The 287,779-nt window shown below is 36.3% G+C and overlaps 1 protein-coding gene across 6 annotated transcripts; it reads left to right on the top strand.

The window, feature by feature from the left end:
- Positions 1-57,292: 57,292 nt before the first annotated feature.
- On the top strand, positions 57,293-266,953 carry LOC124356859 (dachshund homolog 2). Of its 6 annotated transcripts, none has more exons than XM_046808127.1 (13): positions 57,293-58,166; positions 100,098-100,127; positions 132,008-132,135; positions 154,319-154,526; positions 158,378-158,437; positions 185,728-185,804; positions 186,751-186,897; positions 189,381-189,584; positions 211,176-211,259; positions 249,603-249,749; positions 251,366-251,554; positions 263,464-263,571; positions 265,036-266,953. In XM_046808127.1, exons 1-13 carry the CDS (start codon positions 57,481-57,483, stop codon positions 265,086-265,088), a joined length of 2,121 nt encoding a protein of 706 aa, XP_046664083.1. In that variant the 5' UTR covers positions 57,293-57,480; the 3' UTR covers positions 265,089-266,953. The 6 variants fall into 6 exon arrangements, with proteins under 6 accessions (XP_046664083.1, XP_046664081.1, XP_046664082.1 ...); XM_046808125.1 differs by having other exon boundaries at positions 132,002-132,135; XM_046808126.1 differs by lacking the exon at positions 100,098-100,127 and adding an exon at positions 99,759-99,794.
- Positions 266,954-287,779: the final 20,826 nt, after the last annotated feature.

Raw genomic sequence — 287,779 nt, 5'->3', positions numbered from 1 at the left:
TTAAGAAAGCAAATGAAAGGGGCACCAGTTTTTGCACTGTAAGAGAAGAAAAAGATAAAAATGGAACAAAGACAGAGGGAAAAGTAGCTATAACAAAGTGGTTAGACAACAACTGTGTATGTATGATATCTACTGCTGAGTCAATCGAGCCTTTGTGTGAAGTAAAAAGGTGGTCTAAGGCCAGCAAACAGTTTATCAATGTTTCTCAACCTAAAGTTATCAATGCATATAATGCAAAAATGGGAGGCGTAGACTTAGCTGATAGAATGCTATCGTATTGCTCCTCTCACGAGCCCCGGACAAAGAAATGGACATTGAGATGTATCCTTCATTTCTTTGATTTGAGCCTTAGTAACAGTTGGCTTCAGATGCGGGAAACCAAACAAAAAATACAAAAATTCCAGCCAAAAGAATTCCGCAATTCAGGACTTTTAAACTTAAATTTGGGGAGTTGCTAATTGAGATGAACTCAGCCAATGAAGCTGTTGCTTCGAATGACAAAGATCTAGAAGATAAGGTGGATAACCCATTTGGAGACAGACGAGTACGGGCTGACCCTACTCCAGAAAAAAGAATTGAAGAAGCAGCTCATCTACCTGAGGTTACAAAAGGAATTCAAAAAAGGTGTGCTATGCAGAATTGCAAGAAAAAATCTACTGTATATTGTGTAAAGTGTAATGTGTATCTTTGTTTGGTAGGTGGGCGGAATTGTTTCCGAAAGTTCCATTCGAAGTGAACTTTTCACAGTGACTCCAAGATGAACTTTTACAAATAAATGTAAAATGCCTTCTAAACAACTCTTTTTTATACTTATACATGTAATAATAAAACATTTTCAATTAAGGTCCTGCGTTAATATTTTTTTCCTCTGAAGACCTAAGTGCCTATTTTTAGGACATCTATAACACCATTTGTAATAACGTAAAAAATACATAATGTGATTTTTCTCAAACAACAATGATATGAGAACATAATTTAACCTTAATTGTAAAAGAATTAACACTTTTTTACCCTGGGACTCAAGTGGGTCGGAATGATTGCCTAAAAAAAGGCACTTAGGCGTTTGGTCCAATTTGCCTCCATAAATATTTGGGACTCAAGGTAGGTTGAGACCTAGTGCCTATATTTAGGCACTCTAGACTCAGGAGGTTAATGAAGCGCTGAAAAATGAGGAGTTAATAAAATGTACTTTAACCATTTTTTAGCATCAATTTCAGTGACTCCGGCATTTTTGGCACTACTTTGGACTGTTGGTTGAAGTGATTTTTGTCACAAAAAGGGTTAACCCTTTAACTTGTAATGTGACCACTATAGGTTGCCATAGGTTTCTAACTTTTTGGTTATGACTAGTCCTTCAGTTTGTCTGGGCCACTCCAATGGCCCTCGCTGTTCTGGCCGATCAGTTCAATTGTATGACCTTTTGGGCTCAAGGGATAAGCTCCTAGAAATTTTTTTCCTGGTTTTGCAAATAGCGGGGCTGTTTAGCCATAAGTGCTCTGATGATTCTTCTGCCTTTCCGCAGTCTGCATTCATCAGTCTGGCTTAAACCCACCTTCATATTATAATTTTCAAGTGTTGTAGGTAGCACTACCCCGTCACAGTTCACACGGGCTGAACTGATGCAAAGATCCGGCAATGCTGAGATCCATTATTCTCCTTTACACACAAACTAATTGTATATCTTTCTTGTTTGGATCTAGGAGTCTTAATCACCATTTAGCATATGGAAAGATAAACATTTTTCATTTCCTGAGTCCCAAGTCCAAGTCTGTTCCTCTTTTCCCAGACATTTACTAGAGCTTTACTGTAAGAGAAGGCTACTTCATAGTCCAGCTCTGTTCCTACCAAAATGTTTTCAGAGCCTATACTGGCTAATATATTCACTGTTTCATACCAAAAATGCCTATACAACCTGGTACCCAGCCAAGGCCAACTTTGTTCCTCTTGCCAGTTCCACTAGTGCATTCCTGTATTCCCATACCATCTTTGAGTAAAAGGAGAAGGTGTCAAGTGCCTTAAAAGCTTCCTAACTGCCTAATAGTATTAGCAATTCTGCGTTTTTAGTTCCCCTATGTGTGAGCCGTCTGGGGCATGTTTCAATTGCCATGACTTCTGATTGGAATACTGTGGCATATTTTCCTAGGAGCATTGCCAACCTGGCTCCTGGCCCTTATACACCAAACCCTGCCCTGGAGTCTAGGCGTAAGACATCAGCCATTATTTTTTAAAGACAAAACTACCAATGTCATCCCCCAATTCTTTGGCTATGAATATAGCCAAAAGCATAGCTGCTGAAAGCATTAAGTTATTTATAAGAATCTCTAACTTTTCTTATAATAGTACTGGAAAGATTCTGTCCACACCCTGGTGATTTAAAGGGCTTAAAATAAGTGACTGTCTATTTAACCCTTTTTACTAAAAAGATTTTTCTAGAGTGCTGTCCGGACGTGGAAACCTCCTGATCAGACCCCAACCCCTCATCAGTGAATAAATTCTATCTTGAGGTGATACGGCATGTCTTAGGGTTGTCCTTGGTTTTTTTTTTCATTTTATTTGTTTATTAATCATATTTAATTTTGATTTCATAGAACTATATTGAAATTAGATTATTATCTTAGTGTAAGCTCATGTAGACATAATTTATTGTTAGAAAGGAAAATGGTGCATATTTTAAATATCACGGGTAACATCCCTGTTTATGACAAGGTCGCTTACAGGCGTTAAGCACTTGTTCTCCGAGTATGAAAAGCGACAGAGCTTTCACACCCAGTGCGTGTTCAGCAGGAATTCCAAGGTCTTCTTCTTATTCTTAATTAAGTTACTGTTTACCTTTGCCAATCAACCTAATGGGTTAGAGTAGCCGATTTTGGAGATTTTTCTTAGTCTAGCGGCCTGTAATAAATAGTTTATATTTTTACATAAGTTTCTCCGTGTTCATCTTTTCATTTTCCTTTTCTTTCTTATATTCATTATGACATTATGATACAGATATCATACCTGTCCTATATGGCTATTCAAAGAGTTTCCACTTTTTTTTTTCTAGCATCTTTGTCCACCAAGGCACATCTTTCTTAGGCATATTGCTTTTAAGGCGGTAATTTTTCTCATAAGTCATTATGGCATTTTCTATCATTTGAGCTGACCTGCCAAGTTTTATTTTATTTTTCTGAGAGGGATCTATCTGTAGTTCCTCTTCTACTAGGAACTCTGTGTATCCTCTCTAGTTAGTTGATTTAGAAACCATATAGATCACATTTGTCTATACTGCCAACCCCAAGTTGTAACTGACAAACCGATGGTTTAATAATGTGATCTCATAATGGTATAGTTTTGACAAAATTTATACCCTTTAGGTCTTTGGTTGAGGTGGTATCTAACACCTCTTGCCTTACTTTTGTAACGAAAATTGGTTCTGACCCAACTAATTCAAAGTTGTGCTTAAAGACACATTGACAAGTTTCACATCTTTTGTTTGCGTTGGAACTGACCCAATAGATATGGATGATGGGTGCTGCTATCACAACCAATGATGAGTGCCACTCCTCTTCTTTCGCTGTACTCCAGCAGTCTTTCCATTTCTAATGGTGGGCAAGTTATTTGACGGATATTTGAAGTATGATGATGCAACAATCACCTCCCTTTTGCCTTCTTAAGTGACAACTATTATTGCCACTGCCACTGAATCTCTTGTTATTAATTGTGTAACAGGAAAACCAAGAGTTTGTTTTGAGAGCAAAACACAAGCTCTTGGGTTTTCAACAGTTTGGTTATTTATTAGGTTACAAACCTGACTCGTTACGCCTCTGATGATTCCTTTCTTGACCCAAGTTTCCTTTATTAGGAGAATAAACAGGCCTGTTTGTAAACCTCCTACCCGATATAGCAGTTGCACCCTTTGCATGATGGAGGTTTATCTTTATTAGACGTGTTATTCTGATGCCTTTTATTCACCTCCTCCAGGTGATCCACTCCTGTCACTCATTGTTTGCTTGGGAGCTGTACCACAACCCCACCCACCCTTAGCTAAAACTAATAGTCCCTTTAGTGTGGACATTTTCTTCAAGAAAAGAGAATAGGTAGGTTTTCCTCATCCATTGCAACAGTCACTTTTGGAGTAGACCTCACTTTTTTGGGTTTGTCAGGAACTTTGGGTTCTAATTCTGCTTCCTCCACTTTCATCTCTTCAGCATTATCTTCTTTTGAAGACGACTCAGGCTTTTCTTTCCCCTCCTCCTTCTTCATGGTATCCTTTAGTAGCCTTTAGTATTTCTTCTCAGCCTGAGATGAATTTTTCCAAACTTATAGCTGACCCAGAGCCCTCTTTAACAAGTTTATAAGGTACAGTCTGTAACAAAGGAAAGAAGCACAGACTTTTTCAGATGTACCTCTGGAGTGGATCCATCTGAAGAGGTCTTTTTTAACTTTACTCTTTTGGAGTTGGTTTTAGGACTAACGTTATGGCCTAGGGTATTAACATCTCTCATCTTTATCCATGTTTTAAACTAGATAAAATTTTTACATACATATTGACACATATTCTGTACTCGATGTATATGAATAAAGTTCTCTTTGATTGATTGATTGATTGATCAGCCATACGGATATTTTTCTGGCTGCACTACACATCTGTGGGAGAAGCTTTGCATCTTCATCTCCTTGGTCCCTCTGATACTTGTCGTATAGTATACCATCTTTTTCTGATGTGTCAACTCCTTGTACAGAGTGAGGGGATCCCAAACTTCTTCTGGGGAGCCTTTCCATCTCATTTTCTGGTTCTGGATTGCTTGGGACAGATTTCCCCATTGCTAATCCCTCTACATTTCATAAACTTCTGTCCACATTTGATAGCTACCAATTGACAAATTGAGCTATTAGTACAAATAGAATATTAATTGTGGCATAATTGTTTAAATTAAATTCCAACATGGTTGGATTGACATGTCGCTGGCCTGGACACTACATTTTTTAAATAACTTTTACTGTGTTAGGTAGTAAATTCTGATACTGCTGTAAAAATTAGTGTCCAGCAACATGGGCCTAGTAGTAAAAATTTGTGTATGCCTGTCTCCTCCACATTTCCACCACAAAATCACGCCTATCACAGTTCTCACCTAAGTGTTTTTTGTTCTCTTAGGACAAGAAGCTTATAAATTACACTTAGTCCTGTAAGAACCTTTGTGCTGCTTTCGGAGTGACAGGATATTCAGGATGGGTAAGGTTAGGGAGTAGGGGTTGCCTCCTATTGAGATCCATGAGGAAGAATTAGGGCACTACATCTCAAAGTCATGTCTCCCAGGAAGAAGGGGAGGCCAGCTCTGAACCAGCCTCTCCAGTCAAAGTAGGCAGAGGACAGTACACCCTTGTTGAGGTTAACAAGAACCTCTGAGGATAGGGAAAAAACCCCACCAACTCCAACAGTCATCTCCCACAGTAGACTATCGAATTACCCATGAACCCCAGAATCTCGACATTTGCGGTTAGCGATGTGCCACTCCTGGACATCCATAAGGTTGCCCAGATTGAAGTGACACATTGGTTTTTGCTGTGCCCAGTGGTGGGTTCAACTGGAAGGTATAAACCAGCCAGAAGTGATACCTGCTGGCAACCTAAGTGGTTAATCCATTATGGTGGTGGTAGTTATTTAGTCTCCTGAAGGGTACGTGGCAGCAATTAAATATGGTGGGTAAGAGGGTGTTTTCACTCTCAAATTTAAAAATATTACAGATAAACATTCTTCTTAACGTATAGTTACAAAATATAAACTAATTTATAAAAGTTTATTAAATATCTGAAATATAAAATAAATAACTATCAGAAATTCAAAGAAAGTCTTAACAAATATTATTTTAATACAATATTTATATATCTTTTCTTATAGTTTGTCACAATTTGTCGCAAAGAATAAATAAATGTATATCTAAAAATACAAACCTAAAAAATGGACTCATCTTTGTTTTCCTTTTTTTTTAGTGCACAGAGATAAACATATAATTTTCTCAAGTATCTGGTTTTTAGTTGAAGGAACAATTATTGGTCTGTATATAGGTGATGCATTTACCAGTTTGACAAATTTCATTTGTTCTGTATTACAATATTTCATTAACCTTGAAACAATTTTCAAGTTACAGCTGCAATACGACAACTCCAACTCTTTCATCTTATCACTATTACTTTAAGCATGTTTTCCCAAAAATGTAACAAGTTTTTTTGTTAGTGACCTACTTCACATGCAAATAATACGCTTATTGCATTCTTAAAAAGTGCAACATCATTATATATGGTGTTCCAGAAATCTACCAATATTTTCAGGTATTATTCCTAAACCAAAATATCATACTAAAACTTTCGAGAACTCAATAATCAATTGAATAGTCGCCATATTGACTTTTTATTTAACAGTTTTTAATTTGAGAACGGATTGTAATAAGTTGAAATGTAGTATGTAGCTTTATAACATAAAGGCGTAATTGCATTAAAAAAATTCAATTTTCAGAAGCTTTATTTTCAAAATGCAGCGGCTTTAAAAAACATTTAAGCATAAATATCTTAAAAAAGACATACAATAAAAAAGTAAAACTTATTTCATTTTAGTTCAAAAAATTTATTACAAATCCAACGATACCAAGTTTCAGAAAGTCGGTTGATAAATAAGGGAGATAATGAATGCACTTTTAAAAACTGAGTACTATAAAATATCCACTGTCATTAAGAAACAATAATCAGCTGTTTTAATTTAAACTGCTCTAATCAAATAACTGCAGGGTTGTGGCTGCTTGTGATTAAAACATAAGAAAATAAAAATGTCTGTAATGTACAAAAATAATAACTTTATTTACACAGGACTTCAAATGAATGTACAAAAGTTTTTATATTATAACAGAGTTTAAAATAATTTGAAACACCTAGTAGTCTACTAATAGTTGAGGATTACTAAAGACTAGTTGGTTCCTAATGGCATATGTTTTGGAGGCTGCCAGAGACTGTTGACTCTAGAAGCTTTCACAGATCAGAAACTCAGAAATGAGAGAATCCAGCATACTAATACAGGTTACACTTTGATTATACTAGTTGTATAACAAGATATATAATCAAAAGTATACGAGACAGTATAGTTTGTCAGATGCTGGAGTGTACAAGATGGCTGGAAAAGCCAAGAAGTCAGCTTTCAGAAGCAGAGTTCTTCCTAAAGCTAAATATTCCAAATACTGAACGCTTGTATTGTCAAGGTATTCTAGGGCCTGAAGGCCCTACAGGACAAGTAATCCCAAATGATGTACACTACTATATAATGGTAAGATGTCTCCAAACAACAGTGATTTCAGGCCGTATTTTCTTTGAGGCACAAGGCTTTTAGAAACCAGGAGTTCCACAGTCCGGAAGCTCAGAGTACAGAGATGAAATGAAATGAAAATTCTCTTTATTTCTTTACAGTTAGGACTATATATTCCTTTCTTACACTCAGCCTGAATAAACCTGACCAAGGATCCTGGGGTCTTACCTTGGGAGATATCCCAAGGTAGAGACCACCTCTTGTCGTGCCAGAGATGGGGTGGATTCATACACTGCAGGGTTTCAGATGCTAAAATGTCTCAGTGACAAGATGTTAATAGAGACTATGTAATCCTGAAGCCCATAAAGACCATATGGTTACATAAAATGGTTACCTAGACATCTTTCAGCCTTCCTGTGAAGAGAAAATTCCTAGAGACGCGACTGAACTAGAAATCGGTGATTCCAGAAACCGGAGGTTAAGTAAAAATGGTCAATTTACGTTCAAACAAGAAAGTTTGATCCATATATTAGGTACATCTAGAAATGTGGTTCAAAGACTTGCAAACACTTAAAAACTGAGTGCCCATAGGATTCTATAAGATACCAGATATCAGAGTCTGGGATATTCCTAAAACTGAATGTTTTCAGAAGCCACAGAGGTCCTTAATCCGGGTAATCCCCAGAGAAAAGCGCACCACAGAAGGAGGCACTTAGAGATAGGATATTTAACACTGAGATAAGTCAAATGGTGATCATATTGTTTCACTTTATAAAACATGCAGAATGGCTTAAATCGTTTGGAGATGTTACTTTAATGTACTACATCATGTGGTGAATGATATACATCATACGATTCTGCACTAAGAAAAAAAGAGGCGGCTACATCATTCTAACAGCTGGCTGTCTATCGTAACGTTCAGTGAACAGTTCTCTTCATCAAACATGATTGTACTTATGAATAATATATTTACTATTTTACTTGAATACAACTGCTATATTTTCGCCTAGAAACTATCGATAAAAACGCCCAGCAACGTCTCGCCAATCTATCGTTTACCTTTTCCTCCAGTGTCCACCACGGAAGTATTATTTGTGTCCTACATGTAGTTCGCGATCTGGGGACAGGGTTTTGGCTATCGGAACATCTGGTCGTGACCGACTCAATTATTATTGTTCCACCCACTAATTGTCCCTGAGATCGGGATCGTCCAGTGGCCAATTACGTTAACAAACATTATTGTCTACGCGAATTCCTGATATCGCCAGGATAAATCCGGACATGTACTGTTACCATGTGGTTGGAAGATCTGGTGAGTGGTCCACCGGTCCATCACGAAACAATAGACTACATTATTGTTTGGAGGTGCTCATATTGTTGCAATATGTGGGTTGTGAATCGTTAACATCTGATGTGTTATGGGTCTTACAATATATAAACATATTGTCTAGTAGGAGCTATGTAATGTACGGTAGACTTAAAACCAACCCAGATACGTAAATAAATCAGCGTCAACTAATCATATTCATACCCTTATGTGGTGTGATCTGCAGTATCTCAATCTAGTTGTCTGGCGGTGATATAACTATGATTTATTTGCATGATAGTCGGTTTTATGGGTATCACTCTAAGAAAACATGATCTGAGAAGAAATTATCGTATTTTTAAATATTTTCATAAGCTTCACTTCGACCTCCATCAAAACTAACGCGGTTTCAAAGAAAAGCAGGTTGTGGGCTTATACAAAGCTAATCGATTCCGACTCTGAGTCCACTATGTCCTCCTTCTGTAGTTCATTTTGAAAGAAATCCGAAAGTATTTCGAATTTGTTGGCCACATGTTCATATGCTGTTTTTCGTCTAGACAAGTTGCATATTAATGAGTCAAAGATTTGTATATACACTTGAGTTTTGAAAACGGACGTTTCATTAAGATTAGCTTCAGCAGCATTGCCATAATCTGCAAAGGTGTTTCTTGTATTGAATATTTTGTAGTTGGGAGATTTAAATCCAACTTGCAACAACTTTTTGGCTGCATCTTTGTACTTATCAAATTCATTCTTTTTTATTTTAAGTAGCTCTCCAAGTTTTGTGCCTGCTAAGATATTTAGGGTTTCACTTTGTAAATATTGGCTAACTTTATCAAACCTTTCCAAAATATCATTCCACAAAATGGCAAGAAGAGCTATTTCGAATATTTCAAGCCCTTTAGCTTCCATGTGAACAGCAGACTTCTGAATGGGGTCTACAGCAGTGTTTTTGAGGCTTTAATTTCATTAAAGTCTTTGACAAGAGCCTTCACGGCATCAGATCTTGACACCACCTTGTAACCTGTAAGGGCTTCATCACATGATTTTTTTTCTCCAAACATGACTTTAGAATTTCCCGACCTATAAAGATAAGTTTAAAAAAATAAATGTGAACAAACTTAGACAAATCCAAAAACACTAGAGCCTCTGTGCAGCACTCTGCAGCAGCAGAAGTAACTAGATTAATTGAGTGTGCTGAACAGGTGACAAATTCAGCAATAGTACACTGTTGTTTGATTCTAGCCTGTAGGCCAGTGTAAGCTCTTGACATATTTGCCGCATTATCAATTATCATAGCTTTGCTCATAGTTTGTTTAAACCTAGTTCTGAGATAAAACTTAAACTAGTTTCTAACCTACAAGCCCTATTTTTGGGAGGAGCTTCAAAATAAGTTGCTTTAGATTAGTATTTTCGATACAAACGTAGCGTAAAACCAAAGCCATTTGGTATGTATGTTAACAATCAGGAGTAGAATCAACTAAAAGAGCATAGGAATGTGAATTTTTCACAACATCTGTCATAGTTTGCATTACACAGTCTGCCATGACATGGATATGACGAGTCAAAAATTTGAGCAGATAGGTACGACACTTGCCCTTCTTCTTTATTTCCATACCGAACGAGATGTCGGGAAAGGAAAGGGTCATATCGCTGTTTAGTTCAAGATATTCGAGATAGAGGCCTGTCACCCTGAAAATGTAACCCTGTAACTAAGAAAGATTTTACCACAGACTCAATCCTAAGCAACACGTTCCGCCAATAATGGACTTCCTGTTCATATTGTGATGAAAGTAGTGTGCTTACTTTTCACCAGCACTGTCTGTTTTCGTCTATAAATGTAAATGAGCATATTAGAACGATGGTTTTCTGATTGTTCATGTTGTTTAATTAAGTCATTCCAATGCTTCCAATCATTGAAGCCGGTAGAAAAAAACAGTTTTCTTATCGATGGGTTGAAATAAACAACATGTTATACAAAAGACTTTACCAGATGACTGAGAGTAGAACAGATCTCTTAACAAAGGACTCCCCATTGGAAAGAGTACATTTGAACAATTTTGTACAAAGGGAATGCTTGGTTTCGTCATTGTATACACGCTCGGATCTAAACAAATCAGATAGAAAGTTTTTGTTGGGGGATGTTTAGCAATATGATCAACAGTTGAAGACATAGTGACATCCCACGTTGCAGGATCATTTATGTAAATATCACCAGCAAAAGCTAATCTTTAAATTTTGACTCAGAAATTAAATGCCCATATATATTTTCTTGATCTTTATTAATTTCAAAGTCAGTTGGAAACAAAAAAGCTTCTTTATTAGGCACAGTAGGGAGTGTCCCTGGAAACTCTTGAGGGTGCACGTTTAGACGTAGTGTCTTCGCTTGAGGCAGTTGTAGACGAGGGAGAAGCAAATCTTTGAGTAGAAAAGGACACAATTTTGGACACTTTCTTCAAAAGCTCTTGTTCCTCACTTTGCTTTCTAAATTCAGCACCACTTAGTATTTGCTCATGTTGAAAGAAAACTGTAAACTTAATTCAAATAGACTAAATTAAAACATTAAATTTTGTTATTGAGATGTAGTGCGGATCAACTCAAACTACATCACACAATGCATGGGTCTTTGTTTTAAGTTTACGTGTAGTCAATATGACCTTAGTTATATTGAATACAAGTTTTATACCTCACGTTGACTACAATTTGAATATTATTTTATTATACCTTTCTTCATTGTTTAATAATTTTAATAATCTTTTCTTTAACCCAAAATCTTGCTTAAACCTTGGGCAGATGCCCAGTTGCCCACTTATAGCCCGGGGACTGATTACACGAGTATCATAAAATATTTTCGGTTCACGTAAAATCTTAAAATTACTAAAACAATTTTTCCAGACTTGTGTTATTATTCAGTTCCGCTGTAAAGATTCATCAATAAACGGATTTTAAACCGAAACTGCCAGAGCCAGGCTGTTCGTGATGTGCTCTATGAGCAGTGAAATATTTTACCAAACTTTCCCACAATTAAGTCGGGTACAATAAACAGATGTTATCATCCTTTCCTTTTATATTACTGGAAATGGCAAAATACATTATTAGGGTTTGGGAGGAATCGAAATCTTCATCTCTCTCTCGTTACATCAGGCCTGAAAGTTAAGCATTACCGTGAACATTTACATTGACCACAGTTGTAATACTTTGTTGTAAGAAACACTTGAAGAACATGCATCAGCGGTAACACATGCAGGAAAAAGTTAAATTAATTTGACTTTTATTTTAACGACTCCTTTAGTTTCACTTAAGCTGGAGCGAACTGCAAACTGTTGATTGAGACTTTCCCCCATACTTATGAAATACATAATGTTAAGCATAAAACATAAGTTTTGTTACGCAAAAATGTATTGAATCAAATGTTATATATTTTTTCAAAGAGAAGATTATATGTATGGATAGTGTATAATTTCTTCATTTTCTCATTTTGCAATTTTAATTGTTAATTGTGGAATAAATAATACTTAGCTATTTACTAATTAACAGCTTCTCCGGTCAAGGGTGTACGAAGTCAAAATGATGTTACTACTCAAACTCTGAGCAAACCTTTGCTGGCAAACCGAGTTTTAATATAATCTAAGGTACCATAATTAACAAATTTGCATCCGAAAGATTTGCGTACCTACTCGTGCGTTACTACGACCTCCTCTAATTGTTACACAAGTAAGATGCACTGAAGCGGCTCTCTCAGACACAAAACCTCAGAAATGTTCGGTTGAGGGGGAGGTCTGTGCGGCGCGAGTGTGAGACTTGGCTTAATCAGCGAATTGCAGACGTAAGGACAGGCTGACGGATGGGCTGTCAGCACAAGACCGATTGCGCACTTCTATTCATAACATTTAAGGATTTAGACACGTTAGAGCCGATAGGGTAATGCTCGGACGAAACCCCAGGCAGGGCAGCGCGTGCTTGTGTCAGAGAGTTCCACGGGCGCGTGCTTGTGTCAGAGAGTTCCACGGGCCTTTCAGCTGCCGACGGATTTGTTGGTTTGAAACAGAAAATATATTTGAAACTTACAGTTTTGTGTTATTCTTAAAGAAAGCAAAAACAATTATGAGATGTTATAAAGATTAAGAAATACGTGACAGTAAGTATAAAATAACTTGTATTAATTGGTTTTCTTAAAATTGATCAACATAAGAGTACAAGATTACAGTTACTGATCTTTAAACGCATCATGGGTGCATCAGTAATCAAAAGCTATTATTTTCCATTTCCATAAATCAGTGTCTTTGCTTGTATAATTGCTCAAGGCCGCTTTCGAAAAAATTGTATTCTCAAATAACACTAGCGATTTAACATCTCTCTCTATATATATATATTAGAATTTCGATTTTTATTTGATTTGATAGGTAGAGAGTAAGGGGATAACGATGGTCATGTAGCCTTTAGGATGAAAGAAGATTTGCGTGCGCTCTTGTTGCATAGGAAATGCAATAGTAATTGAGTAAAATTCTAGTAAGTTTTTTCGAAATCTCCAAAAGCTTTCGAAAATTCCCCTTATCATTATCTTTATTCTCTTGTCGCACGACCATAAAGCACGGTATTTATTGTACTCAATCCATGAAATATAAATACGGCTCAGAATAATAGAGAATTAATTTATCTAAAAAACCGTCTTTTATTTCAAACTTTATGATTTATGGACAGAAGTGTGGCTTAATGGAAATTGTAACCAACTCGTACATAATTTTCAATTATACACTTTGTTATTTGGTGTCCAATTTATCAGATGCAATCGCTTTATCATTGATAATAATGTTATTGCTATCACCTCTCTCCTTATGTTATTGAACTGAAATTTCCGAATAACAATAATTTACATTTTTATAATATAAATTTGTTTCGTGGAATTTAAATCATCACAAAATTGAAGTCTTAGTATTGTGGTGGGAGGGCATTTCCCCGAATTACGACACATTTTCTATGTAATCTACACTGCAAGAAATGAATTTAACTAGGGGTGAGAGTAAGTATGTCGGTTATGAGTGAGTGATGTGTGTTACGATGTTGGTTTTGATCTGCCGCGACATGACAAATTTTATAACTTTTACTTTCAACGATCGCTACATGATATGCGCACATAATCAGTAGAAGTAATTACAGAGTAGCGTTTGCTAATCAGTGATTACTTGTAGAGTAGAAGGGAATTACTTCCCCTCCGGTACTCTTACATTTTCTAAGTTAAATCTCACAATATAGATTGTACAAGAATTCTTTTTCGTGATTGCGTAGGTATTCCGGAGAAACAAATTAAAGAAATGTGTCCATTAATTAGTAAAAACTAATGTTGAACTTAAACATTTATTTTTTACACCCTTTAAGGAGGAACCATTATAAGGCAAGCGCATTGTATAAAGCAATAACGATATTTTAAAACGCTTATACTTCCAGCATCAAAGAGCAAGTTCCCGATAAAAGGTTCCGACACTAAACCGAGGATAGCTACAATATGCAGCGACTCACGGGTTTATCTCCACCGTCATTGAGAATGATCCATTTCTACGTTTTGGAGCAGTTTCAAGATGCTATCACCCCCCCCCCCCATCGTACCCCATTGTTGGCTTTATGACTCACCACAGCTGAGGGACTAAATCATACTTTTAGCTGTTTTATGGAAATGCTATCGCGGCCGCGTGTCAAATCACGAAATGTCCCCTTGCGCCGTGTCGATATCGGCTCAGTTCAAAATTGAAAACTGCCATTGTGGGCGTCACACTTCTTAGCGACCGAAATCGATTAAACCGCTCCCTGCTTTGCGTTATAAAAGTAAACAGGGTTACAGAGATCTAACATTATACGTGTTATAATTTTGGATTATTGCCGGATACTTCAATCATTTATTTTTTTATTCAGTAGTGCCTAAAAATTTTACGCAGAGTCGGGTTGTTGTCCAGCGTTGATGGAATAGTGATATTGTCATATTATTAATGCATTCCCACGCGGATAATCAACTATTCCCACTAAAGAGTTCAGCGCCTTGGTAACACCTGTGTTCAAGATGCAGAGTCGGGTTGTTGTCCAGCGTTGATGGAATAGTGATATTGTCATATTATTAATGCATTTCCACGCGGATAATTCAACTATTACCACTAAAGAGTTCAGCGCCTTGGTAACACCTGTGTTCAAGATGCAGAGTCGGGTTGTTGTCCAGCGTTGATGGAATAGTGATATTGTCATATTATTAATGCATTCCCACGCGGATAATCAACTATTCCCACTAAAGAGTTCAGCGCCTTGGTAACACCTGTGTTCAAGATGCAGAGTCGGGTTGTTGTCCAGCGTTGATGGAATAGTGATATTGTCATATTATTAATGCATTTCCACGCGGATAATTCAACTATTACCACTAAAGAGTTCAGCGCCTTGGTAACACCTGTGTTCAAGATGCAGAGTCGGGTTGTTGTCCAGCGTTGATGGAATAGTGATATTGTCATATTATTAATGCATTCCCACGCGGATAATCAACTATTCCCACTAAAGAGTTCAGCGCCTTGGTAACACCTGTGTTCAAGATGCAGAGTCGGGTTGTTGTCCAGCGTTGATGGAATAGTGATATTGTCATATCATTAATGCATTCCCATGCGGATAATCAACTATTCCCACTAAAGAGTTCAGCGCCTTGGTAACACCTGTGTTCAAGATGCAGAGTCGGGTTGTTGTCCAGCGTTGATGGAATAGTGATATTGTCATATCATTAATGCATTCCCACGCGGATAATCAACTATTCCCACTAAAGAGTTCGGCGCCTTGGTAACACCTGTGTTCAAGAAGGCGAACTGTATACAGGTAGTTTCCCTCAGTACTAGTGTAAAAGTACGTGTCAAATGTTTTTTTAATATTTATGAAGACCAAATTCAAAATATTATTTAAAGCCGGAAGTTAGCAGCCTTTTTCGAATTTTTTAAATAAACTCATAATCTGAAAAGTCGTACTAAAAATAAATAAGGAGTTGGATGAAAATGATTTGTTATGCAATTTTATATTATTTTTGTTAAAAAATAGTTTTAATAGCTATTTTAAAATAGAAGAATACAAGATTTGTTATCATTTTTAAGCCCACATAGCTCTCGAGGTGCTAATTAAAATTACAGAATTTATTTGGAATGTTATTAATTTTCACTTCGAAGCCAAATATACTATTAAGGCAACAGAATAATTCTATTTTTGCAGTAAACCGTTAAATATACTAAAATTTTAATTTTCCGCTGAGGTACATAGTTAACAACAGTGAATAAACCATGTCGCAAATGGGATTAAGACGTAAATATTTCTGTAGCAAACAGCATTTTACTGGGCCTGAAATGAAAGATGAAGAGATGCCCTCGAATGTATGCATGTGGAGCACTGATATGGCCATCATTTCACAGCCATCGACTCCACATAAACGCTTCCATGCTTACAGATCTCTCGAGTGCGGAATTAGCGACTACATCTATCGTCGCAAGAGAAAATCACACTTTTACACGTTTTAAGGTATTTATTGTTTACATACTTCAAACGCAGCTAATAGTTTTATAGCTTTATGGGTGTTTTGGTGCAATAAAACACTTTTATTCTCCTTCTTTAATTAGAAGATGTAATACAAAAAATTCTCAGGCTATATGAAGCTTAATAGTACTGTTTTATTTTGTTCACACCTTTAAGTATTTGAATGGTAAGCCAAAATTAAAAGTTATGATATAAACAGCAGATATTTCTTTGGCGTATTAGGTTAATCATTCACCTGAGGAAGGGGTCAGATTGCAGATCTCGAAACGTAGTGTTACTGATTGTATTGTATCACTGATTGATGGCAAATATGAGCTTATAATCTTTTGCTCTTGTAAACTTTTTCCCCACAGAACCAATGTTTTCTACAAACCTGTCTATGTTGCAGAAATGTGCTTTTATTTTATAATATTATTTATAATATTTTACATTATACTTTGTATCTGATTCTCGGACTAAAAATTATGACAACAGATCTTCAAGGTACAGAGCCCACAATGAAGGTTCAAATACACTTTTCAGCGAATTTATACCGATAACGATAATATTTTAGCATATTATCATTAATCACGCAACATTTTGAAATTTCCGCCACATTTCAATGCGAGAGAAATTGTTCTGAAAGTTTCTTAGACTATTTATTACTTTCATTGCTGGGCCTCCATATATGAATTACCATTAAAACTTCGTAAATTATTCCATACCTCCACTTCACGTAAAACAGCGACCTAAAAAATACGCTTCTAAAACTAATATGCCCAATGAACATATCCCAATCACTTTAAATGTTCATTAAAAAGTAACAGAAAGATAAAAAAGAATACTTTAATAATGGCTTATATACGTTTAAAATCGCAATTATTTTCATAATTACAAAAGAGAACATTTCTTGAATCGTGTTAGATTTCTGTATTATTGCAGGTTTTCTATGTTTTAATATAATGTTTCCTTGAACATATAATTAGGGGAGGGGGTCTACTATACATACGTAAACTACAAGTACACTTTGAAAATCAATTTATATAAAAACGTGTTATGTAATCTAGAATATCTTTGTTTCCCTCTTTGTTTGTAAAAGTTGCAATAACGTAGTTTCTCGCCTGACTGGCATACTTCTTGAACGAAATCGACGTATATAACGAGTAGAATAAAACAGAAAGATTAAAAGCCACCTTGTAGATCGTTATCGCGTCAGAAACGCAATCCCATTAGCCGTTAAGGACTATGGGCCCGGGGTGAGGCGGTTTCTGCGGTATTCTTTATCCATTATCGCGGAGCTGGGCCCATATTGCAGGCTTGTGAGCGTGAGAATTGACTGATTTCCAAAGTAAATACGCATTTTTCATACGCATATTGTCGTGTTATCTGAGTAGTCCGTTCCTTGGGGGAGTGTTGTGTGTGGGGTGGGTGGGTGTGGGGGGATTAGAGACGCTTGTTGCCGCATGGAAGTCTCGCCCCGGCTTTTTGTCATTACCACATTTGCCCCTATTGTGGTTTTATTGCGTGGATCATGTCTCATCTACAATGTGTTTGGCCATGTATTTTGCTCACTTTTTTACAACTGATTTTGTTTAACCAATGTTGTGATTTGAATCTTTTTATCGTTTTAATAAGAGAACATGGTTGTAATGTTTTTGTGGCTGCCTAGATTACGGCTGTAAAAAGAGTTACTTTTAACAAAATTAAGATTAGAGCTATAAAATCGAGAGAAACATATTAGAACTTGCTTCTAAACCACGAAATATTCTATTTACGAAGTTGTTCAACTAAACGTTTTCATGGATTAAAAGAAATAATGCATTTACAAAATAATTGTGGAAATTGACTAAATTACTCCCATAACTTATATAAAAATAGTAGGAGCATATTAAGTAAATACCGTCCTGTGGTCTTACCTACTACAAAATTATTATAAACAATATGTGCTATAGTGACAGTCAGTTATAATTATCGCTTCTTTCTTGTTATGAACATAGGGATTTTTCAGGTTGATGAACATGTTCAATGTGTAAAAATTGTTGCGCCTGTTACGGATTTGTATAATAAAAACAAGTGTTTTGGTATTCCTTAAAAGCTCTTGTTCAAATTGTATTTCAACAATCGAAGATAATATGTTACGTGACTTAAAAGGGATATACCTCGTAGATTTAATAATCTTCCACAAATCCGGATCCTCGATTTTTTTACATCTTCTTGAAGAAGATATTTTGAAGCAGTATCATTTTTCACAGCCTCTTGTGTGTAAATGGTTTAAAATTGTGCAAGGCGATAAGGACATTGTCAGAACGTGGGTGATCTACAAAAAATTGATATAATGAATACTTCTTATTCTAATTTAATATCATAATATTTTCTATACCATACAATTCCATCGTGGAATTCTATTCAGTTGGTGGAATTTAATTAATTAGAGTTTCAGAAGTTAATAATTTGTAAGTATTGTTGAATGAACCCAATATTATGCTTCACAAAACATACCGCTAAAATTGTTGGAGTTGTATTTCGCAAATTAGGTTTCATCATTAGGACAGTTAGTCAATTGTTCTTTCCTGTGCTATTAGAGTAGTTATTATGTTTTAATTGGTTAGCTAACTTCTTGAATATGCTTACGTTGTTCAACTTTTTGAACTGCCTTGTTTTATTGAGATGACCATAATATAGCATGTAAATACATGATAAGAGAACATAAAGTAGAGAGGAATGTTCTGCCAACTTTTCAGTCTTGACATATTGAAGGCAAAAGTACTTTTTGAACTATATTTTAACTATTTTATTGAACATTAAATCATTATAGATTTAGGATAAGCTTCCATAACGGTTGGAATGATTTTCATAAAGATTTTACTGCTTTATTTTGTGTAAATAACCCCTTCAGTTTTTATTTATAATACCACGTAGAATATAATGATAAATAATAGTTTAAGTTGTTATTGGGAAATTAGACTAAATTATTACTGTGCTTGTATCTTTTTTTGTCGGCCCACTCTATACAACTTGATTGTTTTTCTTAAGATTAGATAATTTCAGCTTGTATATATATATATTATATATATATATATATATATATATATATATATATACTATACTAAGATCTAATATAATACATATTCTATGAGGGTTCTAATACTTTAAATAAATTATATTTTGCTGTATACTAATTTTTAATGTCAAAGTTTATCTGATATAGTTATAATTATGGTTATAATAGTTATGTATTATATAAGTAGTCAGCCACATTTTCTCCGAATTACATGATCCATCTTTATAATCTAAATGATTAGCTTTAGAGATAGTCTTGAAACCGATACAATATCGTACATAAGTATACTATTCTAGTTATCTTATATTAGAAATAATTATAGTTCAAAAAATAAAAAACAAATTAAAATTATTCTTTAACGAAGTTATTTTCTTCAGTTTTATCAATAGATCTTTACATGAACTAGGGTATATTACATTACATATTTGAAATTACAATGTTGGACACAATGTAATTTTACACGACAAATTCTTCACAGATATATAGTATATACCAATAATGTCCTTGAGGCTTGTAGTTGTGCCGTATTCTCCAGCAGTTCTACTGTTCTGCTGCTAATCATCAGACTTGCTGTTAACGGCCGGGCGCTCTGCTTCCTCGCTGATAGCAGAACCAATGGCGCGTGAGGAATTCTTTCCCATAAAGCACCGCCTCAGCGCCTTGCCGCGTTTTTATGCATACATACAGGCTAATGTTTGAAATCGATTCTTATTTTATTGACAGAAGCTTATCTAAAGCACCCACTCTTGTGACACCCCCCTCTTCGCCCCCCGCCACTGCGAAGCCAGTGGGTGGTTCGGCCCCTTGTCTTCCCTCAGCGCGACATCCCACTTGACGTATTCTTTGTAGTCGCCCAGTTTCTTTTCCCGAGCCACAGTCTACACCATGTGAGCTTAATATAGATGCATTCTCCCGATCATCTCAAATACCATTAATCGTGATACCCACATACTCAATCTAAAATTTCTCCAGCCACAGTCTACACCATGTGAGCTTAATATAAATAAATGCATTCTCCTGATCAGCTCAAATACCATTAAACGTGATACCAATATACTCAATCTAAAATTTCTCCAGCCACAGTCTACACCATGTGAGCCTAATATAGATGCATTTTCCCGATCATCGCAAATACCATTAATCGTGATACCCACATACTCAATCTAAAATTTCTCCAGCCACAGTCTACACCATGTGAGCCTAATATAGATGCATTTTCCCGATCATCGCAAATACCATTAATCGTGATATCAACATACTCAATCTAAAATTTCTCCAGCCACAGTCTACACCATGTGAGCTTAATATAAATAAATGCATTCTCCTGATCAGCTCAAATACCATTAAACGTGATACCAATATACTCAATCTAAAATTTCTCCAGCCACAGTCTACACCATGTGAGCCTAATATAGATGCATTTTCCCGATCATCGCAAATACCATTAATCGTGATATCAACATACTCAATCTAAAATTTCTCCAGCCACAGTCTACACCATGTGAGCTTAATATAAATAAATGCATTCTCCTGATCAGCTCAAATACCATTAAACGTGATACCAATATACTCAATCTAAAATTTCTCCAGCCACAGTCTACACCATGTGAGCCTAATATAGATGCATTTTCCCGATCATCGCAAATACCATTAATCGTGATACCCACATACTCAATCTAAAATTTCTCCAGCCACAGTCTACACCATGTGAGCTTAATATAAATAAATGCATTCTCCTGATCAGCTCAAATACCATTAAACGTGATACCAATATACTCAATCTAAAATTTCTCCAGCCACAGTCTACACCATGTGAGCTTAATATAAATAAATGCATTCTCCTGATCAGCTCAAATACCATTAAACGTGATACCAACATACTCAATCTAAAATTTCTCCAGCCACAGTCTACACCATGTGAGCTTAATATAAATAAATGCATTCTCCTGATCAGCTCAAATACCATTAAACGTGATACCAATATACTCAATCTAAAATTTCTCCAGCCACAGTCTACACCATGTGAGCTTAATATAAATAAATGCATTCTCCTGATCAGCACAAATACCATAGATCGTGATACCCACATCACTCAGTGTACATTTTTGTTGTTTATGTTGAATTATAATCGTGATTTAACAAAATTAGGGATCTTATAAATAATATACATATAATTAACCTTTAAAAGTGTTAAGTTAAAACCTTTCTTTATTAACTCAATTATTATTTTACACTCACAAATTTTCTCTGATTAATATTTCAGTTATTGGCAATTGGAGATTTGTAAGGATAACGAATCAAGGAAATGTGTTATTTGTATTATATTTTAAAAAAGAAAGTAAATGTATCTCTTTGTAACACAATAGAGAAATGCGAGCGAGACAAAGTTTCTTTGTCAGTTTTATCTCTTTTTAAAGACGGTTCTTGGACGTTTATGTAGCCTTAAAATTCTTTGAAAACTTTGCAAAGTGTGGCGATGATCAAAGACAAAAACGCTTTACTCTGTGAGTGTATACGGATATGAAATATTGAAATCAGAATCGGTATTGATGATATGTTTGTAAAAAACTAAAACTTTTAAATCTAAGTCAATTTTATGTGTTGTAAAACAATTATGGAAATAATAAAGAAAATGCAACCAAATTTAAATCCAAAGTTTCGAGCAATGAGCATTGTTTTGTACAAATTTAACAGTATGTTTGGTGGTTAAGTTTGATTTTGTTTTGCCAGACAGTATACAGTTAATTTGATTTTTATGTACATGATTTTTTGTTGCAGGGAAATGTAAATCTTCAAGTTCTTTACAAATATATCAAATTCAATATTGCCTTTTCAGACTGATTCAATTTTTTGTAGATTCAGTATCAATCAATTAATATTTGAACTGATTACACGTCCTGATTGATTACTCAACTCACCGGTTCTGGAGTTAACCGCTCTAATGCAAGTCGGTTATTATCTTACTAAACAGAGGACGTTGTGTATGGACCGCAGTGGGTAAACTGGGCGGCAATGACAACACAGTTCCTTGATAACCAAAGCATAGCGGCGGCCACTACTCGACAACATTAGGGGACACCCCGACTGTGGCAGTGTTTACCTTATCTACACTCTGTTTATTGTGTGCGCTTATCTCATTTTACACAGCGTAAAGGATCTTTGTATTATCTGTCAATAAGGATTGTGAAAGTGATATAAATCAGATTTATATTATTCAAACTAAATCTAGTAATATTTAACTGATACATTTTTGCTAAGTTTAGATCATTCGGACGCCCTTCCAGTTGCAGTATAATAAGAGGCCACTACCACAATAGAATCATTTATGATTATCTAAACTAAACAACAATGGATACGAATTACGTAATATTTTAAATTGTAATATAATTAAGCTGTTTTAAATCTAAAATATTTATAATATTGATAGATATAAAAGTTTGTTGTGTGTATCTATAAAATGTAACAAACAGTTTAACATTTAGTGAGTTTTTACTGTTTTTAAGGGTAAAAGTGTGTGACAGCCAGTGACACGACACATATACTAGACTACCGGCCATCACTCAAATACCGTATAAGTTATTATACTTTGATTTAATTAGGAACAATATTACTATTTAATACATTAAAAAGAGCTTATAAACATTAATCGTAAATAACTGTAATTAAAATGTGTTTGTATTTGATAGTTTAAGTATTTCTAATTGATAATTTGATACCCTGATACGATTGCAGTGGTGGTCTCTTACTATACTGCAGCCGCCCTTCCTTCAAGTAGAACTGCAACGGATTGCAGTTTAGGCATAATAATGTATGCAATTCCTTCTCCTGACTCGGGAGTGTTCTTTTACTCAAAGGTTCGTAAATCAAGAACATTTTAGTTATCAATAAAGATCAAGAGGACCATGTTGTTCTTTGCCTATCTGTTCGCCTGTACGATAACTCTTGATAGAAAGTAGAAACTTGGCACGTAGATTCACCTTGGTTTAAGGAAGAACTCTATCGATTTCAAGGTCAACACACCAAGGGGCCGTTGAGATAAAGTTTTTTTGTGTTAAGGGTAACCAAGATCGCAATAAGAAAAACGTAGGTGTAAAAAAATCAGTACACAAAAAGAACTGTAAAGTTAATAGAACATTTTTCAACAAGTTACCAATTCATGTGATATATTTAGTTTATTGGATTAATGAGTTGCATAGATAAAGGACCTTTTTATCTTGAGCTGCAATATTCTGTAGGGTCCTTCGATACTCCGATGTAACGGTTTATTTTATATACGAGTTATGGAGAACGTGTTAACTCTGCCTTGCATCGTAACATCTTCAATTTCAGTTCACTCATATTTCAATATTTCCCCTCTGTAATCACGACCATAATATGAGAAACGATCATACAATTGTCTCTTTATAACTAACATTAAAATTCATCTGCGCCAAAAATTTACCATCTGTTATAAAATCTACACCATCATGGAGCAAATTAAGTCCAGAATTGACGAGATGTGTGAGATGTATATAGAACATAATATTATATTGATGGTTTGTTTTTGTACCCATTGCATATTTCTTTGTAATTGAAATATATATTGTAACATTTCAATAAATTTACCTTTATGAGTTTAAGTTGGTATATAATGAAAGTGACAGCATGGTAAATTACAATTGTGTAGGCCTATATAAAAGAGAGCTTAAAGCTTTGTGTATTATTATTAATTACATGACACTGTATACTTACAAATAATAGTGATATTATTATTAAAACAAAAACCAAATGGTAAATCGATTTTGAAGGGCACAGGGAGGGGTGACAATTACTACAATTCCAATAATATAGTGTTTGGCGGATTCATGATTTTCTTTAAAGATGATCTTGTAACCTACTTTGTGGAATTAAAATGTTTTCATTCTAAAAAAGATGTTGTTTGCTCCAAGATATATTTACCATATTAGTGCGGATTATTAATTTTATGGAATAGGTCTTTTTGCTGGGCTTTTTTCGTAAACGTGAAATAGAAGATATTTCAGAAAACCTATAGAAACGAAAAATAACCAACACCCAGGTTAAACGACAACGTTGGGAATTGTGCTGAACAGAATGACTCCTTCAGAGTTCCTTATCGTCGAAAAATCAATTCAAACTTTTCTACGAATTCTAAGGATGTAAAATGTCTTATTATTTTGACATCCATTTATTTTCTTCGTTTTACTTAGGTTTTGAAGGACTTGGCCAGTATACGAAATATGAGAAACATGATGTAATTATGTATTATTTTTGGACATTTGTCATCATTATATGTTTCAAAATGTGTAAAACTACGTTTCGTGGTCCATTGAGCACTTTTCACTTTTTTTCTTGTTTTAGTGACAGTCAATTGTCGCACCTTGTTTCTTTTAATAATAATAATTATATAATTAAAAGAAACAAAAAAATGCATAATACTTCGTTTCGAGGATTGAAATCTATCCTCTTCGTCGGGTGAGATGACAATTAGTACACACACACACATATATTGAAATATATAATACAATATTATTTAGTATAATGTTAATATATATTAGTATATATGTACTAATTGTCTTCCGAAATCTGTTCGAAATCCTGTTATCCTTTCAAATCTATCATCGTCAATAACAAACTGTAAACAAAGTATATAACATTTGTTTGCTAATTGCTCTTTACCACTGAAATCTTGGAAGATATTGGGAACGGTTACCTCAGATGTGTGTGCGAGTGCGTGTGTGCTCAGCTGTGACGGGGGGGGAGGGGGTGTGTTTGGGGGTGTGTGGACACAAGATCTCACAAGAGTGGCGAGGACTAAGTGCACGCCGCGAATTTATGGCTAAAATAATGGAAAGCATCGCGATATTTTGATAGCCGAAGTTTATGCGCCGGGACATGGATAGCGAATTATCGAAAAAACTGAGGGACGGCTTTATAGGGGTCCGAACCCCTCGTAAAATAATAAGATGGGACTTGCATTAGACGGTCTTCGTGTACTGCAGGTGTAGTAGGTGTCGTAGTTGTGGTTAGCAGTCGTGTAGTTTTTTTAGTGCTATCGTGAAATAGTATGGTAAATAAAATAGTATTTCAATTTCAAAACGTGAGACTGAAATAGTTAAATAAACTAGTATCTTTCAAATTTTTAAGAAAATTCTTAAGAATGAAATATCTGTCAATCTTTATTTACTCAAGTTAAAATAAAAAAATAAAACGGATAAGAGGAAAAACGGGACTCTTAAAGAAAATTCGGCTGTAGATCGTACCAATTGTAACAATAACAGTATAATTTTACACATGCTGCTTATTTGATGTACTAGTTACATTTTACAAATGTTAAAGATACTAAAAACTAATAGTTAAATAGAAACCCTTAATGGCATTATTTTGGGTTTTTGTTACGTTAGTTACAACTCGGCATAAGTATTTTACTAAAGTTTTACAACACATGTAATAAAACAAACAAACCAAATAAATTTGGGAACAGTTGCAATATAAGAATCAAGTGATTTAATTAAGGTAATTTTCATATTCAACATACCTTTAATTAAAACAATTTCTACGGAAAATCCAAAACTGTGTGGCACGCAGGAGAAACTTTATAACTTCTACTTTGTTTCTTACCTGTCTAAGCATAGTAGTATAACAATAATATGACAGACAAATAATGAAAAGCGCCGTCATACATATGTACAGTAGAACGAAAGATTCAAAATAGTGGGTTCAGGAGTGAATGAAATTCAGAGAATTTACTGCACTATATACTGGCACAAATTTGATTTTTCCCCGGACTAATGTAACCGAGCAGAGAAGGAATATATTGAAAAAAAGGTATAGAACATACTGGCATAGATTAAATCTATTTTAGTTAAAAATAATCATCGTGTACCAAAAATATATAATATCGTTAAAACAATAAAATACCTACGATTCTATACTGCAAAAGTATTTCAAAATATCTGTACCGGAAATTTCTACAAGTTTGACTATCATGCGGATGAACGTGACCGTTCCTATAAGTTACTCCAATAATGAGTAACTGAAAAAAATTAAGACAAAGTTCTGAACTGAGTAAAAAAATTTAAAAAGAGCAGCACAGGTGTGATTTATATTTGCCTGTAGATAAACATGCAATAAATAGTTCAAAAAGGGACTGGAAGTAAACTATTTCAAATTAGTACTACACCTCATAAAAGGTAACTAACACTGGTACAAGTTTATTTATCACAGTATAATTTTAGACAGGACGTTAAATTAATAAAAGGCAACAACTAATCTAGGAAAAAATTCACAGTTGAACGCGAGGAGTTGAAGGTAATTTGGTGCTTGTAAAATTAACAGAAATCACAGCTGCATTACATACTCAATTTTGCCACTGAACAAAGCATAACAAACGGCATGACGATAATGCCTTGTGATTAAGTATGGGAGTGTTTAGTATGGGATGGATGTCAGCCATCAGTTTATTGTTGTGTTGGTACAACAAAGTCACAGTTACTCTACTGTTAGGGATTATACACCGCTGCACAAACATTCTCCACTGAACAGAGTATAACATACGGCATGGCAATAATGTCTTGTGATTAACCCATAATTGTTTAGAATGGAATGGCTGTCAGCCGTCAGTGTATTGATGTGTTGGTATATAGACTCAGTTATTCAACTGTCAGGGATTATACACCGCTGTAAAAATATTCTCCACTAAACAGAGTATAACATACGGCATGGAAATAATGCTTTGTGATTAACCCATCATTGTTAGAATTAAATACGTGGCTGTCAGCCATTAGTTTATTGTTTTGTTGGTACAACAGAGTCGCAGTTATTGAACTGTCAGGGATAATAAACCGCTGCACAAATATTCTCCACTAAACAGAGTATAACATACGGCATGGAAATAATGCCTTGTAATATTAATCCATCAATTTTTAGTACGGGACGAATGACAGCCGACAATTTATTGTTTTGTTGTTACAACACAGTCACAGTTACTCAGCTAGTCAGATATTTTACTCCGCTGTACTAACAACTTCTACTGAACACAGTATAACAAGGCATGGCTTGACGATAATACCCTCGAATTACTAAAGACACTAAAGATCAGTGTGGAGAAACTGTGATATGTACCAAAGGAATGTAGTGTGTATTCCTTGTCAGTACAGCAACAGTGGTTGTGCTGTACCAACACAACAATATGCTGATCACTGTTTGCTACCCCACTCTGAGCGCCTTAATGTTACCTGCTTTGATACCAGTTACTAATGTCGTGTCATGGAAAGACGGATAGTAGCGGTGTATCGGTTTAAGTTATACTGATAAAAAATTAATTTTTTTCGAATGACGGAATTTGAAATAGTAAAGATACAGTTGGAAAACATTTCTAAAATTTCAAAATACGGATTTTAGAAAAATGTCTGTTTTATTAACATAATAGCAAAATTTTGTTTTGATATGCATTTGGCCTTCTTGCTCTTTTCAAAAAGCGTCGCATCAGACGATGCAGACATGTTAAAAGAATGAGTCGATGGTTGTATTTCATCTTCTATGAGAAGATTCCAGAAATGTCTGGGCATCAACACTTAGGCGAGGACTCGCTGATTTTAATCTTTAACTTATCTGCATTGCTTGTTATAAAATTATATTTTTTATTGCTATAGCTTTATGAGTGCATAAAAAGCGTTCTATATTATTATATAAAACCCGAATGGTGTATCTGTGTATGTGCGTGTGCATGTTACTCGACCACATAAAAACTACTGGACCTATAGTATTGAAATTTTACATGGACATTCTTCCGGTCTCTGGTTAACATAAAGGTCTATTCCTATTTCAAAAATCCCTCCAGATTACCTCAAACTGATCTTGAAAACTCTCTTTTTAAATCAGCATATAATAAATGTGTTTTTGTAATCAACTGTTCTTTGTAAATATTATGATGTGACAACATAATCATACGTTTAATTAATTTACGTACCATTGTAAATTTCTTTGTGTTTAAAGTATTGAAAGTATCGAGTAAGCTTAAAAAACATTTCTTGTTTTAACTTTCTCTGTAATCAATGATGAGCACACATGTTATCCAGATCTGTTTTAGTAAAGTATACATTTAGCTGTAAATTTTAGCAAATATTAATAGTATGCAGTGCTTGGCCATTAGTGTAATGCAGATATCAAGACAAAGTTACTATCCAACTTTTACTACTGATTTTAACACTGTTATAAAACACATCTTAGTTTTTTATTTTTTTTTTTACTGTAGTAGGCTTAACCATTTTAGACAAACTCAACTATGACACCAGAAATACTTTAGACCGAGAATAAACTACGATGACCACAGTTATACACTTTTTGACCGAAATAGGCTCATCGGACAGACCTGGCTACGTGTAAATATTCTTGATTGTGGCATGAAAGCAAAATAAAACTCTATTATTTATTACACATTGAGTGTGTTAACTGAAAACCTAAGAATATCGAGTTTAGGATTCTTCCACGCCGGCATAAAATAGTTCATGATAAACTATTACTAAAATCGTTAATCATTAAATATTGGAACGAAATTCGAATTATTACACGGTACTTATAAAGACTGTTTCACACTGACTTGAGGGTTCCAAAACACTGCTCTTTAAACTAAAATCTAAAATGAATCAGAAGATTGAAAACATTTTAAGTGATTTACCACCTAACTCAGAAGTGTTATAATGTCATTTAAATGGAATAAGCCCACGTTGCTCCTGGTTTTAAGTGTGCGAAGCCGCGGATTACTGTTAGTTACGAATAATTTACCAACAGTATGAAGTATGTTACTATGGGAGCTATTATGAAGAGAATTATAAAGATAAAACATATAACTGATTGTTCTTTTCCAGGCTGCAGGGTTATCACATATTAGTTTCACTACTCCTCTCCCTCTCACCACACTAAACTGTATTAGATATTATAACATCATAGATATGAGATCATATCTATTTATCTGCCCTCTGTTGGAGAAACCTTGTACTGAGTGAGGTAGACCTTTTGCACGCATATGAGACGTCCATTTAACTCGCTCTTGCTTAATTGAAAATATTCGATTTGATAGAATCGAGCACTTACATAAAGTAAAATAAGAACAAATCACATTTAAAACGAGAGGAACATCGAATCAGATACTTATCCACGAAGTGATAAGTGTGTATTCGAAATTGAAGATCCTTTCAGCAGGTGAAGTGAGATAAACTCTTTACTGGGGCAGAAGGTTGTAGAAGCGAATGAAACAGTAAGCCAGGTTTGGACTTCGAATCGTAAATTTTCGACTTTGAATGCAGTTAAACTCGAGATGACCGCGGTTGTCGCCTTGCATGCAGTGTGTCGTGACTGGTGGCGAGACTGTCCCCACTCGCTAATGGAGCTGTTTCTTCCCAATTATCCCCGGTTCTGGATGGTTGCTCGCAGTCTACCACGATCAGCTCGTGACGCCCCCCCCCGCCCCGCACCCACTATCGCTCTCCATCTCCGCGTGACTTACTTTTCCCCTGAAAATGGTGAAATTGTCGAAACTGGATTATCTCTTCCCGGGGTTTAGCACTCCTCAATAATCGTTGGTTGACAAGAGTGAAAGTTCAATTAGAAACACTTTTAGTCTATTGATTACGCCATATATTAGTTTATTAATAACATGAAAGTAAGTATTATTTGTTCTGTATTGAAGTTTACTAATCAAAAAGTGTACTTAATATTCTGAACCATCTGTGCAGTTTTTAAAGTTCCTTAGTTACGTTTTAGCTGATTATCTGTACATACATTGTAGGAGGTGTTGATGTAAATATCTGCAACGGTGACGGCTTTACGTAAATCAGGCCACCAGAATGTGGAGGCCGCTATACGAGTATTTCTTCTAAACCAGACCGCGAACATCGACGTCAAGTAAGTTTTCACTGTTGCTCTTCCTATTCATGATTTTTTTTAGAACAGCTTGTCTAAAATATAATTCTTGAACTTTTAAACTCTTGAGTTATTTCATGGTTATAAAAACCATAACCTGGATGGATATAGACCAATAATACTTCATAGGCTATTTCAAAACACCCCTTTGAGAAGTTGTCCCTTTAGTTTTAATAAATGCAAAGCATCCTGTAACCATAGGTATATTTAGATTTGTTAAATGTCTATCTGTCTACATGGGATATGAACAGCTGTACCAAGTTACAACCTTGATGTTCAATGAGATGTTCAGTAAACATTGAAAATCGCTCTCGTACATTACTTTGTGCTATGGATATTTCAGTCAAATTATTACTGTTATCTGATTCCGTTAATACAAGCACATGAAACCTATTCCGGAGCAATTAAAGTGATGTCCAGTGATGTGCTACAGTTTTTGTCTTGAAAGTACAGCGAAATACCCCGATTACTTGCTCACCCAATCCATTAAATTCAGTGATATCCGGGGATATTATCGTTAACGACCGCGAGCACGACGTGAGGGTGTTAATACACTGCACTGATACGAGCTGCATCACAATGGAATGTACTACGGTAGAATGCATCAGCGGTATCATTCCATTACATCACACCAACACCAACACCAACACCATTGTCAGATGAGTCATGTTACAACTAACTGCACCAACAAAGCCGTGATTGGACTCATATCACATTACTGACCCATCACTTTTACTCTACGCATATTGCATTCTGTCAGTTAAACAAATGCTGGGTGGGGACCTGTTAATACATTGCAGTGTGTTTAACAGATTACTTTTGTATTAGTGAGGTGAACACAAGTGTGCAGTAGGCTATTATAATGAATAGTGTAACTTACACGCTTTTGATAGGGTTTATTAAGTAAAGATTTTCCATTGATGGCAACGTTCCAAACTCAGTTATGGATTTTGAATGAACAAATAAACCAATACGACCGTGTTTTCTAAAAGTAAGGTGGCTATGGTGGGAAGGGTTGATGCAATATATAGCTCTAGTTCACCTTCCTCTTAGTGCCTACTATAGCTACGTTATGTGTAGAAAACTAGGTTTCTGTACGTGCTTAAAGATCCTGTCTATCACATCGTAGTGCACTCAATTGTGCACCTGATGAGCAATGATAACGCATAGATTACACTACTATATGTTGTGGTTTATGTGTCTCTGATATTGAAACGATGTAAGAGTTCATGTTGAGCTTCTTCTTCGCCTACTTTTTTGGTCCCTTCAGACGAACATGACTCCAGATTTCAGAAGTCAAGTCTGCAACAGCGTCATATAACAGGCGCTACACTCAAAGGAAGGTGAACTTGAGTCTTACCAAATAATCCAACAAAGTAACTTCATCGCGAGTGTTACTATGTCACATTATAAATTGACATTGTACTCAGTTTGTTTCGAAATGTGTGTATTTAGCGGGATTTTCTTGTTCCCAAGTTTCCTAGTTACCTGGTTCCAATTTTATTTTTACCTTTAGTTTTTACTCCGAAATCCAGAGTTCTTCCTTCGACCAAGAGGATTCTATGTACCAATTTTCAAGTCTAAAAAACTTTTCTATCAAGGACTATGTCATGGACAAACATAGTCCACGGACACGACCTTCAGAGTCCCTATTAGTAGACAGAATGTAATCAGTGAAAAATATCTTACATATTATTCCAGTAATCACCCTGTTCAAAACTCCTCCCTGCAATTACCCTTTAATTAAATCTACTAAAAGTGAGTCTACTGAATAAACTAGATCAACCAACTAATTAAATTATTGTGAATCGGACATCATCCTTCACTCATTTACCGTGTCTTAGGTCGATAAATGCAATCAAGTTCTATACAGATAATATTTACCAGAAAATCTTTTGAAAATATAGGAATTCCTAATTTAATATAATGAATTTTGGAGATGTATTGCATGATATAAGGCTGATCTTAGATTGTAGACATCTTGGTAAGAGTCCAGGATTCCTTAAACTGCTACTTGTAGAACACTGAGTGATGTCATTGACACGGTGATATTTTGAGATGTATGACATAAAGCTGATCTTAGGTTGTAGACTTCTAGATAAGAGTCAACGATTCATCAAACTAGTAAGGGTAGAACACTGAATGATGACATTGACATGGTGATATTTTGAGATGTATGAGACAAGGCTTATCTTAGATTGTAGACACCTTGGTAAAATCCAGAGTTCTTCCTTCGACCAAGAGGATTCTATGTACCAATTTTCAAGTCTCAAAAAACTTTTCTATCAAGGACTATATAATGGACAAACATAGTCCACGGACACGACCTTTAGAGTCCCTAGTAATAGACAGAATGTAATCAGTGAAAAATATCTTACATATTATTCCAGTAATCACCCTGTTCAAAACTCCCCCCCACAATTACCCTTTAATTAAATCTACTAAAAGTGAGTCTACTGAATAAACTAGATCAACCAACTAATTAAATTATTGTGAATCGGACATTATCCTTCACTCATTTACTGTGTCTTAGGTCGATAAATGCAACAAGTTCTAAACAGATGGTATTTACCAGAAAATCTTTTGAAAATATAGGAATTCCTAATTTAATACCATGAATTTGGAGATGTATTGTATAAGGCTGATCTTAGATTGTAGACACCTTGGTAAGAGTCCAGGATTCCTTAAACTGCTACTTGTAGAACACTGAGTGATGTCATTGACATGGTGATATTTTGTGATGTATGACATAAAGCTGATCTTAGGTTGTAGACTTCTAGATAAGAGTCAACGATTCATTAAACTGGTAACGGTAGAACACTGGGTAACGTCAGTATAGTATTATTTATTTGTTTGATAAACTTAGTAATTCGAGTTGTACCTCTCAAACAAGTAAAGTATGGTGTATTTGTAATCACTGTATTAAATCACCTGTCCACTCTCAAAATTACAATTCCTGTTCTACTAAAATTACAAAATTTACATTAAATTTATGCGAGTATTTAGTTTTAACATGCAAACGAGCGACACAAAGATGCTGTCAAGATTAGCAAAGAATAGAAGAAGAATATCTGGAAAAGCAAAGTATTAAACGATACGCGTCCATTAAAGCACGACAATTTAAAGCCCAGAAAGGCAAGATGTTTAGCAATTACTACAGTTTTGTAACTAGAAAATGCATTATTAAAAATTTTTCAAATCTGGTTTTTTATTTGATTTGTCATAAAACACTCAGTTTATTTATATTTGTCAGAAGAATTAAATATTCCTCATTATAATAAACCAATTAACCATTTGACTATTCACTTCCTTAGATTTTGTCCTTATTTCTGTTCATGTTTTTTTTTAATGTTATAGAAGACATGTACTCGTATATACCGCTGTTTTAAATTATTTTTTGTTCTTATGGCTATTTCAGTAAAGGCTACCTAAAGGATCCCTATATCTATCCCTATCACTGAATTTACTAAATAAACATTTTTACCTAAACTTATTTCTAATACTATTTTTCATTGTATTTTTCAGCATTCTAATAACGATATAATTACTTGTGATTTTACTGTGAAAAAATATTTAAAAATAAATTTTAGCTTCAAAGCTACAAGATTTTGAGTACACTTCTCAACCATGCATAATTTTATATATGATTAGTTAGCTGCGTAAGGTGTACACATTTGGAGCTCTTTCATTGTAACAAAAGCTGGTAAGAGGATTTTACAAATAGTTTCTTAGCTTTTAAATTTCAAAAAGGATTATTATACTAAGCGCAGGATTACATGAGAATAACTTTCTATAATCTGTAGGGATAGCAAACCGATATAATGGAGTGTAAAAGGACCCGACGTGACATAACGAAAGGGATCGCACAGAAGGACAACTTTCATTTGATCTATGAGGAGTTATCTCGCAGACGAACAGACTGACAAATTCCCTCTTGGTCTTTGACCCCAAAATTAATAAGGTTCTTCCTTAGACCAAGAGGAGACCATGTATCAAGTTTCCGAGTCTCTAGAACTTTCTTACCAAGAGTTATCAAACAACGGACACACAGACAAATTCCCCTTTGGTCTTTTGACCCCAAAATTAATAAGGTTCTTGCTTGGACCAAGAGATGACTATGTATCAAGTTTCCAAGTCTCTAGAACTTTCTTACCAAGAGTTATCATACAACGGACACACAGACAAATTCCCCTTTGGTCTTTTGACCCCAAAATTAATAAGGTTCTTGCTTGGACCAAGAGGAGACTATGTATCAAGTTTCAAGTCTCTAGAACTTTCTTACCAAGAGTTATCATACAACGGACAGACAGACAAATTCCCCTTTAGTATTTTGACCCCAAAACCAATAAGGTTCTTCCTTGAACCAAGAGGAGACCATGTACCAAGTTTCAAGTGTCTAGAACTTCCTTATCAAGATTTATCGTACAACAGACAGACGGAAGAACGATACGGTTTTAAAAATGCACAGTTGGATCTTTATTAAAAAGACTATTACATATTATCTACCCATCGACCTTTCATTACAAATACAAATACATAACTCGATGGGTTAAAATGTTCACCTGTATTGAATATGAGCCTATAGTACAGTAACATCCCCTAACAGCAACTGAACAGCAATGGTCGAGCCTGATGGTTCAATCATTGCACATTACTGTCAATGAGTCGCCCTACCAGTAATGTTCTCCAGCGATCGCTATCTTTTATTGCTTACTGTTGTGGTTGCCTAATTACAACACATATCGGTAAGCGGGTTTGGCAAATCTATCCCCTATGGATATCAGGTTTGATTGTCCCATTTGCTGCTCAACGTTCCATTAGCGAGCTGAACATAACGTGTGAAGTTTTAAAGGTCAAATTGAGCTTCAATGGGCTTTACTGGCAATTCGAACTCTGAATGAATTTAATCTTATTCAATTTGAACTGTTTGGAAATAGAAGTGGAACAAATACATTGTTATATAGTAAAATAATCTATTTGAAAAAATAACTATATTTTTAAAATTAGATTATTTTTATGCTTACATTAGTGCTTCCAACTGCCGAAATCACTAACCTGTCGTAAAAAGGAACAAATAACTGACTTATTACTCATCAATACTTCTGTAATTATAAGAGTGTGTTAAAGGAGATCTACATATATGAAAAAAATTATTTTATACGTTGTTAAGGAAGGGGTGGTGTGTTGAGTTCCAGTAAGAACTGTGAAAAATAAAAATTCAAAAATTTATACTATAAATCGAAGGCTTTCAATTGGCTAAGATTAATTTAGCATAAGCGGTTCTAAGCCATAGCTCTTTTGTATTCGTAACACTATTGTAGGGTCTTGGTATTAACATTATTTTTAAGATATTAATGGAAACATCGTTTTTCAATGCCCTGAATTGGAAAACCGAGTTTCGCGAAACATCTGTCCCAATATCTGTATATGAGTGCTCTCTCTTTTGCGTGTGTCTGTGAGTTCCCGGTCACTAAATCGTCTTATGTTTTCATGAGATAGTGCTTTAACATTGATATTAAAACCAATGGTTTGCTCAAAAAGCCAATGTTTTGTACAGATTAATTACAACGAAATAAAAATTCACCTTACTCAATGAGATGGCAAAACCAATATGAAAAGTACTTATTAAAAAAACTTCCAATATTAAGACAGATTGGATTTAAATTTGTTTTATCATGAAATAAATGTAACAGTTTAGAATAAATTGACTATAGGAATTTGGTGAAATTTGGCATTCCTCTACATCTGTTACGATTTTTATTGCTGTAAATTATCTATGTTTGTAACATAAATAGATGATAATTGTGGCTAGACATTGTGTATTTACTAAACATATTTTCTTAAATTTTCTCCTTGTATAGTTTTAAATTGACGAAAATTTCTAGTGGACATTTCTTATTGGTATGTAATGAGTATACCAATTATAATAGTATACAAATTATTCAAATATACATTAACCAAAAGTATTAACTTATTTTAAATTATTCTATTCGGAACTATATTCTGTAAAAGATTTTGCTAAAAAGTTTGCGTGTTTATTACCCATTTAATGAAGTTAATGTACTTTAAATCTAAACAAAGCATGTTTTTTCGAGATCGAATTTGGTATATTTTGTCTGATATCTCAGAAATGGGTGAACGAACAGGTCTGGGACGTATTTTATTCAATTTTTCATTTCATTTTTCATACAATCCAATAAATTTAACAACTATCTTTACGCCATAAAAAAACAATTTCGCTTTATTTCCGTCCGTAATCGGGCAAAATCTTTTGCTAGCTGTAGCTCGATAACAAATCGTTTCCAGATATATGTTTGTATAAAATGTTTTTCATTATTTTGATGAGAGAAAACTACATGAGAAGTTTGTCGAGTTACTTGTGGGACACCCTGTATTGTGTTATGGTTATAAAAGACTATTAGGCTAGTTGACAGCTGATTTAAAACTGAAAATTCTTTGTTCTTCTTTTTGCTTGTGATTTTTGTATCCTTCTGAGATAATTTTGTCTAACGAAATCAGGAAAAGATAAGCAATTTTACTTAACGTGCTTGATACACATTATAATTAGCCCATGCATTAACAAAATTACTAAAATGCTAGAAAAGCAAATTAATAACGTTGAAATCATTGAGCAGTAAATATACTTATTAGCATTGGAAGCTGTTTCCATATGCAATTCAGTTTGGAGAATAGAGAACATAACGTATGTGAACGTGTCTAATACCAATTAAATTGTACATTGGCCAGGACCTTGTTTGCCAACATGGAACTTTAATAAACACATTGCATTCACAATCAGTTTGTCGATTGGATTTCAATCGGGTTCACCATTATTAGTGTAGACAGTGGCCACCATAAAGGCACAAAGTCAATCACACACAACCGTACACCAATCAAACAAATCACTTTATGCATTATTGGATTGACGCATTGGACTGCTCCATTTGGAACCGGAATCGGTTCACACACACTGATGGTTGTTTCATGATGGTGTTTCATTTTTACATTTGACACAAGAATATATTTACATTTTTGAATTTGTTTTTTTTTTTTTTTTTTATTGTTATTGCTTTCCTGCATACATGAGCTGTATTTCGAGGCAGGATATTAACCGCGTATAAAGTTGTAAAAGTCTCTACACTTTGACTACAATGTAGGGTGTACCACGAGTAACACGACAAACTTCTCATGTGGTTTCTTCTCATCAAAATAATGAAAAAATATTATACAAACATGTCCGAAAACGCTTTGTTAGCGAGCTACGGCTAACGTAGGTTTTCGCCCAATTTTCTTGGAAAGGACGGAAATAAAGCGAAACTGATGTATTTATGGCGGAAAGATAGTTGTTAAATCTATTTTATTTTATGAAAAAATGAACTGAAAAATTGAATAAAATACGTCCCAGACCTGTAAAACCACCCACTTCTGAGGTATCAGACAAAATGTGCAAAATTCGGTCTCGAATTTGACTCTGGGAGAGCCGCAGTATATAATATCTGGTCGATAGACCGATACTCAGAAAGAAGAGACACACAAATTGGTGGGAACAGTTATTCCTATTCTGCACAAAAATTATACAATGACCTCCCCTGTGATTTAAATGCGCCTAAAGGCTTCACGTTAAGCTAGAGAGAAAGAACACAGTACCTTATAACAGCTTTTATGACCACAAATTATTATATTTTTAAGATTTTTATTTTAGTTATAGTTAGTAATAGTTTAGGTTGACGACGAGAATTGTTCTGCAAAACAGTTGTATATGAGCAATACTTTGTAATAAAAATTTTTTAATTTATTTAGTATAACATTAAGAAATCTTTAGAGAAATGTAAATTTAAATTGTCTTAGAAGCTACATCTCTGTTCAAACCGGATTTAATTTTTCAACGCTTTCAGTAGTATAAAAAAAAGTAAAAAAAAATATGTTGTAGAATTACTCGTTAAGTTATATAAAAATCAAACAGGTTTTCTATGGTATAATCGTTTTAGTTTATAATAACTATACTTATGTAAATTATACTCTTTGAATGGTAAAAGTAGCAAATGCTACAGGCGTTTTTTTTCAGTAACGATTACAATTTATACGCAAAGTTGTGTTTTTAGTCTAGTAGTTACCCACGATTTCGCACACAATTTCGTAGGGTTTGCACATGTACGAGTACTGCTGGTTCGAGTGAATTATATTTCCGACGCCAATGGTGAGTTTGCCTTGTTACCACAATTATGAAAATCTGTCAAAAATTTTAATTTATGGCCATTGTAATTTACTCCGGTGTTAGTATACTTTGTTCCATAGTTGATTTTGCTTTGTTTCTAGATCAAGAAGGTATATTCACGTATACAGATTTTGAGAAGCCTACTTCTATCAACAGACAACTAATAGTAAAATTATATAGTAACGTTGATTGTACATCTAATACTTAATATTTTCGAAATATAAATAGGCGTATTTTCATACAAGGGACCGTAAGAATGTCCTTTTAAATTTTCAGTATAATTGTTGAATAATTTACGGGTGAAAGAAAAACCAAAGTAACTTTAGTAGGCTATTAACAATATTATTAGGATTTTTTACGTTGAAATTTATATTCTCTTTTATTAATCATTGGGAAAATTAATTAAAAATGTCATCTAGCCACTCCATTTCCTGCATGCTGATGTATTTATGACCTTGAAATTCCTTGATGAATGCCTTGGTATTCCTACTGATGTTACCTACTGATGTTACCACAAAGACAACGGGTAGGTTGCATTAGAATATCTAGCGGTTGTAAATTGAATGTAGTGGTAGGTAAAACGTTTAAAACAATAGATCTACGGTTGAATTTTGACTTTCCTGCGAATTTCATATTCATATTCAGTCCTTTATCTTTTCGGAGTGCAAATCACACATTTTGTAAGAAGAAGTTCAAATTATAGCATCTATAATTTAATTAATTATGACCTATTTTAAAAGTATTATTATTATACACAATTGCATATTTACAACCTGCTTATTAATTCGATGTCACCAAGTAGTGTACTTCACAATTAAAATACATTGTGTAAGGAAACAACTTGTTAGTAACAAAATCACGTGATTTAGTAAAGTTTAGAATAAATTAAGTGATTGACCACGTCATTACAGTTTAAACGTCCAAAGGCATGTCGGACTGTGCGTAATTACAGAATGTACTGGCCATTATTGCAGGTCTGAAAGCCACAACAAATAGATGCAATCAGCTGATCCACTGACAACTCATCACAAAGGTGTATTGTTGTTGTCGACATTCCGCAGTGGCCGTACAGCATACAAACGTCAATTTCATTGTGCCACTGTATCGCACAGTGTAGTCTGTACACCGCCTTCTACACGCTTTACATTTGCTGATCCACTGACAACTCATCACAAAGGTGTATTGTTGTTGTCGACATTCCGCAGTGGCCGTACAGTATACAAACGTCAATTTCATTGTGCCACTGTATCGCACAGTGTAGTCTGTACACCGCCTTCTACACGCTTTACATTAGCTGATCCACTGACAACTCATCACAAAGGTGTATTGTTGTTGTCGACATTCCGCAGTGGCCGTACAGTATACAAACGTCAATTTCATTGTGCCACTGTATCGCACAGTGTAGTCTGTACACCGCCTTCTACACGCTTTACATTAGCTGATCCACTGACAACTCATCACAAAGGTGTATTGTTGTTGTCGACATTCCGCAGTGGCCGTACAGTATACAAACGTCAATTTCATTGTGCCACTGTATCGCACAGTGTAGTCTGTACACCGCCTTCTACACGCTTTACATTTGCTGATCCACTGACAACTCATCACAAAGGTGTATTGTTGTTGTCGACATTCCGCAGTGGCCGTACAGTATACAAACGTCAATTTCATTGTGCCACTGTATCGCACAGTGTAGTCTGTACACCGCCTTCTACACGCTTTACATTTGCTGATCCACTGACAACTCATCACAAAGGTGTATTGTTGTTGTCGACATTCCGCAGTGGCCGTACAGCATACATACGTCAATTTCATTGTGCCACTGTATCGCACAGTGTAGTCTGTACACCGCCTTCTACACGCTTTACATTAGCTGATCCACTGACAACTCATCACAAAGGTGTATTGTTGTTGTCGACATTCCGCAGTGGCCGTACAGCATACATACGTCAATTTCATTGTGCCACTGTATCGCACAGTGTAGTCTGTACACCGCCTTCTACACGCTTTACATTTGCTGATCCACTGACAACTCATCACAAAGGTGTATTGTTGTTGTCGACATTCCGCAGTGGCCGTACAGTATACAAACGTCAATTTCATTGTGCCACTGTATCGCACAGTGTAGTCTGTACACCGCCTTCTACACGCTTTACATTAGCTGATCCACTGACAACTCATCACAAAGGTGTATTGTTGTTGTCGACATTCCGCAGTGGCCGTACAGCATACATACGTCAATTTCATTGTGCCACTGTATCGCACAGTGTAGTCTGTACACCGCCTTCTACACGCTTTACATTTGCTGATCCACTGACAACTCATCACAAAGGTGTATTGTTGTTGTCGACATTCCGCAGTGGCCGTACAGCATACATACGTCAATTTCATTGTGCCACTGTATCGCACAGTGTAGTCTGTACACCGCCTTCTACACGCTTTACATTTGCTGAACCACTTACAGAGAGATTTCTTGTTCATGTTAGCTGTGAATTTCTTAGCCGAGTTGGATATCTGATTTGGAAGGAAATTTTTCTTAAACTATTGTTGGAGGCAAAATATATCATTTCCCCCAAACGACACAGGTTGCTAGCAACTAGAAATTTATTACTGTAGAAAAACATATTTTTAAAATATTTCTGAATTTCCCGTGTAGTTATCTTCATAAATATAATCCTGCTCATTTGTGCTTATGAAGTGGGGTTTCCTTTTCTATCCCTTTAGAACATTGGCTTTAGATATTCTTCCTTTTATTCCCGTTTCCTTTTTGTATTACACTGGCGATTCCTTAAAGACTTCGGATTTACGGGTACATATTTATCTAGCGGGTATTTATCATTTGGTTGGTACAATATGAGGTGGGCAGTGCTCATAAAAAGTACACCGGTCTGGAAAACACTCGAACCTGTGTCATTTCTAATCCAAATTAAAGCCTGACGCCTTAGACCGCGTGACTATCGGCTCTACTCAGCGATAATTGTAAAAACTGTGCTCTTCCTGGCCCCACATAAAAACCTATAGAACTTCCTTAATATGTCAATGCAATCTTGATCCTACCCGACATAATTCAGTCTCCATATAAAATTTTGACAATTTCTTTCAGCCACCAAATCGTGCCTGACTGAATCGATTAGTACGATATCTTAAGAACCAATTTAACAAAAGTATTCAAATCAATTCAAAATGGTTTACATATTCCAAAAATAGCCATGTTTAGATACAACCAGACTTTTAGTCCAACTCTGTTTCACTGTTTCATATGTACTGCAATTTAAGGTAAAATATCGCCTTCTTATTGTCCATGATTTAATTATCTCAAAGCCCGGCGTTCTTGTGAGTATTCGTCGAAAATCGCCTGTTTAGGAGAATAACAACTGGGAATCTAAAAGGTGCAATATGAACTTGAGTACTGAGTATCAAAGTTGCTGGGCCATCGCGGAATACATGCATGGAGAAGTGTTCATCTAAAGAAAGAGGGACAAGTGTTAATAATACCTACCTGCACCTTATAATTTATCCTGGGTAGGGTACGATAAGCGGACCCGGTTTTTTATATCGAAGAATGTAATCATCGATACCTAATATTCGCATCTCAAATTATAGACTATCAATCGATATAAAAGTATCCATAGTCCTCAATAACAATCATAAGTTTTAAATTTAAATATGAATTTAATATTTACAGTGATCAAACAAATTATTATATAATCAAAATTATGAAAACTGAAGACGACTATATTTGCTCCTCTCACAGTTACAGCTGTTTCTTTCCCACAAATTTCACATAATGGGTTATTCGGTACGAGTCCAACATGTTGAAGCCACTAAAAACATGTCTTATCATCCATCTTTCAAAGCAATGTCATGTAGTTTTCTAAAATTGACTGCCATTTTTAATAATAAATGTTACTTATGTAAAATTGAAATTGCCGCACGTGATTTATTTGAAAGTGTTTACAGCATGCTGTTGATATAGATTTTTTAAATTAATTGTTCAAAATAATTAATCAGTATCGATTGATTATATCGATGGTTGTGATTAAGCAATATCGTTTGCCAATTTCGATATAAAAAACCGGGTCCGCTTATCGTACCCTACCCTTTATCCTTACCCTGTTTTTATCCGTACTCACTTTCATTAAAGTTTAAGTTGGTGGAAGTAAAAAAAGACACATAAGTTTAAAAATCTAACTGAGGAAAAGTTATTTATGTGAAAGTAGTGAGACTTGCAAGATCAATTACACAAGTTCCAGGTAACTTTATACCTAACTGTATTTAACTGTTCATGATAATTTATTGACAACTCCACCTTTCTAAGTTTACCATATAAGATATTAGCAGCCTTAAGGTGTATTGTAAAAGTGCGATATATTTAATTTATCTGGCCAATTACAACATCCGATATCTTATAATAAAAATGAGCGTACACCTAACGTTCATAGTAATGTTTAAGTGACTTAATTTATTTATTTATTTATTTATTTTTTTATGTCATGTCCAGATGTCTACTACGAGCAAGATCTCATCAAGGAAACTCTCTTGCATGGGTTTTGAATAATGTTTTCGAGAAGACCGTCTGATGGAGGGGGCTTAATTATTAATTTTTGCTACCAATCTAGGTCGTGTCTGATTATCTTTTAACTGATTAATTTCGAGAGTATATTAGCGGATTAGAAACTAATTTATTCAACTTTCCTGATCATAAAATTGAATCTGTTATCTTATTCATCAATAAAACATGATCTCTTCTCATGCTAACGAAACAGTGCTGGTTGATTACAATGATAATGGTGAGGAAAATGCCTTCAATTGGCTGCTTTGCAATATTTTATCGCTTTTCTTAATTTGTATATAAATCGATGTATGCACAAATGCTTGATTCATATTTATTTGTAATATTCTAGTATTTTTTTGCTCATTACACAGCCACGACTGTTACCATGTAGTTGGTGACTTCAAAATTACACCATTAATGATACTCGACTAGTTTAAATTAACCTTTTCATTGCCATCGGCAACATGGCTCACACTTACAAGCCACTTGTCTGTGCTTCGAGTAAGTAAGGACTATTTAGTTAAAAATACACGTTGCTCAATATACCTGTTTTTAGACATTTCGTTGAACCTAATGAAGGAGTAGTGTGGATAAAAGACTCTGCACATTGTTAGAATTTGTCCAATCGCAAATATTGTGTGTGATAAACGAACCACATTCTAACTCTAAAAAAATTAAACCCTGTTTTGTTGCGAGTATTGTAATGACTAAAAGATCTGTCTTATTCCATCACCAACAGCCGTTATGAAGGCGGCTGAGAGACACGGATGTAACGGGGTGAGCGAATGCACTCAGACACTAATCAAGGTCCAGTCTGTATCACGGGGCATTTGTCATGGCTATCGGTCGATCGCACTCAATGGAAATCCAGCGTTAATCGCGTCATAAATAGAGCAGTCAAAACATATTTGCGAGTGATTGCAGTGCGGAGTTGGGCGATGAGTCGTTTAGTGTTGCGGGGGTGGTTATTGGGTGCAGGGTTGCGGAGGGGTGAAGGGGTGAACTGCATGTGTCTGAAGCCGCTCACGTACGGTCTGGCTTGCTTGTGTGTTATTAATACTAGCGATTGAGTCAAGTTCAAAGAGTAGAAGATTATTTTGAACAACTTAAAAGAGCTGTTTATAATTTTAAAATCTACCAAAAACCGTCCTAATTGGTTACAGAGCAATAATTTAATTTATAAACTGAAAAATTCCAGTCTCAATAACTGATTTTGGTAATGTGATTAGTTTAGTTGTTGACCTTAAAAGAGCTGTTTATAATTTAAAATCTACAAAAACCGTCCTAATTGGTTACAGTGCAATAATTTAATTTATCAACAAAAACGTTCCTGCCTCAATAATTAATTTTGTTTAATTAATTATTGACGATTGTTGTTTTAAAAGGATTACAGGATTCCAGATATTTGCCATCGCTACAAGTTACAAGAATACAACACCGAATTTCAAGAATTGGAATCTAACGTCTTCTTCAGATGTCAACAAATTGACGCATAGGGGAACGAACTTAAATAAATATATAACAAATTACATACAAAAGAAGCAAGTACATACACAATGATTCTGGGGTTTTTAGTAAGTTACAAGAGTTATTAAAGAATATATGGTGAAAATCTCGCTATAAAATTTACAGTAATTTTAAAAACAATTATATATACTTTTTACAGTTCAATTCGTAACCGCAGTTCTGCCTTGAAGTACTGCTAATAAATGACTGATGTAGAGGAAGGAGAGGGAGTCGGTGGCGTGTAAAAGAGTAAGCGTGCTACTCACTCATAAATTGAGATGTCCGGTATTGGTTGGACCTTCGATGTACATCATCCCCCCTGGGCAAACATGTGATATACGGGTGGTCTGCTTTGTGTTGTTTTATTCTTTTCCGTTCCTCTTTGGAAGTAATAGCATGGTCAGTTTTCAAGTTAGACGTTTTCTTAGCAGTTATTCCAGTCAACAAAATTACAAAACAATCGTGTTCAAAACAATGATAAAACAAGAAAATAGTGTGCATAGCCAGTGAGTTATAAATATTTCGGGCACTTCATTGAGTTATTATTTGTTGTTGCAAAGTTTTGGCTGAGCGGAAATGAAGTCTTTTCATAGATTAGTCCGGAAAATCAGCAGCCGCGAGCTTGTTTGTTTGCGTGTCCACACGATAACAACTGGACAGTTGGCATTTTCAAGCGTTACACGTATGTCTCTGTATATCGCCAAAGAAGGAACAACCCTTTACATTAGTAGATAAAAAGGATGGATAATATTATAGGGCAAAGTTATTTACTAATAAGAGGTAAATCGCAGATTGTATAACACTCATTGACCTACGTGAACATTGCAGGAGCAAGCGCTCTCATTGTATACCTCATTATAGTGCAGCTGATGAGACAATGAGGTTTACACCCTCTTCATCGAGGTTACACTGGATGGTTGCAGGGTAAACCATAAAGAGGTTTTTGTACAGACTAAGTGTCTCTGAAGTCGAAATGGTGCAAAAAGTTCGATTTAAACGTCTTCGTCACCGATTATTTTTCGATATACCAAAGTGGACACTAGATTCCAAGAATTAGGTCTGTCACAAATTTCAAACGATCTTAGAGGAAGGTGAGCTGGAGCTAAACTAACGTAGCATATACTCTGACTAGATGGTAACAGTAACGTGAGTATTGCGGGTCAGGATAATGATACTAGATTGCCATGTACTAGCTGACAGTGACATAGCTGAATAGCTACAGTGGTAACACACTCTCAGTCCCAACGTGAGTATTGAGGGTCAGGATAATTATACTTGTTGCAGATTAAACATATACTTCTGGGGCTGACAGTGTTATATAACATAGCTGACTAGCTACAGGACACAGTGGTAACACTCTCAGTCCCAACGTGAGTATTGAGGGTCAGGATAATTATACTTGTTGCAGATTAACATACTGCTGGGGCTGACAGTGTTATATAACATAGCTGACTAGCTACAGGACACAGTGGTAACACAGTCCCAACGTGAGTATTGCACGTCAGGATAATGATACTTGTTGCAGATTAACATAGACAGCTGGGGCTTACAGTGTTATATAACATAGCTGAATAGCTACAGGACACAGTGGTAACACACTTAGTCCCAACGTGAGTATTGCACGTCAGGATAATGATACTTGTTGCAGATTAACATAGACAGCTGGGGCTTACAGTGTTATATAACATAGCTGAATAGCTACAGGACACAGTGGTAACACACTTAGATCCCAACGTGAGTATTGCGGGTCAGGATAATGATACTTGTTGCAGATTAACATAGACAGCTGGGGCTTACAGTGTTATATAACATAGCTGAATAGCTACAGGACACAGTGGTAACACACTTAGTCCCAACGTGAGTATTGCGGGTCAGGATAATTATACTTGTTGCAGATTAACATAGACAGCTGGGACTTACAGTGTTATATAACATAGCTGAATAGCTACAGGACACAGTGGTAACACACTTAGTCCCAACGTGAGTATTGCGGGTCAGGATAATGATACTTGTTGCAGATTAACATAGACAGCTGGGGCTTACAGTGTTATATAACATAGCTGAATAGCTACAGGACACAGTGGTAACACACTTAGTCCCAACGTGAGTATTGCAGTCAGGATAATTATACTTGTTGCAGATTAACATAGACAGCTGGGGCTTACAGTGTTATATAACATAGCTGAATAGCTACAGGACACAGTGGTAACACACTTAGTCCCAACGTGAGTATTGCACGTCAGGATAATTATACTTGTTGCAGATTAACATAGACAGCTGGGGCTTACAGTGTTATATAACATAGCTGAATAGCTACAGGACACAGTGGTAACACACTTAGTCCCAACGTGAGTATTGCGGGTCAGGATAATGATACTTGTTGCAGATTAACATAGACAGCTGGGGACTGACAGTGTTATATAACATAGCTGAATAGCTACAGGACACAGTGGTAACACACTTAGTCCCAACGTGAGTATTGCGGGTCAGGATAATGATACTTGTTGCAGATTAACATAGACAGCAGCGAGTTATTAGTAGTGAGTACTCTGACTGTCTTACAGTCATAGCTGAATAGCTACAGGACACAGTGGTAACACACTTAGTCCCAACGTGAGTATTGAGGGTCAGGATAATGATACTTGTTGCAGATTAACATAGACAGCTGGGGCTTACAGTGTTATATAACATAGCTGAATAGCTACAGGACACAGTGGTAACACACTTAGTCCCAACGTGAGTATTGCACGTCAGGATAATTATACTTGTTGCAGATTAAACATAGACAGCTGGGGCTTACAGTGTTATATAACATAGCTGAATAGCTACAGGACACAGTGGTAACACACTTAGTCCCAACGTGAGTATTGCGGGTCAGGATAATGATACTTGTTGCAGATTAACATGATCTGCTGGGCTGACAGACAGTGTTATATAACATAGCTGAATAGCTACAGGACACAGTGGTAACACACTTAGTCCCAACGTGAGTATTGCACGTCAGGATAATTATACTTGTTGCAGATTAACATAGACTGCTGGGGCTGACAGTGTTATATAACATAGCTGACTAGCTACAGGACACAGTGGTAACACTCTCAGTCCCAACGTGAGTATTGCGGGTCAGGATAATGATACTTGTTGCAGATTAACATAGACTGTGGCTGAAAGCATGAAACATAGGTTTTTCACGTTTACAATTTTATTTGTTCTTGCTTATAATATATTAGACAATTTAAAACATTTTTTACAGAAACGATAAAGTATAGAGGTTAGCATGTAGAACATTATATACTATGTAGAACTTTCATAATATTTTTGGTTATTTTACGAATCTTGATTTATCAGAGCTAAGGTTCTAGGTTAGGATTGGGACTTATATCTCAGCTATTTTTACCAATCACGATTAGGACTCTTCCTAGATAGTTACCTTTTTCTAGGAATGTGGATATCTCATAGCAAAGAGTTCTAGTTTAGGAATGGGTCTCATATATCAGCTATTTTTACGAATCGCGATTAGGACTCTTCCGTAACAATGATCTTTTTTCTAGGAATGTGGATGTCTCAGAGCAAAGAATTCTAGTTTAGGATTGGGTTCTCATATCTCATATCACACAATTTATGGTAAGGCATTTTTTTCAATCTAACTCGAGTTAATGTAAGAATGGTGTATAAGGGAATATTTGGTAAAACTAGCTACATACTCTCTGACTGAATTGTTTCCAATACAACACTAGATAAGCACTATAATGTAGGGTTTTGTAAGCTATCGTGATTAAGTTAGTGTATGTATTCATACACTTTTAAACCATAATATGGCATTGTTGTATAATATCAATAATATCAATAAATTTTTAAACAATAGTATGACGTTGATGTCTAGTATGATTTTTAACCTTTAGTTAACTGTAACGCTATTTATTGTACCACTGTAATATGAATACAGGATAGAGAATCTGAATCTGTAAATCAGTACCGTGCTGTTATACTCCGAATAATCATATCACATCGGAAGATGGCGAGGTCGAGATGTCCTTGTAATTGAAGAACTCTTCGGCTCGACCACTGTAACATGAATGCTGCTTGAACAGTGTACGGGCCACAGGAAGTCAATTCGACAAGGCAGGCTGTACGTGTGTATGTACGTAACGGGACCAAAGGCCTATTGTCATTAGCCCATGTATCAGGTTGTTGTGATAGGGTCGGCAAATATTGGCCCGTCCACACTTAAGTGCCTGGTCGCTCCAGCGCACTCTGATTATAACATAATACGTCAGGCTCTAACTAGATAGCTTGCCGACCGGGTAAACACAGTTTTAACAGATTAGAACAAGAGTAAGAGTGTAGCACATGTGCACTACTACGACTTAGGTGCAATCGTCACGCATTTTATAATTTTGTGTACGTACAGGGTGTTCAGTGAAAGTGTTCCAACACTTTGGGCTTTATCTATACACATAAAAATGAACAAAAACGTTCATGTGAAGGTATTTCCCATAACCTTTAGTCTGTCTGTATGTGTTTTTTTTTATCAAAAACATTATATATTTTGAACCAGTTAAGGTAAGTTATGAAACGAGAATTATATTAAGCTTTGATAGGTCTTCTTGAAAATAAAATACCAATAACATCCTTTCATCGTTTCAAAATAGCGGACGTTTAAATTATTCCATCAAAATAAGTCAAAATCGACTAACGTCCGCCATTTTGAAACGGGAAAAAAAAAAAGGAGTTTCTACATATTTTATTTTCAAAGGGGTCTACCAAAGGTTAATACAATTCTCAAGTTTTCTATCTTAACTGGTTCAAACGATATAATTTTTTCATAAAACCCATATACATACAGATAGACGAGAACTAAAGGTTTACGACATACCTTCAAATGAACTATTTTGTTCATTTTTATGTGTAAACAAAATCCCAAAGTATCGAAACACTTTTACTGAACATTCTATATATTTTCGTACACACGGGATTATATGGATATTTACTGAACTAATGACTTGTTACTTTTGTTGCTATTTAATTTAATCCTATTTAGATTTGGTAGCGCAAACTTTTAAAAGTTGTGAATGGAAATTAAAATTTTTAATTCTCTGTGTAATATTAAGTTAAGGTTTTTTTATCATAAAGGACAGATAAAGTACGGCTATGAATGTGATGATGACTGTTAATTATGTTTTTATGAGACGATACATTATTAAAAATAAAATGATGTACTCGGTACAATTTATTAAATGTAATGAAATGGGATTTATATCTCTAAAAATCTCCGTCTAGATTAAAAGATGAAAAGGTTTTGGCAGGACCTTGCCAATATTTCAGCTTTACGAGTTATGGGGATAGTATCGATTTATTTTTAAACTGTGATATAATTTTTTTTTTTTTTTTTTACCAAATCCTTACTGTCCCCCTTAGGTAAAAGTTTCATATTATTTGTAATGAGTGTAGTACTGTGAGTTGGCGGTAGAAGTTGCGCTATTCTCTGGTAGGTAGCGCTGAGTTGTACGATCGATAGTGTTCCCGAGGTTGAGGCAGGTCCGGGAGTCGCGCCTGCTGTGGCGCACAGCTCGGCTGGTGGCGGTAACAAACTGGTTCCTTCCCATCTCATGAATGGACGCGCACCTCTGGCTCTACGCGCAGCCGGGAGTTGTATCGCGATCGAGGAACCTGGAATCTCCACTGTCATAAGGCAATAAATCAGGGAACTACGTGTGATCACGTGTCACAGACTGAGAAGTCCGTTTACATTTGGACGTTGAATATGTTTCTAAATATTTTCTCTAGAAGCAAACCATGCAGATCAGCTTTTCCTTTTCACTCTGGGTTTTCCGCCGTCGAGAACTATTGGTCTCGAACTATTTCGAGAATCTATTCTAGAAACAAAACCGCTATAAATATACAATAATCTTTTTAACACTTTTCGATATATATTTTTTGTATTTACTTTTTTACAATGTATATTTCAAATTCTAAGAATTCATTATCAGGTACTTGTTGATAATAGACAAGTAGGTAGACAAGTACCTAATGATAAATTCTTAGAATTTGAAATGTACATTTTAAAAAAATATCAAAAAGTGTTAAAAAGTTTATTATTATATATTTGTACCAAACACTTTTCGAGGCTACACCTCTAATATAAAAACTACTATATTAATTTCTACTTTGATATGAACTTGGATATGTAAACGAAATAACAAAAATAAATCAAACCTAAAACTGCGATGAAATGCGAAGCCGCAGGCAACTAATTATAGCTCAACAAAATAGTTGAGATAAATGTAATTTTATAAATGTTAAATAAGTTTGCCGTTTTGGCAATAGGTATTACTGTTTGTTTGAATTAAATTTTTTTTAAATAGATTACAACTATACAGCTACATGTAGTACCTACCGTGCGTTTTACCTACACCTCTGAAAACGTTGTAATACAAAAGGTTATGCAACATTTAATGACATGTGTACGTACTCCATAGTTTTTATGACTTCAGTAGTTGCTACTGAATATTCTGAGGCCAGTAGAGCAAAGCCCTGAAGTAGAGAGGTAATCAGTCTCTTAGTGGGGACCGATAAAGTAACATAAATGTATGAGCAACATCCGATAATGTTTGCCTCAGTGGGTCCAGAGATTTCAGTAGCTCAGCGATGTACCTTCGAGGTACGCATGTCAGTGCAAAGTTTCACATCTGTTGAGTAGATCTGTAGATTTCAGTATTGCCCTTGAATATTTCACCAGCAGTAAGAAACAAAATTCTATTCTTAGAGAGGAGGACGCATTAAGTAACATGAGTGCATGCGTAAACTTCATGGTAGTAATTATTAACGATTAATTAATTACAAAAGTCAAAGTATACATTTATTTAAGATCAGTGGGATGGAACCTAAAATTGGATATCACAACCGTTTTTAAATGAGTTGAGTGAAGTAAAACAAATGGCAACATTTCTTGGTACCAGAAAGGCTGTGGTTTATGTGATTTCGGTAGCTAGAAATAATTAATAAAATGAGGGAATATCATCCTCACGAGTCTATAACGAACATTAGCATATAGGCTAGGATACTTGTCAAATTTGAATTTTTAGTGCAGTATTGCCTAATCTGATGCAGTTCCAGCTCCTGATTAATCTTTGTAAAATATTTTTTCTACTCAAACTAAACCTTTTTTGGTTTAATACCGTACAAATATTGATAGAAATAAGTAATGTCGTTGCTTTAAGAATTGCAAAAGTGTTAAAAATTCAAATAAATCTCGTTTTATTTTCATTCAACCTGAAAATAGAGAGAGGGAAACTGTTCTTATTCAGATATGGTGCAATGTGTATGCAGTGTATGTGATGGGTGTGTTTCAATTTTAGTTTTAGGTAACATATTTTCATATTTCCGCTTTCAAAAGGTCTGCAATAAATCATGTTGAAAAACATGTTTATAATTGAAAAAAATACTAAAGCTTTAAAGTTATGATAAGAGCAATCTTGTAGATATAAAATATAACTTGGCATGAAGTTAAACAATTGCTGTACTTTATACATGGATGCGTATACTATATTTATTATATTACGTGCATATACGTTATATTGATTGTAATGTGTGTACGTTATTATGAATTGATGACTGTTATTGCAATCGAAGTTGCACATTATATACAATGTTGAAGATATAGGTCAAGATTCAGGGGAAAGAATGTTTATAAGACACGTGGACGAAACACTGGAAACGGTATTAATATATGTATTATTAGTAATTGGTACAGCCAATAGAAAATATACATTCACCAATGACATGCACTACTATATCTAGTTAGTATAGGGATATGATAGAATCTTCATGCTATTTAATGTTTTCTATCCAATTAAATATTCATATAAATAAATACGAAGATCAAACCTGAATTGCTAGACCCAAATAATCAAATAAATGCCCTGATATCATTTGAACCAAAAGACTCGTATATTTTATTGCATAACTATAACGTATCTGCAATATATTCATTTTATTTAAATTCAACCTAAGTATTACAAAAAATCTCAATATTGATAGAACATGGAATAGATAGGAAATAAAAGCAAAAAGAATATAAAATGAATCGCTATATAACAAGTAGAATAGACAAATTTTACTACATATATTAAAAAAAAGAACTTAAAAGTTTAACTATTTAAGAAAAGGGAAATTAAAAAAAACTCTGTCGTACCTTTAATTAGTGCATTAATAGAAAGAAAATTTTTAGGAAAACAAATTATACAATTTTGCATTGAGCTTTACTTCTATGTGAGGAACACTGAGTTCGAAGATGGTGCATGTCACTCGTTAGGATTTGGCTGAGCGTTAGTGAATATTTTTACACTGGTCTTATGGGTAACCATGATGGCCACGAGAAAATAACAAAATAATCTGTACACAAACTTAACACACGCATAAATGATTAAAACATGTGACATATTAAAATGTCTACCCTGAGTATCCCGACACATAGACTACATCACTTTACAATAACTTGTTGTGTAGACTTATTTTATTTAAACACATGATTATTTAATTTAATAAACTAAAATCTGAATGTATCATGTGGCAAGAGATGTCGAGAAAGATTTCATATGCAGACTTTAAATTTTGCATGAGAATGAGTACTATGATGCATCATTGTTTGTCAACTTCTTTTTTGTATGATTGTCTGTCTGTCTATCTGTCCGCAGGACATTTTCTAAACTGAAATTAAATTTAGATTTGTAATGTCGCTTGAAACCACAGCGAAGCCTGTTACAATAGGTGGTGTGGTCTACCTTGATATTGCAGGAGCTAAGGAGGAAATAGAACAGAAAGGGGCACAAAATTGCCCAAGAATACCTTGGGCAAGAAAAGGTCTGCGTGTATTTTAAGTATGTCTAAAGTATTACTATATTACTTGCGACCTCCACCTGACACGGGTAACAACAGAATTATTACAATAATTGGAGCTATGAGCTGTCAGGAGGCGATAAATCAGGAGAGCAAACACCGCTTCCAGATAAGATCTGCGGGACAGAGAGCCTCGTAGTGCGCAGGATGCAGGCGGCATGACCGCTGATAAGACGGGGAAAACCAGGGAGAGGCGGCAGCTCTCGGGTTAATTACAAGTATTAGTTTATAAAAAGTTGCACTCAAGTTGTAATGTGAGAGCTGCTTACATGTTTGACTGATAGTCCTTCACGTATTACGTGACAGGGGGAGGAATATTCGACACCAGTATTATTTCCATACTACTACTGTACAGTGTATAATTTATACACGTTATACATTTATATATGCAATTATATAATTATATATGCAGCGTTAAAAAAATATTAACCCTAAATATATGCTCGTGGGCTAGGGTACGACTATTGTTTTCAAGAAATTGTAATTTTTACCTGATTCTTATAAATAATTTCTCTTAGGTAAGTTTAACTATTTTATTTTAATAAGAGTTCAATCCCCTGTATGCAATTACTCTACCCGTCCTCATGAGCCGTTACGATATCTCTTAATGCAAATATCGAAAAAATATTGAATGACTCGACTTAACGTAACGAAAGTGTTGCCAACCAACCCAACCACTAAGTTCTTGCAATCACATGTGTTAGGCCTACTACGTCTCATGATAAAATATCTTATGATTGCATTTAGTTTGTTTACACATTTTTTTATTCTGCGATTTTCTCGTACATCGTGATTACCTATAAAAAGTGTAATTTTTTTCAATTTAATCTTTTGACCCCAAAATCAATCGTACTTTTCTTTGGAGAAGTTTGAAGGACCTTTCTATCAAGCGTTATACCACGGAAAGTCACACAGACAGACAGACAGACAAAAACGACAAGATTTTAAGAAGGCTCTGCAGTGTCCTTAATACAGAAGAATGTCATTACAGTACAAGGTCATTGCATTGATAAAAGCGCTACAGTCACAGACAGGATTTGAACCTGTGCTGTCACTATTTAAAATAAAATAATCCAACGCCTTACACTGTATGGTAACCTCAAATCTGATCCATAACTCTTTCTACAAATCATAAAAAAATATACATACATACGTATCGATATTTCTACAATTGTTTTCAAAAAATAAGATTTCCAGTTTTGGGTCATAATATAATCTACCAAGTTCCACTGTTCACAAAACATTATCACAATAAACATGAGAAACAAAGTTGAAGCCTCAAAATACATCGGTCTCACTGTGGATAACCTTCTTGTCGGTATAGTAGATGTAACATTCAAACAAGTATCTTTTAAAACAGTCTGTTGTGTATTTTGTTATCCATTAAATACGATGTAGACGCATACTGAAGTACAATACATTACTATGCAAAACATATAGGTCTAAGCAATAAATGTAATGTTTTGTATTTCAGTATGGGTATATCCATATTTAATGGATACCAAAATACACAACAGACTGTTTTTTTGTTGAAGTCGAATGAATTTTGTGAAGTGGCGAGTCTAATGCGAAAGTGAAGACCCCACGGCCTCTTGAAGAAATGTTAAAAATAATCATAGCAGATTTAAGACCTGAGCTAGAATTAAAATTACCTGCTTTTCATTAAACATGGCATGTTATGAGATAGAAATAAAACAATAGGCTGAAAATATTCTCTATGATTCCAAATCAATCGGATCTACGTCATGACTTAACAAATAAAAACTCGTTTTGCTTTGATAAACCCATGATTTATTTTAACTGGAAACGTAAATTGATTAGAATAGCTACCAATAATTATAAGTCACGTTTGGACCAATATTCCTCAGTCTATAAAAATTACTGCCTTTTACCTATGCAGAGATATTTACCCTTAAATGATACATCCAAAGACTAAAGATTTCAGCGGAGAGAGGGTCCGTTGCCTTTATTATTTAAAGAAAAATATACTTCTTTTTATGTGTAAACTTTAACAATAAATAAGTTCGATACATTTTTAGATTCGGTATGCACATTTTCATAATGATAATAACAAACTCTAGTGAAACTCGCTAAATGTTGCTCTTATGTTATTATCAGTTGTTATTATGAAGTTGACAAATTAACACCGATCTAAAACGTTAAATCAATTAAGAGTTAAAGGTATTTGTTCAACTTGTTTGTAATCAGTGAAATATTAGGCAATTCTGAGAAAATACAAACGACAATGAACAGTTTCACTTACAGTAGCATAGTACTTTCCCTTAATGGCTCTTCAACTCGCAATGTGTAGGTCTAAATAGACTTAATGTCACTCACATTGGCTTTCATTTGCAAAAATTCACTTAAAACTGTAAAGATTTATGTATTATTTAAAGAACGTTGGAAACAAGCTGGGGGTTGGGAAGGGAAGCTTTGTTTTTAGTTTTACTTAGATTGTGTGCATGTAAACATTAAAGTTACTTCAAGTAACGACAAGTACTTTTTTTAATAAATGGAATTTGGTGTGTTTAATAAGTACTCTACTATATTTTCCCACTTCTAATGAGGATCCATTACTGATGGTTTATATATGATTTGGGTTATCACAGTTGTCAAGATGATCTATATAAAATTGAAGCAAGCATTAATATTCTGTCAGTTATTGTCTATCGTCTAGTTAGGTATACAAAAAAGTTCTGACGTTGATAAGGAAATGGAGCAAATCAATTCACTATCCAGCTCAAGAAGGGTGTCTTTACAATGTTTAATAGAAGGCCAGAATTTGTCTTTTTCTCCTGAAATCAATAATCATAGGCTATATATAATACTCATTGGTTCGTTTGCGGTCGTAATCATTGTTTTCTTTTCTTTTTGTAGTTTTCGTATTTATATTTATTATTGTTCTCTTACTATGCCATACACTTGCAGTAGCTTAGGTTATACTATAGTTTGTTTTTGTTATTATAGTTTATTTATTATTGTTACTTTTGGTAGGCTATAGAGTTTAAAGTTACCTTTACATGGTATTAATGTTTGAATTTCCTTTGGAAGAGCTCTAATAATAATCTAAAATTTAGTTTTGATATATTTTAAGTAAATCAATATTTTTATAAGGTATTATAAGTACAGTTAATTATATAGTGTTTATTAATTACTCACAATTGTTATTGCAAGTGTTAATATATATATATATTTATGTGTGTGTGTGTGTGTGTGTGTGTGTGTGTGTGTGTGTGTGTGTGTGTGTGTGTGTGTGTGTGTGTGTGTGTGTGTGTGTGTGTGTGATGTTAACAATTTTGTTATTTCTAATTTTATTTATATTTATATTGATTTTACTTTTTGTGCAACTACTGTAAACTGGTGGTAGCCGTAAAAAGAATAAAAAATCATTAATAATGAATGCAGTATATTAAAGCACGATCAAGTAAATCATAAAGGTCTTATACGAATGTAAAGTATTTATTTGTATTATGGGAGTAAAGCATAATCTTGAGAACAGTGGATAAGATCTGTGAAATATCGCCCTCCACAGTTGCGACCATCTGGATATTTATTTAACAGAGTAGCGGCCAGGGTAAGTACACGTTAGGGGTAGCATTTGCATATAGATCAAGTTTTGTCAAATCGGAGTGGAGAAAAGTAAAATCTAGATCCGAGAAGAAAGGGTTGTTAGTAGCACGCCAGCCCTGCCGAGCCGTGCCATGTCAGTCAGTGATAAATGCAACCGTGGATAGAAGCGGTAATAATACTGAGGAGGATGAGAGACGGTGGAGAGGAGGGAAATGTCGTTGCGATAATTCAACCTGGGAGGAGAATGGGTTTTATTTCAATGTATAATTCCCAAGAAGGCGTGGCGTTCTTGGATGTACAAGTAAAAAGTTTTTTCATTGTCGAGGAAGGCGCGGGGCGTTAACCAATGGGAGGAGGGGAGTGGAGCGGCGGGAGCCAATGAGAGGCCGGCTGCGCGCGCACCTCTCTCCCGCCTTCCGTATGGAGGGGATCGGGACAAAAATATGTTTTTATTTATTACACATTCGTGTTTGGCCAGGGAACGTTGTCCCGAGCTGTTCCGCGAGTTGTCATTCGAGTGCGCCGACGGGGAAGTGTCAGGAGGGGGAGTCCGAGATCTCGGGGGTTCTGTGATCGAGTGTTTCGAGTCGTGACTGCGCGTTGTCAGTGGCCCGCCCCCGAAGACAATCACACTTGGCATGTGTGTCGTGGAGGACCTAGAATGAGCATGGAATCGGTGATGGATTCTTCCCCCAGTAACAGTGACAGAAGCAGCCACGTGAGTTCTTCTCCTCCGCCGATCAAGTCGTCGATGACTCCGCCGCCCAACAATAACAACCACCCGGACAGTCCCAACATGCGACCCTCCGGTAGTCCCGGTCAACACCCGGTATCTCAGCAGATGAGTCCTCCGGCCGTGTCGACCCCCAGCAGCATCGTCAGCATGGCGCCTAGGCTCGGCATGGGTCTTCCGCCCCCGGGTCTGGGTCTCCTCAACTCTCTGGGCGGCATGGTCCATCACTCGCCCTTGGACCTCATGGCCGTCGCTCACCACCACGGGCCTCCGCGCTCCTACAACAGTCCGCCGCCCATATCCAGCTCCGACCCCACGGCTAACGAATGCAAGCTGGTCGACTATCGCGGGCAGAAGGTCGCGGCTTTCATCATCGCCGGAGACACGATGCTCTGCTTGCCCCAGGCCTTCGAGCTGTTCCTCAAGCACCTGGTCGGCGGTCTTCACACGGTCTACACCAAACTGAAGCGTCTGGACATCGTACCCCTGGTCTGCAACGTGGAGCAAGTCCGCATTCTGCGCGGTCTGGGGGCCATCCAACCCGGTGTCAACAGGTGCAAGCTCCTCTCGTGCAAGGACTTCGACATCTTGTACCGCGACTGTACCACGGCCAGGTAAGTGTCTCAGTCATTCCTTCCTCTGTACGCCTATCCTGCTGCGCATCGAAAGTGGTCAAGTTCTAACAAGTTGTGAACTAGGCTATATTCTATTCATATCAACGTTACCAAACCAAAAGAGCACGTGTATAGGTTAGGCCTTGTGAAAATTTGTTCTTCAACAGTCAGGGATATAAGATATAAGATTTGTTCTATATTTTGCCTACGACCTCAACTTGACCTATCTAAAATATACAATAAAATGCAAAACTAGAAGCTGTCACATAAGTAAGATCAACTGAATAAACTAAAAATAAGATTACATTCTAGATCGAGGGTGGTCAGTAAGAACCCTATTTATAAATAGTTACAAACGTTTGCTGTCATACTAGCGTAATTTTATTATAAGATGACCTTATTAGGATAATATTTACCATTTATTTTATAAAACATAAAGCATGCATACGCTATTGTTACAAGAAGTTCTAAACTAAAAATAAAATAGTGAATTGAATGCGATTACACTCAAATAATTCACCAATGATGCCACATTTCTCATAATGTACTACTTAAATGTTTAACAACGTGTCCCAAAAAACTGCTGTAGGCGTGTTTGTGACTTGTCCGGAAATGTTACAAATGTAAGTTATATAATTTACCTAATAAACATACTTGTTACTAAAATGTATAATTTCTTCTTTATTAGGTTCTGAGAAATAAGAATATAAGTAACTTTCTCTATTAGTACTCTACAAAAGGTTTGATATTAACAACAACAAAGTAAATTTGATTTGATCTCTGTTGATTAAACAATAGTAGTTTAATGTTATTTATTAGACCTAGTAGTACACAACAATTCTTTAAACAATCAAGAACTCATAAGAATGGATAATTTATATCTAGTAATATGATAATATATCATTTAAATTTATTATATAGTTCTACATATTCAGGCCATGAAAGTAATAAGCTATAATAGCAATGATACATTTTCGTCTTAATTTTAAAAACAATGAACAAAATTTAACGAAAATCCGTCTTCGTAAGGAATATTATAAAAATCATTTCATGGATAGGCTACAATTAAGTATGTAATGTGTACCTAGCAATGAATTTCCAAGCACATAACAAAGAATTATAGAATCTTATATTTTAAGATAAGTTTAATTACAAATATCTCTTCTACATAATTCGATTATTATACAAACTACAGTAGTCGTGATGAGCATCCTATCAAAATAATAATAAATTAATAAACTAAAATACAATATTATAAATAGAGTTAATAACTGCAATAATAATAAGTAGCCTAACAGTAAGTATACCATACTACATATGAAAGGATAGTCTTAGGCTATGTTGATCTTTACATTAACATCTATAATTTGTAATGCCTTAATAAATTAATTAATAAAATAATGATTGCTTGTAATATAAAAACCTATCTAAAATAGTAACAGAATATGTTGTATAAATAAATAAATAAGTTGTTCAATATTTATAATAATTAGTTATAACAATTTCTATAAGTCTAACGCAACAAAAATGTTTCTGTTGGTTACACAGCCTATTTTCTTGATTATGTCACTCATTGTAGTAAAAAAATCTAAGAAATGTTTGTTTGGAAACTAAAATGCAAGATAATTTGCAAAGTAACATATTAAAAACTCACTAAAACCTCACATTCTGGTGAAAATAATGTTATCGGTATGTAAATAAATACGGTACACTTAATTGATTATAACTACAATACGCCAAACAACCAGAACACATTAAAATGATACTAAATTCATTTGTGTAATTTGATTATAACTATAACACGCCAAACAACCAGAACACATTAAAATGATACTAAATTCATTTGTGTAATTGATTATAACTATAACACGCCAAACAACCAGAACACATTAAAATGATACTAAATTCATTTGTGTAATTGATTATAACTATAACACGCCAAACAACCAGAACACATTAAAATGATACTAAATTCATTTGTGTAAAAAGTTCCTGTTAAAACCGAATAATTATTTGCAAGTTCTTTGTATGTGAAACCGAAACAATTTGGATTTCTATAATGAAGGAACTGTAAAGAAAGAGATGGTAGGTCTTATTCGGTAGTGAATAATAAATTATGAATAATGATAGCAGCTTTATCTGTTTTAACAAAAGATGCACAATGATACTGTACTGACATTTTAATAGCCTAGTTCAGTCTAAACAATCAGGTTTGGTAAGAAGTGATGTAACATTCTGAACCCTTAGATCGTAAAATCTTAAGGGTTATGTTGTTGAAAACTCAACTGTGCTATGTATCTACACAGCCTACATCTTTGATTATGCGTTGTGCATGGGCTTAGAGAGATTGTCAGAACGTGATGAACTGATCGTAACGTTGAGACGTGAGTCATGTAGTACCGTACAGTATCAGGTTGACGGCGCGGCGAGGGACTAACAGTAGGCTGTAAGAGGTAGGGGAGACTGTAGAAGAGATGAGGTGAGAATAAATGAGTCAGTGCGAGTGTGTCCGAGGTAAGCCGAGATATGTGGGGCGGACCTACGACCGCATCCCCGGCCTAATGACCGGCCAATTGTCAAAACTCGCCCCTGCCGACCCGACCCACTCGAACCCTTTTAATTACTACCCATTTGTCCGATTGGATTTATCCGACTTGCCCTTCTGATTTAGGGTTCGGCTCTCAGCTTCCTGTATATCCCTGAAATTAGGAGAAGCAAATTATCTGTAAGGTCGAGATGGCCTGGTGAATCGACTCTCTTCACAAGGCATAATTGGAACTCATAAATGAACAGGTTTCATTCACTTCTTAATTAATTTCACTCCGCTGTATATAAATATAAAACTATTTACCTACCTCAGATGGGTAAAATGTAAAGAAAAAAAAACTTACAAAGCTTACGTGAGCATAGAGCATAAAGATCAATCAGGAACAAAAAAACGGAATTATTAATTTTAATTGTGTTCCACTACATAATCTAGAAAATAATATTTAAATATCATAAGTGTTAATTAACAGTGTATTAAAATTAGAATACAAATGAAATTAAATTCAACTATGTAGTTAATTTACGGCAATTTCTAGAATTACGTTTGAATTGCATAAAAACACGCGGAACAAATATTGTCAATGACTGAAAAATTGTGTTGCAAACTACAAATTTGCGAATTTTATTAATGAGTTAATCTTTACCTTATGCTTTCTGTATTTATAAAATAATTGTTAATGTTGACACTCACTGGATTTTAGCCGTGAATCCAGGTCCTTCCCTAAAACCGAATATCTTGAATTTTAACATGCTCTTCTAAGAGGGTTTGAAAGTAATCAAAGTTTCTTTTGGGTCCAAACTAGACGCATATTCCCACTTTATTGACTTAAAATCCACTGAACATTAAACATATTTGAATGTATAATATTATTGTTATGACAAACATTATTTCCTGAAATTAATAAATATCCCAGAACACAATAGTCAGAATCTGGTAGCAGGTCTTTAAAATAAGGCAGAAAGGATAGAACAATTATACAAAGGAATACTTTAAGCTCCAAGATCACCGACTTATAATGTATTCAGGTACACTGTAAATAACAGCTGTCCAGAGAGGGTTGTATAAGAAAATGTGGGTTCGGTTGGTTCGAAAATAAACACCTAGCGTGGGGTTTTACCAGGAATAAAGCAAATAGACGCTTAATTTGGGAGGGTGAAATCGAGCTGGATTTGTTTCACAAGTAGGCAGGAGTTTCTCACAGTTTTTTGTATTAATATAAGCTACGTACTATTTTTACATTTACTTAACTACTATCCACGAAATTCTAAGAATTATGTTCTACTTCCACAAAAAGGTCTAGTCAATAGCCTACAGAGGATATTAAAAGAAAGTATGTTGTTATTATGAACGTCCTGAAAACGTTTGGAGTTTCAAATGTACAATTGTAAATCTTTGAGTAAAATATTATTGAAAACCGGTTATTAGAAGATTTTCATGAACATTTATATGAAACAAGCAAATAAGTTTAATTATTTATTTGAGTTAATTAATTTAATATAAAATATCTGATCATTTTAAAGGAAAATACCAAAAGGTATTTGATAGATTGTTTGCTTAAGTCTGATAATATTTTTGTATTACAAACTATTTTCTTAGTAGTGGTAATAGATACTTAATGTTGTATTATTTTAGTACAAATTTCACTTTTGCATATTTAATTTATTCAAACTAAATATAATCATATAAAATTCTATTTTAATAATTCTAAAATAATATAAAAACTAATAATTAGAGTTGTAATTGTAACATACTTTAAGCGAAGAATGGGAATTAACTCTACTTAAACTTGAATTTTTCTTAAACTATAATCCAATCAATTCTATAAAAACAAAAATTTAAAAACTAGAATTGTTGCCTTTTTCTTATTGTTTCTCTCACATTATAAATATTTATGTATTGATACAAAAATGTTACTTTATTTCTTCACAGAATATTGTTATAAGGGTATTATTTTGAATCAGTAAACATTTTGTATTTAATTGTTTTCAACGAAGCCATCCTTAAAATCTAAATATTCAATTGCATTGTGTAAGTTTGTTCATAACAGTTCCAATTTATAAAAAATAATAATATGATAAAGATATTCAGTGAAATAACAATACATAATTTAATTGTTCAGACACATGGAACGTTAACTAGTATTATTACTGACAATAGTTCTAAATAACATAACAGTGATTTATGCAACGCTAGCAATATTTCACTATACAGGCATAAATGAACAATATAACAACGTAATATAACAGACTATAGTAACGAAAGTGTTTCAATACATTAATAAAGCCTATGTAGTGAAAAGATACACTTTGGATGTCCCAGAAATCCAATATTAGGCCTATAATTTTATTGCCTGCTTCTTGGCTATTGATGAAGAATAAATATTAATACACATTTATATTCTACAGTGTGCATTATTGAACGAATTTCAAAACTTTGAGTCAATGCTTTTTTACTTTCTATGAGTGTATTGTTTAAATACCGTCACCTAAAAATACAGGGACGTTATTATTTATTTAGCCACGATAAAGATCTGAAAAGAAATAGGACAACAACTGTAGTTGAAGGGACCTTTTGAAAATAACATCGAAATTCATAACAATTGTTTTATCATTTCAATCCCTTCATGAACATAGATCTATGGAGGCAATATAAGTTTATGTTATATCTGTATTCCGAGCAAATGCAATCTAATACGAGCTTTTGTTTCCAACATAATCATCCAGTACTTGAAGAAACCGCTTAATAATTTTCATTACTTCCTTAAAACAAGTATAAATGGAATGGGGGAAAATAAACGGTGGCGAACACTCGGATAAGCGTGTGATAAGGGGGTAGAATGGCGAGGGGAGAATTGCGTGCAAGCTTCTCAAGTTGAGTGACAAGAGCTTTACAAGAATTGTTGGTCACAGGAGTTGTCAGAGTAGAGCACCCAACTCTCTGGAATGCGAGTAGTCACGTAACAATGGTAACCTGCGACTGGAGTTGGGCGATGTCCTTGCAGGAACGTGACCAATCGGAACTGTGCAGATCGGCCCCACTGGAGTGTCTGGAGCTGGAGTCTCATCGTCTCACTGGAATAAGTGGATTGTAGCCATAACAAAGGGGAAATATCCAGTGCGGTTCCAGCATGGTTGCAGCCTTGCGTTGATTTTTTTATTCGTCACACCTTAAAATAATACTTCTTAGAAATGTATTAATATTCCGGCTAATCAACTAAAAGCGTACTTAAATAAGATATATACTAAAAGATTAACATTGCATAAGAGATCAGAATAGTAAAGAACTATACAAGGCTTTAGATTAGTTGTCTTTCTATATTAACAATTATAGACCTATAGCATTCTTACATTTGTTTGCAAAAGAAAAAACATTAATATTTTAAACTTTAATTCACAGCTACTGCAATAAATACAGTTCCATTACACATAAAACAGTAATACCGTACTACTATTGCCTGTTGTACTTAACGATAACGTCACTTAAATGTGATAAACATCCTGTTAATCATTCAATCGTCAAAACGAATTTGGAATAAGAGAAAGCGTTTACTGCTGTAGAGCGCTTAAAATGAAAAAAAAAACAACGAGACATTTTGCTTCCACATAATAGACTACAATCAAATACAAATAAGTTGTATCGCATTTTTTAACTTTCAGCGTAAAAGGAACTTGTTACAGAACCAGCGTTGTCAAGACACGGTGAAATCAGTTAGTGCGTAGCCTACAACTGAGGGTTGTGAATATTGAGATTAGAAGAGACTAACAGCAGCATTAGCATACATAGCGGTCCATGGGGAGTAGAGTCCCAACCACCCTCCAAGATTACAGGAGGCCAAGGGACTCGCTTGTGTTTTTAATATGGCTTCATCGATCCGGCTGAACAATAATCTTATTGCTATTTGTTTAGTGATGTAAATATTCTTTGTGAGGATTGTAGTCGCCTGCTTCGTTTAACATTAATTTCAGTAAGAAAAACTATAAGTGTTTCTTTTGGTAATAGGTCTCGATTTGGGAATAAATTTTGTGGCTTCTAAAATGTGATGTTGATTATAAATTCACTAAGAAAGTTGGGTAGAATAATCAAACAAATGAGTAAAAAACAATCTGTTGGGCATGCGGATTTAAGTTCCAAATGTGGTTTAAAATACATTCCACCAATCAGGGTATTTTAAAAAACTCTAATGCTGGTTGAAATCCTAAACTTAATATAAATATATCGCCCAAGTTAATTTATTATTTTTAAAAGGTGGTGTTACATTTATTAAAAAATCTATTTTATAGCTGGAATCACAGTAGATTGATTAATAGAGCAATTTTATATTCTCTAGTTTTTATTTTTAATTTGTTAAGTTTTTCAAGAATATTATAATAAACTTAAACTAGCATTTCGTAGCTACAGCATAATAAGTCGTGTATTGCAAATAATTGTCCTATTTGTGTCGGGAATGAGGATATGGGTTTGTTTCAGAGTCCTCTGAGGTTTAATCCGAATATTATAACCGCGAGTGTTTGGTGTTCTTAATAAATATCCATGTAATTTGCGGTGCAGGTATTTCAAGTTTGATGTAAATTATAATAAGCAAATGCCAGAAAAGCATGAAAAGTTATGCTTTGTATTTTTTCACAATTTATATAAAACATAAAGAATTTTAAAAACAACTGTTTTATTTACCTCAAAATTTCAGCCACTGACGCTATAGCTCGGTTATAGCAATTCTTTAAAAATCTGAAGATTATAAAATGAAAGTAGTGAAGTGTTTTCTAAATTAAGAGATTTTAGAAAGATGTTGATTTAAAAACCATTGGAAATTGCCATAGGGCTGATTTTTCCGTGTTTAGAAAGAAATGAGGAGCTGGACTAATGTTTTCCTTTGTTCTACCAGCCCCTACGAACCTGTTTCAATTACAAAGGCACCCAGCGCGTAGAGATCAAGACTCTGCGTTATAAAGGTGTGTTCAGACAAAGGGCTTGACAATAAAGTGTTGCCGTATATACGTAAAAAATATTTAATTTCCGGAAAAAACCTTCTCAGTTTTTGTTATTAGAAAATTAACATTAAAATGGTTTTTTTTTTAGTTTAATTGAAATAAAAACAATGTTTAAATTAATTTATAGCAAAAATAATAAACCTACTGGGCCATAAAGTTATAATTTTAAGATTTTTCTAAATGTTGAAAAAAGTAATCATGAATTTTGAACAAAGTTCGTGTTCAAAGTTAGTAGACAAGGACGGCGTGGTGAAAAATTGAAGAATCAATTTACGAGAGGATGTAAATATTCTTGATAATTCTCTACTCTATAGAATAATATCGAATATGTAGGTCTCTCTATACATATGGATATATGTATCATATAGACTTAATTTCGCGTATACCATAGATTTTATCCGACGTATGTTGTTCTGATACTAGGAAGACCTTTTGAATAAACTACCATGCCTGCATGTATGTGTACCTTATTTGCAATGTGATATTCATACCTGCATTAGCCGTGAACGGATTTTCTTGAAACCGGTTCTATTTGACTCTTAACGTGCACAGGTGTGTCACGCTATAACTGGTCGTTCTCTTTAAACTCGTATAGATTTGGTTTCGTCTATATTTCATACTTTAAGGTAAACATTAATTTAATAAAAGAATGATTATGTTAATGCGTTTTCTTACACTATGGATGAGTTACAATTTTTTAGCTCACATATAACTTATCTCCCATGGCCTATCCATGCTAAACTAAACAACCTTTACAGTTTTGGAACACTGAAAGCGTTATGTTTTGATTTTTTTCGCGTTTACGTAACTTTGACTACATTTATCCCAAGCGGTATTTCGATAAGTAGTGTAATTGTTACAACCTTTAGTGAACCATGTTTTGTAGTGATCAGTAAACAGTAAAAAGAGTTCAATAGGTCAGAAATATGCTTAGTATACTTGTAAACTTGTAGCACAAATTGACAAATGCTTTCACGCTGATTACCTGTATATTCGATATATTACCATTAGTTGAAAAATTAAACCAGATATTGGTCTTTTATCTGGTTTACTTCAGTATTATCCCTGACTTATCGTTTTTGCAATGAAAAAGATGATAAATTTCGTGGAAAGAAAGGCGGGCAGAACGAAAAACCATACTGTGACAGAAACAAATTTTGATTGTGGTTTCCGGAAGAGCTCTGACTCTGATTTGGAACTACTGGACAGAATATGATATTGAAAATACTTGCAGAACAAGTTTGGGCCGCAAGAAGTGCACGAAATACAAGAAAGCGCTTTGAATGATTTTTACTTGTTGGGATCTGATTTTCTTCTCATCTCATTTTACTCGTTTCTGGTCTGCCCGGGCACAGGCTACCGGAGCCAGACTTTGTTTTGGCCCAAGTATGATTTTGCACGGCAGTTTTTGCCCGCCCTTATTATTTTCGGCGGATGATTTATGTAGCCCGAGTCCGAGCAGGTATGGCCCCCGTCGGCCCGCATCTTTCACAGCTCTTCGGTTCTTCTACCCGATTGTTTGCTCTCATCTGTCCTTGACCTCTGCAACATCTCAGATCGATATCCGAATTTGTAATAGATCGCTATTTTAGAGCATGTGTTCTATTTCATCTTCGTATTGATTTGTAGTCATCGGGTGACAACAATACTCCCTAATAATTACGTGAATTACAATATTGTTATGATCATGATTGGAGGACCAACTCGAATCAAATTTTCTACAATATTGTTATTGAAGGTTAGAAGAACCGAAATCGAATCGCATTCGCTATAAAATTGTTATTGGAGCATTTGAGAACAGAACTAGAAACAGAAATAATCACATTGTCTTCAGTATTGTGATTTGGTGTTTGCAGAATTGACTTTAAGTCACACTGTCTACAATATTATTGTGATGAGTGATACTGAACGTGAACTACAGGGACTACAATATTGTTATTTAAGAATAAAATTTATCTTAAATCATATCGTATTACGATATTGTTATTAGGATGACTCATCGGAAAATCGAACGTGAACCACATTCACTACGATATGGTTATTTGAGGGATTGGAAAATTGACCTTAAATCACATTGTCTACAATATTGTTATTTGAGGTATTTAAGAATAGATCCTAAATCCCTAATCCTAGATCCTAGATCCTAAATTGTCTATAATATTGTTATTATGGAGTAGGAGAATTGATATTAAATCACATTGATTACATTATTGTTATTTTTGGATTAGAACATTGATCTTAAATCACATTAACTACAATATTGTTATTTGAGGGATTTGAGAATAGGTTTTAAATCACATTGTCTATAATATTGTTATTATGGAGTAGGAGAATTGATATTAAATCACATTGACTACATTATTGTTATTTGGGGATTAGAAAATTTATCTTAAATCACATTGCCTACAATATTGTTATTTCAGGGATTTTTTAAATAACATTGTCTATAATATTGTTACTATGGAATTGGAAAATTGATCTTAAATCACATTCTACAGTATTGTTATTGGGACGATTGATTGGAGAACCGAATGTGATTCACATTGACTAGACTATTGTTATTTGGGGGTTGTAGAAGCGAACTTAAACGACATTGTCAATATCTTGTTCAGTGAATGACGAGCTGAGGGAGTAGAACAAGGCAGTATCCTCGCCGACCAATACGTGGTGTCAAAGTGAGCTCAAAGCACATCTGTCGCGGGGTTTAAAAAAACGACAAACACTCTTTGTCCTACCGTTGAAACCAAACTTTGCACTCCGAGCCCCAAAGCCGAGGAAATCCTTTTAGCACGGCCGACGGCCTCCTTATACCTTCCGGGCCGCCGGTTAGATAAGTAGCCTTGTAAACGACACATTTTGCGACACTTTTCGAGCCTTCGGATTACAGATAGTTGTCTGTTTTTTTTGTGGGGGCGGCTGCCACCTTTGTCCGGGGTGCTACTGCTCTCCTGTCTTCGTGCCCTCTGGAGCCTGAACGTGTCTTCCTTTGATTCTGATGCTGCAATGTTACAGGGCCGCTCTCCAGCTAAGTGTCAAAGAGCCGCCCCACGCTCCTGTCATAACAGACAATACGTGTGATTTACGTAACAGCCTGTACCTACTGAATTTGTAATTTTACCGTCCTTATGTTTACCAAATTGAAAAGACGAATTAGAAGTGACAATAGTTGTCGGTATCAACTCAAATGTATTCTTTACTACATCGTATTATATTGTAATGACAGTTTACCAGCGTCAACATTCTTCAGTGTGTTTGATTACACTGTAAATCTCAGATTAATCCATTTCCCCTAATGCTCATATTTAATCACAATTTATGTTAAAGTAATGCTTTGTTTGTTTTGTTTTACAGAAATTTGTTAAATAAGGTTGTCTAACTCAATTTTCTTGTATTAACTATTCAAGTAGTAAAATTTTAAATTCACACAAAAGAAATAAAACTATGTATAGATATAAATATATAATGAGAATTTTCAGTTAAATATTTATATTTTTCAAAAATACAGAATAAGATATAAAACAATATAATTTATTATTTCCCCAAACAGAATTCTATGTGAAATATCCTTTCTAAATATTATTATTAAAATGTTTATTTTATTTTACTGCTTTCCCTGAAGTACAATCCTCTACGAAGTAATTTTTAAAATGTTAATAGTGCGATTGATTAATTCATTTACGTTTAGGATCATGTATACAACTCCTTGTAAATTTATAAATCTCTCAAATAGCTGTAATTTATAACATCAGTATACAACGAAAAACTTCCTTAAAGACATTGTCCATCTTAACTTCCACTAGTATATTTACTACTACAAGTCAATAATATTATTATTATACACTAAATGATGTAATACTAGCTTGTTAAAACGAAACTACCGTAACTAAATCAACGATTTACCCAGGCTGTTTATGATGGTTACGTTTACATTTATGTATCTGATGCGTTCATAAACCAGTGAATGTGTAAAATGATGAACGGTTACATGATAAAATCTCTATTATGTAACTCAGTGTACAGCAAAGATTAAGAGTATTTTCGTGCAAAATGGAATTAGTAAGACGTTTTTTAATACATTTTAAATATCAAACGGCTGATGGCGCTTGAAAATGTAGGCTATTAACCTTAACACATCGAAAATCAAAATAGAAATTATCTTGGTTTCTGGTTTAAAGACTGATGTTCACTGAGTAGTTTTTAAATAGGCTACATAAAAGTATTTTGTATATTATAGTTATCAATAATAGTTCAGATTTATAACTGTTTAAAATGCATTTTAAACGTTCATAACATCATGTTCCAAATAGGTAATAAAGTTTTCTAATCTTCCAAGTCGACCACCACTCATAAATGTAACTTTATAGACTTTGAAATATTTTCTATCGATGCCTACATATGGATAATTTTCAAACACACTAGCTACACTTTAGTTGTGACGGGTATGGAGATAGGTACACACCAATTGACATAAACTAATCTTCACCTCTTATAGTATAATTGGTGAATGAGCCTGAAATGAAGTTTACTTCACTCTGTTGTGATTGGATAAAAGCTTTATATTTGATGTTACTGACTTGGCTGAGTTCTAAAACCATTATTTGACCTCTGCTTGCAATGTCTTGGTTGAAACCGGGTGTATTTTGTGAAGGATACAAATGTCACCACTTTCAATAACTACCAAAAATAGAATGTATTTAGTTATTCTGTAAATATGTTAATGTTAAAGTACGGATGGAATATGCTGATGAAGACGGGACAATGACAGAGGTGTTAATGCGGTGACTGCGCGGCCTGAAATATGCAGAGTCCCGCCGCCCTCGCCTATAACCGGCCACATTCACTGAATTTTTAATCCACATTGTGGCCGAGTCCGCTCCGACTCCACTGCCCCTCAGATTAGTATTAAGTACTTCTGTCCGTGTAATCAACATTTGCAAACTCTATGAAAGATGAATCAGTTGTTGGGTCCGGTTATTCCCTCCCCCGGTAGATCTGCACGATTCCTACACCCTTGAGGGGTAAGTAACCGACGTTACATCTCCACAGTCAGAATTGTTTACTGTTGTTACCATTTCCGACTTAAAGGAAATACTTACCGCATCATCTCCGCAGATTTATGAGAGGTTAGGAAACTGAACTGAATTAAACCCTGGTTCAAAAAATACTAGTACATTTCTTACATTACAGTTTAGTGCTTTTAGTTTTAAATATCTAATAATTTTAAGAAAAAAGGTGTGAATTTCAATAAAATTACAGGAAAACTTTTAGGAAACGCTATTTTATAAAGGTAGATAGTAGGCTACAGGATTGACGTAGATAAAAAAAAATGTAAAGTAACTTTCAGAATAGATCATCTCTACAAGTACGAAATTAGTTTGGTTCTTCTTGACATTATGTTGTTAAAAGACATGACGTGCTACGTTTCAGAAAAATATATTTTTTGCAATACACAACTTGAGCTGGAATTCCAAGAAAATATGTAATGTTTTCTTTCCAGGCAGAATGTTAGCTTTCCTAAGCGATTCATTCAAAAATGGATGCAAGATTATTGGAATACTACTTATTATGAAGCTTGAAACTCAAAACCAAAGTATGTTTATCACAAAACAGATTTTAAAATTGGAATAACGTCTCATATTCACCCTTCGTTCAAATATTTTTAATTTCTAAGAAATCTTGGCGGTGCCTTCTTGTCCAATCGCTGTACGGGGAGCACCAGGTCCAGCCGGTACTCGTTTCTTCTGAAATCCATCAATTCAACACTGTCATGGTCGACCCGGCAGTAAACGACCTCCGAATTAATTAAAAGCCTTTACCGCGAATATCTTAATTTGGAATCGGTCGATTTGTGTTGTAGCCACCGAGAAGGACTCGGTTTACTGCAGGAACGTGGAAGGGCTCACCGCCGTAAGTTTTGGTGGTTATGCAAGGACCAGGAGTTTCACCTGATATTCCGATGTAGGTTAATACTAGGCCCTCAGACGTGTACGACATTAATTCTGCGACCTAATCAAGTTTTCACTTGAGACTCGTTAGTATTTATGAGAAATCCCACAATATTGCTTTTGCGTGTTGATTGCCTTCTTTTCTTGAATAATAACATTTCGTGGAGGCAAATCTAAGGATCTGGGATATTGGGGAAACATGAGTTACTGTTTTGCAGATTATAAGACTGGCTCTAGGACCAGCGTGTTATCAGCAGTAATCACACCAACTATAATATAGCCTCTCCTCGTCCTTTTTTGTAAATTATCTATATTCCATAGTCATAAGGTAGGATATAGTATCTCATCAATTTATCAATTAAAATAAATATTTTGTCATTATTATTTTTTCCTTCGTACCGTTTTCTAATAACCAAACGTAGAGTGTAAAATAGTTTGAAAACAAATCTCATTCTTCTTATAAATGTTTAGAATTAAACATTATGATAATATGCTATTTTAGACCATTAAATAATGAGATAAAGTGAGAAGGAAATTAAATAGTTTACACTGCGTATGTAGCATTCAACTAGTTATAAAGAAAGCACAACAACTGACTTTCAGTTTGTTGTAATATTAAACATTATCTGCCAACATATTACGTTGTAAGACATTTTAACATGTATTTCATAACTATCTTTTTATCTGAAACGTGAAATGTAAAGACTTTTAATAGTATGGAACGTCGCGCATCGCTATTAGTCTAAAACCATGCAATATCTCCTGCATGAGAGCTGTAGATGAATTAGCCTGATGCAATTGCTGACATATTAACAACTAGTCAAGTATTTATTTATCTTAATTTTAACTATCTGACTTGATGAATGTTTTAAAAGATGTTTAATAAAACTGTCAACCTGTAAAATAGAGAAACCCGATTCCTAAGATAACGTTGAATATATATTTAAAATGTAAAAAATTAGTAAAATGATATAAAACGAATGGTGGTGAAGAACAAAGTAACTTTGTTCCTTATTTCTACCATACTAGGACACTATGTTCATTTCCTAATAACAAATTCATTGTTTTCTTGTTCAGCATTTAATGTTCAGCATTTAATGTCAGCAACAAAATATCTTGCTACATTTGCTTCGTCCCGATTATTTTCAAACAATAATAAATACACTCTTTTTTATGGATTTTAAATTTACAAAGCCATATCGTTTTTCGCTAAACATTTTTAGCGTTCTGCGTTATGCATGCAAATTTATAAACACCCTTGCATTTGCCTTAGAATAAAAAAACATATGATTCACATGCTACACTAAATTTCTCTTGATATGGCGCCGCAAAATACTTGCTGACAGAAAACATTATTTATCGACGGAGATGAAAATGTTGACATTCATCTTGTGAAAAAACGACACAACGAGGGTTGGTTGGCCCCGGCGACCCGGGCGGCGACGACGCCGGGTAACGATGCTTGGACACCAATTATAATTACCACTGGATAATTAAATGACACGCACCCGGGTCTCAAATTACAGAACACACCCTCTCCCATAATCACCTAAGATAACTCAAAATGCCCTCAGCTCGACGTCGGCTATTATCCGATTTTATCGCGACTCCCTAAAACGAAAATTGTGTCCTATCTCTTACATGGGCGCTAATTTGGGAATTGCCGAAAGGGTTGGGTTTTCACAAGGGTAGAAGATTAATATTGGGGACGAATGTGTCTTCTCTTTGCGAGATGTATAGAGCAGGTTTGATTGAATATATCATTTCAGTTTAGGATATTTCAAGTGGATTTTGAACTGTATGTTAAACTGACAACCTACAAAAATTCAAGTAATTCTAATGATTTATTTATGGTTGAGTTAATGTTTTTAAATTTGTAATCACGGTCCTTTAAAATTTCTTTTCTGGGAACCGAAAAAATTAAAATAATATTAATAATTTTATGAATTATTGGTGTTTAAAGTAGTCATTCGGTCCATCTTTAATTCTTGGAAAAGACTAAAGATACAGATTTAAATTTTACAGCATGTATATGAATTTTGCATGAAGAGAATGAGCAGTTTTTTTTAAAAAGAAAGATACTTTTTCTCACTTTCTCAATTATGTTAGACAATTTCCAAGGTTACTTTTGCCAATCACTAGTATTTGTAACTAACCCTTGCTATCACATCTGATTGGCATATAGAACATTGCTAAGACTATACTTAAAATTCCATCTGATAATGTTTCACAAAACAGAGTAATAAAAGGTTTATAATTTTCAGTATTGCTCCGATAGCGATTTGCCAACCACATAAACTGGTACAGCGATCGCTTGAAGAAAGAAAGAAAGAGAGTTTAAACAAATATTAACTCTTCCGTAAAATATTACTGTGTATTTAAGTTCGGAACTCGAAAGTTCGATGGTACACTTCCGTGGCGAAATGAAGGACGCGCCTTATTATTGAGAGCCATTTAATATCGTGAGGTCCGTCATCGGTGTGTTTTTTGTCCGTTACTTGCTCATACATAATGTAATACTCCACCTCCCCTCCCTCCCCTCTCGGCCGGGGGCTCGAAATCCAAGATGGCGGCAAGTTTGCGTGGCTCCTAGGGCTATGATTTGGGTCGACCGGAAATGCAGGGCCTACTTCTGTAATCACCGGCGGGCTTTGCTAATCAAACTCCTCTAGATTATTGATATCTCCGTGTTCTGTTATCCGTTAATGTCTGCCAATATGAGTTTATAGACCCATTATCACGGTCTTAATAAACTTCAATTGTAAGGATCCAGGATATTAATTGAATCTTATGATGACGGTTGTGTTCGGCTGTTTATGATTATGATAATTGTAATGAAAAGCTAGTAATTGTCTCGCATCATTATTCTGTAGCTGGTGATAATCCTCAGATTAAAATCTCTCAATATATTTGAAAATGAATTAGTGGGTATAATATACGTTTCCGGATACTATTTAATTAAAAACTTGTCCAAAACACTGTAGGGTGCTATTTTTTAATATTCATTTAAAATGTCTGTTTATTTGAACAGAATAACAGTCCGTTGGTTATTTTCATATCAATCAGTATTGATATTTTACAAAGTATTGTTGACAGTAACTATTCAAATTTAGCAATGTTGTATTAGACGGGTCAATAAAGGAGAACTGTACACTGTAGTCAAGTTGTTTCCTTTAAAAATCCACCTCAAGCATATTTTTTTTAAAGTAAACGCAAATTGGTCTGTATCCCTTTGGGTTTACCTTTACTTGGACTTTGATAATTTCAGATACAATATTTACTTTATAAAAAAGAAACATTGTATATTCTCTGAACTTTTAGCCAATACCAAATTATTTCATTTTGTGAATATCTATTGCGCTCTCAGTGCTGCAAGATCCCCAAAAAGATCGAGCTGTGTAACAGTATTGTGCTTCACGTTCCGTGTTTACTGCTTCAGTTTATATACCGCAAAGTAGAACCTCAAGTTTTGTCTCGCTGCCACGGTCGCGGTACCGATGGCCGATCGGCAATTCCAAAACCGTGTAATGCCCGACGCCCTGTAATTAGCCCTCATATATTCCACCGTTTCCAGCAGGAATGATTTATTACAAATAAAACGAGCGATAATAAACGGTAGAACAGAAGGCGAGGCGAGACGAGGCAGGGCCGGCGCATGCGCGGCAGGCCAGGAGCAACAATAACGGCCCCAATGTGCATCCTTGGCGCTCACCGATTATATCCAAGGTCCGTACAATAAAAACGCGCGGCTAAATTGCGGCGAGCGAGCGAGCGGGCGAGCGCTGGGCCCGCGGCGGCGACCGGGCTACGGCGACCCACTGAATTAATTCCTCTCGTGCTCACAGAGACACTAATGTGGCAGTAAGTAAGGAAAGTAATTAGACAGGAGCTAGTTAGAGAGATCCTAGCAGATAGCGCCTCTCGCAAGCTGTGAACGCGTATAACATCGGCGCGCGGCGGCGGCGTCGCGGGACGTCAACAAATAATTATTGCAGTCAACAAGTCGGCCAAATATTAATGGACACTGGTAGTGATAATTACTTCCCGGCGAGGAACAGATTATTCTTATTTATTTGTTCTGGTTGTACAATTTCCTCCAGAACAGTACAGTAGTGTAGATTGTAAGCGAGATAAAGCTGGTTGTGCCTTATTGTCCCTCGTTATCGGTGCCGATCTGGACATTAATGAGGAAATATTGCCGGGGAATGCTAAGAGTACGGCGTAGCGGACTTTATTTACGAATATAATGTCCACGCCGAACGTTTTGCCACATTATGCAGCAATTTCAGTATAAATCAGTTAACGCTTCTATTTCGTGTACATCACGTGTGGTTCGGGACACGCAATCCGCCCTCGGTGTTATAAAAGTTTAATCAGAAACGCCTATAATTCTAAAGTTACGAGCCACCAATCGACTTTCACCGGGCAGACAATAGGCGGAACAGTGGAAAGTGACGAGTGAAGCGGGAGTCTCGACGTGAGAGCCGGGGTGTCCTTCAGCTAGGCATTACTCATTGGCTAATTGATCAATTAGGCACAGACAAGGATCCAATAAACGTTTATGTATCATTGTGTCGTGTCGTGTCGTAACATTCAGAAGGTAGCAGGATCAGGGAGCTAGCAGTGTCGAGCGCCGCGGCCAGGCCTTGTTACGTGTTACGTCATTCGTGTTGTTACGTTGTCTGCCTGCTGTTACAGGCCTGCTCAAGTTGTAACTGCGATATTAGCCTATTCGTCCATCTAGACAATCAACTCCTGTCTGAATATTTTACAAAATCAGTTTAATTTCGAGTTAAAATCTATGATATTAAATGGAAATTGAGACCAAAATTTTGTACTAGTAAAACATAAACTTGGCTGACGGAAATACAAATTTATTCGTTTCCGTAGAGGTAACAACACATAGGTTAATTCATCATTTATAGTATATTTATATCTAGAACTACTTGTAACGAAAATAACTCATATTACATATCAATAAATAACACACCCGTTTAAAATGTTATTGTTAAAAATAACCCGATGTTGTATGCCGGTCACAGTTGAGAAATGGTATATTTACAGTATATTTATACAGGTATGTGGAACTACTTTGAAACTTTGAATGTGTTGACGAAAATAACTCATGTTACATATCAATAAATAACACTCCCGTTTAAAATGTTATTGTTAAAAATAACCCGATGTTGTCATGGCGCGCACACTTGAGAAATGGCAGCAGCCGATACAATTAAGGGCGGAGAGCAAATTAAAAGTTGCACGACACCAGATAGTGTTGATTTACTGTTGGGGGAACGTGGTGTAAACTACATGTTTGCTGTCAATGGCCACGGCAAGTCGGGGGAGTGGTGGAATTTATTTAAGGCGCACGCTAATAAAGTGAGGCTAGGGTTGTAAAACTTCAGTTTTGCGTATTTCAGAATTTTAATTAAAGGATTTTGTATTGTATGAATTGTCTGTTTGTCTTTAAAAAATTTTATGGAAAATGAATAGAATTTGAGGGAATTTTCGGAACTAAAGTGGTGACACTGTAAGGTTTTCGGAACTAAAGTGGTGACGCTGTAAGGGATAACAAGTAGGCAGATCCACAAGACGTGGAACAAGTGGTGGTGACACAGGCTGAGGCGGTGGAGAGCAAGGGGAGAGAACAATAAAGCAACTGTTGCGGGCAATTGTCTTTGTAAGCAACAGGTCGGAGTTTCTGTGACTGCGCATTGCATTGGAATGGATTGTCGGTTCGACTGTCTGTGGCAGTGCGTTCCCGTCCCCCGGCAAGGCAACACACCCTCGCTGTCCCGCACCCTGCAACTGCTCTGGCACACGCTTCTCTACCTCTCTACATTTATTGTTGGGTTTCTAAATGTACGACACGTTATTTACGTCCTTTTAGAGCTCTAAACATTCGTTAAAGTGATTCTTATAATGCTTGAATATTACAATGTAATATTTTACATCGATTAAGATTTCTATAACTTATGACCCTTCAACTTTTAGAAAAAAAGCGCGAAGTACTGACACGTCCAAAATCGAAATATGTTCGTATATTACACAGGCAAGAATTTTTATGGAGCAAATTACCGTAAATATTGATTAATATAAAATTGAAATAAAAAATTGATCCGTCCAAATTTGTGTTGGTGTTTTTATAAACGCATTTAAAACGAAATAACCTTTTCTTCTTGTAAATACTAATACAAGTTAATCCATACTGAATTGAAAATTGATAACTACGTTTGGTATACCATGTGTGGTGAATTAAATTTGTCAAGTTTTTACGAGTTGAAATTTACTATTGAAAATATGTCTTATGTTTTCTAACTAAAACGAACTTCGTTGTTTTAATAAACTCTTCTTAACGTTCTTCAGACGTTTTCAGTACAAATGATTTGATTAGTTTCCGTGTGTACTAGAATGACCAAAGTAATTGTATTTACTTTTTGTGTAATTACAGAGACAAAGAATAATTGTAATTGTAACTGTTACGTTGTATAAGACTGACGAAAATGTGTGTTCAAACTGGCCATAAACGGTATTGTTTTATCGATATGTCGCTGTTCTCTTCCTCCGTACAGACTTATCTCCAAAGGCCAAAGTTGCCACTACTGTATTCCGCCGTCAAAGACTATTAATGTGGTCTCGCCCTAAACCGGATTACAAGCCATTGTCGAAGTTGGAGTTGGACTTAGCGGTGATCAGCAACTTAGAGGACTTAGCGGGTTTCCTAGTGCGACTTGCGGCAACTTGGACAATGGTCCAGCCCGGACCTTCTGTAAGCCTGAAGCCTCTTTCGTCTTCTGGCACTTGGAGATCTGCTGACGGCTGGATTATCTAAACATAATACAACAATAAATATAAAACAATAAAGTTATAAGTTTAATGTACGTATTTAATAACTTTCACTCGAGATTAGGCATATTTGCGGCTGTGTACTGTCTATTTTTGACATTGAAGAACAAATAAGTTTCAGATTTTTCTTAATAACCAATAACAGTACAAGAAAACTATAAAACGCTGGATTTTAAAATCTCCCATAATTATTCAACCTCCTCCCCCCCCCAAAAAAAAAAACAATGCCGTTAAAAAAGTCTTTAAGGCTTAGTATTGTTCTTATAGAGATTTAACAAGCAAAATTGGCGTACAGGCAGCTCCGTCTAAGATAGAGTTTATGTGGAAGCTACAAGAGAGATAAACGATGTCACTCAGTCGTGTGTTTAACCGATCTTTGAAAAAAAAAACGCTAAGATTCATTTATTGGCCAACTTTAAGCTGTAGAGAAAGGTTCTTAAAAACATTAAGAAAGAAGATAATAACTTAGTTTGGTAAAATAAGCTCAAAATTATGTTACATGTGGAGTTTTTGCTTGTTACGTCTTTCTCATATTAATTGTAATGAATGATAGCTTTAATTGGGAGTGCCAATGGCCGAGTGGTCTAAGACGTTGGACTTTGGGTCTGAGTTAGAGATAACGCAGGTTCAAATCCAGTCTGTGGTGTTGCACTTTTTATCAGTACCTTCGACCTTGTACTGTATCGACTCTCCCCCTTGTTCTGTTTGATAAGATCTTCGCACAGGCCAGTGGCCCATGAGGACGGACAGAAAAGGCTTAAAAGGGGATCGGCCTCTCCTTAAAAAAAAATCAATCAAAAATGTGTGTTTTGGTATTGAATAGTACTATAATGCGTTAATATCTGTAAAAAGTTCAAATCCAGTAGTGTAGTATTGCGATTTTACATACTATAAACCATTCAGATCTGTAATGTCATTGCAACTATAATAAAAGTATCATCATTGGTGTCTTAGAAGTAGAAACTACACAACACTGAGTCAGCGATATATCAGATGTGATACTTGACGTTAGATGGATTTAACTTTTTGCTAGTATTCATAACGTTTTATTTTGTAACAAAATCATTTAAGCTAATTTACAAGTATTGTCCTTTACGCTCAACAAAAACGCTTCGAAACCATACAATTTCAATTAAAATTACTTATAACACAGTTGATAAGACTAAGAAACTCACCAACTGTTCCACATATTGCATTATGCAGATTCATTACGGGCTTATTACGAATCGTTCGTGCCCGCAGTGTACGAATTGAAGTGACGGTGTAACAACAATCGGACCCGAGCGTGTTCGGCGGGCGAACAATAGCGATTCCTTGCTGAAATTAACCCCGGCCGACTAGACGTGTAAATACTGCAGTAACACTGGGGCTAATCATATTATGCATATTATAAGGGGCAAACAGCAATAACAGGGTGGACAATGTAGCAGGGCAGCGGGCCGAACTAATAGCTCTATTAATTAGTACACAGTTTTGCGCCAGCTTGGGCCAACGATTGTATGGCGTATAAAGTGAGGATATATGTGACCACAGTACACAATGTATACCGCATCTGTGCAGTGTAGGCTACCGCACGTCCTGTCCTTTACCGCACTGGGCGATCTTGCCGGCCACATCCCCTACAAGGCACAGGCGGCCCCACGTGCATTTGCCACAGTTTTGGTGATTGATCGATAGATACAATACTCCAGGTCAACTATAATATAGGTAATAAATCCGGTTTTGGGGGTTGACAACTCCTACAGGGAATTAACAGACCTTGTATTACCACTAACCATGGAGAAGTCACTTGAACCAATACAGTTTCGCAATCTTCATTATTATGCAGAATAAGGATGATAACCTAATACCTTAGGAATGCTTGAAAAGGATGTCTATTCTATAATTTGACTCCTAACTTATCAATGACGCAATTCAGTGGATGCCGCGGTTATCGCAAGATAATCGTCGAGTGTGGCAACTCCTTGGATGGGTGACCGCTGAGCGGTCCTGTCCTTTCAGACAGTCCTCCTGCCGGTCATCGATGGTAATTCGGAAATCACCTTTAAGCTTTTTGTTTCCAGCTTAAATATAGAAAGAGCTCCTTAACCCTTCCTTTCGCGTAGTGGAGTTATATTCTTTAACTTTATCTTCTGTATGACGTCGTACATGAGTTATCCGGGCGCAACACGGATTTGTAATCAATATAAAAATTTTTCCTAATGGTGGAGGTCGAAATAGAAAGGTACCGAAAGGGTTAAAAATATGAAACAACTGTTTTTACTCAGATCGTATTTTTTCCCACTTTGATGCATTCAAAACTCAGGCAAATAGATAAATAGACTGACGGACGCCACTTTAAGGGTCTGTATATGGTTAGAAAATGATAAGTTAACATTATTATTTACTCGTTTGACTGTTGTTTCTAAGTGTGTCAAGATAAAAAATACGAGTGAGAAAACATTATGATTTCTTATTTTAACCCTTTTATGCCGTCCAATATCAATTCCATCAACACTAGCGCGGCTGACCATCAGTTTCTTTCCCAAGGAAAATTTATCAATCGATTTCAAAAATAGAGTTAGCGCTTATATAAAGAAATTGGGTTTCGACTAGTGGACTTAAATGATTGTTTAGAAGGTATCGATGGAAAGAGCAAGGACAATGATCTAAGATTGCTGTTATGCTTAAGTATCTTATGCCTTTAACACTTTATTTGCATCAAGCACGAAACAGGGGAAAGTTTCACTAGGTGCTTTGGAAAGCTAAAAGAACCGGTAGAGAAGATCTTGTAAAGAAACATGCTAACAGTTGAACTCTTCTAGAGAAGAACTAAGTCGTTACACAAGAAACCGATGTTTAAGAGCCTCTTGAACATTCACACGGTAGATCGTACCCCTCAGCCCCTCTGACACCAGATGTTACTTCTGCACTCCACAGAACTCTCGACTCGTCACAGTAACCGCGATATAATCCTTCCAGGACATAATCGGCATCAAAATTTCGCGAATCGCTGATTTTATAAAAGCTCACAATGGGAGATCGATCCCCCACTAACCCAGTAAGGGGGTGGATTTCAGTTTTTTAATGGAGAGTGGAGTCCCAGGGGTGTGGGGAGGGGGAGGGTAAACAGCTGCAGTGTGAGGGGTCCGATTGGCCTTTAATTACAATGTCATTCTGAATGTGTTGGGTTGATACCAGTTTCATTCTGTCTTATCAACAAGATCTCCAGCATCCATCTCTTTTTCAAAATGGCTGACCGATTATTAGCAGTCGATTACATCCTGGATTAGCATTTCGGAATTTCCATGATAACACCGTGACGAGTTTCACCCCTTCAACAGAGTCCAGTTTGTTACTGAACGCACGCAGGTGAGATCGCCAATAACGGAACATGACTGAAATCATACAGATCATATTGTAACATCAACTGGTATAGAAGAATCTTGGATAAACATTCTAATGTCGAGATTTATGTCGAAAATTGTACAATATTATTCCTCGCAGCTAATACCAACGTGTACAGCGTTAAATAGCTATGATAACAGTTTTCAAAAGCAATCTGCTATTTATATGTTACAGAATCAAAGGTAAATAATGTTAATGTAATCATGTCTATTTTAAGATTCTTAAAGTTGATTTAACCTTATCGTACGGTTTTCTCATTTTATAACAAGACGGTTGAGAAATAGTTACTTGTGAGGCGAATTAACTTTAATTAGGTTAAAAAATCCGTCGACATTTTTCACTGGGTCATGATAAAATTGTACCATATTGTTTTTTGTGTAGTTAAAGATATCGTGTTATAATTGGTTAAAGTATCCCAGTGTGATTAAACCCTGATAACAAATTCTTATCTGGCTATTATACCAAAATATATAACTCTTCCTGCTTTCACATGTTATTTCAAGAACTATTGAAGAAAAAAGTGAACATGTACAAAATGCTTATTAGTTAAATTGCTAAGATTGTGTGATAACTAATTATGAAAGTGAATATATTTGATATTTAATATTCTCAGTAAATAAACAGAAAAAACATCCCAAATGTAAAAGCTAAACATTCATTTTCTATGTTTTCTTTATTATTCTTAAAAAGCAGACATAATCAGGTTATTTATATATCTTGGTAACTTTTGCTAATATGTCAGTTTCATCAGATTTGACTTATTTGCAACTTATTTACATAAAACCAAAATTATGTAATGATATAATTCAAACGTCAAAAGGTAGTATTTACTTGCCAATATATATAGGAAGCATTACACAACTTAAGGCAGTAATATAACAAGCATTTGCATGCACTGACAGCATAGCAAACTATATGTATGTAAGTTCTTATATAACATTTTGCTTTCGACACTTTTAAAGACTCTTTTTGGGTTGACCTTTTGTACTTGTACTAATAATAGCCTTCATGAGAGGACACAATTTTTGGAATCCCCCTCCCCCCTTCACTGCCCCGTCAACAAACAGAGGCAGTTTGACGCAACAAACACTACAACCCTATATAGCCGTGTTAAATGAACTTAGCGCCCACTGTGATTAAAATTGAGCCAGTTTAGACAAAGGGCGGTCTCCCCCCCCACCAACCCCGCTCAAATTGCAACTCACGGTTCAACACGCGCCGCTATGATTCAGCACCAACGGTCGGATAGTTTTTTAAGCGCTCCCCAACGCTTCGTCTATCTGTCTGTCTGTGCAATAATTGATTTTTCTACTTGAAACAGCTGCACGACATCTGGAGGGTTATTTTGTACATTTTATTTAACATTTGTACAGTAGTATTAAGTTTCACCCTTGAATGTTATGTAACTATAGTTTCCAAACTCTTGCCAAACCTTAATCTGTTTATTCCTTAGGCCAATGGAATTATGTAAACGGATTTCAATTAATTTTTCTAACTTTTTTGCTTCATTGAACAAAACTGAAGATTATATGAGTTTACTTATAATCTCACAATTCTGCAGCAGAATCATTTTACTGTTGCATACTTTTTCATATAATATGTATGGCAAGACGTAAGTAATAACTTTGTACTTTTGTAAGACTTCATTCGGCTTCTTATTTTCTAGCAGATTATATTTACAAAGTCTCTATGAATTTAAACGGAGTTATAATTTTACTGTGGAATATTTATTCCATTCTATTCGTGTAATGGTTTCATTTACCACTTTGAAATATAACATAGTTATCTTTCTTATTGAAGTATTAAAGGGTGTAAAAGAGTTAACAGATGCTAGTCGTTTCCTGCAAAGCCCTTTAATAGTTTTAGAGCTCATAGACCACATTATTCCTATAAAAACTTTGCAGGTTGTAATTATACACTTAAAAATATAGTTTTATACTTCAGAAAATATCTCAGTAGTCACGGTCTGATACTCGCGACAGTGCTCCAACAGGTTTATGCCTCAAATTATGTTCCAAGAAAATCATGTTTCAACAATTTCTCGTCTGTTTGGTTTGGTCCTTGATGTATATTATAAAACCTTATAATACCTTGATAATGTTGTGCAGTCTTACGGTATATGTAGCCCAATTAGTTAAAATAAAAATTAAACCCCAATTGAATTTGAAATTTAAATTAATTTTGACGTTGAATTAGCATAATTGATTCACTTATTCATGATGTATTGAAATTAGTAGCAGCAATATGTTGGTTAAGCAAGCAAAATATTATGGTATCAAATCATCTATTAAAATAATTTAGAAGGAAGAAAAAAACTTAATTGCTTTTTGTTATGTTTTCAAATTGATCATCCTTTGTGCTCATCCGATCTCGTGATAGCACTGGATTTAGTAACATGATTATTTTAATTCTCATCCATTGCTAAAACGATATTGTATAAACCATCTGGGTTATCTAAAAATATTTTTCATTAATTTTGTATATGGTAGATAACCACACATTTACGATATGGAAGAAAATTATTTTGGTTGAGCTATGACAAATAGACTTTAAAAAATTACACAACTTTATATCGTGAAAAAAACTTTTTTCGATATACGGTAACTGGTTGGTAGTGGAGTAAAATGTGCGAAACGGGTGGAGGAGGCAGTTGAAAACTATCGCGTGGCTTTCTTGGGGAAACTTCCTCTATTGATTTGCAGAATACCAGGTTCTGTGGGTATGCAGAGCAAATTGGCTCTAGACTACTATAGTTGATTGGTCCAACTTGAGATTATTAAAATATAAGATTTATGCCTTTCTCACATAGCCTTTCTCACTACTGTATATAAATATTTTACATGATACTTTACATATTAAGTTAGAATTGAAGACAGATTTGCACTGCAGGAGTGGTGGGGAGGTTTACCTTCATGTTTACTTTTCAAAAAGGGTGGTTTTTTAAAAAGTCTGAGGTTCAACACAAACACTTCGGTTTATTAAATTTGCTCACTTAAATACTAGTAGAAATGGTACCAATATTGAAAACTCTCGTTCAGTTACAAAACCCACTGATCAAAATACAAATAGACTAATTACTATAGCAATTTTAAGAAACAGTATCAAGTTGAAACGAATAAAGTGAATTGTTGGTAATCAACAATTGAAACAATTAAAAATTCAATAAATTTTGAGTTATTATAAGAATTGTCTATCTTAGGAATAATGGTTATAGAAAAATAAGGAATGTTCTAAAATAAATATTTATGTTTTATCGTCTTCGAAAGAAATATAATATTTTACTTTCTGAAATCTGAAGTGCATTTTCAGATTCAATAAGCAAACCTCATTTATTTGGGGGATAAATTAATATACGCTTTATAAAACTCCATTCTTTCTATAATCGTGGACATTTTGTTATATTTCAACGCATTATCAGATTTATTTAGAAAGTTTATAGTAATACTATTTTATATCAGGAGTATTTACTAAATAAATAAAAATTTTATTTTCGATTTCGAAATTGATTGATTTATTTGAAACTACTTCACTGAACACTTCTTTGAACATAATGTTCTACATGTTTAGCGTTGAGGAGTAGAGAAATAATTTTATAAATATTAATCGTTTGTTTTGGCGGATTACTTACAAATGTTACCTCTTACGCCTTTGGTGAGTAGGCTCGTTTAATCAATACTAGACAAATGAAGGCAAAGCACATCAGCCAGTGTATAATTAAAGCCTCTGAAATCACAGACCACAGAAGAAACGTATCCTTCCGTCCTTGATGGATCGGTGGACAAATAGCCTTCCTGTTATCAGATAAAACATTGGGCCTAATTTATTCTCCGTCTGAGCGATTGACCAATTGTGTCCGATCTGGGAATTGCGTGCTGGCTCTCCAAGGGTGGTTAGAGGGTGGGGGTGGGGGGTTGAGTGGCCACTGCCACTCTTATCGCGCGTGGCTGTCTTGGAATTGATCTGGCTCGAACAAGTCTTGTATAGAATATTTAGTGTTCCGTAACCATTCTTAGTGTAAAAACGTCTGATTTGATCAAGATTAACAGCTGTGAATTGTTAAAATGGTACGAAATCCATACCAAATGCGAGCATAACAGCCCATTTGAGTATTTTCTTTCTGTGCAGCCTGTATACACAAGGAATATTATAGGTATGACTCCCACGTTCCCCACATTCTAAACATTAGACAACAATTAAAAGGAAAGGAGTTGGTATATTCCCTTTTCTTAGCCTCAGTATTTTTACGAAACCCTTATAATTTAGCATTAGATGCCAATCCCTGGACCCTTAACTATCGCCAGAAACATAAAATAAAAGTTAAGTCCTTAAGAATGTTGGGTTTGAACCTAACGATCCGATAAGAAACAGTCTGCTGTCCACGGATCCATCTCGTACAATAGTTCTTGAAACCTACATTATCACCATTTAATCCAACTACCCTCCTAATTGAAAATAGATATTTAGATAGCGCAAGTCTAGGGGTTATGACAAGGGCTATGGTAAGAGCTGCCAGAGTCTGCAATGCTTTATCTTAGCGGAATATTTGAATGTGGTTCACAGCTCCGAACGAATTGTAATTCAGGTTCAGTTACTTGAGCACACCTCTTGAGTCGTCCAAATGATTTATAATTTTAGATTTCTTGCTGGCCTAGGATCCATATACTTTCTAGATGGTTACGTGATACAAGGTTGTGTAGGGCTTACAGGTACTCCAATGCGAGGGTAGATGAGATTTGATGACGTTAGTGATAGACGTTGAGAACATGACCCGGATCGCCGAGGAGATAACGATACGCTTGATTTTGTAGCGTCTTTCTGTTTCCATTTGAGCTCCACTGAAAACTGCATGTATTCTGAATATTGTATTAAACCCAAAAAATTTCAAATAAAATGAACAATGTCTTTATTTTGAGGTGGAGTTAGGGCTGTTTAGCTAGCCCTCTTTTCCTCTCAACCTCGAAAATTTAAAATGAGACGAAAAGCATTTACGTATCAATTGTAATATTTATAAGTAAACATTTCCTGTGAAAGGGAAATATTAATATTTATGGAAATTAGGAACAAAGATGAATCCTAAAGAAAAGCTACCATTAAAAATTTTCTCGGAAGCTCATGTTACAAAAAGTATTCAAATCCTCTCATCACGGGACCAAAAGAAAGCGGTCTTTAATGAATTTCCTTTATGCGATGTCCCCACCTGGAGGTTGAAGCGAGCGGCCTCGCGGGCTGCAAAGTTCCGAGGTAATCAATAGTCTCCAAGACGGGACGCGTTATCAACACAACCCACAAAGAACACGAAATGAGAAGAGAGAATCAATAATTGTTTATCAAGAAGACCAGCTCTAAATAATTAATTAACTCGCCCCACAAATCCCCCTTTTTCATAATTAATAACATCGTTGTCGGGTCGGTGCTGCAACAATGTAAAACGAATTCGCCAGCTGGTTTTAATTCCTTAATTCGCGGTTTTAATTCACCCTGATTTACCGAGATGCTGTCCCTAAATAAATGAAACTTTGACGCCTTAAATAAATCATGCCAAGTCGTGAATTAATAATCCGGAGGGGAAAGAAAATATTTGTTTTTAAAGGGGGAGTTTTAATTTTGACGATGACAAAATGAGGAATGTTTTTCTTTTAAAATGCTTTAATTTGTAATTATTAGTTTTGGGCTGGAAGATGATGAATAGTGGTTTTCTGTAAGAAAGTAGTGGAGGTTTTGAGTGGTAAACTTTCCAATATAGTCAGTTTTGAGGAAGTATGGACTACCTCAAGGGTCGTAGTTTGGCCTATCACTGTTTCACTGCACAAAGTACTACTGTAGTAGCCATCTCGTTCTCACCGCCAGTTTCCCAGTGTGTTTCCATCCGAGAGAGCTAAGTAAGCCAGATTCGCTTCGCTCCGAGTCGAAATGGAGCCCCATTATACCTTCTCGCAGCAATCCTCACTTATGATTGATCGAGTTTTTTGTCGAATGGTTTCGTTTGATTAAAACCAACAGCCGTTCTTTGTGCCGGCCGACCGGCTCGCAACGCCGCATTAGGCGCCACGAAAACTAATATTTGATCATCTTTTTTATTGTAATGTCAAACTGTAATTTATTTTGTTTTGTTATGGTCCGCCTGACGTCTGATTGTTTACGCCAACAAAAGGTTGGACGTGTCATTTGCCGCTCCACTTTACTTCTTTTATACTGCTTCCTTCCACGCGTTCGTTGTTACGTTAAACTTTATGGGATTATTTCAACAAATCTTGATGTTTCAATTCTTAAGGTAAGATGTTTACAGGCAAAGAAAGTTATAGTAAAACCCAAACGAAGTCGGGCTCCACGTTAACGAGCACCCCAGATGATCACTGACAGTAGCTGCACACATTTGGGGCTCGCGTGGTCTGGAGTGGCACATGAGTTAATCCAGTTTTGAGTTGATGTGGGAAGCGCGCGGTGTGTCTGTCGGCGCTAAAAATAAGACTGCTTATATAAAACAAGGCTGGGACAGGCGATCAATGCTGGCGTGCACCTTGCAGATTCATGTTCAACATAATACACATCAACAAATTTGCAGCTCTTGTTTAATAATGCATGGCTGCTGCCACTTGATTCACGCAACGCTTCGTGACGAACAGGTCTCCGCTGTGAGAGGGGCTCGGCTTGCTGTGTGCCTTCACCGGCGATATTGTTTAATGACAACTCGGCGATATACTAGATGTAAGGTGCTTGTTTCAAAGAATTTTGACTTTAATGGCCAAACCGAAAAATGATGTATACAGCGTAAATCACAATTTTCTCTGTTTGACTGGTTCTTACAAACATTGTAGAAGGAGAAACGCAGGAACAGCTGTTTAAGATGACCTTTATTTGCCATTACAGTCTTTTAAGGTAACAGCATGATCTGTATTTAAAGTAAAATCTTTAATGAGTGATATGAATCTTAACAAGAACAGTATGAACTTAATACCTAGGCTTAACAATTGGTCTCTCCTTAAAAATTGTGCTAATTATAGTTACAAGTTACATTAAAACTGAAGAAATTGCCATTTAAAGATAATGTACACGAGAGGTCAGACTGTGACGGTAAAGAATACGTCAGATAGTTCACGCATTAAGGAACGGAAAAGCGAAAAGAATTTGCATAGAGCATGGAAGGTAGGGTAATGAAAGCGCATCACGCCAACCCGTCATGTGATACACGAGGTGGTGAGGGGAGGAGGAGGGGGTGAAGTGGGGGATGATGAAGGGTGAGGAGCTCCCCGCCCCTTGTCACTCACAGATAACATCGAGTCCAGTCATTAACTGGAAAAATTAGAGCCGAGTCTGATCTAGATCCTCGGATGACTGGACGGAAGTGGTGGTGGAGCGGGTAAACAAGAAAGGAAAAGAAAAACGATTCTAAATTAAAAAATGAAACAAATCATCAGCCAAATTATGACCCGACACCCGTTTCGAATGTCCACTCTTTGAAGAAGAGCAAGTGAGGTTCGATGCTGAGAACGAGGAAGGTAGTCAGCCAGAAGTCCACAGTGATTGTTATCCTTGGAGTTTATGTGGCAGTAAACATGTTGACCACGCAATTCTCGGTCAACAGTTTACGGTGCAATGTGGCGAGAAGTTGTCGGTGAAGTCAAAGAGAATTATTGATAACCGCATTGAACACAATAGCGGCGATCGTCAGCCCGTGGTGTAAGAGTACCGTACTGGCGGCCGGTGGCTACTCCGCTGACACAGCTTCGCCTGCAGAGATAAATGTCGCGTGTGTCAGCTGCATTGTGAGTTACTAGCGTTTAAATTAGTTACAAGGCGCCTGCATCATCTGTCACGAGAACTTGCACAATAATCAGCGTTTATGCCAAATAAATTCTTCACCGGAGGTCAAAGAGCAATTCAAAATTTATGTTTTGTGACGTTACTAGTTGTACTGTAAGGGCTAGAACAGTTTTGTATTGTCTTTTCAGGTGCACCTAAAAGCAAACAGAGCTGTTTTGTTATACGATTTAATATTAATTTCTATTGAATAAATTAGTTACAATTCAACTTCCAGAATGAAAAGTCTATTGGTCTATCCAGAGATTGTCTATCGGTTAATTAAACGTCCTGCCAAGTTGAGTGCAGGACAATTCTCCGACTGTACCTTGCAGCTATGACAGCTATAAATCACTCAGGTTGGTTCTACCTTTTTCTGGATAAGACTAAAGAAAGTTAACATATAAAATCAAACAGCAAATCTTGCTATTAATACATTTATAATACAATATCCTAGTGACTTGATTGAAAATTTGGTAATTCAACAAACAATATAAGTAATTTAAAAGAATAAATAGAATATCTTGTAAATTTTACAGTGGTGTCCTCAGGCCTTCAGAGATAATATGTATTTAAAAAGAGCTTCCTTCTACTTTGAAGTATTTCGTAGCTCAGTGCTTACGAAGACCCGGATAAAGAGCCCACGTGAAGACCAATCACCTATTCTCTCGGTTTTGAATATCCTTGATCGGTGGGCACCAAAACGTGAGCGGAGCGGCTAATCGCAGCGCCGCACGAGGGTAGGATCGACCGTGTCCGACAAAGAAATCACGGGGAAATTACTCCAGAATACACCGGGAGCGTCTCCAATCAGCCATTGTGGCGGCGTACGTGTGTGCTTTGTGCAAGAAACTCTACACAATCTGTTTGTTTTATTAAAGAAACACAGCCAGCACGCCGAGGAATCCTCTAGTCACCTTTGTGTCCGAGATTGGTCAGCAGCTGGGACTTGAGAGGTGGATGTCCTACAATCCAGACCTTCCTAGACCACGTGTGGTCATTGCCACTCTAAGGCGTTGATGTTTTATTGTACTAGCTTCCTAGCATCTACTGGTACAGCAAATGCTGGAATTCGCAAATTTTGAAAAATAATGTGTTTTCCAAAAGGCTATAAGCTTATAAAGTATTTGAAAAGGTTTTAGCAGGAAATTATAATTCGTTCCAATATAGAAATTCTTATACTTTTGTCACCTTATTCCAAACAGATTTTAATGTCCTTATATGAATCGAATCATTCTTCAGTATTTTACCAAAAAGGGTTTGATGCTGTGGAAGTCATTTGGATAATCAATCTTCACAAACACAAAACTGGGCCTTCGAGACTCTCCTCATTCCTACTGATGTGGAATGCTCAAAATACTGACAAAATCAAGGAGAAATGAATTCCAGTGGAAAGCCTTTTGACCGAAGCAAATGAGCCGTTCTGTCCAAGCCCCAATAAATAAACCCGAGGTGTTAAAAAAGGCAGATCGATCACTAATCGAGTCAAAATGCGGTGAAGATGAGTTCAGCAGAGTGTGGAGTGGAGTCCAATAAGTTGCGGCGCGAAGCGGAGCGTGACTGACGGACGCCCTCTGGATTAATACCGGCCAGAACGTTTGAAATACAAGCGTAGGCATCGATTGGCTGCGGTAGCTTCCATTGTAAAAACAGAGCGAACAAAGAAACATGAGACATGTTCGGTCACGGCTTCTGTTGAAAAGTAAACAAGTGAGGAACTAAACCCGATCCCGGTGACATGCCGCGTCGAAATTCATTTACTTTTTTGATTCGTGGGAATCTGCTTGGCTGTCACGTCTGACTCTTCGTATCCAGGAATAATCGGTCCAAAAACTCATTGGGGTATTTAATACTCTGAATAAATGAGTACAACTTTTCGCTTCTTGATTGCCACTTAATACGTTTCCTATGAGAAAATGCGAGAAAGCTATTGGGCAAACTGGTGGGCTACAACCGATAGGAAAGTGGCTTTCAATTGAGAAACACCCAAGAGTCATAAATCGAAAACAAATTAGTATTCAAGAGGATATCCGAAGATTGAATCGTCACCGGCGAATACCGTCACGCACTTGTATCAGTTTACGTCGACAAGCGACCCGCCTCGCTCCGCTCGGACAACTCGAATAAATAAAGAAACAAACGGCGTTAATGGGTTATCCGATGTTAAATGTAAAATATCATTAGTAAGTTGTGTACTGGGCGGATCCCTAGCCTAATGGAGACTTGACGGGTACAGTCTGGACAGCGGAACCGACTATACCAACTGAATTTGAGGAGGTCCAAAATGGAAATCATAGTGTAGATATAGCGATTGTAGTTTGTCAAACATTAATATTTTAATTATTTAAATCAGTGATTCATATTTATGTTTTGCATAAATGATTTTTTATATCAATATTGCAATAGGTGATTTAATTTTTTATGTCGTAAGTTTAAAATCTCTAACTGTATTATTTTAACAACAATTTGATTGTTTTAATATTGAATTACTTATACGTTATTAAAATAAATAATTAACAATTAACTGCGAATTTAATATAAATAATGCTAATAAAAGTATTTAAATGTGTACACGCGTACATTGTGATTGTTTACATATATAAAATGGTGTAACATTTAATAATGAGCAAAAATGTATAGTGTGCAAAAAAGTTTGAAATATTTTATAAATTTATATATAAATATTATAATGTTATATTACTCTTCGTTTTCCTGATGAAAATAAAGTGCGCTGTGGTATTTCTATGCAACTGGAATGAATGTTTGAAAGTAAAAAATAAAAGTTTGTACGAACTGGGGGAGTTTGTGAACATGGATAGGACACGTGTTACATGAAATAACTAATTCGGAACTTACAGAGCACATAGGTCTTACATTTTTTCAAATACTTCGGTATGCTATAAGACAATTAATATGTATAATTTTTCTGAAAATTATTGATTATTTGTTGGAATCTTTCTGACAGACTTGTTACTAATACGGTTAGGTATTCATGATAGAAAAATAAATATATTAAAAGATTAGACGTTCTGTCAAGTAAATATGAAAACCGAGCCGGAAGGAACGACCTGACCGAGTCATCGCATTGAAGACTAATTGAACTGGTACCGGGGAACAAATGGATTTATCTGATGATCGCGGGTGTTAAGTTGTGAGAACTCATCACGGTAAGAGCTCATCACGGCCAGAACTACACTCGTGACGGCCCGGCTCGGGGGCGGACAGCGATCAGAAGGAAAAAATAAACACGATTGATGCGAAGAAATGTTGGGCTCCGTTTCTTAATTAAAATACTAAGTGTGTTTGTGGCCATCCACTCGCGCACACGCGCACACACCGCTCGCACTCACACACGGACGTTTGACTTTGATGAGTCGGAGCCGTAATTATTCCCACTGTCTGTGCGATATTTCTTTGTTCCCGGATGACTGATGACCTTCCGAGATTGGATCTACAGATGTTAGTTTTTTGTTTCTCTTTTGTTTTCCGTGAAATTTCGCTTTGTTTAATGTGTTTCCACTAGGCGGTTCGGGTTTGATTTCACTTTTATTGTTTTGTTCTGACATATCATCAGGGACTTTCGTTCTTTGGAACTATCACACTGTCGCGACGCATAGAAATGTTGTGTTTGATTTCAAAATCGATTTTAAACTCATTAAATTATTGTATCAGTATTAGTGGGACAGGAACGACCGTAAACCATGAAACCCTCGTGGTGCCAGTGTTGGAAGCGGAGGACATAAAACTATCGACCTATAATTTCTCAATCCATTTTCATCGAACAAACGGTAATCCGCGGGGAGATCTCGGTCTGTGAGGTAAATATATATATTGTTGATGGCGCACAATAAGATAAGTTCCTGAAATGACGGTCATTGAAATATTCCAAGGGAGGAATTTGCGGATCACCTTGAGATGGTCTTGTATCAGCGCACATAACAATAAACTGGAATGGTCCTGAGCATCCGGCGCGGGCCAACGTTTGTACAAATCTATTATTGTAATTATCCACGGTAAGTTGATCTGCTATTACCGGGGAGGCCGGGCGAGCTGGGCGAGAGAGATGCGATCTGGTACCACTCGGTCGCCCAGGGCACACTCCTATCACTCACAATCTTTATTCACTTTTTGATGTTACTACCTTTCTTCTTTTTACTTTTCCATACTGACCAAACGATTTCTCAGGTATTTTCTGGACCAAAACTTAGATCTAGTACGATATTCAAATTAAATGTTTCCTAAGAGGCTGTGGTTGAACAGTGAGATACAATGGCTGCAGCTATTTAACATCCATACTGGCCTCTTTAGATCGGAATGACACTAACACAGAACGTTACAATCGCGAAGAACACAATGAGAAACAAGAAATACCGATACCGTAGAATAAGATCCAATATAGCAAAAATTCAGTCGGTAGCAAAAGGAACGCCTTCAAAGAGATATGGAGAGAGTTGGTCTATAAGTCTAACAAAGCCTTGATGTCGATATTGTTTTTGTAGCGGCCCAGAGAATTCACAATGGAATTCGTAAAGGAATCAATAACGGTTGAAATATAATACAGCGTTTCCGAGCCAAAAGACAAGAAATGTTGCGAGGCGAGGGTAGGGGTAGGTCGTGCCCCCAGGCACCGGCGAGAGACCCGGACCGTCCCGCAAACCTTCCCAACACTCCCGACTCGCTTGTATCCTCAATATATATTAAAATTTCATTTTTATTTGACGGGAACGTAACGTATTGCGCCTATACTTTCCTGGGGTCCAAGCGATTGCCATGTAAATTGTATCGAGGATCCGTCATTGCCCTTCAAAGCGGTGCTTTTATTATAAAGAGATCGTTTACTTTCTGTGCTTGGATGTACTACAGAGGGTTGCATACTTGAAGCTGCACGTTGAGGATGATTAATATTTATAGTTGGCAATAATTTAATTGAAATGAGAACTGGTGGTTTTATGGGCTATCGTAGTACTTTTTAAGTCTAGAAAGCTTTTGATTTCCGAATCATAATTTGCAATAAAATTATTTAATAGCTGAATTAAATGTGGTTTTAAACTTAAATAGCAATAAGTAGAATGACTATTATTATAATCTCACATGAATTTTTAGAAAAAAGGAAAAGGATTTGTAAATATAGAGATGCATTACACTACCACTAACCCATTAAATATTATAGAATCCATGTCGTAATGGTCAGAGAGGGTGGTTAATCTACGACATAGTCTTCTCGTAAACAGAAATCATTCGATCGAAAGAACCATTTTTGATGCCCGGATATTTTTATTACCGTCTTGATTCAAAGGTTATGTAGGATGTGGAAATATAAACCAGTAAGCTATCACTAAATACTTTGAAAGAGTTCTAAGGAAGACGTTTTTGGAATTTATAAACATTTGGATACTTTGCAGCTTGAAAAGACCGTCGTGAAGATCAGAATGGTTCAAATTCCCGTCACACACCCCACAGTCATATGTAAAGTCTGCCAAAATCATGTGTTAGAGGTTCAGCGTGAAACACTGATACAATATGAGTTGTTCAGAATGTGACAGCTCTACATGGATGTATTCCGGTAATTCGCCATTCTAATTCAATAATCGTAGCGAACCAGTTATGATTTTAAGATATTTAGTATTAAAGATTTGATTAGGCACATACACAGACTCAGAAATAAACATAGAAAACTAAAAACTAATTTGAAGAGCGAAAATAAAGTCACTCCATATTCCAGCTATATAGAGGAGTGTTTTGTTTACTATGCACTCAAATAATTCATGTCCTGTTTGGAGAACGTTAAACAGATGGCCAAAAAAACCAAATCATGTGGCCCTTTTTACGACCAGTTTTTAACAGCCGAACACAAAACAGAGTTCATATGTAACAGAGGTGGGCATCAATCTTCCAACTCACAATGCGGGATAAAAAACTAAACCAATAACTGTATTGAATGATATCCGGCAGTGTACGCCTCAATTGGCCCAAACAATACGAATCTGGGATAAAAGATTCTTCGGCGGGGGTCCCGCAAGGTTCGTGTTTGGGCCCGGTGTGTTCCGCTACCGGCTCGGCGGCCCACGCCCACTGCCATTTATATATCAAATCCAAACTAATGTTCCACTCTGATAAAAACGGGATAGGCTGACATAATTTGTTGATTCATGTAGGGGGCAATATAAACATGAAATTGTATCCCAAAGTTATTTTTATTTTCAAATTATACCCACATTACAAGTTATAATTTAATATTTGTTTGATAAAAGTGACGTTTTTGACGTATTAATATACTTTAATCTATTTTCTGTGATAATAAAAATCCTTCAAAAAGATCCAGTTCCCACTCACACCTTAAAAGAGGACAGGGGTTTGAACGAAGGTTTGACTGAGTTATTTGCATCAAGCCCGAGCAGAAACACGGATATACGAGCAATTTGGAGGAGTAAATCAGGGATGGGACTCGATCATAAAGTACTACTCCTGCGGACAGGGAATAAGACAGTCGGACGGACAACCGGTTGGTTCCCACTCGCACTTTCTGGCGGCCGATATCGGCGGATCTCAGATCGGCCTTGCGAGACCAGTTCTCGGCCGATTACTGACAACCATTTTGTATGTGAATGTCTTCAGACGTTTTATTATCGATTGAAAGCCGAGCAGGATTTGCTACAAGCTTACAAGACCTCGGCCCTTCTCTAACGGAGTTTGTCAGGTAGACGTGGTAGTCCTGAAACATCGCGAAATTATCGTGTTATCAGTCACATTAAGTTGAAATAAACAGCCTGTTGATAAGTAGTTTTTTTATACTGACTTGCAATCAGTGAAAGTTGTAAGCGACAACAACGTGGAACCGGTTACTTTTAGGAACCATCCCTGTTCGTAAAGTTCATGAACGTCTCAGAAAAGCAGTACACACGTTTACCTAGCTCCTACAACCACAATCGCTTGTAAGGGAGATGTTTTGCAAGGGTTGCGGCATTTAAAGGGCATTACGGTGGGGGTGACACGGGACAATACACCCTTAGTAAATCACGTGCTAAGACTAAGGAGTTGCTAGTGTTATTAATTTCATGGCTCGGTGGCAGGGGCAAGCTCCAACTCTAACCACAGACGTAGTAATTACGTCTCATTTTAATTACGCCCGATTTATGGGCCTCCTTTTGTAATGCTTTTTACAGATGTAAGTCTAAGCTTCTTAGGGGAATATTATTTATTTGCGATCTTCCTTGACGTCTCTTTCTTGTTTCAAGGGCTGTTAAATATGCAAGCAATAATTCCCGGACTTCTCTTAGTTTCTCTTTACTTTTTAGGTCTCCTTTAATAGGATTCAATAATGGAATCTCGGGCAGGAGACTTCTATAAGTGATTTCCATAGTACCTCCTTGATACTTTTATAAGCATCAAATTAACTCTTTCTTTGAAATCTGAAACATAATAATGTACGAAACGTTAATATTAATTCAAAAAAGTGAAATTTTCTTTATCCTCAATTGAAAAGTATGTAATCATGTTTTATTGAGATTCATATGTAGAGGCAGTGTCTGTAATGAATATATAGAGAAAACGATTTTCCAAAATTTCTTACAGAATCAGTGGTTTTAAATGAGCGGATTTTTGAAGTTCGTTCTCTTTTGAAACAACTGTGTGCCTTTCAAGATAGATAGATCCTAGTTACTCAGGTTCAACGATATTCAAGAAGTAACCTTTGGTATTGTGAGCATTAAATATAAACCGAAGGAATGGCCAGAGACCAGAGAGACTTGGCACAGTCGATGACTGATCGGAGAGGCCCAGCAGCGAGGGTCTCGCCAGTAAAACATATTCTGTCCAGACGTGATCAGAGTTCAATATTAATTAGGCGCCATTAATGTCGGTCTGCTCGGCTCACAAGACGCCATTAGGGCCGCGATTTGTTCCCCACCAGGGTGCCAACAGCTCATTTTTAATTGTTCACATATCGTTTTCGTGATTGACTCGCCTTAAATCAGACAATCAGTAAAATTTATTTACTTTGTCAAGTTTTACAAATTTACAAGTTTAGACAATTGAAGCGTCACACATTATTAATAGATAATTAGCATACCATAGAGCTTGGGAAACTGAATAAGTTGTTTTGCAGAATTTTTTTGTAGATTGTCTCGTAACTATTCGTTATGGAGAACATTCTTTCCCCAAAATAGAAGCGTTTCACGTTGTCCGGGCACTTCTTTTATTACGTCCGAATAAAAATTGCAAATGTAATTTTACTGTTACGCAAATCTTACGTAACTTGACTTGTAAAAGATCAGTTCCTAAAATGTAATACATGTACAGTTTTTAATATTTAAATGACCTTTGAGTTTTATTTAAAGCTTGCTTTTGGAAACATGAAACATCCACCATTGACTACCATTCTGAAACGAGTAAAAATGTTATTTAAATTTTTTGATGTACAGTAAGTGCCAATAAGACAAGTAAGTACCTTTTCGAAATAAAAATCTTGTAGTTTAGAAATTCTATGAAATAGAATTATCCTAACAATATACTAGAAAAATATCAAGACAGTGGTTGGAAACATAAGTTTGTTATGTATTCAACATTATGAAGATAACAAAATTGTCTTTATTGGCGTTACTTTATCATGATTAAGTGGAGAATTTTGATCGGAAATAAAACTGGTCCTAAACTCGAGCCTTGAGGGAGTCAGTAGTACATTACATTCCCACTCTAATATGGTATGTAAATGTTCCGATTTAGCAGCTGTGTGTTTTTACACTGTGTCAGTTGACGGCGTGTCAAAGGCGGACGGAAACAAAAGGCGTCAGATTGACAAGCTGTCCGGTCCATGCAGGTTTTCTCCGCGTGCCAGCTCGTCGTGTATTGAATATTTGTCGCACAGTGGTAGTGGCGCGGGTCAACGCTTCACATTTGGTCATGCTCAGCTTTCTGCTCTGCCAGTCTTCTTGTTTGCTAGGCAATTAAACCGTGCAACTCCGGTGCCGCCATTCTCTGCCCGATTGTCTATGGCAAACTGATATTCATCCTCTATTGTGAACGGCTCGCAAGCATCAACCTAAAATGTGCGCTGAGTGAAAACCTCCTGAACGACGGATAGTCCTTCGAAAACGTAAGCCAGGTTGAAATTTTGTTAGCAGCATATCTTATACCCGATCATTATTTAAGGAAATTTTAGTCGAAGAGAAGAATGAACGTAATATCATCGGTTTCAGTATACAATTTCTCCATTGTGACTAGTTTAAAGTGTTCAATGCTGTTGATTTTTTATGTGTAATACTGCAGAACTTGACAATGGGTCAATTAGTCATCAACTAGTTCAGTATTTAAAAAAATAGTTCAATTTACAGATCCATTACAATTACACAATTCCAACTATTCGAAAATCATGTGAAACTGTTCATAATCAAATGTCAATAGTACAGAGGCTATCCATCATTCAAAACAAAATAAAAAAGTCGGACATCTGTGAGAGGGAAGTTTTCGGAGGTCAGCCTGCGGAGGGAACACAGAGAGGGGAGGCAGATGCAGAATACAATAAGCAAGTGGTATTTCGCAGACTCAAAACAGAAGTTCGGAACAAAGAACTCTCAAGCGCCCCAGTTCAGACTGAACTGTTTACTGCGAATACAGAATTATACGGTCATTGTAGTTTTAATAAGTATAAAATACGTAGGAAATAAATAGTAAAGATGTATAGTTTCAATGTTCAGAATGTAGTAACTTATATTTCATAACGGAAGTGTGTATCTGTAACATTACTTTATATTGCGCTGCGCTTGTATGAATCCATAATTTTACGTTTTTTAACACAAAACGTTTACAATAATTTTAATAGTAATATATGTAGTTTCATTATTCAAAACTATTTTTATAAGTTTTTGATATAAAGCACATAAAATATAATTGCCAATTTAAAGGTACGCCAAACAAAGTGGCTACTATATGCTGTTTCAAATGTACAAACAAATACGAATATATACATCTGCAGCAATACGTATGTGGTTGTTTCATAAATGTTAGAGTATTAATACATTACGTGTATTAAATACTTGTTAATTATTTTATGGTTTGTGGAACAACATAAACTATTTGTTTGCAGATTCCGACCTGTTACGCAATTCGCTTACGATACGGGGTAAGTTATACTTCTTCTTATCTGTAGTCCATCAAATCATCTTTAAGTTTTATCTCCTCCAAAACTGTTTCAAAATAAATAAAATAGAGAAGCATTACAGTACAAGCACCTGCAAATTAAAATTTTGAAATACGGATAATTATTGTTTCCTTGATTAGTAAAAGAATAAAATTTCGCTATTTCGATTTAATAAGTTACAATAAAACTTTTTTGCAATATGTAGACTGGTAAACCCCAGTGGAACATTTCTTACTCTCTGTTTGTGGACGGTGAGCCCCAGCTGATATTTTCGTTTGTTCGCAGGTGTCTCATGTCCCACAAAGCTTCTGACAGGTAGGCGCCAATTTTGAAAAACGCTCATTTCGGTCGTAGAAAAGAAGGGCCTAGCATGTGGCACGGTATGTTCCTTTATGAATAATTTTCTTATTAAATTTGTTGATGTTAGCGTTAGTTTGTGATTCAGCTCAAATTTTTTTACTTTAATTTTTCAAATTAAATAAACAACTCGTAATGGTATGCAATTATTCCGAAAATTGAGTATGTTTGTATTAACGTACAAAACTGTTCATTGGAGAATTTCGTTGGTGCGCTGTACTTTATAAAATAATTGTAAAACACATTTCCGTTAGATAAAATGAAAAAGATTTATAATGCTATTATAAAAACTAAATGATCAGTCAAATACTGACAATAACATTTTTCTGATTGAAACTACAGTAAAATATCGTATTGTAAAGTTCTTTCCCTTAATTTTGATGTATATCTTTATGTAGCTTTTAAACGTGAAGCTTTTGTTGTTAGTTGTTTTATGTTTAGTGATTTCTTGCTTCTGCTATGGCATGCCTATTTTCTACGATCATTGGTCCACACAAATTCGGTCACTATAAATGTATTGATATTAAAGCTTAAAATTTATTAATGCTTCTCTATTTGAAATCGGTCCACCCTGTTTAAATTTGTTAAATTCTGTCGCATTCAACTTGTGTTGTTAATTCTAAATTCTGGCATTTTCACATTTTTAAATATGCTCCACTATTTATTCGTATTTGTTGTCATGAATGTCTAACATTTTAGCATGAGACTTCCGTATTTTTTAAATATCAGTTCTGTTACTTTTTATATTCATGTTAATATACAAAGGCATCTTTCTGTAGACATTTAGTTCCTCCACCTTGGGATAAACAGACCCTTAAGTTATTCAATATAATCAAGTGTAGTATGCAAATGGTCCGCGTCAGTTTGTAAGTATTTACTTTATAACAAACCTGGCATAGATTTTAATGTCTTATTTTAGTTATGGTAAAAAGTCTGATTAATATCAAATGTTGCTATGAATAATCTAATATCAACAATACTCCAAAGACAGTCCGCTCTAAAGTTTAACAAGATCAGTATTACAGAACGCAATCTATTACAATAATAACATTTCTATGTAGTTACTGAGTGTTGTTAGTTACTAGACTAATTATAAGTTTCAAATAATGCATTAAAATGTTTATAAGTATTCATACAATAGCAATATAAACTGAATTGATATTAAATGGAGAAATAGCAAAATAAATACAAATATTAAATTTGACGGAGTTTATTAAAAACTCGTTATACAATTTTATCGTTACAATTCAATTCTAATGTTAAGCAAAGTTTTATTTATCTAACATGCAATGAATATATAACACGTTACAAACATGTACACAAATATTATTATTTTTATATATTTTATTAGTTTAAATTATTCTTCATAAGGAAGATAACATTCGCAAACCGTAAACATTAATAATTGATATTAATGTAATATGTTTTTAATTTCATATTAATATTTTTGAAAAACTCTTGCTGACAGTTCTGTACATTACGTCCAGCCCCAAACACAAATTGATCATTCAATTGATTAAATTATGTAGTACAATAGCTTACTAAAAATTGAGTATATTATTTATCTGAAAAGTGTTAGAAAAATAAAAATGTTTTCTTGTAAAAATGTTGTATTAAAAGGAATGCACGTTTTTCTTAATTTTAAATTAAGATAAGGTATAAACAGGTGTAATACACAATTGATTAGGGGATAACTCTGGAATATGTAAGGATTTTTTAAATATAGTACTGAAAAGGACTTTAGTAAACACAGATCTCTTAATTGAGCCTAAAATGTTACAACATTGTTCTTATAATGATTTGTATAAACAGTGGCAAAATTTGAAAATTCAGTTTGATCGGAAAATAGTTCAGAGATTAAAACACAATTTGTATTATAGGCTAGTAGAATGGAAAGGTAGAACCCTCCCTCATCACATTACGAAATGAAGCCGAGAGCGATAGAAGCTGTAACAGAGAAAAATGCCAGTAAACTCAGACAGACCCTTCGGAGCGAGTACTTTTAATAATGCACACAGACAGACAGACGGGCGATACATCATGCTCGACACGAGTGTTCTCTGTGTATTTTTTAAGTTGATTGTGACCGATCAATCATAGGGGCCGCGGCACTGCTGACACGCCGCACTGGACTATGGGAGACTACAACGCGCGGTATTACTGAAGTTTTGCTGCATTGTCTGCACCACAAATCGTCATTCGTACATGAAGCGAACTCGTTCCAAACAAATTAAATTAAATTTTCTTAATTGCAATCAGTAATTATCGCAAATAAATAGTTAACTGACATATAGCACACTTCGTAGCTATTCAAACACCTTTTTCTATTTTAGATGAACAAATAAAGACGCCAAATGACGATTACTAAACTGTTTGTCACTAAACTGAAGTACAGTAGTTTCAAATTACAAGTCTAAACAAACTTTAGGTAACAAAATGACAGCCGTGAACAATGTTGAAAACCATTATTTCGTAATGGTTGCGTGTATACAAAACCTCTCATAATCAGAAAATAAGAATTACAATGAAATGAATTGAATAAAATGAATTAATTCAGTAAAGTGAATTAAGATAAAACGTATACAGCTATAAAAATGAGGAACTACGACTATATGGTAATGTCAATTACAAGACAGAAACTAAAACAAAGAGTGAGAAAAGGAGAAAACAAACAGTTGTTGCACATTCCCAGAAAGTTTCGTGAAGGCGGACGGCAACTTTAATAGCCGGTGTAGATAATAATCTGGCTAATTATAGTGATTACCCGACATGGCGTATTCGCCAACTGTAATCGAACAGTTCTCACTTCCTTCGCCGAATGAAACCGAGGCATGAATAAACATCTCGTGGAAATGCACGTAAAAACTCGTAACTACTCATTATTTCCGTAGTTGTTCCAAACTTGTTGCTGGTGGTCTTTCATTGGCAATTAGTAATTTATGCTTTTATGATGCTGCTGCTCTTACGTGAGTTAATACTGACGGTTTTGATAATATATGGCCACATGGTCTTAAGCGTCAAATTAATGAGATAACATATCTACCTATCCTGTTTTCTAACTTTTTATAATGACATTTCCCCTTTATTTGTTTATTAATTTTCCTAATATTTCTATTCCGAATACGCTATGTAAAGGATCGAAGATTCATTTACTGTTATTTTCGGCTAAATAAGCAATTTTTTAAATTTTTTTAAAGATAGAAAAGTTTAAAACCGTTTTTTTGTCGAGTAAGTGAAATACTTCAAACTTGACAAGGTAAAACATAAGAATCCATAGAATAAGATATGTAGAGGAGATTTAGCGATTTAATATGTGTTTAAATCTTTTTATCCATGCAAAGACAATAGAGTGTACGTAGCGATATTATCAGGATGTACAATGTGCAACAAGGTTGTCGGTACACTGACATGCACATTACTGACAGAAATTGACAACAACATGCGAGAAATGGCTCTATTAACTCAGAATCCATAATTAAAATTAGCTAAATAAAAGGTGATAAGCCATGTCAAAAATCAGCAATTTTGGTTCTGATCAAGAATGTACAGAGGAAGAAGGGATCACCCACTAGCTCTATACTGTCACAATTTTGTTATGATACGAAGAATATGAATGATATGTATAAATACAGGTTTGCCTTGCATAATGAAAAAGAGATGAGTTATAATTCTGATAAATCAATAATAATAATAAATTCACATAATCTTTTGTGCGTAAAAAATATAAAAATTATATTTTCTTACATACACAAATTTAGTAAACAAAAAAAACTATTAACAAAGTGTATAAAGTAATAATTGTATACGGTGATATTTTAAGAATACCTCGCAAACTAGAGATTATTTCTTTTAAATTTCTGATTACCAGTTTTAAAGTACAATACGCAAACTAACGCCATCGAACGTACGTGTGGTGAGGAAGTACTGGCGGGAGTTTGTAGCGTGCTAGCCACTCGCAATTGTGACCGTGCACCGTCTGCTTAATTCAATTGACTAAAACGATTAATTCCAACAATCTTTAGGTGGATAACAATGGGCTGTTAACAATTTGAACTTTATGTGCTCGAAATGATGAGCGTCCGACTGCCTTTGGGCGCGGCTGAATTGGATAAATGCTCAGGAAATAAAAATTAGTCACGGCTTGTGCAAGGTCTCAAACCCACAACGGATACATTTTCAAAGCCTTTATCACTTCTACTGACTTTATCTCAATCTAATACTATTTCATGTTACAGCATCTTACAGTTTTTAGTTGGGATTTAAAAATAAGATACTTGTAACCTATGTAACTTGAACCAATGTAGACGTTTCTTGTAAACAAGATTTCAATTTGCAAAAGTAGAGCCATGGGTTATTTTTGGTTAGAGTCCGCTCGTATAATACATACATTTAATATTTACTTACATTATTCTATATTGCAAATGTCAGAACATTGGTTGGATTTCTAAAATTCTATTTATACATTAAAGTTCTCAATGTTTATCTAGATGCCAAGAAAACAGGCAAGGGAGAAATTTCTTAAAAATTGAATAGTATTCACAAAACTCATGAGGAGAAAGGAGACTTGAGCTAGTTTACTATTACAATAAGTCATCTGGAATGCGGTTTTTGAGCTTGAACATTCAAGTCTATCAAAAAATTTATCAAAAATTCAATAGCCAATCAATTGCTGTTGTGTGAATCCTTATTTATTATTCCAGTCATGTAATAATCGAATCATACTTTATACAACCACTTAGTTAGGAACGTATTGCAATTTTAAAATCAACTTGCATATTAAGGTGATAAATAACATGTAATAATAAAGCTTGTTATATAATGGAGCTACACATGTTTAATACATGCACGTTAGAACACATAGCTTTTGACCATTTTAAATAAAATTCTCACGAAAAAAGTAGTTTAACAATTAATATATATATATATATATATATATATATATATATATATATATGCTATTTACCTTGCGTTTAAATATAATACAGCAAAAAATATTGTTTTATTTAAAATAATATAATATATTATTCTACATTTGTTTTATTTATTTCTAGTGTAACTACACTGATTAGCATTTTGGAAAATGAGCGTTTAATATAACTCTTGGCTTTCCAATATTGTGGCTTTAGTTATAAATGGGGACGAAGGTTTCACTATTGGCATAGTTACCCGCCAACATGGATTTACACGACATCCCCAGGGCATCCCGCGGCGCGCCACAGCCTTCCTGGCTGTACATAATATATGCGGCAAATTGTCACTTCACGCTCACTGACTCCTTTGGTCGCTAAGTGGGATGGGATGGATGGCAGAGGGATAAGCCGTCCATTGTCCCCCAGTCCTCGATCTCGAGTCCTTTTTGAGTTTGGTGCACATTTTCACACAATGAGAGTACATCTTATTTAGGCTTAATATTTGTAACAGCATGTAATGCCTGCCCATTAGTAGAACACGCGTTAAAATCTTTACAATGTTATTTCCAATCCTAATAATCCACTGATTTTAAATATAGCTGTGGATGACTCCTTTAATATGCTTTTGGCTCAAAATAAACTGGTTCTTCAACACCTTGCCGACGCAATAAGTGTTAACACACATGAGGTCACCTTACACAGAGGCATAAAGGATTAAACGCACGTCCTGTCCGGGAGTATATCAATATAGATTGTTCATGGTTCATGGCTGGTACACAATGTTCAGTGTTAACGTACAAAGCGTGGCCCACTTTGACCATGCAGGTGCAACGCCGGCGATAATTCGGCAAAGGATCGACCGATCTCACTCCTGTCGGAAAACTCGAGGCCTTTGAAAAATGCGAAAAATGCATCCGGCGACTGCATCCGCGGGCGGAGCCGCTGCGCTCTCGCCCATTGGAGCGAGGAGGCCCGCCCCGCGTGCGCTTAAAGCCGCGCCAATTTCCCACTTCCCGAGTACCACTTAGTGCAATGCATTTGCATCATTACTTCGCCAGACTGATTCTGAAAGTGACGCCATTTTGGATCCGCTCAAACGAGCGGTCGCGTAATGCCCACATTGTCTACCTGCGCTACTGTATTCTAAATCGGTCATTTTGTATTTCCCCCCTACGGATTGTCACCCTTGTCCCAATTTTAAGTCTTTTTGAAGCGCAGCGCTGCCCCAGCGTAATCCCGTTTATTCACTTCTCCCCCTTCTCCATCTTTTCTCTTAACAACAGCTGTCCGCTTTAGAAAATGGGTGCTTCAAAAATAATAGGGTTTTGGAATAGTAATTTCTGTATTAAAGATCTAAAAGTGTATGTTAAAGCAATTGTAAAAGTAGTGAGTGTAAGTTATCCGCTGCGCCTCTCCGGTACCGCACTAATGCAGATGTCTGGAGGCACGACCGTCTCAGCACGCGGGTAGACAATGGCCCGCACTCATTACACTCTATTGTATGTAAATACTCCGTACATGCCGCGTGAAATTGGCCTGGCCCGCGCTCTATAACATATATTCAATTAATGTCCATTGTAGGACTGGTCACGGATGGCACGGGTCCAGCAGCTTGGCGCCCCTTTGATGCGGCTACAATGGTTGCTGCTTCCGGGTCCGATTGGTGTCATAGCGAGGAGAAATTTTATAGAGATTGAAAGTATTGAGATTTTGTACTCAAAGAAAATTTATAAATTAAGATACCCTTCAATGTGTAACTAAATGAACCAGTGACTAATACACAATAAACATACTTAAATAGAATAATATGCATTTCTTCAATTATTACGAAGACCATTTAAATATTTTAACGGATATGAGATTATTATTGTTGGTGAGGTATATAAGAGGGAAATTATACGCTTTCGAATAGGTAATACATATCTCATTGTTAATAGTGTCTAATACTGAAAGAAGATAAAAAAATACAAATATATATATATTTAATATTATATATTGATATATTTTAATGGGCTTCAGCTCAGTTAGGAAACTAATAAGAATTCCTAGCTTCCAATTGTATGAATATGTACTATTCAAATCAAATCAAATAAGATATTTTTACGCTGTAGAAAATTCCCTTTCTTTTAGTGCAAGTCATGTCACTAAAATAATATATATACAGTAAATTCCATAAAACTATAATTATTATTTAAGTGATCAATTTCAACTTTGCTATCATGACAGATCTTCAAGGCTGCTGAAGGCTTATTCAAAGAGATAGGGTCTTAATCGGCAATCGAAAATTGATGGTCTTTAGCCAGTTTTAATATTTCACGGTAGATGTTTCAATAAATAGGACCAAGATAAAAGTAAAAGTTTTCTGTGTCCATGCAATATTTATTTCTGGTATATTAGTATGATTAAGACTTTTAGCGATTTTTGAACTTTGAAAGATAAAATTTAACTTGTGATAAATTATTAAAGATGGAAAATGAAGACACCACATGTTCGAAAGTACTCTCTATAACCATCTCTATGTCCCAGTCCTTAGGTAATTGTAAGGGCCCTCTTCTGGAGTACAACATTAATTTGGTGTATCATCCATTATTATAGCTCTCAAGATCTACAATAATTGTTTAGATGAATGTTAAATCCGGGCCGAGATAAATCAAAAGCCAAAATAACCGATCACGAACAACAAATTAAAGTCAGTCGGGGCGGATGGCAAGGTTTGGCTATGGGGAGGGGGCATCTTAAACGTTTTGCCTATTCCCTTGGCTAAGAGATTGGAAAACTGAAGACGGTCGCCTTATTAAGGGAATTCCTCCCTTTTTGTCGGGGGAAAGGAGGTCTTTAATCCAATTACAATAAAGTAATATCCTCACATCCCCGCCCGGGTCGGATGTCCCTCCCCCTCCTCCTCCCCGCGCGCGGAAGCTAGTAATGAAAACAAATAGTCGGTTTGATTTGACCGGAGGAATGCCGGATCAAAATTAGCCCTGTTGGCTGTCATCGTCTGGAATTAGTTCATCTGATTGAAAAGGGAGGGGTAACAGTCTTCATTTTCCTTTGAATTATGTTCTCTAACCGTATTGAAAATACGATCTTATTTTATGTATTTATTTCTGAAACTCTCTGAGAAATTCGATGTCCCGATTAAATAAACCATCGCAAGCATACCGATTTGGCATGTAAAACGTATTAATGTTAGGACACAATAAAACACTGGTTGCTGATGATGATATCGTGTATACATGGCGCACAAACAGAAAACCAACAATTTCCCCTAAAAGCCAAACATAAACTCGATTGCGACAGAGCTACACACAGACCAAAGCATAAGTAATATAAACGAATCAGTGGGCGTAAAGGAGTATTTTTACAACAAAGCGAGTTCCAGCTGGTTAGCCCTCTCCGTCGGAAATTGGACAGCAACATTTTTCCGGATTCATTGAGCGCGCTTTTTGAAAGGGACACTCAAATTGACTCAATTAAAGTGGACAAAAGCAATTACACGCAATCATTTGGTGTGATTCTTTCATCTGGCTTAATGGAAGTTCACACGAGCTTTTAGGGTTTGCGGCGGGCAGGAATCGAACCCGGTAATGCATTTTGGTGGGTAACTCTGTTGACGTAATGGAATCAGCTGTTCTGACTGTCTCCGGAGCAAGACGCTGATTGGCTTCTGATTCGGTTTCCTCTGTGGCTAAGTTGATTGTTGTGCCACCGCCGAGAGGTGGGGGTGAACTCTCCCATCGAGCAGGCACCTAATGGAAGGCTAATAAGGGAGTTTCGTGGAGCCCAGTGCCTAAAACCATCGAATCCTCTCTGAATATAGGCTATATAGATGGTCTTTGTAAAAAATATATAAGTTTATTTGATTCGTGTTCATAAACATAGGATGTGAACCGAGTCGATAAAATTTAGCACACGGGGGATGAAAACGTTACGCGACCGCCCTACCTTAGCGAAACGCAACACAAAACTCTGTTCAGTTGAAAGTAATGAGACAGCCAACGCGTCATTAAGTCGAAACAAATTCTTTGTCAGTTTATTAAGAGACGCCAATTTCCTGCCGGTATGCTGAAATGACGCCCCGCCCTCCTCACCCCCGAAAGCTCCCCCAGGAAAAAATCTTGTCTGTGTTCGTTTCGATTCGCAAACGGAACCTGAGAATTAATTTAGAGGCGCCCTGTAATAAAGAGCCTCCAGAACGACTTCTTTCATAATGAGACGGAAAAGAAAATACTTTGTAATTTTCCGAGGGCTAATTAATCATGTAAACAGAGTGTCTTAGCGCGGGTTGGCCAATTAATTGCAATGTTTCTCCAAATTACGTTGTTGCTTTGTTTCCGACGGATTAAAGCGTTTCGTCGCTGTTTTGATTCCGCGTTTGATTGTTCGCGTTGTTTGACGTTCGATTGTTGTTTTGCTTGCCAATACCATTATTAGTCTATTTGGCTCTGCTGTGTTGGTATTGACTGGGTAAATATTGATAATACACGATCGAACCTTGTTTGAGATTTGATTACTTTGTCTGTTGATTTTGCACCGCAATTGGTAATTTACATACTTTTGTCTTAAGAGGTTATACTATTTCAAATACAATTTTTTCAAACATATTGTCACCACCTCTACCGTAACACAGGGACGTAATGATGCAGAAGTAACGTCAACATACACACACATATGATTGGATGGCTGACACATCCCCTGAGTTTTATAGCCGGAAAGTGAGCAATAACCAGTAAAAGGTAGCACAATAAAAGGGCGATAAGGTGATATGAGTTTGAGACAGACACATGTGGCAGCTCACGGCCGGATTACAAGATACGAAGGTACGCGACAATCATTGATACAATAACAATTAGGTCTAGTGTCGATAAGATAGTAGGGAGTGAACACAGCAATAACAGGGTGATCCGTCAGTGTCAGGTGGAGTGTCCAACTGTCCCTGATAACAGAGATAACGCCAGTGATAACGGCCCAAAGTGGAAAATACTGAGAGATAATGCAAGGGAAAACCGGTGTTTTATAAAGCTTGTTTCGGGGATTAAGAAAATAATTGGAACGTTGCGAAATGGATGAATGATTTTTACTGATTGCAATAAAACACGGTGAAGAGAAGATGTTGTGGTTCAGACGAATAAATATATTAAAATAACATTAATTATAAAATGAGACAGATAAACAATGCATGAAATATAAAACAACGATCAATAAGAAAGTATTTCAATTCGAAACCTCAAGAAAAACTTTTTGAAACAGCAGTTTAAGAGGTATGGTGGAAATCTTCAAATGAAAAGAAGACAGTAAAGAGAAATACTTTTTAATGTTTGGGGGATCCTTCCAGAACCTTAGGGAAGGCTTTACTACGCGAGTGAGAGCCTTCTATGACGCAACAGGCAAGTAAGGTAATGCTAAGGGCGTACTTGTGATACCCTCGGGATCTTCTGATAATAATTCAAGAGTAAAAGTTATTTTTAATTTATCTGAACACATCTTGTGGAAAATGCTTTGAAATTTCGTGGCTACACTTTTAAATTAAAACTGATGAACTTATATTTGTACGCGAGGAATTAAAGTATGCTTACAAAACAAGTTTATTTCAGTCTTAGCTATTTCGCTGATTGTTCATCTGCTTGCTTTCGGCCTCTACGGAGACAAAAGCCCCTCCTGAATTCCCATCTCCCATCCCGTAAGTTTGAAAAAGAGATAATAAATCATTTAAGGTTTGAAGTAAACTTGAAGGACTGTAGACATGTTTTTAAATTAAGTATATCTCGTCAACATATTAAGTCGTAACTAAATCTTAGAGAAACCTCGTAAGTGGAAGAAAAATAAATGAAAACTAAAAAAACTATTTAACATATCAGTATTTGAAGAAGGTTTCTTTGTTGCAAACAATGTTATGCCCTTTTTTCTGTTGCTTCACTGAAAAAATTATGTATAATAATTTAATGTTGTTAAAGTGGAGGGTAAATGCAATTAGGATGATTACTAACGAGCAACAAATACTCTTGTTTGCAGTTTAATGGATCACGACTATTTTGTTTTCTGAATTGTAAAGCTTTTATAGAATACAAAACCGTATTTATCTCCATCCCACGCTAAACGTCTTGTCATCTTTATTGAAGGGTTTATCAGACAGACAAACAAGTGTTTGTAGGTCAGAGAAAGACAGGAGAGCCGCAGGATCAGGAGGAGGTGACGGAGTGGAAGCTTACTCAGCCACTGACGCGGACGCTCCTTTGATCCTGGGGGAGATGTTGTCCAAGCGGGCGAGCAAAGCGTTGTGACAATTATGGAGGCTTATTGCACTCATTATTGAACATAGTCCGTCGCCTCCCAATCGCTTCCCTCCCGGACTGTTGGCGCGTCCTGAAGGGTTCCGAGAGAGCCTGGATATCGTTTTATTTGGTAACGAGTATCCTTGGAAACGTATAACTTATATTGCTTGCTCATACATTTGAAGACAAGGGACAATTAGACCAGTACCAGTTTCCACTGTAGATAAAATTATAATACTACAATTACTAACTTTTTATTTTCATAGAGTACAGGTCCCATTCGTCTGAGCAGACTTCTCAGTCGTTTACACTGATAGAACAATACAATGTATACATAACGTAGCTATGATGAGAAGGGTTGATTCTAAGTAAATGTTGACCTTAGCTCCAATTCGCCTTCCTTTTATAGCAGCGTTTGCAATCTCTGAATCTAGATGGAATTCTTTAGAGCAGTTCTAATGTCGAATCGATGCAAAGAGTTCATTTGAGCTTCTTCATCAGCGAATTTTGTTTGGATCTCTTCAGACGGAAATGACTCCAGATTCCAGGAGTTAAGTCTGTGACAGCGTCAGATTCCAGACGCTGCATTAAGAGGAAGTCAACATTTATACAAGTGTATAAATATGAAAAAAATATTTATCATAACATTTAAAGAACTTCGTTTGGTTCTACCGAGATTAAGATGAGGAGTCTCAGCACTCTAAACGATCGTTACACGGTCCCTTCATGAGAGCGGTTCCAGAACCGAACGTTCTGCCCCTCACACACGCCGCGCCGCGCCGCTTCCGATAACAGATACCCATAGCCGATCAACAGTAACCATTCCTTGTGCAAACAATTAACAAATAATAAGAGAAACTATTGTTGTCGAGTGTCGGATACCCTCAGCTGAGACAAAGAACGAGAAACAATAATCCACTAGCGTCTTTGTCCCCGATAAACAAAAGCGATAGAGGCGCCCCTATCGTCGGATCGGGAACAATGCCACGCAGGAAACATCCACTTACCGAGGCCGGACTTGAGGTTTCATCGATGTAATTAAACATAGCCTGCTCGATAAGACGTGTATCGTATGATACGCTTTGTTCTTTGTATTTGTAGGGCGCTTCACTGTGAGCGAGCTCTTGAGGGTACGTTGGCTGGTGCGCTTCGTGTCATCGAGTCCCTGTGACAAAAGCTCGCTGGAACAGCGCTTCTGCGGCATAGCTCAATGAAGTTGGTTCGTTGAGTAACCGAGCGTTGCATAGAGTGGCACGAGTACAAATGTATCTAGAGAAGATATGTTTTACAAATAAAACTCATTACTTTCCATGACATTTTAATACTTACTCAACCCTTGAAATATTTGACTATAGAAAGGACTAAGGCGAACAATACAGAACAGGAACTTCTTAGAACATAAATTGAAAATACAACCTATACATTTTACCCTGTATTGGTGTAATTGGATGTCATTTGATATCGTCAGACCTAATATGGTTCAATGACACAGAGTACGTTAAATCTGTTTAGGAATATTGCAGGAGACTACCGCTTATGCGAATCTTTTAGATCAGCTCTTTGTCAAAAAGATGCAAACAATTCGTTTTGAACTCATTCGTCGCTGTTTGCATTTCTTCAGACGGATATGGACTCCAGATTCCAGGAGTCGAGCCTGTAACAGCGTCAGAATTCAAACGCTGAACTAAGCGGAAGGTGAAATGGAGTTGAACTCAACATTCGCATTGAATAACCCTTCCCACCATAGCTAAGTTATGTGTATCCCTTAAGCTATTTTTACTCTAACGAATAATGTGTGTCATCTGAATTTAATGTGGAATTCAAATCTCATGTTTGGGAATCATGAATGAATCATGAGGGTTACTTACATACCCTTTCCTGGTCTACTACCACCGCACCTCCCCGTACTATTTACGTTCTTGGAGATACATGCTGGAAAATGTAATTAATATTTTTTACAAATAGAAAGCTTTGTCTGCATAAATATTGTACCTTCTAAAGATGTATTATTTTTGGATCCTGGTTCTTTCTCTCCTTAATACAAACGGAGCGTTTGTGGTTACCGATTTTCAGGCATACAATAGTCTAAACAATCATCGATGAAAAGTAATTATCGACGGATTGGTAGTGAAAAAAAAGAAATCTAAGTAAGCCGGGGCTACGTCCCACATGGACCCCGATGGCAGCTCCCGTTTCGTCCCCCAGACTGCGCCCCATTGCCCCCATCGTGTTCCCGCATCTCCCGCCCCCCCCAGATTTAATTACCGAAAAATCAGCTGGCGGGAAAACAATCAAAGCGGCGGTGAATCATTGTCAGGAGGACAAATCGCGCGGCATTCTTCCGCTGATTCCCGCCTAATTGTGGCGCTCTGTCAGGATCAGCTCAGGGCAGGGAGTAAATCAAAACACGCGCCTGTGAATGCCGTTTACACGCCTAATTGCAGAACAGTAACTCAAATCCAACAGGAAATTACAAGTAAGAGTTTACTTTGTACTCTCATCAAGTGTGCAATTTTCAACAGTATTCGCTCATTACGTTCAGAAACTTGTGTAGGGCAACAAAGAAACTTTCCCTTCCTCAGATGATTTATGTAACAAAAAGTACACAATGATAAGATAAGATAATGCAAAATATTTATTCAGGAAAAGATCATGAAGCTAAATGTAAGTTTTCATCGTGTAATGTTAGTTATCATATAAAAGTACGTAGAAATTGCGTATTCAATAAGTAGGAAAAGAACGGTTATTTGCAACTGCAATATTTTAAAAATTATTTGAAATGATAAAATATTAATTTTACTATTGCTAAAACTTCTTAATAACTTAAACTTAAATTGTCATTGAGAAAGTTGAAATAAAATTTTCTTCAATGAACTTACAATTAAAAAAATATTAGATGAGAATGTCAATTTGCTCGAAAAGTTTTGCTCAATGTGTTTGTGAAAATGTACTCAGAGTAACATTATTTTTCATAACTACAGTAGAATTATTATTGCTAATGTAATTATTATATTATTTCCTAATTAAAATAAGTCAGATTTTAGATGAACAGTATTTTATGGTATTGTTTTGAAATCATATGGTTTTTTTATAATTAAAAAGTACTGTATGAAAATCGCCAATTACAAATATTTGCTGTTTAAAGCAACAGACAGCTTAAGGGAATTAAAAATATACTAGGTTTATTCAATAGGTTTCATTAATCTTTCATTAATTTGAACTACAAAAACAAATGACATAAAATGTTTCATCATTCGATTTAGAGCTTTTGCACGTTTTGGTCTTTAGAGATGGACACTGCTGAAATTTACTAAAATATATATGAAATGCTGCATAGACTTTTACACTTCCTCAGAAAACAACTGATATGTGTTAAATTGTGAGAGTAAATTATTTATTGCATTAATAACCACAAAACGTGTATGCATCTTCACAGAGGACTAAAGTGAGAAGATATAATTAAAACATACGAGAGCAAATCATTAATTAAAAAAAATGTTGCATATAAGTATAAATTTGTACGATGAGCGTCTTGTAAAGATATCCCGCCCTCCTCTCTCACACAAGTACAGCTGTTGTGGAACCTAAGAACATCCGAGGAACCACAAATTGCAGGGTGAAAGCCATGATTTAGGGGCGTGCGGGCAAAAATAGCCAAACTGGGGCGAGGTATGCGATATTAAGACAACCCCATTATTCGCAGGGGAGAAAAACCCGTCTGAAATTTCATTAACGTCATTTTAAGGTAAATTTATACATTGTAATTTCCACGGCATGTGCTTAAGAGCTTCAACTCGAGTACAGTCGGTACCAAAACTCCGATCTGGCTGCGGAACTACTTGTCTGTGTGAAGAGTAAAACTTTTGTTTGTTGTTAAGATGACTTTCGTTCTATCGGAGGGTAAATTGACATAATTTATTTTTGTACATACGGGATTTAGATTTGTCGTATTACTCATCAAAACAAAAATTGAATTAATCGTTCGTTCAAATAAATATTAAAATCTTCTTAAGTATTAATTTTGGTTTTAAAATAATAAATATTTAATATTCTAGCTCAATCTGAATAGAATAGCTTTTGGAATATTGTAATATTACAAGCCTTTACTGCAAAACAAACTACTGAATATCTTTGTATTAATATTTTTAATATTTTAAAATTTCAGTCTTTTAAATTAACCTTACGGATGAAACGTATTCTGCTTATTAATGATTTTACTAGGAATATTTCACTTACGAGCATCTCATAATCAAATATCTGTCATATTATTTTATCTGTCATATTATTTAACAAATAATCAAGAACATATTTCCATCGTAATATGCATTAATAAAAATAAATTTTCACATTTCACATGTTATTGATATTATAGTCAATAATACTGGACATATTATTGATTATTATTTACTATAATGACTAACGATTACAATTATTACATTAAAATAATGAGATTTTATAAAATAAATGTTTGTTATATACGTTCTTATATACATTGTTACGTGAAAACATTATGTGTAGTATTATTTAGTAAAGAATACGATTATGAGAAGAGTACGAAGCGTTTGATAGTCAACACAAGAGAACAACAAAAGCAATATGTTTTAGGGCGGTTTGTCGGCAAACTTTCCTTCAAGAAATTCCCCTCTTAGCGCGTTTTAAGTAACTCCCCCTACCCCCTTCTCAGTCGGCGTCTTAGAGTTGGATGTACATACGGTTAGGGGGTGAGACATATATCACATCTTGCAAATACAGAGCCACCTACAATGTTACGGCAAAACATTTTAATAACCCTTTCACCCTCGAATATAGCGGCGACACTGCCACAAACCCACCTAGGCACATGTAATTGTTAATTAATGAATGTAAATTTATGTGGGTTTCATTCCGCTTCCCCTTACTGTTTAATAAGAGGCTTAGTAGTTCAGAAGTATGTGTCACTGGAATTTGTGGTTATTCTACTGCGAAGCACAACAGGGCAGGATTGTTCAGCCTTTATCTGCTGTGATGCTTCAGAGACCTATCCGAAACTAGCGCCGCTTTCGCATACAATTTTCATACTTAATTTTAATAATAATTGTAACAAACTCACAACTACAGACAAGTTAAATTACCCAGTTTTCTTGTAGCAAATAATTTACAACGGATATTATGTGCTGTAATAGCAGTATCAAGCGCTTTGTACAATCTTAAATCATTACTATTGTAGAACCTGTTATGTAGATTGGCCTCTGTAACAATAATTATGGCATTTGCCATACAATGATTAAACGATGCAATTTAAATGCTAACTATATCTTTGAATGAGTGCGGTAGATATTACTGTTGATGATTGCATTAATAGTGATGTTGCGCGCATTGCAAATTGTCTTTCGATTGTATACTGATTGTAGTGAAAACAAAATCAATGGAATTAAACAATTTTGCTGGTTGAAGCTTTGGAAGTGTCTATTAACAGAAAACAGAGTACTTTATTAATGGCTCAGATTCAGGAGGTACTCTTGAAACTGTTTTTATGAGTCTTACGAGGGCAGTAAAACAAAATTAAAACGATCGCCTTTCCTCAAATAGTTCGCTTTACATAATATATTATTTGTAGTTGATACAACATATAAGTCAGTTAGTTGTTTTTAAATAAACAATGTAATTGTGGTATAAGAAGATATGTCATACTCGTTACTTTAGCAGGGAAGGGGTGAGAGATATTATGATACTTCAGATAGTATTAAAGAGGTTTCAACAAAACCTCTTTCAGGCTGATGCCCAAATTTAAAGTACTCCAACGTATAACGACAGAATGTGTTCGAAAGATAGTACATCTTCTCAGTAAGTCTCGGGGATGCATTACAAATGGATCTCCTGCGGGGCAATCTAAAGGCAGGAAAGCTGCCCTGGACAATGTTGATGGTATGCCCGGCTCGTGTGGACAATACCCGCAATCCGGGGTGAAATGGATACCGGGGACACAACAGTGGTCGGCGCGAGCGCGGCGGGAGGCGAGGTATCGGCCAAGTGCTAATCCTGGGCAGATCTAGGGCGGTCACTCGGGGGACAAACACGTGCTACAATAAGGGCGGCCTCACAGAAACTGATAGGAATGTAAGCTGGAGGTGCGATTGTTGGCGGAAATGTCCTTTCAGCACTACAAGAGGCTACAATACCAGCTGTTTGGATCCCAAATGCAACCTAAAGCCTCTATCAAGTGGGGACTGTTGAACATTTTTAAACACATACTTCACTGTAATGAGACCTTTCGCAAGGAAGGTATTATAGGTGCCAAAACCCACGAAGTGATGCTTCTATCCCATAACTTATATAATGTTGATGATTGTTGACATTTGAAGCAGGTAATACTGGATAGATTATTATAGTACCAAATATTTCAACTAACTGAGTTTCATTTTTTATACGATCATTGTTAAATAACCGAATTATACAGCGTATTACGATTTATAAAATTGTTTCATATAATAAAGCCAACCGAGCATTGCTCTTAGCGAAAAGCAATTTCACAAAATGCATTTAATATTGATAAACAAATTAGAAACGTTCGGAGTTCGGCGAAAATGAAGTCAGTTGATAAATAAGAGAGAAATTAAAATTGGAAACGCTCAACAACTTCTTCTGAGGATTCAAGAAGGGAAATTAAAAACGTAAACGAACATTTCTTAGTAATTAAAAACTTATTAATTTAGGGAAACAAGGGAAGTTTGTCATAACTGATTTTGTTTCGGTTGAACCCTTTTTAGAGGCGTCAATTAAATCCTTTGAATAAAACAGGTGTATTTCTCGGCGTCGAGCGTTAAGGAGGGGTAATATCTCGGGATGAAGAAACTTTGTCTTTCATTAAATCCCGTAAGCGGCGACATGGAGGTTGTTAATTCGGCCCAAGTACAGTCGGTACTGTCCTCCCCCACTATTGTCACTCGAGGGCTTTGATATCCCTTGATACTACATCAAACCGTAGTCCTGTATTAAGTGCATAGTCAGTATGTTTATTATGGAATTTTGAACTCGTAGTACTATAAAAGTTTCACCCAGGGGCGTGCAGCTGCAATGTTAAATAAGCCAAGCCCCGTAAAAGCACAATATAAACAATTACGATTCGCGTACGCTCACGTTTGGAGCGGCGGCAGACATAAGCGCTGAAAGCACACAACGGAGGTAATGAACGCGGCTGTACGGGATCGTCAGAAGAGACATTAAATAAAACTCGCACAAATTGAAAGCAATTAACGCTGAATCGTAAAAAAACCGGGAAAAATCTGATGAGTCGCGACAACAGACTGAATGCAATGAGTGTTTTCTGGCGTCGAGGGAACGACTGCCAGTTGAAAAAATGGAAATGGAAAATATTAGAATTAACAGAGCTCTGACACCTCTCAAACAAACAAAGCGCCCTCCACACACCACTGTGGCGCGGCACGATTCGCATTCGGTCAGTCTGTCTAATTTGTTCACGGCCTTTACAAATTTGCTCGTCGAATCACTTTTCCTTTTGTATCTTGTGAAGTTTACTAGCATAATCGTCATTAAACTGCCATTTTATTAATACCTTCGGTCTGCTGTACATTACTCAATTTGTTTACACGCTAGATGTTTTATTCGAAGAGTTTTGCAAGATTGTAAGAGACTTAATGATGTAGTGTAGACTCCTTATTTAGTTCAAGAAATTTGTGATTTCTCATGAACCTTTGAGAATGAGAAATATAACTGAAGGGTTGTATCCAACTTCAAGAGATTGAAAGATTTAGTTGTTCTCTCCACAATTCAACGTTTATGTATGTTGTAAGAGTACCTACAGTCTTAACCTCAAACTTCGTGAGCCGACTTATATATGTTGTTGTTGACCTTTTGCTGCATTACCATCCCCAGATTCACCTCTGGTCGTATAGAAACCAAAACCTTCTCGCCCTATGTGACAGCCTGTCTATTATTGCACTGTGTCCAATGTTTACCCCTGACTTCCTGCAGCCGCAGCTAGAATGTTTACGGGCCACCCTTGCCATGTCTGGCCCACGGTCTGCTCGGTCTGCTCTATAACACTCCCCCATCTGCGTCTAGACACTCGAGAGCGCGATGATGGACACATTGCTCACCGCCCACCCCCACCCCTAACCCCGTCCCAGTATCTTGACGTGCTTTTAGAAACTACTCAGTGCTTGAAATATTCCTGGATTTATGAGGAATAGTCTGCTAGATAATGTGGGTGCCTGCCCTGCCTGGCCCAACGTTACCATTAGTGTCCTAGGTTAAAATTAGCGCTCTCTACCTTCCACTTCTAGGATCTCACATTTCAAACATCTTATTTATCATACGGCCTGCTTGTAAATGCTACAATATTAGTTTTAGATCACCATTCCACAAAAAAATAAACATGTTAGTAATATGTAACCAAAATTTCTGTTACCTTCACAATCGTTTCATATTTACAACGAATGTAAACAAAGAAAATATGGTAAATTGGTAGAGAACGGTCAATAATAATTTGCGTGATTTTATACTATCTCCTTACCTTGTTAGCACTGAAAGCGGTGTGTTTAATAACACACACAAAATAACAACTTATTTTAAAACACCCTAAATCGTCAGAGAAAGAAGTGAAAATATCCACAAGGTATATAACAAATTTATCTTTCTTATTGAAAAACGCAGAAAAGATCAACCCCACAGAAAACAACCCTCTTTGCAAAATCACGCCTTTTATTTCCCACCTTGACAGATCGGAAGCGAAGAAAAATGTATCCGAAGCTGAAATATGAGACGGGAATATATTAGAACATGTGTTGAAGAGAGATAGGGCATCCATCATGGCTTCCACATAAATCAGGCCAGACGTCAAAATCAGGTGCATTTTTCGCGGGATCCCTCCCCTGACGGTGGATCTTGGAGCCCTCGGGGCAACTTCCTAATTAACACTTACGATTACTTATTCAAAATTTAATTACTGTATTTCTTGTTGTGAGAGGTTTTGCCGCGGGTTCCGCTGCGAACTTAGATCCAAAGTCGGAGGTATCGTTTTAATTAAACTCCAAATTCTATTTATCTTTCACTTTATAATCTGACTCTAAAGTTTTAATAAGTTAAATGCAACTCTTATTGTTTCTCAAAGCAATCTTTCTCTGAATTGTAAGTTTGTACGTGCAGACAGTCATATATCAAGTTCGGATATTGTTATAAGTAACAATTTAATTGTTATATCTAATAATGTTGCCCTCCAATATAATCTTGCTCTGAATTGTAAGTTTGTACGTGCAGACAGTCATATCAAGTTCGGATATTGTTATAAGTAACAATTTAATTGTTATATCTAATAATGTTGCCCTCCAGTATATTTCGTGTATGTTTCAGTTTTACCACAAAACTAGAAGAAAAAGGAAGTCCTTTAAATATATTTATTGAAATAAAATATGTTACTATAATATTCAATATGCTCTCTAGACAGACATATATGGGGTTTTCAGTATGTATAAATTTACTCTGTATTAAATTATACTTGTTACTCAATGGTAAGAGAGCAAATGGTATTAGGCAAGAGGGTAGCCTAACAGCCAACAAGAAATTCATATCTGTGCGCCAAACTTTAGAATGCGGATAATTTAAATATTACCACATGAAAAGAATGTGAATAATATATTCTTCCAGCTGAAGTAAATTAAACCTCATGGATTACACTCTATGTGTCAAGAAGTTGCAGTGTAGTCTAACACTTAGTACTAGTTGCAGATGGTTTCGGAAAGTCGTAGAAAAAGGGTTTATTGTAGAGACAGTGAAGAACGACCGGAGGCGTCAAACAAATGAATGGTCAATACTTGAAGAGAAAACAAAGTATACAGTTCAATAGATACTCCCCGTACCGGATAGGGTGTCGACCCGGACTCGGGGTTCGAGGGGTGGGGGTGGGGTAGTTTTTAATCACTTTAATAAGTATCGGTTGCCTGGCAACCAAGTGAGTCAGGAAATCGATCGCTCGACATGACACACATACAGGCTTGTTGTACTATTGTTATTGTTGTTGTTGATTGGCGGCTGTGGACTACAGTACTGTTGACTCGTTCCAAGTGCGGCCCATCAACAATCAACTGTTGATTCAGTCAGACTGCGGCTGTTTGAGTTCCCCCGCGTTGACAGTTGACAGCTACTTCTCGTGTTGGTTCGTCAAATTATTACGTTTGTCCGAACGTACGAGTAGGCGGTATTCAAGAGGTCAAATTGGTTCGCTAAACTTTGCGGCGTATAAATGTCTTTTGTTATAGTTGCATTAAATATTACAATTAATCCTATTATATTTAATTATTGTTTAAAAATTAAATAGCGACGTATCCTTTAAGTGCCGAACTTAACATATCTTCTATTATGTTATTGAAATGTATTTACAATTTTACACAAGAACAAATATGAATGTCCAAACAATAGTATGTTAGGATTAATTATCCAAAAAAAAGAACTTACTGAAAAGAATAGGTTTGTCCTATAAGAAAACCCTTATAAATAAGGTAACTGGAAGAACAAACTGATAACGTGCAGCACCAGTAGTTCCGATTATCATATTCTACCACTAAGTTATGTACGTTCATATATATGATTCTAGTCGTGATTCCCCTAAGCAACAAGAATGTAATCAAACCTATTAACAAATCCGATAGGACCATATTCCACAAGTAATTATATAAAAGATAGATTGATAAAAGACATTCAAGTTGACAGGCATGGTGTAGATTATGTTACTGTGCACAAAAGAAGAGCTTAGTAATTTACACTTCCTATTACTGGTTCGGTGGAATTGTGCATCATGAACTCTTTAAGATTAGAGAGAGGCAGGTGAACGTTCCGTGTAAAATATTGAAGGCTGGTTAAGGAGTCCCTTTGAAGTGGTAAAATGAAAGAAAGGTTTTAACCGGCAGCGGGTGGAACAACAGACAATAAGTTGAGGGAGGAAAGGCAATATCCAGAAACAAAGATGCAAGAGCTCGCCTGTAAATCAAAACTAATAATATCCGGAAACTTTGGCCCTTTTATGAAATGCAATAATTAATCTGGCCGGTAGTAACTACCTCTCTATGTGTGCTGCTCTCCTTTTAATTTTACGACTACAGACATTTTCATTATTCGAAACCGCGCATAAAAAACAGCAGCGTCTTCCGCGGATAAGTTTTTAATAAAAGTGGCCGTTAAGGCGAGGTGCATTCCGGCCAAAAATGCCCCCCTCAGCCCCAACCTCGGCCGCCCGCCGCCTTTTATGTAAATGGCCCACTTAGTGTGGGTGTAATTTGTGAAAAACTTGGTTACCTCCGACTTGCTGCGGGGGAGTAACATTCGAAGATGATTGCCGTTTCTAATCTTACCAGCGATGTAGAAGTAGACTCAGATTTGGCGTCATTCAGTCGAAGATTCCATTTTTAGGGAAATCGAGATTATGTAAATAGCGTTATTTCTTTACTATAATGATAATGAGTCCTTTAAAACGGTTTTAAGGGGGCGCATACCTGTAGTCTATACAAGTAACTTACAATTTGTCATCATCTTGAAAATAGACGTCGACGAATCTCTTGGAATCCTTACGGTTCTCAGTAATGAGTCAAAGATAGCGAATAACGACGAAATATTAAACAAAGAATACGATATTGTATAACTTCCATTGTTGAAGAACAGAAATTGAATCGTGCCAGTCGAAAGGAAGGATTACACCTTTGTTACCTCAAAAGAAAAGTTGAATCCAAACAGGGAGGTAGCAATATGAGGGACTTAGATGTCGGACTGATGTTTGACAAGGGGGAGGCTACAATGAGAAATAAGAATGGAAATTAATACGGAATCGTTTTGTTTGTTTAAGGGATGAGCGAGCAGCGTGGATCGGGAAGGGATAGACACAGGAGCGGACTCGCATTATTTTTCTATCCCATTGGATTAATGTCAGGAAGCGAAACGCCCTGTGTGACAGTCCATTCGACACCCCTCGGAGGGGTAGTAAATCGAAAAAAAACGCTTTCAAATTCGATTTCTGTAAATATATGAAAAATGAATGGAAGCTTTTAATAGCGAGCGAATGTGCGGTGTTTGGTGACGACCTAGAAGGGTTGGACCCCTGTCACCCGATACGACAAGACACACTATACAAGGTCTATGTTTGTGTATGGGGCAACATAATAGTCACTAGTACAGTCGATTATCGGTCCTGACGTAGTCCACGCCTTGTTCTTCTCTGGTCTCTGAGTGCATGACTGTTCATAGTTTTACATCCGGATAAAACTTGAGCACTTAAATTAAGTTTATGCTTCATAGAGGTCCAGGTTTCTACATAATGTCAAGACAGCCATTTTCCTTGTGTTTCACGTAGTTTCCTTAATAAGCGATAAGTCCAGGATATGTTTCTAATACATGGATCAAAAAGTCCAAAAATTCAATTTTGCTACTAAAAGCACCTCGGTAGTTGCTGAATACTTTGCATAGCTCTGCAAAACTGAACCTTGATGATGAGGTCAAACGGACACTTAATGAATAGATCTTTTTTTACACGATTTACGCTCCGAAAAGAAACAAGTCTTTGAATTTTTCGTGTGCCATAGAGAACTCTTTTTATTACAAATTCGTCAATTTGAGTACATCAATCAGAAAAGCACCTCGGTAGTTGCTGAATACTTTGCATAGCTCTGCAAAACTGAACCTTGATGATGAGGTCAAACGGACACTTAATGAATACATATTTTTTTACACGATTTACGCTCCGAAAAGAAACAAGTCTTTCAATTTTTCGTGTGCCATAGAGAACTCTTTTTATTACAAATTCGTCAATTTGAGTACATCAGTCAGAAACCATTCTTTGGGGTAATCTTCATTTCACTAAATATTTAAAAAAAAATGATAATATATTATGGTATGGATTTAATATTGTTATTAAACAAGCAAGTATTGTTTCAAACTCAAATTTGTATTGCAATGGTATATGCAATAAAAATGTTAAGGGAGTATGGATAAACTAGGTCAGAACTAAATTTTATTAATTTGTTCTTATTTTATTAACAGCGTCGTCCTGTCACATCTATGACTGCTTAGTTCATTTATACAATAGAGTACGCTAGTTTAATAATACGTTATGGCAATGAAATATCGACTAAGGAATAACTGATATTCATTAACAACTTCAACTGCTACAATGGAAGTAAAACTGAAAAAAACCATATACATTTCAGTTGACAAACCCTTCCCAGTAACTGGAGATCGTTACATCATCGGGACGCTATTAACGTAACATGACCTCAGCCAAAAAGAGTCCCTTGGCCCTAAAGCGTCAATGAGCCTGAAAACCCCGATATGCAGTTACCCCTGAACATAAAAAACACAATCATTTTTTCAATCGGTCGGGTGATATGTTGTTTTTATTTAGAGGGTCAGGATGACATCTGGCTTTTAGTGGGGCTGACGGCAGTGGCGAGCGGGGATCTGGATGTTTTCACCCCAGAACTGCGTCTACCCCGTCTGTGTAGATAAGACAACATGCGTCGCCGTGCCGTGCCGTGTGCACTTCACATTTATCATAGTCAGACCTATTTTTGGGCCTCTTTCTTAAAAGCTTCGAGTTTGAAAAGTAAAAATAATGATTCATTAATAATGAGATACGACAAAAATCATTTTTATACTTCAACTATTATACTGATCTGACTAAATTAGTCAAAGAAATTAGAAACGATCTTTCTCAATTTAATAACCGTACTTTTTAAAACACAATAAAAAGGCTTTTTTTAAAGTTTAACTAAACTTTATATTTTGATGACCAGTTTAATATAATCCTAATATAAATTTACAATGGGTAGAGTTTGATAAATGCATACTACTGCTATACTTAGCGTTGCTGTTTAAAAATCAGAAGTCGTTGCCGTTTATTGTTTATCGTGACGGAATGTTCCCATAATAATTAAAATTGTTATATATGTTTATGCATTTTTAAGTACACATTATTCAGATTGCAGATATGTATTATAAGTACTACTACAAATTGCTTGAAAAGTTCCAAAATAACTTCCTTTATGTATAACTTTTTTAACTCGACCGTTTTCTTAATTTTAAGTAGGGCCTATGGCTTGAGAAAACTGGGTTTTAACTAATAGATAATTGTTTGACTAAATACACAAGGAATTTTAACTTGGATTTGGTATGGCATATTGAATTTATTACACATTTTGGACGAAGGTTGATAATTATATCTGCAAATGTAATTGCGTCAAATTTATAAAAAATCTGGGACTTTTTTACTAAATAAGAAATTTGAAACAATAACCTGAAAACATAGTAGTTTCCCAACAAAATGCCACATCTATCGCATGGATATTCTTGAATTGCAATTTAATGTGTATAACGAATCCAAACAATTCTTTATCTCCTTGGAAGGAACTGTGAAAACTAATGTTCTTTTTAGCATTTCCAGGAAACACTGTCAGGTCGAGCGAAATAGTACAGCGGGGAGAGGAAGGGCAAGTCCGCGGTATTGGAAGCGGAGAAGACATAAGTCACTAAGCCTAAATGAGTCAACCTGTTCAATCTGGAGCGCTATATTTTAGTGTAGACGGAGATAGCGTGGTGTAGGGTCAAGATATTGGACTGGCCAGGAGCTCGTAAAATATAATCCCGCTGGTGGTTCTCTCAGAGAGGGGGGAGGGGGTGGCTGTCCGTCTGTCTAGTTTGACTTATAGTCTCCAAGATTGGTCCGTCAAACCTTCCGAGGGAGATGTGGTCACCGACAAATAGAGTAGCAACATTTTTCTATCAATTGACGTATTGCTGTAGACTATTCTTTAGTATATACACCATATAGGTCCCTAATTACATAAACATATTAGAAGTCTCAATTAAAGGTTGTCACGACTTGAAAAGTCTTACAGATTAACTCAAAATTATCGGATTTTTTAAAGGGATTAGTAATGTATACATTTCCGTCTTACGTAACTGTTTTTTTACCGTCTAGACGAATAACATAACCTAAAACTGTGAGTAATTTTTTCAATAAAACTCATAAAGTGTTGACCTGCTTTAACGCGCATCATTGCAATCATTATCGTATAGTGTTTATGATATGAATTTGTTAACTATTATGATTTTTAATCTCTCTGAACGATAGCTACATAAACAGGTGAAAATGTGTTGAAGGTAAAACGTAATTAGTAACTGCGATAAAATCTTAGAGCAATTCCCCGATTTTGAGTTTATTTTTATAAAACAGATATATCCGAATTCTGTTCGTGAATCATGTATAAATTATTTTAGGTACTAAATCATAAATTATAGATGGCCCCTGAATCTATGCAAATCCTGTGAATAAAACTGGATTGCACTCTCGGGTAAGTACCAGTAAATTATTTGAAAGATTTCAAGCAACATTAGTATATTTTTTCGGTTGAAATTTCTTTTGATTGATATAGCCTATATTCACTCGTGTAGTTTACAACACAAACAGGCATTTTCAGACATGTGTACCGCATTCTTACTTCAGCCAGTGTAACAATTACGACATGGTTTGTTTAATTAGTCAATATACTCACTACATAAAACAAACATCAATAATACTTCTGGTCAGTGACTAATAACTGTCTCATAAACGTCCGGAGTCTTAATAAACAAAACGAAATGTTGTACCGTATTATGTTACAACATAAACAACTATACGTGAACGTATCTTAAAATGAGGACGTGGAGTTGTCTTTGCCATTTATAACTTTTCCATGATCCAAGCAGAGCCTTGGAATAATTTACTATTGATTTGCGAGACGAGCAAGCGACGTGTGTGTGCCGGCTTGAGTACTGTCTGAAGGTGTGTATCTTCAATCACCAAAGCACACATGGTAATCTAACCAATCATCTTCCTTTCACGTTCCAATTTGGTATCACTTCACCACGTGGGGCTCCAACCCTTCCTTTCTCTGCCGCACAACACACACTGTTTAGTAACATCAGGTTACGTCTCTCTCAGAGGTGTGCACAGTTTTTAACCTCGTCGTTGAGGACAATAAAACGAAGATTTGAATCAGTTCTCTACGTAACCAAAGATTGCCATGATGAAACTTTAAGGAGATTCGGCACTGTAGTAGGTAATTTCTTTATCCTTTCCTTTGTGTGTTTGTAAACATTTAATTGACAGAATAGTTTAGGGGTTTATTAAGTAAATGGTTTTTATTTATAGATTTTGAAATTTGATTAAATGAAAAATCACTCCTTTGTAATATTTTAGGAGTCAAATGAAAGAAATACTATCAATATTTAAAAATTCACGTTTTCCATAATCATAGCTTTAATGCAAGCATGTTAAACATGTAACCTTTATTTTTGTTTAGCAATTAAAATTTCGGTATATACAAAAAATTTAACAGTGATGTAATAGGCAAAATGGGTTCAAATACAAGTACATTTACCTTCTTTACTTAATATCTGATATATTAATATGCAAGCAAGTTCCCACAGTGTTTAAATAAATAATTTATCATTATTATTATCCGCTACATACTAAAATAAATCATAAACGGTGTTAAATCAAAGCTTGTAGCCCATCATAAAGTGCCGAAATATGTATACAAACGGCTTCTTTTACATTATTCCTTCTGAGAACTTAGTACAGGAGAACAATATAACAACACAAATTGTAATAAAACTTTTTTGGGCCTTTTCGTGTTTAGAATCCAAACAAATGAGAAAATTAATCTTGATTAAATCATAAATTATCGGTGTAAAACGTATCTCTTATTATAAACCTTCTAAAAGAGAAAAGATGAAACTCTCCGAATGGAATTTCATGAAAGAGTGGAGTAATTGAAGTCCTTTTCAGTTTACCGAGTAATAACAACGGAGCGCACGGATTCGATTATGCGCTGAATTATAATGAAAAATAAGCAATTATCAGACGAACGGAAAGATTGTTTTTATTGGAAATGAGGTTCGTTCTGAGGAATTCGTCTGATTAAAACCATTTGTTGTTTCGTCCGGTTCTTATATCGCATGAATACGACCCGCGGCTGTCATAACCGGACTGAAAATACATCTGTTACTGGAGCTACTGATTATGCAAACATCGATAAATTTCTGGATAGTGTCGATTTCATAAAATTTAATATATTTATGTTGTACTAACCTAACTATTTACGCTATTGACTGCGCAAGATAAGCATAGAAATAGTAGTAAAAATAACACATAACCTCTAAACAGCTCGTATATATTCATTTAAGAGCTGTTTTGACGAACTTTTTCTGCTTTGCGTGGAAACCTTTTCTGGGAAGAAAATTGAAACCAAATGCATAGTAAGGGAAATATGGAACTGGAGTCTGTAGGTAGAGGCGACAACCAAGGCGGGCGGGGGGGATAAATTACCGTCATAGGGTTTTCAGGATTGGAGGGTGCACTATACTTTAATATGCACGGTATACTCTAAAGAATTTTTTTCTTAATGCAGCATATTCTTTGCTCTTGTGCAGTGTCTCTTTCCGGCTAGCTAGCTGCTGTTATATCCACACACAAGATATACGACGATGTTGTTTATAATGAGCCACCGTTGCGCGATGGTGCAATCTTTAGTAGATGCTCTGTGACAACGATTGTTATGTGCAGATTGTTATTGTAGACCGGCTGTTATTGGACCGAGTAATAACACATAACACAGGTTGATACTGAACAGGACAATCGGTGATCACTGCAGGCGGCTGAAAGACGAGTGTTTATTGGTCCCTACAAACAAACATCTCGCTATTAACCAATAACACCATCTGTTTAAACAGTCCACTACTTTTACTACTCACTTTTATTACTAACTGTTCTCTGTTATCATGCTTCTTGTTTCCTTCTACTTTGGTGCTGGTGCTGTCGTTAGTTTGATTATTTCCTCTGACTTTTAATGCGCTGCTGGGGTCGATATTTTTGTCTTTTCCTGGCGCGCATGGTAGTTCACATTTTCATGCTGTTGGTGGTTTGAAAAGGACATTAAATCGTCGGCTGCTGTTTTGACAATACTTGTTTTACCATTCGGTTCTCCTGTTCTTTTCTTATATATTTTTACTGTGATGTAGAGATTGCAGTAACAATTTGTTTATTCCTTTGTGGTTCCAGACAGTTGAATGCATCTTTTTTAAGGTTTTTTAAGGATTTCCTTCCAACGCCAAGAATGATATTTTTTATTCGGTGTACCAAATATTTAAAAAATATGAAAAAAGGCCCAAACTATTTGCAAACTTGTATTGTGTCCTTGGGAATCGATCCGTGACCTCTCGGTTAGAAAGGAAAGGTCATTATGGTTTTAAAAATAATCACGTGCAATTTCAGTAATATTTGTCATCTTTATAAGCAATAAAAAGCTACAATAAAATAAATTCGGTTTAGAAGCCATAACGTAGAAAGCCATTCTAATGTCCGTGAAATGAAAAAGCTGGAAGCATATAAAAAAAGCACATCCAAACCCGTTTCTGCCGACAGATTCCAGCATTCTGGACGTCCTGACAGATAATAAAACCCAATTACATGTTTATTACCGACAAACCTTCACTGAAAATTTTATTTTAATCGCCTGTTACAAGAGGAATTCCTTGTAAATTAACTTTGGCGAATACAAAACAAAACACGAGAGTTCTTCTGGACTTATAACGAAGCAAACTTCAGAACTTAACTCATTCTAAGTATTTCTTTAAAACCACAGACTTCTACTTTAAATGCCACTATTAACAAGCCAAAAGCACGAATCAGGATTCGTAAGTCCATTACATCGGTGAGGTGGGGGGGGGGGGTTTGATGGAGGGTCCCCGCACCTAGAACCGTTCAGCTCATATCAGGCGAGACCAGCTACTACTCGGATTTATTTTATTGCCCGAAAATCGTTTTATACCGACTATTACACAACCCTAAATGGCCTGTTCCATCTGAGCCTATTGTTCGAGGATCATCTTCGCCTTTCCGTTGTTAAAATTCGATACTTAGCTTCATTAGGACTAGAAAATAAGTGAGTGAATGTAAGTTTGTCTAGAGGTAAAATTAATTAAGCCCCACAATATTTACGCTTGAATTGATATGAGTATTAGATTTGTACGATAAGATTCTTATGGTTCATTCATATTTCTTTGTTGATAAAAAATATGGTGTACTGGTTATAATAGGCTAGGTTAGAAACGCTTCGAGTTAGACAGGTCCCGTTTATTGTTGGTTTTTACTTCGATGTGTCCAACAGACTTGTCCGGTCATGGCGTACAATACTGATGAAACGCAATAGCTCAATTTTCTTTCCAGAATATTTTTTGGATCTGTTTTGAAATCTGCTATACTTGCAAGATAAAGTATATGTAGTTTTAAAAAAATCCTGTAAAATAAGTCTCAATAGCTTAGGTTTTGTTGGGGTAATGTCAAGTTCTTCGTAATGAAACAAACTGCTTTTAGAAACATCCATTTGTGACTTATTTGGATGAACTACTATGTCTAAGTTCCATACTAAGAAATACACGCAAGATTTGATTCCCTGTCGCCTGGTTTGCCAAAATGAAGACAACGATTTTAAATCGTCCATAACAATCCGGCTCGCAAATTTCTGCCATCGTGTCTGGTTATCCACTAAAGAGATTCAACGAGTATGCCATTAAGTAAATAAAACTTATAATTCATCTCGCAGTAAATAAATACTACGACTATACAGAATTTCATATTTGAAATAAGATGGGAATAATTATTAATTATGAAAATTGAACAGTTGATTTTAATTCAACACTTGAGATTGTAATGTGTACGTTAAATTATTAACACAAATAATATTTTGTACTTTTGAGACTGTTACACCAGGTGTCAGCAGGCTCATTATCTTAAATGACAGTCTGTCGATGGACCTGTTAGCACAAAACATTCTTGGTATGACTCGTTTACAGCGGTCTAAACAAAAAGAGACAAAGTGAAGTGGATCTAATCGAAGTTATTACACAAGGGAAGGCGCAGCGCAGGTGGCTGGCAAACAAAAATTGTGTCGACTCACCGCTAATATTGTCACCCAGTGTTAATTGGGCACAGTGATGTGGATGTGCGGGAGACAATGTGGCGGATGTAACGGATCCACGGCAACAATCGCCAACAGTCGGGCAAGAACGATCGCTTCCTCTCAACGCCATATCTACGGTCAACGTGATCATAAAGTGATTTGCGCGCCTTCTCCACACTCAGTCATTGACCGCACATTGTTTAATCGGCTTCTGAAAAAATTCTGGATTCCTGTTGTGATGTGAAATTATCGACCTATAAGTTTGTTACGGCTGTTTTTGAAAAATGCATAAAATAACGCATTCGACTCATATAAATGAGCATTTTACACAATATTATCACTTATTTAACCATCAATTGTATTTTTAATACGGATGAAATGTATACAGTGTTGCATATATAAAATAAAGAAGCGTAGAATTTAGAAATTTAATTTAATTTACAGTTTTACCTCGATTTTTGTTTCACGCTTGAGACATATTCTGATATTAATTGCTCCTTTTCTTTTGAACTAGTGTCCTTTTCCGATCCCCCATTTCCATGCAGCCCACACCATCATCTCAGAATTTTGAATATTCCTAAGTAAATCTCGTATTGTGACCTGTTTAACCTGTTTTCTATTATTTAACTTGGTCCCGGGTTTTACGTCAGTAACTCTCTACCATTGCTCAGTTCCAGGCCGGGACGACCCCCCAAGCGAGCCTCCATCGGTCTAAGTCTGGCGGCCTCCCACCTCTCACATCAGCTCAAGAAGCACCGGTTGGAGAACGGAGACTATCCGGGCTACGAGAACGGACATCTGTCTGGTGAGTCAGTCTTTATATATTTCATATAGTTTATATAGAAATGGTTTGATTTCATGAAATAATTATATTTTTGAATAGTGGTTAGGTTGAGTGAAATAAGACATGTCTACCTCGACCACTACTCGCGCCCTTTTTTTTTTTTTTTTTTTTTTTTTTTTTTTGTTCTCTTAGGACAAGAAGCTTATAAATTGCACTTAGTCCTGTAAGAACCTTTGCGCTGCTTCCGGAGTGATAGGATATTCAGGATGGGTAAGGTTATGGAGTAGGGGGCCGCCTCCTATCGAGATCCATGAGGAAGAATTAAGGCACTACATCTCAAAGTCATCCTGGAAGAAGGGGAGGCCAGCTCTGAACGAGCCTCTACAGTCAAAGTAGGCAGGGGGTGGCACACCCTTGTTGAGGTTAACAAGAACCTCTGAGGTAAGGGAACAAATCCCACCAACTCCAACAGTCATCTTCCACAGTAGATTAGACCTATTGAATTGCCCATGAACCCCAGAACCTCAACATTTGCGGTTAGTGATGTGCCGCTACTGGACATCCATAAGGTGGCCCAGATTGAAGTGGCACATCGGTTTTTGCTGTGCCCAGTGGTGGGTTCAACTGGTAGGTATAAACCAGCCAGAAGTGATCCCTACTGGGTATACTCGCGCCCTTAGCGCATCCTCTTTGTATTCGATGAATACTTGACTAATAATTTTAACTGATTTTTCAAAAGTTTAAAAATTTAGTTTGTATTTCCTTCCTCTTTGTGATATTTCACTCGGTCTTAAAGATGTATGTTTCCCCCACCAAACGTATATTGCTCCTCCTTCCAAGAGCAATAGTCTATTCTGTTGCTTATTACGAGCGATAAATGTAAGTAAAAGCAACCAGGAGATTTGAAAAAGGAATCTTATACTTTGTATAAAAATGAACTACTCTATAAAGAGATTTCGGATAAGCGAGGTACGGATACCGCAGTACAGATGTCAAGTAAGTGGCCGGTGGGAGATGTTTTCTATGCAGATGAGGCCGCGGTCCGGGTCCCACGCCGAGGTTGTCACCACATCGTTTGTCACGGGCGCGTGTACGGAATACCCCACCCCCACCCACTACACCCCTCGCCGTCTCAGCCGCGAGGCATTCTTATCGGAAAGTCAGCAAGTTTTCAAAATACCTGCTGCACCCTTTGTAGCTATAAACTGGCTTCCGCGATCCAACGACTTCTTGACATTCCCCATCGCGACACGTGGCGGTCGTTTTACAACGAGCGATAATAGTCTTAGGGATAGTTTATCGATAAACGAACGCTTAACCTATTTTCCCGGAACTTATAATCACTTATAATATTTTAAACTGCTGCCCATAGTTTAACTTAGCCTGGTCCTTCATGGAAAAGAAGGAAAAGACAAACATCGTAAACTTAAATAATAAAAAATGTAACAGACAGTAAGGTAGATTTGAAAACATTTCAATGCTTAATAATGTTGATTAACTCAAAATTAATTTAACTTAAGTACCTTCCAGTTAAATAATTTTTATTTTTTATTTTAACTAGAGCCCATGTTACCTTCTATCGAAGGGAAGGCTATTCATTTTATTTCACATTTAACTTAAAAGGTTATCATTAAGTTGAATTACCTACTCTGTTACATTTTCTGCAAATGTGTATTTTGAAATCCGTCAGCAACAATACGATGTGTTAGCATTAAAAAATTTACTACTACAAGGTTTGCATGTGTTAACAGTTTGTCTCATGAAGGTATATTTTAGCCCAATTTTATTTAGTAAACGTAAAATAAAAGGAAATTCAGTCTTAAAAAAGTTTGGTTCAGTTACACAGTGTAGTGATATGAATAAATCAATCTCTTACGTGCAAATTTTCACCCCATTATATTCGCGCTGTAATATACTGGAACATATTCTAAACGAGGAGTTCAGAAGAAAGCAAAAACAACATACTGAAACTTCACCACCACTGTTTCCATTTCTTGGTGGAAGTCAAACATTGACAGTGTTGTCCTATCCGGTGGAGAAAGGATTTCACGTGGCGTTGTTTAGCTTTACTTGAACACAAATATGGGCTGTAAACAAACGGCGGTGGGCACAAATACGCAATGTCGCCCCTATGTTGATAGTTGGAGCAATCAAGCTCCCTATAATTACATCACGGCTCATACACACTATTGATAATATTGTTACTGTGCCGGGTCGGTTTGTATTTGCCGTAGCTTAGCCATTGTTCGACACACAAACACTGTACGTTTGTGGGGTCTTGGCATAAAACCCGATAGTGGGAACCGCGCGCGCACGCACGCACACTGACCACACTGCGCGGCGTGTCACGGCGATCGACCACTTGCAAGTTTATGTTTCATCAAGGGACAGTTCATATCGCCTTTATGCCGTAATCGATGGTGCGCTGCCACCGCTCATCTCAAAGCCGTATTTGCACCGCGCTGAAATTTGACCACAAAGCGTCCCGGTCCGATATCGAAGCTACTCTTTGGTTGTGGATTGTCCTCAGTCGATAATACTAATATTGCTATCAGGCGGTTATCCACTTGGAATTCCAGTTCTCCATGGAGGTCTCTTCCTTGCAGAATTCAATTTTTTTCTCAGAGGCACGAAGGCAAAATATCATTCCTCCCCCTCCCCTCGGTTTTAACAGTTATTACAATCTAACATATTCTTTCATCAATTAATGTTCTCTCCTAAAACCCTTACAGTACGTCTTGTCGGCTCGTTGAGGAGGAGTTATACTCGAAGAAGTCATTAGACCGATGATTGATATGGTGACATGCCCCGCCCACAGTCAACACAAGACCCTCTAATTGTTTACCTCTCCCATTCAACTCTGTTTGCCAGCTTGTCTTTCAACTCCAGAATTAACAATGTTCCACCGGTGTGCCGCTGCCGTCCTGTGTGTTTAGCTGTCTCTACGAGTACACTGGGCCAGTCAATACACCGGGTCGACTCTATTGATTGGGTTCGCACACTCATTAATGCCATTAACAACCAATTCGATGTGGTGGCAGGTATAACACCGAGTAGGAATTTATCTTGATCTTCACGCTAACAAATTAGTTGATTGCTGTTTCTCACACAAATTAGAATAATTTTCTTACTTCTCAGTAGTTTAAAGCATGACATTTAACAATGTTTAAGCAAATTACGTATTTCTTAGAAGTGGTAGTGGAAAAACAATTTAATATTTTTTTCAAATTTGAATATTGTGCAAAATTGTATTTCTACGAAAGCCTAAAAAATACATTACTATTCTCAGCAGAAAACTCTATAGAAAATCGCCATCTTTGAGTAGATTTAGTTGTTTTATCATTCCTCCCCTCCACTCCCACATTAACCTGCACTCTTCTTCATTTTCGCTGACCAAAATGAGTGGCTAGGAGGAATGTAACCACGTTTAGGACCGCAGCACGTGGACGTCGGGCTAGCCGCTGACTCTGCGGTCAGCCACACGCCACCGGTTCCTATTATGGTTATTATTGATTAACTTGAACTGTAATTCACTCCTGGCTATGAGTCACGCATCCATTCCGAGACGCGGTTTGGCGTGTCACACTGTAGGTTTTCATTTGTTGGATGTACAAACAGCTGTTTATACGTTATATCCCATCATCTTTGGAATGTTTTGATGAAATTTTGATATCATTCTAAAACACGATAATCAAAGACAACGTTTCATATTCTCTCTAATTGTGACTGAAGCGTCATAGGATTTATCCCTTGGCTTGTCATAAATCTTAAACAAAAAAGAAAAAAATTAATAAATTTTAAAACATTCCAAATGGAGGAAAGGGCATAATGTTTGTATTTACCACTCTTGACAATAATCTTACGCTCTGCCTTGTTTTGATTCAAGCAAAGATTTTTTTATTTGAGAAGGGAGAGTAGTTTTAGCTTATTAGATTTAAAAAAATAATAATTTAAGATATTTACCATTGTGATATAAAACCTGAAACACCTCGTTTCAGAACGTTTATCTACCCCTCCTTCATGTCCCAATAAAATACTTAATTAAGACTTTTATTTTTTTATAACTGAGGGGAGGAAAACACTATTTTTAATTATGAGGTTAAAAAAGTTACAAAAGTAACATTATAACGAATTGAGTTCGCTTGCCTCCATCAAATCAAAACATAACCGATGGTGTGTTTGTGGATTACATATTTTAAACGTGACACAGTTTAAAATTCGCGCGCCGGATGGTTGTAACATTAGTTTAACGCTTTCGTGTGAATAGTGTAAATGTTTTTGTTGTATTTCGTGACTTGTATACTAATTTCTTTTATACTATAACTAAATAATGGAGAGACATCCCCGAAATATGTACCGTAACTAAGAAGTGAATTCATTACTTTTTTTAAAAATTGAATGACGAAGGAAACTCTAATTGATTGAAATTTCAACATGAAAGGAATATTCAAATGACTTTTTTGATGTTATATTGCGTGTATAAAATTGAGGAAAATGCACAAGTAATGCACAGTGTGCACAGAGCACTGAGACAGTTGTAGTTCTCAACCGGACATGTGAATCGTATATAATTGATGGCATTATATAGACGGCCATCGTCTCTCCCCCAGTCAATAGTCTGTAGTCTCCCCACATTAATCTGGAGGGCACATAATCTCAAGACGTCACCTTCTCGGTTTATAGACTTGGACAAACTCAATCAGCTGTTTATAGCCTATCACACCTGTTTATGATTGTTTATGATATTGGATTCACGGGACGCACTCTGCTCGGTGTACACTGGGTGTGAGCAAACATGTACAGTCCTGGCCGAGGGCTGAGTACTAAACTTGCGGCTGTCTTGAGTTGTTCACTTGATGAGGTAAACTCACCTGAACGTTGCGTTTATGTTTTCTGCAGATAAAGCCTACTAGTTTAATTTTGTAACGAGATCAGTGTTGCGCAAAGCTGTAATAATAAATAATTAGAGTATAAAACACAATTAATTGTAATATTAACAATCTCATAATACAAAATAATCTAGTATCATAAATATCCCATTGACATATTTTAGATACAATAATACTACAGTAAGTTTAACGTTTTTCAGATATTGTTCGACATTGGGTAACGTGTATCACAGTTATGGCGTACACTTTCTCATTCTTTACTTTATTTATTACCTTTTCACATTTATCTTATTTTAAATATATCTTGTAATTTCAAAAATTATATGTTTTTTTACAAATTTATGATTAATTTAAATTGCAAATGTTTTTTTGGAATCAATTTTTTGGCCCTTCCATACTTGCCAACAAGGGTACTTTTCTTGTGTCCTACAGCTCTCTCTGACCAACCTTTGAACAAATAAAAACTCCTAGAATCTCGCGTAATATGTCAAAATTGCAAAAGGCAAGGTAGGGTTGGATGAATAAATAAATAAATAAATAAATATACATATATATATACATCCGGAACAAAAATTATACAAAAATAATTTTACGAATTTGACAGTAAATTGTTATGTTGGTGAGTGATGTGAGGTCCCACATTTAATAGACAATAGACACAGAATACACTGGTAGATCAGTCCATGCCGATTATAATGGATTGTTGCATTAGATAAAGATGAAGGAAAGTGATTGTGCTGTTGAATTTCCTGAAAGGAAATCTTGTTAGCGTCGAAAAGTGTCCGCAGAGATAACCGGCGGGTATTAAATTGCCATTACAGACGCGATGTAGCGTTCGTCGATGAACGCTTCGCTACGGCAGCGGCAGCGGCATTGAGACACACAAGTAGACAGGGCCGCGTATCAAAGTAAGATTCAATAATGGCGTGCCTCAACAAAGACTTAAACAAAGGCATTGCCCCTCCTTACCGAGTAATTAAGCATAATTATCGCAAGTTGATTGTGAAAAACACCCCCTCCCCACGTAACAGCCCTTAGTTGAAAAACAACGCCAGATATGGTCGTTTCTCATATTATGCGATACGGTGGCAACCCCTTTTGTTTTAAATATCCCTTAGTCATGCGTCCCTTAAAAGGGTGAAAATGGAATCCGACCATATAGCCTCGCTTGGACGCTTCCTTAATGTACCGCCCGCCGACTTTCCGTTTAGTCTGTCTGTCTGTCCGTCGGTTTGATGCTCTTTTATGTGTTATAAACACGCCATTGTTCCGAGGTTATCTGTGTGGGGATACATCAGCGTTGTGTGGTAATGTTCTCACTTAGATCTCTCTCTCCTATTGTCATTTGTGAAACGTCTTTTATGTGACATAATGTGTGTTTTGTAGTTGTTTCATTGATTGAAAAAACAGTGCAATAAAAATGATATGGTAAGAAATCAAGTTAAAAGTAAGTGCGTAGCTATTTTGTTAAGTACAATTTAATAATTGTAAAAATAATCTTTATTTACAGCAAAACGTGATCATATCTTTTTTTTAAATAATGTGAATACTAAGGTTTCCTAATAAAATAGGATGATGATCATTTTAATAATATTTCAACACATAACATCTTTACGAACAGATTAGTAAGAGTTTAAAATATGCCTTTTTTGAAGATTATAATTCAAGAAAGAATGGTTATATTTTATATTCTATTTTGCATAGGTTTTCATTAAAACGGTGTTTATCTGTCGAGGAATTGAAAATTAGTCTTTCAGTTTGACCTTTGAACTGAACAAATGTACCTGGCGCAGAAGAACAGCCAGAAATAAATCGCAAAGGAGTGGGTGCAGGGACAGAACAGCAGGCGGATGTGTAAGCGGGTTAACAAACATTAGCTGTACAATTTGGGCGGGGGAGGTTGGTAAAACTGCGGGCGCGGACAGCAGTGGCGGTCCACTGCAAACAGACGTGGGCTATCTAAATCAGGCCGCCACCTTAGTGCAAATTAATCGCAGTCCTAATGGAAACTGAGGTTAATTGTCGTGGCTTCTCGCCCGCGCGCCATTTCATGTATTGCACATCTTGTCATTTCACAGCTGGCAATGCTTTTCGAGATATATAATACGGATTATGTTTTTTGTAAATAAGAACAGAAATTATCAGCAAAATACATATTAAAAATGTTATTTGTTACCAATTAAGAATTATAAGTTAAATATTTAATTTCTTGGTGATTTAATTTTAAAGTGAGATAACAACACGAATCCCCACTGTAATTTAGATATTCTTTTTCGTACCTTTATGTACTATTACGTTACAATTATTAACACAAATAATATATGATTGTGTTAACGTTAGTTATATAGTTAATCGACATCTTTTTATAGTAATTCTAAAAAAACGAAAAAGGTCCTTGCAGAAAAATACGAGTCATCTTAAAAGTCTTAGATGTGGTTTATATTGTTTGTTGCAAAGTGAATCGAACAGTACCAACAAAACAAATATAAAAATGCACAAAACTTTAGGAGAAATCAGGAAATAAAAAGTGAAAACTCGTTATACCACGTAAGCATAGGGTTCTCCATAATGACGAGGTTATTTTTTGCCGGGTTATGCAGTACGTGTTATTATTTATTATTGGCTGAGCATAAGCGAAGCCTATCACTTGAATAAGGGGCTGGAAAATTACATTTCTATCAGTTTGTCTATTTATCTTTAAGTATGCTCGTACGGCATCTCGGAAACAAACTGACTTATAGACTAGACATTTTACATGAAGCTTCGTTTCTATATAGGCAACACGATAACGTTTCATTTAACCCCCATAATACGGATAAGATCTGAACCATGATGGCAACGAGATAAGAGGAGATTAAATAAATGTGAAAACAAATAGAGTTCAATAATGGAGTGGAAAGTCAATGTTAAAGATTCATGACAACTTTTTTGAGGGCACTGTTGCGTAGTAAGAAAAAAATTAATGAATCCTGAAGCAACAATATTTTGAGAAGAATTCCATCACCAGACTTGAAGTTTTCTACATAAAAAGAACGTGTTCTATGAGGTGGATGTCCAACCTTGGAAAATTCTCTTTTGTCTGCCGGGGATGTAACATTTTTTCTCTATCCTTTCCTGTCCGTAAGACATTTCAAAAATGAAATGAGCTATATCCTTGAAACGCTGCATCGAAGCCTGTTTACGCGATACGTGGTTCTACTTTGTTATTCTAAGATTTCGAGGTGTAATGGAGGAAATCAAGTGAGCTGTGCTGGAGGCTCAGTCGCACCGTATCAGGTACTAGGGAAAGGATAACACCCGCTCTCTCACGCGGGCTTATCTCGGAGCTAATTTAATCATTACGCAAGCGCACAAACAACCCAGTTGGCTTGGCGTGTGTATACAGCGAGTTTATTTAGTTTATTCTAGTAAGCACAAATAACACCATAACTCAAAAGCTGTTTTGCAGCATAAATTACCAGCCGGGTAATTTACAAGTGTACAATCTAAATAAAAGCACAATTAAACCCTAGATTAGCGTGTTGGGAGGAGGTACTACTGTTTGCTTACGGTGCTTGCACGCGCGTGCTGCTCTTGATTCTTTGTTAGTGGACTAGCTATGTGATTTTCTGTTAGATAAACAACTATACCGCAAAAAATATCGAGATTTTATGCTGGTAAAGGTAGCAAATCGAGTGGAATAGGACGAGGTTCAGTCTAAGCATTAACGTAGTGCTAAATGTATTCAACTTTGTTTTAAAATAATTCAATTTGGCAACAATATGTAGAGCACGTATACTCAGCGTTAACTAGGAACCTAATAGATATGCTATGAAGTTGAGCATTGATTAACTTATATGTAGAAATGGTTCACATATTTAAAAAATACACATTTATTTGTACGACAGTCTAGGTAAATATCGATATCCGAATAGAAAACTTACTTTTTCGTAATTCAAATTTTTATTATTTCAATGGCCAGTCGTTACACTCACGTTTTACGTTATGGAATGAATTTAGGAAAGTTCAGACCTTGGTGAACTAAATCTAGTGATCTGGATTTCCACCCAATGAGTAAAACCACTGATCCATACACCACTCCTCTTGTGGGCAATAAAACAGTTCACAACTGGAATTAAATTAAAGCCACCAATTAATTAAACGCCTCCAATTAATTAAGCAATGAAAGTCAATGTTCCTTGTATAATGTTTGGAATGGCGCAGGTGTCTACCTTACGCCTCTTTTCCTCGGGTGTTTTTCCCAGCAGCGTCGTTCACAAGGTGAAGTTTTATTGTTTCTTTCTCTTCAATTTACTCTAATTGTGCTGATTTCCACACATGGTACTCTGCAATAGGCATAATTAATGGGCGTCTGTCTATCCGGAGGTTAATTAATTAACAGAGTAATGGTCGGGAGCATGCAACAGTGAAGTGTGTCTGGCGCTAGCACGGAGCGGCCGTGGCGGCCACAGACAGCTCGGATGCAGTGTATAAATATGGATGGAGCCGTAGTAGTCTGTTTGATTCCTGCTGACAATAAACAACAGAGTGGAGGAGTGGAACTCCTGGTGCCCTTTCGGCGCGGGCGGCAGGACCCTTCCTAGCCAGCTCACTGGGTCAATAGGGCGTGCGTCACGTATCGACTCTTCTACTGGTCACACTGTCACAGTTCATAGTACTACAGTTCTACTACTTTTTGTTGGCTACTTAGTATTTCATCCAAAACACCCATATAAGTACATTAATCTTTGATTAATGTATGAACCATTTTAACGTCACATTCTGTACTATTAGTCCGCTGTGAAAACGTACCGGTTAGACAAAACGATGATCAGCGTGTTGTACTTATAAGTATTTGAATTATATCTGAGGTTTTGCCAGCCCTAAATGTTTTATTTAGACAAACGCTGTGGTGGTGGTGTTCGTTTCAATAATCGTTACTTATTCAACAACTAACACTCTTTTATATAATTTGTTTATATGCCATAATAACATAGATAATTACTTTAAAAAAATGTATACATGTAGCATTAAAAGGTGTGTTTAAAAACATACATTTTTTACCCTTCTCTATTACTTTATACAAATTCACTATTAAATCAGTTCATTTATTTTTATTCATTCAATCGATTACAAATATTAAGTGAGGTTTCTGAGGCTATAATAAAATTTTAAAATTCTATATGTGTATTAAAACACATTTTTGTATTAAATTGTGTGGAGTATTATCATAGTGTAATCAAGAGCTAGTCGTTCTGCCTGCCAAAGGTATCATTATATCATAACACGTCACTTACTTAATTGCCATATTCCTTGCCATAATACATGCCTTTAACATTGTCATTGGCAAATTTCATTTATTAGTCAATTACAATTTGTATTACTTCGTTGATTCTTAACACTTACAACGGATCAAATAATAATTATTTATATTTTACCTTTAAAAGAAAATTGCACGTTTAAGTTAGTTGGAAAACAAGCTTAAGGAGCATCAGAATGATTTGACGTTAACATTGAAAGTTACAAGGTCACTTATAGTTAAACCGATTATGATAGTTTAAACGGGTTGCCATTCACTGACCCGCAGCAGTGGGCACAATATTTGCGGATCAGCTGATGCTGCAAAGTCCAACACAACAGGTGAGGGGTCTCTGATTGTAGGCGTATCCTGGGGGGAGGAAGTCCGCAGTTAACTCTAATCGTCCTGATTCTGCGTCCCTGTTTCCTCTGCGAGCGCTGCCGACGTTATGGTTGTCATCCCACACTGCGACTAGTGGTAGACTACTAGCATCACTGTCGACTGCACCGGGTCCGATACTAATTGGATAGGAACGAACCGATTAATTTACTCCTATCCTGTTTGTTAGCCGGTGTTTGCCCCGATAATTGCGCGGACGCTGTAGGAAATGATCAGAACTGGTAGAAAGTCTCCTGAATCGCCGTGGGAAGTCGGAGATGAGAATTGTTCTTGTTAGCGTTAGCTCAGTGTTAAACTATAATAATAGGTGATACTGATACATGTATTATAACGGGATGTGAGGGGTCAGCATCTTCTAAATACAGTTATTTGGTTACTCCTGAAATGTTTAGTTTCATTTCGTTGTGGAATAACTTATGCTTCAGACAAGCATCGTACAGTATCGACATAACCGAATCTTGACTTGATTAAAACGCTGCACAAGCTCTTTGAAATTACATAAGAAATCGAAGAAAAATATATCTGTCATAAAAATATTGAAACTCTTAATCGCTCAGCGTCTTTGTAACAGCAAGTTGGAACAACCATAACATGCTCCTTTGCTACAGACCTTGCGTAACTTATCAGGAAATCCTGTTGAGACGTATTATTGGTTCGTATCTCAATAATATTTGTTTATGTAAAAGTGTAACAATCTATAATTATTATGACAGATTAGTCTCAGGTAACATAGTAGTTAGCTTTAAAGCCCCCCCCCCATCACCGGTCTAGAAACTTGGAGTTCAAAAGATTTCCAAGGACTAGCAAAGTCGGTTTTGGTTATTGTGAGAAGGATACTTGTAGATCCATATCGTCTCAAAGTATTTGACTTCGTGCGTCGGAAGATGAAGTATTTCTAAACATCCTTGAGGTATGTGTTGCCTAATTGAGGAAATCACCGTCATTCATCCTAATCCTTCTCGTCTCACTATTAAAGCCCTGAAATCTCGAAAAATCCAGTAAAGGCGAAGCCGGGCATTCTTACATAGAGGCTGCAATGTCTCCAAAGGTCTTTGAAAGGAAGAAAACCGTCCCTGTTGGGAATCATCCTAAAACACTGTTGGGAATCATCCTGTTGGGTTTAGGATCCCTAAAACACTATCTACAACTAGAATCCTTACAACATTGCAGCAGCGCTTCAGATCTTATATCTTTAGATGCACGAATTAAATTGTGTAGTTCGATACGGATAAAGTGTTACACAGACTAACAAAAACTATACATACAAAAACGTAAATCTCAAACCGAGACAATTGGGCAATTACATAATCTTAGGATGGACTTTTAGCAACATAAATAGTCATTCCCTCTTCATTTTCCGTATCTTTTACCAATCGCCAAAAAAAAACTGACACGCTTTTACAAAGAAAACATAATGCATCGTCACATGTTTGAATCACAAAGTCGTGCTCTGGCCAGGTAAGGTATACACGGAGATATCGGTCGCGATACTGTACCCAGATGGTGGAAAGATCGAGCTAACTAAGTGGAACGGCCAATCCCAGAAACTCCACAAAAAGTGACGTCGTGTAACTCAATACCAATATGTGCCAGAGAAGGGTTTTGCTCGAAACTCAAGAGACTTTCACAGGTCGATAGGTCGTTCACCTACAAATGTAAATTTTGGTATTGTGTGTTTTCTTAACTCGACGTTTCTTAGTATTTAACTTAAATAATTTAATACAAATGGCAAAGAAAAAATCTCAGAATAAATAATATGAGGTTTTAACATGTGACTTAGTCATGTTAAACACATTCAGATATAGACTTAAAATGTTTAATACAACCTCATCGAGGCTTATTACGCAATAAGGGGTGTGGATACTCTCCTACATTGTAATAAAAATAAAGAAAGGCGAAGAATGAAATATATGAGTCTGAATTAACATTGCTTTAATACTGTCTCCAACTAGAATGACATGATGCTCATTAAACTCAATTATCTTAGGCTTTCCTCCGAACCAGGTTGGGTAAAAATCATCAATTTAGAAGAAAATGGTGATATTTGAATATGTTAATTTTTGTATCTGAAAATATATCATATTACGTATTTTATTTATTTCTGGACAAATATTACATAAAACAAATAAACAAAACAATTTCCTGAATCTCATGGAAGTAGGTAGTGATGATTTTATAGCATAAAAATTCATTTTGCATATTTAATAAATTTACTATTGCACATTAATTACATTGAACAATAATAAATATATATTTCAGTATTCAGTATTTTGTTTCACTGTATCCAGAGATTTCATAAACATTTGTCTAGCCCAAGCAAATATACGTGATCGCTTAATTTGATACTAAAGTGACCACGATATAAGTAATTAATTATATTGATCGATAGTATACAATGGCGGTAGCTGTGCGTCACAGTACAGTTTGTCTAGCCCGTGCTCATTGCGACATATCGAACAGATCATTAGTAATAACACAAATGTTGACACAGAGCAGCGTGATCAGTTTAGGTGGATAGTTTGCTTTCCATTAGTACATCACTGGTTGGCCAGTCAGGGTAGTTTCTCTGTAAACTGCGATCTCTTGTGAACTGTCACTAGCAACGCATAGCAAATCCTGTCTTTATAGTAGCAAATCCTCGTACTTTGCTAGCTTTGGCACTTATTGAAATAATGAGCTATTATCAGAAAGGTATATACAATTCGGTTTTGGTTACATATTTGTCTGAATCGATTAAATTATCATCGCTTGGAACAAAACATTTTGCAATGGTGGAGAACATCACACAAATAAATGATGTGGTTATAACTTTTGTAATTTCAAACCAATGAGATCCGGTCAAAATATACGCAATTTAGTTTTTAGGGTACGTCTATGACATTTATGAGTAAAAAGACAAAACTCGGAAAAGACTGAAATTCACTAAGTTAAAATGCTATGGTTACAGCATTTATTTTCTTTACAGAGTAAAATCCCCTTTTAGGCCGTTCTCATAGAAAATTGGCCTAAGCGAGGATCTTATCCTCACAGAAAAAGGGGGAGAGCTGGCAAAGTATAAGGTCGACAGACTGATAAATTGTGAATCTCCGACAATTTCTAACTGAGACCCAATGTCCGACGCCCTAGCGTGCTCGACAACCAGTTCTCCTGAAATGGTCACGTTGGTGATCAAGATATACGGTTTTTATGAGCCTTGCAGATAGATGCTACAAGTAAGTTGGTAGTCTTGCAAAGAAACTATCAACAAAAGTTATTTGCCAAAGTACTGTATGTCTTTCCTAGAGGTTGATATACAGTCTCGGATATGATAAGCACTCGCGGTGTTTAGACTGGACAGAACCGTCTCATGTGGGCGACAGTTTGGTCCTCTCTAATTATACAGTCATCCTCTCCAATTGTCCGGCGACACCGTTTGGGTGTGGTTTGTTATCGCACTGACATCTCTTCCGCGTGGCTGCAGCGAAATCCGAGTCTCCAGATCGGGTGTCTTCGGCGCTTGTGAGGTCTGTCCGAGTGAAAACTGCCGTTTGATTCCCCAACTGTCCGGCCAGTCCGATTGTGGCGCTCTCTTCTGTGTAATGCGTAGTGTCAGTTTCGACAGCTCCGAAGAACGGGCAAGAGAATTATGGGTCGATAATTTGTTTTTCCATGTTACGATCCTTTCAGATAACTGCCGAAACCCGTCCGATTGTGAGACCAAGGTCGGAGATCCGGCCGTCTGTGTGAGACAGGTGATTTGGTTTTTAGAAGAGATAAAAATCTATTGCCCTTTTTGTGGATTGGAAATAAAACTAATATATCAATGTTTCGCAAAGTGCAATAGTCGATGCGAATTTATTAACATGTACCTTAGAACAAGGGAAGAATACATTATCCTATTTAAATAATCCAAAACAGATAGATAGGTTAACTGTTATTTCAGAAAAGGATGTAGTGAGTTCTGTGGTAGATGAATTACTAGTGCAATATTTTAAACAAAGTGAATTTATAATTTTATTTTTAGAATTACTCTAACGCTTATCCCAACACAGTCTAATCATAACAACACTGGCTACGAATGCAATCTCGCTTTGATTAAGCTAAAGTGGCTTTCCTGAATTATTCATTAGAATTAAAATATTTAGTTGGCCTTAATGGGTAATATTTTATTTATTTAGTTCTCAGATTACATTTTTATACCTGTCGAATAAATTCTGAAAACGTATAAGAAAGTAGTGCCACAAAGATGAAAGTTATGTCTTGATTTCCATATTTTTTAACATTACTATTCTGTGAGTTTTAAATTGTTGGTATCAGTGGGGCGTCTCTAATATATTTAGACTTTCCCAAACACTCATGGTTGAGATTTAGGTAAATAAGTATCGATAGAATGACGAGTGTATAGAGCGCACACCTACAGAGGACAGGGGTCACGTGGCTAGGGAGAGACGAGGTCAGTAGAGCCCATAAATACTCATCACTCGCCCATTACGCTATTAGACTATCAGGCTTCTTGAGTAGGGCTTGGCTTGTGCTACGTGCCGCAATGTCTTATAATGCCAGTGGCATCCCTGCAGTGCCCTGACTTGCTTGCAATGCAACTGTAGCGAATATATCAAAGGAACAGAAATAAATTGCCAGCAATTTCATGTACAGGTCTACACACGATGTTGGAAACACGCAGTGGTTTATGTAAAGTTCAGATTTTAGAGTTAAAACCCAAGGTTATAGATTGCAAAACTGAGGGTACTCAATACCCTGTACTGAGGGTACTGGGGGGTAATTTTTCTCCGCTTTGAGTTTGAACGCGTATTGAAATGACTGTGTTTGCATTGGGGCTATCAGACCCCTAAGAATTTTCATTACAAAAGGAACGCAGACCACAATGCCAAAGACGGTCTTTTATGAATTTTGTGACGGTGGGAAAATGAAAGATAGCATCTTGAGATTACCACAGGCCAACTCTCATCTGACAACGTTGTTTGGAAAGTGATCTCTGACAGGCAAACTTAGGACAGCATCTCTGGATATGCTGAAAAAAGGGAAAAAGGAAGCCTCAGTGATGCTTAATCGAATATTATACGAGCCCTCTGTCGGACTTAATAGGCACCCTCTTGAAGTAGTGCAGAAGCAGTCTCGAGAGGGAGTGATGCCTGGGTTGGTAAGGGTTTAGTGGGTGCGAATCACACTCAGCAGCGGAATGCTCGTACACTGACTGAGCATTAGCCTTTTCTCCATGGTCGTAAAATACGTTTTTTGACGAAGTGTGCTATGTTTAACCGTTCGGAATTCTGTTCGATTCATATTTTGGCATTCTGCATATTTGACCACCGCCATAGAAACTGGAACAACTGTTCATAGCGCGATCCGACGTCCTGGCCTAGTACTAACATTGACAGAACCTATTAAGACAATAACACATTCTGTTGACAGGGTATAGATGAACACTCAGTGATAGATACTGCAGTGAAATCACCTAAATTTGAAGGCCGAGTTTCGAGAAGACTCAGAGAAAACTATCCTCCAGACTAATGCCAATTGTGGCTATGAGGTTTTAGTTGTGAAAAAACACTAAGAAACGCTCGTTTCTTATTATGCTGGCTGAAAAATGGTGTCAGCCTGCAGTTTCTTAATATTTACGATTAAGTTATAAAAATTGTGTAAAAATAAAACTTGATGAGTGTTTAATACCGCCTTATTTTATATAACGGCTCAATAAACCCGCGATACAGAGGGGCCCTACAAGATGTAATTTATGATTGGCCGTATAAGAGAAATGAATCCAGAATAACCTTATCTAGAAATGAAGTAATATAGGGAATAAAGGCGTTTTATGATGATAATAATTTAGACAAATTAGCGACCGAGTGATTGTAATAAGGAACGTACAGCTAGCGATGAATAAGTCCAGCAAATTTACAGGTACGGCGTCCTCACGTGCTAATTTACCCGAGACTCCTGCCATTGGTCCGGCACAGAATCGTCCGGACTTACGACCAATTACAGCGCGTAATTTATTAATACGACTCGTATACTGTGACAATTAAAGCTCGCCGATGAAAATAGTACGTTATTTTATGTGAGAGCGTTCTAATAAAACTGGTCTCTCCTCTATCATTTCGACGGGTGGCGCGACGGGGTCTCAGAGTGGCTTGTGTCTTCGGGTCGCTTCTTTCTGTAGTTAGTGCGTTTAGTTGCAACAGTTTGTATTTGTACGTGGTTACACTAAAATGTTTATTTTAAAACTATTTGTGTATTACTACACCAATAATGCAATCAGAAACACTCAGATTTATTTTAATTTTTAAATCTTCGAAGTACACCAATTAGACCTTTTTGTAGGATATACGGTAACATATTATTTAGTTTCAATGGGTAGTTTGGATACTCGTCGATTATATGCATCTAGAGATAAAAAGGCGCAGAAATAGAACAATTCTAAGTAATTGTTACATATTTTTAGTTTTAAATGTCTGCTATTAATTTGGTGGATCGAAATAATAACAGTTTATTAATTAAAGATTTACCAATTGAAACGTCAAACGCCACAATTGAGAATTAGGAATGAATGAGGAACATATTGAGTGAGTGTGTACTGAGTAGTCGTGTCATTAGTTGGTAGTCCAGTGACAAGGAGAACTAAGGAACCTACTCCTTAACGTGGATCCGAACCATATAAGTTTGGATTGCCAAAGTCAACTCTCAATTTCTACATTGGCTGAAGAGTCCTCTTGTTAATCCGACCTACATGGTCTGTAATTAAAATGTTATAAAACTCCGTCGACTCAAACCTACCAAACACTGTTTTCAACTACTGTACTGGATTACATCACTGTATCAATTGGGCAGACCTGAGAGCAAATCTATTTCGGCGACACCTGCAATTTAGAATTAAAATAGCCGAATTTTAAAACGGTGCAAGTTACACGGAAGGGATGTATAAACTAAAACTTCCAAGATTATAGATCTAAAGCTAAGTCAAACATAAAAATGAAATAATTAATAACTACAGACATTGAAAATTTAAACGATATTGTTATAAGGCATTGTTACGATCTGTGGGGGGCCGCGCTAAACGCCGAACAGGTGAGAACTCCAGGGCCAAATTACAGTGTTCAAGCTGCAATGCCACAAACCTGGCACAATTATATCCAACCCTCCTCGCCGCATCCTCGACAATATTTTCACTTCAATTTATCGGCCACAAACACAGTTGTACTGTCAGAGCTCGGGCCAAGCTAATTGTTCATAATTCGAGCAGACCTGGCCGCTTCTCGGGCAGCGGTAACCATATGCTGTCTCTATTAATCGCTTATTACCCCTACATCAATTACTGCTTACTTGCGCCAAAGCAGGCTGCTTAAACTGGGACTGGACTTATTTACATTTTCACCCCAATTGAATGGTGACTATTGTGGCATCAACATATGTGTATCCTTAAATACCTCGACGTAGTAAAGAAAATATTCACATCTGTGACTATATCAAGTTACCCAATGTGAAATAGTTGCAATAGTTCTCCGTAATTCCAAAGAAGTTAGTAAAACGACGGGTTGCATAGTACTGAGTAAGGGCTCATTCTTCCCATAATAGCTGAGCGTTCAATGTTAGATGGCCGGATCTCCTTAGGAGAGACGTCGAAATTTGAAAAGAAATTAAATAATTTTTTTTATCATAGTAAACTACTGTTTTATTTAAATATGTTTATCACAAACTGCTTAAAATTCTATTGCCCTTATTCAAAATAATGCTATTGTTTTGGGCATAAATAAGCCGGTCGCTGGGCCAACATCTCTAAATTCTAAACGACATGTCTAGCGTAGAAATATTGAAATGGCTGCTTGTTTATTAGGATTATATTTTTCAGACTGTACTTCAGTTCTCTCCTGTTTACGTTTGAAAAAAATACAATAAAGGACATCTACTAATAAAAAAAGAATATGACGAGTGTATTATTTTAATACCGTTGGACCATTTTTCTATGAGAGCATTTATAAATTATAAAGACTCTAAAGGAAGCTTAGACGTTTGCAACTTTATACAGAATACTCATTTGCATATGAATACAACAGTTTCCAAATATACATACATAAATAAAGACGGGTTGCCATATACACTTTGAGAATCAGTGTGCGATATACATGGTGACATTTTTGGAAGGAAACAGATGCGTGCGTAGTCCTGAGTACACTGCAGGAGACCGTATAACAAGGTTTCCAGCTGCGATTGTACCTTTTACGCTTTTTTTGATGCTATACTTCTTCGATGATTCGGCTCATTCTGGGAAGAGTAGTAATCAATCAAGAATTCAATTGGAAGGCGAACTATCCTCGAGTGTCAGTTTTATTCTGTCACAATAACTCCGTAGAGGTTAACTGTATTCTATCAGTTGGGTAATAAGTAGTAGTAGTAGTATGTATGCACTTTAGCCATATTGATACTTTTTATCGCCGTGGGCGGCAAATAAGCTTCAAGTGCTATTGTTGGTGCTGATCTTGCAGCCCACGTGCAGGAAGAATTACAATGAATCATAATATGGGAATAAATGGTCTTTCTGTCATACCTTCACTTAGCTAATCTTCCCCCCAATAAAATGGAAGAATATAACATTAAATCAATTTTGTACTAAAAGAGGATAAAAAATTCGTGTTAATTTTTTAAAATAGTGTTAAAAATAACCACTTAATTCGTAGTTATTGCTTAAAAAATAAACGTTTATACGGAAAAAAGTATTAAACCGTGAACACCGTATCTTTTGACACTTCAACTTTTACTTTGTTTCAGTTGTTTCCAGAACATTCGTCATTCTTACATCAAAATGGGTATATTAGGATTTAAAACCAGATTTAGTACCTTATACGTTTGCAATATACGTAGTTAACAATGAAATGCCAACTACCAAAACTGGCACTAAATAATGCTCGCAATAGCAAAACAACGAAAACACACACATACATACACGTACACACTCAGGGAGATTGTTTTACGGTCTCTGTACAGAAAGGCTGTGGCATTGTGTAGGAGCACGTAGTGAAGATGAAGCCGGCGGCTGTCTCATATGAAAGTTTATCATTCAAATGAAACAATAATCAAATGACTATTGTTGCCGGGACAAACAAACAATCGGACCATTGCGAAAGACAGTGAGATCATCTCTGAACAAGCAATCAATACTCGTTCATTATAGCTTTGTTCATTGTTCTGTCATCTCTTTATGATGACTATTACAGAGGACCACGACTCAACTTGTCCTTGAAGAGGATTCCGAGACCTCTCATAGAGGCGGGTACAAAACCACGTGGGAAATAATTTTTCAGAACATGTTCCGGATCATTTCAAATTTAATTTAATTCTAGTATTTTGTCATTGACAATGTGTATGTTTAAAGACGTGAGAATTAAAAAGGTAGGTAAAAATTACCAATTAAACTAATAATTTGGGATTAATTACTTAACTAATAACATAAGGTTTTTTTATTGAATTTATTCGGATTTGTGCGGATATCGCTTGTATTGTAACCAAACACGGATATGGGCTTAAACAGATTGTAGTGATTAATAAAATAGCTCTGGAAATCCGATTATGCAACTCATCTGAAACACAAAAACTCGTATAAGCGGTTGAAGAATTCAAAGTTCTACAATTACTGTAATGACATCTTCCAGTGAAGGCAGTACATTAAGCGAACACGCGATTTCTGTGATAATACGCAATTCTAGCCGCTTAATCCTCGCAATGTGACATGGTCTAATGGGCGCGGCCAATATTATTTTCACCGGAGTACTTTGCATTTTCGTGATTTGCTGACAGACACGCTAGCTCCAGACGTTTACCACTCCACCTGCTAGTGCTCGTGTGTTGCCAATTTATTTGTTAATTAGTTTTGTTAGCAGCGTGCTCCTCACTGGCTCATGCAAATAAAACACTTCACTCGACGTGAGGATGCGTGTTGGGACTCTTATCTCACCTGATAGCGTTGATGTCCTGTAACCCTGGCCGCATCACGATGATGTCTTCGACTATCATGTAACCCCACTTACGATTCATTCAAGGTGGGGTTTCACGTTGGATGTCGTTCCACACCATGTCAATTTAGGATCTTTTGCTGAAAAACCATCCTATTGTACATCCATTTTCCCAGCATTGAATGCATGAATTTGTTTTTAATTTGTTCCCATTGTGTCAAGCTCGTAGTTAATTCTTTAGATCATATTTAGCACTTTTGTTTGCGAACGTTGAGATCTGCTCCAGTTCACCTTTCTCTTAGCACAGCGTCTGGAATTCGATGCTGTCATTTTTTTGGAATATTTTGCCATGTTCTTCTGAAAAAGTCGACGATGAAGAAACTCTTGTTCCTTCATCAGACACACATAGACTACAAAATATAAATGTACAGAATAGTGTAGGTAAAGAATTTATATTATTTAAACTAGTTATCTCTGATGCTGAAAAGATGTAAAGAGTTCGTTTTGAGCTTCGTCACCGACGTTTTTTCTATCTCTTCAGACGATAATGACTCCAAATTCCAGTATTCAAGTCTGTGACAGCGTCGGATCCTAGACGCTGTGCTAAGAGGAAGGTGAACTGGAGCTGAACTCAACATTCGCATTGAATGAACCCTTCCAACCATAACTACAGTTTTGTTTACTGTAACTTTCTAAATAAATAATTAAACCCAACAATATGTCTTATTGCGTATAGAGCAAGATTTTCTTCAACTGCAACTGGTTTAAGACAGTAAAATTCATTTACGACCCAGTACGGTTAGGTTACCGATTAGCTTAGGATAAAACATTGTAAACAAATACGTCAATATCCTGCATTGTGTGATATGTGGGTGAGTAGAACAAGAATGCTGCACGATTCATTATGCCAAGATCATACTAAAGTCAGGTGTGACAAGTTCTCAAGCCAAAAGTGTCAAAAATTAGCAATCGTCAAGCGTTCCTGCAGTTGAGGCGAGAAGGACCCTCGAAATACCCTCGTGGGCGGCTGGGGGGGGGGGGATTAGCAGAACCTCATCAATCAGGCCGTGTCTGTGCATACTCACGTCGTCTCCTGTTATCACGGGCCCGACTCTCGCCGCTGCGTCGCATCGCATTACGCGACCCTTCGTTAGTTTGATTGTGCTCGACTCTGCCAGCGAGCGAGCTCAGGTCTTGTCACTTGGGGCTCTGGATGATCGATCTGGGCCACCTCGGTAACCGCGTGGGAATGTTTCAAGATTTGCAACTTTGTGGATCACGTATCAAGATCATTTCTTGCCAATATGTCCCTCCCTCTGAAACCAGAACCTTACTTGTTGAGATGAAGTTCTCTCACAACAACTTGTGCAGTTTACTATTCTTTCTTCCCACATTACTCTATTATTTAGACTATCAATACATATAAATAGTGTATTAAAAGGTGTTATTCAGACCTAAAATGAGACATCTATGCATCTGAACGATAACCACTAACTATATACGGTTAGGATATAATTAATGCTTGTTTTTCTTACTATTCCATAAACTTTTTAAATCTTATCAATATCTATTAAAGAAGGTGTCAATTGAGATTTTAAGCTCATCCCCCGGCCAAAGAAATGAACTGAGAAATGTGTCTTCCTTGTCCGTCAAACAGCTTTGAAGAATTTAAAGAATGACCTTTCTGCTTCCAGATGGCCCTAGGATGGAGAAGTCGCCACTTCTCGCCAACGGGTACAACCATCCTCCTACCCACTTGAACCACATGCAGTTTATGCAGTTGGGGCAGCATCCTCACACCGCCATCCTCAACCCTGGGCTTGGCCATCATCCTGGTCTCTCGCGCCCCGACGGCTCGATCATCAAGAGTCAGCCCCTGCCCGCCATGGACGCTATTGCCAGGTATATCATTTTTGCTATCCTGAGAGCATGGCTTTACAGTTCCTTAAGACATCGTGGTAATTATGAAATGTAGGATAACACAAATCCTCATTCTTCGACAGGTAAGAGAATAAATCAATTTTTTTAGCCTTGTACGATAGGTTACAAGCTGTTTAAACTGCTTGTCAGAGAAGAAAATAATTATTAACGCCTTCTTGCGCTTTATTGGACTTTATTGGCCTTATTGCACTTTATTTAAGTGTGGCCTAAAACGTAATAGGTTCGTTCAAAAGAACTTTTTTAATGTTTCAAAAGTTTTTATTTGAAAATCTTGAGTTTTGTAATTTTAATCGAGTGCTAAATGAAATGAAAACCTTTTATTAGAACACTATTGTAAGTAATATAAATTTGAAAATAATAATAATTGTACTGTATATACCATCGAAGTAAGGAACATTGTCACCCACCTGATATCTTTAATTAGTAGCCCTATTGTAAATTTTAAACTATCGTAAACAATTTTTATGCTTTAGTAATTTAAATGCATAAATTAATAATTGTGATCATATTGTAATTGTAACAGATTATTAGCGCTCAATGAAAATAATACTCTTGCACGCTTAATAGACATGACAATTTATAGCTTAAACCCTAATGATACATCTTTGATTTCAAGCTTTCTTTGATTTCACTAATTGCATTTCATTTTTATTTATAGAATTTCATATTCAAAACTTATAAACTATTTTATGTGGAAGTTACGTGCAGGAATCTTTGCTTTCGCTACACGTGACGTAAAGGTGCGGTGAAAAGAGTCGATTCAGCAGGTCGGCCAAGACGTATGTTGTCTTAACCTCGTGCGGGGCTTCACCAGAACTTTTGTCTAATCCTGTTAGACAATCCAATTGGTCTCCTTACGAGGCTGCTTCCATTACCATTGGGACGTCTTTTGTAAGTCTTCCTCTCCTTGTTGACGCTTTTGACCGGCAAATTGTGATCTGCTTACAAGTAACCCCTTCGACCGTATTTTTACAAGGCGTGATGGTGGGGCTGACGAATTTGATTTAACAGAACTTCATAGTAGATTCCACAAGAATACAAATTTCTGTTAATAAAGTGTAGTTCTAAATGTTTGAATAATTTTCCATAGTTTGGATTGAAACTTTCAAAATAATACTTTTTCTCGGAACAATGACACAAAGCAATAGTGAGCAGCGAATACCCTCATAGGAGAAATTGAATTTGTTATCCAACAATGTTAGATGTTGCTTTCACTTTTATTCTAATATCCCTCGACAGTAAAGGTGAGTTTGATCTTTCCGAACACAGGATCGCTTCCCTTCAACTCTTTCCTCGCGATGGAATAATCCATCTATTCGCAATCAGAGGGCGTTCTCAGCTCGACTCAGATCAAAGGCTTATTGTAATTAAAATGCAAATCATTTGAACAACCGAGGCTTTGCTGTAATACGAAATGCCTGCTGCACCTCTGTATTGAATTAAACATCAGTGTAAACAGTGTAACGCCGTTTTGCTGTAGGTGTTACTGGACTGTAATCCCGAGAAAGTTATTCTTGTGTGGGCATCTAAACGTTTATGACAATTGTGACCAACGGCTGTGTGCTCGGACACGGGCAATGGGCAGTTTTGAGAGAAATGCCCATTCTAGGCTCGGCACGACGTACGCCTGTGTCAGCAATACGGCTAGCTGCGTCACGCCATTACCTCCAATTGGCGCGGCTGCTGCTCGACGTCCAAATTGCTTCCTCCGTTGACTAGGTCACTAACGAAGACCATCCTTCACACCTCGTGCTGGTCGTTATGCTTCCATTTCCCCGCAGTTATCTTCCATCCAGCGTGGCTGACCGACAGCTAACTGTCCCGGCTCGAGCAGTAACTGCCCACTTAGCCAACTATTTCCTCGGGTACCACCATCGCTTTCTGTCAAACCCAGAAGGTAAGGAGCTCCAACGACTTCATTCAGACAATTCCTTCCCAAAGCTGTTATGGTTAGTCACAGAAAATTTGGTGATTTTAGTTTAGCACCGTATTAGCCAAAGACATTTTCTAAAACATTTTCAGCACCATAGTCGTCAACTTACAGAAATTTTTAATTTTCAACATTATCCTTTTATTACACACAGCACACAAAGAAGGCCCACTCCTTTGATAACCCACCATTACGCAGGAGATAAGCGTCGGTCATTTCAATCACGATGTTTGCGCTGGAATTAGCCTTTAATCAGACTCAGCGTCTTTGAAAAATCCGGCGGTAAATTATTTCACAAATAGCGTTCAAAGACAGTCGCTGATTGAAAATGAAGCAGCTTTTGATTATTACCTAAACGGCAAAACGAGAGGAGGGTTGTAAAAGAAACTCGGAAAAACACAGTTAATACTGTCTCAGGGTTCTGATTAGCTTCGGTCCTTTCAAGGCGTTCTCCCGCCTTGTTTAGCGTTACTAGAAGCCTTTGTATTTATCGATGCATCCAATGTCCTGATTAATTTCCTGGGTGACATAATACACTGAAAATGGTAAATAACGTCAGACACAAGTGACTTTTTGTGAACGAATAGCTCCCTCAAAAGAATAATAATAATTATTTCCAAATTTACGATCAGTTTAAGTTAATTTATTTGATTTTTTTTAATATAACTTTACCCTTGTGTACAGGTATATCGTTATTCCAATACTGAAGCTACGTTTAATAGACTGTGTTATGTAATGTTCTTGGTTTAAAAAACGGAATTGATATTAATTTACAATTAATTCTAATTATTTGTTATCATTAAGTATTGTTATGCCTGTTACAATCTTCGTGTTTATTTATTGATTGTAAAACTTTTGTTGCTTTTTTAAGACAATTATATTATAATACTATACCAAATACAAAAAAACGGTTTAAAATTTCAATTACCAACTTGCTTAAAATATTTAGCTAAATCGTATCTGTCCATAGTACAAGCGACAACACTATTAAATGTTGAAGTATAGTTTATAGTAACACAAATACTGCACAAGCGACAGCAGGGATTAAAAATAAAATTATATAAGTGCATAAAAAGGGCAGGTCACTGCTATTATATAATATATGGGAAGTAGCAGTGATAGCGATAGTACAAGGAGTAAAAATAGTCGAGGAATAATAGTTACAAGGTAGAAAAAGGCTAATCAGCTTTAAAATTCACGGAAGCAAACATAGCCAATAACAGAAACATGCAATAACATTAACAATAAAATAAAATCAGTGGATATGGTGGATTATGTGTAAGATGGAAAACATGTAATTATAAAACCAATGTGTAAAATATATTTATAAATGAAGGTAATTATAAAACGCAATATAAGAAACAAAGATAAAGCCATTATTTTTAATATTTCTGTATAAACAAAGGATTTTGCTGGTAGAAATGTAGGAATTTGTGTACGATATGTGAAATATTTTCGTATTCCGTAAACCTATGTCATTGTCTATGTACACTGTATGTGTGTATAATGAGTATTTAAATAGTAAAAATTTATTAGTGTGTACAACATATTGTCGCTTGATCAGTTTAATGTTAGTGTCCTATATTTTACATTTTTCAAGAGTAATTTCCTTGGTAAGTTATGTGTCTGTTTCATTTATATTAGCTTTTAATTTATTATTATTTCTTTTTAAAGATTTCGTATGTTTAAGAAATTACACCACTTTTGTCGTATATCTACATATAAAGCGGTCATCTCTCAGAAAAATCAAATATGACTCTAAAATTTGTTCTTCCTTTGAAATTCAACTCTGCAGAAATTTCAAAGGATCTATTGTTAATTGCTGGAATAAATTTACTTTGAAATTGCCAATCTGTGCATAAAACTGTTTGTTTTTGCGCAGATCTGGAATTTGGGAGAACTGCCGTGCTGCCTATGAGGACATCGTCAAGCACTTGGAAAGGTAGGCTGACATTTACAACTCTAGTCATGTAGCAACGTCACAGATAAAAGCAAATTTAGGAGGTTAAAAGATATAAATATGATATATACTATTCCTAGATAATGCTGTTTATATACGTTTCACCGTAAAACAATAATTTTAGTTTTCCGCCAATAAAGAAATACAAACCTATAAACCAATGAGAGATGGCCGTTTCAATAAAATATAGTTCTTTTTTACTAGCAGACATGTTTACAATTTTGGGTTATTTATAATGGTTGTTGTCTAGATGAACCTTACATATTTTAAGGACGACTGTGCGCTCATGCATTCACTTTACAGAATGATTGAGCGCATTAATCAAATTTATTTTTGAACTGTGAATTGTGCAACGCACTCTGAGTGTTGTGTTACATGTCGTGTACATATGTGTGTAAGAAGAGTTCTCGGTACTTCAAGATTCCCATGTTGTTGGACATTCAGGTTACTGTATGTTCAAATGGTTACATCTTCAAACTTGATGGTCTCAATGGCACTGGATCTCCAGGTTGCTAGACGTCCATTTGTTGAATTTTAGCCTATATAATTAAACTTAAGTCTCAGGTTAGTAAATTATGGCTCAATTACCCTCAAAACTATTTAAAAGGATTTACAAGAAAACTATTTTGAAACTTTTCGTTTTTTATTTGGATCGGTTTGAAATTTGAAATCCTCAACTGGTTTGTAGGGTTTTATTGGTATTTTATATTTAAAAAGTATCCTATCAAGATAATTACTTACACGTTAGAAAAATTCCCTCTCCCTAACCAATATGGAAAGAATCTGTTTTTACCAGGAATCCGATAAAACAATCATTATGGCAGTATTAATATTGAATAAATAATTTATTTTCCTTAACTTACTTTAGTGGCCACTTTGGTACATATGAAAATCTTTATGGAAATGTTATGAAATAAACTCAAGTGTATAACTTCCTAACTACTCAGCTCAATGAAGTCGTTAATTACTTTAATACCCACAACAAATCGTTAGCCTAAGTTAACTACTCGTCGCTGACTGATGGGAACGTAGCATGAAAGAGCGGCAGTTTGGTTGACTTCAGATCACCTTGTAGGACTGCACAGCCACGGTTCCATCAAGCGTTATGTCCCAATAAACGACTGGACATAGCCATCAACTTTTTGCAGCCAGGCGTAAGAATTTTATTTACAATCCCCTAACTGACTTTCGCCGATCTGACGGACGTTATTTCGTCGACATAAGTCAATTTTAAATTGTCAATCTAAATCCAAATTACTGACTTCAAACGTCTGGGTCAATCAAGACGTGCTCACGGAGAAACTCATGCATTTAAAGTGAAATATTTTAAAAGGGGGGGGGGGAGGTTGCAGTTGCTAGGATACCGCTGAGGCAGTTTTGATCGCTATTAATTATGATTTATTTGCTCCATTCTATCGGAACATGGACTTTGCTCAATTTTTGTCTCACCTTCAAGTGTTTGGTTTTGGTATTAAAATCATGATCATTATACTTAATAAATACTGTTAGTGAAATTACTTTTTAAGTCTGGCCTATTTAAATTGGACTAACATAAGATATTTCATATAGAACGTTCTTAAAATTTAGCCCCTCCACCTACTGGGCCAATATTTCTCTGAAAAATCGTTTAAAGCGACGCGGCCTCGGTGTACCGAAGCGGAACAATTTTTCCATCCGGTCCATCCGGTGGGCTTCTACCCGATCCGAGCAAAATTTGAAGTCGTAAAACCCAAGTAATTCCGAGCCACTCACACTGACTCCCCTCCTTAGCATTTCGAAATTGTATTAGAACCGTTTCACAACACAAATTTGAGACGTCGCTGCCCAAGCACCCCAATAAACTCTGATTTACAATGATTCCAGTTGAGCTTGGGAGCGCCAATAAAAAGTTCCCACACAATAATGTTCGTTTCTGTAAAAAGTTGAGTTACCTTTATGGGAGGAGAGCTGGATTACCAAAAATATTTCAGAGCAATGCGACAGATGATGGACCACGGATGAGCCATTCCTATGCGACCCGGGGCATAAAGTTTTTATTACTTTCCAAGTGTTAAAATGATGCAGCCGCCGGACATCGGGCCAAACTTTATTACTCGCTCGCCGAGTTGCACTTTTTGATTACTTTCAATCTACAAGCGTTTATGGTCATTGGCTTCCACTGCGGGGAATCTTCCGTCACATTTACACTACAGTTTACTTCTCCGAGTGGGCGTCACCTGTTCACTACCGCACTTTGTGTTTATATTTGTTTGTCGAGGTCACCTCTGCCGGTCTATCTCGCTGCGTGCCACGGCTCATACCTATATAAGTTTTCCGCACTTTTCATTAAATTAAATCCCTTTATAATTTTAGAAACTGTAATAAAACAGGTTAAGTGTTAGAGAGGGCTTCTTAGCCCTAACTTCGCCTGGTAAAATAAGACATTCTTTACTTTTTTTTTTTTTTTAAACTTATAAGTTTTCATTCAGTATCCAAAACTACCCAAAATCTTATTGTTTTATAAATGTTTTTCAGTACATTATTGTTATCTAACGTCATATAAGTGACGTAGATGAGCCAAAATGAAAAGTTATCGATATTGCACACTATACTGCTGAGTGCGTCACGGCGGCAGCGCGGTCTCTGTCGCTGAGTGGCACGGCTCATACCTATAAAAGTCACGGACAGATCGAAGCTCCAGAAATATGAATAGAAGAGTGTCAAGGCCTCGGCGGGGGCCTTTAGAAAATACGTCGAGGGAGGGAAATCGTTCTATCCTTAGCTTTTGTCGCGCCTTGATTGTGGGATCTTCTCGCTGTCAGGGAATCACTCCAATAGCATATTTAAGGGGAATTTAAACCTGAATAGAGATTTAAATTTTGGTTAAGAAATTCAATAAAGTTGGTGACAGTTACAAAGTATACTTATAGTAGTGCCTGAGATTTCGAAAACAGGCGGGGTTGAAATTTTGAGAAATTTTGATGTATGAAAGTATTTTAGTTTTGCTGATCGTAACAGTTATGCTAATCGTATAAACGGTGCAGCAATGTTTTTTTCACAAAAACTTGTCACTGTTTGGAGTCTATATTTGTAGCCTATCTAAGCTTATAGTCTTTTCATTAAGTGGATCATCTTGAAAACTTACACGGTAAGTTAAAATTCGTGGGATAAAATTTCGCAGCACGTTACAAAAATTCCCAATAGCGTTTTTTTCAAACTCCATACTGTTTTGGTATATCATATGCTACTAACAACTATGAGAATGTCATACTGAAAGCTGTATTATTTTTGTCATAAGATCCTTCAAGGACTTCCTTTAAGATCCTTTTCGATTTTAAAAACCACCATGTCGACAGTATTTTTTACAAGAACTTAATAACATTACAACTATTATGAATGAAGTTGGTAAGGTTTCTTCTAATACTATCCCACTATGTTGGACTTCACGACTTCGTCCGATTCATACTAGACAACCATGATCCCGGAAATTTAGTTGAGATCTCTTTATAGTATTGGTAAAGTGTAGCGTATAAGTTTTATTTTAAAAGAAATCTAACCTAAGAGGATTTATGAATCAAGAATAAGCAAGAAGAAAGTGAAAAGAGAATTTAAAACAAAAGTGTTAAAACTGACAAAAGCAAAGACCATATTTCACGAGCAGTGGGGCTATCCGTAACATTATTTCCGAACAGCACTTCACATTTTGCAAGTAAAGCAGACTGAAGAAGTCACATGTCCGCGCCAGTGGGGAAGGGAGGGAATTATGGGGTGGCTCGTTTTAAAGTCTAAATACTTGATCTGCCATCATTTACCGAGGGACGTGGGGTGTCATAAGAAATGTCATGTAAAGACCCGGCGATGGTGTGTTTTTAAAACTCCCTACTCGGCGAAATGCAGTGTCTAAGATGGTTAATGCGGTAGGCGGGAGGGGGCAAAGTGGATTTAAAGAACAAGTTACAACAGCTGTGGCCCCCATTATTATTAACCCCCCTCCCCCGCTCGACAAACCCGCCCTTGTGACAAATGACAATTCAAGTTTGATGTCCTCAACGCGCGCGGCTCTTTCCTTTTTAACTTCCATTTTTCAATATAACGGAATTGCTTTGGACAGGTGGGGGGGGAGGGACCACACGGCGCCAGGAGCTTTTCAAATTTGGATTATTAATTGTTCCCGTTATTGAAGATCCGAAAATGTGTCGCGGAAGCACGTCCGGTCGACACCTCAATTAATTCAAGAGTCTAACTGATCGCTCGGGCTTCTTGAGAGATAATTAAACTCCTTTTAATACCCACTTACTGCGGTGTGCTTCTGAAAAGACGCAGGAATTTGTATTCTGTTTCAATGTGACACAACACAAGAAGGTTATATTGTAACAACACAGAAATAAATTGGATCGTTGAGACAAATAAAACTACCATATGAAGTGACGCAATATTTTTTTTGTTAAGACACGTTTGTAATAAAAATTATATATATAGCAAGCCCTTATTCAATTTTGTGTCAAGTTGAATCCATCATATTAAAAAAAGTAGATACGAACCTCCATTTTAATACCTTTACACGTCTTTGCATGAAAGAAACTACAATAATAGGAAAATGTATAATTAGTAGACCACAAAACTAGTATGTATGATGAACATTAATTAATTTTACCAACATTGGCGCTCCAGAGCGAGAACTGGGACCATGTTATTATTAACCCAGTTCAATTTACACTATATTAGCTCATATTATATAAGTATAAAATGTGTTTTGGAACCTTTTTTAGAGGACCCTACGTAAGACTACAAAATAGTAGAATGCGTAAATTAAAAAAATATATTTGTATTTCTGATTAGATAAATTGTATTGCTTTTACATAAAATGACTTCAGCTAACTATGTCTAATTTAATGGCCAGTATGAAGTTCCGCACTCAGTAACAATTTTGGAGGTAGGCGTCTTGTCAGGAAGTTCCAGCACCAGTAGCAAGTGTGCGTTCTTTGTCAGAAAATTCCAGACTTAGCAGCAAATTGGAAGTGGATGTCTTGTCAGGAATTTCCGGAATCAGTAGCAAATTTGGAAGTGGATGTCTCCAATCAGGAAATTCCAAACTTAGTAGCAAGTTTGGAAGTGGATGTCTCTAATCAGGAAATTCCAGACTTAGTAGCAAGTTAGGAAGTGGATGTCTCTAATCAGGAAATTCCAGACTTAGTAGCAAGTTTGGAATTGGATGTCTCCAATCAGGAAATTCCAGACTTAGTAGCAAGTTTGGAATTGGATGTCTCCAATCAGGAAATTCCAAACTCAGTAGCAAGTTTGGAAGTAGATGTCTCCAATCAGGAAATTCCAGACTCAGTAGCAAGTTTGGAGGTGTGGAAAAGGAGACAATCAGAGACGGGATAAGGAGAAAGAAGGCAAATGAGGTAGGACGAAGAGCGAGAAGCGGCTTGGGGCGTCGCGGTGCTCGGATGATTAATGAGTAGTTTTATGAAGGCGTCAAGACGCCGTGATTGATCTACTACGGTCGGAATTAACTGAAACCCTCGCAGTGATCGCAGTTAGCGACTCTGCCATATCCGGGACTTCAAATTGGCGGTAAAACGACACTGTCAGTTACAAATCGAGGGAGAGTTGTAACAGCTCCCCTAACCACTAATTTTAACTATATAAATATCTTCTTTTTGGAAAAAAAAATTAAGGACAACTTCAACAATCTGAAGAATAAAAAAGTATCAATAAAGGTCAAACACCGTTCCGTACCCTCTAAGATTTTACTTTTATGGCTTAGCTTAGATGATTTATTCTACCTAATGCAGGAATAATAAGTCATTTTTATCAACTGTTACAAAGGAAGGTAATGTAGTTTTTAAATATTCACTCCATATCGTGGTATACTCGTCTGTTGAAGAGATTTTTCTTACAGCGACTAATTATGCACATTGTGGAACTCCAATTAATTTTAAGTTCAGGCCGTTCAGTGGTATTCTGTTTTCCTATTACGGATCGTGAAAGTTTATAGATCACCACTTGATAGGGGCTTAGAGTTAGCTGAAGTCTATATCGGTAACAAAGTGAAATATAAGTTGAAACTATAGGGATCTGCCACTTAAAGTGAACACTATTAAATGTATGTTAATAGCAAACAGTTTGATCAATTGTTGCCAATTCCAATTTTCGTAGATCACAATAGGGAAACAACGAAGCGACAGATTTAATTGGGATGGAATAATCAAATAAAATTTCCACAGTAATTTAGAGATACTTGTGGAAACCATCCCGTCCACTACACGGGGAAGTTTAGATGGAACAATTAAGAATGCGGTTTTACCCGACAAGGTCTGTTTGATAATTTGGGTGATTCCTTCAGTAACTTTATACTTCGTAGATCACAAGAGGTTAACAACGAAGCGACAGATTTAGTTGGGATGGAATAATCAAACATTTAGAGATACTTGTGGAAACCATCCCGTCCACTACACGGGGAAGTTTAGATGGAACAATTAAGAATGCGGTTTTACCCGACAAGGTCTGTTTGATAATTTGGGTGATTCCTTCAGTAAGTTTATACTTCGTAGATCACAAGAGGGAAACAACGAAGCGACAGATTTAGTTGGGATGGAATAATCAAACATTTAGAGATACTTGTGGAAACCATCCCGTCCACTACACGGGGAAGTTTAGATGGAACAATTAAGAATGCGGTTTTACCCGACAAGGTCTGTTTGATAATTTGGGTGATTCCTTCAGTAACTTTATACTTCGTAGATCACAAGAGGTTAAACAACGAAGCGACAGATTTAGTTGGGATGGAATAATCAAACTTTTAGAGATACTTGTGGAAACCATCCCGTCCACTACACGGGGAAGTTTAGATGGAACAATTAAGAATGCGGTTTTACCCGACAAGGTCTGTTTGATAATTTGGGTGGTTCCTTCAGTAACTTTATACTTCGTAGATCACAAGAGGTTAACAACGAAGCGACAGATTTAGTTGGGATGGAATAATCAAACATTTAGAGATCCTTTTGGAAATCATCCCGTCCACTACACGGGGAAGTTTAGATGGAACAATTAAGAATGCGGTTTTACCCGACAAGGTCTGTTTGATAATTTGGGTGATCCCTTCAGTAGCTTTATACTTCGTAGATCACAAGAGGGAAACAACGAAGCGACAGATTTAGTTGGGATGGAATAATCAAACATTTAGAGATACTTGTGGAAACCATCCCGTCCACTACACGGGGAAGTTTAGATGGAACAATTAAGAATGCGGTTTTACCCGACAAGGTCTGTTTGATAATTCATACGCGAATGAGCTGAATACAACTGCGGGACTATCTCACTTGTACGTAGTGATTGCAGCCCTTTATGAGGCCCAACTCTATGCATTTTAAAGTCACACCTGCTCTCCATGCCGCTTTGATGTGGCCCTTGCTTCACTTTGCGCTTTGCTCGTCTGTTTACACCCTTCCCACTCAGGTCTTCGCGGAGCGGTGGCAAGCGTCCGTACTATCTATGCTAGGTGTAGACGGAGTGGCAAAGTGGGTTTTGAATACATACGACAGCCTGTCGTCAGAAGTTTAGTTTTATGTTTATTTTTAGGATAAAAGAGTGCCACATTTCAAAAGCCTTATAGGAAACCAGAATTATAGTGTAAATTTAGAGGTTACTAATGTAAGTTTTCATTATGTTTCTAGCTTTTAAATAACAATGAAAAATTATACAAAAATACATTATTTTTATAGCACCAAACAAATTATCTCTCCCTCCATTTATTTTATTTTATTTCATTCATAGAAGTGACTTGTAAATAAATAAAAACGCTTTTTATGTTTAGAAACAATTGAACGAAAGCCTAGTGTTATAAAAATCATTAATTGAGTTTGTTTATTAATTAATATTTTATATTTGTTTGTTCTGTACCAATTGAACAAACTTAAAATGTATTATAATTTTGAGGCTAATTATAAAATACTCTTATTATTCAGTATTAGTATAAAACAATATTGTCAATAAGGCTTAAGAGTTTTAATATAAATATATACATGCGTAATATCAGAGTTAACTAATTTTGTAAATTTTTACATAGTTTGGTAATTATAGTAGTTCTATTAAACCTAGGGACTTTTCCATACTAGAAATGTGTGGCCGTTGAAAAAAGTCGACAATGGAGTGGTAACCATGCAGTCAGTCCGGGTTGTCGGTGGATTACCAGTAAGCCAGCCGGGAGACAGACACAGAGCCCGTGTCACAGTGATTAACTGGCGGGGATGGTTTATGGCTGCGGAAGGCTGTGTCACATGCCTCCAACAAATCGGCGCCGTGCACGACCGTGACACGGGCTTAGCTCGGTGGCGTGGTCTAGCAGATGGGTTACATCGCGCCACATCAGTTTCGCGTTTTACACAAGCTCAGTTCCGCAGTACCAGTGGTTCTAGCCAGTGTTTCGTACATAAGTAGCTGACCGATACACAGTGTGACACTGAGAAACGATATTGCGCAAGTCGCACAGTAACTGTACTGGCATTTTGGTCCAACGAGTCAGTGAAGCGTTTTACACAAGCTCAGTTCCGCAGTACCAGTGGTTCTAGCCAGTGTTTTCGTACATAAGTAGCTGGACCGATACACAGTGTGAGAAACGATATTGCGCAAGAAACGATATTGCGCAACTGTACCGCAGTCGCACAGTAACTGTACTGGCATTTTGGTCCAACGAGTCAACGTTTTACACAAGCTCAGTTCCGCAGTACCAGTGGTTCTAGCCAGTGTTTCGTACATAAGTAGCTGACCGATACACAGTGTGACACTGAGAAACGATATTGCGCAAGTCGCACAGTAACTGTACTGGCATTTTGGTCCAACGAGTCAACGTTTTACAGAAGCTCAGTTCCGCAGTACCAGTGGTTCTAGCCAGTGTTTCGTACATAAGTAGCTGACCGATACACAGTGTGACAATGAGAAACGATATTGCGCAAGTCGCACAGTAACTGTACTGGCATTTTGGTCCAACGAGTCAACGTTTTACACAAGCTCAGTTCCGCAGTACCAGTGGTTCTAGCCAGTGTTTTGTACATAAGTAGCTGACCGATACACAGTGTGACACTGAGAAACGATATTGCGCAAGTCGCACAGTAACTGTACTGGCATTTTTGGTCCAACGAGTCAACGTTTTACACAAGCTACAAGCTCAGTTCCGCAGTACCAGTGGTTCTAGCCAGTGTTTCGTACATAAGTAGCTGACCGATACACAGTGTGACAATGAGAAACGATATTGCGCAAGTCGCACAGTAACTGTACTGGCATTTTGGTCCAACGAGTCAACGTTTTACACAAGCTCAGTTCCGCAGTACCAGTGGTTCTAGCCAGTAGCCAGTGTTTCGTACATAAGTAGCTGACCGATACACAGTGTGACAATGAGAAACGATATTGCGCAAGTCGCACAGTAACTGTACTGGCATTTTGGTCCAACGAGTCAACGTTTTACACAAGCTCAGTTCCGCAGTACCAGTGGTTCTAGCCAGTGTTTCGTACATAAGTAGCTGACCGATACACAGTGTGACACTGAGAAACGATATTGCGCAAGTCGCACAGTAACTGTACTGGCATTTTGGTCCAACGAGTCAACGTTTTACACAAGCTCAGTTCCGCAGTACCAGTGGTTCTAGCCAGTGTTTCGTACATAAGTAGCTGACCGATACACAGTGTGACACTGAGAAACGATATTGCGCACAAGTCGCACAGTAACTGTACTGGCATTTTGGTCCAACGAGTCAACGTTTTACACAAGCTCAGTTCCGCAGTACCAGTGGTTCTAGCCAGTGTTTCGTACATAAGTAGCTGACCGATACACAGTGTGACACTGAGAAACGATATTGCGCAAGTCGCACAGTAACTGTACTGGCATTTTGGTCCAACGAGTCAACGTTTTACACAAGCTCAGTTCCGCAGTACCAGTGGTTCTAGCCAGTGTTTCGTACATAAGTAGCTGACCGATACACAGTGTGACACTGAGAAACGATATTGCGCAAGTCGCACAGTAACTGTACTGGCATTTTGGTCCAACGAGTCAACGTTTTTACACACAAGCTCAGTTCCGCAGTACCAGTGGTTCTAGCCAGTGTTTCGTACATAAGTAGCTGACCGATACACAGTGTGACACTGAGAAACGATATTGCGCAAGTCGCACAGTAACTGTACTGGCATTTTGGTCCCAACGAGTCAACGTTTTACACAAGCTCAGTTCCGCAGTACCAGTGGTTCTAGCCAGTGTTTCGTACATAAGTAGCTGACCGATACACAGTGTGACACTGAGAAACGATATTGCGCAAGTCGCACAGTAACTGTACTGGCATTTTGGTCCAACGAGTCAACGTTTTACACAAGCTCAGTTCCGCAGTACCAGTGGTTCTAGCCAGTGTTTCGTACATAAGTAGCTGACCGATACACAGTGTGACACTGAGAAACGATATTGCGCAAGTCGCACAGTAACTGTACTGAAATTTTGGTCCAACGAGTCAGTGAAGCGTTAATGTCAACAATAATAGCGTTTAACTTAATCCTCTGTACGTAAGTGTTTCACTATTAAAATACGTTCTGTAAGTACTGATATCAAAATCCATTCTCTGTTCGAAACGATGCGTTATTACGTTTAACCTCTAAACTAGAACCCTAACTCGCCGATTGCTCGTTGGCTGAAGATCACACTGCATGCGGTGACATCGCCACTGTATCGATCCGGCGATATTAAAGACGAGGACGCCACGCCGCACAAGTGCTCGTGACAAATCGTCTTGTGACAATCAAAAAACCATCAACAAAAACAAAATGTGGCGACAGATCAATCATATCCCCTTTCAAATTTCACTTGAACTGCGCATCCGAGACCCTTCGCGGTTTAGGGGTTTCATTTCCTCGGCGAATCAAAAACGTCGATCCGGAAAAAAGTCTGCCAGACCGCTTGTTGCGATCCACAACTTATGAACGGTCTTTTGAGTGATGCTTTATCAGATGACTAAGTCGTCTACTCCTCACAAGTGTGGATTGCTTTCACATCTCAAGTTCTCCAACTCTGACGTACACGACTAAACCACGATCTGATCTGAAACCTTCGACCAGCTCATAAACTCGGAAAAAGACTCCGTGAGTTTCTTGTGGTCGGAACATTCGTAAATCAAGAGTAAATACACCCTCCACCCGGCCCGAGTGAGTGGGAATGCAATATCATAAAGGATGCGTCTTAACCGAGGCGGCATTGAAAACGTCATAGAACGCAAACAGAGCGCAATAAATGTTAGAGTGAAGCAAAAATTATAATGGTCGGTTAGTTTACAACTCGCCGTCACGTCAATACCCGGACGGGGGCTTTGTCCGGGGCTAAAATACGACCGTCTGGCGGGGCAAGTTTGTTTCTCGACTCAAATAAGAAACAATATCTGCGTTGCTGTTAGGAACAATTTAATTATTTGGCGAACGGTGGTGGGTGTAAATCTTGCGACTCGTAAAGGCTTTATGTCCCTGATTCATGGGACTACTTTGTCTCCTGTGGGATATGCCGATCAGGGGTGGTGGACGTGGGGCGCCGCGCCTAGCCGTCAACGGCCGGTAATGAAAATTGAAATTGGGAAGTTGTAAAGAAATGTAAAGTAAGATTGGTAAGTTGTAGGAACATTACTGTAACTTGCTCCTGGCAAAGCAACGGTCGATGTTCTGCTGCGTTTGGAATTTGGTTGGAATTAAGTTTTTCTAGTTCCTATGTTTTTTGAGTATCCGTAATTAAAATTCTGGTATGCAAACAACTCAAATTCAAGAGTTAATTTTTCACAATTGTTCGTTATTATATATAGCTATAGGGATAAAACTAGTTTCCATTACATAGGCTCAATGCGCCTTCTAAATGATGTCGGACTTTTTATATTAGATATTCCCAAATAATGCTCTTTGAGGCCACTTTATTAAATTTTCAAATTTAACACTGTCCTATACTTGTTGACTGATATCTCGGAGACTGTTGAAATGTTTAAGGTATGAAGACTATTCTTGTTGCGACAGACTGTAGCGTCTGTAGATACAGAGACAGAAGTATATCGTACTTCTCGTGTCATATATCTGCCTGCTCCACGTAAGCTCACATTATATTAAGCAGACATACTGCACCGTGCTGCATAACACTGCCCTGCTCGCGTCGCGTGTCTGGAGACAGTTGTATCGGTTATAGCATGGTGACCATTGTTGCTGCAATACAGAATGAAGCAACTGTGGGATCAGAGACAGAAGAATATCATACTTCTCGTGTTATATATCTGCCTGCTCCACGTAAGCTCACATTATATTGAACAGACATACTGCACCGTGCTGCATAACACTGCCCTGCTCGCGTCGCGTGCCTCCAGACAGTTCTGTCAACGGTAATTAATTTAGATCTCGTCTCAGCGGGTTGCTGGACCAACACACGCTACCGCGGACTGGCGCGGCCCCGGCCTTTGCCCAGCCACCCGCGGAATGGATAAAGGAATCTTAAGTGGGCGATATTACACACGCGAACGTGCATTTCAGGTACATCCACCCAACATCCTGATTCGCAACTTAGCATGTTCGTAAATCATATCAGGATTGATGAACTTGAGTTTGTTATATACCGGCTGTGGCAAAAGTCAGTTAATCGAAAGTGAAGGTTGGCTATATCACACCACCACCTCAAATGCCAACCTATACTGTAACTTATGGAACAATTAACTTGTGCGATAGCACGGGAAAAATCAAGACTATGCCTTAGGTCGGATAAGCAGCGGATGCAAGACAAAAACAATGCTCCTCACCAACCTGGTTAGATTATTTTAGATGAAAATTAAAACTACTTATTCCAAATATTTACCTCTATTATTTACTTTTTATCCTACTTTTTCGAATACTTATGCTTATTGTTAAGTGGTTTCCTCATTCTGCGTATGTGTTAAATTCGTAGAACATTATCGATTCTTATTTTAATGTCTACTCATTGCCTCAGATTATAACTAAACCAAGAATTTCACGGAAATTTAAAGGTGGAGACAGAGAGAAAAAAGTTGAATATTTATAAATAGGCTGGACAACAAAAAACTTCCAAAAATTAAGCTATTTCTCATTGTAGGCCTGTTTTGTTATTTATCTTCAAAAACTATCTTCAAATCGCTCTCGGTCGGTTCCAGCCAATGTGTACTTGTATGAGATCTTCCCACAAACCATAACCGAGGTTTTACTCTGGAAATAGTTATGTTTCCAGGGAGAGCAGCTGGCCGACTCCAGCCGCTCCAGAGATATCACTCGCTCGATCAAGTGTGGCCACTTTACAAAACATTTGTATCTATCATTACCTCTGGAAACCGAGTCCGGATCTAAACTGGCGGGTATAACACAATAACCCACATTACAGAGCGGGCATGGCGCTGCAGCTCTCCCTGTAATTATCAGACATCTGGCCGCGATAGATAAGAGGCCGATCTTTATACTACAAGTATCGATTGGCAAGGGGACTATTGACTTGTGCTTGTGCGAGGGAGGAGGACTTCCCACCCCTCCCCCCCGCACAGACGTGTGCCACTCATTCCATACTTTGTTTACACTTACTGTTTGTGTTCCCATTCTAGACGTGTGGTGTCATACGTGGGACGTTTCGAACAGTCGACTCATTTATGTACTTTGAGCATGGAACACGTGGAATACACATATATAGTTTGTTTAAAATTGTAACCAAGGTATAGGTATAGGTATTCTATGTGACAAATAGGAAAGATTCCAAGTCTTCAAGCCTTTTATACTGCATAAATTGGTCAAAAGAGTATCATGCATAATCACTCTATAAGTGGCAGACAGTAAAAACTATTATTGGTTAATGACAAAGCAAAATACGTTTCTTTAGCCACGATTTCCTTTTTGATTATTGTCTGTAGCACGCGTGTGCATATTTTATCTATGGTCTGGTCATCTATAATGAATATTATTTATAAACAGCTGGTACAGACTGTTTCTGATTAAGCAATGAGTCTATCTATCTTACAGCATCATTACGACTACCCGTGTGTGCATGATTCTATAAAACGTACGCATGTTTTGGTTTAAAGTGATTGAAATTATGAAGCATGAAAATGTTCTCGTACGTTAACGCTTGCGGTACGCGGATATGACAAATGCGCCAACGCCAATGCGGGGGTACACGTAGGCACAACAAAGCCTGTTAAAATGACAGGTTTTTAATATTCCCGTCAAAACTATGCCTCGCGGAGGATCGTTTGATCGCAGTTTTCAATCGTTTTGCACAACTGCAATAAAAGCAGGCGCTGCAACGTGATAAATTTTATTAATAAATCGTTATTAAATGCACTCGGTGAGGTTAGGATTTGCCAATTAATCGTCGAATTCCTGCCGGGGGCACAGACAGACAGATAGACAGACAGGCGGCAGATGTAATATGTCGCTCAAAGCTGGCACGCGCTCCTACTACTGCTGCTGATGCACTCTTTCAACCCCCCCCCCTCCCCCACAACCACTCCACAACTATCAAGCGATGAAAATTGAAAATATTTCAATAGTGTCACCTCAGCTGGTGCGGTTTTAGAGCGATTCAAAGTTAAAACGCGGCGCCACAGCGGAATTCCTGTATTCTCTATCTGGTTTTTGCGGGGTTACATTTTATTCCAGGAATTTAATAGTGTACCGCTATCCGACTGTTGTACTTTGGGTGGTATTTCGTGGTGGCAGTTCCGCCTATCAAAGTAGTTCCTCTGTAAAAATTTAGTTATTAAATTATACACATTTGATATGTAACACAATGTAAAATATATCAGCTTATTAAGTTGTATTATCGGATTGACGATTTTTTTCCATCTTAGGAAAGATTTAGAAGTGTTTTGATTTGTAAATGTCATCATTAACATATCCATAATTACTGATTATACTGTATGAGTACACAATTGCACACCACATTCCAGAGGCGGCCCCTCAATGTTTGATTTAAATTTTGCAAAAGATCGTTTAAACAAAATAAATCTCAAAATTCATAACGGATACAACTGATTTTACAAGAACCAAGTTCACTTCTAGAAAGATTTTACCAAATAAATTTTATGAGGCATGAACATATCGGCTCTCTTAATCAAGATTCGACCAAACCGTATTAGAAAATATATATTATACTACGTTAGAGCGAGATTTTTTGAAACAAAGAAACTGCGACAGTGATCTCAATAAATGTGAACATGAAACTAAATTCTAAAACACATTTTACAATCCATGATTGTCCCCAATTTAGTAAAACACTGATTGTACATTATTGACGTCAACACAACTAAATGTCTGGTTAATTGGAGTCAAGTTGTGATTGATAAGATACTGTAGGATGGCAACACTATGAGTTCGTGTTAGTTGATTATAACCAATAATGATAACATATCTACAATAACACATGTCCTGGTACTCTCGACTGTCTCACGGGCACATGAGAGTTGAAGGTACATCTGCCCGCCTTGCCATATAGTTATCCTTCTCTCTCGCTTGTACAACAGGGATCACATATCTACAATAACACATGTCCTGGTACTCTCGACTGTCTCACGGGCACATGAGAGTTGAAGGTACATCTGCCCGCCTTGCCATATAGTTATCCTTCTCTCTCGCTTGTACAACAGGGATCACATATCTACAATAACACATGTCCTGGTACTCTCGACTGTCTCACGGGCACATGAGAGTTGAAGGTACATCTGTCCGCCTTGTTATCCTTCTTTCTCGCTTGTACACCAGGGATCATGTCGCAAACTACGGGAAACAGCGCATACAAAACTCCGGAAGTTTTGCGGGATCTTATAGTTTGCCCATACATCCCAAAGTTTGGTATTAAATGAGTCAGTTTTGTAAATACCAACAACCCTCCATAGCACGTGTCCAATTCTATTACTAACCCGTTATTATTTTCCCGTTTCCAATAATTAACCTATAACCACTCTTAGGAACGGCATATTCCTTTTTAGTAAATTATTTTTGGTGATTCTGAATTATTCAATAGCATAAAAGTGTAGTAAGAAGTGATGTATAACCTTACTCTTTAAGGAAAGCTGACTATATAGAGATCCTGCCTCGCCTTCATTAACACAGCTAAAATTGAGTTTAACAGATACATTATTTATACAGAAATTATAAAAACTATGATCCTTGATGTGGGATATATTATAAATATGTGCATTACCTGAAATAAGTTTTCGATTGCCAACTTAACGGAACGAGTAAGCATCTTTGAGGGGCATTCCATATCTTGATTACCACCATAAAGCATTGGTCTGATGCTAATCTGAACTCCAATCCCAGCGAACAGGGCTGCCGACATTGTCCATGGATCTGAATTACTGGATAAAAGCCAAAGAAAGCGCATAAACCTTAGAGCACAAAGGACTCCCCCCACCCGCCCGAGGATTTCATAAAGAACGACTCTGGAATATAATAAAAGCTGACAAATTACCCGGTAAAAGCTATAAATATCAATGAAGAACGAATGCATATTCCGAATTTCATTCTGCCATTGTTGGGCCTGTTACCCCCGCTTCGCTTGCATGTGATTTAATTTTGCCTCTCGCGTATTAAGTAGTCTTACCCTTCCCCGGGGATTATTTCTTGAAGAAACCCCCTCCCCTCCCCTCTTATCGGCGGCTTGTTTGCTTTGTACTGTTTTCAACTCTAAATGGACTTTACGTCGTTTCGACCCATTACGTCTTAACGTTTATGTTCGCGCTTTCTGTTAAGTTATATTTATTCGTACAAAAACCAAATACGCTTTCTCGTTCCAGTACTTTCGGGATTTCACGTCCTTTTTAACAATTCTTCTGGGGTAACTTGTCTGTCTGGCACAATTTTAATTTTAAGATGTATCAAAGAATTAGAAGAGAAATTCTAAAAAAATAACAAACTCTTTTAAAATTCAAAATGTTAATAGTATTATGTTTTCTTGTTATTTCATAAAGTCTTGTGACATGATTTCTAGAAAATGTTCATACATTTACCTAATATCACAACCAGACCAAACTATCCCTTGCTCGAAAATTAAGACATATACAAACTTGAAAAATTTACAACAATTTTAATTTTAATTTCGGTATTTATCTTATCGAGTTATTAAGTTAAAAGTGACTAGTCAATGTGTCGAAATGGTACTATATCTCTCCTAGTAAGCATCGTGCAGCAAATAAGTATTTAGGAACTGTTTATATTTCAAAATAATTATTTGCTTATTGAAACATTTTAAATATAATTAATTCAATATAGTGGTATCACGACGTTATGGTAAACATAATATGCTCCTGTATGGTGACACAGAAGCTACACACCTACCGTAATTCTTTACTGGCTCTACATAAACACGGTGTTGATATAATGCCAGCCATCTTAAATACGTAATTGTTTAGCCAGTCAAGTGAAACCGTTTATTTTAAAGAATTTAATTTTTTTATTGTATGATAGCTGCCAGTAGGTTCTTGTAAAGACTACAGCAAATATACGTAACTAACTTTAACAACGCAGAATATACTATGCGTTCATTGATACATATTTTAGAATTCTTGAGTGATTCATGAACAATTTTTGTTCTTATAATCGGTATCTCTTAAGGTTTCAAGGCGATGCCTTCTATCAGGACCTAGTGTGAACGTTACAGGATAAGGACCAGATTTACAGCGGGGGTGATAAGCAAGGCCAAGGTGTGCGGGAGTTAAACAGGAAATGTACAGGAAGTACAACAGAGTAACTTTGTTAGATATCAGAGCACGTGCCTGATTGTGTGTGCACCACCTTTACCACACTCTACCGACCTATGGCACGTTTGTCCACCTTTCGGAAACAGATAATGTGGATTGTCTGTTGACTCAACTTGACTCCATTGTGCCACTTGGTTGCATAGTTTAACTCAAACAGAATTTCATTAATGAGTTTAATAGGTATTAAAATTGTCGAAGTTTAATTTGGTCCATCACTTGCGAATTGATTTTTGAGGCATCCTCTCTGAAGATTTTTAGGGCAAAATAAATACGTAGTATAATTAAATCAATTGTGGATTTAGGAGTGGAGGATGAGCCAGGAGAGTGACCTGAACGGTAGTAAATAGGCGAAGAAAGACCTGCGATGTACCATAAATTGTACAGATAACTGAAAGAACAGATCTAGAACAAGCTATTGTGTGTTACGAGTTTGTAGACTGAGAATGCTCTTACGTAGGCTACCCATTTCACATTGTACGAAGTGTAAAGAATAAAACCCAAAAATGATTAAAATGTAAGTGAACATAGGTACATTCCCTGTTCTTTTGTCAGTTTCGTAATTGGTTATATTTATAACATCAGTAATTAAACCATGAAACGTTCATAGGAACTCTAGATTATCGCTAATTCTAATTCTAATTCAACAATATATTTAGGGCCTACTCGACCATCGCATTTGATCAACTTTTTTTCCATCATAGCTGTTTTATGTGTGGACTCGGTTGCTTCTCAGTGCTTTGGGATGTTGTCTAAAACATCGTAGTTCACTCAGCTGTAAACCTTATGAGACATTGAGAACACTTTTCATCTGTATTATACCCAGTATAATTACATCGTACAACTAAACCCAACAACAAAGCTACCGATCTACGTTGTAGCGGCGAGGATCAATAAAACAAGTAATACGAATTTAATTAATTTTTGTAAAGGTCGAGGAGATATGCGAGTTATGTTTATACGAATAGGGGCCGATAAGATTCCCTTTAGTGGGTGAATGAGTGTGTGTGCGCTTGTGTATGTTAGTAGGGGGGAGGGAACCAGTACAAGGGTAGCAATGCATCCAATTATTGAATCTTATTGTTCTGTTGAATTCAACCACGACATCGGAATGGGCTGGGGTTGCTGCTCAATGCGAGACACGTATCTCTTAGGGGCATTGCTTGCCTACTCTTATTTATGCGGTTCATTTACTTGGAGTAATTTTTGTTAATATTTCCTCCAGTGGATCAATATAAACTGATATTTAATTTGGAAAGTGAATTGTAATTAGTAATTGTAAAATTGCAATGTGGTAATTTGTTGGCGATTCTTGTGTTACAAGATATATATTTTTCTATGTTAGGGTGCTCTTGATTTATATATATGTGTGTGTATATATATATATATATATATATATATATATATATATATATATATATATGTATAATCTAAAACTATGATATTTACTCATCCAAAAGAATACGTATTCGTTGAGCGACCTAGGTTTAAAGTGTAAGAGAGGCTATGCAAAAATTTCGGCCTGTAGAGAAAAATCCCATATCAGTGATACCAACTGTGACATACAAATATAACCAGCAGAACTGTCGGGGCAATGAGAGATTCGATTATTCCTCTTCTTCCTTATCGCTTGAGTAACCAGTGAATCTAGAGATAGTCTATACTTTTGTAACTTCGTCCATCCTATAAACTTTTTCCATTAATATACTTATTTCGTCACTTTTGTGTACGTTAAGTTGCTGCCTATGTAAAGAACTAATTACACAAATGTTGTCAACTGATTACACATTATAATCGCACATGAGAACCGGGAGACATCTTTCCAAAATGTGAGCGCAAATAGTTGATTAAACATGTGACTGAGTCAGTATTATAAAAATAATCTTTATATGTATACAACTTTCAGTATCTAAACAATATCGCAATAATAATAATACAGTACCACATTGTCTTTAGGAAGTGTATATGCTTAAAGCAGTCATACCGCTTCACACATTGGGTAGTGTATTTCTTCATGTGATAGAGTCTTACACAAGTACCAATTTATTTTTAACAGCTTCAACTGCAATTTAAAATACTTTTATGGACACCTCTTAAAATACTGAAGCAATGTTTGACATGTACTGTACTTTATTCACTGGGTTCCAAGATATTTCAAATTTTATGGCGATAAAAGCCTTTGGTGCCGGAAATCTTGGCGAATCCTTCTCCGCAGTCGTTAATTGCGACAAAGGCTTCAGTCTTCTCCGGGCTGCAATTTGTTTCAATTAATCTTGCAAGATTGCTCGACGTTTTAATTGCACGACACGCAGCAGTAATACGATACGTGTGTATTAATAATCATCACCCTCTCCCCCCTCACCGCCCCGCACCCTGACAGGGCGGCTCGGCTCCTTGCTCCGTTGTTGCGAATCGAAAACTCATAAGTAACCCGGACTGCAAAGCCGAGGAATTAGCGAACTTTGCTTCCCCCCACTCCCCCTCAAACAACCCTTCCGAAGATTGATATTTGATAATGTTCCGTGATTTGGTTTACTCGCTCTCAGCTCTTGGTTCTAGTCGCTTCCGGTACACCCGGCGTGGTCTCTGCGTCTCTCTAATTAGTACAATAATACATGAGTTGTATGCTCTTAATGTTCTCTTGAATATGAATTCTATGGGTTTTTGAAATTTGTGCCGTACGAAATCGATGTTTTTACCACAACAATAAAACGACATATATTCATAATGATGTCAATAAAATATTTCTTTAACACAATGTTGAAGGGAATACCTAAAAACTGCCTAAACATACAATAAAAATGAATAGTCTGCATAATATTTACAATAAAAATTGGTTAAATGTGGGACTTTTATTTGCTGATTCAATTTGGACATTCTATAATGCTGCATGGTAGCTAGTTAGTCTTGCATTCCAGCAGTAATTTTACCATACTATCACCACCGGGAAGTGTTCAAACAAAATTTATAAATCCACTTTCATTTTCTATGTAGAATGTTCATATCCAACTCATATTCCTTGAAATGCAAATTAATTAAATTCAATCCATATCTTTAAAAACTATGTCCACTAAAAATATATTATTAGTATCTGTTCTTATTTATTCATTTTAAAAAAAGGAGAAGGTATGCTAGGAAAAAATAGTCCACAAAAAGGCTTTAAAATAAACTTATAGGTTGGAACACATAACATGATAATGTTTCAACCTTCAGTACAAAATTAGCGTAAGTAAACCACGGATCGGGTGAGGAAAGTAAGGGCGTTAACCCTGAAAAATAAAAGCCCGAATGTAAACATAATTAGGATAATCACCTTATTACGAATGTTAAAAGGCATAAATAACATCATGATCCCCGGGGTGCGAGGAGAGGGAGGGTAGTTCTTGAAGAGAGTGAAAAGTAAAGCCGTCTGTACTTAGAGGGAATAACCCTTCCATTTCCGGCGTGCAAGGGTTGAGTAGAGTGCGACTGACAGAAGAGATGAAACGGTAACATCGTCTTGATATTTTCTATAATTTTGCAGTTTAATTAAATTTCAATTAGTAGCCTAAGAAGCGGGCAATTAGAGCCGTCTGGGGCATAATGTAATGGAGTGGAAATAACATAACCGGAGATTCATTACGGTTGCTAGGATATGTCAACCCTTCTCCCGACGCTCCCGAGATCAAATTGCAATCATAAGTGAACACTGATGAGTTGACGACAAGTCGGGGCGATCGGTAGCACTATGTGGCTCTACAGTGGTAGTGCGAGAGACCTTCCTGCCATTTACTTTGGGAGGAAATATTATTTTATTTTCATGAAATGTCCTGAGTAAGTGAATAAGTTTTAAAATGTGTGTTGACAGCTTGGGCTGATGAAAGCTAGAAGATGGCTAACAATGTGTACTTGTATTTAATTATAATACATTAGAAGAATAGTTCTTCAGCTTTATTATCCTCCTGATCGTCAATAATCCATTTATGACACATTCATTCTCAGAATCCATTTTGCGGTATTAACTGCAGATTCTGCGAGTCCATTTGAATATTTTGGGACTGCTTGTGTAATATCAAATCCAATGTTATCAAACAACTTCCTGTTACTCGCTACAAAGGAGACGACAGTTGTCAAATTTTCGATGGTAAGATGATCCAACTGTGAGAATACTATCATCAAAGAGGCAATTGTTATTCTTGAAGTTATCCCAAGGATTTTTCAACTTTGCAAAAACGTTGTGACGTAAACATTGTGCTTTCTTGGGCCTCATTATTTCAAGAATGATTACCATTGATATTGTGTTAAACAAATTTGGTCTTATCGTTTGGGGTACAAATAGATGAGCAATATTTCATGCTGTAGAGCAAGCGAATCAGAAATATGTATCGGAAGGTGGAAGTAAACTACTCTTTTCAATGAAGCATTTTGCTACAGGTCCAAATAATTTTATTCCAACATACTGAATTCGTTTTGCCCAAGTGTAAAGAGTATTATAAATTGAACTCTGTAGTCATGTAAAGTAGTAAAATGTGAAGGAACATATAGCGAGTCTGCTCCTAAAAGCCGGTAGAGAAACAAGAAGGAGGCAAAGTTGTTTTGCATGTCTGTTCCCCCAAGTCTTGATGGTCAAGTTTCAACCCTCGATTGCCCCAATCCCCAAGACACCCAGGCTTCCATGCTCACATTATCAAATCACAATACTGTTACCGCCCGACCCGCCTAATCCCATTACGTGTTTTACATTTCGTGCTCTATTACGTGGACGACTCAAATAACATCAAGGGGTGGCCAAGATGGACGATGATTATTCCTTGTTGACCAATAACATCTACGTTTTGGAATTTTTGATATTGAAGCTGTTGGAATATTTCCGTGATTTCAGTTGAAAAGGAACAATGCTGGTATTCTAAAATATATATTATTTAAATAAAATTAAGACAGGAAAATTATAAAAATGGGTGTTTGTCGTATAAACGCTGATTGACTATAAAAGATACAGGTAAAACAAACTATTGCACACTTAATTGGACACGATTCTCGTTATTAGCGTGGTCCATTTTCACGGACCAGAGAGTGTACTCGATCAGAACTCAACAGGTCTAGTTATTATTGCAATAAACAAAGCGAGGACGGCTCGAATCGCGTTTGGCGGTCTTTTAATTTCACGTCATCAAGATGTTCAAATGTGACGTTAATCGCGGCCAGCGTGGCCATTACAACAGTCGAATTAGTTTATGCTAATCATTATTCCCAATTAACATTCTGCCCGTTTATTGACAGTTCAGCGGGGGACAAATTGTGTCAGGACGTTCCAGACCACGATCGATAAACAAGTCCAGGGTGTTTTTACGATCTTAAATGTCTTCGGTAGAGGTGCGTTTTAACGTTAACAAGAACAAATAAGAAGTAACTCGGTGAACGTATAGAATCGTTAAACCAGAGAAAATAAAGTTTGAGAATTTAATGTCTCTCTTAAAGATGTGGTTTGTGAAATAAAAATATAATCAGTCAACTGTTAATGATGCATAAATAATTCTGAGGTACATTTTTTGTCTTACAAGATCAAGTTTATAGTTGTTTTAATATTCTTTCGTCAGATCTGGCGGTCTAAAATTGTTACTTGCGACGTATAAGAAATCGATAACTCGAAAACTGTACAAAATACCAAAGATTTGAAAATGTTATAACCACTTGAAAACCGATTTTTTTTCTAGCTCTTAAAATAATCGCAATGTGGATTTTGAAATGTGTGACCAGCCTGCATATTGGAACAAATATTTATATATAAACTTTGGAATTTGGGAATTTCGGTCTCTGGAAGCCATTTTCTGTGAAGATATGTTGACATTTTCCATAAGTGCTACAACATGGTTAATTTTTTGACAGGGCGATTTTGTATGCAAAATCTCCCTTAAAAGATTGTGTTCTGGTGAGCTGTACCAGGCTCCAGATGCCGTGTAAGTGTTTCTTTGTATCTTTGTGGCCCGGAGCCCGTGTCATTCGGCCCAGATTGAGGCTATTGTGTGTATTGTACGACTGGTACGTGCCTTCTGTCATATCAGCCTCAGTCTGAGGTAAGCTGTCGTCGCTGTCGTAATGGCCGTTTATCTCCCGTCCATACTTTCTACGAGATGACAGCTCACAAACATCTACACGTAACAGATGTCATAAATGCGGCCACTCTGTCACGGGGAATCGGGATGGAAGTTCTAGTCGTCATGTAATCGAAATTCTAATTTCTGCAGAGGATAATGCATTTCTGTTCTTGAATCGTCATCGTTCTGAATGCAGTGGTGCAATCAGTTTTCGGTTCTTGTAATTCAATTATCTTTACTAGTTTAATTAAGTTTGGTCACAGATACCATTTTTGACACACATTTTTTTACTATTCCACGAGAAGTGATAGGAATTTGAAGCCGAATGTTGGTACATCATAAATCAAGCCCAAAGAAAAAGAATGCATGATTACGATGCACACCTTTTACAGTATTTACATGTAAGACGATTAGAGGAGATCAAAGGTTTTTATTTATAAAAAAGTAATTTTCTTAAATTATATATAATAAACAGTTCCTTAAGTCATAAATTAACAAAACCCATCTTCAACAGTTTTTATTTGGTACTCATTATTAAATTGCATACCTTAAATGCTTGTAACTCATCGTAGATTGATAAAAAAATATTTTTGATTCTTCAGTTCACAGGAAAGTTTTATGAAGAACCTAGGAATACAAAAGCACTTTTCCAATCGACAATCGATTGAATCACTTTTAGAGGGAGAGAAGTAACAATAATTATTACGTAATAAACGGAGATATTTTGATTACACAACAATCCGTGTGTTCTGTCCATTTACTATCATAGTACACAAACATCTCTATATTTTTATATTATTATACTTGCAGTGTATAATGTATCACAATAATAAGATATTGATATTTTAATTTATTGTAAAATCCTATTAAGGTAGAAGCAAGGTTACGTCTTCACTTGAGATAATAAATGTCGAGCAAAGGACAAAAATTTTAACCCATTCCTTTTTACAACTGAAATTTAAGTTTGTTCAAACAAAGGGGCCAGCCCTCAACACGATCCGGGGCTAATTGTGGCAAAAAGTTGGAACGACCCTTTGAAACTTACAGTGGTAAAAAGTTCCGTTTCATCACGACAAAATTAAATTAAAAAGACATGGAGAGTCGAAGTCGAGGGAACCCACACTCCGCCGTATCGCGAGCGGCGGCATTACTTCACTTAACTCGCATCAGGTGGCGCGAGTCAAGAATAATATCTTAAGCCGGGCAATAAAAGCAGAAAGAAATTAGAATTATTCAAATAGTCGGGGGTGAACATGTGTTATAGCGGTGGCTGACGGAGGGTGCGGGAGGAGAGTCGTTAGGAAACACTGCTACCATTATAAGAAAAATAAGAGATTCACCATAATGAGGAAATGCTTTTAGCGAAGACATAATGTTCTTTCTTGTAATAAGAGAATTATCGCGCGCGCGGTCGACTTTCTTTAATGGGCGCCACCGGGATTTATTGTGTAATGGAAAAGTAAAACATGGATCGGGAAGTTTGCACTGCGGGAAACTGCGCCGTTCATTGCTCGGGTCGTGTCCGACTTATCTTTATTATCTGCGATGTCGTTTTCACTCAGCCCCGGGTCGATATGGTATTATTGCCACTCTTAATAATCGATTCCTACTTTACTTCCGTCGGATTTATCTTCCGCGCGATGGTTATAGAGAATGTTGAACCTTTCCCGAGGGAGTCGTGCTACGGCCTTGTCCAGATCACTTGATTCTCCTACATGCAGTAGTTGAACTTTATCTCCAGTCATATTGTTAAATCAATTTGAGCATTTTAAGTGCACTTTCTTTGTCTGGATTAGCTGCCTTTGCAGCAGTTCATAGAATACAATTACATAATTCGCAACTTTTGGTTCATTGCTTAAAACAAGTCAACCAATGATTCTTCCCGCATTGGCACATATTTTTAAATCCCTCTTGAACGGAATCAATTTCAATTGTAAAGAGTATTTTCTGAATTAGAATAAACTTGCAAATCCATAAATAAAGATGTTAGGTAAATATCATATTTCGTCATGCTTTATCATTCATATATTCCCTTGTGGTTTCTATTTTGCCGACTGCCGTATATTTCAATCCTCAGGAGTCAGTAGCTCGCTACTTGTTGAAACAAGAAGTTGAAAAAGTGCAAGTGTTTGGTGGAGCAGGAACAGGGAGGGTTACAAACGTAAATCAGCCCGGAGCCTGGGGGGTCGTACGCATCGCTGCGACGTTTATCTGCTAAAAGCCGCTCCGTGGTCTTCGTTTTGAGACCTCCAGTTTTTCATGGCAATAGGCTTTCTTTTTTAGAGATGAGAATTAACAATATATCTCACTTTGTCCTCTTTTTAACACGATGGTAGGTAAAATTTAAACTGTACAAATTTAAAATCGAAAAGTATTGGAATGTAATATCGAAAGAGAATTTAGAATAAAACGCGAGTAACAAATTTATGTTTACAATGTAAGATACTGCAACCATTACAACAAAGCACACCAGAGTTCATAATACACTGGGATTACTTATTGGAAACGGTATAGTTTTGTGTAACTATAATAAATATTGTTGGTAAAATAAATAATAATAGTAAAATAATTAATGTAGTAATTACCTTTTTCAAACAACTTGTTACAGTGATTAACCAATGCCAAGTGTTTACCAATTCTATATCGAATCTCAGGAAGGATTAATTTTATGCTTTTCAGCTTCACCAACAGGTCTTCCGCGTAATATTGATTAGAGGAAAACAAGATCTTCACAGTCAATTTTCCATCCTTATGTAGCTTACTCCGTTACCTCGGTACCCATCAAAGCATCCCACGGGATGTGAGTCCCGGTCCAGAAGGCGAAGAAACCCAATTTCCTCCCTCAGAAGTCCAAGCGATCCATTATAAGTTTGAGGCCAATAATTGGTCGCTACGTCCTCGTCCGTTGTTTATTAATTACCGCAAGATGCAAACTCCCCCAAGACCCCGATCCCGAACCCTTCGCCGGGCGGCTAAACTACTTAGCCGCGACTTACCCCATTGTCGTCCCTAATCACCGACCCTTTGTTTTATTTCCTGATACCCGGACTGAGCGCCTTCCATCATTGACGGATGATGAATCAGTCCGCGGACGAACACCTGTACATGTTTCATGTTGTTTCATGTACGGTTCTGTGTTGAAGCCACGATGAGCGTTTGGCACATCAACCCTGTTATCAGCTCTCGTACTATCACAGTTCACCGCAGTAGGAGCCATCACTCACCCCAGCTTATCTCGAACGATGTCATATACATTTGGCGTTTCACGCGTTATTGATTCTGTCCATATGTTTCAAAATCTGACGTGCAGTCTTTATTGTCGGATGACATTTTTAAGTGCGTTTACTCTGATACGCTTGCTGACACATGTTCGCCATTGTGCGATCCTAAATTGATTGCCCACAACGTAAATGTTTGCTTTGATTTTGACTGATGTTCACTGAACAATATCGCATTTTGTTTGCAGGTTAAGAGAAGAAAGAGGTGACACCGAGAGAGCCCTTGCGCTGGATCACAAAGTTCGAGACCTCAGTTTACACAATGGTAAGGGAAATGTTAACTTGACCGACAGTAGGCATAAACAAATCGGGCGATAGTTCTATTGACGTCCGAAAATGAATAAATCTCACTTGCACTTTCCTTAAATGAAATAAACGATCTAAATTTTGTTTCTTTCCTTATGAAAGTATTATAAGGCATTATGTACTCAGATTTTAGGGAGTACGTCTACACAACTGCAAGTCGGAGAGTCGTAACTGCATGTATATAGAAGTGAGCTGGATAAGTTAAATAAGTAAACAAATTAGTATGCTACTTTGGCTGGGTTTTGTATACGAATTCTCAACTCATAATCGGTTTAATATTCATAATTGTGGCAGTATGGGCTATTTGACATATAAAAGGTAGACACTAATAGGTATGACCATTGCTGAAAAAGTATGAACTACAATTTGCACGAAAATTCCAAACCTTTTACCAAATTATTGTTAATATCGCAATAGTGAGCGTAAAGAAAAAACTTATGGGAATATAAAGTTATTTCATAGTATTTATAAAATTTGCTTGTAAAAACTCTTGTTCGTAGGTGAAATCTGGAAAGTTAATTTAATTACTTGTAATCCCATGCACTTGACAATAAATAAACATAGGAATTTAATGCTCTCAGATGATGCACACTCGGTTCAAAAAGGAGCTTCCACATCCTACGTCTTTTCTTGGTATTTTTGTGTTCCTTAAAATTTATCAGCTGCTACGTTGGTTTTTTACTCACATTCTTAATTCAATTTAAATAAATAACAAACAAGCAAACAAACTTTGAACAAAGCAATACTTGCACACGAATGTTACTGGCTTTTGAGACGTAAGATTTGTAAATCCAGAAAGGATTGATCTTATCTAGCTAGACTTTCTAAAGGGAATCCATAAAAATCCCTACTTTTCATTACAAGTGTGACATTTAACAGTAACTGAGGAGGACTTTTATTTGCAGGGTCCTCGAACGGCCACAGTCCGGTCCTCAATCTTAGCAAGTCCGGTGCCGACCAATCCGGCAGCGAGGCTGGCCACACGGGACTGGAGGACGAGGACGAAGATGACAATGTCAGTGACGTCGATGAGGAGGACGACAAGGACCAAGGTAAGTTCGTTATCCTGAGGATTATAATTGCTTAAGTCTGAATTTACCCTTTTGATTGGACACCCCAGTTTTTCGTGATTTATTATAATTGATCGCAAGGAGGCTTATAGAACGAACAAATAACTAAAAGATTTCATTCAAACTAAAATTTGTAATTTTTGTGTCGGGAAATTTCATTTCAGCTTAAGTGCTGTCTCCTTTGTCGGAAGATGTGTTCAAAGCTACATTGACTGTTACAGTAAAAGTAGATGCTATACTATATACTATTGCTATAAGTGTTCAAAGTTTTCTTAAAGGCGAATATGTCCTTCGTTAAAGTAACTATCGTGTAGGGGACACGCTAACTCGAATGAAGACACAGATAAAGTTGAAAAATGTTGCCTATGGCCGTTATGTTTTTGAAGACAGTAGAATCTGTTATATGGTGTATGTACAGCACAGACACTCGTATTTGCAAGGAAAAGTTGCAAAGATGAGCAAAAAGCACCGAGACAGGTTGTTCCCATGGCGGCCTAACGTGTAACGGCTGGGAATAGTTCTAATTGCGATCGGTGGTGAGCTATGGGCACGCACCCCCTAGTTTACGATTATTCCGATACGTAGAGACAGCGTTATGTATGGGCTAATGGGCCGGGCCGCCGACGCTGGCGTGTACTTCGATGACTTGACTGCACGGCAGTCTGGCCTACCTCCGGCCTGTGAAATCCTGTTGGCCAACACCTTGTAATTAACCACGGCTCAGCTTCTCATTGATACTGAATATTTGTAAAGTTGCCTACCTTTATCCCCCACTCTCAAACTTTTACTCTTGAAACCCTATCTGAAAATTTTAATCGTAGCTTGTGAACTGATAATTATTAAACAACATTTGGGCCAGCACTTGAAATTAATGTCTCACATGTGGTTTTGGCTGAAATAGAAAGATACGAATGGGTTGACGATGCAAAATCAACGTCTACTACAGAGATTACTCACTAGGTGACGGACCGCTCTTCGCACACAATTACGTATTGTAACAGTGGAGTAATGATGATTTTATTATTTCATTCGTAAATACATAATTTGAACATCTTCCCTTGTGAGGAAGACGCGGGCCGTAAAAGTGGCCGTATGCAACGGACAGCAATAACTTGAGAAAAATACGAGTTGCATAAAGATGAGACTGAACACCTGCATTCCGCCGAAACAAGTGAAATGAGGTTTTGAAATACTCCTGCAGTAAAGTCCAGGAGTCGGCAAAGCCAATTCTCTGCGGTTAAGTCAGGAGTTGACAAGAGCAATAATTCCCAAAGCGATTTCCTCTGAACTCACCATTTTTTTATATTATGGTGACGTTAATTTTCGCCCACTCTCATTCATGGTCTCTATAGGACGTTTCTGTGCCCAATTTATATTGTTATATTACCAAACCAAGTATCTACTTCCAATATGATCAAACACAAATATTTTTGCATAACTGTTTTTGTCACACGAAATTCACATCCATTGAATACGACTATATTTAAAGGTGATATGTCGACACAATTAACCATCTTTTTATGATATTCTCGACTGGATGTTACCGTTTACGCTTCAGATTGAGTGGTTACAAATTAACGTTTGTCTGAATGGATACAACCGGCACAAGTAGATTCTAACTGAGCCAGATATCCTTGGTAAACCGGTTCCGTGCCATCTGAGAAGCGATTAAAGAGAACTTGCAGAATAATAGTATACAAAAATCACGATCTCACGGTGTATTGGCAGCGCAAGTGCTTTATTGGCTATGAACACGTGAGCGCTGCTGCGGTCTGTGTCTGCTGCTCACTCTGCTGCCTCTGCCTCTACCTCGCTTCCTCCCGATTATTGGGCTTAGTTCGTCTCGCCTTTAAAACCTCTTGTCTGTTGATGAACCACAGTAAACGTGATTCAACGCACGCACCTTCTCCTTGTTATATCATTTCAGCTGTAATACGACTAATATATTTACACAATTATATATCATAAGCTTGAGTATTGTTGTTGTGCTCCTATAAGTCTATATTGTTTGTAAATATAGAGTTTTTTTTAAATTACAGTTACGAATAATAGTTTTACATTATCCAAATAAGATGAATATGAATTATACCTAACTATTTATTATGGTAATGATGAAAATTGATTGACAACTACAAATTGAATGTATAGGTTTACATGGCTTGAACTTAAAAAATTGTTGGCTTCATTAATGACAGCCTTTGTATCACCCTGTTGCCCATTATATCTTGCCATTTAACTTCTGATAGTAGTCCAGTTATGATGGTTAAGGCTTAAGTTAAATTAACAATACGTGTTAAGCTTTACACCTCAGCGAAAATTTCTTAAAAGTTATTCAATAACCAATATTGTATTCATACCAATAACTGATTTATGTATCCATTTCTTTAAAGTTCTTTTGTCTTATAGCGTTTTACCTTGCAATTGCCACTCTACATACAGCTTCCTAACAGTCAGTAATGTTCCAGATCTGAGCGACGCCGCGGAAGCAGGGGTGGGTGGCGTCTCTCCCCACGCCATCAACTACTCGACGCTCAGCGCCTCGACGCCTACCCAAGGCCCGGACCCCGCCCTCTCCAGCACCGAGACTCTGCTGAGAAACATCCAAGGGCTGCTCAAGGTCGCGGCGGACAACGCTCGTCAACAGGAACGCCAGATCAACTACGAGAAAGGTAGGACTTTAACACGTTCATGCGATAGAGTGATTTTAGATCATCTTGAAACACTTCAAGGCTCCCAGATTTGTGTCGCCACAACGTGGTTTACATGTACTGCCAGCGAAACACGAAAGCGGAGGTGGAACTCTGTGCTCGCTTGTTCCCGCACGACAACGACATATATAGACTCATTTGCATTTACCGGCGGCCGAGGAGTTAATTGTAAATGTGCAGATAAGCCGGCGATATGTTGTCGACATTATAAAATATATTAACAATAACACTAACTAACCGGTAAGTGAGCATTACTAAATTGTGTCGGGCGACACGATCAAGTAGGTCGTGCGGAGAGAACAAGAAGAAGAAGACCGCGATGGGGATCAGGGCAGCAGCCGCACACGGCGATCGCAATCAGCGCGCCCCAGCGGCCACGAGCACAACTACGCTATCAGCTGATCGGAATACCAAATGATCCGAACACTGCGGACTTGATAACGGCCAGATAACAATGGCTCGCGAGCTTACAAATCTATTATGGTAGCAGTTAAACGTAATGTGCTACTTCTGCACCTGTCCAGTCGGTACGATACCATCGCCCACAACCGCCCAGCACTCGCCGTGTCTTTATTAGCAGCCCTTCTCGCAGTTAGATCATGCGAGTTAAGCGAAAACTGAACAATCAAAATGCAATGTCGTATTCGTGTCCAGCAAGAATTCGAATTCCAGAATGTAACGAGGTCAATAAATTCTGCTTCTTAACGCACTGATTATCAGTTCCTTTTTGGGTACCAAATTCCTTGGATTCTATCTGACCATCTCCGGCTTAATTGAGATGCTTTTGCTATATATAGATATGCCTAAATATATTGTGCGGTCGTTCTTCTAAGATACAATTTGGGCAAGAGGTTACAAACGAAACCTCTTTTGTTATGTGCCAGCTTTTTGAAATCATTTTGAATCCTCGCGGTAGTCAGTATTACCTGTAGTTATGCAGTATATTTCGAAATATGGTCTTCGAGTCTTGAGTATGTATGGAAAGAATTTCCTCTAAATCGTGATTGCTAAGGGCTAACAAAATCAATGAAGTCCATGAAGGCAGTTTCTACATCACGGCCGGATTGGAAATCACTGTACTCGTTGTCGGAGAGGAATTATCGAGCGACACTTGGGCGGTCGATACATGTCGGTTTGTCAGATGCCAGAACAAAAAGGCATAGAAGGAAACATCTGTTTAAGATTCAGCAAGATTACTGCGCATGTACGCAAGGCGCGGCCGGTGTGTATGTACAGACAGGCCGTGTGAGGTCCGACCAGCGGGTCGTCTGCGCGCTTCCTCGGTCCCGTCGCCAACGCCTCATGTATCCGTTGTCGAATCGATAATTAGATTTGGTAGCGGTAATGGAAGCTTCGAGTAAACACGAAGGTGAAACCGAATAGGAAGCCCACCCGGTACAGAAGAGAATATTATTTCAATTTCCGTGGTTTTGCAACCGGTACAAACAGAACGGGACGAGTTGACCCACGCCGATGCCGTCGGTTCGACCGTCTCGAAATCATTAATATTGACACGATGTTTCGTTGCAGAGCAATTTAAATACTCGAGAGCAATTTGAAACAAAACTAATCCAGATTGAAAGGCTGTTATCGCTTAATCGTCTGCGAGCGTCACGACTGGCGGTGAGCGGAGCGAGTGAGAAGTAAAAACGTCGAGAACACTGGGGCACGTAGCGCACATTAAGTGTTTAAAATAATCTCCATCACCATTCAGCCAGTAATTGTGGCATTCGAATAAACGGCGGGTTCTCGAGGAAACCAGTGTAATTTCAGGTGGGAGTGACCGTTTAATTTCGAGATCACTGTTGAGAGGGGGTGGGCAGTGGGATGAACAATGGGACTCGGAATCGAAACTGAATTATCGCCGAGGTAACAATTGGGACGTGAGGGTCCGGTCCGTGCCTCGCCGACGCTGGCGACCGCGCGTTTGTTTGGTTTGGTAATTTGATTAAAGACGTCGAGATACGCCTCCAAGTTAAATTGACAGCGGCCATTTATATTCGGATTAATGAGAATACCAGTTCTGTGATTGTTTCGTTAATTGCCCGCGATAAGAGGTGATTAAGTGGTGTGGGGCAAAGCTTCTCTGCAAACGAGTTCTTCAGTGCATGTTGAGTCATACCAATATTTCATTCAAGGCTCGTTTCATGCAAATACTTCGGACTTATGGTGTTATTGAGATTTTTAATTTTCAATCTTAACATACAATAACGAATACGTAATTTTAAAAACATCTATCTGTTGTATCGGTTTAAATCAACAATTAAAACAGTCACAATTTTGAAAATGTATGTATTAAGTTTTTATGTTAGAGATAAATATAGACATGTTGGTGACTAATAACGTTAAATGTTTGCAAAATATATACTATATTTCATGTTTGTGTACTCATAAACAAGGCTATGTTAATCATAAAAACTACAATAAAATATCTAGTAACAAGTCTCAAACATCAATGTATGGACTATTAACCATAAATATACAACATTGGGCATTGATGATTGTTTATTTTAACCGTAGATTTATTTAAATTCTTGATTAGAAATTTATTGTAAAGAAATGGGATTAGGTTTGTTGTTATATAAAGTAGACTTTTAGGTGAACTAATAGAGAGAACTTCATTCCTTTCTCTTTGTAATTTCAACTCCCTTGGGTACTTTTATCAATCCTTGATTTATTATAAGTAATTCAGGTTTAGTTTTAACAAAAATAGTCCAATGTGACTAATATAACGTACAATGTTATTAAGAGTTTACGGATGATATTTATAAGAGGATAATCTTTATTCTCGATTGTTAGTTCGACAAAAAGACCGTTTGATGTTTCCCTTGTTAAGAGGCTCTAAAACGAAATATAGACCAAATTCAATTGTCACCCCTAAAATATTGACTTAGTATGGTAACAAAACTATTCGTGTTAAATAAACACATTCAATGTTTTGTGTTACACACATTTTTAATTATTTTGATAAAAGTAAGAATTAACATTATTCAACTAAAATATGGAAGTGACTAGGTTTGTCGTTATGGGTTTTCATGACCTCAGAGAATACAGACTTGTTTTTTTAATTTTGCTGATGAGCGGTCGTATTGAATAACAATTTTTCCATAGAGTTAAAATTATTGGTGTCCTCCACAGATCAGAAAGTGACGTTGGTGTGAGAACTATACCGAGTGTACGGTCGTTGGATGTTAGCGTTTGTCGACTCTCCAAAACAAAAGAACTCGTTAGAAAGTGGTTTTCGAGTCGCGGAGGCGATAAAATAGAAGGTTCCCATAATCGGGAAATAAAATGTTGGAGGTCACTTATCGCTATTATTGGGCGAGTAAGGCACAGGATCCATAATCAATAAAACAGCTGGGCAGAGGCAGACGGGGGGCAGTTGTCTGTCCAAATTGGAACGGCTAGGGGGCGGGGCCACCACTTACAATGGGACTGCTAAGTATAGAGTGCGGCGCAACAAATTATTACAATCAACTTAAAACGTGATGCCAACATACGAAATGAAACGGTTTACCAAATACCCGGCAATTTGGAGCGGTCGGTGGGAATAGCTTGTCCGTGTATCATTGCGTACGTGTGCCCTAGCCGGGCTTCGGCATAGCTTCCCACACTTGACCTATCTGTGTGCTTCACCTATCCCACCACTTGGTCTCTGTGGCTTGTGCTTGAGTAGCTTGTCCGTGTATCATTGCGTACGTGTGCCCTAGCCGGGCTTCGGCATAGCTTCCCAAATTTGACCTATGTGTGTGGTTCACATATCCCACCACTTCGTCTCTGTGGCTTGTGCTTGAGTAGCTTGTCCGTGTACGTAGCATTGCGTACGTGTACCACTCCGGGGCCGGGCTTCGGCATAGCTTCCCACATTTGACCTATGTGTGTGGTTCACCTATCACACCACTTCGTCTCTGTTGCTTGTGCTTGAGTAGCTTGTCCGTGTACCATTGCGTACGTGTACTCTAGCCGGGGGCTTCGGCATAGCTTCCCACATTTGACCTATGTGTGTGGTTCACCTATCCCACCACTTCGTCTCTGTGGCTTGTGCTTGAGTAGCTTGTCCGTGTACCATTGCGTACGTGTACTCTAGCCGGGCTTCGGCATAGCTTCCCACATTTGACCTATGTGTGTGGTTCACCTATCCCACCACTTCGTCTCTGTGGCTTGTGCTTGAGTAGCTAGCTTGTCCGTGTATCATTGCGTACGTGTGCCCTAGCCGGGCTTCGGCATAGGTTCCCACACTTGACCTGTCTGTGGCTCCTTTTGGATACGTATTTAAAGTTGTGCTTGAGTAATGAGATTTGATATGTACCTTTTCCTAAAATAAAGTGATAAAGTGATTGCAAACGTGCAATCAGTAACTTAAGGTTTTAAGAACATAATGTTCAAGTCATACAGATTGAGATGAAAGTTTAAATACAAGTCTTCATTTTTGCACATCTTAATCTAGAGAGGTTCTTTAACTATTATATCTTCATTGTTTGCTGAAATGTTTATACTAAACCAGCATAACATTTGGTATAAAATTTCAAGCTAAAATTACGTAAACTTATCCTCGTAGTTTACGTGGAGTAATCCGTAACGTTTTACTACGGGTTTAGAAACAGAATAGGTATGTTTGGATAGTAACAGTTAACGAGGTATTAGGTTAACGAATATCTAAATCACATTGTGAATTTCCACGTAATCAATTCTTAAATGAATTATTCATTGGACATGCACTTTCATAAATCTCTAAATTAAAATTATATCCTATTTTAAAGACCACTGAAATGTCAAACTTCTGATCGTAATCTTTGGTTAGATAATTTACGTTTAACATTTTAATTGCGGGAGAAAGTGATAAATTAGGATCAACGACCTAGGTGAGATGAAGGATTTTCACATGAGGCTCGAGATAGAAAAAGAAACACGGCCATTCATGTTGAATGTGGTATTCAATGTACTTTAGTCTCAGAAATTATTATCAACCTTAGAAGTACTAAAAGTTTCACATGAGTTTTTAGAGTGTTAAAGGTAATTATGTCATTGAATAGATACAAGAACACAATGGCGGTGATATATTAATGTGTTGTGTTTTACATAATCGAGTAATCAGCGCAAGTTTTCATATTCTTAAATTATTTATCTTCGCTGTAAGATATTTGTGTCCAATACCAATAGATCCATGGAGCCCAAAACACAGTTACCTTTACCATTCAATCAATCATTTCAGTACTTCAAAAAGAAAATAATTATACGTTTAAAATCATTCATAGCTGCAGTTTAGGAAATAAAAGGTAAACTGCCTTTTCATTTGTTGTCTCCTAGTTAACCAACTCATATAAGACCATTCAGAAAGGAAATATAAGCAAAACATGAAATCAATAGATACAAATGATTTAAAGCCAATAGTTTAATTTTTATTAACTTTCGTTTTAACCCGCAAACCTTGTTAAACATTAAATCTTTAACGTCCTATTTTGTTCGTAGTATTATGGGAATATTTATTTTCAAAGACACGATTCATAAAAAACGTAATGCTTTTTAGTTTTTCTGTTTAATGGTATGTTCTTTGTGTAATTAAGCGTATTAATCACAACTGTAAAATCAAACATCTCCCATAATTCTACGATTACGTCCAGATTAAATATGAGGGTGACATTTGGATGACAATAAAATGTCCGAGAATTTTTGATTAATATTTGGATGCCAATCCACAAGAATGTCCGAGAATGTTTGATTAATATCGAAACTGTCACTAAATCAACGTAATCCGAACACTATTTGTATTAAATGAATTGAATCTCAAATTGAGTTGCAGATACCTTAGTTTCCATTTTGATTAATTATCGACACTGTCACTTCATAAAAACGTCCTGTATCTGGTGGCCTTTGGTAGTATGACACAGACACTATAAAAATCACTAATCCCGAGCAATATACTTGAATAGTTTACTTTCAAGGTGTGTTAGAACTAATGTTGGAAGGAAATAAACTTCAAGGAGGAACACGAAGATGCTGTACCTCAGGACAACGTACCGTACAGATTGTACTTAGTATCCTGCACGTCCTGGCTGCCAGAGGCCGCACCCCCTTCCACCACACACTTTGTCCGATTCTATTATTTATTTACCCATCTCCGCCCATGGGCCGAGAGTTTGACCCCGACAATCGTTAAAGTAGCCAATCCCGGCGCCCATATTTAATTACCGACTCGAATACTACCCGCTATAAATTTCCAGGGAACGTCTGGATCTCGTCTTTCAGCGTGGAGGGATTTGCATACATTTCTTGTAAATCAGTCGTCTACTGGAAGTTATCTTCTTTGCGTGGCGCGCCAACTCTGCAGTATTATGTAAGGCTCTGCTATTATTTTTGAAGTCTTCGGATTTATATCTCTGTTTGGGACGGACGAGGTGCCGACCTCTCGTATCGGCAGGTGTACACGTGACTCATCCTGCGCCATTGTTCAAATCATCGCATTTTTCCATCAAATAAACATTTTCTACAAGTCTTTTGCATTATATACAAAAATAATTTTCTAGCCTTTTCACTTTATGGCAAAATTGTAATCTTTGCGTACAAACATTGTACGAAATTGTCAATACTTCAAATTAATATTATTCAAAAGAACCAGTTAAAACCATAGATAGAAGAGGCCACAATAAGGATTGTTGTATAACAAGGTCTAAAAAATACAGTGTTAATTTAGTACAGAACACTATTAGCTAACGAGGTGTGATCTTACTGGAGCTTTGATTATATCCCTCCCACTCTTTCCCCGCCTGATTTTATGATCACCATACTGTTGGTTTTAACGTGTATAGACTCAAAATAAGGGGATTTTTTATTTCATTGGAATATTAATACAGAAAAGTATGCTTCTAAACTAAAAAAAGAGCCGACCTAAGATGTATTCCTACCCCAATTTATGAATTAATGTATCTTAGCAAGAGGGTTTTTGTAAGGTATATTTGTTTTTATTCAGTCTCAATAAAGGATTAGTCTGTAGTTTTTTTGGGAACCCAAGTTTTATTTTATGGGATTGCATCTTTACTACTAAAAACTACCATATTACAATTTATTACGGGAGTTGTTGATTCCTAATACATTTTAATCCTTAATTAAGTTTATATGTGTTAGAAGGAAAATTTATCTCATTTTCCTTCAAATACTTATCGTTTAGTTTTTCATTCATAATAGCGAAATTTCTGAAGAACAGGAGAACAGTGATAAATGCACTTTCTTGCTACAATGACGTTCGTTCACCAATCGCTTGAGTGAGGAGAGCAAATAAAAGTACAGAGCGACTGTTTATGCAACAATGGCCCAACAAATAGAGGAGATAGCAGTGTTTATGTCGGTGGGTACAGATCGCACACGAAGGGCTTATCGTGGCGACGCAGCCAACTCATCCGAACACAAGATTCACATTTGCGCCACACACCAGCCGCGCCATAAACTCGCCGCTTTACCCGCCAGCGCGCGTGTGCCATGTCCGCGCCTGCGCCGTGTTGTCCGATACCCGGCCCGCTTTGTCCTGTCACTTCCCCGATTTCACTTTCGAACGTGGAATGTAAGGAAGATCTATATGACCCTATGTTAGGAGATTTGTGAACGAGTACGTATGATATTCTTTTGATTCTTTTCATCCCCTAATGCTATTTGTACTCGCACATAAAACAGGTCACATTTGTTATTGAACATGCAATTCAAGGATCAAGCGACCTTGTTCAACATAACATAACTTTAGTAGATAAATAGTATGTGTAATGTTTTTTACCACTCATATAACAAGAAATTATGGACGATAGACTGATTTTGCATGCGCATCTATATTTTGTTCTGGCTTTTAGACCAATAGCAAGAATAGGAAAACATCCAGTGTTCTGGAGAGTTTGTAGTGTGATTACACTGTCTTGATAACAAATCTAAGAACATGAAAAAGTAATCAGACTGTCCGGGAACTTAATACAAAGACGGAGTTTCTATATGCCAGAATTACAAAAACCAATTAATGCTAACCACGAAAATTACCACAAATTGGTCTGAGACGACCTTCAGAGACTGGAGCAAAGTCAGCTGACTCTCGTGGGTGACAAGAACGACTCCGTAGGCTGTTACTTTACTATCACCCTGCACTGCTTGTAAGTGTCCCCGAGTAATCAGCTACAATACTCGGACTGTGACACAATGGTGTAGTACTGGTACTATCGCAGACTGCGACAATGGTGCATTAATCTGTACGGTGTACCGCGGCCCTGACCTGGGGATGCAGTATTTATTGGGGCCCCGCAACATGAGCTTCGGCCCGTGTTAATGTCCGATCACTGTCGAACATGCCCGCCCGGCCTGGTCTGATAAACTAGGTACGGCCCAGGTCCATTCAGCGGTCTCCCCTAGCTCTGCGTCCATTCACACTCGAGAGGTCGCTGAAATTGCATTCAATCCAAGGCGAATAGAAATACAAATTAAATATAGGCTATTCTAGATGTTGTAATTCTTTATTAGCAAAATGGGGGTTTTAATTTTCAGTAATAAGGTTTAGAGGCTCTTGCACACGTAAATCGAATTCCTGTTATCTTAGGAGACGAGATCGCAACACGAGGACAAAAAGTCGATGCTTTATGCCTCAACTTTGAACTTTTTAGGAAGAGCATGGAATAAGATGGCCGCCAGAACTGTTTGCAGGGACTCTGGGTCATCAAATAACCCGTTTGGTTCTCTGTAGAATTCGGATCACTTAAAAATTAGTCAATTTTGTACTAAAGCCATCTTGTTCATTTACTGTCATGTTTGTACATGTTTGTATCCATAAGCAAACATATTTCTGTTTGTAGAAATACGGGACAGAATTTGAGACTGTTACTGTATTGAAGATCTACGTAAAGCACAGAGATTCTTGTGATACAGTAAATACATTTTAGTGTCATACCAGTGTTAGAAAACTAACAAAAGAAAGAGTTACATGTTTTCAAACCATACTTGATGTTAATTTTGCACAATTATGATCAATTTAAGACAGTTCATCTTTTAAATTTAATCTAGTTCTTTTTCTAAAACCTGTATCAAAATCAAATGCAATATTCTTTAAAGCATGAATTATATATTGGTAACCATAATTTATTTGGCATAACTGACAGAATTGAAACAATCTCCAGTGTAAGAGTGAGTCACTAAGCCTGCTTAATGTTGAAATAACGGTTTCAAGGAGAATTTAAAATTGTAATCGTTCCTCATTGCTCCCGACCTAAGCGGCTGTAAGAAGTAAAGGTCACCGCGCATGATCTGAATAATGCAAATGACTCGTAATGGAGTTCAAAATGCCATAAATTGGCGGGCGCAAATGTCACCATTGCCTTGCAATCACGTATGCGCGGTGACAGTCGTGTAGGCGCGACTATGTCTGGAATGCGCTTCGTCCTTCGTAGAAAGTGTTCCGTCGTGATTCGGTGGTCCATAGCCTTTATATTGGCAGGCTGACACTTCTAGTTGAATTATAAAATTAAATAGATATAAACGTGAAGCAGATGTCTAGCTTACGCGAGGAAGAGTAAGTGTCGCCTGAGTTATCCACCCACACCACTTAAACGTTATTGGATTACTAGATGATAAAAAATATAAATTATCTAAAGAAACTGTTATTGTTATGAACGAGTAGTATAATCTCATGCACATATAATTGCAACAGCCACTACTTCTAAAAATTATTTAAATTAAAAAACTATGCCTAACCCAACTTTAAATCAATTAAAACTTTCAATAAATAATCAATTATATGGGCTTTATTAGTATGAGAGGAAATAATAAAACTCCAAAAATATAAAAAGGTTTTATTAATGTTAAATGGTTTGGGTGTTGGTAAACAAATGAATATAACCTAACGAAAATAAATATATGTAGACAGTAAAAGCCAATTAAGTAACACGGAATTAGTGAAAACCTAATTAAATTGAACAATATGAAGACTTGTCAGGAGCATTAAACATGGAAGTAATCAAAGATGTTTTAAATATTATCTTTTCTACTTCAAGACATGATCTCCTCGCTTATTTTTGAATGTTGCTAAACCGAATAATTTCTAGTAAGAAAGTCGATGTTTTGAGGAATCAATATCGTGAGTATCGATAGTCCGTGGTGGGGCGGCGGCGCGGCGGGCGGGGGCAGGTCAGTCAGTGGTGGCTCGGGCCCCGGGGGCGGCAGCAGTTACAGCGTCACTCAACACAGCGCCGGGGGAGTCAGAGCCGAGACAATTAGGTTATAAATAACGCACACACATTCCCACAAATTGTGGTTATAAAATATCCCGTTGAAATTATCAATATGACTCCATAGAGTGCCGGAGAGACGTGTAATTTCTGTGCGGCCGGAGCGAGCTCGAGCACCAATGGGAATGCTACGGTGCCTTGTTCAATTAACAGTCAGGAAAATAAATCAAAACGGACCAATAAGATCACAGGACGTCGGATCAATCATAAAATATAATGATCGGTAATCACGGGTTCGCCGCTGTGTGTCCCTAGGCCTGTCCTATAATCGACCGTAATTATACGTTTATTTTACTGCTTCTGCATATTAAACTCGCGGACAACACTGTTTCCGACGATTCCTTATTTAAATGTGGACTCTCTTTTATTTCTGAAATTATTTCACATTTTGATTACATCGCATTCCGAACTGAAACAAGTTACTACCCGATGGCGCCGACTATCGACTAGGGATATCGTATGGAAATCGAGAGATTAGTGGAACGCTTCAGTGGTAATGTGGGCCCGGACGAGATTGACAGCAGAGTTATGGGGGTAGGTACTGGCTGGACAATGCGTCTTCGGAAGTGGAGGAGAACAGCTCCAAACTTGTAGATTTGAGATGGAATATTACAAATACAGACATACTAAATTGTTGGGAAATAAACAACAGGGTATATGCCAAATTACGCGCGAAAAGAAATTTTTCACAACACTACTGTAACAGAAACTCTGGAATATTTAATAACAGGAAGCTCTGAAAGTTTTAAAAGTTTTGTTCATTGTATGAAAACGACTCTTAAGAACAAATATGAGGAGCAAAAGCATAGTTATTGGAGACGAAATGACTCTCCCCGAAATTTGACTGCCAATTATCCTTGACGACTGCAGAGCAAGTGGGGGAGGAGTCGCAGTCGGGGTCTCAGATGTCCGGGACGGTCTAATATCTCGGCTAACTGCGGTGGAGTCATTCACTAAAAACCCCGCCTTGTATTTCAGGTGGCCTGCAATCTAATTAAATATGGAGATTTGGCAGAGACATTGTGCTTAGACGGGCCATAACCGGGCAATCTTGTTCCCTCCCCCCTCCCGCACCCCGGAGTTGATGCTTGACACCCCATCAGCTGCGACAATCTAGCGGAGTGGTCCGCGACAACAGGCCGTGGTTTAGTGCCTCCGTTTCGTCAATGGTTATGCTGTTCTCGCAGTGGCTTGATGGATTTAATGTATAAGGGAGGGAAGGGAAAATCTTGAAACCACTTCCAAGAATAGATATTAAACCATTAAGACTCTATCGAATCTTGAAAATCAGAAAGTTCAGTTGAATAGATTTATTTCATCGAAAAATGTAATAAAATTAATTTAATCTTTAAAATTAATTTAAAGTAATGTTAATAAACTTAACATTGGTAAAATTTCTTGAACAATAGATACTGATAGAGTAACCAATTTCTTATTGTTGTTATAATTTCGAAAGCAAAATAAATTTCCAATATTTCATTTAATTATCAAATATTACACGTCTGCAATTCTTGTAAACGAGTAGGATAATAAATATGTCGCAGGATAAAATCCTTCATTTAGTTCTTTATAAACTAAAAACCCTATTTAGGACTTACTTTACAGACACTCAAAAAGCTACAATGAGCCTTTGAAACCTCGGTGACAGAGTTCTACAGAAACGAGTGAGGTATAGAAAAGCGAATGAAAGGAATAGCAAAGCGCGAGTATAAGATTTACATGGACTGCACGGCATTCATCTGGCGTTATTATGCACAAGCAGTGAATGGCTCGGCTGGTTAAACATTGAGGGAACTTACCTCGGCCGGAGGCGTTACATCGAGGGGAGCATGTGGGGGTGTCTTGAAAACTAAACAGCTTCCGGCCGAGGATCAAATTATTCTTGGATCATATTCGAACAGAAACACAAACCGATCATTTCTTTCCCAGAGTCTTTACAATGGAACTTCCTGCAAGCGAATTTGCAACAATGTTGCTATGCTAGTGCTAGCAGAAGCGTTTTGTTTCTACATGACCTAATAGTCGAAATGTTGAAATTATATAAATTGGCGTTAGTTAAAAAAAAGAGGAAAAATTATATTTTTCTATGTCTTTTTGGACTGTAATTAATTATAAAGAGTCATGCCGTAAATTGGATTAGTAAAATTAATGAATTCTTTATTCTGTCAGAAGTCTTCTATGAATAGTTCGTGAAACATGTATCAATAAGAAAATTACAAGGGGAAAAAATCAATAAACATTGGAGAATCAATAAAGGAATTACTATTAAGAAAGGATCAATCGTCAGCCTTGATGATTTCGGTGGAAAAAATATGAGGATAGCGACAGAATTATATATTAATTTGACACACTTACAACCAATTGAGTCAATAATGATCGTATGAGAGTCTTCCTACGAATTATAGAGATAAACGTCGCAGTCATTCCCTTTGTTGACTGAAATTGATCTAATAACTGATATAGCTATTTTTTGTGTTTAAATTGCTGAAAAAAGAACCGATAAATAATTTATTATTTGAAATAAAGAAATATCCCTCACTACTGTGACTTTTTCATAGCTATAAAAATTATTGTAGCTGACAACTTATTCCTTTTTTACGGAAATTCCCCAGTTGATATAAAAATAAAACTACGTTGGTTACAAATTGCAATATTATTCCGACCTCCCAAATCAAAGATATATAAAGAGTGCCAAATTCATATTATAAAGTCTGGATTGAAAGATTATATATAACCTCAATTTTTATTATGGAGGTTATATATAATAAAAAAGGTTATTAGGACGTACCCCTTGAGGTTTTAGGTTATTTTTATATAACCTCAATTATTTTTGTTATAGTTTACCTAACTTTTAGATTTGTTATAGCGTACGGTATTTATCTTTTCTAACATTATTAGATTCTTATTTTCCAAAATCCAGTAACTCAACTTTAGGACATGAAGATTCTACTGAAATATATTCTCGTGAGATAACTGGAACTGGAATTTTAGTGGAAATGTTGCAGAACTACCCAAGATACCACACAGAGTCTAGAATCAAATCCAGGGCAGGGAAGCGGTTTACTTACTTTTATGTGCTCCAATTAAAACGGTTATTCAAATGATGTACAATTACAGCCCATAAATGAATCACAAATGCACATACCAACGGAAACGTACATTCTCCCACATCAAAACAAGTAATAACGCGTGTTCATTTGAATAATGGTGTCCATTGAACTTCCTGTCGGTGGTGGGTCAGGGACAGTTTAGTAGTAGTCAGTGATGTGAATGAAAGATTCCATATATACCCTTCATGGGTATGTCATTGTAAAGGACACGTCCTGATCTAGAAGCGATATCAGGAGTATTGGTTGGGATTACTCTTCTGTAAAGAGATGAACGTGCATGGACGTCTGAGATTAATAAAAGGAATAGGAACTGGAATTTAGTGAAATCAAGAAAGTCCTCTATTTTTTATATTAAAATGCTTCAAAACTCCTGTTGGCTTTAAAAATTAACAATAATTTGTAATGGCAACAATACCAATGTCCAATAATTTTAAATTCAAATGATGTGATCAAGTCATCTTGAAACAATTATAACGTAATATACCAAATCCTAAAAATTAAATAATGCTCTAACAGTTTTATGAAAACACACAATAAGACAACAAAAGAAAGGAGCGTTCGCTAATATAAACAATGACAACTTGAAGGCGCATGAGGGTGGAGGCCGTTTCAGACCCAACAACCACAAAATAGCAATAATGCCCTCCACATCTTATATGCAAATTTATAAATACCATTTCACGTCTCTGCCTATAGGAGCAAACGAGTTAAAGGAGAATCAGAAATGACGAGGACGAGGGGGACTCAAAACCACTTTTCGTTGCGTTTAAACTTTCATTTCCCAAAGGCTAAGTCAATCCTTAACAAAGCCATGTTATCTTCCCCACCCTCTCACTCCACGTGTCATATCCGGGCAAATATTAAAATGTAAAACAAAGGCTACACGCACGCACCCTGGTGAGAGATTTAAACATTAGCTCCCGGCATGTTATGCTACTTACGCACAATCGTTATGGTAATGCAGCCCGGCTTGTGAGATTTACTGAAAGAAACGCCCCCGGCGGCCCACCCTCTCCCACCCCCTGACACCACAAATGGGATCAAATTTTGATTCATGTTGCCCGCAATGATAAGACAACAATATGAAGCGTTCGAGAAATTGAAGCCGGGAGAAACCTAGGGTTTATTAACTTGGCCCTGGTTCTCTGGATCTGCTAGGAAGGTGTTGTTTGCATTAAATTACTAATACACAACAAATTATTAAATTAATCCGTATATTCCTATGTACATTTTTGTGCTGTTCGTTTGTTATTCATACCATGATTCATCACAGTTGCAGTAAGGTCGACCCATCAATGACGAAGAACGAGAGATTTTTTATTTATTCTCAGGGTTTTTAGATGATAGTCATAAACGATAGGTTAATGGCAGGATTAATGTTGGTTACAATAGCAATTTACCACAGTTTTAACTGGAATGTACAATGTACTTAACAATACACAGCACAGGACTGTTATTCGAGTAGGGTAATCATGAAATTATACAATTTGATCTGCGATACAAGATAAAACGGAGGAGATGGAGTCCTTCTGCCGTGTCTAAAAATGAATGTAAATTTACGGAGAAAATCGCAAAAAAAGGAAAATGTCATGGCTGCATCCTGATATCATGACGATATTCCGTTTCATTTCAGAATAATCTAGATATAGGCGGTGTTCACGAAGGTCCTTTTTAGTTTACGCACCTAAGAAAATCGTTGTATTTCTAGGAATTTAAAGTTATGGGTCTTTACACCGGAGTATATGTGTTTTCCAGCCTCTATATTTTCTTTATTATTACAGTTTATACTCCTAGTACATTTTATAAATACTGTATCGACAATTTTACTCAGATGAACAGAATCAGATTTATTTTTATCAAACAAAGTACAACTTCTCAAAAGTACATTTATAGCCAAATTCCCACTGACATGAACGGTGTATATCCAAAATAAAGTTACAAAAAGTTTAAAACTATTTGAATAAATATCTTTATTTTGAAACTAACATGTTTGGCAGTTATATTTTCTTTATTTTTATCTAATAACTAGTTTCTGAATAATAATTTCAAAGCAGAATCTGTCAGCTTTCATTGAAATGATTTTACATCACTCTTAAATGTATCTTGTGAGAAGCCTATACTAACATACGTTAAATAATGTTGTGTCCCAGAATGACTTTGTGATCACACCGAAGTAATTAAATTGAATTTATTTTCAAGTTTTGATATATATTTAATTGTATATTTATAGAGGAAGCAATAATTTGTTGTTACACAACCCAAAGTCAGCTCGCTGAGCTCGCTCTGAGATCACGGACACCTCACTAGAGACGACATACCAATTCTAAGACGTGCAGATAACCTCCTCACATGTTAATTAAAAGCATTCCTACCAGTGATAGTACCCCTCCCCCTCCCTTCATATAAAGGGGAGGGGTGGGGTAAGAAGGTAAGATGGCGCAGATTGGATCTCAGATACCATGTCACAATGTTTACCGTTAAGCGAGTTAGTGATAATCCCAACTCCTCCTTCCCACCCCAAGATGCATTAGCACAATTCAATTCTATCACTGGCAATGAAATCCCTACGTTCGCAACTGCCGATCTACAGCCCGCTGTTGATGTTGACGTGTACACGATATACACTCTTATAGAAGGCAGGAATATGCCACAAAATCACTAAATGCCGATGTTGTTGAGAATTAAATAATTATTATAAGCAATTGAATAGTCATGGTTACATTTTATAACAAAAAATAACGAATTTGTTTTCAGGTTCAACCTAAACATGTTTTAGTTGTGTTTCCATACGATTGGCCTTGTATTCCGTACTCTATTATTCATTATTACAAAACGTGGTATTTAATAAAGTAAGGGAACTATTAAAACAAATTTATGTTAGCAAATCAGTACGTAAAATATAAAAATTGTTGAATATAAAAATAAATTTGTTATGGATAATCATAATTTAAAAATACACCGTTTACACCTGCTGCAGTTATTTCAAATTTTTAAGTAAATTTTATCCTAATAAATATAAAACTTTAAAGTAAAAAATATTTTTGAAAATTAATTTTATACCTGTGAAAATAGTTAAAAACTATAACAAGAGATTGAATATTTTATTACTTTATTCTTGCTATATCACACATTGTCACTGAATATGTTTATTATTGTTATATATTTAGTTACATTTATTATTGTTATTTCGGATCAGTTAAAAAAATGGTTTTATATCTTTTATGGTATGTGTATTTGTGTTATTTTTGATGATTTATATTGTTGTTGGTATAGCTTTAGTCATAATTTATATTTTAGTACCGGTACTGTTTATGTAAAAGGAGTAATACCGCATAATTCCGATATATTTTTTACGAAATGTATAAGATAGACTCAAATGTTTTTTCTGTATTGCTAGCCTTCATAGCTGGTTAAGGAAAGCTAGTATTTTCCACAATTAATTGCAAAAGAAATTGATATAACGAATTCATTATTGTTTTAATAATATAGATGCTTGTTCTAAATTAATTAATTCCACTGTGGCTGTGAGATTGACCATCATGTGTGCACAGTGTTGCCAACTATTGTGGAAGAACAGCCGCGTAGTAGACTAGCCCCACTTGTACTGCAGGTCCCCGGAACCATAACGTCGAGGCTGAGCCGAGGCATGTCACCGAACCAAGCCATAAACACACGAGCACTCTCCGGCTGAATATTTCAGCTGGTAATGGAGCCAAGACGTATTGTGCAGAATGTAATAATAATTAAGAGCGTGTTCACAGTCCTCTATTATGAGCCATCTCTTATTCAGTGTCTCCTGTATCGCCTCTGGTACCGCTAATTTAATGTGCGTTTATTGTAACCGGAGCCTTTATGCGGCGCAACGCTGCGGCACTCTACCAGCTACCGGGAACCTATTGTTGCTCGGTTGTTCGCCTTGAGTTCGATTTACCCGCGGTTCTCCGCTCGGCTCGACCGAGAATCACGGGTCGACATCGATTAAAGTTGCGTTCCCCCCGGGGGCGCACTTTTTGTGTTACGTAATCTTTAACAAATAAAACCTGAATGTTGAGTTTACGTCACCATTGCCAGAACGGTCGACCGGGTCTCGGATTCAGTCTCGTGGCGGAGAACTGCAAGCCGCCACTGGTAAGTTCCCCTCCCAGAAACCGCAAGACGTTATTGAAATTAATATTCGTGGAGATAGAGAGCAATATTGTGAGACCGCTACGTCTTGTATTGTTTGCGATCCAGCTCCCGGCCCGTCCGACTTGCAACTCTACGTCTTGTAGTATGGATTCCTTCTCGGAGGTCCTCGTTGGAGAATTCCTTTCTTCCTTCGTTTTCACATAACTGATGAGATTACGGTAGTAATGAAATGGAAATAACTTTGTTTCATTCGAGGGCGTCTTATTTATTGCTATTTAAAGATTTGTAGTCCAGGAAGGGAGGGGTGGTCCGAAGTACGAGATTAATTAGCAATAGGATTAAAGGATAAATGTTTTACAAGTCATACTTTTAGCTGTACAAAAAAAACCTGTTATTTCAATGCAGCCATCGATATAAGGAGACTTAAAATAACGTGAAAGTAATTATTTAAGTGATTTTATCTTCTTGCCTAACACTGAACTTGAAGTTTGTGAATGGTATTTGGTTAAAGTTTTTATTTTAAAATTTCCTGCTCGTTAATATACACTACCCTCAAAACACTACCGGGACTGACATAGATTTCTTCAAGTAAAACGTTTCGTATACAATTCAAATCGTGTCTCATCTCCCAGAAGTTAATGTGTATAACTCTCTTTTGTGCTCTCATTTGTGAGTGATAAAAACATTCTAGGTTTCTTACCACAAAATATTTTCTGAATATACTAGGAATGAACTTTCCAGACTCTTCTAAGAGGAGAATTGTGTTAAATCTTATTATTTTATGCAAATTTGTTTTCTAATCATATGGTTTTACACGCATATTGCTATGTTTGAACAAAAAACGACCAGGTGAACAGAAAATAACGCATACCAATTACAAGTCATCATTACAGTCGCCCTCGTTCCTCGTCCTGTAACACAAACTCGCCACTCTAGCGCACAAGAGGCCCGTGACAGTGAATGTAATGTCGGTGACAAATCTCGGGGAGTCGCGGAGCAGTCACGGGGGCGGGCGGAGACACAATGGGGTGAAATCCACCTGAGAGCTAGGGGTAGGTGCCACTTTGCGGCCCAGATGGAACGAAAACACAAAGACACTTGGCAAATACAAGGGCGATCCACTTCGCTCTCCCATCGCTGTGTTGACTCTGACTTATTCAGATCTCTTTATTTTGTTTTTCTTGCATTTAGACCCGACACTTCCCAAGGGGAGGCTGGTGTAAGATTTCATCGACACTGTGCTGCGGGCGGTTCTATTTTACGCCAGTTTCTACTGACTGGAGGCCTATTTTCTGTTCTTACTTCTCGTTACAAATATGTTTATTAGAGAATCGAGAGAACACCTTACTACTCGAGGTAACATAATTAAATAACGTATTACATAAAGTTCTTTTTTAAATTCCTTTAAAATATAAATGTGAGTGATTATCCTTTATTTCTCTGCTCATAACATACCAAAGCAATGCAGTTTCTTTAAAGTTTATGCAATCGATCAAGATTATTTTTAAAATCAGAAGAAAGCAGTATTTTGGTCCACAGAATTATCAATACTACTAAAGCTTCTAATAAATACTTTACTTCTTTATAGTTATTTTAACAACCATCTCAATAAAAACATATCTAAAGCAAAAATAAGTTTGTTAGTTTCGAAAAAGAGACGTAAATGTAGTTCACAGCTAATTATCGAAAACAACATGTCTATTTTTTGAATTGGGTAAAATTACCCCAATTACTTTCCCTTTTTCATACTGAACTGACTTATTCGTGTGCCTTTAATCTTGATATGCTATTGGAACCTTGTTATACGTACCCAAAAGAGATGAGGCTATTAGCAGATTCCTAACTCAGAAGAATGCTATTATTTTCTTTTAGTAGTGTTGTATTGTATGAAAGTATACAACATTTATCAGTATGCAATTTTTAAAATTTGTTTAATTTTTTAATGAGGTTTTCAATTATACCTACTCTTTACAGAATCCAAATTTTCCTTGCCAGTGTAGAATTTTCGAATCTCCAATGAGGCCTAACCATGAAACACGTTTAAAAATTGGCCTTACCTGAAACAAGTTGACTGGGCGAATATGTCACACGTTTTCACAGCATAATTTTCATAGTTGTTTTGTAAATTTTTTATTCTTGAAAGGAAGTAACTGTGTCAGACTTGTTATCCAAAAAAGGGATAATATAATCCAAAATAGAGCCTTACACGTGGAACTCTAATACAAAATGTGTATCCCCAGAACTTGTATTTCTATATTTTCCCTTATAATTCGAGATGATGAACTGTACAGGAAAACGTCAAGTCAACTAAAACTTCAACTAGATATCTACAGTAGCTACATAAAGAGAAATTCAGACTGTCTACTAAAATTTACACAGATATATGTAAATAATTAGAATTGAAAACAAAACACAATTTTTCACTACTTATTTACGAATTTTCCTTCCCGGCAGTAACACTACTTTGCAATGTCCCGCAGTTATTATGACGAAGTTTAATATTCTTGTAATCATAACCAACCTGAGATTCAATTACCGGACCCAGTGTCGCCGCCGATATGGAAATGGTGTTGACTTTGTCTTCCTTGTTCCCCTCACTTTTACCATTTGTCTCCTCCTTCTCACCGGCCTGTCATGTCACACAGTCTCTTCGCCGGAGATGGCAAATTTCTTTATTGGCTGATTCCCCCTCTAAATGTCATCAGGATATTTCTTGTTCCATTACGCGCGAGTGGATCAATATATTTTTCATTACTGAAAGGTAATTTATTTCAGTTGGGTCCAGATGAAAAGTTTACTCACCTCAAAAGTTTTTCCAAAATAGCATTTAAATGATAATTATATTCCACCGACTCATAACCTGCCTGATTACTTAATCTCATAAAGGCGATTGAAGTTAGAATAACAGAATTGAATAGAAAAATATCTTAGACGTCTATTAACATAGATGGGAGGGTTCAGTTTATCTGAGAACACATGCTTTTAATCGAAGCCACTTTGAGAACTATTGTGTATATTAACATTTATGCCAAGTTAATAATAATAATATCAAGAATGTGAACTAATAAAATATTTTGCCGTTACTGATCTTAAAGTGAGTTCAAGTTTGGCAAAATATTTACTCACACTGTTTGATAGAAGTTTTAAATTAGAAGTTTAAAACATATAAATACAAGAACACACAATAACATAAGTACATATAAGTATTCCATAAGAAAGATACGTGGCAAATTAGAATAAAACCATAGCGGTTATCATTTTATAACTTTACTGGAGGCATCGGTAAAGGATAGAAACAATTGTATAATTAATACACTGAATATTACATGATTTTTCTAAAAATATCCAAACATGTAATTTTTGAGCAGATAAGGCCTTGCTTAAAACAATCTGAGTGCGAGAAAGTCACTTCGTTTAGCTAACGTGCGACCTTACGTTCCTGTAAAACTGGAGTAAATCAAAATCAATCAACGCATCTAAATTATTAAAAGTTATGCCATACCAGTACTTATAATCATGGGATCAGACCCATGCAATAGAAAGGATCAAGCGGATTTCTCTCTCAAAACTTATACTCTGAAAATATTAAACAACAAATTTAACTGCAATATGCCAATCGGATAAACTACATAATTTTAAATTATATTTAAAAATTTGTCACAGGTCCTTCATTAATAATGTGTTTTAATTATATAATTCCGTTAGTCACATAAATGGCTACTACGTAAACTTCAATAATAGATTCAAAACATTGAGAGCAATCTAGAGGGAGAATTGCGAACTATCGACAGGACCTCGAGGAAATCGATGTCCCAGAGGAAGGGTCGGAAAGAGGTTAGTAGGTCTAGTCTCCCTCATATTAAAAACATCCCCTGTAGCTTCATCGGGCTTCCCCCGCGTAGCTCGTAGCGTCGTACTTCCGCCAGTCCAGAGCCATCTTCTGATTATAGCTTCAGAGTGAAAGTGACGTTCTTAGTTGTAAAGCATTGTTCATACATTACCTTTCTCTAGCGATCCTTGTATGAGTCTGCACTTTACTGTAACTAATTGTCGTTTCCTGTCCACAGCCGAGCTGAAGATGGATGTGCTGCGAGAGAGGGAAGTGAAAGACAGTTTGGAGCGGCAACTCATGGATGAGCAGAAAATCAGAGGTGAGTCAGACTATAACATTATCAAATAAGAAATGTCCGAATTATGGGTGTATCTTTGCCGGGGTTAATATACACAATACTGGACAGTGCATCAAAACACAAGGAACATTGGATAAATATAAGTTAACGATGAGAAAGTAATTTGTAAAAAGAAATTTCAAATTATTTTGGAGAAGGCAAAAGTACCGTTTGCTACAGTATGGCCGGATCAGTGTCAGGGGTCGCTACCAGGTGTCCTGTTCATACTGACATCACCACGGTGAACGCTCGCGCAGGGAAACCTACAATTAACAAGACGAAGACGTATGTTTGGACACAAAAATAGAGTGGAACACGCTGCCAGGGCCGCCCCTGATGATGATGAATGTGTGTTTGTCGTGGCGTCGCTGTCGGCCGGAACCGCGGAAATTGCCCGAGCCAGTCGCCCCTAAAACACCGGCTCCGATATCAACCCCCGAGCTTCCCTCATTCAATTTGCCCTCGCCCGTCAACACCTCCGCGACGATTCTTTCGCCGTTTTAACAGGTAGGTCTCTCATGTCACCTACACACTCTCAGACATCGTTCTTTACCATTCATCCAGTAGCTAGGGAATAGTTCAGTATTTTCAAAATCCACCTGCTCAAAGCCTTTTAGTATCCTCATTTATGTCCTTTATTCAAACAATTAGTTTTTTGATATGTTTTTATTTATATCCAGTTATTTTCAAGTGCTTATCAACTTTTAACCATATAGGTTTTTAGAAATTTTAAGAAAACAATACTGGATTCGAAATATTGTTTTATTAAAAGATATTTAAAAGTTTCAACGTTTTATTTTTATTTAGTTGCGTGGATTAGTACGTTGACCATGAGCTTGTTTATTATGTACAAGAAAGACCAGAATGTAAAAATACTAGAATGTAAAAATACTAATGGAAGTCAAAGTAAAATTATTATTATTTTTACTTTTCCAATGCAAGAAATTATGCTTATACACTAATATTATATTGTTGGCTAATACTTTGTGAGAATCAAATTCTTAATTTCGTGTAAGTGTAGTGAACCACAACAGTTATTATACTAATTTTATTTTACATTGTATGGTATTTTCATTTCAAGAGTAGGTATGCAAAACCTATAATATAAATTTAATATTGATCAAAATTGTAAATTTTACAATGTGTAAGAGAAAAGTTTTATTATGTTACGACAAAAACATTGGCAAACGATAGCGTTGTAATTTTTATAATTTTCAAGAGAAAGGATTTTGAGAGGATTTGGCTGTGTCCGATTTTAATTGCTTTTGATAATTTTCAGTTCGCTGTCCATTTTATATATTTTTAAATATGTATTTTTGTGTTTATCGTGTTTTATAATAGCTTTAGTGTTTTATTATGATACATTACACTTGTACACGTTAACTACATATGGAAAACAGAGCATTGGAAGCTGATGAAATAGGGGTTATCTTACTAGGATTGTATACAAAGTTTGTATACTAAATTTAATAGAATAAATTACAAAGTTATAGAACACTTTAAAACATAGGAAGGATAGAAAACTATTTATTGGCTGAGTATTAGCAAAGCCCATTCGTGGAGGGGTTGGAAAAATATCATTTCTGTCTCGCTCAATATCTCGAAAACGAACAGACCTAGAGACTTGAAATTTTACATGAATCTTCATTTCTATAAAGACAATTTTAGTTCAGTGACGGCGGATGTTGCTTCCTGAATTACATCTGAGCTTCAGAGAATATTTTATGTTGGTCTTATGGGTGACCACGAGAAAATTTCATAACAAATAAATTAGTAATCAAACTTATTTCACTAAGTTATATGACATTTTGTAGCTTAATGAAATTTTGCATGCAACCTCAGTGGAGCCTGTTATGCGACACTTAGTGTGAAATACTTACTACAGGGTAGAGGGGTGTTAGGAGTGATAATGTTTGAACTATTGAACTCGAGAGTAGATCCACAACAATAGACGGAGGGGTTGAGACGAGCTAGGTGCTGGGCCCTAGAGGCCGTTTAGTAGATGACATTTCAAAGGTGGCGGCACTGGCTGCGCCGGCCGAGAAGCTGTGGTCAACAGCCAATAAGGGCCAAAACATAACGTAAATCCTACATGGAGACGACCTTTCGATGTCAATGGGAATCTTAAAGTCGGCGGGTGGTTGTCTCTCGCCCGACCTTTGCAAATGCCAAGAGGGTTTCCTTCTGTTAATGATAGCCCCACGATTAATGAGGCGCTCTTCTATTCCAGTTGTATTGTTGCAAAGGTTAGGGGCGCTGTTCGGCTCTCAAGGTTATTGGAACATTTACTCAATATGGACGTTTATTTTACGCTGTCAAAGTCTATAATGCCCTTGGGTTACTGTGTTTAGAGTTTTATAGAGTTCAATCAAGGAGTATTATTAATTAAACTAAACAACAAATACATTATGTCAAATTTATGGTTTTTAAGGTACAATACTGTTTTATTATTATATTTTAATAGTATACAGGCTCAAAGAAGTAATTAAAGGAAGACATTTAGCTTAATATTAGATGTTTCAGTTACTAAATTATTATTTTTTGAAGGAGATTTTATTAGTAAAATTCTATTCAATATTTGCTACGAATTACAATTTAGGCTACATTTAAATTTTACATATTATTAACCACCATAAGAAAATTTCCTGTAATACGAGAGCAGTTTGGTGATTTAAATGTAAAAAATTAAATATGCAGATTCCTTAACCACTTACAAGCGAGAGCAAATAAGTAAATTTTAAGAGGATTAAATAATTAGGTATTAAAAAGATTTCTTAGAAAGCCTTTACCTAAAAAATGTTTCAAACGTTAAGAGCAAGCATTCTCGTGAAACGCAGAATATTGGTGGTTGTCAACATCGAGATCTCCACTGTGGTGGTGACAGAAGCTCTGTGGGGGACTCTATGGTCCTCCACGTCCTCGCAAGATGTCGTTCACAGCCCTGTCCCCGACAAGAGCCTGCAATTAGAACCCTTTGATGTCCGGCGTCGGAGTTGCGGACCCTCAAAGGCCGATATTTCAATCATTGTCATTTAATACAGTATAATAATTAAGGTGAGAAGGAGGGTGGACTGCGAGGCCGGCGCCGCCTTCTATCACCTCTCGGCACCGCGGCGTGACCGTCCACTGCCGGACATTGGCAAACAAATCTAGAGAATATATGAAATCTGGTGATACTTGACAGTCGAGAATAAATCGAAAAATGGGAAAGAATTTAGTATTTTTAATAATTTAAAACAAAATTGTTAAGGATGATTGAATTGAAAAATTAGCATAAATATCGAATTAAACAAACAAAACATTATCCATAAAACAGAAAACGCTACGGATACGCTACGTTTGGTTGCCACATAAGTAAACCCGAGTACATAATCTAGTTTTTAATTAAATCGATAAACATTTTCTATAAGAAAGAAATCGATTGACATTTGTGCTAGGTTTCTTAGATGTCCATATACGATATAGATACACACACATACATATATGAATTTGTGCCAGTCTTAGTTGCAGGTTTTTGTGGGTGGAAAATACACCATAAGTTATATTTGTTTAAGAGCACAATCTGCATTGCATAAGCACATTACTTATTTTTGTGAAATCGGTACAGAAGTTTAGCCTAAGGAAGTTAATTGCCATTTTCAGCCAAATAGTCAATTTTCACAATTGGCTGAAACTGTACAGATTGTTATTTCTGTGCTTGATATATTTATTATGGTTGATACATATTAAAAATATATATATATATGAAACACACAAATAACAGTTTCTACAGTTTAAGCCAATTCTGAAGGAAGGCTATTCGGCTGAAAACGGAAATTTTAGTCTTTATCTCACTGGCTGATAAAACCTTTAAATACCTCCCATTTCCGCTCCCACCAAATTTACCATTGCTAAAGATTGATTTCTTCCTCAGACAAAGTCTCTTTCTCGATTTGACAACAAAATAAGTAGTGTGCTTATACAATGCAGATTGAGCTCTTATACAAATAATAATAATCAGATACATATAAGCAGTGAAAAGTTACTCTTACAATTAAACGCTTACAAAAAATTTTTCCTTCTATCAATTAACTGTGATGATTTTTTCTTATAAATGTTCAGTAAATTATATTAAACATTGAAGTAGCGTTCACCCCCGTGGGTGTGTTGTTCCAGTTTATGAGATTTTTTAAATGTGTCCTTTAGAATTGAGTGAAACAGATTCGCTAACTATTATTCTTAAACATTGGTTCAAATATAAAAGTACAGTTAGAACTTTGTTTCTGAGTAGAGTTTCAAATTGCATTAAAGATTGCTATAACAAGTAGGTTGATGGTATTGCCTATTGTGGCACGACACGCGCAGGTAAGGTCGTGGTCAACAAACGTCGGACATTAAGGTATCGAGTTTCGGCCGCTCCGTCTTGGTGTTGACTCTCTCTCCTCTGCTCTACTCTGCCCCCGTCCCCGTCGCCGTCCATTTACTGGACAAATACAGTGTTTGATGTATGACCGGTGGACACCAGATCGGCGAGCCTCATTCGTCTTGGTACACCCGATCCTTTCCGCAAACTGAGGATACCAGGCGGAGAACTGCACACAACGTCTTGTCGCCAGAGTTGGGATTAAAATTCGGAAAAATGTATATATTAAAATTAGTAAATAATGTATGTACGCTTCTGTACTCGCCAGAGAATTCTGATTTAAGCAATTAAAACATGTTTTGAAGTGCAACGTTTTGTTACTTCTTAACAAAAATTAATTATTTGTGTAAGCATTGTCTAGAATTGCAGTTTTAGTTAATCACACTAATAATTGAAAATTCAAGACAACGTGAACCGCTACTTCCGGAACTGAGATTGACTCAACTATCCCATTAAATACTAAATTCAGTTTGGAATAAAAAGCAAATTATACAATATTCAGTTTCATAACAAGGATTTTCCGGTGAAAGTTTAAGTTTCTTCATATGAAATATTCAAATTGGGAAATATTAAAAATAACCTTAGTTAAAGCCAATTACTGTGGAATATGTGAAGTATAAATAAATTGGATGATAACGGTTTTATTGGTCCATCTTGCTTAATGTGTCCAATACACATTTATATCTTCGATTATGTTTTGGTGTTCCATATGAGGGCTCAAGGAAAACGGGACTGTAACCCATAAGCCTCGTCAACAAGACTGAAAGAATTTTAATTTGTTGCTATTTCAGAGAGGTATTTCATTTCGTGAACATATTTAAGTCCTGTTAGTTGAGGAAAGATGAAGATGATAAACGTAATATAACATCGTCGTATTTAATGTCTTTGTCCAAGAATCTTGAACCATGATTATTACTAAAAATCATAAAGGAGAGCAGTTTTCCTTAAAAAGTGATACAAATTATAGAGAATTTCTTTTGTGTAATACCCTGGCTAAAACACTTCACCCAGAAACATAAATTGTACATTGATCAATAAGAGTTAGATCTTAGTGCTTGGGGACATTATAGACATAGTATTGTAGCCTCCTCATGTCGCTTCATAGTTTTTATCGATATTTCTGGCTTTTCCGGACTAAGAGTATTTGATCTGCCGACTCGACCATCGACGGTGAGCTCCAGGTGTCCCTGCTACAAGAAGTGAGAGCCGGACCAATAGAACGTCAGCAGCAAGAAATGAAGCCGCACGTGCTTATCGAATGGCAGATTGTGGTGGCTGTTGAGTCATTGGCTCTCTTTGTCACCAGTCCGCCACAAAAACCCACAGATCGGGGTTCGAGTATTTTATCAACACCATTATTGTTGAAACTCCGGGAGTTAATCGTTGAGTCATACTAAATTTGCGATATTGCGACGTTCGTCTATTGAAACCACTACTGACGTAGCCAAACGATCATGAATGGTAAATTACGTTTAAGATATAATGAGTGAATAGAATAACCTCGGGTTATAGAAAGTATTTTTATGGAATTTTAATTGGTTTTTTCCAACATCAATGACTTTAGTTGAAACAAACGGGGAAAAGGAACTGGTACCTAAAGTACGCTTTTGATTGACCCAACTACCGCATGTCATATTAGTGGCCTGCAAAGTTTTTCCTTGCATATCTGATGGCCACCATTGTGTACAACCTAGGAACATTTACGAGTATACAGATACGTCGGGGAACACTTGCGAAGAATTTCCCTTAGCGGCGGAGGTGTGAGGCGTAATCTTAAGAAGCTACGCCCTGAGACAAAAAAACCCCAAAAACGATCGTGCACGATAACAAGATGCGTTATCAGCATCGATATTGTAATGGTCTTATACGATTCCAACGTCCAAACAACTGAAGTCCACCACATGTCGTCACGGGTTTTAAGGCTATATTAGTGCTGAGCCACAAACAAATTTGTTACAAATGTCTCAACCGTGTAACTGTATTGTGACGTACATTCTGAGAAAGCAAACAGTTTCATAGTACAATTTTAATACAAACCATCCTTCTATTCCTTCTGTGTGTCATTTTAACAAAACTGCAACCTTGTTTTAGCGCAACACCCACTTACGGATAATCGTGTAATCATAATCCACTTAAGATTGAAACACAAAATTTAAAGAAGAGACGGAAGAACATGTTTTCATTTGAAAAGCAGTATGGAATATACATTTTTTATAACCGATCGTCAATAAACCGAAATGTTAGGTTCACAGATGGATGATGGCGTATCAGGTGACAGACAGACGGACAGACAGACAAATGGCACGCTCGTGTTACGTGCTAATTGAGTCCTCTGGGATTGCCGGATTAATATTGTACCCCCTATTCCCGATACTGACTACCCCTCAAAGTAGCGTCTCGTATTTTTCTCTCCCGATAATAGCTTTCACTGGTAAAACAGCTTATTTTTATAATGATCTAGATATATTTTAGCCCACAATCTATGATGGCTGTTTAAAACAAATTTGTGGTTATACAAATTAAATTTTTGGATTCAGTTCATTACTTTATATATATTGTAAATATTGCAAAAATAATGTGTAATAATTTTACGAAAGATGGGATTTTTTGTAGTGTTGGGTGCAATGAGTTCAAATGTTGCTAGTAATTAACAAAGAATAAAACTGATCCTAATTCAAGTTATTTATTTAATTTAAAAGCGGTATCTAAAAGTGGTGAATACTAGGAACCATGCTGTAACGAAATACAACCACAAAACCTTATGGGCATCGAAAGTTAATTAACCTGATGCCCTGGCAAGCTGGAGGAGCGATTCAATAAGGCAACCCTTAAAAAAGATGATCCCCATAAAATAAGGGTTGCTGAGGTAAACAGGAAGTTTAAAATAATTCCAGTGGGTTCTAATACTCGTTAGATTGGTGCTAATAACAGACCAGCTAACCCTTTGGTTCGGTTAATCATGTTATCGCCCGTGTAATGAAAGATGGCGATCGGCGGACCCCACCAAAATATCTGCCTCACCAAATACAATTTCCATTCATCCCCTGTACTTCTAATAACCCTTCCTTTGTCCTATCCCGCCCAGACCACTTTCATTACCTATTTTTTCTCTTAGTTCACTCCGATCCGTTCTTATGTTCCCAAGAGAACTTCGTGTGAAAAGTAAATTTGAAACATATAACATAGTTTGTAACGTTTGCTAATAAATAAGAGAATTGATGATCACATGTCAGAATCAGTGAATATTCGGTTCTTCTTCCTTTCTGTAACTCAAACATAAAGATTTTTGCAGAATTGTACAATCTTAAACACTGGCATGAAAGATTTTTCTCAAACCATTAAATATTTTGAAAGAGATCAAATAGTTATTATTAAAAAGTATTTCCCTATAAGTGGACTATAGTTAAGGATCTTTATTATTTTGTCTTACATATGTTTTCTACAATACTGATGTACTTCTCGTTGTATATATATTGTATTTATAAGATTTTCCCGCGGTTTGGGTATAGATTCGTAACGAAAATTGCTTTTGAACAAAGTTTCAAATGTAACACTGGTTATTGCTTACATTTAATAATGTCGGGTAATTAAAGGAGTTAAATTTGCAACGAGAAAACTATAATATTGTGTCATAATAACATTGTAAAGTTTGAAATAATAAAACGTTATACATTATTCAGACCGCTTCATTACAATGGTAAAACATTGCGAATAAATTCTAAATTTGCAATTCAAGAATAATTGTAATGTAGTTTAGTGAGTGGTACGATCTATTATCAATTTGTAGGTTGTAATTACTGTGAAGTTTCAGTGGACAGGCGTTTGCTCGCCGCGTCGGTCAGTTAGGAGTGGGAGGTCGACACATGGACTTGACACTTGCTATTGTACTGCTATTGTTACCAACCGACAAAAAGGGAAATCCAATTTACCCCGTGAACACTTGCCTCCCCCCTCTTTGTCCCCGACACGCAACGCGTTTGTTTCTAAACATCAATTGATTTCAATTTTGACGTGGAATAATTTTTTACACTCATTCAACACTTTCCTGCTCGCCTTGAATTCTATAATCAAAGGGTTGTTTTTCAGGAATTCCAAATTAACGGGTTTTCCAGCTAGGGTCTACTTCCGGTCAAATAAACTCGCTCATGCACGACCCCCTCTTCTCTCCCCACCCCCTCAATTCGCCTCTTTACCCTTTCTTCTCGTGACAACCGTTAAAATTAACGATTACAGCGTGAAATATTAAAACAGTTTGTTCCTTCCATACATTACAAGAATACACTAAGTATATGGTTCCGTAACAGGCAGCAGTTGTTACTGTGTTGTATTTTCCTGAAACTGTAACATATAATTATTAAATATACGCTGCACAAACATATTCCAGATTCAGAGCTACATGAAAGAGGACTGAGTTTCTTACTTTAATTTATTGAGTGATTAAAAATAACTAAAAATTGTTGTTAGGTATTACAAGTGTTAAGTATGCAATTTTATTACTGTATTATTTTTAGATGTCAAGAAAAACATTTATTGTTTGTATAAAAAACTATTGACCATATTTAAAAAAATAAGACAGTATTATTCAGTTTATAAATTTTGGTTGGGATAGGTTTTTCTAATATTAAAATCATAGCACTTAAAAAATTATCACTTTTTGAAGAATTTTCAGTATTCGCAGTTTTTTATGTTATATATACCCTAAGGAAATAATATTTTTAATGAAATACTTTAAGAAAACAATACGTTGCCGCATAAAAGTTATTTACGAAATTAATAATGCAAATGTCCCTCCAGTAATATTGTACATGTATAGTGTAGAAGTTAATACCCTTATCTTCAACAATTTTCCTTCGATCCTGATTATAATTTATCCATAAATTCTGCTCCAAGTACCATAATTCCTTGTTGAACAATCAGAAATATTTTTCAGAAAAGGTCTTGAAGTGCTGTAATAAAAATTTTGTTTTAAACTACTCCAACAAAACAACCAATAGAACCGTTATAAAATTTCTCTAGTAGACTTTAATATTCTAAAAAAATGTTTGTACCGATAGTGTATCGAACATTATATTATGTTACCCGAACTCTGACATTGATCGCCACCGCTCATCACTTCTACACCCCTGGTAGTACACAGTGCAATGCTAGTGTACAACGCTGCCCCAGGCCTACAACTACAGTTGTTACCTCTGATTATGACCCCACTCACTCGTGCTATGTCCATACTGCAGCCTCAACTATTGGCTCAACTCTCCACCTTTGATCGCATAATGCTCAGACCTTAATTAATCACATCGCCATGTATTTAGGCAATTTGTAAATGGATTTGGGCGGTCAACTGCCACTGCTATTTGAATTTGCTTTGAGGGTTGAAATGACCATTTGCATTTTTATTGACTCCAGGTTTTGTTTGATTTACATTTTGATTTGGGAATGATTTTGCTGGTAATGCGGCCGTATTAGTAAGGGTAGTTCTCTGTTCGTTCATCATTACAATATTACAGGGGTGCGTTTACAACAGCTCGTGTAATAATATATTAATCCTACAGTATATTTTTGAAACATTAATATATAGTCCCACTACATTTTACACAGTTTTGTAAAAACCGTTGACTCTAAGGACATAACTGCGCGCTCACCAAAATTCCCAACAATTACGTCAATATTAATAACGTACGCACACATTGCCTCGCCCCCTCCCCCCTTCACCGACCGCGAAGGTAGTTACATTATTATAACTGAGTTCAAACGGACCGCGAGCAAAGCATAGTTGTGTAAGCATGTGCGGCGGCTCTGAGCTCGAGCCAAGACATTCCAAGACATTCCACCCCCTCGTCTCCTACTCCCCCTCCTTTTGTGGAGACATCTTCAAAAATCGCAAACTCAAAGAGGCTAGCTGACGGTTGTCGGGCCACGCAAACCCGTCGTTTAATGTGAGAATACATGCGGTTCGGAAGAGCGCTAATTAGTTTTAAGAAAAGGAATATAAATAAAAAGGACAAATAACTAAAGGATATATTGGTGAAAATATAAATTTTTCTTTAAAATACTTGAAAATAACATTCAGTATGAATCATTAACCGAACTGGATTGTTTGATTGAGTAAATCGAATGTACAGTGGCGGTTCTGCAGCTTGGCGTGCAGCGGAAGTTTAAAGTTGTTACCGAACATCTGCCTTTCAGATAGACTTTAATCAAAGGTTATCAACTCAATATGGGCAATGTCTGTTTACTTCATTATTAATGCGTCTTTTAGACATATCTCGCATGGTGTAGCTCATTGAAGGGTAAGAAGAAAATAGAACAATCCTTAAACTAAAGTAAGGTACAATTCCCGGTTCTTGGTTGCGTTTATTAAAATTAAATCGTTCACTATTAAAATCCTGGACAAATTACACAATAATCAACGAGTTTATTAACTATGAGATTTTATGTATTCTAAACTTCCACTGATGTTTTTTCAGTAAGGTGTTTATTGATACTATAAAAGGTTTCATGCACAGCTATTTAAACAAATGTTTACTAAATGCAGTAACTGCCAAATCTATTTTTACACTTTTCTATGTTGATGTTTTTGTATTTACGGTCCTATTTAATATGATATACTATTTCCTGAAGGTGGTTTTATATCTAAATATGGATTTCTATTATCACCTTCTTATCTATTATTGAGAGATAGGGCATATTGCGTTTTGTTTGTCAAAAGCATCAATGTTTATGACTGAAAGCGAAACACACCCTTAGTTTTATAACTGCACACTAATAAAACAGTTCGAACACTTCTCACTAAATGAAGGTTCTTAAATCAGAATCATGAGAATAGAAAATCTTTGGGATGGGTTTGCGATTCTGTGATGTGAAACAAAAATGAACTTGACTGAATACTACTTTATCAATGTGGTTAAAATTTCATAGAAGTTTAGTCCCTAATAGTTTTCATCAGTACAAGAAACCTAGGACATTATCGCAGGAAATTGTAGATCTTCGATTTTCTTCCCAGTACTTACTTTAATGAGTTTTGTCACCGTTACCAGGTAGTTTTCGTTAAACTGCAGAACTAAAGAGTAAGTCAATAGTTCTTTATATTTCCAGGTTTAAATTATTGGATGCTCGTTGTATATTACACAGTATGGCTGATACCGACTCCCCGGTTATCAACCACTAATCCCGGACTCCTGGCCACAAGTACGTCCAGTAATCCTAGCACTGTTGTGATTGCGGGGGGGGGGGCGCACCAGGCAGTAAATACAAGTAATTGTGACTGTCCCTACACTAGGGCTGTTTTATTGTGCAATATCGCGTCGTAGTCTTGAGCCTCCCGTTAATACGCCCGTGCCATGGTTGTAATTGGTTGAACGGTCACTGGCCGGTCGTATGATTCATCCCTATCGTAATCCGTGCACAAAATGTTACATTCATTTATGTTTACTAACGTCTGAATTGTACTATCTTATTCAGTTTAAACTCTTAGTAATAACATGCCTGTAGAGTAAATTCAAGTCTTAGAAACATATAATTGTGGTTAGTGAGATGTAAAGACTTCCTTGGGGAGCGTCCACTTTGAACTGATAGTGGTGCGGGAATATGAGCTCCTCACTCACCAGAGAAGAAAGTGTAATGACAACAATGAAACGCGTCCCTCTGTCAAGAACGACTTAGAGGTATTGTTGCCCGAGGGGACGCTAGATTGGCAGCTCCGGCACGACGCGTCGAGACGCGCTGGGGGTGGTCGAACAGTCAGGGTGCCTCAGGTGATCTCAACCACTTCCTCCGGATATTATATGACGTCACTCGACCGCAGCCCTAATGCTAAGTGCTCATTACTCCGAGGAGATTACTTCACTCCGTGCTTTATGTCGTCTGCGGATTATCGTATCGGGAAAGTACTCGCCTCTAGATACTCCCGTAATGCTTTGTTGCAAAGCTTGAGTTATACGACTTGGGCAACTGATGGTCAAATATTTTCTACAGAGCTATAAAATGTTTTACACACAATATTCATAGCTTTATAACAAGGAAAAAGCAATGCGATATTTTCACAGCTATTATACACAATTCATTACTATAAACTCCTCATTTCTAGTTCAAAGTATAAATATTAAGCTTCGATTTTCCTATATGTTTTTGACAATATTAAAATTCAATCTAGTCTAAAAATATCACAGGTTACGGTCATCTACTGCATGTGTATTTTAAACTTGCAATAAGCCATCTATAATAAACCACCCTGAAATTGAAAGAGGATGCAATTATGTTCCAAATTGAAAACGTGTTACTGGACTCATTTCTCCATCAGCAGTCGAGGGTCAACAGCGACAACGAGGTTATCCTACCCATCCGTGTATGTGATGCAAGAGCCCTTGTCCATACTTGGGGGCGGACTGCCCCTTGACCACCGCCCTCCGGCCCTGCGCTGGATTTATGATTTCACGCATCTTACCCTCCTTATTTAATGTGCTGCCCTGAAATGTACAGTTTCGAAAAGGATTTTTAGATTTCCAAGGTCCAGTTGAGATGTTTCTGTAAGGACTGAAATTGTTCGTTTCACTGTAGAAACTATATATCTTCTGCAATTATACAAAAAGGATTTAAATGAAAAAGGACAAAACTAGCTTTCGTTTTGAACAATGTATAAATTCAAGTCCTATGAAGTTACTTGTTACACATCCTACGTGGAAAATAATGACAAACTGTGATATTGAAATGCATACGTAAGATTGCATCGAGATATACTATCTTCTAGTGTACATTGACATTTCCTGCCGCACTGGTTCACCTTGCACACTCATTCAGCGAAGCAATCTATACGATACATCGTTCTCTCTATTGTATTATATTTCAAATGTAGTTTCTATTCTTCTAAAGGAATATTATCAACACTGCAATTGCATTAACAATAACAATAGATGTCGGCAATGTAACATTATAAACGGCACTCTGGCAAACATATTTACACAGTAAATATTGTAATTTTCACTATTTATGTGGCAGTAATCTCGGTGTTTTGTTGTCTGTGTGGAGTTACTGTGGAGTTAGTCATTCAAACATTACTGTAATTTCAAAAATGTAATTACAGTTTTGTGTAAAATGTTACAAGGCTACATTGGTATGTACGTGTAGCATTGGTGTTTACGTATGTATTTATTATTAGTATTTTATTATTTTATGGTATGGTATGGTATGATATATGGTAAGGTATGATTTTACCTTACTTAGTAAAATCATACAGTAATGATATTTACTTAGTAAAAATGCATGAAAATTATAAAAAGTCATACCTTTTTAATCTATGAAAACTCTTAACTTTTCACGCAAATAAAAAATAACAATTATAATTTTAAAAAATAGAAAAATTGGGCGTCAGCCTACGAAACCAATGGCACTATCTCAAAAATGAAACGAAATTCTTTCATACAAGATGACAGCTATACAAACTCAGCGATGACTTATAAATTTTATTTGATTGAGTTTTGTTGTTACATTAAGTTAAGTTTAAGTTTTAGTTAAGTTGTACCTTGAAAAGTTAAGTTTATCATGTGATGGTAAAACAAGCACTGCTGAACCCTAAGAACGACTAAATGCATTCGTCAATTCTTGCGGCATTTCCATTTAAATTAATCCTAAACTCTGTTAGGACTGCAGTGTCTCAAAGCCTCCCCCGCGCCCACCCGAAATTGGACATAAATGTTAACAGCAACACTCAAAGACTCCCAAAGTGGTCGGAGTGAATTATTTCATTTTTATGTAAATTCGGAATTAACAAGTCAATTCCGCGGCCATAACTCGGCTTGGAGCCCCCTAATTTGGATTTGATTCGCCTCCCTCTCTCTAATGTCGTGTTTTATATTCACACAACTGTCTGCCTAAGACCCTTTGACGGATGTTAGCCGGGACGGTCCTAAGTCATTCCGACTGCGACCCTGCGCGCCAGGACATCTTTAATGACATGATTTCTTCCATCGACGTGCCCAGCTTTTTAACGGATGCTAAACATCTTGTAACAAGTTAATAGAAGGATCTGTGTAAACCTGCTTCACCTCACATTTCGAATATGAATATTTAAGGTGTCTTTGGCTCTATTTATAGAAAACGAGCAATGTGATTGTAGTTTATATTATTTGCAGCATGTAATTTACACACGATTGACTTTCTTTTTCTAATCCATATCTTGTTGATAAACCCGATACCATCCAAACAGGTATAACCGGGCGGGCGCGGCGTGGGTCGGAAGGGTTACCCCAGGATATATCCCCTGCTCCGGGATTAACTGCTAACACTCGCCTCCATAATTGTTTACATCCTCTACACAATTAAAAAAGACAATCAGAGCGGTTTGACGACCGGGTTTACGCTTGTACCACTTGTGCGGTTAATAAAGGCTGTGTCCACCACTCATTGCTGTTTTACGACCATTTTTATGTCCCTCAAAACGGGCCAATTCGGTGCACATCGCTCGTTTGGCCAGTTTGCATGGTCGTACGGCACACACTAAATGCAACACCCTGGCTGTTATAGTTTGCCGGATTTAGCCTTCCTCGTTGGTTTCAGCTCGGCTCGTTGTTGCGCTCACGGGCAACAAACGAACAGTGTTACAGCCTCAGTTATAACGATTGAGTTTTAATTCGTAGGTAATTAATTAGTTTTTAGTATTAATTACTAACACAATAATTATTGTTAATCTTTTGTTTTGTTAGACCATTTTAAAGAGTGGTTAGTGTAATGTATTCAATTACTCCTTCTTTGTAATGCTATAAACAATGTAATTTTTTTTAATATTTTGAGAAACTCATTTTTATATTATAAAACTTTAAGCTTATATACGCAAAGAAAGAGACACGATTCAATATCTAATTACATTTTACTAACATTTCAACAGAAATTGATTATGAATGAAATTGAAACAAAGCAGTTCAAAGTAATATAATATATTAGCTTGCTCCCGACTGTATATATGTGGGCTATAATACAAAAGTAAATCCGTTACACTGTTATAACTGCGTAGTGGTTAGTAAAATAATTTATACTGGATTGTGTGTATTTTAAATTAACGTTTATTGCAGTCTACAGTACCTATTCTATAACCAAAATATTTAATATTTAGTGATTGGAATATTCTACTCAGAACATTATTTCACAAGCGTGCTGAAGATTTTACCAACCACACACATACGCGCAGACACAAACATACTACCACCTCCGCACATTAAGGAGCCAGCCGCAACTGCGGGCCACGTAATTTGAGCAGTAATTATTTATTAATATCGCCTGAAGCCTCCCCACTCCACTAACCACCCTCTTCTTATTCCCCCCCTGGCTCCAATTACCGAATTTATGCTGATTCTCGTCGTCTCCGCATCTGCGTCAGGATTAGCAGTGATGCATGGACGGACGGTGCTGCTGCCGCTGCTGCTGATGCTGCTGACGCCGCTAGCGAGTCCGCTAGTGACCGCCCGTCCTCTGCTTGCTTCCGGGTTCATTATGTAGTGGCACGATTTCTGCTAAAAAATAAACTATCAAGTAGCATGTTTATTTTTAATATTAAAATTTATTAAATTAAAAAAAAAAAAAAATGTAAACGAGTCTAATGTTTTTTTCGAGATTTGAACTTCTACGTTTTGCGATCTATTTACCACACACGTGAACAGGTGAACAGAAGAACTGCTTACCATATGAAATTATGTGTACGTAAAATGATAAAAGTGAATGATTTCATTCGATGTAATAGGGTTCAAATTAAGGAAAAATGTGTTCTCTAAACAATATTAAGGTCCTTGATAAATTTGTGATATCGGCCTATCCGTGTTTGCGGCAACCCATGATTGGAAGGTCCTAAAGACGAAACTATTTTATTTATTTATTTATACATTATTGATATATAACTGGTCCTGCTAAATTGTACAACTTGTCAGATGAGTCCAATGTACAATGTAAAAAGTTATACAATAAAATAAGTTTTTATATATTTAAATGATTTTATTAATATTTTATTTGTTGTCTCTATTAAAAGTCTATGGCACTGGATGGGCCTAATATAACAATTATAATAGTGGCTAGTAAAGATAATTACCGCAACCCAAAAAATAATACAGGCAGCGTTAACAATAAAACTATCGATAAATAGATCTATGCAAAACAATAACAATAACAACAGTGACGACATAACAGAAACATTATAATAAATTAAATAAATATTAACGGAAATATAGTAACGGAAGAAGGTAGTTTTAAGGAGAACCCTATTGATAGTGGGGTCAAAATGTAAAGTCCAGGAAATATGCAATAATCCAGGAAAAGTTAGCCAGTTAATACCGGTAATTACTGTTCTGTTAGATCCTTAGACACTCCGTTTAGTTGGTTTATGAATATTAACATAATGGTATCTATACAATTATAATTCATACCGGATTACAAAATAGTTTGAAAAATCTTATCGAATAATGGTTTCCTTATATTAAATACTAACTCATTTCAAACCCCATCGTGTGCAAATTTACTTGCAGTTAAACAGTTTCTAAAAGACCGACCGACAAGAAATATTTCTCCCAAGCAAGAGATACTACACGACCGACAAAGCTGCGATATTCTCGCAAGTTAAATGTCCGATGTTTATAACTCCTTGGGGAGTGTATTGAATAGTGTCGGGCAACAATAGTGGCATTGTTGTGCTGTGGCCAGCTGATAAATCAGCGACATTGTCGTGCGACGCGGTCCGTGGAGTGAACACTGTAGACAGTCAACAAGTCGTCAGTCATCGGTCAACTCGTGTCTGGTGGCCCTTACAGAGTTATAAACTATGATTTTATAGTTTTATATTGGATTCATAACTTTTTTCATGGAAGTAAAAACATAAACACCTCACAGAAAAGCTTTTAACAGCGTCTACATCAACCAGTCGTTTTAATAACGTATTTTTCTACTAAACACAAATCAAATTACAAATCTTTTATTTCATAAATTAAAACACATGTAACAATGATATTTTACACCTATTTAACCAATACTGCCTATTAGGTGTTTTCTTAAATGTACTTCCCGCATAAGCGTAGCTTGTGCGTGAGAAGAGTCGCTATTAACTAATTGAATTATAATTGTTTCACTCATTTATAAGGCTGCTGCAGGATTAAAAAAACGAGGATAAATTGTAAAACGAATAAATGAACAATTTAATATCGAGGACAACGATAACCCGTACTACAAGATATAACGTAAGATGCCAAGGAAGCCCCGAAATCGGTTGATAATACATGAGATTTTATTTTCTATTAATTGATTACTGTTCTAACAAGTTTTCTTAAAAATTTGACTTTTAAAGATAGTAGAATTGAGTTGCAAATTATGATATTGCAATTTTTCCGAATTCATACACTGGTACTTTCTGTGCCTTAATTTTAATTGCGAAATTTTTGTAACAGAAATGGCTTAAACTCTGGCTAAATAAGGTTAGATACATAGACAAAGACAACTCTAATCCTAAACTTTTTTGACCTTATTCATGTGGGCACAGAACTATCTCCTTTAATTCATTCTTCATTATAAACAATATGCAACCAGACATTTTTTAGCGATTAAAGAACATAAATCTTCATGTTTTGCTATTTATCGCTCAAATACTCATAGTCTATAGGCTACTCTGTATGACAAAAAGGAAAGACAGTTTGAATTTGTATACCTTTAAAATGAGTTGTCAATCTTAATTCTGTCGTTATTATGGTGTTAATTCAATTCACTGCAGCTGGATTTCAACCAAGTAAACAACTTGCTAGTTTTTGGAGTGGTGGGGAGTCTTGAATTCATATATCTCGATAATCAATGTTTGTGTTTATAACAATAGACCATGCCCTTCGTACTTGCAGATGATTAAGAATAAACGTTCAGTCAGTAAATGAAACTGAATATATAAGTAATTAAAGCCGCAAGTTACAAATCCTTGTCAACTTTGAAGGACCGTTTAAGCTGACCACCATGAATGTCGAGGAGTTTCAAATGATGATGTAGAAGCACAGATGTGTGGAAGTGTGTGTATACAAGAGGGCGCCCAAGACGCCGAGCATAACAACCCCCGGTGACCACCTTTGTGTCGGGGTGGTTGTGAGGTGGTCGTGTCCTGTCACAAGGTGACCACTGGCCTCTCATCAGCCACCTGACACCCACTCCCCCTACCATCACCTTCGGCCACCGACCCCCTGAGTCTCTTCAATCACGCCTTGAGAGTCCGATTACGTTTAATATACCGAGTACTCTCCTGCTGGGTTTGGCTCACCTCTTGAAAACGTTCTTGACATGCGAATGCTTAAGCAAATGAGGAATTTCATTGCGTTGTAAATCAAGGATATCCTTAACACGAAAGTATCAAATTGAAACCACATCTGCAATATTCCTAAAGGATATCATATTAACTTCTGACATCAATGTGTCTAAGTAAAGAAAGCGATAATGAATTAGTCAATCCTGTGGGTTCCAATGGGATTGGTTCATCTTGTAACCTTCGCTGTTTGGATACAGTATAATAAGTGGTGAATATTCCAAATTAACTTCATGTCTTTTATGCATGGAGTTGATACGTATTGTATTAAAGTATGTATATTAGTTCAGTATAACTAGTATAAAACGTCAACTGTTAAAACAACAAATACCTCAAGTTGTTTGTTATTTTCTAGTTTTGTTGGAGGTGAGAAGGTGAAGAGATAATTTTTTCTTGTAAAGGTTACTTTTGGCTTTTCTATAATGACGTTTAAACCTAAGATGTTATATAAATGTTTGCTTCCCAAAGCCAATTTCCATAACATTTAAATTATAGGACATTATTTTGCCCGACACAATTTTTAATCACATGCTGTATTAAAGTAGTAATTACAATCTTAGAGAAAACCTTTGTAGTTTGTAAATGTAATAAGACTATAATATAAAATTTTTGATTACCTAATTACATCTAGAGCACTGAACGCAGAAACTATTGTTATTTGTTATTATTTATTGTTGTTATTATGTTATTTTTTTGTTAATATGAATTTTAAAAACTATTGCATAAAATAAAACAGACTACTTATTCCATTGTTAAATAATGTATATTTAAATATTTGTCTGCGTATTAGTTAGACCTAGACACACTTCTAGTACATTTATTTTCAATTAAAACTAATGATTAATATATATTCTTGATACAAACATTTGATTAATTATTCTTGTACTGTCAACGAAACCTTACAGTACCTGTTTAACAGGGTTTACAGTTTCTTATCATACATCTTTAACCTCTCACAACAAATACCGAGACGAGACTCATAAAATGGAAGCCCTGAAGCAGACGGGGACACGGACATGAACAGTCCGCTGTTCCTTGTTGAGTGTCGGGCCGGGGACTATTAAACGGAAACCTTCGCGGGGTAATTTCGATGTGGGAAGTTGGTAACACATTCAGATCTCGTCCCATATTAGAGGCGAGGACTGATCGAACTGACGTGACTGGCGTAGTGATGTCCCGCCAGTCTCGCAGATGCGTTAATTTCTCCTGGTATGTTGTCACCACTGGTGTCTTTATAGGTCCAAACGACCCGCCCTCTTCGATACTTGACGGTAATACAAATACAAGACATTACCGACTGAAATACCCTTGCCCAAAACAGAAATAAACAACATTGATAGTTTTTCGTCGTATGTAAGGTACTTAAAATTTGGGGATCATCTTTTCGAAGAGTTAGTTTCAAAAATAATATCAATGAAAAATTAGTCACTTATCTTTAAGATCTACAGGAACTGATGGTAAGTTAGTTGATTTTAATTTAGAGAGCTTCCGAGTCAATGCATTATTAGGAAAATTCCTTAACATAATTTAATGTTATTAAAGTATATTAACAGTTTTATTCTGACAATGGCATGAGAATTTCTATTTTTCTGTTTAGTACGCATTATCCTGTTAACACGGTTATCCTGAGATATTTCCTCGCTGTTGAGAACCATATTTAGTCAAGAGATGTTAAAACCAAAACATAATTGAGATTCTGGCAATGCTTTAGTGTGATGTGTGCCGGAAACTTATGTGCTGATTAATGTTTTCTATTTAGATTTGGTTTAAAAATTAGAAAATGTCAGTTACAAATCTTTCCCGAGCTTTATCAAAATGAGCTGGGAGGAAGTTAAACTTCAAGTACTCAGATACTTCTTATATTTTACAAGCTCAGTATTAGTAACAACTTATAACCAATAAGTTGAGGTTAATCCAAAAAATATCTTAAAATGTCATCTAAAATTACAGAAGAACAATGAAAAACAGTAGTTATAACAATTCAGTCACGTCTACGTTATCAGAAATCTTGAACTTTACTCCAGACCTCTCATTTTAAATTGAAGACATTCAAAAGCTGACGAAGAAGAAAGAATTACACAAAAAGGGTGCAAGGAAAAATTAGCCTTTAATGTGATCCCAACCCTACCTTATACAGAGAAGGGAAAAAGATGAAAATCTCTTTTTAATGTCATCATTTCGTTTTACAACCAATGTTAAATACGCCATGTAAAATGCAGAAAGCGGCTCTGGGCCTTCTTTACTTTTTTATTGTTATTGCCGGCCCAAAACGGATTAGCTCCAGTTTCTTGCATTTTTATTGTCCCCAGATCCCCACGGGCCGGCCTAATTTTATTATCCCGCTCCCTCTTATTAGGCGCCTACAATATGTCATTTCGCGAACTTCTTTACCGGGCGTCAGAGTTACAGAACTGATCTTAACTCGCGAGTTCTACTTCGGAGTTTCATATTTGGCTTCTTCTTCCTCTTCTCTAAACAGAAGCCGGAGAGTTTTTCTTATTTAATCTATTCTTAAAAATAAACTTCCAGTTTTAAAGTTTCGAAATTTGATGAGGACTAATAAATAAGAACGTACAAATTTTACGTTTTACTGAACACACTGAAAACAAATAGTTAATTTGGTAATTCTTACAGTATGCCTACTAATAACTTTTTAATTTATTATATTGGTGTTGTTATTCGTGCCAAGGAATATTATCGTTATGATAAAATTTTATTTGGGTATCAGTACTCTACTATGCAAATTTTCCAAATCTACTGACGGCCATCTTGATTACAGCTCAATAATAGCAATTTTCACTTTAAACAATTTTTTAGAATTGTGGAAGATTAAAACACTATTTAATAATTATCTTAATTTAAGATATAAATAATGAAGACCCATACCATTTTTCGATATTTTTGCTAGTTTTTCAGATAAAGAATTTTTGTACTTCATCATATAATAGTTTTAAAATGATCACACTTAGACTAAAAGAAAAACAAAAAAGGGAGTAAAAATATGTTTGAATGTCAACACTTTTTATAGGATAAAACTGAAGATCGTTTCACTACTAACAGCTCAAAGAAAACTGTGGAAATTTAAAACTTTTCAGTCGCGTTTCTGGAAATTCTATTAGTAGTGTTAAACCAAAGTGAATCGAACTAAATTTAACTTGTACAACCTCGTTTGTCTAAAGATAAAACCAGAATCTATAACAACCGGACAAGAGATATCATACATATTAGAAGTAGCTAAAAGCCCGGGGCCGCTGTTGGAAAGTCGGACGTTATTCTGCCATTTTGTTTCGTTAACGATTGCTCTCTCAATCTCGTTAACGAGTACATTGAGCCTAACAAGCGTCTGTACCCACAGTTCGGGCCTGTGTGTTTGTGTGAACAGGTCCACAGTGCGTCGGACTAATATCCAGATAATTATAACAATTATTGGCTTCACGTCTTGGGAAGTGGGACTTTCTTCCTGTACCTATCTCGCCCTCCCCCTCCCCACTCCTTAAGGGTTATTATAATGTCCCCGTCACGGTTCTGAGAGGTATCGAGCGCATATTAGTGGACCAATTTCATAAAAACTGTTTCCGCCTTTGTATTGTCAATTTTAACTGATACAATTTCCTAGTGGAAATAATGAAATGTAATGTAAGCAAAATTACGATTGTAATACAGTTAACAACAAACCATTTTATTTTGATCCTTTTACTTTATTTTGCACATACATATTTGCTTTAAGATTTAAATTATTGTTTCTTATAGTTTTATTATTATTAATGATAGCATTTATTTTATTAAACTTGAAGTTTTATTACTAAAACAACCGATGTTAATATTTTATTTATGTGAAATGTTATAAAAAACGAGTAAATTATCAATAATGAAATATTTGAAAAGCTCTTTATTTAAAAATTAAGGTTTATAAATGCTTAAATAAATTATACAGAGTGTACGTACAGTGTGCAGTTCTAATTAAATATTCATGGCTGCGCCTGAAATATGCAACAAGGCGCACGACTCTGTATTCGACGTGCGGAACCAAGTATGAAGGAGAACACTGTTCAATTTTATTATTTACTATAACACCTAAAATAAGTATTAATCACTGAAATAATTTTCCACCAACAAATAGAAACTTGTAGATTTATCATTAATTAAAGTGCCTGAATTACAAATACAATCTAGTGTGGAAACACAACTAGTTCCATGAAAGTTGAAGTTGAAGTGGTGTACGTAGTATTTAGTAAAACAGCTTGATGTTAGCTAATTGACCGTCTTGAACACTTACTTAGGAAGGACGCTGCACCGACGATCGACGATTTGCTCCAAAGTTACGACGCCGGTATTAACAGCCCTTCCAGCGGTGAAACTGTCTGGTATGCTCAATTACGTTAAATTGGACCGAGTCTATGTAAATTGAATTAGAGTAAATGCCAGTGGAATTAGAGAGCATCGGGTAATTCTCGCTATTATACTTGTGCGTATGTGGTGAATAATTAGAGAGGCACCTGAGGTTGGGAAGTTTCTCGAACTTCCTGTTGTCGAGACGGACGGACCGATCACCCAAGGTACATTTAATCTACAATTAAAAAATACAAGGAGTTAAATATTTTGTGTTTTGATTCGATGTACTCACGTAGCATACTTCTTCGTTTGTATTGTAGCAATTTTTACTAAGTTTTATTTGACAATGAGCGATCTTCTGTGATAGAAGAACGGCTATTATACAACAACCATTGTAAGATTCGCAGAACCGGTCGCAGAGAGTGTAAAAGGCCCTGAGGCCTGAAAACAGCGGGAAGAAATTCACTCGGAAGTAATCCTCCTTAAGGAGCCCTCAAACAAGATGTCAAAGTGGAGTGAGTGGTGGCGGACAAAATTAAATCAAAGAGTGGGCCATTACGGGAGTTTATTTTGGCGGAAGATAAGACTCGCGTGGGGAGGGAAGGGGTGATAAAACGAAAGGGGTAAGTAAAGTCGATTTACAATAACAACACCGGATAATAGAAACAGTAAGCGTTAATGGTGATGGTGGAGGGAGAGCTATGCAAATTCCCAAAAAGAGGTGCTGGCGGAGTCGCCACCGCAGATGGTAGATAGACTTTATTGGCCACGTTTTGAATGGGGAAGCTGTTTTGGTGCGATGAACGACAATTAAGTAACAATAAATGTTGCCCCGTCCTTTCACGCCGCTCGGATATGGCTTCGCTCCCGAAACGACTGAAATTGAAAATCCCCTTCACTTCTGAATCTGATAAACTATACCTGGGTACATCTTACTATGCTAATATACTAATGGATGCTTTATTACACTAGATAATTGTCATGATTAATATCTTTATGAGAGGCGATCCCAAGCTGAGAATAAATAATAATAACTACCAATCGTCCCATCTGTTATTACTTTACGTTGTTAAATCGGTAGGACGTGCTTACTCTCCTGCTAAAGGAAACATCAAGTTAGATTTCTGGGCTGTGCCTGATCGGACAACGCGAGGATTTCACATTGTAATCAGATAGGGAGACCGTTCTTAATAAAACCTCCCCTTAATGAAATGCGAATTCTTTGACCAAAAGCAAACATTGGCCTTATTAAAAACCCTCGGTCCACCCTATCCTTCTCCCTCGGCCTGCCGCTTACCGAGCGTTCTTCACTTGAAAAATAACTCCATTTTTATACCACTGCTTCATTTTCTCGCGGTGGTTTGTGTTATTAAAATATTTTTATTCACCCTATTACTGCTCGCACCCTTTTTTCTGGTGAGTTAAATTCAAAGTATAGGAGTTCATCATGTAGCGATCGTTATTCAACATTTTGAGACGTACCTTTTGGAATGAACTAAAGCTTTATGTAAAGTAACAACAAAACAGCAGTAATTTTACTAAAAAAACTTTTCTTATTAGATGGCAAATAAAAAAAAACCTGTAAAACTCCAAATTTACATAGTAGGCCATTTAGGAAATACTTGACTGGGTGTCCTTGATACAAATTAAATTAATTAATTGATCTGGAATTCATTCAAATATTGACTGGTCATAAAACACTTACTAATGGGTTTTAAATATTATAACTGACTGTTGCAACTGCTTATTGCGAAACTCACAACACTATGTCGGATTGTTTTTGGTAATTTAATCAACACCAGAGAAAATCGCACGGCCGTCTCAAGGCAACCAGAAGGAAGGAAGGATCTAATATGATGTTTATGTTAATGCCGGGGTTTCCGGCCGCTAGTTGGCAATGCTAATAGTATTTAAAGTCGATGAAGTTGGTACCATTAGATACAGCTGCTTGGAGACGTGAGGTCCACTCCGAGATCTCAAGTCGCAGGTGCGATGGTAAGCCATTTAATGGCTCTCTCTACCATTACTCCCTTCAAAACCCTCCTTAATTACTTACGCGACCTCCTTATAAATTGGTGGTGATCCCACCAGCGTTTACGTTTAAAATTGTATCAGTGCACTTTCGTCTTTGCACAATGTTCTCAACAGAAAATCCGTAAATAAAACCTCACCCGATTGTGTTTCCCCATAAAACTAACGGAACAGTTACGACGGTAATTCCCTAATCATTTATTATTTCCTGATACAACGCCCTTCTCCGCATTCATCGGATACGACACGACGTCGAGGGGAGGAGGCGGAATGACCAGATGTCCCCTCATCCGGAGATACAATCAAACTTTAGCGCCCAGAAATAAAAAGTGTCCGAGGGGTGGGCAAAGGGACATATTTTGTTTTATGAGAGTGTCCATTGATTTGATGACGGACGACAACAATGGAAATACAGGAGGGTAAAGGCCAGTCAGCAAATCATCTGGACGTCTCTGGGGGCTGTGACCTCAGTGTAAGGTATTTTCGGACCGGGGTCTCGATGAATGATACAAGTAAACTCCACGTAAACTCGGCGAATGAATGAACCCTGTCGGGCGAGAGCGACCATTGTTGGAAGAGTTACTAAGACAGTCACAACACTTCCACTAACTCGGCCGGACACTTGCCGCTCGAGGTCAGATGTACGACATTCGATATGTCAGTATCGGGTTTGCATCCGGCAACCGCCTGACAACCGGCATTATCTGCAGACCATTGGCCCACTCAGTGCACGCCTTCTATGGTTTCAACTGGTGAAGAAACAACTGGCTGAGGAAGAGGGTGTTGACAAACAGAACAGCCACTACCTTCCTAAAAACATTGACTCACATAACAAAACACTCATTGAATTTAAAAATCATTACGAGTGATGAGCTTCTATGTATTTAGCAGACAATATTTCTGAATGATTCAACTGAATTTCATACTAATATTTTTAAATTGAGAAAAATAATTCTTATAAAAACCCCTTATCATCCTACCTAGACCTCAGTTACGTTTCAATTAGTAACGCCAGAATAAAATATATTACATTTAACCTAGATCGTAGTCAAGTGTTAGTCATTCACCTGAGGAAGAGAGAAGACTACAGATATCGAAACGTTGTGTTATTTGTAACATGAAGCAATGGCAAATTTCCGAAATCCTACAATCTTTTCAAACCTTACATCGTCATATATATATATATAAGATTTATAAATACTCTTGTTTAGTGAAATAAGTCCCGCTTATAGCTTAATTTATCAAACGATCTGAAGTTAAAACAGTTGATACCAACTCGATGGTACTAAACTATTAGTAATAAACTGTCAAAATGATTTTGAATTTCCTCAACCGTGTAACACATTGCTGAACCATTGAGTTGTACTTTCTTAGATATAATAACAAGCAAGCAACCTCAACCGGAATATTCATAGCCTAGCCGGCTAACTGAGTGGCCAGGTATAATAACAAATAGTCTCTTGCACATTCAAGTAATGTGATAAACAATGTCTTACTAGAGCTGTAGGCCGTTAAAACAAGTAATACTACAGTTAACACTTACTGTCATTATAGATAACATATCGCAATTTGCATACTGGCATATGATGTAATAGGTTTACTTGCATCTTTGAAAATAACAATATCTAATCTAAACATTTCATGTTGTGTGGGCTCACTGTTATCAAGAGGAAGTAGATTGATGTCGTAGATCTGGACTTTTGAAACATCTGGATTTTAGAACATCTGGTCTCTGATCATCTGGTCGCTGAGTGTACAGCATGTCTTATGGAAACCCCAGCCTTTACTGCCTTACTGGCTTCTGGAATCAGCTAGCCACCTGGCCTTCCTTCTAGCCTTCGGTCACCTGGGTTCTAGACGCGCTCAACCCGAAAGACCGTTTTTACATAACAATTCGCTTTAACCGGACAAGAAATGGACGGCGTTGATAGTTCAACAGCTCTCTGTAACTCAAATACCTTTATGCATCATGTCTATTTCAGTGATATCCAAAGAGATGGAGTGTAACAAATAATTAAGGGCAATACTACATTTCCCAATGTACCCTTTGCAGTTTTAAAACTATCGCTTCAGCAAAACCTTAAGTTCTTTTGAAGTAATCCAATCGCCCCCTCAGATACACCTTCGTATCCGGCAAAAACCGCCAGAGCGGGAGCGCACTGAACTAAAATAATTGGTGAAATCCGAAGAAGGTGTGGAAAGTGCAGTGGTTTTTGCAAGCAGAATGCACCCGAGGGTGCATCCATCAGAGAGAGAGCAACTCTATACGGCACGTCGCGCGATACTCGAGCCGGCCAGTGCTAGTTGAGTCAATCAGGTCCACATCCTGTGCCTGGTGGTCTATCCCGTCACACTCGACACTGCGGCGCTCGCGCTCGACATGTGTTCCAGTCCTGCCTTTTGTGGAACTGTCACAGCACTTCCTCAAGTCTGTCACTGTTGCACAGTTGTTGTTAGTGTGTGGATACATTTCTCCAAGATTGTGCTCTCACAAAATTATCATGATCTTTCGCAAAGCTCGATGTTGATCCCATCTACTAGTGTTAAGCTCCTTCAGAACGAAGCCTTGAAATCCGTTGCCAAATGTTTCAATAGTGGTAACAATAACAATGGATACTATTTTGGTAACAACGTATTGTAACAACAGAACACGTTACACAGCGAGGAGACCAAGTGTGGATTTAACCCAGTTTGTCCCAGAAACTGAACTACCGAGAAGGATAAACTGAAATGGAAGGATTACATTTTCTCCCATCTATGAAAACAACTCGGAAAGTCGATCCGACACTCGCGAAACTCGCAGTAACCATAAAAGTAAAGTCTAGGTCAGCCGGAAATGGGTTAGCGACGCGGAAAATCCTATTCGGAATTGAATCGCGCGGAGGTGGCGGTTTACGGTTATTCAATTGGGTTGTCCCGCGATCTCAGCGCAAAAAGGAAATATGTTTAGGCTATTTATTTTTATGTGTGCTGAAAGTTATCACCATAAGTTAGGGAGGGAGGCCGCCCCCTCGCCTCTGATAGCACGCTTTGCCGCGTCCGCCGAGCTTCTGCTTGTCGTCTGCCGCGATGACAATAACTACTTTGTGTTAAACTTGGCCGTTACAGCTTTTACGAGACGTCTGCTCGCTGTCCGAATCTTTCCCACAAATGATGACCCATTGTGTCCTGTGAGAATGCTTGGTTTTATTCTTCAAAAAGATTTTGATTACATCAAGAGCGACAGATAAAAACAACGTCTCTACTAGACTCCATCGACATACCTGTTCAGTTATCTGCTACTCATTAAACAGTATAAACCACAACTCGTTGTGCAACGACCTTTGTGTGCATACGTGTTTTTGGTTCTAAGATAAAAATATTTAAGCACCCAATTGTGACTATACCTGATAATTTAATTACCTGATAAGGAATTCACCGTTGTTCAAACTTAAATTACACAAACAATACAGCCAGCAAAATATACACAGAATGCAAAGTCACAAGACAATTTTTAAATACAGTTTCATACAACAGTGATAAAAATTATCTATACATGGAATTAACCGCCGTTGAGAATAAAAATTTGCTGTTGAAGGAATAATCTCAATTGCCAATCGATGCATCGACAATCGATTAGGAATGCAGTTAAGGACAATGTTACGGCCAGCAACCAACGGACAACGCATTGACAATTTAAAACACAATCGGTAAACTCATACATCACCGGAGCAGTGGTCAGGCGATAACGTTAAAAAGCGCTGGCGAAAAAACAACAAGCACATCCAATTTTCGGTCGAGTGTAAATCGGAAAATCATTGTATTTGATGGTGGGGTGAGATTATTAATGGGGCCACTAACAGCATTACCTTTGTAAGGCTGGAGTAATTGACCATTATTAATACAGGTGTACCAACATAAGCCGCATAAACAATGCAGTCCGCTCCGTTGGCAACATCGGACCCAATTATTGCCATTGTATCAGGCCCTTTGTCCCTCCCTATATTGAATATACCCTTATCTAACACCGCACAATCTTGCCGGCCTATCTTCGATTATTGTGCATCCGCATACGATATCTGTTATATCGATTATTTACTATCGAGTCTCGATAACTTGCCCCTCGATTCCCCGGGAGGCTATAACTACCCCCGTCCCCCGCAACCATCCCTGCCGGCCTGAGTGCACTATAGCTTTCTGCTGCGTTTAACAGTTAAGGTAGGGGGAGGGGGTGGATGAGGTGGCATTGTATACTACAGTTTTACAAACAGAAATATTTGGCAAAGCACAATTCTTTTAAATATTAATAGTTGTGACTTGTAATGGTCAGATTATTGTGTATGAAAGTAGTGATACATTTTTACTATTTTGGATTGGTACATTTTTTTATAATGATTAAAGTCGTATTGTAAACGTGAGAGCGTAACAGCTGAAGAAACTGAAACCAGCGAAGACACGGTTTTCGCACTATAAGTCGGTTGCACTGTGGATCTGGACTCGAGATACGACAGATTAAAAAATGCCTGAACCGAACAATTTGTATCAATAGCATCCACATCGTGCCAACCCTCCCCATTGCTCTTGAAACGCTATTTATTTAATGTAATTACGTAAAGGTAAATATAAAAAATCAAAGTGATTAAAATTAGTGTTTGAAACATTTTTATTTTTTACGCCTTAGAAAAATACCACGATACGTTATAGAAAATTTATTGTCACCGTTTACAAAATATAATATAAGAGTTAGTAGATAACTTTCAATAAAACGTTTTAAGTGTTTTGTGACGATCCTCTCCATTGCTTTTAAAACACTATTTATTTCATATAATTACGTTAAGTTAAATATAAAAAAAAATCAAAGTAATTAGATTTAGCGTTGTGACATTTTTATTTTTTGGAGCTTTAGAAAATACGACCATACATCATAGACAATTATTTATAGCAAAGTCAACGCTTACAAAATACAAAAATAGAATCTTTCGATGTAAAAACTCAAAATTTGAATGATTCTTCTAATCATTGTTAGTATACAACTTTCGATCAAAAGCTCTAATTTTAAAATTATTAAAACTGTACATAATAAGCTTCTAATAAGACAATAAAACAAGCCCAGTACAGTATTTATTGTGTCTTGATTTCTAATCCTATGAAAATAATTTGAATACAGTAGTAAAAAAGCAAACATGTCTAACAAGACACGTGCTTTAAAAATATAATGTTATAAGGAAAAAACAAATTCTCCGGTTACCAGATAAGATTAGATGGAAATGCAAGGAGTGGTCAAGATGTTATCTTTAAATATTCCTGCGAAGTGGCGGCCGAGCAGCTCAAATTGTGAAAACACTTCAATATGTAAATGTTGACAAGAAAGTCCGGGTCGAGGTGTTATCTTTTCTGCGGGAGCTTCACTTTGGACTTAAGGGTTTAAATAGCTTCCCGTTTACTTTTGTGAAGTATTTCACCAACAAGTGCTTGGGTTGGAATGTTCCTTACGAATGAAATCGAGACTAAGTTTGGGAGCACGCTTGTTTAGTATGATTCCCTGCCGTGATACTAAAAGGTCCCTCAGTCTTTAGTCCAGACATGATGACACATTCTATAGGTCGCTGGTTTAAACTGGACATTCTTAAAAAAACTTTTTGCCTTGTAAGCTTTGTGAAGATTTGGAATTCTTAATTTTATTGATAATTAGTATTAATTATACAGTACATTACAGTTATGATTTAAATTAATATAATATTTGATCGTCTACTGTTAAAAAAACGGGTTTTTATTGATAAAATTATTAATTTAAAACAGTACGTTTAGTAAAACAGAATAAATTGTGTGTATAATCCTAATATTTTTGTCTTGTAACATGTTGTTTGTATTTTTCAAACAGCGTATAGAAAAGGTTATAATGTTAATGGTTAGTTTAATATGCAGCTCTTATCATGCAGAATGCATACGCGCTGTAGTATGCAAACTTGTACCAAAATCTCCAAAAGAACCAAATTGCTTCATTCGTACGTTGGATAAATTATATCTAACTATTTAATTGTTTAAGGTAATACTAATGCTTTTTACTGGAAACTGACAACTAATTATTGATCACAATAGACGAGTGTATGTATCGTATAATAATTAGGCATATTGACTTTGTCGTATGGCAATTTCTAATGTTGAGCGTGTCTGATTCAATGTGCCAGATCAACATCACTGTACAAATTGATAATTTTACTGACGGTATCTGTTTATAATAAACATGCATAATACGTGCTAATCTAGAATATTTCCAGCGAATTAGAGCGTAGCATGTCGCGGCCCAATAGGTGTCAGGTTTTAAATTAAGGTGCAGAAACGGCGCCCAATTCACCAATGCAATAATGAGGATAATTTGAGCGTTTAATTTGGCCAAACCGGGCAGTGATCAGTAGGCCATTGTATGTTAACGGGGGAAAGTCGGTGAATGGCACACCTATTACGGCCAATAAATACCATTTCAGGTGTAGAAGTGGACAAGTCGGTAGTTAATAAACTGTGCATACATGATGGCGGGGACAGTAAATGTCTTGTGTGGTTGTGGCAACGTGTAATGTCCCAACACACCTGTTACGTTGACCTTCAATGATCAGGGAGACATGGCACTTGTGAGAATTTTAACATTTGATGGCAAAAGATTTAAGAGCCATAAACCATTAGGACAATAAGGGTGTGACCTGTAAATGACAGCTCGATAGGAATTCATCAGAATCAACTTAATAGCAATTAATTATACAGATTGAACTACAGTTTTGGATACATTTGCAGCTTATTGTGAAACCTTTGAAATCTATTAAAAAGAAGCACTCAATTTATTACAAAACTAATCGGAAGCGCTATTACATACAATCGTCAGAGACACTTCCGGTGCTCAAAATGTCTTTCGTTATCGCACGTCCATGTTAGCCAGAAGTTATTTGGCTAGATTGGTCTGACTATTGTCACTGCTATTTTATTCATCGTCATCTTTAGCCTTTTCTACTCGTGTTTTATGTTGATGGACATTTTAAGATTCTCATAAAGTGTATGTAATTCATGTTGAAAAATCATAATACATAAAAATGTATTATTTTTTGTGGAAATAATATTCCTCAAAACATATACAGTTTTATTTGTATTATACATATTAATAAAATATATGAATAAAACATGTTACACATATAATAAGATATTACGTAATTATATGTCAATTATTCAATGAATATATTATGAATCCTTTCTTATTTCTTAAGATTAAACTATATTTATAATAGGTGCTACAGTGAAGCTTTCAAGAATCATGTTTTGATATTTAATTAGCTGTAATTGGTAGCCGCAAATTATGCTTTTAGCCCTACCAAAATTATAAAAACTCTTATGATTTAATACATTTACTTTATGCTGTAAATAAGTTTCCAAGTAACAATTGACATACGTCAAATGGCGTCCAGTTTGGTTGAACTGTATGATTACGTTCGATAATTAAGTATTTTGATTGAATTTTCTGGAAACTGCAATGTAATTATAAGCGATATTGCTTATAGTTAACGGTTATACCTATGTTAAACATGTAGTAAACGCGATATTGGTTTGATGTTGTAATAATTAAAAATAAGTGAATGTAATTTATGTTTTAGTGCAGCAAGAATCATTTACAGTAATATAAAGAATGGTCAGAATACATTGCTATGTATTATGAAAAAGTTTGTTTGAGTGCAATTTCATTATATTTTACTTTTAAATAGTATGGATCCTATTTTTGCATACAAAATGTTACTTTATTCGCGAGATAAATCAAAATTAAACCGTTATTTGACACTGCAGGAATAAACACAAAGTTCTACCAGAATAGTTTATTTTAGGATGTCTAATTACATCATAGCTTTCTTGTCGGGAAACACTATATCAGTTATATCTAAAATCATATTAATTCATCTATCGAAAAGATTTGTAAAGTGAATAAAAGTCGAACACGATCTTAGGAACCAGTTTGTGGGTATTTTAAGATACTTTTCATTAAAAAGTAAACAAATCGTAAACAGAGTGAATTGTATATACATTACAATAGTGCTCCAAACTATTAAGACATTGTAAACGTTGATCGTTGAAACATTGATGTATATTATTTATTTAAAGAACTAACTTGAAATACCGCAGTTTTACATTTTTTTATAGAAGGTTGTGGTGATTAATTCATAAACAAATCTAAAAAGTCAATACATTAGCCAAATGTAAGATATATATAATACGTGGTAATATTCATATGGGTCATATTATAATTAATATGTCTAGTTAGTCAAATTATAACAATTTCTACGTTTTAAATGTATTACATTATTCTTGTTCTAAATAATTCTGGTAATCTGCTACTTCTGTTTTGAAAGTACATGATAGCTCAGTTGTAGAAAAATATTAAGGAACAACCTTAAAACTCTCGCAATTCGGGGTGATTTTACAGACCCAAACACGCATAAACTTGCGAAACGACGACCTTCAAATGCGGCAGTTATCTTATTCAAACTGCCGACAAGGCCGCTGACTGGTATTTAAATAATGCAAAAAGCGCCGAAATCCAATTTGTTCTTCTCCATTATGACTGTCGAATTGAGTCTGTTAAAAATGGAAATAACTCGACAGCAGTGCGTCGTTCTTCCTTCGTCCTCAGGGGACTACTCTCGACCTGGTGCTGTCTTATCAGACACCGTGAGATAAGGACAATGTTCTGCAGTGTATAACTCACAGGAGGATCGTACTGGCAAACTTGCGTAATGCAGACTGATTTACATACTTTGCAAAAACTAAAAGGCTAACTCTAGGATGCGTCAAATAGAAAATATATAACATCTATTTATTAGAGTCACGCCGTTGCGGTCATAGTAACCTCAAGGTGGACAAACATATAATATTTTACTTCTTTAACTGACGTAGTAATTTAAAATGTGAGATTCAAAGGTTATATTTATTTAGGAGTATTATTGTCATTTCAGCATTTAATCTTTGTGATTTTATTACAATGCCTAAATATATGTGAAGTAAATTAGATCGTATCAAGCAGAGGTCTTTCCTAATAAATCTTTTAATGTTCAACTTTATTTTTACTAAATTTCCATATCGTTCAATGCACTTAAAGGTTCAAATTGGTTTAATTGTGTTTTAATGTTAACGGTTTACTTTTATTTACTATTTAAAACATGATTATTTGTAGAAATTAGAACAAGTGATAAAAAAAGTATTCCAAAATTACATTACAGACGTTTCTAGCAATACTGCTAGAAACATAATTATTTGACGAAAACATTTGTAGAATTGAGAACATGTGAAAAGTCTTCCAAAATTTACAGTACAGACAATTCTAGCTATACAGCTTTATTAATTATGTTATCCGTTTTATCTTAGAAAATGTACACCTTCTAAAATGTACATTATACCAATTTCCTTTTGTAATGGGAAGTGAATCATCATTGACGCTGCTCACCTTTACTAAAATAGGGTCAAGTATATATTTAATCTTGGCTACGTTAATTGTAACACAACTACTTTAAGTCTAAGGGTTGTTACAACCGAAAATTTCTGTGCTTAATGATGAAACGCACTCAAATCAAGAACGCCCTGAACAGAACGTATCGGAGGCGCTGCACGCTCGATGACAGAATGCGGGAGCAAGTTGTAAATGGTTGCTGATAAAATCAGAGACGGAAAGAAGGGTCTAGAAACAAACATTGGCTGTAAATTGAAGATGACTTGCAATCTGCCGCGCGTTCGGATCATTTACCTCTCTTACTTGACGGCCGCATTCAGCACTCTCCTGCGCAATCAATGGTTTTATCATCAATAATCGTCCTCTGACAGCAGTGGAGGCTTGACGTATCAATCTGAACAGGAGCTTCTTGGCAGAAACTTTGTCGCTTCTCAACTTACCACTAATTTACTATGTCCAGCTAATGTGCTAACAAAAACAGTTCACGTTTACCTCTCTTACTTGACGGCCGCATTCAGCACTCTCCTGCGCAATCAATGGTTTTATCATCAATAATCGTCCTCTGACAGCAGTGGAGGCTTGACGTATCAATCTGAACAGGAGCTTCTTGGCAGAAACTTTGTCGCTTCTCAACTTACCACTAATTTACCATGTCCAGCTAATGTGCTAACAAAAACAGTTCACATTTACCTCTCTTACTTGACGGCCGCATTCAGCACTTTCCTGCGCAATCAATGGTTTTATCATCAATAATCGTCCTCTGACAGTAGTGGAGGCTTGACGTATCAATCTGAACAGGAGCTTCTTGGCAGAAACTTTGTAGCTTCTCAACTTACCACTAATTTACTATGTCCAGCTAATGTGCTAACAAAAAACAGTTTCACGTTTGCAGAGAATGAATGCTTCTGTTCTGAGCGATCGAAATCTTTAATGCAGATTTTAGGAGTGGTTACATTTTCTCTTCTTTAATTCATGCGGATATAATGCAGTATATTTAAACAAAAATGAAACCAGAAACAGAATTGGATTACTTTTATAGCTTACTTTAATAGCTAAATCACGTTTACTTAAAAATAAAAAATTGAAGCGCACATTAAAATAAAGAGTGCCTTTTTTCGGTTCACATGCAATGTTACTGCGATGGTAGAAAGATACCTAAAGTTTCTTCTACCACTGACGCTTTTTGTTTCAATCTTCATTTCATTCATAGAGTTTGAGAGTGCAGCTTGCATTTTGTAGTACTATCATTATATAACGATCTTCCAAAGTAAAGTCATACAGTGCCTGAAAGGCGAATTATTCAATGTTTCACTTTTGCGGTCCTTAGTGATGCTTTGTGGCCTGTCTATCACTGAGAAATGCTTTCTTCGATCACCTTGATTCATATAAACACTCATACAAAACTAAACAAGTTCTAGCAATTAACGTTTCTTATTGTGAAACAAATACAAACTGAAGTAGTCTTTAAAATAATGCTTTCTCATAAAAACTCTTGTAAAAATGTATATTAATCCTTCCATGTTAGATAAATCAATATTTTACAATCTCGGGTTTTAAGTCACTTAATACAAAGTGATCAGGCAAAATAAGTGTCTTGCGTGGTGTCGGTTATAGGCATTCGTTGCTTGTTGAAATGTCGTAACATCTTGCCCTAAAATGTTTATTTGTCTCTACTACAAGGACATTACAGGAATGTAATTGCCTTATGGTGGGATAGTGGACGCTGTACAGTGTCAGTATATCATATCTGTGGCCTGGGACAACAGAGGGGGCAGTCTGGCTGGTCAATCAGGGCTGATGAAAGCCTGTTGACACGACGACGGGCAGAGGCGTGTCACAGGCAGGGGCCTTTGTGTGTCACACTCATGATACCCTGTCATCTGCCGGAGGATGGGTTCAAGGTGGGATCGTATCACTCGAGGTTCATGGTTGGAAACGTTGGCAAACTTATATAGCAACATTACATTGGCAAATGTTTGAAGATAAAGTGGCCAGCGTTGAAACTTAATAATATTGAAATGTTTTCCTTTTAATATGAATGTGAGTATTGTAACTTCATTTGAGACAGAATTTTGCTACTCAATATCGATCTCGTGTTATTGGAACCTAAATGACAACCAAATCTCGGTTATAACTCCTCCCTTTGACGGATCTTTCCAAGCGTTAAATTAATACTGCCAGATGGGCACTGATCCTTGAACGCCACCTCCAGAGATAAACCATTCCAACACCAAACCCAAACGGCCGGTTCGAGGTTGAACCGCGACAGAAATGGATCCAAGGTGGTCCCTAATTAAGGAAGACAATGGGCGATGGAGTCAAAAATATCAATTTTCGATCGGTCCGGTCTGATTGGTCTGGGCAGACAATAAAAGAGCGCCTCTCATTGGTCGATAGTTGAATAAAGTAATTTGAAAACAAGCGAGCTGGGCGGCACCTTTGATAGAGGACAATGCGTCGCTGCCATTCCTACATTAATCACGAGCCGTATAATCAACTATGGAGATCTAGTGATGCAAATCATATGTTCAACACAAAGAACCATTTATATTCAAAATATTTTACCGAATGCCCGGCCCTCATCGTGACTTTTGTGGCCATTACTCAGAAATTTCGGGCACAATTGTGAAACCCACGGTGAGTGGGAAATTTAACACTATTACTTTAAACAAATTAGTTTAATGGTTCACGCTTTGATTATTTTGGGATCTCTCCGAGTCGTTACATTAATTGTGATCGGTCCATTACATTGGGATCGTAATAGCGCTCTTCAATTAGTTTTTATCAATTTTACGCGGGTTTCACCTCCCGGAGTGAGCGAGTTTATAGTGCACTGTTTATTCATTCCTCTCTAACGAACCACAATTTCGCACATTATCAAGATCGCCTTCCTGCCGTATTAACGAATGGTAATTCCACGGTGTATAATTCGTATGCAGATCGGAAATATGGAAAACTATCCCGTTAGTATAATGATCCAGATCTGAGTGCCTTGGCGTATTCAGACCTCACTATACGAGTATAACTCAGCCAAAAGAGTGCACATACCGCAAACAATTGAATTGTGAAATCTTATTTCAGCCATGAAATGAAACATTAAATATTTTGGAGAATTATGAAAGCTATATTCTTTGAATGGACTAAAACTAAATTTAAATGAAATATTTTCAGTTAGGACACACCACAGTGGAAATAATAACTAAGAAATAATTGATAAACACTTTTTAACCAGTTTGATCTATCAGTTATCTACTTGTTTCAAAGAAATATGAGTCTGTCACATCGTAATATGAGGAGTTACTATTATCCTAAATAGTTTGCATTTTCTTGCTATTGGCCATAAATAAAGAGTGCCAATTACAAACCCCAGTTACGAGCAAACATTACAGACTATTTTAATATTCCAATTTCCTTGACGGTGAAATAGATTATTTTATGCAATATAATTAATATAAATTCAATGAACGTGGAAAAACGAATTATTATTAGTTTAAATTGGTTTAAATTATATATATTTTTTATCCCTAAGCTTTTGAAACTGTAGGATTACAGTGCTTCACTACAGGAAACGATAAATAGTATAAAAAACCCAATATATTACAGGAGTAACTGGAAATAGACGAGGTGCTTGGACCATCAAAAGCAGGTTCTGAAATGATAATAAGGGTACAGTGTTGCACTAAAATGACTGAAGAAATGTAAGATGAAAGGATCAGCTGGAGCTGGATTTATTCTATAGAGAACAGCTTGAGTATCATTTATGTGTCAATGGCCAGCTCTCACCGAATACCTTTGTTGCAGTGCTGTACCAAAAACGGTTGAAGAAGGAGCGCAAGGCGAGAAGACGGCTACAGGACCAGCTGGAGCTGGAGATGAAGAGGAGGCAACAGTTGGAAGAGGCTCTTAAGAATTCTGGAGCCCCTCCTGAAGCTCTACGCATCCTGAACGGTAAATATATGTTGACCTAATTAACTTAATCCTGTAATAATTTGTATTTTTGTTATTAGGAGATTTATATGATCATATTTAAAAAACCACTAAGCCGATGAGGTTTCCAGATTGAAATGTGAAAAGAATTTAAATTTAAAAAGATTGCAATATTTGTCACAAATAGTTTACTAAAGCAAAACGTAACTAACTAATTAATAAAATAGCAAGTCTTAATTAAAATTAGTTCTACATTTCATCTCAAAGGGGTCTTAATTTACTGTTCCTTAAGTGTGGACAGAATCGGTTGAATTAATACTACCAATTACTGTGGTAATCTTGACGAAAACAGAAATCAGTACAGGTTAAGTCCCCGTACAGGGCGCAGAGCACGCACAACAGACTCTAACAGTTCAAGCATATCTCCCTCACTCGAGGGGATTTTATTGGTTTTTTGCAACCAAACACTTAAGTACTTTAAGAAATTTGTCGATTAAAAGTGCATGATCCGAAACTTGTGTTCAGAATTCAATATTGTATTAAGAAGCCTTTGCCATTGTATTAACAAAGATAGTAGGCCTACTGAAAGCAATCACATTTGGATTTAATTATTTAACTCTGTTAAATAATTAGTTACTTCTCGGCTTCATACTTTAACAATTGGATCGTTAAGTAATTTCATGACATCAACATTACTTACTAAGTGATGTTAGGAACTGAAAATTATTACAAGTCGATATTACGAACTAAACATGTTGTGTAATAAATGATGGAGTTAAAAGTGTAGCCCTCTTGTTACTCCGGGAAGCTGTATTTGTCAGTGACAATCCCAAACAGGCGGGTAATTACAAAGTATTGGTAACAGTTTTGATTCCCGCTCAATCAAGAAAGCCTGTCTAAAGTTGGCACAACTGGTAAAGACGTTTCTCTCATGCCAGGTCTAATTGGAAGTTGTCAGGGCTGCCAAAACAGCAAGTTGCAAATCTTGAGAATATCAAGACGCGACGGAAAGTGTTGACGGAATGCGGAGTCGGGCAGGGGCTGTTCCCCCAGCTCCGCGGGGTGCTAAATGCTACCCTACCAGCCACTGCGACTGGAGTTGGCTAAGTTCATCATCTGTATTTACTTCTTAATCTGTTCTTATTAACTCGCTTGCGAGGAGGGTTCGGGGGCATAAGGAAGGAAATACAGTAAGTCTCAGCCGGAGAGAAATAATCAGCTCACTGTTTAATGCTGGTTTGATGTCATCGGATTAAATGATTTAGTTAAAAAACTAATAGAACCTCGGAATAAATTATTAGTTAGTAGCACTATATTAATTTAATAAATATCACTTTGCGTTATTATTCCTGTATTGTATGAGAATTTATGTTTATATTTAGCCTGATTCTTTTTTATATTTAATATAAAATTAAATTGCATCTAATTCTTTTTATTGTTTTATATAAAATTAGATTTTAAACTATACAATTTCTGTATATTTAAAATTATGTGTAAAATATGTTCCAAAGGTAAACCTGACATATTTACTTTTATATTGTACCACTTCTGAATGATTTGAAATCCCAACTCTGTTCTGAAATGTAAACTGTCAAAGCCTATATATCCTCTCTATACTTCAAGCCTCTTTTTTGCAGAATCAGCCAGTGAGCCCGCAGCCCAGCCGCCTCCACGCACCGCCCCCGCAGAGCCTGATAACCCTGCTCCATCGTATCCGCCCCAACGGCCACCCCCACAGCCCGAAGCGCCCCCTGCCGAGAAGCAGTGGAACTACTCGGGGCTCGACCTCATCAACTCGGGGGCCGCATTCTGGCAGAACTATTCCGGTGAGTAATTCTCTTCAAATAATAAATTCATTCTATTAGGTGCAGGTTGAATTAAAAAAAAGTAAAATTTGGTGAAGGAGATAGGACTTGTCAGAACTACATCTCTACGGTTAGTTTAGATTGCTGTTATAACGTTAATTTTAGATAATACGGGAGGTTTCATAGTTCTACACAAATGATACTACGACGACACAGAACGTCCGTGGTATCGGCCGGTATATGGTATTCCATTAATGTTAATTTCCGCGACCCGTGACCGCTGCAGTAATGGGCGCTTATGTGAAGAGCCCCAAAAACTGACATTTACAAAAACAACATTCCCAAGAGGTCACGACACTTGACTTTCCAAAGCGTGACCATGAGATCCCACTTACCGCATCGCCGCCGAGTCCGAAAAGTATTCGTAAGCCGGGACCGAGTAAACACTATAATTGGATTAGAGATTGTTTGCAATATTAAGTATAATTTGTGCCGCGCAGGTAAGGTAGTTTGCCGAGCATGTCGGAGGGTAAACGGGTAGATTTCCCAGCGGAGGGCGCCGGTTATACGCCATTGCTCACCGGTTAATTAGCTCAACAATGACTAGGCGATCAGCTGTTCAACAATAAACAATCACCCGAGATCAGCTGTTTCTAGGCAAATACCGAAATCAATGACCGGTGGCGGATTAAAGCATAAATACCGTCCTTAAGATAGGATCATCGAGTCGTCAATTTTAATTTTACTCCCGGGTACGGAGACTACGATATTTCTAAATTGCCTATTGTTGCAGCGGTAATTGCACCCTGCGCTTCCTTGTGCTTCTAAATTGCAGTTGCTAGACTTACCGGAATCAGTTATAGTGGTAAGATAACCGGCGAGTATGACATGATCGCATTCAAGCGTACCTGTATTCAAAGGTTAGAGCAAGGGAGGGTTTCGTCTGTGGGACTTCAAAAATATTCGTTTAATTTGGTCTTATCTCCAAGACAAAGGTAACTTCCTTTGGAGAAAAAAGAAGCATACTGATTCTTTGTGACACATTAAAATTTTATAATTTCTTGAAAGTATTTTCGATGATAATAAAAACACTTGAAATGCCTTTAATTACATTTCAAACATAACGTAACACACGGGAGATTGATTTTTATTTGCACGTTTTTTGGTCATAACTATTTTTTTTACAATTTGAAATGCATGTTTAATTAATTCAGTATATTTACTGGACCTAGTTTATCGGAGATGTAAGATCGGCAGCATTAAAGGGTTTTCTCAGACAATATCATAGAAGAGTTCCGGGTGGCGGAAGTTTCTGGGGAATGAAAGTGTCGGACGACAGTCACAGCAGGATCGGTACAGAAGATCGGTAATGATAGTCCGGCAAATTGGCCGTGCGATAGAATCAAACATGGCCGGTACGGCACGACGCGTACGTGACCACTACTCGGCGGTTCGGTTCGAATTGCTTTTTAATTCTAATAATAGAGGCGTTCCCGAACGTTCAGCTCAAATTGTCGGCGCGTGTTGCCGTTCCTCCATCTCTGGTCGGGTAATGTCAAGACGTGTCTTCCTTCATTACCGGCCCAGTCCAGCTACGGCTCCGTATCCGTCGTGCAGTCGGTGATAGTATCGCGTCAGAGATTAGACCGGGTCCATCACTGGTCACTTTTGCATTGTCTCCAGTATTCCTCCATCTCCGGTCGTGAAATGCTAAGACCTGTTTTCGTCCACTGCCTGATACAACCCAGCTACGGCTCCGTATCCGCCGTGCAGTCGGTGATAGTATCGCGTCAGAGATTAGACCGGGTCCATCACTGGTCACTTTTGCATTGTCTCCAGTATTCCTCCATCTCCGGTCGTGAAATGCTAAGACCTGTTTTCGTCCACTGCCTGATACAATCCAGCTACGGCTCCGTATCCGTCGTGCAGTCGGTGATGGTATCGCGTCAGAGATTAGACCGGGTCCATCACTGGTCACTTCTGCATTGTCTCCAGTATTCCTCCATCTCCGGTCGTGAAATGCTAAGACCTGTTTTCGTCCACTGCCTGATACAACCCAGCTACGGCTCCGTATCCGCCGTGCAGTCGGTGATAGTATCGCGTCAGAGATTAGACCAGGTCCATCACTGGTCACTTCTGCATTGTCTCCAGTATTCCTCCATCCCCGGTCGTGAAATGCTAAGACCTGTTTTCGTCCACTGCCTGATACAACCCAGCTACGGCTCCGTATCCGCCGTGCAGTCGGTGATAGTATCGCGTCAGAGATTAGACCAGGTCCATCACTGGTCACTTCTGCATTGTCTCCAGTATTCCTCCATCTCCGGTCGTGAAATGCTAAGACCTGTTTTCGTCCACTGCCTGATACAACCCAGCTACGGCTCCGTATCCGCCGTGCAGTCGGTGATAGTATCGCGTCAGAGATTAGACCAGGTCCATCACTGGTCACTTCTGCATTGTCTCCAGTGTTCCTCTATCTTCGGTTATGAAATGCCAAGACCTGTTTTCGTCCACTGTTACTCCCAACTATAATAAATTTTATTTATTTTATTTAGCAAATTTCAAAAATATAGCTGAACAATCTATCTGACAAGTTTCTATAAGTTTCAAAACATTTTATTTTAATTATTTGTTAAAAATTATAATTAGTGAAAGAGTACCCCAACAGAATAAAATCAATATTTTAATATATCAAACATATTAAACTTTATATTAACTTTTAACACTTTGTGAATTATAGTTTTTTTTAATTTTATAATATTAGTTAAAAAAATATAAATTGAGTGTTGAGTTGTTGTTTTACACTTTTACTAATAGAACAGTTTTAAATAGTAAATACATTATTTCGAAGACAATTAATTAACTAACAATAAAAATAATGAATATAATTGTTTTGTTTTACATTTATCACCAGTAATATTAAAATGTATGCAAGAAATATATATATATATATATATATATATATATATATATATATATATATATATATTATGTAATTTGTAAGTTTATTCCCGAATGAATATACCGATTAAGAAAACTCGGCACACTAAATATTAAAGAGCACGATACAAAGGATACCACCCACAATACGGTAGGTCTGACGAATAGAACAACAAAGAAGGTTTTATTGAGGATGGTTAAACAATCTAAATAAATAGCGGAAATCAGCCCACCAAGGACCGAACCATGAATACTGAATGTCCTCATAAAACGGGGAGTCGGAGGTGGTGACAAAGTCTGCGTCTGCAAGGACAGGGGAAGCCACTTAACTGCGGTATACGAGGCACTTGATATCGTATGTATACGCAGTTAAATCTGGGCGGTTATTGCAAATGATCCCCGCGCTAGACATGCATGATCTCTCCGTATGCAGATTGGCCTCAATAATCCGCGCGCTCTCACCCCCTCGTGACAATCGCGGCAAAAATCGCGGATAATCCCGGCTCGAGCCCGCTGTCACGGCCGATACTCATCCACTCCACTACGCCACTCCATTCCACGCTCACGTCACTCGATTATACGCGAGAAATTGTACTGCAGATAAGTTTCTGATGAGAAACAGAAATCAATCTCAATCTAAGATACACTAGAAACAATTATAATTGAAAGTTCAAAGTGTAACTTAGAATGTTCGCTACCTCTTCTGTGAAATTTTTATTTTGGAAATCTCTACTACCGTGAAAACAATAGAGATTAGTGTGAGTGTGTAAATATAACAATTTTTTAGGGTGCTGTTTTAAACTTTTTGTGCTTAGTAAACATTGAGACAGAATATTTAAAACGCACAAAATTTTAATAATAATTGCGTATATTAATAATACTACTAGTTATTATTATAATACAATAAACACTGACTATACGGTTAACCGACAAAATATTAAAATAGAAGCTGATGTGCGAGGTGGCTCCAACGAGCGGGCGGTGATCACTTCATTACGACAAGAGATAAGCGTAACGCCGGCAGGTGGGGGTGAAAACACGGTACGTTGAGTTTAATTGTTCCCTTTTCCGATCGGTTTACCCGCGGAATAAAAAACGGACCCAATTCCTCGCAATTTCACGGGTCCCTGACAATAGCCGCGATTGAATCTTCATGTGCGAGAAGTGACCCTTCCGCTCCGACCCTCGCCTCGCGCCGTACAAATCCAGTAATGCCCGGTTTTTGCGGTTTTTAATTTGTGTAATCTTTCGCCATTACATGAGTTTTGTTTTTATAAGCGTCGGACGGTAGCCTCTGATCGTTCCATTAAAATTCAATCCCGAGTTTTTTTAGCATTTGTTAACATGTCGTTTTGAAAGCAATCTGCAGTACCGAACTTCCTGTCTCCTACCTACATGAGCATGAAGGTTAGGCAGGTATGGTATTATTGTTGTTATCGAGAGTATAAAATGATAATTGTTGTGCATTAATATAACAGCCGTGAAGATAAAAATAATAAAATGTAAAATTAAACGATAACGTCCTTACTCAGGGTTAAAGTTATAGGTATTTTGTCTTCTGGTTTCAAAATCTTCATTTGTATTAAAACTAGGGTCCTTAATTAGATGAGATTTTGAAACAACTTATTATAAAGGCATAATTAAAATGAAAATCAGTTTTAAAAATGTTTTTGTATTATAACTGTATTTTCTGATCTGCAATTTTAAAAGCTGACACAAAGCAATGTAAAGATTATAAATAACCTTTATATGTCTGTTAAATGATCTGTTCCAAGATAGACTCTGCGTACCAAAACAGTAATGCAGAAAGTTATCAAATCAGTTCATTAGAAAATTCCCATAGCAAAAATAATTAATTTCAGTATAAACTATAAATTCTAAGTTTAGCTAATTATATACTTCCTACAAACCCGTAACGGTCATTAATAACCTGATAAAGAAATACATGTTTATAGCCTAATAGACAATTAAAGACATCGAAGAATATAGAAATCACCGAGCTCAGATGGGTCGTATTCAATTAAGTCATAAAGAGGAGGCGTAACTCCCAGACGTAACTCAATGAATTAATTGGCCCCTGCGCTCTCTCGTTGACATTTAAATCTACTCGTACCTCCAATAGAACTGGTACTTATTACAGGAGATGCGCGTGCGCCGGGCCTTACCCAGCTTCGGCCTTCCATAGATCATGTTATCGTAATCGAAAGATAATTGGATGTGTTTTAGAAAGCATATAATGTCCTCAATCTGAGCACGAAACTGAATACGTTGCCTTGTTCATTGAGAAGACTGCGAAACTGATACAGAACAATTTACAGTAGGCCTAAGCATTTAGGAGGACCCTATGAAGCGATCTCTTGGAAGGGTGGAATTACTTTCTAAATTTGTGACTCTTTTGAGTTTGAAAGAGTTTTCCAAATTAAAAACAATAATTTTACCTTTGAGTTGCTCAAGAAAATTTTTATAAAATAGAGTGAAATATATGAATTAATAATAATTTTATTTGTACATGAAGGATAGATGAGGTCCCGTGACCCTTTCTGCCATATTATGAAATTTTAAAAGTACTCTTTATCTTGAATCATTCATTAGAGAACCGCGATTTTCATCATAACTTAAAATAAAATCCATAAAGTGGTGTTTCTATATAAATGAAGACCTTCAACAGTTTTTTCCTGTTTAAGAGTGTTGGGTGTTTCATAATTGTGTTTGTAATGATGTGCACTCACTTAGTGGGAACTAGATTTTAATTCTGCTTCCATATGAACACTTTTTGTCTGCACCGAAAACCTGCATAGACCCCATCTTCACATACCGCTGTTTGATTTAGCCCTGTCAAACTCAAGAGCCTTGGCACAATGAGTCCCAACCGAATGACCCATAACTATTTTAGTTTTTGGAGGAGAAAGCGTCTGAGTGGCATTTAAGAAGTGGAATCCATTTACGGCGCCCTGAAAGTCCGACCAAATCAAGTGACACAGATACTACGCGCAACAATGGCCGGTTGCGTCAAGTGTTGGAGGCTGGAGCCGGTGGCGCACAATACGCAGTAAACGGGCTTGAACGAAACACCACAATGGACACTGAAATCGACCCGCCACCATAAACCATTTATTGCTGCTTATTAAGCGGCCGTCCATTTCACCACTCTTTATGGTGAATTTCAAGTGGACAACTTAGTAGTCGTATCTGAGAGTCACGTCTATAACCCCGACCTGTTTGGCGATGAAGTGTGCATGATGCAACACGATACCAGTCAATAAGATCATAAAGACGTTAGAAATGTAGTTTGTTTCTCATATTGTAACTGCTGCGTTTGTATATTGTGCAGTACTGAAAAAATGATGCAATGATATCAGTGTTTCATCATGTTAGTAGTTTTTGTAAAAATAACACAACGTGAGGGATCTGATTTGAATAGTAATATAAACCCATGAACTAAATTTACAAAAATTATTACATTTTTAAATAGATAGAAAGCATATAAGAAACAAGTTTAACTTTGAAATTAAGCAGATTTATAGCTAATTTTTATAAATTGTCAATTATTGCAGGTATGGAACTTTCCATACCCTAGAGCCATAACAATAGTCAAATCTTCAATCCATGTCTATGACTGTGAGAAAAAAGTACAAGGTTTTTATGAAATAATGCTTTAAATTTCTAATTTATTCCTATTACGGTTGAAGGTTTTTTTCACTAACATAGGATTTCTGTTGCCGGATTGACATATACACTTTGGTCACGCATATAATTAACTTATCTATACCTCTAAAAACGTAACCTGATTTTACAATAACGCATCGGAAACACACGTAAAACGCATTTCCAGCCATCAAACGGTACCGACCGGAAGCGGTACTTTTGTCCCTCCCGCCAAAAATCAGTCTCTGTCACGTGACCGGAAGTGCAGTGTATGCGCCATTAGAGGCACTAATACAATCTGAGCAAGGCCATTCGATCATAATGGCCAAACAGAGCACAAAGCGCACCTTGTGTGTGTAGTGTTGTATCACTCACCACGCCGCACCGACACAAGCTCGGGAGACGCCACTGCATATCTGCCGTCCCCGCACTCTATTATCGTTTCTTACTACCGTCCTTTAGTGTTCTGTATGTTATTATTAGGAAAATACCATCGTTAAGGAGACAAGTTTACTGTTGTTAATTGGACCTTAATGTACCAAATATTACTTGTTTTCCAATTAGGTCCATTACCTGTAACATTTATTTGCAATAAATTATCCCAAAAAAATATTTACACATTTTAAAATGCATAACATTAAAGAATATTAAGTATTAAAAAGATGAAATAATTGTATTAACTGACTTGATTATACAGTCTGAGCTATGAATATGTTTGCCAGAGCTGAACTTTCTGTGATGTTCTCTCAGTATACGACTGTCCTGTTGCCTGTAGAAGTTCTCAAGACGGTCCCGCAAGGGCATCGCCAAGCTCACATTCAATATTCACGCCGAGGCTTACAAGATTACGGGCTGCACCTGACTATTAATTATTTCCTGCAGCGGCTCGGGACTTGTATGCGTATTTTCGTAAGGCTCACGCAACCCCTGCGGAGCCACCCCCGCCCCCCGCACCCCTCTTGACAACGATGTGAAATCGAACACGTAATTATGTTTGCATTTTCCGGAAATTCGTACCAACCCGAAGTTTCTCCCTAGTTTGATACCTTGTAATGTTCTGTAACCCCTTGGTCGTTGTTTTGACTTGCGCCTATGTCTGGTGGATTTTTCTTAAAGTCTTTCTGCTTAGTCTTCAACTGATAATTCCCAATTAATCCATCATTAGATAAAACTAACATTGTGATATGGATGTGGATGTTGTAGAATTTGGAGATGTTAATACGTTTTGGAAAGAGACATACGACAATAAACGTTTTAAGGCTAGGGAATATATATATATATATATATATATATATATATATATATATATATATATATATATATATATAATTAAGCCAATTTCCATGTCAAATACTCGTATATTAAGATTTGTTTTGGTTTTTATTGATATTAGTGTTATGGTACTCTGGCAATAAATTGAACGATAAACGTAAGAGACGGATCTGGCTTTCTTGCCAAGTGACATAAAATAACCTATAATTAGTGTTGCAAACCTTCCTAAATTATGGGGATAAACTACAATCTCATGCAGGATATTTTGGAACTATTACTGTCAGAATATTAGTACTAAAGGAGCTTAAATATCCATACTAAGCGTACCAGTTACATAATTGTTTACGCAAATAAATAACCATCTATCAAAAACGCACCTGTCCGTAGATGCTTCACAAGAGAAGCATTCAATACATAGTAAGCAGTCATAAATTAAACTGTTAACACAAGACTGGGACAGGGTTGTTAGGAGTTGATGACTATTCAAGTGGGCTAAGTGAAAGATTAAGTGGCCGTAAGCGGCTTGCGCCAAGACGCTACACACGTCCGGAAGTAGCCAAGTCCCAGTGGAACGCGTCTTACCGCCCGACAACTTAGATTAAACAAGGGGCTGCATGTGCCGCTGCCGCCCATTAAGTTTTCATTGTACAGCGAGTCTCAAGCTGTCTGGATCTTGTGTTACACGATGTGGCTGCAGTGATTTATCGCGTAACACAGTTTACGTTTTATCATATGAGCATTACAGGAGACCTAACAAAGAGACTCATAGTTGCGTAATTTAGATTGTAATACCGCTGAAAAAGTGTCAAACACTTACGTTTGATGCCTTTAGTAGACAATTTAAATCTAATCAATATATATACACGTTACAACTGCAGTCCACTTATTACATTTTAAGGATGTTGTAATTTGCTAAATACCGGACTTCTTACAATCCGGGCGTACATTTCCATTCCTTATACAAGCCCCACTCATTCAAGATACATGATCGGTCCCATTAAATGTAATAAAAATAGTTCATTTTGTAATACAAACTATTTTATTGAAATGAGATCCTTTTTCGGACCTGAAAAACGGTTCTTTAAGAAACCGAGCTCTGTCTAGAACTAGTCTTTTAAAACCTGGGTCATGTGGGAATAATCCAATCACAGCCTTCGTAATAACATTGTTGTTTCGTCGGTAATTAAATCTGCGATCAAGGAGGCGACTCTAATTTATGTATTAATTGAATGCTTCACCATTGACGCCTGTAATTATTTCCAACTTCGTAGGCTACATATTCTCATTTTAAACGCTCTGACCAAATCCGTTGTAACATTTTAATTAAACAAATTTTTAATTTGTGCCGTCGGCTCTCCTCGAAATTGCGCTTCCAAGTGGTTTATTTATAGCGTTCTGTGGCGGGTTTGGCTATAAAATTAAGTGCGGCATCATGTAGCACTCCGGAGGACCTACAACACGCTTTCAGGTGGTAAGGATGAGGGTTACATCCCTGGTGAGGTACACCTTCCCCTTCACTGTCCCTTTCTTCGACGAAACTCTTGTGATGGTTGTGATGATTTACTTTTTACACTACAGTAAATAAAATACGTACATTTCAGAATTAAAATAATAATCCTATAATGGATCTTCAATATATACGAAGTTTTATTGATTTATAATTACTATATAAATTATTAAATTATTACTGTAAATAATTGAACATTGTAGCAGCACGTCTTAATATTTTACTTGACAATGAAATGGTTTGTTATTATTGTTAGACTACTATTAAAAAATAAATTTAAACTGTAGTTATTACTACATATCCATTTCATATGCTATACAAAACCCCTTATAAAAATGTTTCGTAAAAGTCAGGTTTCATTTCCAAACATTGATAAAATAGCAGCAATTTCGTAACTGTCGAATAAATAAATTTCATGTAAAGTTGCTTAATGGATAGAAAATGATTCATGCGCAATCTGACGCCTGTTTTAGTATTAACTGTTTAAAGCTAAACTAGAGTAGGCCTACTCTCATAAGAGTAACATAGAACTTTGGAAGCCCGTTGGGCATAGCTCTATAGTCAGATGTACTTCAAATCCAGGAAAGGCACTTTTGGAGTGTAAGAGCTTTCGAATAATATCGTGTATAAAATAATAGTTTTAGATACATCAAATAGCCGTAAAATATCAATTAACTCTTTTAATAATATTCACTGGTACATTAATTGTATCATGTTTTGATAACCAATTACAAAAAAACGCAAAAAAATTGTTCACGATATTCCTTTTGCGACATTTACTTCACATTTAATCTTTTGCCACAGTAATACTACCCTTAACTCCCCCTTAGCGATTATTCCACTTGACTTTCACATGTAGGAACACCGATATAAAATACTTTCATAATAAAGAATGGCAGTTGTAATAAGCGGAGTGAGGAGGAAGATCCAAAGAAAGGCCCGCGGTACTCGAGCAGAGGCGAAGCGTGAAATTGCATCTCGAATTGTCTTTTCTGGGATTATATTTACAATGACACTTTCAACCCGATTATGTTTCAACGCTCCACAAATCCCCCTCTAGAGTTGTTTGCGACTTTCCACGGCATTTTTACAGATTAGGTCTGCCACTTACACACGCATCTGTTGCAGAACAACACCTTGGGCGCATTTTTTCTAGATTTGTTCACTATGTAGTGAGTAATATTATATTTTGTAAATGACTCAACAAGTAAGAGTGCTAAATTTCAGAATACAGTACAAATGCTGCAGTGTTTATGAATTTTATTTGGAAACAAAGTGATATAAAACTGCAAATTGTAGTAGTTCCAGTTATTTTTTACTTACACCAGTAAATTGGAAAAGTTTTAGAATAAATGAAGAATGAGTGTACTTTCAATTAGAATAATATAAAATATCCAAAAATGATACAGTTAATTATATTTACTAGTCATTTATGTAAATTACTAATGCTTAGTTAATTAATTAACATTCGTAGGGGTTCACGTAGTAAAACCCAAGCACAAAATAATTGAAATGCACCGAACCTAACTTCAAGAAATCGTTTTGAATAGTTATCAAAGTTATATGGATTTGTTGGAACTTTTGAAAACAATTTATATTTGATTCGTGCTGTGTATGTTAGCTAACTTGAGAAATTCTCATTTAGGGAAATCCGTTTTTTTAATATTTTGTTGCAAAGTAAATTAAATTAAGCTTAGCTATAGTTTTCTAAGATAATTGTTTAAGGAGTTTAACATAATTAGCAGTTTACATTATAGTTTAAGAAGACACTAGGACAAATATCCCCCTTAAGTCGTGTACTAATATTTTTCCGATCAGGAGAATATAAAATGTTTGATTACTAAAAATAACATTTATATGTGGTAATTTTATTGTAAAATTTTTGAAGTGATTGACAAAATTTACATATATACGAAAGACCGATTTATGTGATTAGCATCTTATCCGGCGGTGTGAGGACCACCTCCCACCAGAACAAGAAGCGTTTTCTTCGCCAATAAAATTTAATAAGACACGGAAGAGAGAGTCAGACCTAAGCGGAAAACAAACGACCCGCGTCAAGCGAGCTCCCCTTGCCTTGACGAAAAATAACTTTCGCTGTTATTTTTTGATTGTACGTCCCATTTTGTTTCATATTTTTAAAATTGGAACCTGGGGGAAGTCTACTGTGCTGATGCGATTCATCCCTTATTTCCTCACCCCAGACAAGCGCGCTTTTTAACCCCCTCGGATAGTATTCAAATTGCTTTCTTCGTCTGAGTGCCTGTGTTCTCCCGCAGAACGACACGTGGTTGCGTCCTGTTCCGCCAGCTGTCACATGTAAACACGTGTTGTTGGGCCGACACTTCTGAAACTATTGGGCTATTGCTATTTCGAATCTTAAGACCTTTAATGTAATTAACACTGTTTTAGGAATAGTCTGGAACGTTTTTTAAAATATAATTACATGTAACCCACTGCTATCGGAAATAATGCTCTTGAAGCATAAATGTAGTTCACTACTAACAAAACGTTTAGCACTTATGTGTCTGACGAATGCTTTTAGTTTAAAATGTATGTGTATTTTCAGAATCTTTGGCCCAGGAACTTGAGTTGGAGAGGAAATCGAGGCAACAACAACAGCAGCAGCAGCAGCAACAACAACAGTCAGACATCGACGTCAAACCTCCCCTTCAAGGTAAATAACATTTTCTTAGTATTTCTTACTTTATTCACCTGCGTCGATTGATAATATTTCAAATAGAATTGAAAGATTTTGTTTCTTGACAAATATTCTTTCCGAGGTCCTTTTACTTCCTTCCGAAATCTTCTTTAATTATTTATTCTTTAATATTTTAATAATACGTTTTTAATTATATTTACGTCTAAACTACTGCATCCAAATGAATCCGAGAAATTCATATTCAACGAACAAGATTATTCCAAATATAAAGTTCAATAACCCAAGTTTCAAGTATATTTAATATTTATGTTTGATTTAATAACACACCCATATTAATTTAAACAGATAATTGGTTAATCGAGCAGCAAATGTTATTTAACGATAAATAAATTCAGAAATGTAGTTGTTAAGCTACTCACTGACAAAAGAAACATTTACCTATGTGCTGTAAGTTATACTGTGATTTAAATTTCACAACAGATAAGTTAAGCAATTGTTACTAATTAGTATCAATTGGCTTAAGGATAAAATTAACATTAGGCAAGATAAATATCAGTGTCTTCGGTTGTCAAACATTTTTACACCTTACTGAGGCATAACACCTCTGCTTTTTATAGGCATAGCTTCGATATTTTATCTTTGAAGAAATTATGAAGTAGTCAGTCGTGACGATTAGTTATCCTCTTCGTGATGAGAGTCATTTTTATTCTTGAGATACATTTACAGATTAAGGTAATCTTATACATTCGACATTATCATTACTTTAACTACTGCCCTTCCTCAATTTAAAGAACTAAAGTGGTAAGATGTTTATTAATTGCAAAAGTTCATTTACACACAATAATGCAAATAAAAAAAAATTCTCTGGTCGTAAAATAGTGGGAATAAAAAGCTTTATCAGAACAGATTTCTTGGTTTGAAGTTTATTTTTGACGATGGAAGGATTGTGAGGAAACAGGATTTTTCCAGACATTTTTCATCGTTCAGTGAAACAAAAAATCAGTAACACTACGTTTCGAGATCTACAATCTGATCTCTTCTTCAGGTAAATAACTAACAGAATACATAATTACAAACTAGGTTAAAATAAATAAATCATAACAAAGCGTTGTGGCACGCCTAAGTCAGGAATCACAACCAACATGTTGTGTGTCAACTTCACTAACTCTAAACATGCACTTAATAAAAAACTATACACAGCACTAATCATTAAAACTTAACTACAGAATACAGGTCACAATACATCTGCATTCGTCTACCAACCAGCTATGACTGACCAGAGGCCAATAGCAAATGACAATCGTCACGGCAGAAAGAAACACGATGGCGGAAATAATAAGGAAGGGGGACAGAAATGGGCCTTTTTTCTAACAAAAGGACCATTCCTCTTTATGGTCCTCTAAACAGATTTATGGTATTTTCCGATGTTTATTATTTTGTGCTTTGTAATTCTATTAATGTTGTTGGTTTGTGTTCCAGACTCGAGGGCCGGGTACTACAAGAACTCCGTACTGTTCAGCAGCGCCACCTAGACTGAACCTGCCTGACCTGCGAGTACTTCCTAGATCTCATAATCGTCAGAAGGCTGCTTCGGGTGCTTTCCTCTCGTCCGTCATCTCTGGCTCACTGTGACGCGGTTTACAAAAATACTAAAATATTCTAGTCAACAGTATTTGTTCAAGAGTTCGTTCAGATTTACAAAACAAGGTTGATTTAAAGTGTAATCCTCAAGTGTTTAAACAGATGAAAGAATCGGAAGCGCCCGAGTGACCTGACAGTGATGAAAGGAAACGAAGTGAAGTGTACGAAGTGAAAGACGAGTCCGAAGCTGGGGTGTTTTGAAGTTAGACAAAGTTTGAGCTTTGTAGTAATCTTTTAAATGTTTATATGTTTAGGGAGGTGGCACAAAACACTCCCACATCGCGACGACCGTGTTCCCTGAAGTGTTTAAAGCCTTAAATATAGTTCAAAACATTCCGAACACCCCAGGACTTGCGACCTTCTCGGGTAAAACCCACTGAATTTGTAAATTAGTCTAATTTATTGAATGTAAATTTAAGTTGTGCATGCACTCTCGTCGACCGCATTCAGAAGACCGTAGTCGTACCGTAAGGCTGTATTAGTGATCATACTTGTAGACTTTGGACATAGATTTAATATAACAGGTCACTGTTATTGTGTTTATTATCTATTATAATTATTACTATTATTATTTAGTTTACTATGTACATAGCCTAATCTAGTTACAGTTGTTCACTATGTACATCCTGTTTTAATTCACTTTAAAGTTGAATTTTATGGTTTTAAATTATAATAATGTTTAGAGTCATGTGCCCTATGTATAAATATTAAATTTATAATGCCATATTGTAATCTTATTTCAAGTATTTATCAATATTATTTTCTTCGTAGATCAGTTCACTTTTAAGTCGTTTACATACGTTTCATTTTGTAGGATAAACCAAAACTGGTTATTTTCAAAGAAGGTACTTGTTATACATAAATTTGTTTATTTCTTCAATAGTAATTTAGTTGACAAATACTATTTTATTATAATTATAATTTTACGATATTCATAACTATTGTCATGATCGACTACTGTTTAGACAGAACATTCATTTAACAGAATCTGTTACGTACTAAATCCTATAATTAGAAACATTAGGCCTATAACTATTAACTTCCATTGTTTTCTTCTCTAAAATTTTAAGTTTTTTACAACGATTTATGTATGTAGATAAAAAGGACCATTGAATGTATACCGAGCAAGAGCAAATTACTAAATTGAAATAAAAATAGTAAAACCATTGTATAGCAAGTTTTTTAGTTCATTTAAAAGCTGTTAAAATTTTAAGAGTTGAAGAAGCATACAACTAAAAGTGTAGTGCAGTTAAAATCACAGCACCTCTTTTGTTATGTTAACAAGTTATTTTGACATTTTCTAGATAAGTACAATTCCTGTTTTCCCGGCTTGGACCTTATTTTCATAAAGAATGTATAATAGAATAAAGAATAATTTATTGTCTCGTCTGGTGAACTAGCACTAAATGTACAGCTATCAAGTGTTTTTCTAAGCCAGCCAGTCCATCTCTCTCTGTACATTGTGTGTACCCTGTGCTGTACATATTCACTAGCACCTAGCAGTCCGACTCTTGTGTACATCGACATTTTTCACCGTATCTATCGATTGTGTCTGCTACACCCTAACAAAAGAGTTGTCATTCCAAAATGTCTCACAAGGTAACATTACTGTTTGCTTTCGTTGTGTTATCAGATCAGAATGAAATTGTTCTTCACTTATCGGATTTGTACTTACTTGGCAACTCTTTTGGTACGTGTCTCGTGGCTGAATGGTCCCAACAATATATGTATCAATAAACCTTCCCAGTGTATTTAACTTGCTGTTGTTATTTTAATCCTATTCTATGCATGAACCATAATCATATATAAGTCTACCTCTAAATACACAGACCTTGCGGTCCAACAAAAGAGTAAAGAATTAAATATACAAGTGTGTTTTAGCAATCAAGTGTTTTAAATAAAACAAAAGTTCTCTCATAAAAGTAACACTGAAAATTTGGAAATAACTGAGGCAGAGCAGAATTTAAACCACAAAAGGCACGTATGTTATTGTAATTAATACAAATCATATTTATAAAAGAATAGTTTTCAACATTTGAAATCACCGTACTATAATCAAGAAATTCTTTTATAATATAGATATTTGAACATAATTGTTAAAACTCAGTGCCAACATTTTAATTCACGCCTTATCATGTTATGTATCCTCCATAGCTAAGCGGAAATGGGAGGTATTGGTGTCCGTGACCTACCATATAGCGCCAATTTAAAATTAATATTATATTGTCGTACTAAAAATTAATATTTGTTCTGCTTATTACGACTTTTAGAAATATCGCTCTAAATGGCACTTTCGTTAATTGCCAAAAAAATATAACGAGCGTTAGCAAAATACGTCGTATTCAGCTTGGGCAAAGATATTCGGCCGTGCCCCGTCCTGTCCCGCTACCGACACGGTCTTTTCAAATATGATATAATGATATAATGAAGTTTATTCCACAATAATTCAAATTTACAAGACATTGCAATAATGGAATAATACTAACCACTGTTACCAGTAATTGTGGCTAGTTAACAAATTTTCAATACATAATAAATATAACATATTTGAGTTCAGTTCAGTATACTGTACAATTAAGGTTGACGTGCAGCTTTGCAGTGTTTGTGGCGTGTCTTGATGTGGGGGAGGCGAACAATACATAATATAATGTAAGATAAGACAGTTACAATTTTTTACAATGAGCCTAGACTTGTTTGCAATGGATACACCGCTTAAAACTACGATTACAGAGTTATTTGATTTTATATATAAAAGTACACAGTTTAATATTTAATACAAATACAAAGGCAAAACAGATACAATACTCTAATAATACTATAATACTTAATTAATCATACGTAAAATTTTAATCATACGTATAATTTTAACAAATATTTTCCTGTAAACAAGTAAGTTCTTTTTTATCTAAAAGCCATATTTTTAGTTTTTTACAAAAAAGGTTTATATTTTCTATTTCTTTAATTTCAGTAGGCAACTTGTTAAAATACTTCGGTCCCAGATATAAGAATGATTGTTTTATTATAAACTTGTTTACTTTTGGTAACATGAATAGTCTGAGTTTATTACTACGCATATTATAGTGGCTCCTTGAGAACCCTCTGTTGCCACTTCTGCAATAAAAAAGTCGTAATGTTTTAAAAGTGAACAAATGTTGTATAGGGAGGATGTTAAGGTTTTGGTAAAGAGGAAATGAAGATACTAATGTGGACTTTTTTAGAATAATGCGTAAAAACATATTCTGTGTTCTTCTCAAGTTGTCGATAACTGTCTTTGACCCACCTGCCCAACAAACAATGCCATACTGCAGTCTAGAGTGTATTAGTCCATAATACAAACTACGCAGCAAGACTACGTCACAAAAGTTTCTTAAAAAATAAAACTTACGTAAGTTATATTTTATTTGATTATGCAAAAGGTTTCCATGTGCTTTCCATGTTAGATTAGATATACGTGTGGTGAAGCTCGGTCTGGGCCCTCTGAGGGCCCTGGCCCCAGTAAAATTGTCCGAAACAACCGGTCTAAGTACGGGCCTGAGATAAGATACTTGTAGTAAACAATATGTTGCACAAAAAGGTAGTATTCAAAATATTAAATGAAATCCTACAACGATATGAATAAGTCACATATCATCGTTTTATAAAGAGAAAAGTAAAGATTTTAAATAATAATTTAATGTTTTGTTTATTACTTATTCGTCAGAGCTGATAATGTGACGAAAATCTAAAACAGCCTCAGTCAATAAAATATAAGATAAATTGAATAGCCCTCCTAGTGGTCGTACCCGAAGAATAAGAAAATAGTTATGTGTGTGAAAGTCTGATCCTATATCTTCACAGTTTGATGAGAAAATCAGGGCGCACGTCTAACGGAAAATATTCAGTTCAATTCAGTAAATATCTCAAAACAAACAATCTTACACGACCGTTTCTAAATAAACAAAGATTTTAGCTATATTCCTAGAATTTTCTAATGATGTGACACAACAAAAATAACCGAGCCAACCCAACAAAAATTCACGATCACGATCAATAATTGCATTTATGAATATTTGTGCTTTGAAGGAATCGTTGAATTGTGTCCAGCCCCTCTCAACAAGAAAATATGCAGGAGACACACACACACACACAAACCAGAGTAACTAGCAACAATCTACAGACACTGATTTGAAACGCACGACGAGTATAAACAATCACAAGACTATTATTGCAGAATGAGAACAAAAGTTGTCCAGTTGGTTTTATAAAATATGGACAAGTAAAACAAAACAAAGTTTATTGATTATAGCCTGTACTATAAACCGAGGTAATGAACAGTGAGTGTGTATAGGGCCTTATGACATTGCCCCAATAACAAAGAATCACTATATATTATACACATAAATTTGTATCTGATGACAGCTTGTTTATTGTAGCTTCTACCATTTAGCTAGTACTCTTTTGCACAAAAGCGAACCTATTTACAGTATTTCATGGATATTAAATTACATAAGATCTCTGATTTTATCGTACGTAACAATCAGAATATGTTTAGTTGTAAAATCTGCCTCTACTGTACAGATGTCTAGTGAAAACGTTTACTAATAATTTTACGTCTATTTAGGTGGTTAACAAAACCTAAATAACACACTAAATTGGACTCTATTATCCATTAAAAATCAAAACAAATGGTATTTTGTTTATTTCACATTCTAAGATAAAGAAATACACTATATGACTTGTATATATTTCTTCACAGACCGTACTTCTTATTTTATTACAGTTATATAAGAATGAAAAATTCAATCGGCCCATCTGCGTTTATCATACGTAATAAACCAGAGTTTTGTTGACTGTAGTTTATACTATAAAATAGCTAAGTATTACACCATAATACCAATGGACGCATGTATGGAACATACCATGATAAAAATAGTTTTTCTGTAGCTGTTATGGCGATTTTTGAATGAAGTATAGTTCCATTTTTGTAACTAAGAGTGACCGTTTTTCATTTATACTCATATAAAAAATGTCGTTAGGAGATACTTGATATAGTCAAAATCACTTTTGCTGATACAAACAGTGCTAAGAAACTAGTAAGTTCAAAATTTAAACGATGTACATAGGGTGAAACTAACTAAACGAACCAAAAATTGATTGTGTACATTTGGGGAACGGATATGCGTTCAGTGAAATGCATGTATGTAAGTACAGAACTGAAGATGTCAATAAAAGCACACCTTTGCAGCAGATTACTATACAAGGTAAGAACGAATATAGGAGCAGAGAATCGAAGGTGTCTGAATAGTAGGAGTATTAGCATTGAATTCCATAAAGCTTATGAGTGAGCTCATATAAAATTATGTAAATGTATTTCCCACTATCCATGTTCTTTTGGTGTTTCTTAAATACCAAAGCGATTTTTATTTTACTACATATTCATTCGTTGCTGTGTTGAATCAAAGAATTTCTACATTATCATGTGAAAAAAATCGCAAAAAATATTTTATTTTTCATTCGTAATTTGAAGTGCAACTTTACTGCAAATGTTGAGTTTAGCAACAACGTGCAGCATCAGAAATCTGATGCTGTTGCAGACTTGAATCCTGAAATCTGGACTCATGTTCGTCTTAAGGGATCCAAAAATAGTTGGCGACGAAGAACGAAGAAACTTAAATGTACTCTTTGCATCGTTTGACATTAGACACCCCTAAACTACAAAATATAGTGTAATATAGGTGAAGAAGTATTCTCATTGTCTCATCAGGTGCAACTTTACTGTAGAGAAATACAATTGGTATTAAAATGTTCATATAAACTTACTAATTATTGAACTATTCTTATAAATCTTTCATAAAATCTTTCTTTTTGAGTTATTATTGTATAAAACGATTATCATCATCATCATTTTCAAACCTGAGTTGAGATCTTTCTGAGCATGATTTTGGATAAATCTGAGTTAATTTTATAACTATCTTAAAATTGCAGATGGTATACTTACTGTATCTATTTATAAACACAGGCATGGTAAACTAAACATGGGACTATAGTTTATACATGACATTGCTTACTTCCTTTTCAACTGACTTATTTGTTTGAAGAATAATGTATGGATACTCAGTATAATATAAATTGTGGGTAAGAACCTACATATTCCAGTCACGGTAATGACCACCCAAATCCCAAAATCACTCCAGCAAATTAATATGATAACCAAACTAATTCATAACTGATTCAGACCAAAGATTGGTAGGAATAATACTTACACATAGTATTGACAAGTTAACTTATTCAATAAAATATTGAAAAATGATGACAGTTGGCATTGGTGTAGCCACATAAAGGAAGAAAAATTCTTACTGTGACTATTGCATTAGGTTTTTATCGAAACAATTAGGCATTAAAGTGAAAACACCTAAATGAAAATAGTCTTTGTGTTTGAGTCGAAGTTAGGGATGTATATTCATCCCTTCCAATTAAACTCGTGGACATATTGGGCAATGTACATCCTATTTACGCATCGTAGCATAAATTAATAATAATTTCATAATTTTTCCACCCTCTAAAACAACTTTCGTTTTCGTAAAGCTTTAAGATGGTCAACATAAAAGTTTTGAGAATTATGCAAGAACACCAGTAATATTAGTAAATACGATAACTGTTATGGTTTAGATCGTACTCAAACAAATTTTCAGTTAGTTTGAATTTGCTCTAACATATTGAAATTTTATATTTGAAAAGATTCAGGATGACGTCCATACTCGTATTTGAGTAATACTCGATGCTAGAATCAATAATAACGAAGAAAATGAGTACTATAATTTATTTCTTACTGATATCAAACATTGTTGTATATTATTACATCCCAAAGACTAATTAAAAGTTTCTGTATGTGGCTGTTTGTATTAATTTAATGAAAAGTATTTTCTATTTATTTCAAAATACCGACTGATAATATTAATTATGTAATGAGAACTTTACATTCACACACAAAGTCCTATCTATTTAAAACGGTAGATTTTAAAAATTTATGTAGGCTATGTTCTTAAAAGCAGTACTACAAAGCTTAAGTAAAATTGCATTATGGTTCAAATCTAAATCTTTTGAAATCAAATATTGACATGCTAGTCATTAATCAGTTTTAACAACTAAATATTATAGGAGGATTCCGGACATCCTCCGGATCCTCAATTCACAAATTTTGTCATCGTTATATATGTTACAACATAGTTTTACCTTTTAGTTTAGTTAGTTTCTTAAACAATGTTAGTGTTATAACTTTTGTAACATATAACGATGGCAAATGACCAAAATCTTGTTATCCTATCTAAACCTGCCGTCGTCAATAACAAACTTTAAGTATTTAGTATAATTAGACATCATTTAAAACCTAAAATAACACAGGTTTTAGTGCACCTTCAATACGGGGTTTAAAGATGACAGCGCTGCTTATAATTTATATTTAGCCCTACCATGTCGAAAGGAATAATTTAATCGAAGACTTTTTATGTTTTCCTTCAGAACTAAGATAGCAGCTTATTGGTATCAAGAGTCCTACGAAACATATACAAAAGTATGGCAAAAGTGCATTAGTTTGAAAAACCAGTACAGTTTTAAATTATAATCCAGGATTTTTGACTCGCATAAGAACACAATCTAATATTTCATGAAATAGATAAAGTAATATGTCCTCGAAAGATATCGGTCGTCAGCTGCACTAGTCTAAATAGGAGGGTATCGAAAAGGTTAAAAATATAAAATTATAATTGTGTTTTTGCCAACTTATAGTCTCTTTACCATGTAGACTGATACGTGTATATGGTTTGCGTTAAAAGTGACAAGCTGACCAATATAATTAGATAAAAATTACAGTTTTATATTTGTGACCTTTCTTATACTCTTGCATTTTAATCCACGTCTCAGTTAAAGAACTCAGGAGGAATTTTTCAATCTACTTCTTGATAATCCACGTTGTGTGGAGATTCAAAGCAGATTGATTCTCTGCTGATTGATTGCTCCTAGACAAATAATTATTAAATACATTTAATTAGTATGTACATTAAACAATTATAGTTCATACGTGCTACGCACAGACACAATAATTGTACACAATTGACAACAATTATTGTGTATAATAATTGTGTATAGCACCATAATTATTATGGTGCTATAAGAGCATACACTATATAATTAAACACGCAACTGCAACTTCTTATAACTTAATACGCCTTTAATAATTAATATCATATTTGTATATTTCATTGTATTCAGTCACAACAGTAATATTACATACAACTATTACTTATTGTCGTAATAACATAAAAATAATAACATTGTAATAAAATTTTCGATATTTCTAATTACATACGAGTAATCAGTGTACAATTGAACATCTAAAAATCAAAGCGCAAAAATAGAGTAATAGTGCTTTAAAAACACAGTTATTATGGTAAAATATAACAGTGACGAAAAGGAATATTGCACTTATAGCAAAAAAGACCATGCATTCCAAGGAATGCTATATAATTAGTATTAATAAGATAATAATAATAAATAATGCAATAAAAGTTATTAGTGAAATGAAAAATAAATATATATCAGTTATATATTATTATTTACATTGTATACCTAACTGATTGTATTTAAAACCGAGATATACCCAGGTTTTTCTGGTAACTTACCAGTTTAAATTTACATTATACAGAGAATAGATAGATAACTCTTAGTCTGAAATATAGCACCTGGATATGTTTTCTATTCACGTTAGATTGAATATGTCATATTTCACATTCTTTAGGGAATGTCCCGTGATTAGTCAATAGATGATTTCTAGTGTGGGAATAGTTACGGTTTAAATTGGTTACGTTTAAAAAAAGTTTCTTGAAATGCATTATTTTAAATTATATTTACATTTAAATATAAACACGGATCACTCTGAAAAGCTTTGTTGCAATCCACCCAAGTAAATCAAATATCGTTATGAAAATCTATAAATATTGGTATGTTATTGTGTAAACATAGAAGTAGAGAACCTTTTATAAAAACTGAGAGAAATATTTATGTTCGAGGACAAGTACCCAAAGAACCAACGTAATGGCAATATCTATAGAAAACTAATCCAAAATGACGTTTCAAAACACAAACATCCTGGCGACCACACATTGTGTCGCCACAGGAAACCACAGATGGAGAAGTCTGAGTTTCAAAAGGATACAAAAAAGTCTTTAGATCCAGTTTAGGTAAAGGTAGCTGCGGAAACATGGGGGCGGCGCGTAACAGGAGTCTCAAAGTGCGGAGTGGACACTGGACAGCGCAGTGGTTTGTGGTCTCTGGTCTGCAGGGGAGACCCCTGCACTCTGCAGCCTTCTGCCCTAATTGTCGCCAAGACAGTGATTGGAGCAAACCACGTACTTCTCATATACCGTCACAGTGAATCACCCATGGCATTACCTTGTGCATTCCAGTACTTGTGCAAACGTCAAATTGTATATAAATTCCTCAAAACTATCACACATTTTGTTTAAAATAAATCCCTGATGAAACCCCATTACATTTTTTTAAACGAAATCTCAAGACTTTTTACTAAAACAAACTCTATGTACGATAATAATAGTTATGAAATAAAAATTATTGGTGTAATTACTTTCTAAAATTTGAATGCGGAAAACTTATTTTTGTTAACATAAAAATTTTAAGCATCGGTTCAGTTTGCAAAGAACATTTTTTGCTACCAAATCTTACACTTCATTCTAAAAACGGTCACCAAAATCAGACTTAGTCACCATTGTATTAGCAAATTACTGCTCACGATGACCTCCAGTTTATTACCCAGTAATATTTTAGTAACAATAATAGTGTACAAATATTTAATGAATAAAAGTCTTACAACCCCTACTGCATTTATAATTCAACAAATTTGATATTATAAATAATGTATTTACTACTAGTAATACATACAGTATTATTTCAGATAGCAAAACTAAGTTTTTACTCTCAATATTTTACAAGGTTCCCATTGACCTATCAGGAATTCAACAATATCGAACGATTTTGACACTAGGAATGTGTTTAGTTGACATTTTATTTGTTTAGGAAGATGAACTAAGTGAAAATGAGAATTTATATTGATACAAATAATGTTATTGGACACAAATTTTATTACAGTTAGACCAATGCACTGTGGTCCATAGAATATGTGCTCGTAATTATTCCCCTAGTATTGGAACTTAACTTAAGCGATCCATAAATAAATAGTAGACTATAACATTAAAAAGTGCTAAATAAGTACAAACGCATGGCAATAAGTACGAGAAACATAGTACTCCCGACTTGATCTCGGGAGATTTGGGGACTATGCTTAATTTGAATATAGCGTGTATCGGAATTGAAATGAAAGTCTATCGTCACGTTTGAGGTTTTCAGTAATTTAGTAATCAGTTATAAGGAGTGTCATGCCTCTAGTGAGGAGTTGTATTATAGTTTATAGCCTGACCGTTATCGAAGGTTATCACTCGAGGGGCTCGAAAAATTGTATGTCTGTCAGTCCGTTCGATATATCGAGAACGACTTGACCTTTATAATTTTTGCATGAAGTATCATTTCTATAAAAGCGACTAAGAATTGATGATGGTGCAAATCACTCCATCATCGGGATTTGGCTGGCCAATAGTGAACATTTTTATATTGGTCTTAGTGGTAACTACAATGGTAACGAGAAATCCAAGAATAAATAATCTTTTAAACAACCTGAGTACAATCAACAGATTCTACTGCCATTAGAATAGTATAAAATATTTTCTAATTACTGTATATAGTCTCAGCCTAGAATTAACCCACTGAGTTAACTATTATCACACTGACCTCTCTAGTATCTACAGTACGTATAGAATAGACTGTGACACGGTGACTTCATAGGTTATTCTAATGTAATGGGTTAATTTTAAACAACTGACGAAACCTTTTGTTCTTCGTTCAATATATTAAGCGTTTCACAGTGAATGCATCTAGCATATGACATATTAACACATGTAGCAATTGACTTAAATTTCATCACAGAGAATATATCTATTACACATGTAGCAACTGATTTTACATTCTATATTCAAGCTTAGTGAAGTCTGTTACGCAACAAGTGTTGTGGCATACTCCCACCTAGTATATTATGAAAACACGTTATAATTGGTTTGTGTCACAACTAAATATATCCACATACATCTTATATCCACCTTCTGTTAGTTTTACAGATTACTTTAATCTTATCGAAAGAAATGCCTTTTGTAAAACACGTTTGGATAGTTTCATAGTAAAAACATCTAAATTTGTGCGTCACCCACAACGAAACAGATGGACATATGATATTTTTAATGTGTTTTTTGAGTTATGTCAAGCAATGTTTTGAGGTCGTTATTGTAAAAATTATACACATATTTTCTAAAACTAACTCTAAAAAACAAACTCTAAAAAACGTACACACGTGGACACTAACACACAATCTTAAACACTGACAATATTTTTTCAAGAAAGCACCTAAAGTAATACATTTTAAATGAACTCTAATCCACATTCAAACTCTGTATACAACAAAAATTTCAAAATGAATAGAAAAGTGTCCTGCTGTTGTTAGTGACGTTCGTTAAAATTTTTAAGGTTTGGTTTAATCAAGTATCAGGTATCCGAGACTAACAAGTAGAATTCAAACAATCCGATCAACTCGTAGGACAGTTTTCGCTTACGTCTAATTAGTAAAATTAATAAATAAATATGATTTTACAAAAGGTATATGCATGAAACCAGTTCACCCTTCTGGTGTGTTTTAGGTTTTTTTTGTGAGGTAAGAGATTTGAAAATCAATTAGTGAAACTCTATCCATAAATAAGTAAAAAAACCTGGCGGAACGAGTTTGCGAGGAGGCGACCGATTACCCAGCCTTCTTCTCAATCCAATTAAAACTCAATTGTAACCTAAAATTTAAAGAGCCAGCGCTCGAACCAATTCTTTTATCTAATCTGGTGAGCAGCGACTCAGAAGAAATTAGAGTATCAATATGCATCAAAGCTTCAGTAATTAATTTCCCGATCCCGCGAAAAATGAGTCATTAAAATTAACGCAAGGAAAGATAGGGTCATCAACATCACAGGATACCGTCGCCGCAATGTGGAAGAAACGCATTAATTGAGAAAAAAAGCAAGAGCACAGCCATACGTGGTATAAATATTCAATGGTAATCTTCGATCGCAGCGAACCTGTCGGCGGACTCGGACAGACAGTCGACGATCTGCATAACGGCCGATGATATCGCAGCATCCGTCGATAATCACTGGAGACGACGGTACGAGCAGCGGGGGCGCTCATAGTGGCTTATGGGGCCGTTCTGGGCCAAATTGTTCAGCTTCAATCTTCTATAGTTTCCGAGCATTTTAATATTTTGGATTTTTCTTTCTAATTTTAATTTTAACTGCATTTTATTTATGTTTTAGAATTCTCAGGTTATTTAAAACAATGCTTGCTTTTTCATGTTTTTCAGATAGAGGTAATACATATTTATGAGAAGTATACAGTAACAATACCGAAATAATAGTGATTGATTGATTGGTTGAACGACTTCCTTGGCTAGTCTCAACTAATTAAAGGTTTACAGATGACAGCCATATAACATGTTTATTTCGGGTGAAAATACAACACAAATAAAACATTTATGCTTTTTGAAATTCTCAGGCAGTTTCAGGCAACTTTTATTCTTAATAATTGTTCGAAAAATATTAATGTTTCAATATTGCGATTTTTCACAATTTGGATAATAATTGGTTATATTGGTTATTATATCACTTCTTATGTACCAAATACCAAATATTCAAAGAGTTTTAGTATGCTTACATAATTTAACAATGTGTATATCATGAGATTTCCATATAACAGACGTACAAAACTTTACAACAGCATAGAATCGTGATAGAAAAATATTTGTTTATAAATATATTTTTTGATTGATTTTAAAATATCAAGTCAATTTATTACAGGTTTCAAGACGATAGAGTTTATACATATTTGAAAGTATTACAGGTACAATTAATATAACAACCTTTAGAGCCATCGTACCATCAGTGGTGGCCTAATTAACTGTCTAAACTAATAATGCATCTTTAGTTTAACATTTTCAGATGACAGCTACACGAGAAATCTACCCTTTTCCTAGTTAAACTGAAAGTTATATTTACATATAGTTCTTACTCATTCGTTAGTTTTACCCTGCGGTTTGTCTTTCTGAGGAGGAAGTCCTTTGGATTTACAACACTGAAAAACTTATCTGTGAACATAATTGTAGTCCTGTTAGCTTCATTCTATGTGAATGTGTTATGCGTTTGTACGTATACTGTTATTTTACGTACGTGTATTACAGAGTGGTAAAACTATTTATTAGTATGTAAAACCATTTGTGAATTTATCCAAACGCTTTACCTATTAAATAAAATATGAATGTGGAGTTGTGTAATCCCTAAGGATTAAACTATTTAAGTGCAAATGTATTTGTGCACCAATTTATATTTAGGCCATTACGGACATGGACAATTATTGAACAAACAGTACCATTACGGACAGGACCATTACGGACAATTATTGAACAAACAGTACCATTACGGACATGGACAATTATTGAACAAACAGTACCATTACGGACATGGACAATTATTGAACAAACAGTACCATTACGGACATGGTCAATTATTGAACAAACAGTAACACACAGTTATTTTTCAATGCCTATCCTTAACATGTAGGATACTTGTTACGTTTTCCCTGGGCGAGAGCTATAACTTTGTCCATCAGTATGGAAGTCACATTTTTGAAGAAGTATAACATTTATTGTTTTTGTTTTATCGAAAGGAAGTTTAATTTTAATTGTATTTCAGACGGAAGTTTCTCTGGGCCTAAAATTATAATACATAAATAAACCGATACAATGTCCAATCGATGAACTAGGCAGAACATAACTTAAGATAAAATGTGCCATTTTTCATGAAGCCAACCAACGCCAATGCAACAAAGTAAGTCATAACATATGCTAGTAACTTGCTGAAAACGTCCTATTAATTAACCTTCAAAATATAATCAGTTTATTCAAAAATTAGTTTATTCTGCATTTTTTCCGTCTTATCATGATGGTTATTTGAATTTGTTTGTATTTTATTCATATTTAAATTCCTCATGGCCTCCTGGAATGTACAATATTACAATTTGACACCTACTTTCCCTCTGATTATTAATCAAGGCTAGGTCGAGGCATTTTCCTCACGTCCCCACTTTGAATACATTATTATAAATACAAACATTTCTCACTAGTCCATTGTTAATTATAATGTAACAGATGTGGAATTCTTTGGGGTAAAAAGGGGGTATTTATTGAAACGAATTATGCAGCTGGCTGCCGTTTGTTTGGCTGCTACAGATACTGCATCGGTGGTCTGAACACCCTGTATTATTGACATTAATAAAATAAAAAACAATACTTATATACGACAGTTATTGGACTAATATCCCTCTAGTCAGAAAGACTGCAATCTAACGGTCGTGAATAATTGGTTTGATAAGCGGAATGGACCTGGCCTTTCATGTCATAATTTTGAACTTGTAGAAATATTTTCTAATAACTTCTAACTTAGTCTAATATTTATTTTGGGACAGATAGAAGAAAGGTAGGTTACATGGACATATTTCGATGCAAAAAATCTAATTCAATGTGTTTGCAGTAATAGTTTTATAGTTCAATTTGTTAAGTTGTCACTATGGCAATTCTTTAATTGATAGTATGTTAATGCTTTACAGTTTAAAGTAAATAAACAGTTTAAAAAAATGTCTAAGTCCTGAATGCAATCTTTTATTGAGAGGTCATAGCCTAGGACCTAATTGATACTGGTCTCTTTATTGTTTCAATATTGTCAATATGGTTCATTTTTTAAATATGTAAATTAAACAAAAATGCCATATAAAAACCATACAAATCTAGTTTTGTGATTGGTTGCTTTGAAGTGATTTACATTTAATAAGTTTTGAGTTGCTCCTAAAAACCTCAATTTTATTGATTGCATCAACATTTTCATGAGTATTGAATAATATTTCCTCTTATTTTGTTTCTACTAGTTAAAGGAGATTTATTTCATTTGAATGTGGTTAATATTTTACGAGCAGGGAAGGACACACAAAGTTTGCAGGAATACTAATCCTTGCCATCTAGAAATTATAAATATTTTAGGAATGTTAAAGTACTTTCCTGATAAGTAATAATAGTAAAAGTAAACTTTAATAAAGTAATTAAATGTCAAATTTGGTTACATCTTGTTTGGAATTACTGTAAAGTTATCACGTAAAATCTTATCTTTGTTATGTTAATATATCCTTTATGAACGTTTCTACTTCTTCAAGCTTTAAACCTTATTTTTATATTATATTTTACTAAAGGTTCTTGCGATAAGAATTGTAAATGTAACTAAACTCTAAGAATTTAAAAGTTATTTTAGGTTTGCTGTACGGTGATGTGTCTGATTAGATAAATGAGCTGACATAACATCTGGAAAACGATATCGTAGCCATTTTAACATCTTATATAATGAATAAAGTTAATTGCTTTCAAGGTCTAATCAACTCTTTATCACCGATCTTTGTTACGTAATTTACGAGAATATATTTTTTGAACAAGGAATGGCTGCTCGTATCTACATTAGATACTTTTTATTACGTGACATTCTACTGTAAGTGTAGGTTTCAGTCCCATATGAAGTTTGTCTGATTGAGATTTAAGCCAGTTTTTGTATTCACAAGCCAGTATAAACAAATCTGCACAAAAGTGTTCAAAAACAAGAAACATTTTACAATGTTAATAACATGTATTTTACATGTTATATAATGTATAGGGTTAATTGCTTACAATGTTTAATCAACTCTTTATCGTCGACCTTTGTTACGTAATTTACGAGAATCATGTTTTAGAAAAAGGAACGGCTGTTCTTATCTAACGCTTTTTATTACGTGACATTCTACTGTATGTGTACGTTTCAGTCCCATTTCACCTTTGTCTGATTGAGATATAAGCCAGTTTTTGTGTTCACGAGCCAGTATAAACAAATAAGCACACAATTGTTTACAAGCAAGTAACATTTTACAACGATGTTCACTGCGTACACTACACAAGAATCTCTTCAAATGTACATTCGCCATGGCCTGTTTGACAAAGAGAACCAGACAGCTGCCCACGTCGTCATACAATGGGCGCATTGTTTCAGATACAGATCGCTCGGATAATAACAACATTGAAATAAATTTGAATTGTGGGCGCGCACGTTTGAAAAAATGACTACTTTGTTATTACCCATGATTACCCCCACCTGGAGGCGGTAGTGTGGGGGGCGGGGCGCGGCAATGTCAACCATTCCCCGCCAGAGCCACCGTCTCTGCCGGCCGGCTTGGGTCAGTGGTCATCGTCCTTCGGCGCTATCTGGTGTCACACGAGCGCAGACTTGCCACCGTCTATTTATTATCTGCGTATGTCGTCGGTATACCTTTTACAAACATTTAAACCTTTTACAAAAATAACTGATATCTTCCTAAAAAAAAAAACAACCTATAATTTTGGTAGAAATCACATTATTCTTCCTTGAAATTGGGACAGGAATGAAATATTTCTTACATATTATATTGCTTACATTTTCTGAAATATTTTTTTGCATTTCCAAGACTTAATTATGATAAAATAGACTTTTATAAGAAATGCTTGTGCAGCAGACCGTTAAAACATGGCTATGAGTACTTGTATTTTTGTCCATCTTGACTCAAGTTGAAATCAAAACCTATTTTCTATTTTATCGGTAAAATTATTGATTCTGCGTATTCCTGTTTAAGACAAAGTGCTCTTCCGTGGTGGCCATTAAAACAAATCATTACTACTAGCCTTCTGATATGTTGAATTCATATAAAATATGGACACATTAACAATGCTATAACAATAGATATAAATATGTACAACTACACAGATTACATATAACAATATAAATTAATATACTAAACAATTACACAATTTTAAACTTTATTGCATGTAAAATTGCAATAAAAGTTTTGAAAATAGATTTTAGTACAAATTCTTTGCTCTAGGTATACTTTCTCTGATTAATATGTAGAGATATAACATTTAGTAATAATTGTTTTAAATAAGTATACTTTGTCGAACAGGTCACTAGGATTTATTCACTTTGTGAGTAAAACTCTCACCAATACGAGATTCGTACGTATTCTCTGGGGCGGAATACACCCCCTCAACACTGCCACCTTAGTTCTAAATGCGTTGAGTCTTAGCTTTGTGTTAATTATGCACAAGCAATATAACGTCTATGTCAAGATTAATCTAGTAATGATAAGATGCTCAAATCATAAGCAGGATACATTAGTTATGGGTTTCCCCCTCTGGTCATATTAGTTTCTAATCATACTTAAATTTAGAAGTCCATTAGCCATAAATCACTATTACTACTTTTGTTCAGGACCTTCTACAAAGAAAGCTCTCAGGACAGTGTCACTTTCTTTCACCCTTGGGCTCTGCCGCGTCTCTAGATATAGACGTGTTCAGAATCAACCCTGGGTTAAGACGTGTCATGAAATACCAATACCGAATTAAAGTAACATTCTCCTAAGAATAGGGAACCTAGACTAGTAACTTGATTATATGTTTTTATCCTATTTCATCCTGTTTTCATCAATGAGAATATTTAATTGAAATTGGACTTGAACCTTCGAATCAACTCTTACAATCTCCTATCTAGTTTTTTGAACTATCTTTGTCCAACGACTCTTCTTAGGGCCATGATTTTTCCACTTGTTTGCACCTTAGTGTTCAGTACCCTTGGCTCATGTCTTCAACCTATGCAGTATCTTCTGGGATAAGACATAAACTATAGAATTTCTATACCAAATTTGGCAAGACATGTCAAAAATAAGAGAACCAGGCCAGTCACTTGGTTCCATGTTTTTACCCTTTGGATGTCACCCTCAAGTGGTTTTTATTGACAACATGCCTTTATCTTTATATCAAACCATTGCTATATCAAGGTTCTTAAAAGTTCATTTCATAACAAGAGTTGTAACATAGTATTTGCTGTAAAATGTTTCATCGTGGAATTCTAAAATCTTGGTCCAATTTGTCTAAATAGTAAAACGAGTTTTCATTCAGTGTACCAAAGTTAGTGTCAATTTGCCCAAAAACGGCTACGCTGTTGTTTACAAACAAACAATATATTTTTACTCCTTATTGAATGATACGCTTCTCACTGTTTAGCCAGTAATGACTAAGTATTCTTTGGTGGTACGTGTAAAACTAACATGTATGTCAACATTCGAGTATTCCTTTTGTATTAAAGACCTGTATTCTGAAACATTTAAAATCTTGCCAAAAGATTAATTTGAACTTGTAAACTCCTAAAATACTTGGATTTGACTCAGCACAGCCACACACCAAATAGAAATACTTTAGAGATTTCGTAGGCCTGAATTCTACCTTGAAACCATCAAAGTGGGGCATAAAAGTAACTTTACACTGGCAAATTCTCTTTTACAATGAAAATGCAGTGAATAGTGAGTTGTATGTAGTAAGTCATTACATTAGGGTTAATGAAATGGAGTCAAGAACATTTAAACTGAAACTGTCTACGCGAAAGCACAAGTTAGTAGCAACCGCACTAGTAGTCTTCAGATCTTCCTACTTCTCATATCCTTGTGCCAAAAGCGATATTGAGAAATTGTTTCAGCTCATAACATTGTTGTAAGTAACATATTACAAAATAGTATGACAAGAAAAAGTAGTAAAATTTATTTCTCCTATAATAACTATAATTTTTGGAATAGTTTGCTTATTTATTATAATTTGTTGTTTATGTTACTGAACAACCTTCTTCATTTTATTTAGTTGAGAAATTTTTCTATTCATTTCATTTTTAACACAATATTAGATAAGTTTTTGAAATAACACAGATTTTGGTTAGTTTTAAATTTGCTTTGTTAATTTGAACCTGGAAATGTGTACGACCAACAATGGGCAACTGTCTCTCCAAACAGAATTTATCACATACTTCTTCCTTGCTCTTGGTTCAATATAGTAGCAAAAACGCCTATAAAACAAAAGGAGGCAAGTCAAACAAAAGACATGAAAAGTTTGAGCTCCTGAAATAGGTAATATCTAGCTGATTAGACGAAGCTCTATTTAATACCCGGATATTGTTTCTGGTTATTATCCAACGCGGCGTTGACTGGAGCGGACCACCAAAGTGTCCAGTAATGAGCACTGGAACTGTCCATTGTCTCAGATTCTGGAACAATGATGTCACTCTTAGCAGTTTTAATAGCTTGCTTTGTCCCGCAGGACTTTCCTGATGGAAGCCTCAGAATGTCGGTTTTTCATTAATTATCCGCTTCTTTTACTGCCCGCTTGCGTTCAGCTCTGTTTGCACAAGGATTCGAACTCCCCGATTCGTTTTATATTAAAGCGAATTTCTCTCAAAATACAACATCTAAGCTATAACGTATCATACGTGTAAGTTTTACACGAGACTTACAAGAAAGGGGATGATTAAAATACGGTGATTTAATAATTTAGTGTAAAACTAATTAAGGTCCAACAAGTTTGTATTTTATTTTCTCAGCACAAAGGAATCAATTCTTACTGCTCGTTTTGTCTCTTTCGAACACCCGTGTTTCAGTCCGTTATGTTTTATAAGACATGTTTATGAAGCTACTCTTAAAGGGTATGTTAACTTAGACTCTGTTAGTCTGTGTTACCCGATTTCGTTTACGCTCCAAACGATCCTGAAAATATTGCCTACGTAGGGATTCTTGATGATGCCCCCAAGTTGCAGGAACCGATGTTACGAAATGAAATAAACTGCAGAGATAGGAACTCTTCCCTATGTACGTAGAGTACTACAGATTTCCTGGACAATTTTTCGACACCCAAGTGCTTGTGTATGATAACGCACATGTTTGAATATTAAGCTTTCCAGAACTAGTCCAGAAATGTGGCTTCCTCGTGATCACAGATAATGTAGTATTTTTATGGCCTTCCTATTGAAGTCTTTTATATTGCGAGCTTATTGTGGCAATAAAGAATTAGTTGTAGAGATGGACATATTTTTCCAACCGCAACTTATCACAGATTTTCTGTTCAACCAACCATGTGGGTATGTCTAATAAATCCCCGTTTGGACCTTTTAACATTTCCAGGACTAATCAAGCCAAAATGAATTGGGAAAGACAGCTGAAATATCCCCGAAAAGTCATTAAGAATCTCATAAATTACTAGTTACACATAAGTATCTAAGAGAATGCGTCTTATGACATAGCTGGTGGAGTTCATGATATTCTAGGCTGAATTAGGTGAAATCGAATAAGTGGCGGAGATTGGGTTGTTACCAATGAGAAGCCTAGCCATCCAGGGTATATTGATGACAACCCAATTTGAGACTTAGAGAGTTTAAGTGATGCAATGAGTTAGAGTTACATATGGATATATAATCTAATAGTTATAACTCGCTATCCAGGTGAAGGGGTCCAATAAATCTAGAATCCACAGGTTTCAAATGAATGTTCAAACATAGATGCTTATTAACACAAAATAAAGTTAGCAGATTTATTTTGAATTTGTCATTTACATTGTATAGATATGAGATTAAGAAAGAAATGTTTTTTATTTCGCAATACCATCTACAATAATACCCTTTTCATCAATAAAAATTTACTGTAAAGATAGGAAGAAGTATTAATAGCAAATTGACCACAGTGTGCAACGTACCACGGAGGCACACATAATTTTCTGTTTAAGTGAATAGCCACTGTTGTGGTTTAACGCAGATCACAATAGGCCTAGTAATTACTATAGATGGCAGGAGTGAAAAAAATCCGAAACATTACTATGAGATTAAATTTAATAGCGAACTAATATTGGAAAGCATACTAACTGTGCATTACTGTAAGAAAAGGTGCCAGAAAAATAGGCAAAAATTTTCTTTTAGGGAATCTAATTAATCGCATTCATTATTAGAAGATTTGCATAGTCCGTAAAGTTCTTTCCTGTGTGCTTGCGTGTGTACGAACTGGTTCACTTGGTTTCAGGGTTCTAAAACGCTCTTTAGAGTTAAACTCCAATTATTCTAAAACGAATTAGGAAATTGGAATATCTTACAATGACCGTAAAAACTCAGGAGTGTTTGTCACGGCATTTAAAAGGATATGCCCATGGTGACCCAGTTATTCAGCAGACATTGGGTGCGAAGCCACGTGGTGGTAGTAGTAGCATATGACTTTGTGGGAACCACACCAAAAATACAAATCATGTGTTTACACAGTACCGCATCCAAAACTTGATATTATACAAACGCAATATATAATTGCGGATCATATAAACGCAAATAAGGTTTGTACCCTTAGGACATCACAGAGGAACAGATGGGAACATTAAAAGACGGGTATTTTAATTGGATGAGGTTTAGCGAATCCTCACACGTGGGCAGAAAAATTGCATTGCATATCTTGAATAGACTTGATATTATGCAGGAGGCTTTAATATTTCTATACTAGGAACATTGAATTCGATATTGTCGCTCCCACGGACTTGCCTTGGCGATAGCAAATATTTTTACATGGTCTTTTGGTCATGATGGCGGCAACAAAATAGCAGACTAAATAAATTTGTAAAATACTCAATATAGCCATATATTATTTACACATGTGACATATTAACGCATGTAACCCTTATTATCCTAACACATACAATATCATTATATGGTGACTTTGAGTGTAGACTTTTATTATTTAAACAATGAAGGAAAAACAATGTGATGAACGAAAATAAGAATTTATCAAATTGAAAGAAAGGTGTAGACTTTCAATTTTGCAGAAACTTCATTTCTGCAAGAATACGTTCTATGGTGCGTAATTTTTTCAACCAGTTGTTTTTATTTGATTGCTGTTAGTCTTTCTGTCCGCAGGGCATCTCGAGATTGAAATGAGGTAGGGGTTTGACATTTTTCATGCAACCTTAGCGAAGCCTTAGGAATAACGTGGTGTACTTAACCTTGTTATGTCATTTTCATCCATACAAAAGATTAATGAATTTCTTTTTTAGTACCGAAAATTTCCTCTTGTTTAACACATATAGGGTTTCGCATATGCTGTAGAGGTGAATAGGCAGTAAAACTACAGTACCGTTATTCTAATATTATATTAAGTTTTAACAGGTAGCAATTTACTGATTTCTCTGTATATTGAAACAAACTGATTTAATTCATTTCGCCATGCTTGAACATAACTACAGTGTGTTTTGACATGTCCGAATTGAGTGTATGGTCTCAAAACATAAGGGAGTAAACAGGATTAATTGATTATCCAGTTAAAATATTCAACAAATTATACATTCTGTAAAACGTTTATGGAGATTTAAAGTTGACTTGTGGCTGTGTTACCACGTGGTAAAATCGAGCCGGCATTAGCCACAACGTGAAAATTGAAATCCAATACGGAATCAGCGTAAATATCTACTCGTATATGACACCGTGTATTACCAGGGGGGGGGTGAGGG

Source organism: Homalodisca vitripennis, chromosome 3, assembly GCF_021130785.1.
Source record: "Homalodisca vitripennis isolate AUS2020 chromosome 3, UT_GWSS_2.1, whole genome shotgun sequence".
Lineage (NCBI taxonomy): Eukaryota > Metazoa > Arthropoda > Insecta > Hemiptera > Cicadellidae > Homalodisca > Homalodisca vitripennis.
Note: the sequence above shows the minus strand (reverse complement) of the source record. Positions and strands in the feature narration are given on the sequence as shown.

What these genes read in the sequence shown, in the direction of transcription:
- LOC124356859 (XM_046808124.1), top strand. Translation starts at nt 57,481, where the DNA reads ATGAGCATGGAATCGGTGATGGATTCTTCCCCCAGTAACAGTGACAGA. An exon ending in CGCGACTGTACCACGGCCAG is followed by an intron (nt 58,167 to 99,758) that starts GTAAGTGTCTCA and finishes ATTTGTTTGCAG; the next exon opens with ATTCCGACCTGTTACGCAAT. An exon ending in CGAGAACGGACATCTGTCTG is followed by an intron (nt 132,136 to 154,318) that starts GTGAGTCAGTCT and finishes TTCTGCTTCCAG; the next exon opens with ATGGCCCTAGGATGGAGAAG.